Source organism: Phalacrocorax carbo, chromosome 2 (genome assembly GCF_963921805.1).
Source record: "Phalacrocorax carbo chromosome 2, bPhaCar2.1, whole genome shotgun sequence".
Classification (NCBI taxonomy): Eukaryota; Metazoa; Chordata; class Aves; order Suliformes; family Phalacrocoracidae; genus Phalacrocorax; species Phalacrocorax carbo.
In genome coordinates, this window is record NC_087514.1 from 150,222,888 (window position 1) to 150,511,245 (window position 288,358).

Here is a 288,358-nt window from a genome sequence, read left to right on the forward strand (position 1 = left end):
AAAACTTGAGGTAGTTAAATGGAGAGGAAAGCAAAATTAATGCCCTTGCTGAGGTGAAGGTGGGCATACGAACTGCAGATCACGTTCTGCAGCACCCAGCCAGCCAAGTGTTTCATTCATATCATGCTGACTAATTAGAACATAAGTAACCTCAGCTTTGCCCAGTGGGTATTTTATAGTGAAGGTGGACAGTAGAAGGTTAAGGGACAAAGCACATAACTCCATAAGAAAACAGATCTCATTACTTTTGCAGCTCATGAACTCTTTCCCTGACCTCCAAGTCATATGAGAAGGTTGGGAAGCCTAGGGCAGAGTTTATGGGTGCAGGGAATTCCAGGTGATGTGTGTTCACGTGCAAGTACTCTGCCATGTCCGCCCTACACTTTGCTGGGTTCTGGGAACTGCATTCTTCAGTACTGAAACTCTTCATTCATTCCCTTACGTGATATGAACTATTTCTGTTCCTGCTGTCTGCTCAGTCTCGGTGCTCTATAGTCTTCTGCATGTTTTCAGACACATATTGGTTGTATCAAGTCATTGCTGCAGGTACTGCATCGGTAGTTAAGCTCTGGGTGATTTCCTTGGTTGCGTTCAGGCTTGTCTTATATTAGCTATCACTATAAAATAAGGACTTAGGAACTCCCGCATTTAGCCAGACCGAAGGATATTTAATACCAGATTGATTGATCAATGCTATTAATACTCCCTAGCACAAGAGGATGAATGGATATCTTAGACAATTTCGTCTGAAAGCTAAGGTGTTAAGTAATCACTTCAAGAATTATGAAAGTATTCTCTTCGTGTCTCAAAATCAGCGTGCAGAAACTTCCAGGCAATGAAGTCGTAACATATTCTCAAAAGCAGCTTACTCAGGAGCTGGATCTGCCCAGAGATGGCATTTGCTCCATGTAAAATATATTTTATGAAACAGTGAAATGTTTGCCTGAGTGTAGTCAAAGATGAGATCATTTGCTACTGGCACAAAGAAATGGGGAATATGAAGAATTAGTTAACATGGCGAGAAGGGCAATTGGAAATATTTTTACAATCTCAAAGTTGCAGCCACAATGGGTAAGCAATTTTTCTTGTATATTTTTCCTCACGTTATTGTACAAGAGGGTGTAGATTATTACTGTGAAAGTAGAACAGTCATACAAGTTGTAAAAATGTTCTAGAGGCTTACATAAAATAAAACAGCCATTCAAGGTAAAAAATAACCAGCTATTCCTTCTGATAAATAGCAGTTTAGCTGATCAGCCTGATGGGCAGTTTGTCAGAGAAGCTGAAAATCAGGAGAAAAATAAATAATATTTGTTGATTTCCTTTTATTGTTCATTAGCTTGCTTTTGTTGCAAAATTTAAGTATGTTTGGCATTCACAAAAGTCCTGTTTTGATGAAAAGGGCTTAGCTAGAGAAATGAAAAAATCTAGTTGTGCTGCATTTATTTAATTTTGTATCATACAAATGCAATATTTGTGTGCCTAGAGTTGTTAATGAACATTTTAATGCATCTTAAATTCTTGTAATCCATTGTTGGTTTTTTGGTTTGTTTTCTTTTAATTAGGAGGTAATGTTTTGTGGAAAGGCGGGGTTTCAGTTCAAGAGTTGACCTACATGAGAATGTAAAAAGAGGGAGAGGACATGATGAATCTGTTGATGTCTTTTCTTCAAGCATAATTTTATGGAAAAAGACATTCAAAACCTAATCCTTAGAAAGCAAATGACTACCCATTTTTCACTGTGTCTCTGATTTCTGTGTTGTGATCTCCTACTTACCTCTTGTTTTCTGAGTAGTTATGTGTTTCAAAAAATGCCAAATGATCTGAAATGAGGGTTTTTTCAAAGATTGGACATTGTGCAATATGCTGTCTTGGCCATAGAAATTAAAAAATAGAAAAGACCATTTTTCAAATGGAACTCAATGCAAGGGACATAGAGGTGCGCAGTATTGTGCATGGGTGTCTGGCAAAAAGGCGGTTACTTCAAAATCTTCAAGGAAAATAAAGCAGGACAATATTTTGGTTAGTAAGTTGTAGATTGGCAATATCTGGACAGTTATTTTCTGAACAATGACAATAACAGAAATTCTGCTGTTCTTTTTTAAGAAATGGCTTCCAGATGGGAATCATGGTTTACAGTCCAAGATTGAATGTGATTTCATAGGTTTTTATCAGTAAAGCATATAATATTTCAGAATAGGAACTGTGTTACTAAACTGTGCTTCCCTCTATTTGTAGTTGGTTGTTTATGCCCTTTTGTTTATTTCTGTTTACTACTGCCCAGGTCTTTTGAGTATTTCTGAGTATAATTTGGAAGAAATAATCAGTATGGAGTAATAACCAGATGACTGTGACTATGTCATAATAATATTTGGAGTACCAGGTTAGAAGACTGTGATTTTTAAATATGTGCTAAATTATTCATATGCTTTCTTTGTAGCATCAGGACAATATATAGGTCAAGTTATCAGGGGCCTTAACATGGAGGGGTATCTTTTCAGTGAAACTTAGGCTGTTTTTCCTTGATTTGTAATACTGTAGTGGGCGATAATTACATTCAAGGATTTTTCTTTTTAATTCTTACATTATCTTTCTGCATCTTCAGCCTCAATTCCCTCTTCATGTAATATTTTGTCTTGAAATTTTTGCTCTTAAAGTACATGTACTTAGTAACACTGAAAGAGAAAGCTTCAGAAAAAGATCTTCTGGAGTAAAGTTATTTAAGTATATTAATAAATATTTAATTGTTTTAAAATGCTGACTTTTACAGGAGGAGTCACCAAAGTATTGACTCCATTAGCGACCTTAATTTGTTCATGTACTGGTACAACCTCTCAAGACAGAAAGAATTAATGGCTGATTCTCCTTATGTTTCTGATTGATTCTTCCCTGCATAAAACATACTTTGCTTACATTTTTCCAGGGAGAAAGAATACTATGCATTTTGATGTTTACATAAAATGCTTTTTCTAGAACTAGTTACTTATTCAGCCTCAGTAGTATAGCACTTCAGTATTCACAGAAGCCATATAAGGTCTTTTAAAACTTGCTTGTTGGTTAGTTGGGTTAGTTTTATGAGTGGATTAGAACTACCAAGTTAATACAGTTTCTGTACAGCTATCAGAAAGGTACAGAAGCCGTCTAAGGCTTCAATGTAAATCAGGCATTCTAATTTATATTATAAAAATCAGTGGAACTTCAACAGTGATGTTTTTCTCCAATGTAGTAGAGATTCAATTAAAACTAAATAAACCAAACCAACAATATTTGTCTAAACCAGCATGTGCCAAGTGGAACGGACAAAGTGGTAACCCTGCAAATTAGAGCACCTCACTCTAAGTCAGAGGTATCCAGAGCCACTTTTCACCTTTGCGATTTAGAAAAGATTTTTCCTTTCTGGCTAATAAAACAAAAAATGGAGACTTATTTGAATATGTAGGAAGAAAAGTTGCCAGCTACACTTCTTAGTTATATGTTTAGCCTGTGGTGCTAGACATTTGAAATAGCTTGACATTAAAAGTGCAAACCAGTGTGTTTTGCACTGTGATTGAAGAGAGTGCTTCTAGCTTTCAAACATAAACCCTTTGCAAGTGCATGCTACTGACATGCCCAAATACCATTTGCTTTTCTAGTGGTTTCTAAATATTGCCTCCTTTTTCAAAGGGAAAAAAGGAGGAAAGATTTGGCTGTTTGTTTTGGGGTGGGAGTGTGGAAGGGAGATTGTTTAAAAATTAGAAATAGAATGTCATAAGTAGTCTCCATTTATGGATTTCTTTTCCAAGAGGAAAAATGAGAGGTATTGGTGGAAAGTATTTTGGACTGTAACTTGGTGATATTAATCAGGAAAAAGAGTTTGGCTGTTTCATGAAAACCGGATTCTCACACTAGGTGCTAATACAAACATGCAAAAGATACTACATAGTTAGAGACTTTAAAATCCTTTTCTTTTCAGGTATTCAGCTTCCAGTTATTACTGTGCTAGCTGCATTTCACTACTTAGGCAATCACCAATAGTAATTCTGGGTAATTCCCTGCATAGTTTTTATGAAAAGTAACATAAAAATAAAAAAAAAAAAACCAAATAGTTTTCCCCCGTTATATAATCAGAAAGCAAGCCAAGTTTGACATCAGGGCGTTTTCTCTTCTTTGTAGGTCATTTTAAGGCAGAAATTCAAGCACCTTGGAGTAATCACTGGTTTTGAAGAGACTGCTTCTATCATTTATGGTGGTATGGTAATATTATAGGGGAAAATGTGAAATTGTGAGAGGAGTGGAGATCAGAATAAAGCCAAATCGCTACAGGGACTGAGCAGCAACGGGCTGTAAAATTAATATGGAGCAACAGTTGGATGTTGCAAGGTTGAGCATTAATCCAGTGCCTGGGAGAAAAATACTTTACTTACCTAAATTTCTGTTTCATGGTGATTGTACTGTGTCAGCTAATAAACAAAACAAAATAAAAACCCTACTCTCCTTCTAGTCCATAGAATATATTTGATGATACCGACATCTTCATTCGACTTGGCTGAAGAATAAGTCCTGCGTGGATGAGAATGGGGGGTATAGCTCCATTCCAAATGCATTTGCAGTAAACTTCAAACTGGGAGGAAAGTTGCCTTTTTATCAAAATTATTTTTATTGAGAGAAGCAGAACTGCGTGTTACGTATACATGTCTTCTTGCATAGTGTACATTCTGATACAGTTAATTCAGCCAATTTTCTGGTATTATTCTCAAGATCTGTGCCATGCATATTAGAGTCCTCCATATGGGTACATTTTTCCTCCGATTTTTCCATTTCTTCTTCTGGTAATAACTGTATAAAATCAAGCATTTTAGTTGAAATTTAGAATTGGTAAGGTTGTTCTGGAGGATCTGAAGCTCTCCCACATTTCGGTAGTTATTTTATTGTAGAAAGGGTTGCATCTGACTGTTACATCTTCATTTATTTTTTAGCTCAAGCGGAGATGGAGGTTAGAACTATCTGGTTTTAAAAACCCTTTATTCTTTTTGCATCTGATTTATACATAAATGGATATTTCAGTTTATTACAAGAGCTACTGATTTCCAGCAAGCCTTCAACTCTGGATGTAAAATTTGGGGGATGAAGCAGGCCACTTTTTCAAAATGCATGCACATGTGCTCTGTTTAGATTTGGGAAGAATAACACTGAATAGCTTGAACGTAATTTTCCGTGGAATATCAAGTTAGCATCTAGTGCTTTGGTATTTGGTATTACTGGGTAGTTTGAAATAATTTCTCAGAGATGGAAGGGGATTCTGTCCCTGCTGGAAAATCATTTGTGGCAAGACTTTAATATCTGCTCCAGTTGTCATCAACAGATTTCTGTAATCAGTTTCATGGGAGGAAAAAGTTGATCAACAATGCTGTCAAGACAGCAGACAGTTAAACTTCATTTTACTAGACTCTTTCAAAAAATTTCATACCTGAGACATTCTAAAACATAGTTTAGTTATATTAATGACATTTTTCTGCTGAGATTTCAATATAAAAGGCTTGTGATTTATTCTGATTTTGGTAAAGCCTTTTACACTGGAAATAAGGATGGTCTTTTTATGCCAGGGGTCAGAAGCAATTAGGCTTAAGATTCTGAAGAAATCTACTACCAATTAGCAGTTTGCTACTGCTGTCAAGTAAATACAAGCATATTTAAGCATGGTAAGCCCAAAATTATGCGCTTTAGTGATTAATTTATAATCTTATTTAATTCTTTTGATATTTTGGTTCAGTAACGTCACTAAATTTGAAGCAGTGACATTTAAGAGTTAATAAAAGTTTTGTGGCATTAAAATGACTAAGTGCAGAATAAAGGTTGAGGATCTGAATCTGAAAATTTTTATGCAGGCAATCCTTTGCATCTCCTAGTAGATATGCTATACCGCACAGTATGATGTAGAAATTGGTGCCAAAGCTGGCTCATGGACTGGAAGCAGGCTAGCCTATTTGTGCAACGCTTTGCCAAAGCTAATTTACTTTGCTAAAAAACAGGGTAAATTAGACAGTGTGCAGCATTAAGCAATGTGGTTAAACTGCTTCCAGTTACCCGAGCTGGTATTTTTTTGAGCTGCTTTGGCTATCTCTCTACAGCACTGCGTTGTGCAGCACAGACATGCCCTGACTAAAATTGATGTGTGTGAAATTTTATTCATGTAAGGAAGGACTGACGAATCGTACCCATCCTTTCTTCTCCAGAAATTCTGTCCTCGGATACATACAGAATGTACAACTAAGCATGTCTTCAAATAAGTACAGTATAACTGTCATTGCATTTGACCTCAGAAATGTGATTGAGTAAACATAGAAAATGGAGGCACCGCAACTGATTATAATTAAATATAAGTGGCTAAGCACAGATCTGTGGTATAAATAGATGTGTTACGGCTGACAGTTAAAGTTTGAGTTCAGTTTACGTGTCAGCCTTTGCATTACTCATGTAAATCAATGTTCTCACTTACAGGAGAAACCTCATAATTTACCACTACCCATAAAGTATCCTCTCTGTAATCAATAGTGATTCCTATATGGAATTACTGTACAGAGCAACCTTTCTTCCATGCATATCCTCAGCATGATTGCTGTATGGTTTGGCACCACGACAGAAAAATATCCAGTGAGCTCAGTAGTTTTCTGCATGGAAGGACTTAGCTGTCCTAATTTGGTACAAAAATTCCATTCAGTTTAAAGTAAGCAAAACTGGAATTAAATACTCCACGTGGTAAAGGATTGAGTAGAATCTTCGGGGGGGGGGGGGGTATTGTTTGCAATCTCACTGTATTGAGACTTTACAATTAAATTCAGCTTAATTTTATTCTGTGAAGAAGTAGGATACAGTGACTAAAAATACTTGGTGTTGTCTGCCATACTGATAACAGTGAAGGATGATCTGGTGATTTTTTTTCATCTCCACTTTTGGTGATAATTATATGTGCTGCACTGGAGACCAAGAGCAGACCATATTCAAATGAATCTCAAAACATTCTACTGCTTTCTGATTATGTGAGCACACCTCGATGCACACAGACATGCTGTGCTCGCCTTGTCAGTCTGCCAAACAGGAATGATGAGTGAAGGGGTGTTTCTGAACCCCTGTAGTCCTCTTGGGAGCCACAGGGTGACTGTGTGGGTGCAGGGCTCTGAGGCGCTCTCCCAGGGCACCACATGGAGCCACAGTCCTGGCCCAGTGGGATTCCCTTCTGTAAAACAGGCTGAAGTTTAAATGGTAAGGCAGTGACTCTGAAGCACAGAGGAACCCGAGTCCTCCATAACTCACCACTTCACTAGACAAACCCACAAGTTCACAAGCAATTACCAAGTAGCTGCAAGCCCAGGACATGAGCGGGATCAGTCCTCGAAGCAGCCAGTGCTGTCAGTAAGTGGTAGGTGTGCTCAGGGCACCTGGATTGAAGTGAACTCCTCGGGGAACCGAGTGCAGACTTGCCTTTTAGTAGGGTTAAAAGAAGCTGTAGCTAGAAGTTCAAAGCTCAGTGTACTCACAGAAACCAAAGCTTTAGCACTTAGGAGACTGAGAGGACCAAAACAACGGAGCCAAGTGAATTCAGATTTTACAGTCAGTGTAGCAGAGGTTTTCTGAATCGCTTTTGTGGATTTGGATTGCCTGAACTCCACTTTTGGTGCCTTGTGTGCATCCTGAGTGTATGGCTCTGTGTTCCAACAAAAATATAGGCTATGTCTCAAATAAACAAAATTTAGAGGATAATTTGTTTTTCATTTTAGTATGTGTTTGTGATTACTAAAGTAAAAAAAATGCTTGTAATTTTCTAGGCACCTATGTAACTAACACCTCTGGTGGAACTGAGTGTACCTCTTCTAGTTACACAAGACGGACACTTCCAAATATAATGTTTTATAAAGCTGTGATTAACTAATGGGGGAATAGAAGCGTTTTCTAATATGGTAAACATGCTAAATAAATGGCACTTTTGAAAAAAAATTATAATTCTCCTTGGCATTGGATTACAGCATCAAGGAGTGACAAAGTATATTTAAACTGACAGATCTATTTATACTACAGAAATCTGTGAGGTTCTGTGCTTTCCTGTTCTCATTGTTCCATTTCTCATATGAAAGCTACTTATTTTTTGCTTTGTCTACCTTGATATAAGGATAGCTATGTATTTATATGCTATACATTTTTTCTTATCATTTGTGATATGAGGTACGCAACATTACATAAACCATCATGTTTTATTTTGAGACTAGGCAGAACAGTAGCTAGTCACTTCAAGAAGTATCTTCCCATAAAGTGTCTTATGTGTCCATTTAACCTCTTAACACCAGAAGTGTGTAGTATTTTTAAAAGTGTTCTCTTTTTGCTGTACAGTGTGAAGACTATGCGAAAATACAGAGAGGCTATTGAATCCCTAGCAATTGCTTTGCATGTAGTCAGTAAAAACATACATGTGCTCACAATATTGCTTTATTAGCAGGTTCTTCAGTGGCTGTTTGCTCAGTGATACAAAAATAGCTCCATTTAGAAAGATTAAAAGGCAAGACAGAAGGAGGACTGACAAGTGCTAAACAGTAACTTTACTAATTCTTGGATTAGCAGAATTATCTTAAACTCAGCAATTGTTCACAAATGTTGCATTTATATTTAGCTTGAAATTTGCTGTACTTGTTTTAGGTACGAGGAAGGACAAGTTGAGGAGGGACAAGCCCCTTCAAGCTGTTCTCCAGCCATATAAATTGAACTGATGAAGATTAATCTTTGTAATCCCTGCCTCTGCTTTTCTGGACTGCCTCATTGAGATGCATGGTGCCTGATTTCTCAGTATTCATTGCACAGCAGTGCTTACAGTCACAGCACAGCTCCCGCTGCCTGCAGCTTGCAGTTGCAAGTGCTCAGCACTTCCACAAATTACACTCCACTGTAACAAGCACCAAGAAAAACACAATTAACAACCACATGTGCAAAGTGACTAGCATCACACAGGAAATCTGTGGCAAAGGCAGGGATAGGACTCCGTTCCTCAGGGCTGCACTCATGCCTTAATCATGAAAATATGTTCTCTTCTCTACAGTTGTCTGCTTCATTCACTACATACTTCCAACGCTGCACCAAAGAAAGTACAAGTTCCACAGAGCACACTCGCTTTTACTACGCAATGATTCATCCTCCAGCGCAGGTCTTTTCTATGTGCTACATAACACAGAAGACCCACAGAAAACTCTGCTCTCAAAGGAATCACATGCAGTTCCCTCTCCCTCACCACTCACAGAATCCGACAGAGTCCTTGTCCCTTTGTCTGTCTCTTCTGCGACCGAGAGAGTTGGGTGCACAGGACTGATGGGATTCCTGATCCGATTCCTGTGCTTAATGAGGCCCCAGATTGCTGCAGCAATGAGCAGTAGGATCAGGGAAGACCGATTTGAACGCCAGTAGCCCCAGGGCTGGAGCATGCCCAGATGTTTCATGGAATGGCTCCGGCAGGCTAGTCACACACAGGTGTTTATTGGCTTGAAGTAAAAATCAGGAATATCGAGAATGATTCATCCACCACTTGGCTTTTCAAACAGAACAGGAGTGAGCACAATGTGCAAATCTAAACAGCAGGTAACAGCAGCTATGAGCTAACAAGCATGCTTTACTTGCGGAGCTGCTTGCGTGATGAACTTTTTCTTTTCCTGGAATGAACCCATTTCAGTATGAAAACTGATTATGCATAAAGTATTGTCAAAGGCATGTATCCAAGCAACCTTACAACTCCACTTTCACTAATATCTATCACTTTTAGGAACAGAAGAGGCTGCTGCTAGCTGCAATAAGTGCATACCTACTTCTTGGAATTGTGATTCACAGTTTAGGTTCTCTTTACACTTAAAAGCTATTTAAAAGCAAAACAGATCTAACTATCAAAAGAACATTGTGCACTTACAGTAAATAATTCATTTTCACACAAAACGTGCTTTAAAGAGCAAAGAATTGCTACATGTGGGAAATAAAGGAGAAATGTAAGAAACTATTCCAAAGAGATTTGCTTCTTTGCACAGCAAAAGCTCTGCACAGCCTCTCCATGACCTAGACCGCAGCCAGCTCTGCACGATTTATTGGTTATCTTTAATAAAGCGAACTCCAAGCACCTTTTCTGTTTTGTTACTTCCATTTCAACGCTAGCAGTAGCAGACAGACAGACAAGTTTAGTTTTAGCTTGGGAGCTAAAAGAAATACTTCTAACCTACATGTGTATGGTTACAGTCTGATTTATAAATGCTCCATAGTAAAGTCAGCAGGAATTGAGCACTAAAACTGGAGAAGAGTTAATGGAAAGAGACCCTGCTGTAGTCGCAGACTCGTGGTAGTAAGGAAAGCACTCCTGACTGCTCTTGGAAACTTGTCATGTAAGTGAGCAAGGGGAGAGGTCCGGCAGTGACAGGCTGCTCTTCCAGCCTGCAGCGGTGGGTTGCCCCAAATCTGAAAAACTGAAACCAGGTTGAAACATGCATTTAACTGAAAATGAATATTGTTAAAAAAATTATACCCATCAATTATAAATGTAATCTAAAAGTACCGTTGCTCCTGGCTTCCACTCAGATGATGTCTGGCAGCACGCTGTGTATCATCCACAAAGTATCTTCCAGAATCCCCAGCACCCTGGCTTCAGGGACCGCTCTAAATCTCACTAAATTCTGATGATTCTGATGTCATTTTCTGAGCTTAAAGTGTTCTTTCAAGTGACATCAATCATGACTCAGCCAGGCTTCTCCTGCCATATATGACAAAGGCTCCTATTTTTAAACTTGCAGACAAATACAGCCTGTATAAATTTTTTTTTGCCAAAAATATGTCAGTTCAAATCTCGCTATTCCGAGCATATTCTGTTCTTTTGGGATGCTTGTCAGCTGGCCTATTTATATTGGGTTTGTAAGAAATTAGATGTTTGTCTAGAAGTAAAATAACAGACTTGGAGAACAGAGCTTCCACCTTGCATTATTAATGGAATTCATGATAATCTGTGGTTATATTGTCAAGAAGCACAGAGACTAATTGCACAAAGCCAACAATTCACTCAGCGTGGTGGTTAAAATGGATAAATGGATAAAAATGATTTGTGTTAGTGCCTGCAGTCTCTTGTAAATGTCAAATACTTTCTTGACATTCTAAAACCCAGGCTGTACAGAAAAAGTGGGAGAGTAGCATTTCGTATTAATTTAAAAATGCATAAAACTGAACCTCCTCTTCTAGCACTCAGTATTTCACTGTTTCAAGACCCTAGATGTTGCTCATAACTGGCTGTACTCTTTCTACTCATCATGTCTCTCATTTTTTCTTTCAGCAGAGCAGTGAATGTTTTACTTCAGATAAATAAATAAAATTTTACTTCCTGTGTAAGAAGATAGTTACAGAGCTTCCCCACAATCAGTTTTCCCTCTTGGATAAAGTTGTAAATACTCTTCTCCCCTATTTCCCGGGCACGGCAGCCTGCCGTTCCCATGGACTAGCTGTTCCTTTTGTGCAGACCCCGACCGCGTGCACGTATCTTCATGTAGTTCCGTACTGTCACTTAGGCTTCTTACTGTTCACTTTAATCACCTCGCAAGGTTCAAAGAACACCTGGGCATGTTGTCATCTGCTAGTCCTTAAAACATTCCCAAAATGTTCTGGTATAAAGGATTTATGATCTTTCTGTGGTTGACCCCGTTTGTGTACTTACCATACATCTGTTAGACTCCATTTCTTTACTCTGCTATAGTTGAATGATGCACAGGTGTAATTGAACCGACAAAAGTGTTAATATTTTTCTAAAACAGGTCACTTATATTTAGTACAACTGACATTTTACTCATTGTTCTCTTTAGTACCCACATTTATTCCAAAAGAATTGTGAAATGAAATCATCAAAAAGCTACCAGCTGCACAAGTCTTCTGAAAACTCTGTCGTCTGAGTCTGTCTTAGACATTACAAAAACATGCGAAAGGGCTTAGAGATGGTTTAAAAAAAAATAATAGAAAAGGAATATCCAGGTGGCTTTTTAACTGTGGAATACAATAAAATAGAGTTTGGAAAGTATTGCACAGCAATATAATAACGAAAAAACAGGATACGCAGTTTACAAGTTGAAATATATAGTGCTGTGCCGTTGCTTGAGCTGAAATCAGTAAAGCAGACAGAGCACGCTTTACAGGGGTTTACTAACTGCTTGACAGCTCCAAGTTTACAAATGTATGACTGGCAGCTTACGGGCGTGCTGATCAACACTAGAAACTTTTAAGGCTTGAGGTTAATTAAGGGTAATTATTCTGGAGCACTGTTTCAGAGATTTCAGTAATAATTGCCTGAAGTGACAGAGATGGATTGCTGCCTCCATTTTGAAAGCACTTGGGAAATTACTTAAAAGTGTATGAGATTTATTGGGACCACATTGTAGGTGTAAAAGAAATGAAACTCTGGATGAACAGCTAAGCAGCAAAAGGCATGCCAGTCTAACACAACCCTACAATTTGTGTTACATAATTTAGACAAAGAGTCAAGCTTTATCAGCAACACATACTTACCATCATGTGCTTGACAGGACTTAGATGCATTTGCATTGGAAGTCACTCCCAGATACTAATCTCAGGTATTAATCCAAAGATAACAGCCAGACTGCTCTTGCATGTTTGGTTACTCACCAAAATATTTATCATCTTTGCTGATTGCATTTTATCTCAAAGCCAGACCCTGAGCCCAGAGAAGTCATCAACTTGGTTCCGGGGTAAGAGCTGCCAGCCCCATGTGAGGAGCGTTATTGAAGTCAAAGGGACCACACATGAAACGAGGCACTAAAGCTCTACAGTAAAAGTCAGCAAGACCTGGCATTAGATTAAAAGGTCTTCAGAGCAAAGGCATTCCTGATTTCCCAGGCACAGAAAGACAAGAGGTAAAACCGATATTGTAAAATTAAAATGGAACTTTTCTAACTTCACTAGCACCGCATTTTTATCCACTGCCATCTCATCTGTGCCACACTGTTTAACTGCATGACCAATCCCGTGTTTTTAAGTGGTACTGATGCAAGTCATTTGAGGGTAGCTATCGGAAGAGTTCCTGCTATCACTCGTTGCGGGGTTGAAGTGGTGTCAGCTATCTGCTGATACTTCATGCTTGTCCCATACACATAATACAGAAAGCAGCAGCAGCCGTTAGGTACTAATAGTAAAGCAATCCAGACTAAGCACTTTCCAATAGCACAAAATGAGGCAATTTACCAGGAAGAGAGGGAGTTGCATTAGCATGAAAAAATTCTAAGTTATTCACAAGATGCTAAAAGAGAAGGAAGAATCATCAATCCTGAACACTGGAACCATAAGGATCCATAAGGATTTTACATGATGCTAGTGAGCCCAAGCCAAGTAACCGCTGCTCTAAGCAGAGCTGTGCGGGGAGCAGCATAGTAGCACCACCTCCCTGCAATGCACGCTCAGAGTCAGAGAGACCCTGGCCTCTTGTGTTTTCCACTTAGGTTTTGTGACACACAAGTTACTGTAGCTGGGAGCAATGCAGGAGTTCCTGCAGAAAATCTGAGCGTGAGTGTGTCACTGGAAGTGCTTAGATGCGGCTGCAAGGACAATAACAAACACCAAGTGTATCGATGCATCACATTTTGCCAGTGGTAGCAGAGTTAATAACAGCCACCACCATCCCTCTGGCACAAAGCAGGTGAATGTGAAGAAGGCTTAGGATTAAGAATGCACCCACCTTGTCAGTGATACACAGACACTTCAGCCACGCACGTCTCAGGACTTGCTGGACTTGAACAGACTAAGAGTAGGCAGGTTTTAATACCACTTTAAAGAAGATGACTTGTGGAGCCACAAAGTCAAGAGCTACGTTACGACCGTGACACTGTGAAGGGAAAGTGTGTGCAGAGTCTGCCACCATGAAGTTAAGAACTGCTTATTGGGAGTGCTTTAGCTGGCACAGAGGGTAAGTGAACTGCTCCCTGCTAAATGCTTCTCAGTGAAGAGCACAGGGACTGCTCCTTCTCATAGTTAGGAGGGAGGAAGCAACACCTTGCTGCTTAAATCATTTTCCCATGCTGTTTTCACCCATAGATTGCTCAGTTTTGTGCCAGGCTTGCAGACTTCTCAGTGGTTCAGAGCCCAGCAGCGCCCGAGCTTCTCCCTTCCAGCAGTTCTGGCCAGCCTCTCCTTTCTGCTCCACATTGCCCTTGTTAAACTATCGGTCCCTGACATAGAGAGGCCTTTTGAGAAGACTGGTTAGGAAGAAGGGAAACGAGATTAAACAGAATAAGTCACTTGAGAACAGTTGCAGAAATTTTGTCTTTATTTGTTTGGTCTGGTAGCTTTGGAAGATAGGAACTCCACATCTTTTATGGTTACATTTATATAAAGAATAGAGGCTTTAATTACAGCAACTCTTGCTTTCAAGCAGGCAGTAGGGAAGCCAAAAGAAAAATAGAAGAGTTTGCAGTCAGAGTAATAGTGTCTGATAATCAGAAGCATCACAAATTAAAAATGGAGTAATAAAGTATTTTCCTCTTTACTACGTTGTGGTATAACCTTATCACAGAAAGTGTCTCTCACTTCAAACAGTGTGGTATTACCTGTGGCGTCTCTGCCATGGCAAAGAGCAGCACCTCCTGCTTTGCTTGGAACAGCTTCCCTGTATCTCCCCTGCCATGCCACAGCATCCCCCCAGCCCAAGCGGCTGGCTGACAGTCATGGAGAGCGCAGTTTCAGAAGCGGGGTACATATGTAGTTGGACTTTTGAAGGGAAAATAGAACTTGATACTTCAGTTCCCAGAGGATACCACCACAGAGACTATTTTCTGTAAAATGAAACCAGTAGAGTGGTGTTTTACACCACAGTATCACATAAAAGGCAAGACAGTTGGCCCAGTGACACTTCTACACAGACAAATTCCTGTGTCTCCTGACAGGTTCACATTTCTTTATCTGGCAAGCATAAAATTATAGTCTATGTACAAAGCAGCCTTTTCATTTAGGGAACAATTAAGCTAATCCCAGCAAGATTTCATGTTTAACTAGGTTTGTAGTGAACAAGCTTGTAGTCTGCATTCAATAAAGCTCTTCTGACTTCCACAAAATAGGGGCAAACCAGTAGGTTTGAGATGTAAAACCCTAAGCTTCCTGAGATGTGTGTGAGTCCTGCCTGAGTAAAACTATGCATCTGTTTGCTAAAGCTTTGGCATCATATCATTAATATTCCAATTAAGCAGTAAACAGTGTTTTTGCAAGCCTATTTTTTTCATTAAAATAGATTGGTATACACTACAGCACTTGGTAAGTATGAACGCATACATACACATGCACACATGCACAATAAAATAAAGTTGCTGTTGGCATAAAGGTAACATCAGCTGCATTCATTACAAGATGCAGACTCTTGGCTTTCAAAGTCTCACCTATTCAAAACTGTGGTCAGAGTCTGTGCTTTTTTCAGTTTGGTTTGAGCTGGGGTTGGATCCAGCTGTGGCCAGTGATGATCTGAATTCACTGAAGTCGAAAGAAGACAATAATTCAGGTTGAGTTCTGGTTTTTGACAAAACAATGGTTCAAGTCAATCTTTGGTTTTGGTTCTACTTCCTGCTTAACAGCTGTGTAAAGAAAAACATATGGAATAATACCCCAGCAGGGCCAATAACCGAGGCTGTTCTTTCATACTATCCAGATAGCACCAATAATAACAAAGCTTTCGGGCCAGGCTTCAACAACAAAAACCCCCAACCAAACAAAAAGATCCCTTTTGTGCCTTATGATCAATAGTAGCCAGGACTGCAAACAGGACTTCAAACACACTGCCTCCATCTGCACCAGTCAGGAAAATGGGCCAAGACCTGTTGCTCTGGCTCTCAAGGGAAGAGGCACAGCACACAGCTAAATTCTCTCCTCCAGACAAGCTGGCCTCATGGCTGCTGGGTCCAACCTTCTGCTACCCCTCAGCTGTGCCCGGGCACTCCCCAGCATGGGCTGAAGCGCTGAGAGGAAGCCCCCCAACCGCCTGATCCTCCTGTGGGGTGCTGAATCCCAGATATGACTGCCCCATTATGCCAGCACAGCCTCTTAGTAAGTAAGTTAATACTTACTAGTACTAACTAGTGCCAGTTAGTAAGAAGAGTTGTGCTCACTGGATCTCTTTGTACCTTCTTGCTGGTCTGCACCGCTCTGCCATCTCTCTGACTTTTTTAGTGAGCTGCTTTGAACTTGGGGCTACTTTTTTGTTCCATGTTCATACAGTGCCTAACACAGGGCAGTCAGTGTTTGGGAGTAGGGCCGCAGAAGCTACGTCAAAGTAGGCTCAGCGGAGAAGCATAACCCATACACAGTATGTGAAACTCTCAGAGGGAGTAAAATATGGGAGGGCCTACATGCACTCTGGAGTCGCCTCAACCCCGTGCTTCCACGTGTGCCGTTTCCATGTCATACATGTGTGCCTTGATCATGAAACATGGTGACTACTCCCACCACTTGAAGTCTAGCCCAGTTTCAGGGGACCGTCATTTCTTAAGAATAAGCCCATAATGCATATCTAGGAAAGGGGACACACACTGTGAAATGTCCCAAGGTCACACACAAAACAAGCAGAACTGGCCCCAGCTGCCATTTTCTCAAACAAGAAGCCCTGAAGCCAACACTGGCTGCATAAAAATTAAAATTGGTCCTGGCCTTTTTTACCACATGCTGCCCTCGTATCAACTGGCCACAGGGACCTTAGAGCTATTTTGTTTTCATGGGACAAAACACTGTTCAGGTGCTTCTCCATCTGGATCAGACGCTGGCTCTTCAGCCCTTGTTTCAGAAACACACTGCCTCTAGCATCCGTTGCGAGGGAAGTCAAAGATATCTTTGTGTCAGATTTCTGGTGTCTCAGTATTTTTCTAGATGAGTCAATTATCCTTTTCCCCCTCCTTGTATGACTGAGATTTACTAAACTAAAGCAGTACAAGGGCCAAGAGGAAAAAAAGAATGAAATCGCCAGTTATTAAACCCAGTTTGGTAAGTTTGCGTTAAAGCTGTGATCGCTGACCTCTTGCTGTAAAAGTTAATGAAATCAGGAGAAAGTAAAGCAACAGCTTTGCCAACATCACCAGGACCCGAGTACTCCTTCTGGGCACTACATTTCAGCTCTCCATAATTCCAACAATTTTGGCTTTGCTTACCAATAAAGATTTACTGGCCCTTATTTATATTTACCAAGGAGGGAACAGAAACCACAGAACATTTGCAACCAACTTGCTAACCTCCTTGTTCAGAGACTTAGAAAAACAAAGATGCCTTTCCAGGGCAGCACTCGCATTTGTAACATTCTCAGTACCTCTCTGCTGTACCTACAGACCTTCTGCCTTTAAAACATGCACTGAATCCCTTAAAACTAAGTTCCCATGAGCCTGTGTATAATCCTATAGAAAGCTTGTAACATCTTTGTTAAACCACAAATTGAAATTTCACTTGAGGAAAATTATAGCATGCCTTCTGGTTTTTTAGCATATTCAAGTTGTGAATATTAATACATCTACTAAAAAGAAATAGACTTAGTTACAGAAGAAATTGTGACCTAATTTTGTCTATTTATTTCTTATAATGAAGTTTTCAAATACTGTTTGTGCTCCTGTAGCCCTTTTGGAAATCCCGAGGATATTTTTCTCCATTCATATATTGAAATGTGTAGCTGGCAGCTTTGTGCCACTTAAGTCTTCAAAAATGTGTTTAAACAGACATATGTGTATAACTAAAATAGAAGCAAAACAAAGTCTCAATAATCACAAGGATTTACCCTCTTTGTTAAAATGTTGGATGTCAGCTACACAAAATACCATACTATTTTATTATAGAGATGTAAAATCATTCCATACAGTCTTCCAAATATCCAACTTGTATTTCAGACACAGATACCAAGAGGGAAAAAGTCTCCAGCTGTCTAGAACTCCAAATTCTCTCATTTGTACTGTCATTTAACATAAGACAAAATTTAAGACCAGACTTTAACTGTTTCCAAATGTTTTTGTGTATGTTTCTGCTGAAACCTTTAACTATTATCTAGCACCAGAATTCTCTAAACAAAAAATACACCCACTGTGTTCTTTTAATTTTGCATTCAGACATTTTTCTGTTGAATGCTTGGTATCATACATTAATCATGGTAATACATGAGAAATACCTAATGACTTTCAAAACAAAAGGATCTTGAGCAAATTGCAAGTACAAATGATTTTAAGCATCGATACACAGACAACTCTTAATCCTGTGGGGAAATGACTGTAGATGACTGCAGTAGCAAAAATAGACACAGGTTATAACTTTAACTGTAATCTCTGAAGAAACTGTTCATCCTTTGAAACAATCTCACAAAAAGTAAATATGAGCTTTACCGAGGAAAAAATTCTCCACACACAGGAGAAACCTGAACCTAAGTACATGTGGGAAATGCAGAATACTGCACTGAAACAAAACAGAAGGGGCTTAAAAGTCTTCTCTCTAATCCTGGTACGTGTTAGGCTTTTTTTTTCTGGAAAAGACATAACACAGTGCAAAAAGTAACTTAGTTTAAGCATTACCTTCTTTGAGTCCTACAAATGAACACAACCTCCCATGGGGCTTGAGAGCGGCCTAGGAGCATATGTGACCGATGAAACACTCCGAGCTGATGACTCGGATAATGCTCCAAGCACTCTGCAAGCCCAGGTGAGCTAATGTCTCAGTTTGACCCACGGACTTAAGCCTTCCCCCTCAGAAAGAATGGTTTATTTTGGGGTGGGCTGCAGGAAAGAGTAAACATCTAATTTGAAGGAAAATTTTAAAAATGAAAGGAGAAAAATGAAAAATTAAGAACTTCTTTAGTCCTTGCTCTGTGTTGCTTTATTTTTACATTTAATGATAATCGGAACATTACAATTAATAGAGAGACCTATGGAGTAACTAAGTACTTAGGCATTTTACCTTTTAAAGTCATTAAGCCTGTAGGTTGTGGTGCAATTTACAGTGAAGAAAAGAACACCTTCAGTGATAGATCAATAATTTATTGTTTTGCATAAGAAGGTAAGATCATATTTCAGGTGTGACATCAACCAAGGACCTGATGGCAAATTCAAGTATAGAGCTTGGTACAATATTAGAAAAGACTACCATTTGTTTGACTATGGCAAACAGCTAAAACACAATAAAAACATCTGGACGTGACTGTCAAAACATACAGTTCTCTAAAAACCCACACAGCACAACTTGAATATGTGGAATATTGGAAACATGTTTAGTTGTCTTCGTTCCCAAATTCTTTGGAGTCAAAGGAACGATACCCACCCCCCCCACTCCTTGGTGTCCCAGAACAATTCAGCACATGGGCTCAGCGTCCATCACGATAAGCAGGCTCCTCTCCTGGTGAAACTGTTGGGCTAAGACATGATTTCTACCTTGACCTACTACCATCTCTGCCTGCCTCATGGCGGCCAGTCGCATCAGGTTTGGTTTTTCTGGTTTTTTTTTGGAAGCTAACACTGCAATAATGTTGATTTTCAAGAGCAATCTAGTAATTTAATTAAAACTGTTTCTCACTCCTGAAAGACTCTGTGCACAATTTACTCTGTTGGTTGGACTTACGTTTTTATGATTCCCTTTTTTTTGCAGGTGTTACAATTCAGGAATTAGCTCCTGGCTCGGAGACGGGGCAGGCAGCCATCCGTCTAGGAAACTCCTGCCAGGGCTGTGCCGAGGATCAGAGGGTCAGTGTCTCTGTAAACGCAGCAAAGCGCCGCGCTGCTTAATGCTGCCCGGCACGGCCAACCTGTTGTGGAAGGTCCTCACAGACCACACGGACCCAGGAATGGGAATCAAATTAATTTCAAAAATACAAGAAAAACAGCCTGCAGGTCAGCCAGAATTGTTTCTAACAGGGAGTTTGCAGATTATTCTAGCATCTATTTCTTAAAGAGAAAAGCAGGTCCCTTATGTGAGCGTTATTGTACACTAATGTTCTGAGATAGCCCAGGTTAGAAGCAGTGTTAAGAGTGTTTCAGTAGGGACTAAAGCCCATCTTGTTGGAAGCGGCCAGATCGTGAGAGATGCTGAGTGCCCTCTCACTTTGGGTTGATTGCAAGAGATGGCTAGGGCACTCGGCGCCTGGCAGGCAAAGGCAAACAGACCTGCTCAATTCCAGTAATTAAAAAAATAGAAAAAGTTTTCTCAACTCACATAATCTCCATGCAATTAATTTAATCAACAGATTTCTATTTCTGTTACAAAAAAGTTTAAGTCCACCAGGAAAACAGTGAAATTTGACAAAAGTACATTATAGCTATTCAGACAGAGCGTGTATCCGTTCTGGGATTCAGTACATCTGTAACTCCTGCATAAACATTTCCAGACTGCTAGGGATTTTGCTGTTGTTGCTTGCATTTCATTTATTTTATACGACTCTAAGCCAAATGCAATGACCCACACATTAAATACGCATTTAGAATAAAACTGCAAAGTCTGATGGCTTTATCCGCGTATGAACTGAAATAAAATATTTACATGGAATGTTGAGCTCCATTTACAGAGACAGCGTTTCAAATTACAGACTTAGTAATCTCTTTAGTAAATGATCACATTGACAAGAAATTTAAAAACTTAACATCCCTTTTCAACCCTTTCATAAATATATAAAGTTTCACTAAATTCCTTTTTCTTTAAACAAGACAGCTATATTCTCTTTACAGATTAACATGAAATAACGGTTTCCTGTTTGAATGCCACAGATGTGATGATCTGAAGTCAGCAAGTTCCTATACACATTCGGTACTTACAAGACATATTCACAACACAACACACAGGTGTTACTTGGTCTTTACAGCTGGACTCATTTCCTGCATATCAGTAGTAAATAAAGAAAAATACCAAATTATCTATATTAAAAATACATCATCTAATATACATGTGCCTACACTGCCACATCAAATTGTAAAATGAGGTTTCGAACTGCCTCTGACCACTGACAAGGATACTTTTTTACAGCGAAGCTACAACATTAAGTTTTTTTTGAGTGGAGACAAAATATCTGTTACACTACTGAAAAGTATCACTACAATAAAAATAATTAATTGCTTGCAACTGCTTCCCAGATCTCCAAGGTTTCCTCACTAATTGTTTGAAAATTTCTGATGGGAAAATTGTTCTAAAGGATGTCAAAAATGTTTGAAATCAATTTAAAGGAAAAAAAAAAGTTACTCTCTACTTTGTTGCTATTAATATCACTTTGCCACTGATTTTACAGAATATTAATCCCACAGACTTTGAAGTTATATACACAGTAACTCACATTTTTCCCTATTTAAATAAATATTCCCGTGAATTTCCTTTGTTGTGCCACAAAGCGTGCGGGAAAATATTTTCAATCCCTGCGTACTCACAGCAGAGTATTTCACAATTAAGCCACTGAATACATCTTTCTTCCCATGACTATGTAAGTGCAAAGGAATACTAAAATTACTCTGTACATATAAGACAAGGTTCACATCTAGAAAAGTAAAAACACTCATCTTGATATGTAATTAAAACTACGATGTCTTCCTCATAAAATTGTTGGTCACTTTTGCCTGTTTCAGTTCTCTCAAGCACTTAAGGGGTAGTAACTTCCAAGTGCTGATGTGCTCTTTATAGGAGCACTTGTACTTAAAACCATCAAAGTGCTGATCTCCAGAATTAATTAGTATCTTCTGCAAACTCTCCGTTAAAAAAGCTTACCTTGGAAATACACAGGTGATGATATAGAGGTGTTTGGCAGTTTTGTTACACTAGCAGTAGCTCACTTTATGGAGCGTAGTAAGACTTCGGTTTAATCTGACTGGTCTGCCCCAAAATTGTGGGCAGGAAGATTGAAGACACAGGAAAACAAGACCAGTTCCAAGTGCATGAAGAGTTTACCTGCTGCTCAGGTAGAGTTAGAAAGCCCTCCTACCACGAAAATGGCCATCGAGTAAAGCCTAACCATGCCCCATATTTAGATGCTGAGACAACAGGTGTTCTGTCCATTTAAAACGTTATTATGAATGTAGCCAGCTGACGGGAACCCAGAAGGTCTCGGTTTCCAACCTGTCAAAAGTTGTTTTAAGCTCACTGTAAGCCGTAGCGAGGTCATCGTTGACTATCACCTTATCGAAAAGGTGGCCGTACTGGCTCTCCATCACATGGGCAGATTTAATCATTTCTTGAAAATCTTCTTCCTGGTAAGATAAGAGCAAGGCATGGTCAGTCCTCAGCAACAACACATAAACTCCTTCGGTGGTACTTGAAAAGCTACTTGCTTATTTCTCATCTCATCAGGGGATGGAGACTGTACTTTTAATAATAATTTAAAAATTTAGAAATTACCATTACAGGTGATCTCAGAGAGCATTCTCACGAGTAGACTTTGCTCAACAGGCAATTCTTTAATCTCTCCCCTTGCAGTGACACAGTTAGTCACTGCGTGGTAATTACAGAGGTATTTTCTGTTAGCAGTACTGGTGGAAAATGTTTCTAGCTGTTTATTTTGATGAAACATTTAAGGTTTCACTACTTTAGTCTCAGCTTGCTATTAGCGTGCAGTGTATTACAGCGCAGCCTTTATTCTTTTAAGGGCTCAGTAGGAGCTGTCTTCCTATGTCTGGTTTGACCTGGCTCAGTGAATTTCTCTTCACGTTTGGGGAGGGGACGAATCTTAGGAATTTAATCCCTTACATAACTCTGAGAGATTAAACCCATCCTAACTAAGCAATGTCCTAAAGGCTGCTCTTAAGAATAAACTCCTCTTACATTTTATATACCATAGAACATATTCTCACAGTACCTTATTTCCAAACTATTTCAAATGCATATTCAACACAGATAGTCTGTGACTATACCCGTGACTCAGTTTGAAACAAAATCTAAAAAATCGTAAATAACATCTGAGTGAGGGAAAATGATACACACTGTAAATGTAGATAAAAAGTCTAACAGTGATCAGCTTTGCTTTAGCTTCAATTAAAATATGATTTCATTATATTTCAAGGAAGTAAATAAGGTACTTTTGGGTAATCTTACTAATACTTTTTTCTGATTATTGGTGAAAAGCAGCATTTGTTACTTGCTTAGATTTTTCTCCTTTCTTACAGTATTCATTTCCCTATAACATTTTAAAAAAATTTCTTATCCACAATTATGGGCTTTTTATTAAAGTAGCATTTACTTTTTTAATTGATGCTTTATATTTGAGCTTTCATCCAAATTTAGACTCAATACTACGCTTGATAAAACAAGGAAATTCTTATACTTTAATAGAAACATCTAAGCCCAGATGCAAATTTTTTAAAGGAAATCTACAGAATTATTTCTCACAAAAATATACTTGCACTGTGGGGGTTCTTCAATGACATAAACTCAGAAGACCACGGAAATGTAAATACCCATGAGCATATCAAACAATGAAAACACCACAGTAAATCTGTTTGTGTGAGAGAGTCTGGGAAACAACAAGATACTATGTGTAAGCCCTGACAAGTACTGCTGCTGAGAGCCAGTGATCACCTTTATTTTCAAGGTGAACCACTACAACAAAACTCTTAATAAGTTGTCATGTTTTTACCACATCTAAATACACTTACTGTAAAGGGTTTTGCAGTTCCCTTATCATCTTTACTTGAAATAATCTTGGCGTTTTTTCTGGTCTCTCTCAAACGGTCAAGTGACGGAGGCTTTATAAATATAACAAATGGTTTAAATTCGTATGTCCGTAAGTGTTTCACTGTCTGGGAAGTGGAAAGGTTTTAATTAATTAGTTTATTTCATACAATGGAACTTACCATAATAGAAGAAACTCTCCACTAACCAAAACAAACCCATAAAGCACTTCTAGAAGGCTATTTTTCATTTACTGCCATCCCGCCCCAGTGACCGGCATCAATACATGTAAGGAGAATTTTCATGCGAATGGTAAGAAAAGTCTCCATTTCCACAGGGGCTGCTGGTAACCCCCCTCAGCCCGGCAAAGGCTGGGCTGTGCGCTGCAGTGCACAGCAGGAGGATGGAAAGGAGGAAAAGTTCAACACATTTTAGCAGGAATAATACTTTCTGTACCCATGAAAGGTAGTGGGAAAAGATATCTGTGACACTCAGTCACAACAGGGCAACGATTTGTTCTCTCCAGTGCTGCGTGTCTGCCACATAACCATTCACTCTTCCTGAGCAAGTGGAGCCACGGGACGTATGGGGCTAGGGATAGGTCTACCATTCAGATGGCGCACAGGGCGAAGCAGGGATGGGACAGCCAGCAGCTTTCTGTCCTCTTCACACTGCCAGGGCCTACAGGAAAGTGCTGTGCTGGAGAGTGGGAACCCAGAACAGTTCACAAGCCTGGGTCTCTGGAAAAATTTAGTGCTTCACTGGAAAACAGGGCCATGCTGGGCATGGAACGATCTTGCAGAGCAGCCTGGCAATATCAGCTTCAGGAGCCTCTGCCCAGCCCGCCTCCTCTCCTGGTGTAGGCTCTGGCTTCCCTGGACGTTCCTCTGCCAGCACTGCCCCCCTGCCCTGCTCCCGTGGCACAGCCCTGCATCCGAAACTGCCCCAGGATCTGTTCACAAGCTGCCGGGGCTCAGAAGTCATAGGCTGGCCACCCTCGGCGAAGAAATACTTTGGCTGGATTTAAACAAACTAGTCCAGCTCCTGGAAGCACTGTGGTTATTAGGAGCATAAAAATTCCCAGTGGAGCTGTTCAGCGGGGTTGAAAGACAAGGTCAGTGCAAGAACAAATGGTTCAGAGAGGAATGTTCTTAACCATTATCCAGCCAACATCACATTTAGTGCGTTCCTTGACTCTTGTCCACCCTGCATGGAAACCCTTTGCACAAACGGTCTGGCTGAACATGTGAGAGAGAGCTGCTGGACTGGTGGTAGCTCAAAGCCATTCTGAAAATAATGTTCCAGAGAGAACCTCTAACCCAAACCAGCAGAAAGATGAATGAAAATACAGGAGCATTTTGTAATTAAATCTTTGGTATTGTGCTGCAGGCTTTCAATTCAGTTAATTCCTGAGCTGAATACTTGCCAATATGTGTTGAAGCTTTCTTCCTCTCCTCCTTTCAGAGAATCTTGCTGTGATAAAGGTACCCAGCAAGCCCACTCAATAGTCATTCAGCATGGAATAAAATATACCTTTTGAGAAACAATATTTTTCCTGGAATCCCAGCACACAATGTGGGGAACTACAAGGGTCCAAAAGACGTGCTTACTTACATGAGGCTGCACATCCAACAAACAAACTTTGTTTTTGGCTAGAACGGATCGAACAGAATCTAAACTTGTACCATAGTAGTTGTTCTTATACTCGCCATACTCGATAAACCTGTGGCAGAAAGTGAAAACAACTGGAGTAATTTCCATTTTCTCCAGAAACAAAAGCTTATCAGTTTGATTTATAAGATCTAATTCAGGAGCAAAATTATTTTACTTTACATGAGAGTTTTACCATGTTTTATAAAGGAAATGCTGTCAAGTACTTCAGCATGTCAATTTTAAGAAATCTTCTACTTCACCACTTTCAAATCAGTAACACCTGCTTGTATTACAGTTAAAGAGAAAAAAGTACTGTAGTCCAACAGCCCACTAATGTTTTCCATCACCTCTTTTTCTGAACTAATGCAATGCAATAAAACAGTGGATAAGCTAAACAATAGAAACTACTGAAATTTCATTGCACACTACAGAATATCCAAATTCTCTGTCTCAGAAGAGGAGGAGGAGCGACAATGGTGCTAATGGAACCAAGGCGGCTGGTTATGTGCTATAAAAGTACAAGCGCTATTTGCCAAAAAAACAAAGCACAGTTTGAAGTTTCAGTAAAGCCCACAGCTTTGTGTCTAATACACTTTTGCCCTCTGAAAAACTGGGGCAGAATTTCAAGCTATGATATTTTACAGGCTGCTGGAGAGCACGATGCTACCATTGTCTTCATTTTAGTTTAATTTCTGGCAGGTTTACAGGCAGGAGATTCACTGTAGATCTCCAAATTCAAAAGCAGAGGAAGTGCCTGGCCTGAAAGAGAGCAGAACTACGCAAACATTGACTCAGGCACGTTTGCAGCACTTCCAGGCCCCCCACTCCTAGAGCTGCAAATGCTTTATTGCAATGACAGATGATGCCCTGTTAAAGGAGTGCCCCCCATCCTGAACACCTACAATTTCAGTGTCTTCTTGATGAGCTGAACTACTGAAACTACTTGGAAGCTTAAAAACATTTGTGTTTGCACATCCTGCTTTTTCGCTCTGTGTTTTTGCCGGCTGCTTTGAACTGCTTATATATCAAAATGTAATTTTAGCACATCTTCAAATCACTGCAACTCATACCCACTTTGACTTATTATCTAAAATTGCAACCAGCCCCGTTTTATAATAAAGCCATTGTTTTAACTGCGATTCTGGTTAAAAACTCTTCAACATACTTGTTATTCTGTACATCTGTCTCAAACAAGTGCTTGGAAATGAAAATGTATTCGACACCATCACTTTCTTGGCTTCTCCTTGGTCGGGTAGTGTCTGCAGTTTCATTAAATGAAAAAAAAAACAAAACCAACAAACAAAAGATGCACAAAACAGTATAATACAAACCGGTTCAGGCAACACTGAAAAGCACACAATCCTTGTGCAATACTAGGCGTAGCGGTTCCCTCACTTCTGACAGACATAAGGCTGCTCTGGATCTGGTAGGCGGCATTCAAGCACATGACAGGATTGAGTTTAAAAGCATGCAGGAAAGAAACTTACTGGATAAGTATCAGATTATCATTTTTGTTAACTAGTGGAAAAATCCAATAAAATGAGGACAGCTGAATAATAAAAGGAGCAGCAGTCCATAACAATTACCCCAGCCTTGCCACTTGTTAAACTTATTAGCATACAAGACCATAAAGGGAAACAAAGCTCACCAACCTGATTTATAAAATGTAACGTTCATTAACAACACTTGTAGCTACGGTATGTAATAAAAAAATGGGGTGTGAATTTTATGTTTTAGTGCTTTTCTTTTTCTGGTGATCAAAACAGAATTCCTTTTTCTTTCAGTAGCCTTATAGTAGTTATAGTAGTTGCACTTCTTACTTTCAAGTACTACGTATAAAGGTTTTGCTTATAAATGGAAGTTATTTGTGGGGTTGCCACTTATGAATAACGAACCCATTTGGAAGTCCTATTTAACAGAAGTTGTATGTTACAGCATCGTGCATTCTCTGTCACGTAGGAACGTACACAACCTGCTTGCAGAAACACAGTCCTGAATGGCATTTGATATTGTGCTCTTCTTAGGTTCACACGAAGAGAAGCATTTCCAAGACAAGAACCCCAGTTCTCCCTCCAAGTCCTGACTTACTGAATTTCAGGGAGAGGGATTTCGTTACGTGTTTGTTTTAAATTATAACCACAAATTTGGAAGAGGAAAGAGAGAAGGCAGCTTGATGAATACTGGCAATTTTTAGAGAAATATTTTTTTGGCAAATGATTGCATATGCTTCAACGCGTTAAATATTTGGGAACATCTGGCTTTTTTTTTTGTTGTTGTTTTCAATACCCAGCTGAAGCAAATATGTGCAAATGAAATGACTTGCCAAAACCAAATGCATTCATTTTTCTACCTAGCAAATTCATTCATATATATCTACTTCATAGAGTATCTGTGCTTACAAAAACCTTGTGACATCTCCCACATTCAGAATGTTGGGCCCATATTTTTTTAATGATTCCAATAGGAGGCACAGATACAAGTAGAAAGCAAACCAAGGAATGAGAGTCTAACTAAAACCGTCAAGTCCTCCACATTAAAGAAAACCCAACAAAGTATCATAGACGTTAATATAGAACAATGTTATTCAATGCTATACAAATTACACTACTTGGTCAGATAGGGGGAAAGAGGTAGAAAATCCCCAAATCAACTTTTCTAAAGGTAATCAAAGGGATTTAATTTATTTATTCACAGGATTAAACCACTTACCATTGGTCTTAATTTTTCAGTCTGTCTAATATATAAAGGCTATTTTGCTGCCGGCAAACATTGGTAACAGACTACGTTTCACTGCTTTACAGCCAAATCCAGGGTGTTCTTCAGCTGAGTTTCATTTGCTAAACCTCGCTGGCATCAGTCATATTAAACTTGTACTAAAAGTCTACTGCAATGCCTGTGAGCCAAAATGTCCTATTGGTTTAAACAATGCTATTTAAAATACAACTGCAGGAGCACTTTTAAAAATTAGAAAAGTAATTTGGATGCCAAGCGTGCATTTAGAGACCCAAATTTGAAAGCGCCTTAACGTAATGCAATAATAAAGGATAATAATGGAAGTACAGCATTAGGAGAATAGAAGTGTATTTTTACTTACGTGGCACTGTTACCCCGTAATGCTGGGTGTCACTGATCAGCAATTTCCGTTTAAGTTCATTCAGTCCAACCCCCACAGGACCTGAAAGAAAAAAATTGTGCTATTTCCCAACAGCCAGTTCTCTTTAGTCTTCAGGTATAAGTACTCTCCAAGGTAAGACTATGTAGCATATAGCTATAATATATATTGGCTTTTAATCAGAGTCATTTGGAAACGCCCATGGATTTAGCCTCTCTCAGAATACACAGTGCTGCAAAATTTCAGGGGATGTCGTTGGCAGTTACTCTGCTCTGACTTTACCACTGACAAAAAATCAGTGAAAAAGTTGACAGCAAAGCTAACTTTCTTTTCTACAGCAACGACCCACAATATGCACCCATCTCCACCCTCAGCCCTACTACAGACCCCTGCACCCTAACCTGCAGCTTTCCTGCACAAAAACTGGTTTGGCTATTCATTTTGCTAGAGTATCTCCAACTCGCAGACCAGAGGGCCCCAGCTCACACCCACAAAGTGCCCCCAAAGCCCCTCTACTCCATGTGTCATCGTGGCCTTTTCCTCACACCCTCCAGCTGCTGTATCCCATGCCTGCACCAGACTGCCCTGAGCAGCACTGCTCCCACCTTCTCCCCACGCCCTGGGAGCGCTGCTCCTCCCAGCCCCAGCTCCAGGCAGGAATACCGCTCGGCCGCTGGCTGGCTGCAGCTCTCAACATCCACCTTTTGACCAGGCCAGGGTGGCATTGCACAGGGAGAGGAAGGACGGGCAGCAGCTCCCGTGTTACAACCTGTTTAGGATGTTTGGGTTTCTTTCTTTGTTGGTGATTTTCTTTCAAACTATGCTTGTCTCCTGCCTGCTGTCTGAACTGGTCCAAAGCAAATGTTTCCTTATTCACGCAGCTGCCAAAGGGAGACCACTCTTGGAAAGAGGAGGGCAGGAAGAAACAAAGACTGCACGGAATTTTTTTGACCCGTCTCCTCCACCTCTATTTGAATACTGCTATCGTAGAAGCTAGTGAGCAGGCATTCCTCTAGTTTTGCAGGTTGTCCCTAGCTCTCAGCCATTTGCCAGTGGTGCTCTAGGTCTCAGTGAGGGCACTGTGTCCTGAGAGGTCTCAAAGGCTCCACAGGTAATCACTGCTTGCCCCCAGGAGCCCTTCGCGTGGGGCTCCAGCCTGCCTGGCCCCCTTGATGGTGGGGCCACGGTGTTGCGTGGGTGTGGAGGGAGCTCAGCTCTGCGTGCTCATGCGTTTCTGACAGTGCAGCGGCTTCATTTCTGCAAAGCCAGGTCAACAGCAGAACACAGAGGAGAGTGAGTCATTGGAACCACAGCCCAAATAATACAAGGATAATACATGTGGTTTTAAGGAAAATTCCTACTCTTCTAGTAAAAGTGATACATTTATGCATGGAGTGCTTTTTAACAGAGACATTTTAGACATGAGAAAGGCAAAACCTAATAAACATTTTAATGAAATAGTGATATTTTGGTTAATTACTAGTGAGAGTCTGGTATCAAAAAGCAAAGATGCTTCAGCACCTTCAAGTGCCTATTTGTAAAAGAGACTATCCACCCTGTCTGAAGTTAGAAACACATAACGATGAAAAGCAAATGCTTGCTACTTTGCTACTATTCCCAGACTATGGTCTCTGTAAAACCTTAGGGTTTCTGCATCTATAATTTTTATATGTTTACATAAGTTAAACATACAACTATATTTCCAGTTCCATCTCTGACCTGCCTGTAAATTAATCTATCAGTATGTATAAATGTTTATTTAATATGGTGTACAGCAGCCTCTACTGGTGCATGTCTGCAGAGGAAAGCAATGTCATGTAGATAATGGCATTACTTTTGTTCTTATTTTTTTAAAAAACATTTTTCCTTTTTTAATAGTATAGCTATTTAAGGCAAATATGGATTTTTATAGGAAGAAGAGTTAAAATTCTCAATATATCCTAGCAAAGTAGAATGAAACAAGTGGAATTCAAATAATAATAAAAAAAATCACCATATTCCTTTCAGGCAGAAGATTTTCCCCATCAAGTCTACACAAATATTATTTCCTCTTTCTACACGCTGTCAAATCAACAGTATGCTTTTAGCTCTATTTACATATAAAGAATCCAGGCTTCGCTTCCTGCAACAGATGCTTTGGAAACTTAAATCAAATCTGTTTCCAGACCACAACCTCTCTATAACTCTGTCTCCTCTTCCAGATCACCATTTAAAAATCATCTTTGAATTTAACTGCTGGAAGGTGTAGATTCTCCTTTTTCAGTGCTGTCTTTGCAGAATTCTCCTAACTGTGGCATATGGATGCCGAAGGCCATCCATTATGCTGATTTTTACACTGTGTCTCCCAAGTCTAACATACACTTCTATTCTGGACATTCTTTTCATTTTGATGCAATGGACAAAGATACCAGTTTCTAATAATTATGAATCTGAACATGATTTAAACTCCAGAAGAGAATAAAGCATCAGGATTGTAAAGGACAACCCAGATTGTTATAGTAAAATGCCACGCACGTGGGATCCATGGCTGTAGCATAGTTTTGGTTTTACTGTAAATCACCCCAGGCAACAATACTTAGAGTTATGGCAGCAGATTGAGAGATACTTTGTTTTTTTTTTTAAAGGAACATTTATGTTGCTTGCTGTTGCACATTGAGTCACGTAAGCTAAGTCATGGTCAAATCCTGCACAAATGGGCTGTAGCACCTACCTCACTTTATTGAGGGACACTGACACTCGCAGAATTAAACCACCAATCATTAAAATTTGCATTAAATTTTGTACCATTCAGACATGTCTAGAAGAAAACTGAAACAATTGTTTGATGTAAGCTCAGGTCTCAGGAGGGTTAACCCAACCAGCCATTCTGCACCCACAGATACACACTGACCTCCTAGAAGTCTATTTGAAAGAAAAAAAAAAGTGATCTTTCAGAAAAGGTTTTGGGGCTTTGGTGACAACATCCCTGCTGGGATCATCAAGATCCTGTAGAAAACATGCCTTGACAGAGGTTTTGTGGCTCAATTATTCCTCCTCTAGTACAACTGATCACTATAATGCAATGACTACACACGCAGGTCCAACTATAGCACAATGAGATGTGCAGTCAGAAAGCAGAACCTCGTTCTTTTGTGTTACAGTAAGTTACAACTAGCAGTGGGAGTGTACTTCTAGACTTGCTGTTCACTCAAGCAGGATCAGTGATTCTGTACTGCTGTTCTCATGGGCAAGGCTAGCCAATATGTTGCATCCTGTGTATTCATTCCCGAGCCACACTGACCTACCCATGCCTTCAACCAGGAAGGTTTAATGAAGATAGCAATTCTAGGGCTCTTTTGTCATTGTCTGGATGGTTTACTTGAAGTAGTATGGCCACGGTAGGCCATTTTCCTGCACTACTGCTGTAGAACTATTGTCTCTGCAAGCCACTACTGAACACCTGTTAAAGGTTAAGTCAGGAGATGTAGAAAGCTAGGAGCCACTTCTATTTCATCCTCATCTGCTCTGAGTCAGACCTGGCCTCCGCATAGCTCATTCATGATAAAACCAGAGGGGATGGATTTAAAAAAAAAATGTAAGCAATATAACAATAGAGAACTTTTCCAGTCCCAGATTCCTTTTCTTTCCAGTGGTGTCCAGAAGGACACCGTTGTGGGGAATACTGGCAGCCTAATTCACAGAAAGACTTTTCTCATTGTATCACACACCAATAACAACTGCTCCTTTGTGGTTACACACCTCTGGTCCTTGCTTCCACCACTGCCAACTTAGGACACATGCATTCCCATGGGTGACCACAGCACCTGAAAGGCTCAGCATGCCTCTGGTGATAACTCTGCATGCACATAACTGCATGCGTTCTGGGAAACATGTTCGCAGTTTGTTGCTGCTGACCTTGCTTTATCCTAGCACTGCCCCTTTGGAAAGCTCTGACTTAGCTGATACTATGCCATGCAGTTATAGTATGCAGCACATCCATTCTCACTCTTAGGAAGTAAAATTTGCGCTAGCATCACAGTTACTGAAGCAGAAGCCTTTGTGAGCAGCATTTTTTCCTCATTAATGTAAATAAAAATTCTAATGTCCAAATAATAGATTTTATATTAAAATAGTCTACCTTTGCTTGATAGGGCTGCAAGGTATCGTGCTTAGGATGCAGGCAATATTTCTGAAGGAAGACTTCAAGGATTTGTTGGCAGCCTGGGAACAGTAAGTTACCAGAGGATGACTGGTGACATGATATTGGATAATTTTGGTTTTAGCAGACTCATCATATTCATAACAAGTAAGAGCACAGCAGAAGCATCTGTACCATTACTGCTTCAGCTTATTTTAGTTATTCAGCGTTATTTTAGTGCCAAGGATATGCAGGACTTTATTCATGAACCTACATTTGCAGACAAGGTAAAATCTTGACAAACTAATACTTCTAGCTGAGCCTGAGACATATATATCACACTACAGGGCACTAAAAATTACTGTGTGTGCAATTTGCATTCTGTAAATTAGGCTAGACCAATTTAAAATGAAGCCAAAATAAATTTCCACTTCAAAGTTTTCAAACTCCCTCCCCCTAAAAAAGAGCAAAACAAAACCTAAAAAACCCTTTCCAACAGTAAATTATACATTTAGGCCTAGCAAAACACAACAGACCTTTAATGGCCCCACCAATTACAGCTATAAATTAATTATCTGTCCCTTTGTTTCCTGGTACTAATATCCAAATTATATTTGATGGATTATATTGAATGCTGCTACTGGCACACAAAAAGCTTTTTAAATGTGTTCGCTTCTACTACACTTGCATTGCTTAGCTCTGCTAGTTTTTCCACATTTTGCCCAAGACATTTTTATGGTATTGGCCAGACTTAAGCTGCTCTTAATATCCAGAGAAAAACATCAGAATTACTGAAGTCTGCAATAAATTTCTGAACTGCTTTTGTTACTGAAAAAGCACACTTTCTTCATTTGATTTATTACAATAAAAGTCAAATGAAATCTCTAGGTATTCCTTAGATCAGACATATGCAATTTGTTATAAAAAGTCTACTTATCACACTTTTGCACTGCACTCTGTTGATGTAAGTGTAAAATCAACTCAACCATGTTATTACTTGTTGTATATAGCCCACGATCTCACAGTGATCACACTAGTAGGTGGCTGAATTTTAGTGCTGGAGAGTGACAAAACTGTTTATTAAAAACTAAATTTAATGTTCCCTGGGATATGAGCGATGTAAAAACACAGCTACTCAACAGTTCATAACAGTCCCTGATAGGAGTTCATTTTCCTCTGTTCTACTGCTTTCAGAATGGAGGAAACTTTACTAATGAAGCATCAACCTATGTGCTACTGCAAAAGAAATGATAAGGAATGAGAAATGAGACATTACTCATTGGTGTGCTGATGGTTACCTTTGAAAAATTTAAGATCATGTACATTCTCTTTTTTTAGGAGACTGAAGCAATGCATTTTGGTTCGATAACAAATACTGTTGGGAATCCATGGCAGTGACAGATAACAGAAGACCAGAAAGGTGACTACGGATGACATCTTGAGTCTTCTGTGGCTATGTTTACATCTGTTCTTGGCCTACAGAAGTCCACCTCTCATCCACCTTTCTCTCTACTTGTCTATTTGCTTATTCTAACACAGTAGATGGTTTTGTTTGTTTCCACTTATATATTCTGTCTTGGCTGACCACAGGTATTTATTCTGTCTTTTTTCTACACAGATGTATTGATTGATCTCCAAGAGCAAAACACTGACCTAATCCTTTTGAGGTTTAGTACAGCTTGACTGCCGGGTGCAGACTAGTAACCATGGTAGCTATATTTTAATATCATCCCCTTTTAAAGCAAGGCTTTAAACATGGTCTCCTAGAGCATCCTTATAAGCAAGTTGGGACATCCTGTCTAGATAGGATGAAAAACTGGATCACTACTAGATAGGTGAAAAACTGGATGGATGATCATGTTCAAAGGGAAGGGGTTAGTCATCTGTACTCAACTGGGGGACTCATTACAAGTGGAGTTCCTCAGGGGTCTACCCTAGGACACACTCTGTTTCAGATCTATATCAACAACCTGGAGGAGGACACAGAATCAGCCCTCATCAAGTTTGCAGATGCCAAAATGGGTGACGTAAATGACTTGCTCAAGGGCAGGGTTTCCATTCAGAGGGACCTTGATATGCTACAGGTATGGGGCTGGCAGAACTGTGTGAAATTTGGTGAGGACAAATACAAAGTTCTGCATCTGGGATAGACTAAGCCCCACAGCAGTAGAGGCTGGGAACTGACTGGCTGGGAAGCAGCCTGGACAAAAAGGACCAGGGGTCCTGGTGAGCAGTGAGCTAAGCAGGAGTCCACAGCACACACTGGCAGCAATGAAGGCTAACAGAAGACTGAGATGCATCAGCAACAGCCTAGCCTATAGATAGAGGGAAATGATTCTTCCCTTTTACTCAGCACTTGTTAGACCCTGTAAGGAATACTCTGTCCACAATGGGCCCTACACTAGAAGGAAGACATTGATAAACTGGAGCAAAGCCAGCGGAGGACCTCCAAGATGGTTGGGAGCTGAAGCACATGACCTGTGAGGAGAATCTGAGGGAATAGGGCTTGTCTAGCTTGGGGAAGAGATGTCCTCAAGGGGACCCACCAGCACCCTTCTGATACCCACTGAGAAGATGGGGGCCACTTCTTTACTGAGGTGTGTGGTGGGAAGACAAGAGAAGACATGGTGGGAAGACAGGTTCCCAAAGTTGTTGTCATCACCAACCTGCTCTGAATTCAGTATTAATCCTCCTGAGTGGGAGGCTGGACCAGGTGACCTCCTGAGATCCCTCCCAGTCAAAATGATTTTGTGGTAAGCACTGCACTAATCAGCAGTCCTCTGTTTTACCAGGTCAAAAATAAAGAAAACAACTTACCAACCAAAATTACAAGCCTGTATTTGTCATTAGGTTGTCGTCTATATTTTGCAACTTCTTCATATGTTGGGATATCTGCTGTATCATACTGATCACTCTTCTTGCACTCATACATAGATTTGTTTGTTTTTTTATCTTTTCTGCTAAGACGAAAGCTTCTTCTAAAACCAGCTGGAATAAGAACAGGATTTTTTCAAAGTAAGAAAATAAGCCTTCTCAAAATATTTGAAAAGAGTTTCTTCCAAACATTTGAGGATTGGTGCATGGAATAAAAAAAAAGAAATATATGTTTAATAAGCCAGGTCATCAGAATGATGTTTTCCCACAGTTTAAAACTGTATCAGGTGCCTATTTAAACTGCAAAATTAAGATTACTGATAAAATCTTAGCAGTTGCAACAAAATGCTGTAAAATATAATTACAGTAAGTTTCTAGAGTATTTAGGTAATCTGAATATTTTCTACATTAGTATATGTACACAAGGAAAACATTCATGCAATCCGGATTCTCATACCACACCTAATGCATTTCCGTTAAATCACCATGGCACACAGACATCAAATACAACATATGGTAGAAACACATCTGGAGGTTGAAGGGGTTAATGAGAATTAACTCCTTGAACAATATTTTGTGTATAGGTCTATACCGCTAGCATAAAAAAAGCGCACAAAACCTTTGCCAAAGATGGTTAAAAGTAAAACCAAACACTGGTAGTTAAATTCCAAAACACTAGAAAACATCTTAGACAATACAGAACCCATATTACGGATATGTTAGCATGAAATTAAAAGTTAATATTTCTATTAAATTTGTATTTACAATTGCATCATCAGTGTGACATCTATGGTGCCTATCTAGAAGACTAGACATTTCATATACTCTCAATTCAGGTAGTTGTAGGCATTTTCAAGTAGAACAGCACAAAAAAACCTTCTACATTTTATGCTAAAGTCTAATTTACTCCTCTGATAATGATTATCTCACAGTTTTCCAAATAAGTACTTTACATTGCACTACATTACATTTTACTGGTATCTTTATGGTACCACTTTTGTTCTGGAAGGAACTACAGGAACAACTGTGAAGAACAACCGCAAAGCTGATTTCATTATTTGGGGGTAATAAAGTAAAACACAAACTACACTTTAAATACTGGAAAAATTCCTCACCCCCCTTTTTTTTTTTTTTTTTGCCCAGAACATTTCATAGGACAGTAAACATGTGTAAACTTTTAGTGACCCCAGATTTTTCAGCAATACGTTTTCATAAACTTGTAAAAGCACTTAGGTTTAGGTGTTTGAGAAGTAATCATATTACAATTTTTTCTTCAAAGGTAGTATCTGGCACATTCAAGACTCAGTTCTGCAAATATTTAGAACCAGATCTGAGGAAAAATCCTACCAGGCTTAGTTACAGGCTTAGCATTTTGCACACACAGTTCCAATTAGCATAAATCTTTGCAGAAGCTGGATCACAGAGGATGTTAACCAAGCTATTTTATTGATGTGAGCCCCTATACCTATGGGGATCTACAACACATGCATACACACAAAAGAGGAAGAAAAATGTCTCTGAGAATACAGTGATGTCAACCTATTCATATTCAAAATATGAATAAGTAAAATGAATATCAAGGCAAAAGGAGAAGAACTAGCATCCACAGAAAAGGATGATGACATTTTTAAGAGCTACAGTATTGTCTAGACTGAGAAGGACATGGACTGAGATAGAAAAGGGACCAAAATATGAGATATGAAAACATAATGAAATAAACTGACTTATGTTAATTATTTAAAGAAGAACACTAACACTGAAGTAACTGCAGTCAGGAAAGCCCTGTTGGAGTGCTGACAGTTTTGAGCAAACACACCCAAGCCAGGGCCGGGGAGATCTTGTCTGCCCTAGGGTGAAGTCCATCATGACAGGCAATGTTTTCTTGCTATATAACTAAGGTTAAAAGTAACATTCCCGATACAGACACAAGAAGTGAGTTACAAGTTTCCTGAGGCCTCATCTAAAAGGCTCCAGATTAAAAAAGAAAATATTAGTTACCCCAAAGCAAGCTGAAAATTGTTCTGCATTTTCTTCTGTATAATCTTTTTATAGAAAAGAGGGGAAGGAAAAGGAAAAGGAAAAGGAAAAGGAAAAGGAAAAGGAAAAGGAAAAGGAAAAGGAAAAGGAAAAGGAAAAGGAAAAGGAAAAGGAAAAGGAAAAGGAAAAGGAAAAGGAAAAGGAAAAGGAAAAGGAAAAGGAAAAGGAAAAGGAAAAGGAAAAGGAAAAGGAAAAGGAAAAGGAAAAGGAAAAGGAAGAGGAAAAGGAAAAGGAAAAGGAGGAATAATTTTTCACCATTTGCTACTAAATGGTTTACAGAATAAAGAGCTTTGTCACAAAAACCAGAATTCACATATCCGGAAAAGGTGAAAAGTATGGATAGTGATCAAATGAAGTTAAACCAACCGTCTCCGTTCCAGTTTGGTATCAACCTTACAAATACCAGAACTCTGTGATCTGTGTAGCTGTCTCAGAGTGCCATTACCAACAGCTTCTTAACCTCGGCTTACATTTTGAACTGCAGAATCTTAAGGAAAATTATCCTTCCTGCAAAATCTTCCTATCAACTCAATCTCTGCTGTTAGGTTTTAGTAAGACCATTTGTAGCTTGTTCCTCTTTTCTCCATGCACTTTATTCAGATTTCACTACCAAACTACCAGGTGGTGGGTTATTTAGAAATTTTCATTCCTTCTTCTCTTAAAAGAGGAAAAAAACCAGTTGGGTTTATTTTTTTTGTGTATTTTGTTGTTGTTGCTGGTGGTGGTGGTGGGTTTGGGGTTTGGTTGGTTGGGTTTTTTTTGTATCAAAAGGGAGAAAATCTGTCAGTGCTGTCTTCAGGCTGATTTGTCCCTTGTCACTTTTACAGGCTGCATATAAAGCATCACAAAGACTCGGGTGACACAGTTCTACTGCTTACATGAGTTTCCTTGACTAAAACATTTGATATTTCTGTGACTGAAACTTACTGGTAAAATGAAAATAGTAATGTTGTCCTGTATATTAAGAAGGTTCAACACGTTCAACTAAGACTTAGATATTATAGAAAAGCTATGATATTATTTAAAAAGAACAAAACCACACGTGAGTCAGAGATAATGAAGCAGATTTCCAGTATGGCTGATTTCTCTGCAGTGTGCTGGTGAAGACGCTCTGAAAAACTACTGAATATTAAAAACCTGTGATACACAGATTGCTTTGCCACTTAGGCTATTGTCGATTTGAAAGTTGTTTTAACTGTTCCTCAAAGCACATCTGAATAGCCCTAGAGAGAAACTCAAGAAAGCTTGCTTTAAGCAGCTTTCAAAACCAAGGAAAATGTACAGTACAGAGCGAAAGGATGAGGCTGTTTCAAATATATCCAACATTTTTATAATACTGCTACTGCATTCCTATCAACATGATTCTCTCTCACATCTGCCATTCTATATCCTTACATATGTGGCTCAACTTTACTATGACCTTCAGAAGCTATTTTATAAAGAACAGGTAATAAATATTTTCTGTTAAACTCTGCATTTATAATTGCATTATATGTTGGGCAGCTATGACTGTGCAAAAAGATTAAGCTGAACTGCAACAACATCATACTTGCAAGGAATAAAAACATTTCTGAACAACCAAAAAAAAATCTGCTAATGTTAGCATATTTTACAGTTTAGGAAAGACAAAAAAAACCAATATAGTTAAATTAACAATAGAGCATTATTAAAAATATACTGAAAATCACTATGAAAAAACACAATCAATACTGATATGCAATAGAAAAAAAAGTTTCTATAAAATTATTAAGCTTAAAAGTAAGTTCCTATAAAGAACAAAGGGAAAAAAGGATTGCTTGCCCAGAATATTTGATAATATAAATCTCAATAAATAGGAAAGGAGCTGCAGGCTATACTGTCTGAGGAATATGGATATCAGCAGAGATTAACCTTAGTTGCCAAGTATGCAGACTATAAAATAAAAGGGGAAAATTCTGTCACTAAAGCAACATAAAATTCTGAACATTCAGAAGCTTGCACCAGCTCACTGGTTTCAGCTACATGACCAGAAGCCTACTGAACATGCAAACCCATAAACTGCTGCTGGAATGTAACAGTTTGGTGAAATAAGAACAGCCTCTGGGAAGAAAATATGAAGAACAAATGTTCTCAAACTACAAATGTCTCCAAACCTGTAACACTTCTCAATATGAAACAAAAATCATAAGCTGCTACTAATAAACTTAATTAAGGCCCAACGACAATCAAAGAGAACCTACTTACATCTCTAAGAAAAAAAATGAAAGAAAACCTAGAAGAAAAGTGTGGCTACTCTTTTAACCACTAGCAATATACATTTGGCCATCTCAGAACAACGTATTTTCATTTACATAGAGAAATCCACTGGGACCTCACACAGAAATTCAAACTGAAAACACGCAATGCATAAGCCTGTCTCCCCTAAAATATTTTAAAAGGATGCCGATGTAAAAAGCTGTGCTTATTTAGATTTAGTAATATAATTCTGAAGAAGTGAATAAAAGATTGCAATTACGTTGTGTGAATTTAAATCTAAATATGTTCATTGATGAAGAAAGTTAATTTCTCAAATTCAGAGAAATTACAGCAACAGGAAATATTACCATTTAAATTCACCTACGCTTCATAAATTCACCAGTAAGGTTCCAGAATGCTATAAAGCACTTAGACATGCTTTTGTTCATTTTCATTCACTAAAACAAGTGCATAAGGATGTGTTTAAATTATGTATATTCTTCACTGAATTTAGTCTAATCTTACATAATTCCAGGTGAACAAATGTTGTTTAATAGTAGATGTATTTACAAGTACTTTTTGTATTCATAATACTGTCAAAAGTAAGTTTGGTACCATGGTCATTATCTAGGTTTGTATGAATACAATATTTTTACTAGATATTTCTGGATTTTTTTTCTCTCCCAATATTGCGGGTTTTTTTTATACTGGCTCGTATACTGAGTATTTCTATTGTTACACAGGAACTGCACAAACACAGAGCAGACTTCTTACTCTGCTTACTTCTGGACGGATTCCCAGCTTGCACATTTAGACAGGGTTAATAAAAATTTAGATTATGTCTGGATTTTTAAGACAAAATTGAGAATAGTAAACAGATGATATTCATCTATATTTACTGTATGTTCATAAAGGTTCAAGTAATGTAACTAGAATTTAAGCTTGGCAAAGGCAAACTCCTAACATTCTCCCCAGCAGTTCCTCAGGAAATTACTGCAGAAACATACAATACTATACTGTGACTTAAATATTAGAATTTGGTAAAAAATAATGAAATTTATCTGAGTCACTTTGGAGAGGAGGGTTCAAATTAATAGCAGCATAACCTTGGACATAAAAGATCTGACCCCAGGTGGCAGACATTCTCCTTTCTGAAAGCTGTCTCTTCCATTGCTCTTCATGACCACCTCATGGGTGTCTAAAGTAGATATCCTTTCAGAGAGTGTCAGATGTTCACAGAATATCCTGGTTCACAGATTGAAATGCCAACAAATACAGAGCCCTAAAGCCATAACAAGCCATAAAATTGACTGAAAATTAATGAATTTATATTAGAATTGTTGCAGCTCTGTTGATGTGATTACATATCAAAAGCAGCATGAAACACGCCTTAGTCATTTTGATTTTAGGAAATAACCAGTGTATCCATCCTTTGAAAACTGTTTCCAGAATTTAGACACATGAACAATTTACCATACTTTAACTTACCTTATACTAACTGCTCGTGTGTGTGAATATAACCTGCTGTAACTGCTGATGAAGGTCAACTCCTTCATCAACCATTAAGCTAATTCAGACTCCCTTGCTCTTTTAACGGGTTACAACATATAGACAGGCATTTAATTGGGTGTTATTAAAATTCCCTGAACTTGTCAGTGTGACCCAAGCCCTTCAGTGACAATGTTTTAGGTTTTGTTTTCAGTGTAGTATGTTTAATCAAGACTTTGTGTTATTATAATGAAGAGAGTTGCCTAAAAATTCTTACTTAGCGATCAAGGAGTGGCATGGACATCTATCATCTTTCAAGAACATATACATTCAGAAAGATTGAGATGCTTGGGACAGAAGAACAGTACTGCAAAACACAGGTGGACATTCAGAATAAGCTGTTTTCAAAAATCAGGCATATTTTTTCCCACTTACCAAAAAAGCAACAGGCAGGGAAAAAAAGTATCTTTGAAGACCTTCACTGCCCTTGGGACTGAAGGAATATATACTCAGACCAGAGGAAAAGAAAGGGGCCCCTCCTAAGCAGGAAGATGGACTGCAGCAGTTAGATACGGCATTAGCTCTCATGTATGTAACAAGAGGGTTTATAAAGTGTCTTTGCCTAGGACTTATTTACCTTCTAGGCTATCTGAGTTTTGTATCTTGCACAGCACATAGGTAGAAGTTTTGTGTCCTCCCTACAGCTGGTCAGCAAGTTTTGTTCAAATTATTACACATTAGGCAATGGCATTTGTCCAGCCCAGAAAGTTATTCCACAGGAGTTTGTTCCCTGAGAAAATACAACTGAAAAATAATTTAGAGGAAAAGCAACCCTAAATATGCCTGAATAGGATTGGGGTCCTAATGTTTTGTGAAACAAGGATACACTAGAGTGCATGAGACAGTTTGAATTACAGATCACTGTGTCCTGTTACCAGTGTGCAAAAGAATAATATCAGCTTTCAAAAGCCTACATGGTTGATCCTGAGAGGATAATTTTTAATGAACGATTCTTAGTGAGGAGCTCCAAAGAACCTCTGATTCCTAAACCAAATAGCTAGCTATTCACAACCAGTGAATATACCTGTGCCCTTACCCGGAATTGGTCCTAACCGTATACAAATATTTTTTCTCTCCCTGTTGTTGTGCCTTCTGTACTCTCCCCACCAACACCTCACTTCCAACAGAAGAGAGCCAACATGAGAAGGCTGAAGGTACCATCTCAGGACCGGTGGCTGCACTCCACCACGTGGAAACTCTCAAGAGACAAACCATAGGCTGTGCTGGACAGCAGGTCTCCAATAATTTTTTGTAGTTTTGCCTAGGTAAACTACTTTCCATTTTAATTTTTTTTTTTTTTTCTCGTTGCACCTGGGACAACAGTAGCTTCTTCCACAAGACATCATCTTCCTAGATGATTGAGCTTTTTTGGTAACTGCAGACTAAAATGTTTCACTGAAATGACTACAGCACCAAGAAAAGGTAGATTCTGTTTTGCCACCTTCATTCTCAAATAAAGCATCAGCCTACTAAGATCTGATTGCAAAACCACAACATTCTGATCTTGAGAATTCATGCAATCTGTATTTTCAGACAGAAAGAAAAGATGGAATGCGGCAGGGGGGAGAAGGTCTTTTTCAAAGAGAAGATTTGATGAGGAAAACTCAGTTCATCTGGAATCACATCCAAAGTATCATTTTCCAAGTGTACTTCAATCTCTCAATACAATTACAATTCAACATTAATTTAGTTGATTAACTAACCAAGGTAAGAAGTTTATTTCCAGCATGATCAGATGACCATTGGTTCCACAAATACATGATGAAATTATACCACACTAAGGTTTTGGAAAGAGGTCAAAGTTCTTTCAATCATATAGTTTGTGTGTTCCTGATGTAGTTTATACACATTTTTAAAAAGTATAGTGCAATATGAAAATCATCTCTAATTTACAGTACTGGTCTAGGGTGTTTCAGTGGCTTGGATGTACTAAAGCACTTTGACAAGTTTCTTCCCGTTCCTCTTGTAGTAGGAGGATGAAAGCCTTGGGAAAGGGCTGGTTGCCACAAAATCCGCTCCAGCCAGCCTTCAACTGGCAGGAATTCTGGACAGTTTCAACTAAAATATTTTTACATAGCTTTTAAAATGGCACAAATTAAAAAGTTGAAACATACCATGGAACATTCACCTTTTTTAAATGTTACTTTTGTTTGGAATTTGGAACCTTGAAGCTAAAGCCAAAGGAGTCCTTCCCCTGCTCTTCCCCCTCCCCACAATGATACATTGAGCTCAGACTAGCTTTAATGGTAAATTTAAGCTATTGAGTTATTATGACTGATTTTATTTTGTAATGTGGAGAAAGAACCAGTGCCTGCAAATTTGCTCTGTACTCTCTCTGAATCCTACCAAAACTGTTAGACAGACATGTACAAAGAAAGTGTAAGCAAAACTTAGACAAAACCTTGAAAGTGTGTCTTTAAAGACTTACTCAAACTTTTCACAATAGAGTAACCTTTTTGTTTCATTAAACCCACTGCTTACTGTACTTTAAAAGTCAATATTTTTCCCAAATTTATATGTATTTTTAATTTTGACTTAAAAATCAAACCAGTATTTTAGTAGCTTATGTTTAACCAGATAAAGGCATACACTGCATAAATCCTTTATGTCAAATCCAATGAGCCATTTTTAAAACCTTAATATTCATGCATTTCTCATGCAGAGTAAGGATGTTTATATGCAGATTACCCCCAAAAGCAAAGTGGACACAGTAGTTCCAGGGAACAGAAGCTGAAAGAAAGGAAAAATTTGTCTTTTGTAACCAATTGCTCACCTAGATAGGATCCACTGTTGTGACCAGCACATTCAGCATCTTCTGGACGAAGGGTAAAAGCATACAGAATAAGAGCCAAGAAATAAAGCAGAATAGTTAGAAGCCCAGCAAAAAATACAGAAGAAAGTCTTAAAAAATGACAACTGTACAAAGCATAGCATTAAAAAGCCTTCAGTAGGCCATTTTCTTAAAAACATAAAACATTTATTGTTTTATATTTTAGCTGGAGATATTCTGGAATTTTGCAGCATGCACACTGATCTTTCTATCTTTTCAAGCAAAAATTGTGATGACAGCAAACATTCTAAAAAGAAGTCTAACGTATTATTCACACTTTATCAGTTAATAGAAAATATGATGCCACTTAAAAGAAAGCAAAACGTATTTGATGTAAATCAAGCTTTTTTCATAAATTATACATTATCAGACTTTAGCTTTAAGTTTTGGCTCACTGGATTAGACAGAAAGGTTTTTGATCAAAAACACATCCTCTCATTTGATATAAAATAGCTATAATGTATATTTTTACATGCCAGAGGCCCTTTGATCAAAAATATGAGCTACAATTTCTTTTTGCCTTTATAAACAAAGGCCTCTTAAGGAAAAAAAAATACACGAGATCAGCTGCTATTACTTTAACATATGCTGCAAGCATAACAGTGACTGGCTACACTCAGAGGGAAAACAGTAAAGATGATACTACATGGATGAACTTTCTGCCATCTCAGAGAAATACTTCATCAGTATTAATTAGAAATGCAAGACCTCTCATGGCCGTGTAATTAAGTTCGAACAATCTCCTTCCAACCCAGCCCACCCAAGTTTTGCTAATATTATTTTATAATAACACTTTTCTATACATATATTCCAAAAGTTCAAAAAAGAGAGAGAGAGAGAGAGAGAAAGCAGTTTAAAACAATAATCCAAATTACTGATCTTTACATGAAGCAACTAGAAATATTCTGGTATTTTTGTCTACTTTAAAAAATGATTCAATGTATTTGGTGGCAATATGAAAGTATTACATGTATAATATCTCTTAGAAACACTGGACTATATTCAATTTAATTCTAAACACATGTTCTTTAAATAAAATTATTGGGCTATGCAGGGAAACTTTTGTACATGTACCTTCAATTTCCTCTGAGAAGCACAAAGGAAAAATAGGAAAGGAAATCATTAAATGGAGTGAAAACATAACTTAAGAAAGAAAAGTTAAATTGAAGAAGAAAAATGCACCTACCACACTCAACCGCTTCCTCATCTTAGAACAGCCAGAAAAACAAAGTATTATTGTTTAATACTTCATAAATAGGAAAAAATTTAGCTATGTAAGCTACTCTAAAATCCTCTTGATAGCACCTATTATATTCAGGCATATACCAAGATACGGGCACTAAGTTTAACTTATGTGTTTAACTACACTGAGTTAGAAAAGGAGCCAAAAAGACACTGAAATATTACGTGCACTTTAAATTTCTTATATGAGATTCTCCCACTATTCATTTGGTAGCAATGACCTTACCCAGTTGTCATGGAAGATCTCTCTGATATTAAATGCAAAGTTTGTTAATTCCACTTGATCAGTCTTAACCTAGAATTTCTAAGAATTACTACCATGAACACGATCTCAGTATTTTTCTGCGCTTACAGTAACAACTGCTACTGCCCTAGGGGCTGGGGTTTTGAGAGGTTTTTTTGTATTTTTTTTTTAACATCATAGTTGTAGCTGAAAAAATGCTGAAGGAATTTATATACTCTGTTATTTTCTGTCTTAACGCTATCCTAATAGATCTACTTAAGACTTTCTGCTTACCTATAGTAAGACAATAAACTTTTCCTCCTTGATAGTTGAAAACGTACACTTTTACAATCATCTTTGGGCTTGTACAGAAAAGCAACATACATATAATGAACTTCTGTTCACAAAGATATTATATACTAAGGTCTAGATTTATACAGAGATTTTACAATCTACATCTCATTCAGATTCCACTTGGAATCTGGATAAATATGCATAAAAATATAAATGTTTCAAAGTGTTTCCATGAATCATGACTTTCCTCACAATGTGAAGAAATTATTCAAAAGGTATTTAAAAATATTTCACGTGCAACTGATGTATCAAGCAACGGTGAGGTTGAAACTGTCCTGCCTATCTGATTACATAGAAGAGCTTTTCCCATTTCATGTTATGTAATGGATACAAGAGTCATGTCTGCCAGGGGAAGAATACTGTTTTGCAGAATAATTTCTTTATACTTTCTTTCCTGAGGACTTTTTAAAATATTAATTTGGAAGACTTGTCTGAATCCTGTTTAAAGTTTATTTCTACACTTTGGGTGACCATATGGTTTCAGTAGGCTGGAAAGTCCTCTAAGGTAAGCACTGCTTGGTTGACCACATCTGGTACCTTAAAAGAGTGCTGACGGCTTTGTGAGTTGAGAGTGAAAGCATTGGATCCTTTTTCCTTTCCTGACCTTAAAAGCTCCCAATTCTTGAAGTGACAAACACCCTAAAGCTGAACCGAGGATGACAGGTGGCTTCCAGGCAATATTTCTTTCTCCTTCTCTGTGATCAGAGACCTCTTTACACTTCCTGATACATATGACAAGTTTTTTCTCTATTTCCATTTCCATGACTTTCAAGAGGCTGCAAATGTATCTCCTGAAAAAAAAGTCTCTAATGCTCAAAACCAGTTCATGTCAATACATCTAAAAAGTCTCCTGAATTCAGCAAAGTTATTTGACTTAACTAGCGGCCCTGCATTTTAAAGTATTCTGTTTAGTATTTTATTATTGGAAACAGACAAGACCTCATTTATGAGCATGAAAGACTGGACCACGAGAAGAGGTCTGTAGGTACACACAGGTATACGCTCACTCAGCTGTGACCACTGCAGACCTTTGGAGGAGATCTGCAAGTATGGGAGATGGTGGAGCTGCAGCTGCACGGCTGACAACAGCTGAAGGGAACGGAGGCTTCTGGGCTACCCCTGCTAGCAAACGGAATGGTCTTATCCATCCATGCTATAAATTAAAGACATTAGGATTCCCAGGTGAGCTAGCTGATGCCAGAGAACACAAGCTAAAATGTCTACAAGCTGAGATTTAATGCTGAGATAAGTGAAGGAATTTTGAAAATTTTTTGTGTTTTGTTAAAAATCTTCCATCTTAATACTGCTTTTGGCTTTCTTGGGCTCCTGCTAAGGTTGAATATAACAGTCTATAATGAAAAGATGTGGAAAGTCAGTGGGTCTTCATAGCTTCATGCTTCATCAACATGTAGGTCCCAGTTTGAATTTTACCAGGAGTTTTACCAGGGCTATTGCCTGTCCCTAGTAAAGCCAGAGGTTATTTGCCAGGAAGCTTTGTACTGTGATAACTAATACAGCTCTGTGTGTCTGAAGCAGTTGTACGCATGCAGCAGATATGTGCAGATACATGCCTGAAGTTTCAAACTTTAGAGGCATGGAAAATGGTGGTAGATCTTCTCAGGTCAATACAGTTTTACTAAAAGCAGGGTGAGAAAGGAAATACAAGTGTTTATCTGAAAAGAACAAATGAGACTAAAAGAGGACAGTGAGTAAAGAGGAGGAAATCTAATGGGAAGCAGGAAAATAAAAGCAGTGACAAAATGAAAAAAACATACGGCAACATGGAACAAATAAAACACCGAGAAAAAAAGAAATACGATCAAATAAACATAGTGTGATTAAGAAGGGAGAGGAATTTACAAATAGTCATGGAACAGGCTCATGAAACAACAACAAAGCAGTACCAAGACATAAACGTGAAAAAGAAATAGGAAACACAAGCGCAATGGAAGCTTAGGAAGTAGGTGTTTATTCATTTTAGAAATATTTCAGCGTAGCCAATACGCTAAACTATAACAACAGAAAATAGTACCACATAAACTTTATTTTTGTATGTATTTTAACGTAAATATATTTAGATTTGATCTGGGGGACCTCACCTAAATTATATTATTGATGAAGCTGAAAACCAGTGCCACTCCAGCAACTTCCTCAACTTTTTGCAACAGTCCAGCACCAGATTAAAATTTTTCACTTTTGCTGACTTACTTTCAACAATGTTTCCTTCAAAGAATCTCAGTCTAAAATTAGATCCAACAGCTCTGTTCTAGCTTCTTATCATAAGCAAGTTACATTATCCCTTAAATTCTACTTCACTCTAGTAAGCAAGAAATCGTGACGTACAATGATCTGCATTACAGTGAATATACTAAACACTCCTGATTTTTTAGTGATTAACAGCCCCACATAGCAATTGACATTTATACTGTTTTGCAGATTTTTTTATCCTATAGGATTTCATAGATCGAATGATACATACACATTCATGTTACAGGAAATTTAAGGTGATCTAATTTAATCCTCTCTTAGCACATTATCAGACTAACAGTATCTCTACCAAGATTTGGAAAATGAAGAAGGATAGTCTTGCGGTGAGGGACAGAATTTGAGATCCATTTCCACTTCTGACTCAAATGCCATCCAGCTTCAGGTTTCCTTAATTTCTCTGTGGTAGCAGGATGTTAATATTTGTAAGGACAGGAGGCTTCTGAACAAAGATGCTAATGTGCTAATTTAACTCTATAGGTCTGGTTTCTTTTTTGTTTTTACTCATAACTACCTGTATAACTACCTGCAGGTGTTATGAGTAAAAATATGCAAAAACTGCAATAGAGTTCCAAATATGAACACAGAAAAATACTGAGAAGAAACTGTGCAGCAACTGTAACAAGCAAAAGAGTCCTACTATACATTTATCCTAAATGCTTGGTCTTCAAATACAAATGGTACAAAGCATTCATTCTTTTAGCCTGTTTAAATTCTTTTGTTGGCAGAACACAATCTTCAATTCACAAGACACTCATCTATGGATAAACTGGGTTACATCTTGTTTGAATGAACAGCATTTGGCTGCAGTTAAATATTTCCTCTTGCTCATACAATGCCAATCACATATGGTAAATCAAAATTGAAAGTAAAATGGGTTTTAAGACCTAGAAAAACTATATGATGATGACTTTGCCACAGTAAGTATTTACATTTAGCATTAAATATACAGAACAAATGTATTTTCAAGGAAAGACGTATCTGAGCAGCTCTGTCATATATGCTACATACACATACATATTAATATTTAATGATACACATAGGGCATGGATATACACATACACATATGCACACGCTGCACAAGTTAACAGAATTTACAGGCTACACTCGTATAAAATATAAAGTTACCAGTAATTTTCATACCAGAGACAACACATATATAGCAGAAGAATAAACACAGTAACCGCTGTGAAAGCAAAATTATGTTGAAGGAATATGTCTTGGCTGATTACTGTAGTTTATAATAACTGCAGAACAGTAAGTTATTTGGTTATTATTCAAAGAAATTTACGCCGCCGCCGCCGCCCCCCCCCCCCCAAAAAAAAAAAAAAGTGATCAGTGTTTTATCTACAAATTAAAGTAAGCTACAAATGCAAGAATGACCATGTTCATTGGCAGTAACTGTTACGGTCAGAGCATGAGTAGTCCTTGTATTCAAGCTAACAGACTGGGAACTATCAAACAAATCTCCCCCGTACTGAGTCTCACATCACTCCTAATTAGCCAGGATGCAGCAACAGGAGAACTCACAGAGTCAACTCCGGCTACAAAGTTGCGCCCAAGATAAGATGTCCTCCTAAAGCCAGGAACACTCCTAAGTATTATTGAGGAATACCAGGTAAGCAGCTTTCTGCAGAGCTGGCATCAGCCATGGCTCACAAGCTTAGACACACCAAAGCAGATTGCATGCAGCCAGGCACAGGTAGTCTACCTCCCTCCGCATCCCACAGAGCTCCTTCACACCCCACATCAGGTACACTGCACGTTCACCGTCCCAGCATGCGGAGGCCTAGTCCTACTCACATGATCTCGTGCGTATCTATTCCTTTACTTTCATTCCATTTTCCTATTTTCTTTTCGATGCTGCTTTTTCTTATATTTTTTTCCCCAGTATAATTTTTCCATAGTATTAATGCATAAGCAATACTGCTTTTGGCTGAAATGTCATTGCTGTTAAGCATTGAGAAAAATGCTGAAAATGCTTGAGAGGTTTGGTGTCCCTCCATCATTTCTGCACTAACTCAGAGCCTGGAAAGTAACACTATCAACCTTGTCAGGATGTCAGTACATCTAACTGCGGCTTATCTCATGCTTTTAAAACTTATCAAATGTTAAACTTATTGATGTTTTCTACCAATAATAAAAAACCAAAACAGGTCAGAGTTTATATTGATAATTTTTGCATTCACCATTTTAAAATCTTTAACAAAACAAATATGTTATTGTTTGATTTAAACAGAATCAAGAAATAACTGAAGTATAGTGCAAACACTAACTAGAGTAATTTTCTTGCGTAATACTGCACTAATTTAATAATTTCAAAGCCCATCCTCTGTGGGGTTTTGCCTAATGGGGTTTATGGGCAGCTTTTGTCCACCTGTTCTTCCATTGCCCTTTGTTGCAATACTTTCTCCTTTTCTTCATACTCAATACAAAATTTCAGTTCCCTGCTTTTCCCTTTATTTCTTTAATTCTACTTTTTCTGGGTCTTCCTTTCAATGTAAAACTCATCTCTTGTCAGCGAAGGGTTCATCTATATTATCAATTTCCTGCCACTTTACACACAGATACCATCAAATTTTGTACCCTCTGCATTTTCAAATGTTCTTCGTGTGATTTCACTTACCTTTCAGTGTGGGATATACATTGTTTTGTCCCCTCCTTAGGGGTTTTTCACTTTGACTGGTACAATGTGAGACAGATTCGCTTATCTCTTTCAAGAGAATAGCTAAATTCTGGAGGAGGTATACGTATGTATCTTCCACAAAGCTAATATATTTACTTTTATTTATATTCACTTTACATGTAGACACAATGAACCAAGTTGACTTGGCTGTTGAAGTGAAACTAAGAAGTGGCATTTCTATTATAGACTGATCCTTTTAACGGTTTAGCATTAGGTTGGGTTTCTGTTATTTTCAGTGCAAATAATTATTTCTAAAAAAGTTCCTTGGAAAGTATCCTCTACTCCCTTTCCTTGACAGGTATACGTACAGGCATGGTCAGCATCACCAAAAAAGCCCATTTTCTTGCTTCCAAATTTATGTGTACAGATGAACAACTTTACACAACATGCATTACTATGCTGAAAAGTATAAAAAATTCAAAACTAGAAAGAAGGATTCCCAAAAGTAACTCTAGCTCGTCACAGGTTTTGAAACATACTTAATTATCAAAGCAAATCCTGATGGATGTTACATGTTACTGTGAATACAGTAATTGACTATGTTTCAGAGAGCTCTGTTTCTAGACAAATACAATAGTCCTTTCCAGTCCCAGAACTGGCTTGAGAGGAAAAAAGAAGTTGTAGAATACTTCTTGTACATTATATGAATGTGACTAATTTTTAGATAAATTTTAAAGTAGAAGGACACTACTACCCTGGAAGCCCACCTAAGAAACCAGAGCTGACTCACATTTTCTTGGTATCCAAGAAAACAGAATATTTCTCCTTGATTCTCCCTATTAAAAACAAAGGCATGTACCAGTTTTCTTGCTTGTTACAAAACATGGGATCTGTGGAATGAGTTGACTGAACAGAGGAGGCCAACATCCAGTGCTACTTACCACATCTCAAGAAAGCTTCCTAGTGCAATTCCCAGTCCTGTCAGGAAAGGGACTTTTATTAGCAGCTCTGCTGAAGCCAGCAGGGTTTGTCTGACATATCAGCTGGCAAATTGCCCTTTCCCGCTAAACTGCTAAGGAAATTCAGGTCATAAAATTGGATGGGATCAACTGCAATAGGATGCGACCTCTCAATACACAGCTAGTTCAGGAAGATCTACCAAACATTGGTTTCCCCACACAATTACCCTTCAAAACATTGGAGAACCCTATATCAAGCTGAAGGCCTGTAGTACAGGATTAAAAAAAAAATCAGACAAAACCCAAGCATTACAAATTTCGCACCTCCTTACACAGGAAATAGTTAAATAAAACTTTAGAGGACAAGAATCAGTGGGCCATACCCCACAACACAGAAAAGGGCTATTAAAAAAAAAAAAAAAAAAAAAAAAAATCAGACCCAGCAGTCCTTTCCAGTTTTCTGTTCTCTGTGTCACCTTCCTTACATGTTTCCGAAACTGGCAGTATGCTTTTCTTTCAGTTGAGCAATGCATGATTTTCCAGCATCTCCCAGTTTGGGCAAGGTGATTGCTCTGCACAACTAAAGACATTGCCTCCACATCTCACAGCCTCACTGCTACACTCGGTAACATGAAAAAGCTGACTAACTTTAGAAAGATCACAAAGGCGCAGAGTTTCCCAGCTTACGTGGAATCTTCTTGAGAAGCCAAGCAAGTGGAAGATTTTCCTGTGAGCAACTTGAGCAACATCCTAGTCACAACATTTTTTCTATAGCTGAATTCTGGTCCTTAAAATGCCTCCTATGAAGGATCTGGATTCCCTCCCAGCACTAAAACCATGTTTAGTCTTTGAATGAAGGGATGGACCTCTACTCAGAACAGCACCTCCCCTCTTCCCCTGGAAATCTGGCAAATGTAGCAGCTGACTGTCCTAAGAAATGGGGAAGAGAGAAAATTACAAACCTGCGTTACTCTGCAGTCTTTCCTCCTTCAAGATGCACCATTGCCTTCTAGATGGTATTGAGCTGGACCTTGCTTTGTTTAAAGAAAGTCTTAATAATAGGCACACTGCTTGACCCTAAGGCTCTGTCACATTTCAAAGGAAAGGGGAAGAAAAGAGGAACTCTTCTCCCTTGTTTAAGCTAGTTAAGGCAAAGTCAGTGAAGACAGCAGAGACAACAATAGCAGTCGTCATACTGTAGGTCTTCTTTGGGTTGTAATTTTGGCAATTACCAATCAAGTTCAGGCTGCCTATTTGGAAAGGTGAGGTTCATCTTGTAATACCTTTCAGCTGAAAATTACTAAAAAGATGCAGTCCATTACAAAAGGAATCATGCAGTTTGCTGCACCAGTGCCGCATTAATTGAAGGCTCTTGTTGAGGCTATTCTCCAGATTCAAGAACAGTTTACAGACAGAAATAGCTATACCCTGAGATGAGACAGTTTTCCAAAACTGGGGCAGTGCAACTTGATCTAGAACCTCAAAGAACAACAGGTTTACTACAAGTTGGAGGAGCACCACTTTGTTTCTAAGATCTGTGTAAACTGGAAAAGCTATACTGCAGTCATATTGTCACAAAGCTAATCAAGGGCTTTGGAGTTAGCAGCATTAGGGCACACAATGAAAGAGTGAAATGGAATGAAAGATAGAAAATGAAGATTATTAGGAAACTAACAATAATTGTCAAACTTCAGAACACAAAAGCCATAGCAAGGAGTTAGGAAAATTGCAACAGAAACCTCGGTGAGAAGTTTTAAAGTTAAAAGCATTTAACTTCACGCTTAGTGTGCCAGCATCCGATGTTTGCCATAGTATCCATACTTTTTGTTTTTATGTTAGAGAATGAAAGATGGTTGGAAATTTTAGACCACTTTCTGAATAGCTGTAGTGGAACTCACAAACATGTTTGTATTTAAGATTTAGATCCTATTGAAGCGTGATAGTTTCTTACATTGTACTCACTTTGTTATGAGCCTGTACAACTGAAAGAAATAACAGGTCAAGTAAAATATGCAATAATACTTAAAACAGATGTTGATGTAAATTCCAGTGGAAAGAAAATATTTGTTTCGATGTATGTGCTTTCTTAGAGCTCTTTTTTTCTTATATTGTGCAACTACTGTATTTAAAAGCAGAGAGTATGAAGAATGAATTTGTTTAAAAAACAGTAAAAAGTGGTTCTGTGAAAGCCTGTCAGAGAACTGAATGTCCTGATGTTTAAAAATTTGTGCTGCTTCACAGGACACAAAACAGTCACCAACTATATGGGGGACAGAAGGGGAGACTATCCGACCTTTTATCTCACTTTCAATATAAATTTCACTGTATTGATGCAATCCAAATTATATAAACCATTGAGCCAATTCTGTACTATTTCAACAGGAAAAGAACACTTCGACCTTTGAAATATTGTATATCAAAACATTAATTGGACTCAGTGCTTCAAAAACAAAGTGAGAGGGTTGGGAAAAATTGTTAGCTGCTTTTAAAGCTTTTAATTTCAGCTTTTATTTATTTTCCTACTGACACAATGTGATCAAGAAGCTGTTGTGCGCAGGAGATATGCATCCTGTAGTCACAGGGCTGAAACAAACTGCTATTTTATAAGGTTAGACACCAGGAGTATGATTTCTATCCCAGGTTAACAGACTTACATGATTTTCTGTTGGAAATTTTCAGTGGCTGAATCTGCACTTCTGGTCTTCTTAGTGCAAATCTCCTATAAAATGGGAGGTGGTAGGGAAAGACACAAACTCCTCAGTTTTCACTGCAAGTTTGGGATTAATAAACACTTAACATCATGAGAGTATTGCAAAATATCCAGAAGATTTTATAAGAAATTAACTTAAAACAATGCAATCTATTAGCAATCTAAAAATTTAAATCCTCAGCCTCGAATTTTTGTAAGCTCTCCAAAACCTGCTGCAGTTCTTATTCCTGCATAGTACATCAGCGTGAGTACAGATACTGATGTGCTGTTTTCCATATGTTTTTTCTTTCAGTCTGGATCAGTGTTATCCTATCAGTTTTTGTAATTATTAATTCTAGCCAGACAAATAAGGAAAACCAAAGTATTTCAGCACACAGGTCTCCAAGTTCACTTGTCTTGCTGCACATGCAGGTTTATCATACCCATGTAATCTATGAGCATTACATATGACAACTCTGCTAACTTAACAGCTCGGCAAATAAGCATCTTCTCTTACTACAAAAAATAATGAAACTAGGCTTCTCAGTATTCTCACCTCTCCTGGAAATGCTTTGAAGGAATCAAGCCTGCTCTGGGATTGGCATCACCTTCATGTTTGGCCTGCCACCAGGTTGCATCATCCTGGCTCATGATCTGAAGGATATCTCCTTTTCTGAAAGCAAGTCCAGCTTCTTTACAAGGAATTGCTTTATCCTCATTAGGATCATAGTCAAATAGGGCTCTGATAAACATCTGAAACAAACCGTGTTTTATCTTTAGAATCAAAATATTAAATGTAATGCAAAGGTATCTCCCTTTTTTGCTTTTACTGTTCAAAACCATTGAACTAAATAATGCAAAGCAATAAACACTGCTGTAAAACATCCTTACAGACATCTAACATTAGGAGTTCATATGGGAATGTTAAATTCATTGCTTCTGCAACCACAATCCCAATGTAGTAAAGGCTCTATGACCCAAGGCAAATAGGACTTTGCAGGTGAACAGTGTGTCCATGTGGGGAACAGAAGAGAAGACACTTTTGAACCAAGGTGGTATCAAGTGTCTTCTACCCAGTGTATGATGGAAGAAAAGGAGTACTTGGAAGCAAGCCAGGTCTTTGCAGAAGACTGAATATTAGCTATGTCAACTTCAGGGCTGTAGAGTTAGGGCTTAAGAACCATGTTACACCCACTTATAAATCCAGCATGTGACTACTGAAGCGTACATTGAGCTACACATTGTCATTTTAGAAAAACAGAGTCCAGAGGCATATATCACATTCTTGGTTCTGGCATCCAAGCAAACAATATATATCCTCAGCATAACAGTCATTGCAATAGCTTCTGAAATAGTCTTGCCTACCTTGCCTTCCTTCACTGGCATTTCTTCCTTCACACTAGGTATAATTTTAAATGTAATTGCTCCTTGAGACTGAGCCTGGTGAACATTTGAAAGGAAAATGCACTGAGAATTAAGCTGTACATTTCAAAGAAATCTTAAAAGGAAAAGAAATTCAAATTAATTTAAAAATACTCAAATATGATGAATCTATCCTCTCCCTTGGACTTCGACAGCTTCACCATGCCAAACTTTGCATTGCAAATATTAAGATACCCAGTTTAAATGCTTGGTTTTATTTGCTTCACGGGTGGGCAGAGATGGACTGTTGAAAACTAGGACCTGCATGTTTCAGAGGTCCCACTTCTGCACTGAAAGCAGCAGCAAATGCACCTAAAATGTATGCCTATTAAAAGCAATTGCTGGACTCCTGGCACAGTTTGGACATCCCTGGAAAAATCCAACTAACATTTCATTTTTAAAAAAAAAAAAAAAACCCACCTGATAGAAAAATTCAAACAGGCTTGTGCCATATTTATCATATAAAACTATTGGGGGGAATTTATTCTTTTGGCAACTTACAGAAACTAGAAAAGAAAAACATTTTTGAATAGACTACGTGTACTAAATGGAAAAAAAACCCCTCCACTATAAATCTTAAAACAAGTTAGCCATCATCAACCACCTCATCCATTCATCTTTCCCTATATCCCACTTAAAGTGTGTCTGGCTGCATTTTACTTATTAACCACAATATATTCCCACTGCCTCAGTGACATTTTGCTATTGAAGGAAGTGCTAATCAGTTGGAGCCTCTGCTACTATTGCATGCAGCCGACAAGTTTCATAAAACTAGCAGAGTGCAACAGACAGCCAACGATTTAAGCAAAATGGAAACAGGCCTGTCCACTACCAAGCGAGACATACTTCTGCCTGCATGTCTGCGATCCAAGAGCTCACTGTTTGACAAGCAGCAGCCAAGTTCTTATTTCACCAGCCGTAGGACTGGAATCAATAATTCTGTTACTTTTGAAACAAGCTCTAACTAGCTTTTGATGTTTATATTGTACCTCGAGGAGGTAAATGGGGAAATTGTTCACACCTTTTCTAGTGCTATTGTGTTTCTAGAGATTTTTAAATATTAATTTCTGCAGAAAAATATGTTTCTGTAGGGAATGCAAAACCCTAAAGCAAGTATGAATATCAGCAGGCTAACATTTGAAATGAATCATCTTGGTTATTGAATCAAAACTGTGAGACAGCCACTCAATTCAGCAGGACAGCAAGGTATTTATGTATATAGAAATGCCTACACCATGAACGTAAAGACCTGTCATGACTCTCATCAGTTTCTTTGCTGTAAAAATATTAAATATTTCTGAAAAAGTCAAAATTACTTAATTTGCAACAGTGCTCCATAAGTGAGTAATTAGGTGGCTTTAGATATTGTGTAGTTCAGAGGAGTGCAAACATAATCCCATATATGGCTATATAGTGCAAATCAATATAAAATATAATCTTAATATAACAGTTTATTCTATCAAGTACATGTATTTCACATGGAGTTAACGCATTAGTAATGAATACATTTAAAATAGTTTGAATTCAACCCATCGTGGTGTGCCTTAAAAACTGTAGATTATACACTGAGGTCTGCAACATTCTGCAACATATTTACAGCCATATTACCATCATTAACTCTTTACAGGTAATCTGTAATTGCATATATATGGAAAGGTGGAAAATCATTCTTTAAGGAAATAGAGGTTTGTAAATGATGGCACTGGAAGAAAAGGCATTATTGCAGAATATACTTTTTTCTAAGAAATACACCAGAAATCATACGTCTAATTACTTTTTCTTGACTCCCCTAAATTAATTTTAAAATGCTCGGTATTTACCAAAATGTGTATTATTTCTTCAGGTTTTTTATCATCTACAGGAATCCCATTGACTTCCCTCAGTTCATCACCAACATGAATAAGACCTACAGAAGGCAAAGAGGAGTTGTTAAATGGCAGCTACGTGTTATACAAAAAATGCCATTAACAGCTTTTTTCTCCCTTGCTCACCCACTTTAAGCTCTCACTTAAAAGCAGAAATATATGGTGAACACAACAGCCACTGTCCTCACAGATAAGTTTGAGATGGTTGGTTTGCTCACCTGCCTTCCTTCCTCCTGAAAATTAGTACCATTTCTCTATGACTTTTCCAGACCTTTATGCAGATGTTTGAAAAATACATGTGCCAATTCTTTTTCTACTCATACTACTTTCTTATTGCTACACAGCTGCAAGTACTGCAAAGAACACTTAGGCTGAGAGTGCTAATTTGTGGCACAAATGCTTCCTAATTTAACAATATGTATCTAGATTTACTCCATTACCCCATCTAAGTGTGAAACACAGCTGTCCTAGATTCTCTTCAATGAAAAGAGGCCCTTTAGAGTATAAGTCAGGACCTCTTGCTGGAGTTCTTTCAGACTTGGAGCATCCCAAACTAAACAATGGCAGTCAAGCATGTGCTAGTATTTTGAAATTGAATTACCAGCTGAAACTCCAAATGGATGTACTAATATAAAATAATTCAGCCATCCTGAGTTCCTCCATCAACGGGTTGTAATCTTAGCATATCCTATCATTTCTAAGTGGATGCCTTCAACTGGAAATAAACCACGACACATATTAAAAAAACCCTGCATCTGCTGACTCAAAGATACCTGGTTGCAAGTGAATTGGGGAAAAAATGCAGCATGCATACAGTATTGAATTATCACTTGGGAAAGTTGTCCAAACCCCAAATATTTTTGTTTGTGATAGTGATGTATTTCGTGTGTACAAAATGCTCCCATTTCATAGTTTTCTGAGTTACAGAACTGGAATGGCTAGCGGAAAACAGCAACACCTTACCACTTCTATCTGCAGCTCCTCCACGCATTATCCTGGCCACCACAATTGCACCAGTATGTTCATCCCTTTTAATTGTAGCCCCCTTAAAAAAAAAAAAAAAAAAAAAAGGTATTTGGTTAATCTTACCATAATTTGAATTCACTAGACTAAAAAAACTTTTGCTATGTAAAAGTGCAAAAAGTTCACATCAGACCAATGTGTGAATAAGCCAGAAATGATACTTGCTCATGGAAAGAATATACAAAATATGTTGCTCTAGTATCATCCTATTAAAATTAGACTTTTTTTCCATTCAGGACTGACTTATGCAGTTTGGACACATGATACAAGTAGTTTACTTTTTTACTTAATGTTAACTGCAGCGTACCTTACTTGAGTCTGTTGCTAAAACTGTACTAAACTATTACTAAGAACTGATAAATTCTTTTTCCTGCATGTATGTAACAGGCCACGTTAAACACTAAAGGTACAAAAAGTTTGACTGTGTTCATAATAGTTGCACTTTACGCTCAGAACTGCCCATGCACCCACTAACCATAGTTTTGCTTTATGATGTTATCAGTAAATAAACACAAATTTGAGAAATGCCCCTGCACGTCAGGGCTCACCTGGAACACCCGCGGGACAGAAATGCAGAGGAGGGGAACATTTCCTGAGTTAGTCATGACTGGTTTCATACATAACACAAACACAGTGCAAGGCATTTAGGTAAAATGACATCACGTAGTTAAATTGCCAGTGAACAGCTGTCTAGATGAGAAAAATGCCTTTGTAACTAGAACCATGAGGGTGCGCTGAAAAGAGGCACAAGGTGATGGGGAAGCAGCAGGCAGCAGCAGGGACAAGCAAGAAGGGAAGGGAAGCGGAGGCACGGAGCTGCTGCCTAAGCTGCTGTGCCAGTCCTTTCAGGCAGACGGGGAGGACTGAGGGGGGAAATGCTGGCCCTGCTCTGGAAGGCAGAATTCACAGAATAACAAGGGGGATTTTAGCAAGCTATGTTGTACTGTATAATCACCTCCAAAAAGGTTATTTGATCCAGTATTTTTAAAAAACACCACAAAAAAGCACCTCCTGGCCAACAGCTTTTTATCTGCACACGATTACTTTGCCATGGCAATGTAGTTAGTTACCTGCGATAGCTCTAACTTTGTTAATCAACAGAGATGTTTAGGACTCTGGCAGGTAAGTGAATTTTCTGAACATTTCCATATTTCTGATTAGTGAACAAACAGTATTACTTCACCTCTGAGTACAAGACAGCGGTTAGAATTTCCTTCCATCGGAGAAGTGTTGTGCTTGAAGTAAGGTACATAAGTACATTATAAAGTTCCTTGAATAATTAAATTGCTTTTTTAGATAGCTTTCTGTATTTGTTTAGATTAAACATAAATATCATGTTTATTACTACTTCAATTTTTAAGTGTTTCAGGGATGTAAAGCTGAAATATGAACAGGTAAATAATGGGGGTGACATTTTACTGCAGTTAACGATTTTACTGACTGTAAATAATAAACTTGTTTCCCCTTCCCTCTGCCTCTAAGTAGGAGATATAGCACAAGACAAAAATGGGAGATTAATTTATTTTATTATACGCAAGCTGCATTTATTGCAAGTAGAGAAAAAATAAAAACAGTCACCGCACAATATTCTCTTTGGCTGAAACATTAACAGTAGCCAGCACTCTACAGCAAAATTGATGTGCTGTGTTCACACATTTTATTTTACACCTTAAATTTATTAGTATGACATTCTATCCCTAAGCAAAGTAATTCTGCAATTTGCCAGCCTTATTTTTGTGTTGTTTATAATGTAATTATATTGGTAAGCATTTGTTTGTATTACAGTTTCAAATGAGTCTGAGAGTTTCAAAAAGGTAAAGATTTAGCTACAGCTAATCTCACATTAAAAACTCATTATTAGACTTCTGTGCAAAAAGAATTGCATACCATTAGGAATATTAAAACAAAGCATTAACTGCTCTAGCCTAGATCTCAATATTAAGTTCTGACCTTGAAGCAACAGCTATTAATTTGAAGTTTATTATTCATACCTGGGAAGTTACATCTGTTTAAATGTACAAAGCACCTTTTTGATGGATATATTGGGGCGTGGGAGGGGAAGGGGAAGCAACATTAGGATGCTAGAGTCAAATATAAATACAGGACATTTCCACTGTATTGTCCACGGAAAACAGAGGCTCTCCTAATTAATCAGGGACAAAGCCTTGAATGGAAAGGCTTTATGCCTTTCACCTAGAAGTCAACACTATCAAATGCCACCAAATGCAAAAGGCAGGCAATGACTGACAGCCTTCCACTGTGATCATCCAGCTACCCCAGGCCCTAACGCTGACGTCTAAAAATGAGTACTTCACTTCACCTTGTTTTTAAGGCAGACCCTAGAAAAAAACTTGTGTGGGATTGAAGACCACATTATTGACCCAGCCAGCATCTGGAAGTAACAATAAGGCTCTAGTCCAAATGGAACGGTCGCTTTATGTGACTATCACTACCGATGTGCCGGCACAAAATTAATTCCTAGCACAGATTAGCTGCTTTGAAAGAAGCCCCCATAAAGGTATCAGGTAGTTTGGAATTACCTGGAATTATCAGCAGAAAATCAAGTTTGAATTTACAGGGAAATTATTTAACCCAAGTTATCTCACTGTCAGTAACTCATTTACGGCAAACTCAAAGTGAATGGGCAGACCCATGAAAAGCACTATTTGAGTTTATGTGGTTTTGCTGTACCTAGAATACACAAAGAAAACAGGGGGTTCCTTAAATTCCCCTTCCCTCTCAATTTGGAATAGTTAAAAAGAAATTGTCAAACACAAGTGGATTTCGTTTTGAAAACCTGAACAGTTGATTCTCTGAAAAAGCAGCTTCTCTTGTACTGCTGCCAGCCCTGCTTAAACTATGAGGTATATATAATCTGGCAAGAATTTCTCCTTATGAGATGTTCAGCTCCAGTACTTTCAGTTACATGTGCAGTGCAGCTCCTCATTTAGAGTTTTAAAAATGGAAGAAGGTTAGACTGGACCTTGAGAGCTGGAAAATATTTTTAGTGTTGCTAGCCAAAAGTGTAAGTTACCCTAAATGAGACATATACAGATGTAATAGCATAGCTCAGTTTAAAATACTTTTAAAGGGAAAAATAAGGAGTTTGGGAGCCATATGGTGATCAGACTGAGAAAATGTTTAAAGGTATACCATGCAAAAGCACTAAAAATAATACAAGCTCCTTCAGCAAGGCTCTTCCACTGTTTTTTGTTTTTTATTGTTTGGTGTTTTTTCAGTATTAATGTAGTAATGCTGATTGGTGAGCATCACTCAGGGTTTCACAGATGTGAGCTTCCTTGGTTCATTTATCTGCTGGTTCCATAATATAAACATTATAAGCCTTTATTTTTTAAAAAAAGACTAGCCTGTAAAATAAATTACTAATAAGAGTTTGAAACATCAGCAGCATCTTTGCATACCTTTCTGTTAAGCAAAAGCACATGCAGATGTTGAATGCAAGTAAGTACTTCAGCCTTATTTTAATTCATTCTCTACTGAAAATGCAAATACAAATACCAGTTACCTACCTTACAGTGAAGAGTTATTTAAAAGTTGATGCCTGCATACATGTAGACTATGCATACTAAAGCTGTCCCTACACCCAAATTAATCCCACCTATAAAGTAGTTGGGTTTATTCACTAATAAGAACCAAGTTACAGGGACTCAGAGTGAAAGGCAAGCAAGAGCTGTAGAACCTGCACAGGCAGAACAGGTAAATGACTCTTTTAAATCACCACAATTCATTTTGCCCAAGTTCAGCTATGGAAATCAGGAATCTAGTTCAAGCTAGGTGTCTTAGCTCCTCCTATAGCTAATGAAAAGAAATAGGCAGCTCCAGAGAACGAATCATCCTTTCGTTAAGGCAGGCATCTTAAATAGATGGCACGGTTCATTCTCTGGAGCTGCCTATTTTTCTCTTTACTATAGACACAGCATAGAGATCAGTTTTCAAATAGCTAAATTTATGTGAAATTAATCTGTGTGACAAAGAAGCAACCATCTTTATGTGAAGAAGCATCTTATTCAGAATAACTGCAAGACAGATGTAACAAACCTGGAAGAATATCATGTGGGAGCTGGAAGTAGTGAGAGGCCAGGAACTGAACTCCTGGTAGAATAGTTGTACATCTTGGCTATCAGGAATGCTAACCAGGAACATGGCAGTGCCTGAAAAAACCCTGGAGAGGCAGGCATATGTAAGAACCCTCCAAACCAACTGACAAAAAGCCTAATTATAGCCAGGTGAACTTTGGACTGTCTCTGAAAAGAGATGTTTGTACTTCATGTAAGGTTCAGAGATGTTCTGAATTACTTTGTTCAGATAAAACCTCCTAACACAATTTCACCTTGCTTGAGCGAGACACTGCTAGAATGGCATTCGCTAACAGAGCATTTAGGGGGGAAAAAAACCAACAAACCAACCAAAACCTGTGGGAGGATTAACAAAAGGTTTAAATCACCTCTTCCAAAAAACTGGAGGAAAGTTCAGCACTCACTTCTGAGCTGATAAAATCTGGCAAACAGAAGGCCCTCCCACAAACCATGTGCTTCCCTCTCCTTTGAGGTGATTACTCCTGGGAACTCAGGCTTCATTAGTATGTGATTAACACAGGCTCAGAACATTGGTGGGGTACTTAACTTGGAGAAAAGCACGAACAAGTACAAGAGGAAATGTGGTACAGTTTTATATAAAAATGGTCACTAGATATAGAATAGAATCATAGAATCATTTAGGTTGGAAAAGACCTTGAAGATCATTGAGTCCAACCGTACATTCCATAGTTAAGAGAGTGCCTAATTTTCTTCACAGAGAGTACCATTGGGAGTCATCCAAAGGAGATATCCAGTTCAAGAACTTACATCAGCTGCACACCCTGGAAAGCTTACTATTTTGCAGAAAAACAGTCTCTACTGTTTGCGTACAAATGGAGAATGAGAATGCATCTGAGGTGAAAGAAAAGTTCAGAGAGCTCAGTATCTTCAAGTCAAAAAACCAGACCATCTCTATCCCAGAAAATTATTGTATGGTACCTCCAAACTTGAGTTCAGTAGCAAGAATCCTGATACAACTATACAAGTGGAAGTCAGACTTTATGACTGCAGAATAGTGGATAGACAATAAGTAGATACTCTCTGATCGGTACTCAGCTAAGAATATCTAAAGACTTTAGAACAAGTTTTAAAGGAAAAGCCATTAAAAAGACATAGAAATAAATAGAAAATGAAATTTTAAATAGTTTAGTAAATATTAGTAAATATAGATCATGGCATATGCTTACTTTAGTAAAACAGCTTCAAGAAGCATAGATGCAGTAGATCTAACATGCCTAGCATCTTTATTCTGCTGTGCCATATTCTGGTAAGACATTATCTAAATTACTATCCATGTTTCTTCTCACCCCTACCTAAGAATAAAAAATTAATCTGTGGAAAGCAAAGACACAAACAACAGGTTTATTATGTATTGTGGTGGTGGTGTCATAAGAAAAATTGCCTATCAGTCTGCCAGAAAGAATGTTTGACATTAACATTAATAATGTTAAAATGGATTGAAGGTGGATTATGGAAAAGCAAGAGGACACCATACAGTAAGCCTTCCTGGAAAACAAGTAACATGCAAAACAGAACTCACCATAAGCTCTTCTCCAACAAAAATAAAACATCAAGAAAGGCTGGGGATCTGGTGAGACCATAAATAGTCCTTTTTGCCTACAGATAACCTAACCAGATAATGTTTGAAATATTGGTTGAAGGGCAGCTTTTGGAAGTCATTTACGCCCATCTCCTGCTCAGAGCAGGACTATTGTCAGTGCCAGATCAGGTCAGCCATTGCCTTATGGAATAGGTTGCAGATTCCACATCTCCAGTCTGTTCCAGTGTTGTACATCCCACTGAATTAAATACTTTTCTTAATTCTCAGTCTAAACTTCCCAGGGCTGCAATTTGTGGTCATTGCCATGTGTTTTAGCATCTTTCACTGCTGAGAAGTTTGACTCCACTGTTCTTGTGAGCTCCCCACTCTCAAGCAGTTGTAGGATGCAATTAGTTCCTGCTCTTTGCCTCTTCCTAGCAATAGATCTATCATAGATTCCATTATAAGGCTATTTTTGCCTTGATAATTTCACTAAACAATCTTGACAAACGGAAGACTGAGTTCTCTCACTTCTGTTTTATATTTTCCATGGCTGCGTTCAGTCTAGTAAAAGAAAGTTCTAATAAGACTATTTGTTACCTCCTTAGCACAACAGTTGTACTAAGTTGGATGCACCTTTTCAGAGACTGTACTGGCTATGGCTGTGATAGAGTTCATTTTCTCATGGCAGCTTGTATGGTACTGTGTTTTGGATTTGTGATGAAAACAGTGTTGATAATACAGGGATGTTTTCATACCGCTGAGCAGTGCTTACACAGAGTCAAGCCTTTTCTGCTTCTCACCCCACTCCAACAGCGAGCAGGCTGGGAGTGCTCAGGAAGCTGGGAGGGGACACAGCCAGGACAGCTGACCCCAACTGACCAAAGGGATATCCCACACCATATGATGTCATGCTCAGCAATAAAAGCTGGGAGAAGGAGAAGAGGGGGATGTTTGGAGTTATGGTGTGTTGTCTTCCCAAGTCACCATGATGAAGCATGTTGGAGCCCTGCTTTCCTGGGGATACCTGAACACCTGCCTGCCAATGGGAAGTAGTAAATTAATTCCTCATTTTGCTTTGCTTGCATGCAGCTTTTGCTTTACTTATTAAACTGTCTTTATCTCAATCCACAAGTTTTCTCACCCACATCCTACTGGGGAAAGTGACTGAGCAGCTGTGTGAGGCTGAGCTGCCTACTGAGGTTAAACCACAACAGAAACACAGGTACCTTGAAGAGTTCAGTATCCCACTGGAATAAATGGGCAAGAGTGGAATCTGAGGAACAGCCCAGGGACAACCTTTGGCTTAGGCAACTCTATTTGTCCCTATCAGAGGGCTTAAAATCTCAAAAGTCAATATACAGTGTATAACATAAGTTTTTAGAAAAACCTCTCAGTTTTGTTTTCAAAGTTGCTGTTTATCCAGGTCACTTTGGGATACTATTAACTTAGAGTATTTAACTCACAAAAGTTTTAGAAGCAAATCATGTTGGAAACTATATAAATTAAGATTTTGAGATTTTTCTAACATAAATTCAAGAAAAAACAATAAGGGTGTTTTCATTAATACTAAAAAAAAAGCTGCTCAATTAGAAGTCATTTCATACCGTATGTTCAAATTTCTTCACACCTTTCAGAATTAATACTCTCTCAGACACAATCCTAAACCAAGTTTGTTTTCTTCCTCAAGGAATTTCTTTGATTTAAAAAAAAACAAAACAAAAAACAGAAAGCTTAAAGCTGTGATTTAAATATTTTGGGGAAAAAAAATGTTTAATATGTTAAAACACCTACAGGCAGTCAATACCAAAACTTATTTCTTCCTTATTGATGCCAGAAATCCATCAAGAATAAGAGTAATAGTAAGATACCTACTGTGCGACAAGGTACCCTTGTACGTCTAAGAGAGGCATCGCTCTCCCTCTATCATCTCAAGTACAGAATCACAGCTTTCTCAAAGTAACTTTGCAGATATTTCTTCAGGATTGCTATCCATTAAAATAAATATCCAGTACAACATAAAACAAAGCTCTTACTGGTTTACAGGAGGAAAAGAATATAGTTAAATTTTACACAAGATGATTCCTACTCTACAGCAAATAAAAATAACCAAATCAGTAAAGCATTTTAATATTCTTGTAATACAACCTAGGTTTAGTCCTTTCATTTTTCCAGATATCCCCATGAAGATATTAACTTTCTAGTAGTCATAATCCAAAGTACAACAACAGACATCTTAAATTTGCCCAGATTTCAATTCAAGTATTTTAAAATATGTTTTTATGCTTTCTTTTCAGTGTATTGAAAGGTCACATTTTTTTACATGAGTGCTAACAGGCACAGTTCACAGCAAAGGTCAAGATTTCTTTGGGGATTCATTCTCCCTCTCTCATTTTAAAACAAGTTCATGATTTGAATTCAAGATAAAAGATTAATATATTATTGATCTAAATGCTCAGACTGGCCCATGTATATAATGCTCAAACAGCATGAATGAACAAATTCTTATTATTCATTTCATGTGCTTTACTAATAATGACTGCAAATGGAAGTCACAAGTGTATTATTGAATGTTATGAATAAACATGTGTAATGTCTGTCTAGCCACATTTCAAGTTAATGTCACCCATTCATATTCATAATCTGAACACTCCCCACCATGTGCACAAGCATAAAAACCCAAAAGAGAGGGTTACTTACCAATGGTTCCCTGTTTTTGACGAGCCTGATTATTTTAACTGAATCTTCTTCCTCATCAATATCATCAGGCATGGGGGGCAAGACAGGATCGTAGTTCTTCTGAGCAACAGTGTCATGTACAGAGAGCAAAGCCTGGAAACATTAATAGTTAGTATATTATATCTGGCATCTGAAAAGTTCATGAAAGACAAAGCAGAGGATATTATTTATAGCCTAACTCTACTACTGTGATGAACGTAGATTGAATATAATTCTTCTATACAATTTTAACACACATCAAACTGATGAAAGAACTCCATAAATTATATGTTTTCATATACACAATGTACGCATCTAGTAACTTGTGGATACAGAACAGTGTCTTCATACACATGAAAATATCGAGTGCTTTGCACGTTAGCTTGAAATTACAAAAATTATGATCAGGAGAAAACTCAAGTCTCCTGAAATAAGAACATCATTCTAATTATCCTTGATAAAAAGTTTCTTTGATACAGTAAGCAGTCCTATAAAACAGATAAGCAAAATAAGCATCTTCCAGTACTTCTGTTCAAGCACAAGATGAACAACATTAAGCTGTTGCCCAACAATTCCCTTCAGAGGAGCTCTGGAAGCTTACCTTGTTACTGGATGTCTTTCATACTAGCTCCCTTTCATACAAACTCCAAATTATCTTAGGAATTTTTAATTTCTTGTGGAATTCATGATTGAGATTGAGGAACATATTGCTGAAACGATTTGGTTCAGGCAGGTGCTTATCAACCACCTGTCGCAAGCCTTGCCTCCTTTCTTTATTGCTTCTTCAGTTCATGCATAGCTTGAACAATAGATTTTTTTCAAAGAAAAGCCTAACAAAGCCTGACAAAAGGTTCAATCTTAAAAATAAAATAATTTATGAACTTGCATAAATTTAAAAATCTTGAAAGTCAAAGTTAGAAAGCTTATTCTCCTAAGGCTCTAAAAAATCTCAGCTATAATCTAAAGTTCATAGCTTCTTATAGATACAGAACTCAAAGTTCTTTTTTACTTTGAAAAGTCTTCATTATTTGTAATAACCACTTTTCACCAGTTTAAAAGGTAAGTAATGCTTTTAGTTTTGTAGTGAAAGCTATGCATTATAGCAGGAATAACAGCAACAGCCATACATATGACCTGATTGCTGCTACTGAAACTTGGTGGGATGAATCCCATGACTGGAATGTGGCTATCGATGGCTACAGGCTGTTCAGAAGGGACAGGCAAGGAAGGAGGGGTGGAGGCATTGCTCTACATCAAGAAATCAATACAGTGTGAAGAGCTGTCCCTGAAGAATAGCCACAAGCAGGTTGAAAGCTTATGGGTAAGAATCAGAGACAGAGCCAATAAAGGGAACCTTGTGGTTGGTGTCTACTGCAGGCCGCCTGATCAAGGGGAGCCTATGGATGAAGTCTTCTTCCTCCAACTCCAGGAGGCTTTCCACTTGCAGGCTCTTGTCCTACTGGGGGACTTCAACCACCCCAACATCTGCTGGAAGTAGCACAGAGAGCTGTAGGCAATCCAGGAGATTCCTAGAATGTATTGAGAATAACTTCTTGAGCCAGGTAACAGACAGCCCTACCCAAGGCGATGCAATACTAGACCTGATGGTCACCAATGCAAGTGTGCTCATTGGTGATATCAAGACTGGAGGCAGCCTGGGCTGCAGCGATCACGCATTGGTGGAGTTCACACTCTTGAGGGATATGGGAAAAACTAGGAGTATAGTCAGGACCCTAAATTTTAGGAAAGTAGACTTCCAGCTCTTCAAGGAGTTAGTCAGCAGGACCCCCTGGGAAACAGTCCTCAGGGACAAGGGAACAGAAGAGAGCTGGGCAGATCTTTAAGGACGCTTTCCATACAGCATAAGAGCTCTCAGTTCCCAGGTGTAAGAAATCAGGCAAGGAAGGGAAGAGACCAGCATGGCTGAGTCGAGGCATGTTGGTCAAACTGAAGAGCAAGAGGGAATTGCACAGGCAGTGAAAGCAGGGACAGGTGTCCTGGGAAGAGCATAGGGACACTGCCCGGTTGTGTAGGGAGGGGGTCCGGAGGGCCAAGGCGCGGCTGGAGCTGAATTTGGCAGGGGATGCAAAGGATAACAAGAAAGGCTTCTACAGGTATGTCAACCAGAAAAGGAAAGCCAAACAAAGCGTACCCACCAATGAACAAGAATGGAAGCCTAGTATCAATAAATGAGGAGAAGGCTGAGGTACTTAACAACTTTTTTGCCTCAGTCTTCATTGGTAAACTCTCTCCTCACCCCTCCCAAGCTGATGGGCGGCAGGATGGAGACCAGGGGGATAAAGCCCCTCACACTGTAAGGGAATATCAGGTTCGTGACCACCTGAGGAACCTGGATATATACAAGTCTATGGGACCTGATGAGATGCATCCCAGAGTCCTGAGAGAATTGGCTGATGTAGTTGCTAAGCCATTCTCCACGATATTTGAAAAGTTGTGGCAGTCAGGTGAAGTCCCTGGGGAGTGGAAGAAGGGAAACATTGTGCCCATCTTTAAAAACAGTGGAAAGGAAGACACAGGGAACTACTGTCCTGTCAGCCTCACCTCTGTGCCTTGGAAGATCATGGAACAGAACCTCCTAGAAGCTATGCTAAGGCACATGGAAGACAGGGAGGTGAACCAAGGCAGCCAGCATGGCTTCACCAAGGTCAAGTCCTGCCTGACCAACCTAGTGGCCTTCTATGATGGAGTGACTACATCAGAGATCAAGGGAAGAGCTACAGATGTCATCTATCTAGACTTCTGTAAGGCCTTTGACACGGCCCCCCATAGCATCCTTCTCTCTTAACTGGAGAGATACAGATTTGATGGGTAGACTGTTTGATGGATAAGGAACTGGCTGGATGATCCCATCCAGAGGGTAGTGGTCAATGGCTTGATGTCCAGATGGAGCCCAGTGATGAGTGGTGCCCCTCAGAGGTCTGTACTGGGACCAGTACTGTTTAATATCTTCATCAATGACCTAGACAGTGGGATCAAGTGCACCCTCAGCAAATATGCAGATGACACCAAGCTGAGCAGTGCAGTTGACACGCCTGAGGGATGGGATGTCATCCAGAGGCACCTGGACAAGCTGGAGAGATGGGTCTGTGAGAACGTCATGAGGTTCAACAAGGCCAAGTGCAAGGTCCTGCACCTCGGTCAGGGCAACCCAATGTATCAATACAGGCTGGGGGATGAAGGGATTGAGAGCAGCCCTGCGGAGAAGGATTTGGGGGTACCGGTGGACAAAAAGCTGGACATGAGCCAACAAAGTGCGCTTGCAGCCCAGAAGGCCAACCATATCCTGGGCTGCATCAAAAGCAGCGTGGCCAGCAGGTCAAGGGAGGTGACTCTGCCCCTCTGCTCTGCTCCGGTGAGAGCCGACCTGGAGTGCTGTGTCCAGCTCTGCAGCCCCCAACACAGAACGGACATGGACCTGTTGGAAAGGGTCCACAGGAGGGCCACAAAAATGATCCAAGGGCTGGAGCACCTCTCCTGCAAGGAGAGTTGGGGTTACTCAGCCTGGAGAAGAGAAGGCTGCGGGGAGACCTTATTGCAGCCTTCCAGTTCTTAAAGCGGGACTACAGGAGGGATGGGGGCAACCTCTTTAGCAAGGCCTGTTGTGACAGGACAAGGGGAAATGGTTTTAAACTAAAGGAGGGTAGATTTAGACTGGATATAAGGAAAACATTTTTTACCATGAGGGTGGTGAAACACTGGCACAGGTTGCCCAGAGAGGTTGTGCAGACCCCATCTCTAGAAACATTCCAGGTCAGGTAGGACAGGGCTCTGAGCAACCTGACCTAGCTGAGGATGTCCCTGCTCACTGCAGGGGTGTTGGACTAGATGACCCCTAAAGGTCCCTTCCAACCTAAACCAATCTATGATTCTATGATATAATTCTATCTACTGCTATCAGCTGCTTCTGTTTTCAAGTAGTTGCTCCTAAATACTTAAATATTTTACATTTTGACATTATTTTTTTTCCTCAAAAAGTCAATATTACAAAAGTTCTAGTCTGAATAGTAAAAACAATTTGCAAATTTATAACCTTCCTGACAATAAAATTAAAGCATTTTGGGAAATGTTGAGGCGTTTAGGATAAAGCAGAACACATCAATGTTGTTGACATGAATGATATCAGAAGGTATCATATCAATGACTATAGTAATTAATCTATTATAACAATTACTGTAAAAGGCCAATGGTATTAGACTGAGTACACAAATGACCAGAAACTGTAAGTTCTCAAGGATAATGGAAATGTTTTAAAAAACCATGACACTTCAATTATGCTATTCCAGGGTTTTTTTTCCTGAATGGAGGAGACTGTAACAACAGAAAACAATTTCCAGGCAATGCTGCAATCTATCATGTCAAAAGCAGAAGGGAGATGGTGTATGGTAATCTTGAAATTCTTAAGTTTAAATCTGTAGTTCTTCAACAAAATAAACACAGAGGAAGATCATGCCTGCTTCATGAGAATTTGCTATTGTTTTACTAAACTCTATGCATATTGTACAAATTGATAAAAACATTTCAACACAGTCTAACTAATTATTTCTGGTTTTCTTCCAAGGCACTGTTATGAATTTGTACTATCTACCATCGGAAATTACCAGCTCCCTCACACCAAAGATTAGTTTTACTTTAGATCTGAGCTAAAAACCTCAGGCTAGCAATTATGGTTCCTCCTGGAAATATGTATTATGAAACATTGCATACATAAAAGCCATGCAATCACATGCAGTCCTCTACAGATGTATGTGAAATATCAAAGATCTACTAAAACAAAAGCAGTTCTTGCTTTTACTTCAGGCTACTTACAGTTAAGACTTCTAAAACTAGTCTTCTGCAATTACGTTTTTCCACATAAAGCTAGGGCATACTCATGGACTGGTTGAATTTAATGAGGTTCTATATTGCAGTTCAAAAACAATCAGGCAGATAGAGAAAACAGATGAAAATAATCTAAAGCACCACTTCCAGAGTAAAAGGTAGCAACTTAAAATGTGTTCAAAAGAACCTACCCTTGAAAATGAAACTTGCAAACAGATTCTGTCCACTACCACACTGAATTATGCCACCAGTGTTAAAAAGATACTTCCCTGCTCCAAATGCCAGATCAGGCTCCTAGACACTGCGCAAAAGAACAATGCAGCCCAAGTATTATAAACCAATGCAAATCAATGTCTGGTATTTATGATGTTTTTCTTCACTCACACCAACTGCAACTTATCAAGCCCTTCCCTCCTCCTCCCAAAAAACCTATTAAACCACAATGCACTACAGTTTTCAATGTAAGATCTTTTACCCAAACTCTGGTATTATTTTATCTTGGTGCAGAGATGCATGTTTTTGGTAAGAGTACAAATGCCAGAAATGATGTGTCTTTTCTTGGTCTAGTTTCCAGAAGACCTTGTCATCGCAAACTTGTTTATGCTGTACACTGAACATACTAAGATTTCTTTCCTGCTTGTCTCCCTTCGTTGCTTCTTCTAACACGCTACACTCTGTCCACTGTAGTTGCTCTTGAAATCGTCAGCAGCATAGACATTGGGCAATAATTAATCTGCAAACAAAACTTACAAAGCTATTTTGATTTCACTTCAACCAGAGGTGATCAGAGCCTATACTTAAGAGAACTTCCATATACCCTGGACACACAAAAAAATTACCACATTCACAAAGGGACATTTCTTCAGCAGCTTCTTTGTACTGTACATTTAATATAATGTATGCTTAGTCCGAAAAACTATCTATCAGACTAGACTTCCATAGAAAAATTTGGGTCTTTTTAAAGAACAAATAAATTACAAGTGCAAAGAAATAAAACCTGGATCCTATCACGAACAACATTTGCACAGACTAATTGTGCAGGAAATGCACAAAGCAATACAAAGGTAGCAATGTTTTCCTTCAGTACATAAGCAGTGATCAATTTATTCGCCGCAGTTTTATACTCCATGATACTAATTTTTACCTATCGCAAGAAACAGCAGGAAGTGCAGATGACATTTTAATTTTTTTTTAATGTTTTGTTTTTGTTTTCAAACACACAACTCTTCAGAACTATGCATGTATCACCCAAGATTAGGGTCATGTGTATTTAAGCACCTCTGGAGAAAAAGATTTTATTTCAGCTCTAAGTTCTATGCTTATGATACACTAATGTAAACATGGTCCATATTTAGAACTTGAAAGAAGGTATGACTGAAACTCCTGCACTACCTAAATATAAATATTGATGTTCAGCTAAATTCTTAGACATGATCTAGCTGGAAATGACTACTTTCATCAAACTTCTGAAACATCTAATAACTAGTGCTGTATATTTCATATTAAAGCTATCACTGATCATTTCACAGTTTATAAATTGAAATTTTACACTATCAACTTACACAAAGAAAATCTGACATTGGAAACATTCAAAGTTCTTTTTCTAAAACTGTTCTGAAAGTTTAAATGTTTATTTAAATTGAGAATGTTATTAATGAAAACAGTTCTGTATTTTGAAAAGTATGTATCATTTAACTACACTGACTATATTTTTGCTCCTCTAAAACAATTACAAATTTATTATTTTTTTTGCTTCTATTTTGAGATATGTAAGAGCAGAAATACTCCAAGAAGGCCCTGACTCCTGAACACACTTCCTTATGTTTTTAAATTCTCATTATTTTAAAAAAAAAAACAAAAAACAAAACACACAATTTAAGCCTTACTTTTCAGAAATATTTTGCATTTACTAGTCAAGAAAAACGTTTTAGAAAACAGTGAGTTAAATAAAGAAGTAAGACAGAATAGAGAACGAAACAAAAGCCTTTTTCTATACGGTACTTGAAAAAAAACCCCAAGATTAGAAAATTAAATAATTAATAGTCAAGACTATCACCATAACATTTGTAGGGCCTCAGACCAACCCTTATGAAAGCCAACAGCTGCAGCAGACAGTGACACTGCCAACCCAGCTGCTGGACACCTTGCCTATGGGGTAGATTACTGCCCTGGCAGCAGAGTCAGCAAAATGGAACAAAATGGCCTATGACTTTGCTGTTCCAGTCCATAGCTTGGATCATTAGCACCAGCCACTTTCTCTGGCAGTTCAAGTTGAACTCGATCGGGTGAGACAGATCAGGTGAGACAGAGACATTTTCCCACCTCTTTTCTTTGCTATGGTGACAGTAACTTCCACTGAGGCTGCCACAGAGAAGGAAAAAAGTAACTTCATCAGCAACCACAGCAACATGCCCCTGACCTCGCCTGGCAGAGCTCGTCCTCCAGAGAGCTCTAGCCATATTGTGTTCTCCTTTGTGATAGGGTTACAAAAGAAATACAAAGACAAGCTAACAATGTTGGTGGAGAAAATTATTCAAGACTGGAAAGACTGATTTATGAGTAACTTGCATGAAGTTAAAATAAAGTGAGTGAAGTCATCTAGTGACAGATATTGAAGAAGAAAAGCTGAAAGATCTGAGAGGAGACTGAACCCACTGAAGGAAAGACCATCAGAGCATCAAAATGGAAGTAGAAGTGTAAGAGACGTAACAGCCAAACATGTGCAAGAACTTAGAAAGCAGGAGAATAGAACCAGCAGAAAGCTGTAGCATAATGGTGATGGCATACGGGCTCTAGGCACAGAAGAGCAATTTGACTTGCGAACAGTTTGGAGAAGAAAGGAATAAAAATATAAGGTATCCAGAATCAAGCTGTACATTTTAGAACAACTGGTAAGCAGCACAAAGTTAACAAGGGAAAAGGAGGATAAGAATTTAGATAAGGGTGGGGAGGGAGAGCAACCTTTCTTCTTCTACAGGAAAATTAGTCTTTAAACTTACTGTCTTGAGTATATAAAACCAAATTTTATATTCCATCCCACTAATTCTGCTCTCCAGCAAATGGGGTGGTAAACAGTCATCACAAAACGGCAGCATATGGCAGTCTCTTAACCACCAACACTGCCTGCTAAGGGAGTATGTGCAACCCTAATCCGGATGCAACATAAAGGTTAATAAGGTAACAAGAGGGCAGGTGAGGACAGGCATCTCAGCTAACAGATATGAACAACCACATTAGCTGAATTCTCCAGCTTGGCTAATGCATGAAGCACCACCTATAAACAGAAGCAAGCAATAAAACTAGAGATAGGAGAAACTCGGTAGTGCTGCTGATGCAACCAGAGGATGGCTGGGATGACAGTAAACTGACTTCTTTTTCTTAGCAGTAGAAAAGCTACAGTAACCACTTATCAGGTAGAAAAGTAACATTATTCCTTCTGAAGGTGCAATAATCTAATCACTTTCCTGCAGAAACCTGATCTGAACAGAATTCCCAAGTTAAATACGTACAGCACATGTTAAAGAAATCACTTAGCTTCCAAACGTCTGAACACATTTTACTTTTGCTAATGAAAATCACTTACATTATTCATTCAACATAAGCAAAATCCTTTAACAGTGATGGTAAGAAAAATGAAACATGGCCCTTTAAATTAAGCATGTTTTTCAGTTTGTAATCGGGAAACTAATGGGTGCACTAATTCATGGAAAAAAAAAAATTAAGGTTCATTTACTTCTTTCCATCCTTCAGATATTGTAGTTTTCCTTTATATTCTCTATACATTCCCTAGAAATTATACATTGTGTGAGAAGATAGCCGCTAGGTACGTACAAAAGAGAAAAAAACATTCCATGCTTGCAACTATCTCATCTGTACTCAAACCAGAACTGCCTTCCAGTTCAAGCTTGTTCATCTGGCAGTTAAAACTGTTTCTCTTTTAATTCGACTTTGATGCAGTTTGGGTCACAGTAGTGATTCAAAATATTGAAAACACATATTTGTACATGTGTGGTTTTGTGTTCTTAGTACCTACCATATATTAATGTTCTTAGCATAGCAACATCTCAGTTGGATCACTATTCAGCATATACTACTTCTTGCTCTTTACTACGGCAGACTTTATTCATGACTATACAAACTTCCTTTCACAAACAGGTAATTTCCTTGCCTGAAAAACGTAGTTTCTTGATTTCAGATTCACTAATCTGAACTGATGGGTTTACCTGCAGCTGGTAGTCAGACGGCAACAGCCAACAGAAAAGTGAACCTTCTGCATCTTCAGACTCCTGCTTCCTCTGGCTCATTGTTTGCAGTCCCTGGAGACACTTCTGAAGTTCAATTGTTCACAGACACATGCAGCCCATCCATGTCATCTGGTAAAGGTGTTAATATTCTTCCAGATGACAGCCCTATGTTTTTCCTCAGTTGTGGATAATGACAGGATAAGCCCTGATTTTAACTCAATAGTGAAGAATCTGAACAAAGTCTCTTCCACATTCGCAACATGATTCGTGCTAAAGTGTTATTGAAGGTTTAAGCCCTATTTAAGTTCCAAGAGCACAAATAGATGGTTTTCAGAGTGGAAAACCCTGAGACAGCAGGACCCCTCCAATATCTTGGCAATCCTTGATCAATTATCTTTTTGAAGAAGCAGCAGCATCCTGACTTTATTAAGTGACTGCAGTGGTAGCATGCATCTTTTTGTGGTTGAAAACCACCTGAAGACACATCTGTCATACCCACCCTGGCCCAAGGAAATCAAGTGAAAATATAAATTGAAGAAAAGTAAAAGCCGAGATTGCAGTTGCCCTTTCTCAGAAAGTGTCTTTTATAAATGACCCAGCCTTTATTTGACAACACCATGATGTCTAATGTCTTAAAAATAAAAGAAAAACATCTACTCATCCATGAGGTTAAAAGAATCTGGATATACTTAATTCCTCCTGAAAATAATAACATATTTATTTATGATATGGAGGTCTTAAATTCAACTACAGAGTACTCAAACTACATGGACATCTAACTAAAAATATTGAACTAGTTTAGTTTTTAAGGTAATTATTTTTGCTTGCTTGGGCCTTTTCCCATATTGAACACTAGTAGTATTTCTATGTATCAATTGCACTAAATTCAGGTATTATTCTGGGGAACTGAACAGCTGCAGTGAGTATTATCTTCACCACTATATATAAGCAAATCTCTATAAGTACTTAATAAAGTTGTAACTAAAGAATTATGAAATATTAAAATAGATGTGGTGCAATACAATAAATCCTGCCTCTTAAGTAGTAATATTCTTTTTAAAAGGCCAGCAAAAAATCAAGTCTAAGAAAAAAGCTTATAATTTTCGAAAATACTTGTGATAAAGATACTTACAGATTTACAAATTACCTAATCATGGGAAGAGAGCCTTGCCACTGACTAGAAACCCAGGAATAAGCAGAAAGGGGGAAAAAATGATTGTGAGACCATACTGGACCACTATGGAAGATTCATCCATGAACTAGAAAAGAGAGGACTGCTGAATAAGTGAATGGAGAGTTCAAATAGAATATGGTCTGGAAAAGGCAAGGGAAAAGCACCACTGAAGTAAAAAGCAGCCTAAAAAGATGACAACTAAAAAAGGGACCATTTGCTTCTTATTGTTCAGTTTCTCCATTTTCACTAGCTGAATAGAATTGCTACATGAATGACATGTCATTTTATCCATACTGATTTTTTCTTCCTCCTGAATTACCAGCTTTACTGATGCTACCAACTTTTAAGCACTGTATGTGAATGTCATAGTTACATGTATGCAACTCAACATTCTTACATGAGTTAGGGTTGGCTCCTTCATGTGGGAAAGTCTGTATATATAACCAAAGAATTTATTTGATTTACTTTTCCAATCTTTTATTTTCTGCTGCCAACCTGCCTGGTTTTGCTTTTGTTTATTACATCTATCACTTTGTTTATTATATGTTAGCTGCTGGCAAGCGTTCTCATATCCATACCTCTAAGAAGGTTGACAGACAAGCTGTGTGTTGGACATCAGCTGAGTTATCACGAGATGGACCTGAGAGAATTACCAGAGTAACATGATGGTTGCTACTTAAATATATTAGTGCAGTATTCTTTCATCTCCTTTATATCATTTTACATCTATGCTTATGATTATTGTATATTGTTATATGTATGCTCTGTCAGCTCCTAGCACATTAAGAGTGTGCCACAACTGCTTTCTGATTTTCTCTGCCTGTCAGATGTGAAAAATCAAGGCTTTTCTTGCTGTTTTTAAACGGACTATTTTGCTATTACATTTCTGTTTTACTTATTCCATTCCAGTAACATGAACATTCCAAAAATAAAGGCAGCAACATATTCTCCCAGTGCTCCCCACCCAGAAAAGTTTTCTATAAAAAACTCCTTTGAATTATGGGTGCAAGTGGAAATGGAAAAAGGAAGTCAAGGTCTGAAGCTGAAAAACGTAAAGAATAAAGCCTATTTTTCCTTTAACAAGGTTGCCAAAATGTGTGATGGAGGGCTTCCCAAAGTGGCAAATAGTTTAAAGGCAGGAAATGATGGGCAGAAGGTTCTCATTCACTTGCCAACAAAAGTCTTCCCAGCACTGTCCCCTGTCCCCCAGCTTCATGGCTGGTATGCTCAGAACATCTATGGGTCATCCATTAACCAATGTTAGTTATCAAACCATCAGTGCTGGGGTCCTTGTTTCTTGTTGTGACAATTTGTATATATTACTTAGGTGAAAAATAGATATATTTCTCTCCCTGCGACCCTTCACAGCATACCATTCAAAATCAAGCAGGCTCTTGCAGATTTACAAATTAAGGGCACCTGATTTTACTAGGAGGATTAGGTAGGTAACTTTTCAGTTGACTTATGAAGTACAATGTACTCCAGCTCAATCTACTAATGAAGTTGAACTAGTTTGTACAGCAAGATAACTTAATAGAAGAGCACAACTCCTGCAACTGGTCCTACCAGCAAAAGTCAAAGACCACTGATAAGTAAGTAGTTGTAAAGCATGGGAAATGATGCTTCTTGAACTGATATTGCAGTCTGTGTTACCATGTGTGAGCATGAATATTTCATAAAGAGGAGAATAGTCTCCCAGGACATGAGCAAAAATAGAAGACATGGGTGCATTGGGGAAGACAAAGACAGGGCCAAAGGTCCTCCAAGAGCTTGAGATACAGCAACAGCCCAAATGTAGCTCAGATGTTAACTGACCTGAAATTTGTATTGGGTTTTCCAGATGCAAGACCTGAACAGTTGTAGGCAAATCCCAATAATTTCCAGTGGAAAATGCTGACTTTGCAGAAACCACATATTTTATTGAAAAGGCCCTGATGGAAAATCCTCAGCAAGTCTAATTACAAGGGAAATGTTGGAAAAAGGACAAAGTTTAGATTAAGATTTTTTTAATTACATATTACAATAAATGCTTCATGAACTTTTCAAAGCAAAAACAGCTTTTGTTTTATATTATTACAGCCCAATATTTCCTTTGCGTGCTTTGTATGTTAAAGTTCTTGTAGAAAAATGCCTGCTGTTTCCTGGACCATAAATTATATTGGCAATTTTTGCCAGTGACTGCAAGGCAGCTTTATAAGGCTCTGCTGATAAAGGCTTAAAATGTTTGGGTTTTTAATATAACAAGTAGCACTTTGATCAGAACAGTCTATTAGGCCACTGTGCAAATCTAGTAGATGGCACGGATTATGGTATCAGCAGCTGTTCATCAAATAAAGGCTAGAATTTACGAACTACCCAGTAAATAGAAGAAAACCAGAACCGAATAGGACAATAGAAAAGGTATGCTGCAAGCTAAAAGAAGCACTATTTCTTTTTTTAAAGAAACCTAAACAAATATAGGAAACATTTATATGAAGAACAAAGCGCTCTGAGTCATTTTCTGCACTTTTAGTTTTGTTTAAGTCATGGTTCTATTCTGAAGTAAAGCCAAGGAGGTACTTATTAGATGGAAATGTTTACAAATGTAAATTGTTTATGCTTTGTGAAACTGAAAGTCAAGTACAACTCAGATGAATTGTAAATAAAACAGCAAGAGTAAATCCTATTTACAATTTTCTGGTGTATGCATCTTTGCCATTTGAAAGCAATTAGAAAAAAATGAAAACAACTTAAAGAATCTTTATTTGCTCTAAACAGCACATTGAAGTTTTCCATGGATAAGTTAATCTAAAAACATTCCCAGTCATACGGGAGTGGTTTTCCCTTCACTCTGCAGATTATCTTAAAATTACTTCCAAAATTCTATTCATTCTACAGTAATGAAAGAGAAGCCAAGAAAAATACTTCAGGGTTGTCCACCGCTTGTTTCCTCTATGGCTACAGGTACAGCACCCAAAGTGATCCAAATACTGTACATGCTCGTGTACCATAATGCACTGAGGTAATTCACAGTCCTGCCTTGTGCCCTTGCTTAGGTACCTGGTTTACGTTTCAGACCAGCAGCTGGCAAACCTTTCAGTGCACATAAACAGAAGATAAACCCCACTGAAACAGGGAGAACCACCACTGGCATTCTTAGAAGGTTAAAAAAAAAAGGCTTAATTTCCTCTGGGTCATAAGCAGTATAAACATCCTTCAGAATAGTTTTAGCACAGTGGCATAAGCTTTTAAAATAATTATTGTTCTGCCCATTACACTGACAACCACAAAGGACATATTTTATATGAATTTAAAACATACTAAATTTGCCCTAATAGGGATTAACTTCAGAAGGTAAATTGCTCATTTCAATGTGTAATGATCAGGAATGTAACTGCTGTTATAAACACAACATTAAGAGAAAGTGATATCCCAATAATATAGCCCGAGCCTGTCTCAAAGTTAGTATAATTGGGATAAAATTGTTCAATGGACTAAAAGGTGGTCCATTCTTTTTATTACCTTTTTTGTTTACAGCTACACCAACAAAATAAGTGCCTAAAATATTAATTCCTAGAGTTAATTGTTTTAGTTTTTTGGATTTCAAATGATTGTAAAAATAAGTAACAATTATGCTCTTGTGTTACAGCACCTTCCCAAAAAGAACACATCTTTTCCCAGCTTATTAGAAAAGGAACTGAGAGCTACTTTCAAGAAAGCTTTTTAATTAAAAGTGGAAGATAATTTGAAATCTTTAAAGTCTTTGTCAGTTTAATCATCTGTCATAGCTACTACATCTCCTTTGTTACAGTGTCTGTCACTGGGGTTCTGCCCCGTGACTGACAGAGTAACTCTAGTGTCCATCTCTATTCCCATTTTTGTCCCTACTGACAGATAAGACCATTTTGCTAACTTGATTGTGACAAGTCCATTAAAATCCAGACTTAAATTCCCTTTTAGATACACTTTGTGTTAACATCTTGAATCCTAGTCTTCCAATTATATATTCCAATTTATAGAATTGCATTACAATGCATTACTTTGTCTCTAGATAACGCAGCTAATTAAAAAAAAAAAGTAGAGTGCTCTCAGACAATAGCAATACTTTCAGACTCAAAAAAGCCAAATTAATCTATAAAGACATCTCTCTCAATTGTACTGGTGCCTACCTGATGCATCATCATTTTTAAAATTTGTCATTACTTTCAAAATCCTGTACAACTCCTGTCTTCACATACATTCTGTTTGCTGTCATGTAAGTTCCTTCAACTTCTCCAAATTACAAAACATTAAAGCTGAGAATATTTACTTCTTTATCCAATAACTCATATTTTTTACAGACAACTTAGAAGTGTCTTCCCTTAAATCAGAAACATCCTTTCCTCAGGTATATCCTCACTATATAATCATGTTATTGAAAATATTAAGGAAAAAAGCCTACTGTAAGAGATATTTTCAGTGTTATGTCAAGCTTCATATGTTGTGTATTTACAGCACACTAACTTTATTGTTGTCATTAGAGAAGGAAGCTAAGGGACATTAGTTCCTTTCTTTTACACATGGAAAAGAGTATGGAAATTTCTCTTTGTGTCTCACTCAAACATGTATAAAATCATATAACTTCAATTTAAATGCCCTATCCTTCAACAAAATTGGAATGTACGCTCCAAATCTTGAAAACACAAACCATCTTTTAAATGCTCCCTTCATAAAATAAACAACATAAGCTTGAAACAGGGTTAAAAAAAACCCCAAAAACTAATTCATGGTCACACCTCAGGAATTACAGAAGTCCCTCCAGGAACTGAGGAAAAATCCAAGGAGCGGGTGTAATATCTACTCCACACAGGCCAGGAATTACGACCTTCAAATGCAGCCCATTAGCCTGAATAATACAGAATAAAATCTTCCATACAGCAACAGAGTCCTCCCTCCATTCCTCGTTCCTATGAGGTTCTAACAGACACACTGCACTACCTAATGCTTATAATGGAAACAGTGGTAGCGCTACACAGATTCATGTGCAATTCACTTAAAGCACCGGTTTCTATGCTGAACAAATGGAAAGGATTACAAAATAGTTTAAACATCCATCAGAAGAAAGGCCAGCAGGCAGGTTCCGTGCTCACCAAGTTTTGCGTAGGTGCATCAAGTTCTTGTCTGCCTTGTGAGACCTGAGCAGGAGAGGGGAAGAGCTGGAGATGCTGCCAGCAGACAGGCTTTCCACAGCCTGTCCCACTGCAATGCAGAAACGGTCAGTGAGTGCTGCTGCTGCTGCAATGCCCAGGAATCACAGACAGCATTGGAAGACCGAAATTTCACTTTCAGAAATCTAAAATATGTTTACAGAGAACTACAGCGGGCAGATCCAAGCCTGATCTGCTGACATTTCAAATCACCCAAGCATCCCCCGCTGATGTCCAAACACCATTCACACTGGACCCACGCAACACTGCCTGCAGGCTGGCTCAGCCTGACCCTGAATTTATATACCTTTCTATTTTATACCTTAAGGTATCTTTAAGGTATATATTTAATTGTAACTGAAAAAAAAAAATTACCAAAGAAAATCCCAGCAATCCCCACATACCTCACAGCTTTAAGAAACACAAGCACAGCAATGTGATTCAGTACATCTTGTTCTGGTTATTTACCATTATTCTAGCTTTGACATGCTAAACTCTTTTAAGCTGTTTTTTAACAACCAACTCAGCAGACCTTTTAAACTTAGATATGTATATGCTGGAAGTGTAAGCATTTATTAACAGATATTATATATCTTCCTCAATCAATTGCAAGCATTTAATTGCACAATTGTGGTTATCGTGGAAAAGAACTGAAGACATCCATTACTGTACTTCGGCTTGCCGAATGAGAGGTAAGATACACTTCAAAGAGTTAATTTCTGGGCTGCTTAAAAATGGAATACCACATTCAACTGGATTCGGATTCTAAGGTATGGAAATACTGTTCTACTTGCTGATATCTTTAACAAGGTACAGCAAGATTACACAATGTAAATTGTAAGTCTTTACTCAACATTGGAAATCAAAACCAATACATGCTGCTGACCTGAGTCCATGGGACTCTGCAATTACATTTTAAATCTAGAATGCAAATGCAGTATCTCACACATAGACAAACAAATCCACTTGAACTCCCAGAGCTAAGTGCTCTGTTCTACTTCCAGAGTTCTGTTTTAATCAGATGAAATAAATCACAACCATTATTAGTTCATTTAATTATGGTAAAGGATGCCACATGTTAGAGCAGAAAAAAAATCCACCCAATGTAACTGGGCATTGTATCCATTTTTAAAAAGACCAGCAATGCCCAATTAATTTTTTCCTGAAAGAAAATGCACCTGACAAAACCTTGGAATAACTTCTAGGACACCGTGAAAATCTCAGGTGTGATAAATGTAACTGTCTCAGAGAAATCATTTTCTTGTTTAAAACATTTCTCTATGGATGAAAACCATGAACACCACAAACTTGTCAAAGCTTTACTCATCAGAAGCAAACATTCAGAAATAAACTCAACAAAACCGTTTTGTAACACAGAATGAAAATACAGAAATATTCATCTAATCAGACAATTGCTGGAAACCTCTCCCAGCCTTTTTTGTTAACCAAACCTGTGAAGTTATAGTCATCTCCCCTGACCTGTCCCTTTACACCACCAAACTTGTAGAAGCAGTCATGTAGTAAACTAATCCTAATCATCCTTAATCATACCATGAACATTAGAGCAGAGCTGTAGGAAAGTGGAAGCTCTCCTGCTGGCTCCAGCTAACACACTGCAGTTATAAGCCAGGCCAGGAGACGAAAGTTTCCCCCACAGAATAACGTAGAGCCAGGTTAAGTCAATCCCAAATTAAACCATATGCAAGTTTTTACATAAAACCTATGCAACCTAACTGGAAAAGGTGTATCAGTTTTCCCAAGTAATTTTGGATGTGTGGAAAAGAGCTGTTCTAGACATAGGTTTGCCCCAGGAATCTAGAAGGAAAGCAGCAAAGAAATCCACTCCAGCCATCAACCTAATAGTGAAGGGCTAGAAAATGTTACATGCTGTATGGCATAAGCTTAGATACAGCTGAACAGACTCGAGGGCATCTCTGGGGAGGAATTGGAAATACCAAGTCCCATGTTGTCTGGTCAACACGACGGAGGAGGGAGCGGTGATATCTATCTACCACCTCTCCCAGCCATGTTTGCCATGAGAATGGGGATGGAGAAGATAATGAATAAGCAAAAATATCAGGCATACTGTCAGTTCCTTTCCCTAAGCCACACAAACACCTGCAAGCTATGCAGGGCAGGGAAGCATGCATGTCCTGCGCATGGTTAGGCAGTCAGGCCATGCAAAGGGCTTGGTACCCTGCAGCTCGCCATCTCCTCCTGCAGCCAAGAAAGGCATTTGCTGAGTTACTGCAGTTCAATCGTATTAACCACTCTGAGGATAATTGCACTTCTTTTCCTGAAATCCCACTAAGATTATCACATAGCATTTAACCACTTCCAAGGAACGGACAGCAAGAGCGAGTGAATGAGAAAGGGAGGGAGGGAGGGGGAGAGAGAAAGGGAAAACAAAAAAAAAGGGTGAGGGAGAGATGCAGTTGTGGCAAACAAGCTGTCCTCAGACTGAATCCACTAAAGCTTCAGAAGAATGAAACACACGTGGACAGTCACTAAGGAAATACCTACACAGTGAACCTTGGGATCTCTGCAATTTGATGCACCAACAGTTCCTCTTGTAATAAACCATTAGCATTGCTTACCCCTTCAAAGAAAAGCAGCTTGTCACTTTGGAAACTATGGAATAGCCAACTGTGCAAAAATCTTTAAAAAGGAGGCATAATTGATCTTTAAAATTTTGTAGCACTTCAAAGATACCATAATGTCCCAAGTTTTGAAATCAGTGTTTTACAGGGAATATAAAGAAACAACTGTCTTAAAAAGGGTTCCTTTCCACTCTACAGTTTTCCTCTAAACTTATCAATTGCTGCATTTCATTAGCATTACAATATGCACCTAAAGCACTATGGTCTTCCTTCTCTTTAGAGTAGAAAAATATTGTGACAGTGTGCATTAACAATGATACACACGGGAGGTTCTGACTAGATATAAGGAAACAGTTTTTACTAGGAGGATAATTAGGAATTGGAAAAGGCTGCACAGGGCATTTGTTCCCACACACTTGCAAGACCTGATGGGAGAAAGCCCTGAGCAACCTGAACTCAGTTGACGCTGGTTGGAGCAGCATGTTGGACTAGACAACCTCCTTCCAACCTGAGCGATGCAATGGTTCTATAGTCTACTGTCAGATAAAAGGTACCCAGTTCCCCAAAAGCATGACAGAGAACCTCAGGAGTTTTCAGAATTAGATTTTTTTCATATGTAAATATGCAATATATATATTTATATATATATATGGGTATATAAATAATACCCATCAGGAACTTTGTTCCAAGTACCAGGTTGTGTTACTCCACACAGTGCAATTAAATGAGTGTTATGACTGCAAACCTTTTAGTAAAAATGCATTTTGAATAAATTTATGAAGCACATTAAAAAAAAGTTAGCAAAAGACCAAAAAAAAATCAAGTATCAGCTTTTTGGAATACCCATTCAAAATAAACAATAGCTTTTCACTTAATTCCTTTTATAAATATCAGTAACAGCATAATAATTTAGGGGCAACATTCAATGTGTTTCTTCATAACAAGTATTTCTAATTAACATTGCGTTCCTTCTTAAAAGCACACATATTCGTTAGAGCAGACAAACCCCCATGCAGCCCAAGGAAGCAGATGCAGACACCCATGCAGAAAGCACTTTGCAGGTGCAACACATCCTCACCTTGAGATTGGGTTTTGAAAGGAGTTTCAACAGTTCTCTGATCTCACTGCTCAGTGGCTTGCTCTGCAGTTCCTCAGCCAGCTGGGTGGGAGATGGAATCGACATAAAGACCATTAGCAAAGCGTTTTTTTTATCCGGTGCATCAGTGACAACCCAGTATCTATCTTGTTCAAGGTTATTACTTTCCAGCGTGTTCAAACAGAAGCCAGCATGAAGAAAAACACCATCAATCACTGCGCTTCTTTTTCTGGCCCTCGGTGGACCAGATTTAAGCCAGGCCTTTTGGCTCTGTTTAACACAAGTAATCATTTCTGGCAAGGGTGCAGCCAGATCACATTCTGATTTATAGTGATGGAGGCAAATCCCAGCACTTCATTTAAGTGAATGGTCCTTTGCGTGCAGACAAAGGACTGCTTGTAAAAATGACTGGATCAAACTTTGACACTGTCTATAAAAAACAGTTTCGAATGAGGTGGTGAAATCCACACTGCTTCCAAAAACCCACAGTAGCTGTGCTGTTTAGGACTGGAATAAGAAAGCAAAGTGCCCCTACAGTGCAAGCAATCTGAACCTTTTATTATGTTTACACATACACTGGAAGGAGCTTGTTAAATGTGAAGCGGGTTAATCATAATATAGTTTATAACAGGTCATCAGCAATTCAAGCTCCTAAAATGCACAAACTGTGCCCTAACAACAAGATCAGTAATTTATGTTTGGTTATACTACAAAATTGTGGTTTGGTGAACAATAGAGCAGCAGTCTAACTTTTAATCCCATGGCTATTTGGCTCATGTCTTGAGTTTTTCTTATCACGACATTCTCAACTAATTTGGACTCAAGAGGCATATTTTACTGCAGGATTTCAGACTTGAACTATTTTTCCAGAAGAAGGAAAAGCTAAAACATATTTTACAACACTGAACTTTAGTTTAAAATTCTGAAGCTACATCGCTTATAATCCAAAACGTGATTTCAGATAATCACTTATTTTCTTTGCATTAAATCAGTATCATAAAAATGTCTTAGAGAAAGATTGGTTATTTGCAGCAAGTAATTTTATTCATCTAGCCTAATTTTAAATTTGTACTTTCTATAAATTTTCAAGATAAATGGATAGAAGTATATTTTGCACAATATATATAACAGACAATTCTAGAAGCAATTATTGACATCAGACATGGTTCGAATACTTTTTTCTTAAACCTTCAATACATGGTCAACAGGACCGAAACAAAAATTCATCACCTGCAGTCCCGCAGCCTTTTAACTATAATTCATCAATTAAAATGTCCATCAAATACATCAGTGCTAATCTTAACAATATCTGTGTCTTAATACCGAAAGATTAGAAAACAGTCTCAGAGGAAAGGTCAGAATGAAATATTTTAGGCGCCTAAAGCCAAGTATTGAGGTAATGTGACTGCAATCTAGTCTGCATGTTCTATGGAAAAGCTCTGCAAGACAGAAAATAAATTGTGATAGGAATGACTGCAGGTATATGATACAGGTTCCCCTTGGTTCTCTTTTCATTCTTTAGCTTGTACTACTCATCACTAGACAATAAAATCTATTCATTTGTGTTTCATTGATGAAGACTAGTAATCACTGAGAAAGAACGACTGCTTCAGCACTTCTCTCTCAGATGAATTTTGTACAGGCATCTATTAAATTCAGCAGAACTGGTGTTTGCTTTGGTGGTGCAAACACAAATGCAGGCACGTAAGGTTTAGAATAGTGAGGAACAAAGAATATTTTGTTACTGCTTTAACAGACTTTTTTAAATTTAATAATTTAGAAAATAGAGATGAAATAAAGATTTGTTTTTACTCATATAATTTACAAGAATTTTCCAAATATTTCCATAGTCTTAAAAGCACATGTTAACACCTCATGACAGAAGAGGAGAAGGAAGGCAAAGATTGACAGAGAAGGAGGAAGACAAAGCCATGTTTCCAGATTAGCAAACAGATATCACCAGAGCTGCTTGTTTTGCTTCTAGCAGGTCTGGACTGGATTTTTATTTGTTGTTGTTGAAGTGCTGAGATTTGTGACAGCTACCAACAGTACAAACTACATGGAATACTTTGGGCACACTGATACCGTGCCAATCACCTCTTATGCCAAAGACTGCAGGAAAAGCTGTCAGAGAATCTCTTCCGTGACACTCTGTTGAGGGAACCATAACATTTCACCAAGCTCTTTATGAGCTGCCACTAGAGAGGGGGAAAACAAAGCAAGGAAGAAGGGCAGATGTGGAGTGAGGCTGGCGAGATGAGGAGCAGCAGGGCCTGGGGATTCAGAGCTTCTGGAGAAAGTTCTGAAACTTCTTTTGCCAGAACGGTCTTTCTAATAACCTAGAGGCCCTATTTGCCTTATATACCTAGACTGCCTGCAATGTTTAGAACATTTGCATGAAATCAAGTGCCCTATGTCAGACACTGCTGCTCCAAAATAAGAGGCAAACAGAATCTCCAATAGGAACTTCAGCCTAAATTCACTGGGGGTGAGAAGAGAGAAGGTATGGCAGCTAGGGATATAAAAATGTTTAGAAAAGAAGCCTTGCCACAACTTTTACCTCTAAAATTGCTTTAAAAAATAACACAAGAATAAAAACATGCTCCTTAAACAGCTTTTCGTTACGTTTTAAATCAAAGAAGGAAGCACTTGCTTGCTAATAAGAATACTTCCTTCTTTGTTTAACGATAGAACAGTTACTATCACTAGGAAAACAAAACATTAATTTCAAGCCTATTGAAATAAAAGTGTGTTTCACATCGCCAACGTGCTCTTACATCCCTGAAGCTGACAACTAGTCAGACAAATGTGCCAAAAATCGAATAGCACTTTAATCCTGCAACTCCTTGAGTTTTGGCGTTACAAAACCCACTGCATGTAAATTAACTTCCTCAAAGTTTGCTGATAACTATTGAAACACAGAAAATCTGTAGTGTGCTAGCCTGACTTCAGCTGCCAAAGGACATCCTGACTCTATGGGATGGTGACCATAAAACCAGCTGTTCAGCTACACATGAGCAAAAAATTAAGAACCAGCAAGAGGATCTTTAAAAAGAAGCTGTGCTTAAAAAGTAGGCAGATGTCTAGAGGCACTCATGTTCCAACATATGTACATTTTAAAAATACTACCATATATACATAATAATACCTTCATAGGGTTAAAAACCCTGACCTCTCTCAACTGAGGAGTGACAGAGTACTTTAATTTGGGGATTTCCAAAAGTATACATTTTAAATGGGGCTGAACAAAGAATGAGATTGCTCAGCATTTCTGAAAATATCAAGAACTAAGTTTTGCATCCAAAAATAAGAAATGATTCTTATTAAGAATTTTAGCCCAGAGATCCATAACACAAATGTTAACAAGGATTATTAATATGTCACCAAGAACTTAATGAAGAGTATTTCAACCAGCTTTCTAATTTTCAAAATTACTATCAACATTATTCAAAGCTACTTGAAGGTTAAAAAAATATTACTAATATATGCCTGATGTCAAAGCTAATGCATTATTATATTTGGTATGTTACAGGATATAGCTCTCCTCCTACTGAAACATGATTAAATTACACTAAATCCTTTTTTCGATAGACTTCAAATATATTTTATTTAGTTTTTCATTAAAACATTACCATTCTCAATTCACAACATCTAACCATTTGTAAAATTTAAAAATCAAAAGGTATTCCTTACATAAAAAGACAGTTAAGATTTTAAAACATCTATAAAGTATGTGAAGTTTCAAACATACTGTATTTGAAACAGATCCTAATACATATTGCCTTTTCCAAAAAACAACCTGAGATCATCAATTGCAACAACGATTTCTGGATTTCACCTAAACCACAGTTTATTAAACATTTCTCTATCCTGGCCTACCCCAGGTTCAGTCATAGTTTATACAGGTGTGTGCACAATTCATCTGAATCCTAGAATTAACCAAATAGCAAGAAATAGCAGCTTGGGTTTTTTCTTTAAAATAAAAATTATAGTAACAGGAAATTAACTACTCCATCAATGCTGACCACTTTTACAATTTATTTTTTGGTTATGAAGGTAATTTGGAAAGCTCCAATATCAATAAATCACTGCTGTACTTTTTCTTAAATAGTTTTTGATTTTTTTTTTAACAAGCCTCCTCCCTAGGCATTTCATATGCTTCATTTCTGTAGTATTATCTGTCATTTTTCATGTTCTGTCAGCAGTGCTGCTATCTCATTTGTCTTTATTTTTCCAAAGCATTCCTCTTGCCTGTGACTTTCTAAAAACACTAACAGTTGACAGCTTTTCCCCTCCCAGTACAGTTCCAACCTGTAATTTCTATTACGTAGTTAGCAAAGCAGAACAAGAGGCTATCTAGATGCAATGTTTTTGTAACAGGCAAGTGAATAAAAATCAAAGTAATATCAGCAATGAGCCCGGTGATGACAGCACCTTTGGAAACATTTGCAGCTTCTTATGATTTCAGCTCAGAGGATTACATTCATATGTTTGCACTACAAGGAGTTCTGCTTGCAGACAGTTTTTTGGGAGACTAGGTACCAGTGATCTCAGCAGGGGACACTTACATCATCTGCCAAGGCTGCTGCACCATGGAGTATGGGCACCGGATTCTGTTTTTCATAATAATGCAGTTTTTCATGAATCTGAAAGACAATAGCACAAAACGATTTGTATATTTAGCAGCACGAGAAATGGTACAAAATGACCCTGTTGAGCTAACTGATCTGTTGAGTGTCTGTAACTAAAGAAACATCCTTACAGTAACCTACAGGCAGCGATCGTGTAAATGTAATTCATCATCATCCTCTGTTGAAGTGCTAAGAATATGAAATCAGATGGAAAAAATGCTCAGCATGTAGACCAACCCACAGAAAAACTAAACATTTGTGATTTTTCTCTCCTCACGTTCTGTGTCCATATTTCTAACATATTGCTTTAAGTATCAATTACATTTTATATTGCTGCTGAAAACACAAAGCATAAAGTGTTTATCCCCAAGATGGATATAAAAAACCCTGTAAATTATGATTTATGAAGTGAAATAATAGCCTGCCACCCACATCTTGACAGACAGCTTGGTGGAGCGGCTGCCGTCATTAAAATAATTCAGAAACAAGGGCAAAGTAGTGCTAATATGAATTCCAACACATCTGAAAGAAAAAGGCAGCCCCTTCAGCAAGTTAAAGTCATTTAGGAGCATTTAAAGTTTTTAATGGGGAGTTATCAACATGAAAAATGCAGTGTGCTTTAGTTCTTCCAAAAGGGGGAAAGGATACACCATCATTTAAATATCCAGCCTCCTCCCTCCTCCACAAGTCATGCATTTCAAAATTTAGATTTTTCCAGTGTGAAAGCTTAAGAGCCAAAATATTTTAAAGCTTCTAACAAGTTTTTTAAAAGTTATTTCAGAAGGGCATAAAATAATACATTGAACATTCAATTTTATTTACATTATTTTCCTGAAAATACACAGATGTACAAATATTAATTAAAATTTAAAAAAAGAAGACAACAGTAGTCTGAACTGATGCAAAACAACTACTTTTTTCCCCGCTGCTCTCAAGGAGGCATGGACTCCAGATTGTTGGAGGAGTTGCAGAAGGAGCTAAATCTGGGACTTCTGTGCTTGGCAAGCAGGAGAACACGAGGTCTGGCAGAGGCTGCAGGGCTCAGGACTTGGCTGGGGAGCCCCTCACAACCCTGGGGTACGGGAACCCCAATGATAACCTACCCCTCCCCAGCACACTGCTGGGGAGGAACTGGATGGACACCAGGCAGCAAGGACAGCTGTAATGAGCAGCAAAACCAGTGGTCTTTGGACATTGAAAACGTCTGGGGTTGACTCAGTCGTATCTGTTGTGCACCAACTGTTTCCTCCAGCCTTCCCTCCTCTTCCACATTTGCTTTTCTCTGCTTACTTTTACCCCTGGCAGTACTCACTCCTCTCACTGCCCAGGACTCCCTCAGCCTTCTCCCCAGCCCTTTCTTTTGAATTTGATCTGAACTCCTAATAACCACACCCATAACAAGATAATGCCATGCCAATGACACTTGTGCTTGAAATTTTCCTGCCTCCTGCTGTGCGCCTCATAACACTTTCTATGTGCATGTCTGGTTTTACTCATTAAGACCACAGGTTCTTTGGCATAAAGGCCACATGACAGTTTGCTAATGTAACATGGCCTAGCAAGATCTAAGGTCAATTCCTTCATCGCTTCTGTAACCTTAGTAAGATTATTTCTGTACATGGCTGTTAAAGGATACCAAAGTTCTGAAACATCAAGGTGAAGCATGAAGACAACACAGTTGCTCAGTTGCTAAGTTGTAAAATGATTTGTTCTGAACAGCAAGTATTTGTACCTCACATGGAAACTAAATGCAAAGCACTATTATCTCCAGAACATGAGTCTGAATTTTACATAGCCTATGTAGACACTGTTTACTCAGCCAAGTAAGACTAATCCATACTGGATGTCACCAAAAGTGTAAGCGACTTGAAAACTTCATATTTCCAGCTCACAAAGTACTGAAACTAAACAAAACAAGGAGCTTCAGCTCCTGGAGTTTAGCAGGAATTTGTGATTTACTTAGACTGTGAACTTGAATAACTAAAACACATAATAAATCAAAAAGTCTCAAATCCATTATTTTTTTGATTGCTTCAGTCAACATCTATCCAGGCCGGGCTTCTGTTAACTCTGAGGTTAAAAGCAGCCACCTATGCTACCTTCTACTTTCTCAAAGAAGTAGAAGAGCTGCTGAAGCTGTTTTTACCCCAGACAACCTGCAGGTATCTTTCCCAGTGAAATTAAAAAAAGAGGGGACACCTCACCCCCGCCAACAAACAAAAAAATTGCTAAGACATTCTTGTGCAACTCATCTTTTAAAAAGTGTTATAAAATTGTAAATTCATATAACAAAAGAACAGAGCTTTAAGAGGAGGTACTGCAAAACTTTAACAACTTATCGGCTCTGCCTATAACCAGCAACAGGCTGAAACCAAATTTTTATTTTCCAAACAGTGGATATTGGAATTCAGCTAAGCATTTTCAAGGAAAGTCATTAAGGTTTTATTTGATGACGGAGGAGTTCTAGAGAATAACTGACACATAAATCTGGAGCAAACAACAGGAGCTAGTCAAGTAAGGAGGAAAATTTAACTATTATTACTAGACAGTTCTAGATATCAGATTTTGCTACATGAGGTTAGAAGTTTTATTGATTTACTGTACTGGCACTATGAGTGACTCCAGGGGTAAACATTACATGTTCTACAGTACCAGACACTGCAACCTCAGCATGCTTCCATTCGAGATGCAATACAGATGGTGTTGGCTGGTTTGGTTTGTGTTTTCTTTTTTTCAAAAAGCATCTGATCTGATTTAATATGGAGTATTTTGCCTTGTTTGCTAAATGAATCTAGGGGTTTTTTACCATATCTTTACACAGCAATATCTGTCTTCCATCTTTTTGTAATTTAAAGGAGTCACCTGAGAAAATTCAAAAAGCACTTGTCTGCACAAAGCTGCAAAACATGCAAAATACAAGGATTACCTTTCATATCAGCGTAAAATTATCATACGTATCATAAAAATGCTACTTCCTACTGCTCTCCTATGGATACTGCCTATCTCTAACTTCTGGGTAACTAATGTATTGATAATGTATGCAGCACATATAAAATGGCTTCCTGAATGCAGTAAGATTTGGTGCAATTCAACTGACAAAGTAAACATTTCAATGAGGCAAAAATGTATTTTCAGGGAACTGCTCTCCATGCATCTAAAAAAGTGTTCCAAGATGTTCTGGTCTGTAATTTTTCCCACAGATCACAGTAAGGCTGACTGACCGCTAGTTCCCCACATTGTATTTTTGGCCTTTTTTGAAGATGGGTACAGCACTTGCCTTTCCCTAGTCACCGGGGCCTGGGTCAGGTCATCTCTGTTGCCTTTTAAAGATGACAGAGTACACTTGCAAACTCACCTGATGGTCTCTGAATTTCCCAGACTTCAGGGTGATGAATGACTGCATTTATGACTACCGCCTTTAGAAAAAACTACCATGTACAGAGCCAAAAGTTTTGGCAACTTCTCCACACGCTTTCTTTCAGCTGTTTTCCCGAATCTGATATTCGTAAATCATGCTAATACATGCACAACTAGCATTATATTTCCAAAATTCAGTTCTTAGACAAGCAGAATCTGAAATGGAAATATCTAGATTAAGTGACCTCATTGATGAAAATAAAGACAGTGTAAGCTAGTCAAACACAGAATTGAAAAGCAAAACAGGACAACATGGTGCAAGTACTTTCCCCCTTTACAAATCTCATTCAATTAAATTAAGCTGTATCAGAAATTAAAAATACCCTGTAACACTTTGAGAGAAGTATGAAAGTGCATTTAAAATAGAAGAGAGTATTTACCTATTGAAGATAAAACATTTAATATTTGCAACCATTTGTTTGAGCCCCATTTAAGAATTCTATTTAATACAAATGGCAAATTTATCTTGTATTCTGTGGTTATACCCAGTGTCTAGCAACTTTAATACTATTGCCTTCTCTCTAGTAAAAACCTGTGGAATATATGGAAAATTGTGGACTGTATCATCATTAAAAAATAGAAAATACAGTACGTCTGTTTTAATTTCTTCTGACATTTAAGTGTAAAGTTTGAACCCTGCAAATCTTTTCACAGATGAGACTGAGTCTCCTAAAGCAAGAGTTATGTACCTTAAATAAAACATATAAAGCTGTTCTGCTGAACAAATGACTAAGTTGCTGGGGTTTTGGTTTTTGCTTTTTTTAATTTTATTTTTTGATGACTATTTATCCTTTTCACTGTAGGGTACTTTGGGCAGACTTATGAGGTTCTGCAAAAACTGACAATCTACTGTGACGATATGCCCCAAGAGGGAAAAATAATCATTTGCAAATTTATACAATTTTTGGCACATTTGTAGGCAGGGGAAATTGTTTCTGGATTTTCCCAGAGAGACTGAATTAAGCTTTCTATAACAAAGTGCAGCAGAAATACATTTTCTGCAGTGTCCCCAGCCTGGACTATTTCAAAACCTACAGGGAGCTTTCTGAGTCAGAAAAAACAAATATCTTAAGCAAAGAATCCTACAAAATAAGTGTAATTTCTCCTTTTAGCTTTCTTAATTTCCAGGTACATATGATCTCATATGGCTGGAAACTACACAGGGGAAGGGGATAAGCACATACACAGAATAATACCACCAGTTTCCAACAGCCCAGCTCCTTCTGAGGAGGCATCCCCTTAATACAAGAATAACTTTATTGGAGTTTAGTGGACTCTGGTACAGTTGTGCAAGCAGGACTTTTCTGAAAGGCTCTACAGAACAACACTACACACTACATACCTGGCTTCAGAAAGGGTAGGTTTTATCAATATTACAGTCCAAGATTTGTTAGCAATATTTTAGAAAGTTCTCCACCTATAACGTTTCTGGAAAATTTAAGACGTAACTCCAAAATGGACTATTTTCATCATAAGATGATAGAAGAGAATAGACTATTTCAGTCGGAAGGGACCTACCTGGTGTGGGTATGATTTTACTGGATGAGATAACTCTCAGTATGGAGATAAGGTACCTGCAAAATTTGGCTAACTACATGCATGCATGAAAACATGCACCACCATCTTAGCTTCATGCAACAGAACAATTGGCACCGAGGACCTAATCACCACACCATATACATTTCTGGGGTTTTACTCTGGACTAGCCCAGCCTAGCCTCCTCTGCTAAATACCCATTAGCAGCTAATCTCCTTGTTTAGTTTCAGCAGAAAGGAATCCATCTCATGTACTGGACTGCTGATGCTTGCTGATGCAAACCAAAGCAGCACAAGTTGAGAAGATGAGAAATTGCTTTTAAAAAAATGCATTCCTTATCCGAACTAGAATGCCAATATAAATACACATACAAAGCACCAAGACATGCCTAGAAGACAGGCATTGAGTATGTTGTAGAAAGTCCGTAACAGTAGACAGAACATCTCCCCTGCTCTTTTCATTATATTCTTCATAACGTATCAACAAGTGCGTCTGAAATCAAAGCACTGAAAAGCCATGCAGCTTCTGTATATATTGGCTTATACACTTACACAGATGCATAACAGAAGACCCTCTTTATAAGGACAACCTGTTAACTGCCCATCAAGGTTTCAGGTTCAAGCACCATTTGCAAAAAAGTCTTTCATTCCACTACTGGCACCACAAACTGGGGAGATGCTACTACAAAGAGGACCATGTTTACATTAAGAAGCCAAAACAGATGAAGAGTGTCCTGCATCTGTAATATCTGGAGCAAGAGAAATCATTCCAAGGCACTCATGACTGCAAAGGACACATTTATGAATAGTCCCAACATTTAAACAGTGAGATTTCAAGATGAGAATTAGGGTCTTCAAATGAAAACTAATGGTACTACCTTAACTCTGGGATTTTGACAGTGTTCACTCCCTAAATTGTCCAACAACTTTGAGTCTAGGTAAAACAAAGTACTTAGAAGGAAAAAAGAAACAATGGGCTACAGTGAAAGAAATTAAAATAATGATAAAAGCCTTCACAAACTATAATTGCATACCATAATCCCTGCTGAAAAAGTATGCATATTTTGCTTGATATAGAGTTTTAATTAAAAGATTAATTCCCTCCTTTTCTCCTCCCAGAACCCTGCTGTATCAGATGAAAGGAATCAAAATAATTAGCCAATTTTTTGCTTTATTTTCATCAATTAGAGGATGTCTGTAAGGCTATTTACACAGCACAAATACATGGACTGAATGCAAAACTAGTCTTTTGTTGCCAAACCCTCCTATAGTACTTACCATTGCAGCTTTGGTATGCTAATGAACTTAAATATATGAACAACTCTGCAATAATATACCATAATGAACACATGAGGTGGAGGAAAACTGAGCAGCAAATCAAATGCCAAATCATTTCAAGTACCCAGTGCAACGTCTTGAAAACTGACATTCTTAGAACATGTACAGCCTTTAAATCACATTCTATTCAGGCCAATTGACTTGAATTGCAGTTAGGGGCATGGAATATTGCTAAGAATTTAGCATTATGTATTTTAGAAAAGACAAACAAAATAAAAATGCATAAATCATACTCAAAGTTCGCAAAGAGAATTTCATTCTAGAAAGTGATATTAAATTGCCTCAAATATAAATTAAGTGATTGCACAGTGCAGAAAAGCTTTTAAGAGAATGTTACAATTATCAAAGCAAGCCTCTAAAGACATAAAAACAGATATTCAGATACCTCGATTCTGGCCCAATTTTCCACAGCAAAAAGTTTTATCATAACAAATGAGCAATTCTCTCTTTTAAGACCTTGTTCCAAGGAGCAGAAGCATTAAGTTCATAAGAATTCAAAAGCAGGCTAATGGCATGGAAATATTTCTGCCTAAACAGTTAAGCGTCAGTAGTCAAAAGTCATTCAGAACAACATTAGACAACCTTAACAAAAGAACTAAAAACTTGCACTATAATAAAAGAATCATAAGCTTCTTTATTACTATAGCATGAAATCATCTTTAAAAAAAATCAGAAAGCCTACAGATTGTCTGATATAAACTGTTGCACCGGGCTTGGCTGGGAGGGAGCTCATTGTCTTCAGAGCAGCCCCTATGGTGCTGTGCTGTAGATCTTTAACCAAAACAGTGTTGATGATACACCAGTGCTTCAGCTATTACTGAGCAGTGCTTGTACATCATCAAGGGTTTCTCTGTTCTCGCTTTGCATCCCCAGCAACCAGCCTGCAGGTGGCCAAGAGTCTGGGAAGGGACACAGCTGGGACAGCTGACCCCAAATGACCAAAGAGATATTCCATACCGTATAACATCATGTTTTTCCAAAGCAGCCATTGCTTGAGGACTGGATGGCCATCAGTTGGCTGGTGGTGAGTGATTGCTTTTGCATCACTTGTTTCCACACCCTGTAAACAGCTAGAAGGGAATAACCAACAAGAAGTCTAAATTTTTTAACGGAAAACCAAAACCACAGACTCCTCAGCTTGAGTCTTATCCCATCTGCTGCTAAAGGGTGTTTTCTTTCTGGGGGCAAGGAAGAGAGTTATAACTGTAAACATTCATACAGTTGAAATACTTTGAGAAAGGAGGTGTTTCTAGCCCTGATAAAACTTGGTAACTAGTTCATTTAGCACTCCTGTAAGTAAAAAGCTCATTCATAGAAATTAAATTAGGCCCAAGAGCAAACTTGGGATTTTGTTAATTCCTGTCATCTTAAAACATTATGTCCATTGAAGATTAAACCCACTCATGTCAATACTGCAGGGAACATTCCAGGTATCACAGGAAAGGAGCCTGAAGTCCATTATTTGAAAATAGCCAAGAAATAAACATGCATATTGAGACCAAAGTGCTCTGAGATTATAAAAAACTTTGAAGTTGTGTTAAAAGAACACAAACCAGGCTCCAAGCATAGAATCATAGCATGGTTTGGGTTGGAAGGGACCTTTAAAGATCACCTAGTCCAACCCCCCTGCCATGGACAGAGATATCATTCACTACAGCAGGTTGCTCAAAGTCCCATCCAACCTGACATTGAACACTTCCAATGATGGGGCATCCACAACTTCTCTGGGCAACCTGTGCCAGTGTCTCACAACCCCCATTGTAAAAAATTTCTTCCTCATGTTAAATCTAAGTCTACGCTAGCATCTGTTCAGCCCTTAAAGATAAGGTTGCTAAGATTCCAGGATTCTGCTGAATTCACTTTTAAAGTGTCCTTTACCCAAGGTTCAGAAGGACCTATATTCAAAACAGAACTCCTTCAGAATTTTCTAATTGCATTGCAATTTCAAAAATAAATTTTCAGAACTGTATGCACTATTACAGTAATTTTCTAAGTTATAAAATGTGGTAATAGAGTTATATTAGATCATATTTAAAGACATTTTTCTTGTCAGGTTACATTTTGTAAAAATTATACAATGGTGTGTTACCTGCAGATCTACAAAATTTTTGGACATTATTTTAAATCAGGTGCTATCAATGCAAATCAGCAGCACTGCCTGGAGGGGCCACAGCTTCAACTTACACTCTCAACAAGCACTTGCTGCTTGAACTTTGATTCAGCAAGAACTTGGATTATGGAGTGCTGATAAGTGTGACAGAGTTGTTACAGCAGAAATTCCCAGTTAACAGTAATGGCAAGTATCATGTGATTATTATGAATTAGATTGTTAAAGCCAATAAAAGAAGCACAGCATGCTAGAAATGAAAGAAAGCAAGCTTGTGGGGAAAGAAGGCAGCTTTTCTCAACTGGCAAAATCAAATGGTATATTAATTTTGTTAAGGACAAAAAAGAGCCTTGCCAAAATTTCAGATCATGTTAGTTATTAGCCATTCTAACCAAATAACTAGTTTTTATTGTCTAGCCAGAAATTGCAAGACAGAAAAAAATGCCTGTGCACACTGTAGTAAATTGTATGGTAAAATCCTATTCTCCATGTTGTTTGTTTTTTTTAGTTAACCTGTGGTTTGAGTTTCCTCCTCAACCATTTAACACTGTGCCTCATTACCTCATTCATCTGTCCCTCACCCTTGATCAACCTTGATCAGGAGGGCACATCTGAGGAAGATGATCACAACAGAGAAAATGCAATGCTTCAGGATGAGGCAGGAAGAACACCTGCACTCCAGGGTTTACGTGAGGCAGTCTTAGAGATGAAGCACTTCCGAGACTAGTCTGACAAGGTCAGAAAGGCACTGCCAGATTTGATTTTGTCTTAAAGAGATCTAATCAAAGTCTCAGGCCTGTAAGGACGCACCTCTTGATTTTTATTGTAAAATGAAAACGCATCTCTTCCACTCTTTCTTTATTGAGAAAATCAAGACAGACGTTAAGCGAGCCGTTGATTATTCTGGTGATCCTGCTCTTGCTTCTCTGTGCCATATACAGTGTCCCTGTGTACTTAAATTATATGTATTTCTACATGCACCTCCCCATCACATTACTATTTTATTGGAAAAAGCACTTCATTACCTGTTAAGTACCTTGCTATTGACACTTTTAACAAACACATCCTTCATGACCAGTGGGGCATGCCTTAGATCTACGTCTTATAATATTTATAATTTCAGAATTCCCTGTTTTCATTCTAGTGTCACTGAAGCATATGAAAGAGGACTACTAAATGCATCCATTATGCTCATATACCATACCTTCTCCTTAGCTCAAAAGCAAAGAGATGAGAGACATTAAAATCAAATTAATACAAATTAAATTCACTGGGAACATTTTAGAGCAACAGCTATAGAATCAATGTTCCTAATCTGGAGAGCACATTGTAAGCAAGCAGTTGTTCACTTGTCAATAAAATTTAAATGCAGAAAAAATACGCTTGACAGGGAGGACTGGTGAGGTTGGTTTTATCATCCATTTTGAGAAGAGACAGGAACAGATAGGAAAGGAAAGTTGTGAGTGCAGTTAAGTGTTGTGGGATTAGTGGCACAGAAGTTCAGCAGTAAAATTTAGTCCAGTTGTAGTAATTTTAAAACAAAGGTTCTGAGGTATGAGCCTGTTATAATGTAGTGAGCAACCAATTTCCTGCTTCACCACCACCTTCCTGAATGAAAGTCCATCCATTCTCTATTTGTAAAATGGAAAAGTAATATTTCCTTGCTTAACATGGGGTTAAATGCAAGACCAGGTAAGTACCTTGAAAATAGTGTGCCACATATTTAAATTCATTTGGGTGCTGTGGAACTTGCTGGGGTAGTTGATGAAGACCAGACACTTTCATCAGGAAGAAAGGAACAGATGTATCCTGAAGGTTTTGGTTAATGTGGAAACATGATGAACACAACCTCTCTATATGCACTTATAGAAACTGAAGGGAACATTTTGAGAAAATTACAGAGGCCATACACACAATGGCAACACCCCATCCAACCCCTTCTGCCCATAGCCAAGTAACCAGAGATAACTTCTGTAGATTTCTAATGATACAAAATGCTCCAGGTAAGGCTTGCTAATGAAACTGTATTCCACCAACAGTTCTTTGTGGCAGCTCCTTAGGGGTGTGAGCAGAGAAAGTACCATGCACAGAACAGGCAGGGCACCTCAACACAGCAGGAGCCAAGCGTCCCTGCAACATGCAGAATCAAACCACTGCTGTACAGACCAACAGTATCGCCGAGCGCCTGCAAGGCAGCACCTTCTAACCTGGCTTCCAGCCCTTCTTGAGATCCTACAGCCATAGGAGCGAGCAGAAGCCTTGCACTGGACTTGTGTTTTGCTGTAAGTTGATTTTCTGACTTCTCATCTGATCCTGGAGATTAAATTTTTTGCTTTGTCTTTGTGATGGCCTCTTCAACATGAAAACTTAGATACTTCTGCAGTCACTTTTAACCTAAACCCAAACTCTTTCAATCTTCCCCCATGGATCATGTCTTGCAGCCCTCTCATTGTTCTAACTACTCTCCTCTGCAATTTCTACAGTCTACTTAATTAGTGGCCTTACCTGCCATCTGCCTATGATCAATACATTTTTCCTTAACTACTGATAATCCACAGCATGCCATCTAGCTTTCATACAGTTGATAATTATTATTCAAGTAGGATCCTTAAACTACCATAAGATTAAAAGAGCAATTAATGAAATGTTAATTTCCTTATTCATTCCCATTTGCAGAGTACTCTAACATGCTTGTTTGTGATTTTAACTCCTTTATAGCTTACACCTTGTGAGATGCTGCCCTTTATCTTCCTTTACTTTTCAAATCTTTTTTTAAGTTATATTTTGATACCTCAGAGGTTTATTTTATTTAATCTATATCACAAAGAGAAAGAACTCAAGAACAAGAAAATTTTGGTCTGAATGAATATAAAAGCATATGGTAATAAGACTAATGTATTAGCTATTTTATTTTTGCAATGTTAAGCAAAACAGATTAAATACTGGCTACAACCCCAGTTATCCCTTGCAGAGTTTCTTAAAATGTTTATTTTTCTGTAAGAAACACTTTTCACTTTGAATTCATTGTTCCTTATACAATAAAATAAAGCTTCCATTATATGAGATTTCACAGACTTCATTCAAATGTGCTTTTTTTTGTCAGTAATAAGGAAAGGTTTTGATGACTTTGCTTATAGGAAGAGGGTCCCTAGGTAGACAGAGGAAGTTCAGACCGAAGCCAAACAAGTTGCACTTGCTCCAAAATAAATTTCCCTGCCCCTTTAGAGCCAAACAGCCTACATGGCTACTGTATACAGTATTTTCAGCATTGTTTTCCTGTACTTTTAACCCCATTTCCAAAGGAAGGAGCATCAGAACAATTCCAAATTTGAATAAAGCCACTCTCTTGTGTGAGCTAAGGACATGAAGTCCTTGAACAGAAAGAACAGAACATCAAACTTTTTCTCCTTTGAAACAAGCAGTCTTCAAACTGGAGTCCCTGGATGCTTAAAGATCCTTACAATTTAATGCACTACCCTTCACAAATGCATTTTCAAGTAAAACAAAATCTGAGCTGTAAACCCATCAACCCTCAGTCTGAATTGTACCAGTCTGAATTTGCTAAAATAAAAGTATAGCAATTCTTTTCTCCCAAAGCATCCAGTGACCTATATAAAAACACCTCTTCTGAGGAGCTGGGGGTACTGGTGGACAAAAAGCTGGACATGAGCCAACAAAGTGCGCTTGCAGCCCAGAAGGCCAACCATATCCTGAGCTGCATCAAAAGCAGCGTGGCCAGCAGGTCAAGGGAGGTGACTCTGCCCCTCTGCTCTGCTCCGGTGAGAGCCCACGTTGACTGCTGTGTCCAGCTCTGCAGCCCCCAACACAGAACGGACATGGACCTGTTGGAACAGGGCCAAAGGAGGGCCACAAAAATGATCTGAGGGCTGGAGCTCCTCTCCTGCAAGGAGAGTTGGGGTTACTCAGCCTGGAGAAGAGAAGGCTGCGGGGAGACCTTATAGCGGCCTTCCAGTACGTAAAGGGGGACTACAGGAGGGATTGGGGCAACCTCTTTAGCAAGGTCTGTTGTGACAGGACAAGGGGAAATGGTTTTAAACTAAAGGAGGGTAGATTTAGACTGGATATAAGGAAAACATTTTTTACTATGAGGGTGGTGAAACACTGGCACAGGTTGCCCAGAGAGGTGGATTGATGCCCCATCTCTAGAAACATTCCAGGTCAGATAGGACAGGGCTCTGAGCAACCTGACCTAGCTGAGGATGTCCCTGCTCACTGCAGGGGTGTTGGACTAGATGACCCCTAAAGGTCCCTTCCAACCTAAACCAATCTATGATTCTGTATCTTAAATTTGGTAAACGTTTGAGGAAAAATTTCAGGTGAGCAATACTGAACTCAGGATTCCTGATAAAGTGCTCTTTTCAGTTTAAGGCTCCTCACACTTCTGTCTGTATACTCCCACTCAGTAGTAATCTTTGCCTGCCCATCCCCCGTATTATTATCTCAACAAACACCAGTTGTTGAACAAAGCATTCAGATTTAAATGAAAAAGAGAATTTGGGGTCTTTATTTCTCTCTCTTCCTTTCATCAAAACAATAAGGATTCATCATTCACAACACAACAGACCTAATCTTTTATTAAAGACAAATTTAATCTCTCTTTCTCATCATAATTTAAGTTTCTATGTTCATGCTTTATAAGTTACCTGAAGAAATACCTCCGTGCAGTACTGCAGAGAAAGCAAATTGATCACACATACAACAAAGCTTTCAAAGTCTCATATAAAGAGTACAGTTTAAAACTGTAACAATACTCAGGATTATGACACCATTTTTTATCCAAAGATTTCAGAGCATGTTACCAAAGGAACTAAGCATCAATTTCCTTATCATTAAAAGGAAGACAAGGACTAATCATGGACACAAAATGTACTTAATTTTCAAACCAGTACTACTAAAATGACTTCTAATCAGAAGAAAAAAAAAAAAAACTAACACCTTAAATTTTTTGGTCTTCCAAATACTGATAGTGAGATACCGATAACAATTGCAATATTTTCCTGATATAATCATCATATAAACAACATGTCTTTCTAAATAACTTTTAAAATATACTTTTACTTAAAGAAGACTTCATGTAAGGAAGAAAGGAATTGCAACTCCCACTGAAGCCCTTCAGTTTTGAGAAACAGCACTCAGTAAAGCTGCACAATTGTAATTAAATACAGATGGAAATAATCCTTACTGCAATGATCAAAACAGCTGATGTTTTTACAATGGTTCCAAAACAAAACTTGAGGAAAAACTTATTTCTTTCAAGACACTAATGAACTTAGATCAGAAAAAAAAAAAATATATATATATAAACATGTAAAAATGAACTTCTTTCTTTTTTCTTTAAGGAACTCTTCAATTTTTCCCCACTTAAATACTCTGTTGATACTTCCTTTTTAGGTATCACCTGACTCAGTAATGCAACAAAGCCTAGCAAAATATATGCCTGGCTAATTTGAGTTATTATTATGTGTAACAAGCCAAAGAATTGATCTAAAACATCAAAAATTAAAACCTTCAAGCCTTGCTGTTGGTCAGATTTTAAGAAATGTAGACGTTTCTTTAGTTTTATGATAAACCTTTTTAAAGTAGCACATGTATAATATTACTGTTTTATATAGCAAAAGTGTTTCTCCATTTGGGGTTTGGTACTTTAAAGATCTTAATGAATTTGAAAGGAGGATTTTTTCTTAGAAAAGTCAGTTTTCTGTATACAGAAAAGTATAACTGTTCTTGCTCTTGAGTATCCGATTTGAATATTTCAATGAAAAAAAATTTATCTAAAAGAGATAAAAATAATTATATTACAAACATGAACTGAAAAAGGAAAGAAACAGCCTGGATGCAGCTAAAATATAAAGAACAAAGATCATGTCAGCAGCTGACTGACTGGGTTTCGGAAGCTATCATTATCTGATGTCCTTCTAAGCATGAAATAAACCAACAACAACTGTCGTCTTATTGCTGAGAGACATCTAGGAAAACTGCAATCCTGAACATTTCATGACTTGCGATTAAACTTGATTATCTATTTTTGCAATTAAAAAAACCCACCAATATTCCATTATTTCCCACTGCTTTATGCTGGTATGTTGATTAGCAAAGAAAGAGCCATAAAGTGAATTCGTACATAAATTTACAATACTTTCTGTGCCAATACTAATACCCATTCATGTTCAATTATTCCCAGAGTTCAAATTACAGGACTGAAGAGGTAACTTTTTAAGAATATGGAGTTAGCGCTTTTAAAAAAAAAAAATTAAAGAACTTTATTAAGTTCTAAATTAAAAGAAGAATCCAACTAAAAAAAGCTATCAGGATGTGTTTTAAATGAACAACCATACGGTCCTGCTTTGTCAAATAAATACAGCTGAAGAAGCAGCTTTAAAATGAGACAGAACTGAAAGATGAGAGTTGTCTTTGGAAATCTGCTAAGGAGGGAAAAAGCACTGCACAGTAAGAGCAGGTAGTCTCAAATTCACTGCAGACAGACTTCCCTGAAGCCAAAGTTCAAGATTTCACTCAGATGCTAGAAACAAAACATGTATGTGCCTAGATTTAATGCTTCTCTCAATAAATGCCTTGTCCGTTCCTTCAGAAAACACAAAAACTTACATAAATTTTAGATGGTTCTCATTTGCCCACAAGTACTGTTACTTGTAAACAATTTGCTTTGTGACTTCACTTCTCCTGATACTACTGTTTCTAAGCACTCATTACAAATTTGAATTGAGGTCTTTACTTTTATGCCATTATATAGAACCTGATTTCCAGATATTTTTCCAAAAGTAAGTGATTTCCACTGTTCTGTTAACAATATAAATCCAAAGGAATACTTTTTTAATCCTGCTCACCAAGTAAACAGATTTCTAACATGAACAAAAGCTAAACTGCTCTTCTGGTTGCCAGACAGGCTTCCCCCCCACCCCCACTCCCAACTCCATTCTCTGCATAACTAAGATTTTACCAAAATGCCAGTTAAGCATTAAAGGAAACGGCCAAAAACTAGGATCCACTGTGTATAGACTGAGAAACCTTGGCAGAGACTTGTACTTTTTAACTTTCACTATTCAGGCAGAGACTGCTAAATTTAAATCATGAAGAGTTTGGTTTATTCCTGCTTGGTACAGTAAACACCATCCTTACAGTATCTACTCAATGTAAGTTAGTCCAAGATCCAATTCTATTAGTTTCCTTGAGTTCCTAATAATATTGAAGAGATCATTTCTGTCCAGCTCCATGATACAGAATTAACCCTTTCAAAACCCAAACTTTAATCACAGACAGGGACATCTATGCTTTGAGTTAGAATTAAATAAAAATATATATACACACATACACACAGAGAGGCATACATTTATCAATTAGCACCATCTAGTGGGGTCAGTACAATTTATGGGATATTAGAAATATGTTCAGGTTTTTCTACATCCTGTGCAAGATGTTAGGATATGGCACAGGTCAAGTAATGAATAGAATTCAGATGTGGAAAAAAAACCTAACTCATTTTAATTTGTAACACTATGTTATTCAACTATATATTACATTTTAAGAAAAATACTGACACTGAAAGCGGCGTGTACATACATATGAAAATTTATTGATAAGAAGAAAAAAAAACCCCCACCTTTTAGGCATTCATACACACACAAAACACAATTACAATTTCATCACTACTTTCTATTTTTACTCTTCTGTTCCCCTATCACACACCAAAAGAAAAATCTACCACTCTAAAAGAAGCTACTCTGAAGCATGCAATGAAAAAACCCCCTTTATTTAAGGCCTCCATCACCAGATCAGAATTCTGCTGCGTACACAGCTTTTGCTAAAACCAGATCAAAGTGCCACAAACACTGGATCACAACCCAAAATGCTAATAAAATAGCAGATTAAATACTTTTGACATTTTCAAATTAATTAATTTAAATGAGGCCACCTACACTAAAAACAGATCCTAAGAACTAACCTTACTCATTTATGCTATTGTCAAATATGAAATCTAGAAATTTATTTTTAGTCAGTTTTACATTAAAAATTGTAGGGACTTAAGTTGTGCAAATAAATAATGCTGAAGAATTTCAAATGCAAAAGCTAACAGTAATAGACCTCCCATACATCGACTGTTTGCAAGAAAAAGTCACAAATAAAAAGCAGCAGCACATGAGGGTGCTTAAAGGCAATAGGCAAAAATCTCTTACCAGCCTCTGCCAACAGGCAAGCAGGCTAAAAACATTACTGTTCCCTTCTCCCTCTGCCTGCTTACAGTCCAGGTTAAAAACCAAAGCAAAACAAACCAGAAAACAATGAATCACTACAATTAAATACATGCTTAAGAGTATTAGGACAAGTTGCAAGTGTGAAATTGAGCATTTGCTTTAATGCTTTTTACTGAAGTCATGGCCATGGAAGAACACCTCAGAAGGCAAGCTTTACATTCAGGTCTTCCCTTGTTTCTAAAAAAGGTGACTGACAGCACAACTTTCCAAACAGATCACAACAAATCAAGTGGAACTTGGACAATGAGGGACAGACAAGTATCTGGCAAAATCCCAGACCTAAAGTTAATATTAAAATACAAAGTTGTAAAATCTTAAAAATAGATAGCAAAATTTAAAAGCACTTTGTGGTGGTTAATAAAGGCTGATCTTTTGTTCTTCCCTACTACACCTGGCACTGGGTGAAAGTCAAGTTTTACTTTTGTCTCTGGGAATGATGGCAAAAGTAGGTGAAAATTCAGAAAAATAGAAAAATGTGGAGAAAATATGTAGATTGGGGGGGGGGGGGGAATTAAGATCAATAAAAACCAGCAGTGGAGGACTTGCAGTGAGTACTTCAGAAGTCACAGAACATAATAACAGAAGATGCTGAGGCCTGCAAGTACAGCCAGGTACCAGGCTGCAACTTAAAGTGGAAATCAAACCAAAAAGACTCTAACAAATTAATACCAACAAACAAGAATTTTAATTTTAAAAATATGAAGACAGCATCTGAATTTTATTTAAAAGGATAAAGAGATGTTTGAGGAGTAAAATGTCCCAAGTAAGTACAACCAGATAATTACAATAGAGTTAATGGATACAAATAATTCTCAAACTTCCCTGCACAGGATGGAGAAACACCAACACTGAAGTGGAATGTGTATTGTAGGATAAAGAGGAGTATGAAAAATAATGCCAAAATATTGGGAAAAAAATTGCAGTAATTTAGGAGAGATTTACTGCCATTTCCCTGTACCTTTTCAGATCACTGCACTTCAGGCTTTTGCACTAAATCATCCAAACATGCAAACCCATTTTAGAGGAAGCTTCAAATCAAAGCAAACATATTCATTTCTTTTTATATTGGAAGGAGTAACACAAATGTATTTGTACAGGTGTACAAAATTACAGCCATGCCAGATTTTTAAATTTTTGAAAGCTGGTAGAAAACAGCAGGAATTGCCTAATGACAGAGGAGACGGCAGTAACAAAGATAAGGGAGCTCCTTGTCACTCCTACTATTATGAAAAAAGAATACAGCGATAACTTCAGCAATTTCATTCTTCAAGAAATAAGGATCTATGAAAACACAGACCAGTGATACAAAAGTATCAACCAGTGGGATGCCAAGAGATTTCCTGAGAGTTTCCAACCAGGAATTGTCCCCCAGCCCCCTTTTTTCAAGTAGGATGCAACCAAAGCTTTAGCCAGCATTACCTAGCCTGATTACACTGCCTTTGAATATGAAATTCGCAAAAATTTAAATAATATTAGGAAGAAGTATCATTAACCGGGGAATTTCTTTTTTTTTACATTTTTGTGCCATAGATGAGATATAACATTAACAAAACCAAAAGCCAACACATATCCTTTTATATCATGCAAAAATGTCGATTTATACCTGACAGAACAAGAAATTACAAATATTGATCCAGCTTAACTCAGCTGAGTTCCCCCAGCTCCACTGAAATACACCAAAGTACTCTCTAGCTGTATCCATCTTTGGATGATCAGCCTCAGCGTATGAGAGGTCAGTCTTACCTACATTCTTAAAGGTTTGGAAAATCAGTGGAAAAGCTGAAATAAGTATAAACCTGCACAATATTCCCACAGAGAAGCCATGAAAGAATGGTTATGAAAGTGTTAATAGGAATAACAAAAGAAGAATAAATGCACATAACACAAAGGGAATTAAAGGTCTCGTACATTTAAAAAATTCAGCAGTAGAGGAATAAAGAGAAAATAATCCAGTTCTAACAAGTTAAAAAAACAATATACATACTCGGAAAACACAGAGACAGAGCAGAAGCAGGACAGAAGATACGATCAAGCCATAGGTCTTACTCAGTGGTTACCCAATATGGAACAAGAGGAAAACATTGTTTCCCCTTTGGGAGAAGACAGTAATAAAACTTGGTCAGATTATTAGTTAGAATTAGTTAGAAATTAGTAGAAAGTGGATGTCTCAAGATGAAAGAGCATGGGCACACAACTACAAATATTTTGTTGCTTGGCAAGTGCTATGGTATGATTTGTAGTTAGCCTTTAATGACATACCAAACTTCAACGTGACCAGCTTAGTATTTCAGATGCCGATTAACATGATTACAATCATGGGTTACTTTTTTCCTAGAATGTTTGAAAGTTGGAAATTCAAAATTGCACCCTGATTTATGGTTTGATCCTGATTAAAGTTGTGTATGTCTGTAGTGTCATTACTGGATTATTTAATCACTAAATCTCAACAAAAACTGCTCTTTTCCATGAAACCCAATCTGTAAAGCACATTAAAATTCAAGATACTTTATGAAGATGATATCCATACTAAATGTAAAGCAGTACTGAAGCTATCCCATACATAATCACTAGCATTTATAGCTGGCATGTTTTCATTTTTTTAACTCTTAAATGTCAATGTAATTGAGGCAAAGTCGTGTTTGTGAATAACTGACACCACTGGCATTTACCTTGCACAGGTTGTGACTTCTAGTAAAAGTCAACAAGAGAAGTGAGGAAGAGACAGGGATATGACACAGATTTTCTTTCCAACAGTCAAAATAAGACTGTTTACCAACCCCAACACTCAGTAAATAAGTTCTTCATGAAGGGTCACACAGTACCTGAGCCACTGGGGCAGAAAAGGGTCACAGGCTCCAAAGCTTAAAATCTCCTCCTCTTGGGAGCAATGACTTCATGTCAGAGGTCTATGAAACAGGGTGAAGGACATGAAAATCAGGAAAAACAATCTAAAATTGAATGGGAGAGCACAAAGTACCTCCTTGGCAGGTATGTTTTCAGTGGTGAACTTTAGCCCTGATCAGCTGGAGAGGAGAAATGGGACCAGGCTGTCTGCTTTTTTGTTTATATGAGCGCCATTGGTGCTTACATGGGTAAAGGCACTACTCTGCCTGTGGTAGCCTTTCCGGCCAGCTGGGCTAGTGGCATAGGCCCTCAGCCTCGCTGCTGCTTGTACCTGCAAATGAGAGCAGCAGCGGCTGCATCCACCTCTCAGTGCACCAGGCTGGACTTCTGCAGACAAGACAGAGGAGTCCTCTCATCCTGGGGTCTGCTACACTTGGCAACTCTTGTAACACCTTCAAACTCCAGCACTGACAGAGTATAAAAGATTGAACATCTCCTCTAGTTTGCATGTAATGAAATAGCGTAACTTTGCAAATACATGCAAACTAGCTGAGAGTAACATTTTCCCTAGGAATTTATATGACCACATTAACATGGCATACAAATATTCCATCTTTATACACTTGCTGTCTTAAATTTCCCTAAGAGACCAGAAATTAATCCAATCCTTATTTAGTAGATGAGAAATAGAAGCCTGCAGACATACATGGGAGGACACACTGAGGGAAAAACTGGGTCTTAGTAAGAAAAATGGCGGCAGGGAAGACAGCTGCAAAATACATGACTGTGCAACAGCAAATGGCCCACAGAGGCACCAGTGTTTTTTGAAAACAAATCCAAGACAGCTCTAACTTTAGACTATTTAATGTTTTTAAAACTGTCACTACAGAAATAGGAAATATTTTTACACCATGGGTACCTCAGAGTGGTTCAGCTGGAGCAAGCAGGCGTGAAACCTTCTCTCTGTGGCAAGGAAATGGACTATGTCACCATAGTCTATGGACACCTCACTATGTCTACTGAAGACGCTATGTCAAAGTCAATCTGTACATTTACGTTTTGCTATTACACCGAAGGCACAGTTAAGTTACAGCAATTGCTCATTATAAATTATGCATCCTTGATTTGCACAGACAAGTAAGACTTATGTTTTATGTGTTTTCAAATATTATTTCCTCAGCACCTCACTGGTTACTCTGCAGTGACTGTGCACCACAGGGATAGCACCTGTATGTTAAGCGCTTACATGCTGCAGTTCTCTACTTAATGTAACTACGTTTGAAGTGAACTTCCATTGACATCATCGTGCCTGCAAAGTGAGCACTGGATTCTACAAAGATACACAGAAATGGTTATTAGAGAAACAACCTGTGGTTAAAAGAACATTGCTATACAAACAGTGCTATCTGTAAGCCTAAAGGAATAGTGCACATGGAGCATACTATGTTGGTCTCTTCTTTCCATGCTTTAAAAAAGAAAAGGGAGTTATAATAGAGATAACTGAAAAAAGTTTTTTAAAAAATTGCTTAAGGTGGCACAGAAGGAAGAAAAGTAATGGGGAACGGAAAAAGAAAAGAAAAGTAAAATCTGTGTGTATGCCTGTATTTCATACAAAGAGATAGTGAGGATGTATGCAATATTACACATAGTGCAGAACACTACAAAATAACTTCACAAGGATTAGCTGGAGAATGGACAGAACGAATATTTCCCAAAAAAGGGAAGTTAATGTAAGCAGTTACAAAACCTGCTGGTAGGAAACACAGGCAGTCATTTTTACTATAACATATTTTTAAGATTTTTGTTAAATCTTATTGTATCAGCTTCTCTGTTTCAGGAAAATTTTAAGTATCACATCCCATCCTTCCTGACTCTTACAATGTTTTGCATTGCAGAGGCTTGATTGGGTAGTTATGGCTTTCTGTTCTTAAAAGGAAAATAGTCCAAGACAGTAACAAAAAAAAGTTGTTTTAAACACTCCCTCCCTCACATGTTTTGCCACAGAACTTCTGGTCCAAGGGAAAAGAACATTGTAGGAAAACAGTTTAAAATTACATTATACTTGGATGTCTTGGATTTATCAGAGTACTGTTACTGAGCAGCTTATGAGACCTTTGATTGGCCTCAGTATCATAGGCAAAAAAAAAAAGTATCGCTTTGGTTAAATAAATACTGTACAGGCTTCATAAGACAAGAAAAACCTGGATATCAGCATTGAAGAGAAGTTTTAGAACCCAAATCTATCTGCTGCACCAGTTTTGTCACCAGGCTGGTACACTGCCCCCTCAGTAACAATGAAATTACAAACTATTTGCCTTAGAAGGATTGATTTGCTTCTTTTATGGCCAGTACATTTTGGCTTGATTTCTGCTACTTTTTGGAGATTTCCCAGCAGAAACTTTAAATCAATTACCACTCATCCAAAAAAATGCCTCCGTCTGGATTTTAACCTAAACCAAAGCTTTTTCACATTCCAAAGTACTGATTTATTCACAAGTTTCAAGTAATAGTCATAGACCAACATTTCACACCTCTGATTTAATAAGCTTATCTGCTTTATTTTTCATTTCAAAAGTTTGTTGATACCTGTAGGACTTCTGATATCAACCCAAATTCTACAGCTTTTATGAGACTAAACTTTCAACAAGACAATTTAATTGATACTTTGGAAATGAAGTTGTTTTCTTATTATTATTTTTAACAAAGTGGGATTAAAGGAGGAGTTGATGACAAGAACAGGACTTCCTTATAAAAATCTAGATGGAAAATTGCAAGTGTCTATTACTAAACACATTAGCAACTCTGATGTAGAAACTGCAAGATGCTGGAGAGACCAAACTTCTGACAAAGTTAACACTATATATCCAGTTAAACTTCTACCAAAAAAGTACAAAATAAAAACATATTAAAAAATAAAGTATTTACCATAGGAGAACCCTTTCAATGGACTTCAGGACAAAATTACTATTTATGTCCGCTAGATGTCTGTTTCCTAGTAAATGATCTACTAGCTACAATTGTAACAAGTACTTTTAGTTGAACCATCACATAGGGTCCGTATTTTAACACAACTGCATTACCCATCCATTTGGCACTAACTTGACATGCATTTTCTTACAAACAAGGTTACACCACCCAGAGCTATGCCTGACCACTTTTTCAATAAATTGAAGGTGCATTTTTTCACTTTATTACGGGCACAGATAAGCACAGGCATGTATGTGAACACCTTTGGCAAAACAACTTTGCTTTACTCAGGAAAGAAACAGTAAACCTGTTACATATTATAATACATGGAAAGTTGCAGGGGGAGGTTAGCTATGTTTTCAAAGAGAAATAAATTTTTATTTTGCTTATTTTTGCCCAGTTATTACCTCATGTATTGCATTTTTATACAATAAGAGCACAAACAAGGCAAAGGGTTCAACATACACACATCAACCAGAACCCCCCAACCTCAACAACAGAAGCAAGCATTTACTTAATGCCTGGCTGCTGGCTACCTTTTCCCTAATGTTTCCATGGAAACAATATCAGCCTGAATAAAGTAAAGATCCTGTACTATTTTCTATAAAATTTCAATTACCTTATTTTGATTAATCTGATCACTGTTCCCATGGAAATTAAGTTTAAAGGCAGCTGATTGCCTCCAGCTAAGAGTGATCTCTTCACTTACAGATTTCAGTTGCTGGCTATTGAGCAAGTCTCAAAAAAATCAGTTTGGCTTCAAAAGTAACGCTTTAAATTTATGTGGTATTTCATATGGAATAACACCTTGCATTACTCCTTTTTTGAATGCAATAATTTTGATGGAAGCAAAACGTCTCATTGCTTCAGTAGTAATTACTCCAAGTACAAATGCAAACTATTGTCAGTCATCAAAAGGCTTTCTTACAGAGTATTATTTTTTCAATAATTTTCATTCTTAGGTGAGCAGAAGGCATGTGGCAAATCTATATTTCAGTATATGAATTAGACAATTATCTCATCCAAAGTATTTGTAGCTGATTACTGAAATTCTAGCACTCCTTCATATATATTCTGTACACACAACTCAAGCAGGAAGCTTCAAAAATTAACTGGAGATCAAAGTTTCTCTCCAGACAATGACAAAAAGAAAAAAAAAGCCTTACATTTTCCCCACACAGCTTTCATATTTCTTTGCAGATTCGGTATCCTAGTACTGTCTATATATACACCTTACTGCTAGATACCTCTCTAGGGCTGAAAAAATTGTGTATCGCGTGTTTTGCCAAAAGGATGTGAGGCAAGACTGCATCATGCGCCTCTTTAAATGAGGACATCCTTACAAAAATTAAAATTTCCTAGATCTCTGATGATCTGGATTTAAAGAATGGCAAATAACTACCACCTATTACCTAGTACCTCAATATTAATTAATTCAGCTATAGTAAATTCCTTCTCCCCTTGCCAGAAAGAGTAAAAGTTTTCAAGCTGGCACAACGGACCACATCTGTGCCTTTTCTGGACAGTCTGCATTACAAGAGTGATTGCTTTACTCTTGCCATCAGTAGGTTTTGCATGCTTTCTATGACTGAAAGATGTAAACTATACATAAGAAGCAACCTTGCCTGATTCTCCTCTAGAGCATGAAGAACAATTATTTTTCATTGGACATGAATTGTTACCAGCTGCCAACCACCACACTCACACCTCCTCTTCCAGATGGCCAGGTGGTAAATGCTTACTCACACCACCTTTTCCTTCATTTTTTCCCACCTACAAAGCAAACAGCACTTCAGACCTCCACATGAATTTATAGAACTGCAGCCTATTCCATTCACTGGGAAGGCACAGCTTTTTTTAAAATAAATATGGTTGGGAACCCAGCAGTAAAGAACCTTAAGGACTTCAAGTATCAAAGCAACATTCTGGTGAATGAGCTATCAGTTTCAGTAATTCCACCCACTCTGAGGTGGTCCGTACACCTCTCCAACTCTACAACGCTTTCCCCTGAAACCACAACCCACCCACTCCGTCGGGTTTGAGGGTAGGTGCCACCTATGGTCTACCACTCCCCAGTCCCACTTACTGACCACTCTTTCTCTTCTAGTGCTTTTCCAGGCTTGCTGCTCTTGGGTAACGCAGCTCCTCTGAGCTCCTTCTGAAGTAACTGATTTTGTCTGCCCTGAAATCAGAAACCCCTCTCACCATTCTCGTAACAGGTGCAAACATACTAGCCATCAAAATCCTCTCACAAACATACCCTGCTCCATCCATCTTCTGTATAAGAGAATAGTTAACAGAAAAAAAGAGTTCTTGTGACCTGCCTAAACAGACGGTTCCAACAATAAATTATGAAGATTGTATAAAGATTAGTTCTAGAGAAAGTGTACATGAAGAACAAAATTAAGTAAATAACTTTCATATGTTCAGTGAAAAATATTTCAATATCCACATCAAACTTGAAGTGCAGAAGCCATCAGCATTATCGGGCTGCCATGAAGAAAGCCAACTCTATCTCAGCACAATCTCCAACCTTCATTCCATATCATTTGTGTCATACTCAGGTCTTAAACTATCTAATACATCCTTCTCAGCCACCACCCCCCTCCTGGTCCTTTGACATATACACAGATACAGATACCATCCTCTCCATCTATGGGTCTGTGCTGGTTTCAGCTGTGGTAGATTTAATTCTATTCACTGTAGCTAGCATGGGGCTATGTTTTGGATTTGTGCTGAAAACAGCGTTGATAATGTGAAGATGTTTTAGGTGTTACTAAGTATTGCTTACACTAGTCAAGTACTTTTTCAGCTTCCCATGCCCTGCCAGGGGCACAAGAAGTTGGGAGGGGACACAGCCAGGACAGCTGACCCCAACTGGCCCATGGGATATCCCACACCATATGATGTCATGCTCTGCATATAAATCTGGGGGGTGGGAAGAAGGGGGTGGGGGAAGGGAACGGAACATGACACACATTCAGAGTGATGGCGTTTGTCTTCCCAAGTAACAGTTACACATGATGGAGCCCTGCTGTCCTGGAGATGGCTGAACACCTGCCTGCCCATGGGAAGGAGTGAATGAATTCCTTGGTTTGTTCTGCTTGAGCACGTAGCTTTTGCTTTACCTGTTAAACTGACTTTATCTCAACCCAAGAGTTTTCTCACTTTTACTCTTCCAATTCTCTCCCCCATCCCACTGAGGGGGAGTGAGCGAGGGGCTGCGTGGGGCTTAGTTGCTGGCTGGGGTTAAACTGTGACAGGGTCATCCCCATCAAATGTTCAGAACAGTAAGTTCAGGACAATTAGTTGTCACATACAACTTATCAGAACAACTCTCATAATCTGAAGTCCATTTCCTCTATGTTCTTTTGGGAAGAAGATCCAAATGTTGGGATGCTTGGGCACATGCTCAGGCAGAAGCAGTCACCAGGTGGTGAACGTGCATGATCTGGATGTTGGCTGCAGAATGTCTGAGACACCACAGGGTAGGGGCAGCTGCAGATGCACCATATGACCCCTCCATGAGTGCCAGAACCACCTGCATAGCTCTTCCTGGGTGAAAGGCTGGACAGTTAAGAGTTAATCTACCCTCTAACATAAAACAAGCCATGAAACCTTAATGAGATTCTTTGATTCTGTACTGTAGACGCAAATTCATTCATCCTACAGTTTAACAGCTTTTTTTTAATGGAGTTTGTGTGTAAAGTTCTGGGTAAAAACTGAACTGTATGTAAACTGCCTATGAGCTAGGCTTGTACCAGTCCAGCCTGAAGATTTAGCACATCATCTGCAGATCGTTGATTTTATCACTGTAAGCATGTGTCAAATCAATCCCTTTTGCTTTGCCCTAGTCAGCTCATTTTTTTAATGTTATCTTTATTTTTCTCATTACCAACAAAGGAGCCACAGCAGGCTGAAAGCATCTACACTTACATATTGAAAAAATCTGAGTCTTCACACTGAAAATTTCCAGTACACCACAATGATTGTAAAATTCGGGCTATGTAATCATATGATTCAATTTACATGCCAAAGAAATTACATAGAATACACTCTGCTGTTTTATTTTTAGAGATTAGATTACTTAGAAAAAGCTGTAAGCCATCGACATGGACAAACATTAGCACATACAAAATAATTTTTCAGAACTTCAAGCCAAGCCATACGCAGGTGAAACTAATAGCAAATTAGCACAAATTAAGGTCTTGCAGGGCCAGCTACCAAAATACTATGTGTTTATAAAAAAATTAGACTAGATTCACCAAATACTCCTTATTTCTACAGTAGTTATTTTCTTTTCCAGTGCCACATACTGCTTTTTGGATGTACAAACTCTTCCCGATCAAGGGAACAGCAACAGCACTTGCTGCAGCTTCTTTTTTGTAATGCAAAGTACAGTACTGGCTCAAGAACTGTGCATGCTCTGAGCTGGCCAAAACCAATCAGTAACATGCAATTGGTTAAGAAATACTTCTGTAGCAGCCCAACAGATAAGCTTACTCAATTCTTGAGCATTACATCCACAACAAGAACTGTTTAAGGCGACAGTGCAAGTAGAAGCTTCATCTTTGAGCTAAACAGACAAATAGTAAAACATGTCTGGTACGCTAACAGCAAGCAAACACACATGGAAATTCTTGCAGCTCCTCTAAAAATAAGCTAAAAGAGTAGTCAGAACAGATCTTTATTTATCCCTTCTGTTCCTCTAAAAAAAAAAAAAAATCCAAGCAGAGCACATGTACTATTTCAGGTTTCAGCTATGTTGGTGCTCATGAAGTTACCCTGAAGGATCATCTCTTCATGTTTCTTTTCTATAAATTTCTACAGAATTATTGGGATCTCTGCTATATAAAAAGTAATGACATGGCTGAAGATTTTTGGTAGAACTTAAGAGAGTTGTGTAATAAGACAAGGAAGTAACAAATTGAGGGAAGCAGAGACCAAATTTAAACATTCACTATCCACAGCCAGTTTTCTCTTCCAAACTGTCAACAATGGTTGTGGGTTCCCTTTTCTCTATACTTCGCAAACTAAAATCTAATCAACAGATTGCTTTATTGAGAAAAAGGACAGCAAAAACCGTTGCATCAGTTTTTGCTGGTTTTACTTACTACAATAGGAATGTACCATAGGGAACAATCCAGTATTTGCAGGGGAATGGACTGGATGATCTAATACAACTTTTCAATTTCTGACTTCTTAGAACAGCTCAGCGTGATCCAAGTTCACAAAGAGACTTCTGTCCAACAATACTGAATGAAGAGAACTCCAAGACAAGGTTTGGGGCTTCCCCCCCCCACCCCTGCCTTTTCACTATTAAGAGAGCCAGAATAGCAAACCGTATGCCATCGCGTACAACCACACAGAAAACACTATGATAATTAAATACCCATAAAGTGTAGAATATCTGTAGAAGAAGTGGAAAGTTTATTTTATACTTAAACCTTTCAAGTAATTTGGAGCATTTTACCCATTTTATAACTTAGGAAAAAAGCTCTTTTCTAATATGTGAAATGATTAAACAGTAAGGTAAGCAGATCAGTGTAGAAATTTTTACTAAGCAGTGTGTCTATCTGAAATAGAGAAATGTTAGTGCCTAATGAGTAGTATACCCACGCTTATTATCCTCCAAAACCGACATACCAGGATCACAACATCCTTGGCTCTAAGCTAGTGCCTTTTTTTCTTTTTTTAATTTCAAAATATCTGTCATCATTCTCTGCCTGGGGAATTAAAAACATTTGTCTTTGCAAGTACGGTTGAATTTAAGAAGTTATTGCTAGTAAAAACAGTCCTTCAGATAAGACCCCAGAACCCAGAAAGAAAGATTTGGCACTTCTGAAGCCTTGTAACAGGGAAAAGCTATGGCAGATGGCGTTCATTCTTCTGCTCTTACAGCTTTCTTCCAAAAAGGCTATGGACTGCCTTCTCTGAAACTTGATAGGATACTGAATAATCCTTCTAAAAAATGTGTTAAAGGTCAAACAAATACCATGAGTTTCAGATACAGCTAAGCCCATCTTGGGGCAGGGATATAACTAGATAACCTTTTGAAAGCTCTTCATGCCCTGCTTTCTATAACTGAACACCACAGAAATCAAAAGGTGAGGTTCAATAGCCTGTGATATGCTCTGAGTCAGACCCTCTCTTAATAGTCTCAATTCGTATAATTTAAAAACTTTGTCTTTTGAATTATATTAGTATGGCATATTAAAGAAGTGCAACCAGTGAACACTAAAGATGCAGTTTCAAGAATGAAGTCTATTTTAAGATAGCGTGAGACTTAACAGGACATTGAAAGAACCATTCACAGGGCCATAATTACACATACATTTAATACTTGGACCTAAAACCAACAAGATAAATAATAAAGATGCTTGGAATACTTCAACACCTTCCTGTTGTAACTGCAATAAAGTGACCATTCAGTGATCCCCAAAACTTTTTATCTGTCTCAAGAAATCTCTCATTAATTCTTCTTTGTTAAAATCGGAAAGACCAATCCACCCCGCAATAACAAACGATGCGGTAGCTAGGGCACACAGTTAGGAGAATCAACTTTTCCAAACTGAAAGGTGAGTAAACTAGTCGTTGTCGTGCTAGCTTTGTTTTCTTTTGGGGGAAGGGGCAAAAGGGAGCAAGTGAATAAGTTTGAAATGGTTTAGGTTTTGCCTCAATAGAAAATTAGAGCAAATGTTGAAATGTCAATGTTTTGCAGATCAGCACTCATTTTCAAGCCAGCGTTCTTTAATTCCAAATCCAGGAAGAAGACTGATTTAGCTACTGACCTAACATTTTGCTTAGATGCACACCACTGTCAGCCTAATTTAGGATCAAAACCAGTGTTTCCCTTTCAGTGATCATCTGAGCCACCTGAGGAGACAGCTGCAGCAAAGCAGTAGAGAGTCTGGAAATCACTGCATTTCAGAAATGTTGATGAAATTCTTTAGGCAAGCAAGTATTGCTAAGCGCTGTTCCTCTGTTTGTTGCTTTTGTGTATCAGCTACCACAGAGTACTTGTGTTTATTTTATACGTAAATTCTCAGCCAATTTGAAAATAATTTTGGCCAAGTATCAACCTTGTTACATCTTTTGCCAGAATGAGATAGCTGAAAGAAATGGGAAAACGTGACTCTCAAAACATACAGTGAAATAATCCCAATGTTAAACTTCTCCTAGATCAATGACTGACAAGTGTAACAAATTCTGCTCAGTTATGTGTGAGCCTGGATATATTCGCGGCACAGGTTACTACCACCTACTGACTCATTTGAGGCCTCAGAATTTATTCCAGCTTGAACTAGCTCGGTACTGAAAACTGAAGACATACTCACCATTTTGTAGGAGTGGAACATTTCTAACCAGCTGATTGGTCCCATTTTTCTGCTAGAAGCAATTTTAACATTAACGGGGTAGCTCTGCACACTCCCATGGCATGCTCTAGTTTCTTGTTGCTGATCATTTTCATAGCAGGACGCTTTACTCAAGTATTCTTCCAAACTTATTTTAGGTTGTACTTTAGTCCAAAATATTTATGTGCAAAACACAATTTTGAATGGAGGCAAGCCAATGAAAGAAACAGCTTACTAGAATTTCAGTTGACTTTGTTAAAGGAAATTATTTTAAATTAATGTGGCTACTGAACTGTTGCCATACTTGACCTCAGAAAATATATTCCTTCTAATTTTTGCTGTGAACATTTATTTATTTAAGCTAAACTCCAGGTCTTGAATGTTGACCATAAAGAAGTCTCAGATTTCCTGCTACTATTTCGTACTCTTTTTTTCTAAACAAGGGCAAACAACATATGTTTGCTGCATTAGCATTACACTGCCAAAACATCACTCTTAAATGAAATCATCTATGTATTTTTGGTAGAATCTTATTTAACAACTTCCACCCCTGACAGAAACAGAGTTAAAACAAGGCTGTTTTGTTTTCAGTGAGCAACAGTTTGATCACTGGTTTACTAGATGGCGCTCAAAACATTTTTCCATATGCTCTTCTCAAAGAGAATCTGACTTAAATGTGGTTTACCTTCACCAGTGAATGAAGGCTTTTTTCACCAAACATATCCCAGAGGAAGGTCAGGTCTTCCTGGCTGTCCACATGTGGCTGCAGCTGGGCTGGCAATGCAGCCAGCAGCTCGTACAGACCTATAAAATGAAAATAAAACACAAAGTGTAATCTGGGGGTGATCTCATTAATTTCACTTAACAGTTCTGTGTAATTGGCTGCCTGGAGCATGTCATTTTCACTGAATAGGGAGTCTGGAGTATCCAGCATAACATTAACTTGTAGAACCAAGAGGATCATTTTTTAAAAATTACTAAGAAGCAAGTATTAGCAGTGTACTTTTTACCTTGTCACAGTTGTCAAGCTTCTACATCCACATATATTTACACAAGATTATGCAGAAAATTCATAAAGGTTTTGAAAAAAGGACAAAACCAGAAAAAAAAACATACATTCCTTTGCTTAATCGTTATTCCATTTCCCTTGATGTTAGCCAAAGAGTGAAATGAGTCATGAATAGGAAAAACTTCCTTAAAAGAACAGAAACTGGATAGGGTGGTCCATTAAAAAAAGGTTCGTGGTTTCTCTAAATATTTCTTGCTAATATATTGCTTCATATTTTTTTTATCCCGTGTTCAGTAGGAATCCACAGCAAGACAAAAGGAACTGCGCTCTGTTTTGCAGGATTAAACCTTAAAAACCAAACGCAGCAGTTTTCCCAGATGCACATGCACACAGAAATATTTCAGTTACATTTTTTATTTGCAGGTATTTGAGATTCTCCGTAGGGTTAAAGCAATTGCTGTTGCTGGTTATTTGTGGCACACCTCACCAGCAGCCTCCGAGGGGCAGACAGTAGCACACTGTTCCACAGTAGCATACAGCACAAAATATCCATCATGCACACAGGCCATCAAACTGCTGTCCAAGAAATGTAGCAACAGTGTTTGCAGCAGCCCTCTTTAGGGAGGTAACCTGGCGTGAGTTGATATCAATTCATAGCACATGTTTAATTTTCCACTGGGATTACTTGGGGTAAAAAGGACAAAATGCCTTTTTCTCCTGTCTGCTGTCTACAAAAACACCGATAGTCTCCTGGGATCCAAGATACACGGTTCTGCTATTATTTTTAGTCTGAGTAAGTGCTGCTGTTCATCATAAGGACAGATTTACAAGATATTCTACTGGTAAAGAACATTGTTGGAAGTTAGAGGTTACCTGTTGTTATTATGCCTATTATCTCCCTAAAACTTATGATTTAGAATATTTTTTAGTAAACATGATTTCACAACCTTTCCAGGTGTTATATATCCCTTTCAAAATTACCTACAGCACCTTTGGGACCAGATTATTTAACATTTTTGTCTTTTACTGCCTTTCAGTAAAATATTGTGGAAAAAAGTTCCTTCCAGATACATTCTTTTTGTGGTCCAAGTGTTTTTGGTGGTTGACATTCATTTCTCGTAGAATCTTGCTTTTATTTAAATCTGCTCTTGTTTATGCTTCAGAAATAGAGGATACAACTCAAACCACTACAATTTTGCATGGATAGAAAAAGAACACTGAGCCTTGCCTAGTGAGGCAGTCTGTGATTGAGCTGACATCCAGACAACAGAGGTTTGAATGGCAGTCTCAACTCCAACTTTCCGGACTATTAGAACTTCAGCACTCAGTAAAAATGTTTTTTTTTTTAATCACGCAATTTATACTTCAAAAACATTTTCATTTAGCAAATTAAAAAATTACTTTACAGCCAGCCTTATATTTCTGCACATAGACACTTTTGTTACTGAAAATACATTTACTTCAGACTAACCTGAAGGTTGTTAGAAAATGGAATAAAAAGTTCAACATAAGCTTGACATAACTGTGGCATAACCGCTTAGGAACAATTCATGTGTGCCATTCAGGAGAAAGAAAATATTAACTTCAGCCACTCCCTTCAAATAAAAGATCTATAACAGAGTAAGCTTACTCCTTGATCCATCAGATCTGCTTAAATTTCACATACAGTCAACCATAAAACTGTTCTATCCTTGTAACTTGCTCCTCAAAGCTTTGATAATTAAAACCCCAGTGAAATAAAATGAAAGTTCATGTTTCCTGCTGGATTAACTATTACAGTAGTGACACAGGGTGAGACTGAATCTGCCTATAACAAGGCTTAGGTTTTATGCACAGAGCTCCCCGAGAAAAATCCTGCTGGACGGCACTCCAGGACTGACTAACCCTGCAGGTGCTTACACACATTAAGGTTTCCATAACCAGCTCAAAAGCATCTGTGGGCTTCACTTGTTCACGTAGCCCTGAATTTCCCCTTCTAGGAAAACAGGTGTCCATGTCCCTAGTGCGCTACTGATAGCTTCGACAGCAATGCACCCAATCTGTGCAACGCTCCCAGAGACGCGGAGAAAAATCAGACAAGTGCTGACTGGTTTTACACAATCCCATGGCTATGTTTGTAGTGCTGCTCTTCTTTGGCTCTTCAGTGCAGTGTTTATAGCTTTCAGCCAGGAGGAAATCAGAATCCCACCCTTCTCCACAGCAGCAGAACCTGAGAACTACGCCAGGCAGCATGCTGGAGAACACCATGCTTTCTCTCTTCAGAACCCTCTTGACACTCAGCTTATATAGCCAGGACTGAAAAAAATCTCCACCACAGAGACAAATGAAAACCAGGCAGGAGGACGACTCAGGGTATTTAGTTGGGAAGAACAGAAGACAAAGACCTAGAGTATGTCCAAAGTTAAAGCTGCATAACTCCAGATCATCTGATTCAGCTACAGCCTCCTTCCAAACAAGGGGTAATGGCAGCAGAAGGTGCTAGCACCTGTAAAGGTTTACCTTTACAGAGTCTCATTTTCCCTTGTCCCTTTTGTGATGCCCAGTACCACGGAATCCAAAGTTTTCAGATGGGCATTCATATTTTTATATATGAAGAAAAACAGTACGTGGTTCTTCTAGACACACACCCCTCCAACTAAAACATCACATTTTATTTGTATCTCAGTTACACAAAGTGTATTGTTCTTACTCATTGCAGTGTGAAAAAACACTGAAAACTGGCTGGCATGTGACTTTACTAGCAAATGGGATTTAAAAGAAAGTGCTTTTAAAATAAAATAATAATAGGTACAAAATAATGTGTCAAGTTACTGTAAACTGGTAATGAAGTTGAAACCGCTACATTGGCAGCTACACATTAGCCTAATTTAAATTACCAGATCTGGTAACTTGTTATACCCATCTTTCCAACACCCGAAGGGTGGTAGCTCAAATCTCTGCAACCCTGTAAGGTGTCACTGTACAGAGATGCTGCCATGTGGCAAGAGAAGTATTCCGAATTTAACAGCAAAGACTGCTTCAGTCCAACCTCAAATCTCCTGCAAAACTTCTAACTAGCATCTCAGATGGTTCTGCAAGCCAGAGCCAAAGGCCACTGAAATAAATGCAAATATCTCAATAGTTTTAGTACTGACAAGCAGTAGAAACCAGATGTTTTTTTAAAATCTTTTCAGTAGCAATTTTAAAGACTGAAGTGATGCTATACTGAACACCTTTGATCACTCCTGAAAACAAAAATTAATTTTCAAGAAGATCAGAGGTATACCCCCTATATTCAGATTAACCGCTTTGTAAATTAAAAACTCATGTTCATCGCGTAAGCCACGGAATTAGATGTAGCTCAGCACACCAGAGCTGAATGCTACTGTTGTAAGCATGTGGCTGCCAGGCCTCGGTCATGCTCTTGGGTCTCAATTTGATGTTTCTCTTAAAGTCTGACCTCCCTGAGTCGTATGACATGCATGGACCTCCTATTAAAAGAAAGTATTTTGCATATATTTTTTGAAAGATGCCCAAAATTCAAATAAACACACAAACACCTTTTTTAAAAGTATCTAGAAGTTGTGTTTAAAAAAAACAGAATCCCAAAAAGAAGAAGAAAAAAAACCTTTTTTGGTTTTGTTTTTTTTTTTTTTAATACCTGATGTTGGCAACACTATAAAGAGTCTTGAAAAAAAAATTTCCTTTTTCCATACACTATTGCTATTCTACTCAGGTCCTTCAATTTTTTTTAGTGTAGTTTGCCTAAATTTAACCACCTTCTATATTTAAAAGGAATCATATGTCCACTGGGATTTTCTAGTATTAAAACACTTCAGGTGTCAAAATACAGTAAAGTAAACATGGCTTACACAAGAAAAACCTTATTTACTTCAATTTTTAAAAGCAGATCATTTATTCAAAGATCCCAGAAGATCTGGTCATACATAAAAGAAATTAACAATGAGCTTAAACAGGGACATGCAAGACTACTTTGCAGTCTTCAGAAGGAAAGTAAACCCAGTCAGGCCTACAACTTGGGGGGGGCGGGCAGGAATAATCAAAACAGATCACAGTGTAATCAACCCTGGACATTCCCAAATCATTGAAACAGAGGAGGAAAAAGGGCCCTTTCTAGATTAAACAAGGTCACATAATCGAGCGGCAGTAATAGGAGTCAATCCCAGAAAAACAAGGGAGCTCCTAGTTTTAGATACTAGTATGCTGTTATTTACAGTCATGTTCTATAAATTAGGTCCTGTATCTAATACTTACGTTAACTAAGTAAAAGCCTATAGCATAGAAACATTTAAAAAAAAAAAAAAAAAAAGAGACAAGCATAGCACATAAGAATACTATAAAACTCTTATAAGAGTGGAAGTTTGAAGGTGCTTATGTAGTCTATTAAATATGATTACCTGATTCAAGAATAAAGAAATTATAGGTAATAGATTAATACCAGACATACAATACACTTTTCATGAAATTTAGTTCAGCCAATAAAAGTGACACAGGGAATTAAAAACCAATGACTAGCTAACCTTATATAGAGAAGTAGTCCATATAAACTATACACATATAGATAATCTAAACACACACACATAACCTAAAACTAAAATTTACAACAGCTTGTCATGGATAGAGAAACTACTTGGAAGATTTTGGACTTGTTGCAAGAGCAAGTAAGATAAAATGGCTGCAGAATAAGGCTTGTAGCATTCTGCCAGCTTTGACTAAGGAAACAATTTCAAGGGAAAATACAGCTATGTTTGAAAACTTAGCACTGTCCCTGCTTAAAAAAGTAAAGGATAAATTTCAGTTTGTTCTTTTAACATACTTAAGCAGTTTCTGTCTTCAGAGTATCTTCAGCTTTTCCTAAGCTTAACTGATACAATTTAGTTTTATTTGAACTGAAGAACAGTGTGTAATAATGGCAATTCCAATTTTTAAAATGTGTAGCGTAAATTTGCACATGCAACAAGATTTAAGACTAAGCAGCAGTGGAAAGCTTTTAAATCAGAAACAATGGGACAAAGAATTTTTCCAGTTCTAGAAAATTGCTTCCTTCATAGTGTTACATTCTGTAGAAGACTGCTTGTTCCTAGGAGGAGAATAAATGGCTAAGCAATTGATGAAAGTGTTCCCGTACCGAACCACTCACACTGCAGATTCCAGATGCTCTACATTCTTGACATCAGAATGGAAAAATTTACTGTTAGTCTAGAGAAATTCAATATCACCATTCTTGTCATATCCTTCATAGCTTCATTATTAGGACAAGTCTGTGGAAGCTATAAACTAGTGCTAAATGATAAAAAACATGGTCTCTGCGTTCCATCACTCTTGCATATTACAAAACAGCAACTGTTTTGGTTAGCATAAGGAAAGAAATAGAGGACAAGTGGATGTGCATCTGCTGTCATATGTTAATTAATCTCCTGAATTAGCATTCTGAACAATGATGCCAGGCTTCCAATCAAAAATTTTTACAGTAACTGAGGGATAATAAACACTAAAGAATATATATCTAAGCCCAGAACAACACTGTAAAATTTTATTGTATTAATAAAAGGGGACACACCAACCTTTAAATTTTCCACTTTGTCAAAGGTAAAATAATCAGCACCATTTGCTGCCATTTATAACAAGCTGACATTTTTTCACATTTGAACTGTACTTTACAGTTCTATAAAGGCTCAGACAACACTTGCCTTACACAAAAGCAAATAGCATTGCAGTAGAAACACTCACTGACATCCTTGCTGTTGCACAATAAAATCAGATGCTAACACCAAATATTGAAAATTATTTCGTTCTGAAGTTTGAGGTCAATATTTATGCACAGGTTCAAATAAAAACATAAACAGTACACACACATTAGGATAGACATACTGCACTGTCCTATCAGACTCCAGTTGTAAAAAGCCTGCTATGTGCTCAGTTTTATGTGCTACAAATAGTTCTTTTTTATGTTCTCTTAAGTAATTCCACCAAATATATGGGCTTCCTGACACTTCAAAACGTTCAAAACTAACAGTTTTTCTTTGCAGAACCAGTCATTAACTCATACCAGCACATGCCTTTTTTAATTTTGCAGTTTACTATTTTTAAAATGATTAATCTAATTTTCAAAGTTACAGAATACTGAGTAACTAGATAATCACGACATGCAAGTGATCAGCACCTTTGAAAAAAGTATCTGTGTGTGTTTGCTACTTCACAAAAAAAGTAAAACGCTAAAATCCTTACAGATGGCACAGCAATAGAAATGTCAATATTTTTTCCTAATGAAAACAAGAATTTTGCTGTAAGTGTCCTGAAAGAAGATTACATACTTGCTAAGGGTAATACAGTCTTTTAACTTAAAAGTTGTACCTAATTTTTATTCCTCCAAGCTACAGTAATTTGTTAACCCACCTTGAAACAACGTTATGACAGAAAATGTTGGAAGTGAGCAATCATTTAAGCCCACCACTTTTAAAAATGTTATTTCCTTCAAAATGGAAAAGTCTTTAGTTTTGGAACTTGGCTCCCAGACCTAAAGAATCCGCAGTTGTTTGAAACAGTTATTGGTCTTTTAGGATTTGTCTCAACATGTGTATTTCAGATTTAGCATACCACATACCATTACATTCTGATGCGAGTTAAATAGCTGATCCCTATTTGCATTCATACAGGGCAAGACTGTTGCTGCAGAGTTCTTGCATGTACGGCTCAGAACTGCTTCAAAATCGAAACCCTTCCAAATGAGTTACTAGACACTATGTCAACAAGGATACTTTGAAAGTTTATAAAAGGTACTTTCATGAGTATTCAAAAGCTCTCCTATTATCTGCAAGAATAACACATACATTGAACTGATTTAGAGTGACCTATCAAGCACAAATTAATAAGCAGCTTGTAGAAAGCTCATACAAAGATCCGACGTTCCTATTTTTTTAAAAAAACTCTTGTCTCCTCCAACAAAGCCTGCATACTACAACACCTTGAATGACCTTCACTAATTGACTGGTCCTTTGTATAGACACCAGCTTGCTGAGTCTCCAGTATTTCTATCTAGATCTTCATCAACACTAGAGAAGGCAACAGCAAGTACCTGGCAGGCAGTCAGGAAAGAACTCATACCAGCACTAGAATGTCACTGGGCACGTTCACCCCGTTTAACTCTTCAGTCACAGTTTGCAACATTAAGAGACTTGCAACGTTAAGAGACTGGGGAGGGGTGGCAAGGAATACCAAATGTGGCATTTTATATCTGCAAAAGGAAGACACAATATCTCAGAGATATGAATCTAAGAGACTGAATAAAGACTTCTAACAACAGAAGCCAAGATAATTTTCAACTCATTTGTGCCTAAAACTGCTGGAAACTCCATTTGATTACCATGTATCTCAACTTTTCATATTGTGTCTTGAGAGTAGAAGAAAAGTCCTACAATCATAGGCAGTACTGATGCCCAAAAACATGCCAATATATTATTTCAGTGTTGTGATTCACTGTGTGACTGAGTTTAAAGTTTAACACTCAAGACAAGTTATGCTGTTACATCAATCAGTCATATATGCATACTCTAGATATACAAGCCTACAGAGGTATATAGGAATATGCAAACATTTAAAGAGTCAAGTGCATCATCATCTTATCTAAAAAACTAAACTTTTTGAAATAATTAAAGTATTTCATAGTTTATGCCTAAGATTAATATGCTTCATTCACTGAGGTGGTTTTTGGTCATTTTTAAACCAATGTGTTATTTTACAGGCAGAAATCATATTTGAACCTCTGTATTCCACAATAGGCAACTAACAGCAACCAGGGAAGCTTCTCACAACCTATTAGTAGTACAAAATTTCCTTCAGATTAACAGCTTTAGTTTTATTAAAACAGCCAATACATGACGTGAAGTTGGGCTGAGAAGCCACGGAACATTTTACGTGTCAGTGAATGCACACAATACGTACACTCTGCTAACTAACCTGGACGCTGGCACAACTACGCTTGAGCAGTACATGCTCTCGGCAAAGGACATCTGGCATTACTAGGGACTATCAACCATTTGTTTAATTACAGCTTTTGGTCCAACAAACATAGCTATACATTTAAGCCTCTGGTCAGAAACAATATAGGGCGTCATACTTTAAAATTTACCACAAAACCACACATTGCTCTAAGCGGAAGGGAGAGAGAAGCGGAAGGGAGAGAGAAGCGGAAGGGAGAGAGAAGCGGAAGGGAGAGAGAAGCGGAAGGGAGAGAGAAGCGGAAGGGAGAGAGAAGCGGAAGGGAAAAAGTAAAAATTGTTGCAGCTGCCAGATGGTTTTAGAGTTTACCACCAGTAAATAAAATTGCACACATTTTCTGATTCCACACTGCTGAATCAGTCTAGCATAATATAAAGTATTAACCAAAAACAGAACAGTTTAGGGAAATGTCATTCTACCTTGAACAAGTTTTCCAACAGTCACCATAACTATGTTGATACCAAAATAAATACCCTTTCCAACACCAACAGCAAGTTATATTTTTAAAAATTAAATCTGATATTATTAGATTAAAGCTTGCCATACGTCTCATACTTTCCCAAATCTTTCATATTAATGTTAGCCTACAAGCCATTTAATGCCTCTGGCAGCTGGAGATGGGGAGAATTCAAGAATGCATGGTAAAATATTGGCTGTATTTATTAATTCAGTATAAATTTTGCCTCCGCCGGCATATCAGTTTTCATGAAAATCTAGCCATATCTGTGCATTTCAAGGTGGTGAGAAATTTAAGTAGCCTTGAAACTGTGATGCAGCCAAAGGCTTTCACATACTATACTTGTGGTGGCACACTTATGCCTAAGTCATAAGCAACAGCGTGAAGCAGGCGAGTGTAGGCTTTCCCTCTGCTTCGCTTCCACTGCAGCACATCAGTGGCGAAGCAGAGGCAGTTTGGAGCGGGATTCAATCGCCCGGCAAGCCTTCACCCTGGCAGCCTCCAACGGAAGAGCTACTCCCAGAAATCTTTCCTTCATCACACTCCTAAGTTCCCTTTCTCTTAATCTCGTAGAATGAACACAGATCTTTGGCCACCATTTTATGTTATTGTATTTTTTTAAAACAGGCTGTAAAAATAGAACACCCTGTTTTCTATCTCCCTCCTCATTCTGAAAGCTAGTTTAAAAGGCTAAAATCTTTAACCCCTTCAGTTTAATTTGTCCTTCTTCCCTTACAAGTGTTTCAGATGTTCCCCTCTCAGCTCAAGCAACTACTCAGATTTTAATTTGTGTTATTACTGTTTCTTTTTTTCCTGTCCACCTTTTTTATCCTTTTTGTTATCAAGCATTCTTAGGAAAGATTTTGTTAAAACTGGCAATCTGATTAAAATGCATTAGTAGTAAATAAAGGGAAGACATCTATATGAGAACAGTAAAAGCAAGGATAGCATCTTTTGGTGTTCAGATGACAGCAAAATTGTTTTTGAACTTCACATTGCTTGCAGTGGTCTCACTTCTCTAGGAGGATCCATATGGACTATGGAGCTATCATATCAACATAATAGTCTAGCAAAATATTTCTACCAGCATTCAGTACAGCCACATCAACAGCATGCAGCTTCAGAGGTTGAAATAATTCTTAAAGAATCACAGAATATGCTACTAAAAATGCACTTTGAAAGAACATCCAACATTTAGAACAAATTTCTTATCTTTTTTTGTATTATTACAAAACAGAGAAGACAACACCAAAACTGTGAATATTTTAAAGGCCATGTGAATTTATAATTTGGTTAGTAACAAATATGTTGGGTATTTTTAATTTAAAAAACTAACATGTATTCAGTTTTACAGGCTTGTAATACTGAAAGAACTCCACTGTCTGGCACAGCATTAGCTCCTATATGTACTCAAGAAGAAACTAATGCAAGCCCTGCACATTTTTTCTTTCTACAATCTACAATATTCAAAGTCAAGAACTGCTTCTGACTTTCATCATATTTAAGCAATCTCACACAGTTTTACTTGGTGGCCATACTTGGCCCATTAATGTGATTTTCCCACTGACAATACATGAATCAACACAGAGTCAGCCTTGCACATTCATGTGCTAGTTTAAGGACAAACAGAAAAGCATTTTTAAACTTGTCAGTTGAGCAAGCTTGATACAGGGTTGAAAGGAGAAAAATCTGTAACAATTTTACGATGTTTTTCACACTAAAACAACACTTAAAGCATAATGATGTAATTCTGGCTCCACCAAAGTCAGCAGCGAAGCTGCCATCAACTACTGTGAAGCCAGGACTGCAAACTTAAATATCCCTAGATATATCTGATAAATGAATGCCAGATCTCTAAGACTTGCTTTACCTGCAAAAGCGCAAGTCTTCCAGCTCAGTCTTCAAACTCTATTTGCTTGAACTCTTTGTGCAAGCCCATCAGACTTTTGCAACACAGAAAATACTTAAAGCTTCAGATGCAGCCTCAAGCAGGAGCTCAGACTTCTGCTCAAGATGGCTGCTTTAAGGTAACGTTGACCTGACACTGACAGGACTATAAACCTTAAGGGAGGAGCAGGATCATGCACATGCTATAAACAAGGGGGTGTGTGTCTGCATTCAGAAGAATATACAGGTTAAAACGTGGTATAACAAAAGTATGTATAAGTATATGGAGGAAGCAGCTGCAAGGACATGCTGACATCCCTAATAAAGTCTGTTGACAAAGTAAAAGCAATGTAAAATTAACACGAGTAAGTCAACACTTAGTCTGATCAAATATGGCCCATCATGAACACTATCCTGCTTTTGACAGTGGTCCGATGCCATCAATGCTTCCATACTGGTCTCCGAGTTTCCAATAGTCCATGACGTGGCAACTTTCCGATATTCACAGATGATGCATTTCTATTTACTATTCCTCAATTAATTCTTTCACTCATTTTTAAATCCAGGTTTTCTTTTACTTCACCAGGATATGAGAGACACAAAAATAAGCTAGTTCAGGGATGCATTAATAACACAGTCTTAGCAGACAGACCAGACGAAGTTGTATCCCTAGCCCAAACATGCAGTTTTGTTAGGTCCCCACTAAGTGACCTGCTAGCTCCACAGCATCTCAGATTTTCTTCTCGTGGACCAGAGCAGTTTCAACTCATTGCATGTCACAACACCAGTTTATGCAAGCAGGGCAAGAGGAATACTGGTCTACCCACCAAGGAACAACAGAGTTAAGAAAATCCAAATTTTCTTATGTTTCTCTTTTTTTAATCTAAGAGTGAGAGTAATAGCAGAAAAACAGGGCTCTGATTAGAAATCACCTGCCTTATAACCAGGACAGAAAGCATAGTTGGATGTAATAATTCAAAATACTGTTAAATACCTACCATCCCCATGAGGAAACACTATAAAGAAGTGGAAGAGAATAAATAATTCTCTTTTCCCTCCGAATGCAAATTTTTATTTAAAGAAATAATTTACAACTTGCAGCAGAAAACAAATTGGATTTAACACGCAGTATTATTTAACAGCAAGATATTAATGATGGGCCTCATATTCTCCTATAGATTTCTTGGGAGAATGGAGATAGTTAAGCTTTATCACACACCATAAGTATTAAAGGTGTATTTGGAGCATCACATGCATTAAATAGCACAGTAAAACATGTTTTTAGAGATGTTTTAACACACACAATTTTAAAATCAGGGTATTTCCACACACACACTTTTTGGAACCCTTTTCTTTCTTTATTCAGAGAGTACATCCATGACTATTACTTTTGGACATACTAACATTCCTTAAACAATAAAACAAGCAAAATTGTCAGCATCAGGCACCAGTCATCACACAATCCCCCTGCTGTTCATCTCAACATGTTCTTGAGACTTCTGAAATGTCAGGAAGCGTTTGGCCAAGTAATAATTTAAGGAAAAAAAAAAAATTAAGGCAGGTTTTGGAAGGACACAAAAGGTTGCATGATAAAGAAAGCAAAAGGATCCAGAGTGGAAAGTCAGCCCAGAGTAGACCCCAACAAACCTTCCAAAATTCAGCTTTAGTATACTAAACAGCTTCAACTGCACTTATTTCCACAGAGAAATGGGGAGAAAAGAAAGGTATGCAGAGGCAGGGTTTGGCAAGATAATAGTCAAGTCCCTGAAGCACAGGAATAGGGAGACAAAAAAAGCAAAATAACACACACAACCCTCCCTCCCCATGGTAATAACTAGCTAAATAAACACACACACCCCAACTCTAACTATTAATCTTTCCCTCTAAGAAATTTTACATGGACCTGAGATGGGGGGTGTGTGTGTGTGTGTGTGGAATCACTGCACCGTACAGTCTAATTTTAAATAAGAGTCAAATGCAGTTCCTTATTATACACAGTTGTTTGATTCCTGACCTGAAGTCTCCCGCTTTTTTTTTTTTTTTTTTTTTTTTTTTCAAAATCCTGCTGTTACTCTTGTGCATAAAACTATGTGATCTAAAATAACAAGCACAGAGGTGGAAAGCAGGCATCTTTGTATGATAACCTCAGCTGGATCATCTATTTACCAAACACCCTCGAGCAAAAATACTAACTTTAGTTGTCCCTAAAGCAGGGACAAAAATATTGTCAGACAGAGAGAATATACACGTAACAGCAAGATGATATTTAACCTTTGAATATAGCCCAATATTGCAACAGAGAAGGTGAAAACTACGGAAAGCTATATCTCTGCGCTCCCGCTGCCTGCAGTCAGTGATAGGAACTGGACTCTGACGTGGAAGGCAAGGGAAGGAAGAGAACTTGAGACAGTGTTTTTCTTCTCCTAATGTGTTAAAGAAGTGTCAAAACTAAATAGTCTGTGTTCAGAAATAACTCCACTGATAACTGTAACTCACAGAGGGGATAGTCTAGACTGCTGCAAATATTAAGGCATGTATGATATCATCTTTTTTTTCACTTCCTCTTTTTTCTAAGTTAACATTGTAGGAACCACGCTCAGAGGTGAATCCAAATTCTTCAGAGCCATACACAGTATCTGTTTAGAGTTGTTCTTTTTTGGGGTTTGCGAATGGAAGGGAAGATGGTGGTGGGACTTTTAAAAATTAATTTATTTTACTTGTGGCATTTCATATATCTAAATTAACTTCAGGGAGAAAAGGTTATATTTAAAGTCTTAAATTAAGCATCTGTTGAGACCACAATTAACTACCTTATTTGGTGATTTCTTTAAATACAGACTGTCGACTTAGCAAATAAGATCTGGAGGAAACATGCAGTCCTCCTTGGCTTGCGTACCTGTGTCACCTCCAGATCCAGTTGATAACGCTGGCATGATTTAGTCTGCAGAGTATCACACAGGAACGTCAGACTAGCACTCTGCAGCCAGAAAGCAGAAGTTAATTTCAGTTTAAATACTTGCAGCCAAGCTGTCTGCGAAGATTTATGTTATCTCCTGGTTTCTCCTAGAAAGAACAGAAACAGAATTTTACAATTAAGAACATTGTTAAACTGTAAATTACTGCAGTTAACCAAATCCAATCATTATCACAAAAAAAGCTTTTGATTTAAGATTCTCAATACAAAGCACTTTGCATTTATTTATTACTGTTAAGATTTTTTTCCCCAGGTGAAACAAGTTTTGTTTTCTTCAGTCTAGCCTATAATCCCATTCTGCTGTAAAAAGTATTTAACACATCTCTATCATGTAAATTATACTCTTGAACTCCAGCACATCAGGTATTTTAGAAATAAAGTTTAGGGTTATTTTATTAAAACAGCGAATAATTTAAGTCACTCAAATTTTGCTACTACTTATCCCAGGAAAAAAAAAATTCTTACTAGCATGGTAGTTTATTCAGTGTTTCTACTTAACCTCCTTGCAATTGTTTTCAGTTCATTTAAGATACGACATGCAATTTTTATTTGTAATCTGGAAATATAATCTAAATTTTCACTGAAGTTGTAAAAAGCAGGACTGGGGCAAACACTTCTCTAAGGTAAATAGCAGTTTGATCTGTGGAGTTGATGGAGCCATTATCATGCAGACCATGTAAGGAATTTTTCTGTAAGTCATTACTACAAAATCAGTATTTTTTTAAGACATATTTTTTAATAATTGCACAGGCCTACCAATACTAAATTTTGGGTCTGTCTTTTAACCAGTTCTTGAGGAAAATTCAGAGCAAATATAACAAAAATAAAAACCAATTTCAAAGATAAGTTAACGTATTTAAATTCAACTGTGTTAAAATATGAAACTGGAACACAAACTTGTGAAAAGAATTTCAGAGTTAAGACTGGAAATGTTTACTAACAGCAGGGCAGGGACTGATGTGTGAGAAGGAAAGGAGAGGGGGAAGTAGAAGCTAACAGAAAACAAGGGTTTTATCCAGATTTCAGTTTAAAAAAAAATCCTTGAAGAAAGAAAGCAGCATAGTCCTGCTTTAGCATAAGAAAATAAACAAATGGAAGAGCATTTTGCTGCTGCTATTTCTGGTTTATTGGGAGGGGGGTTGGTTTGGGTGGGTTTTTTGTGGTTTGTTTGCTTATTTTTAAACATTCATATTAATCAGAATAACTTTTTACATCATCTTGGCTCTGAGAGTGCATATTTTGGACACACTTGTACTTGGCAACAGTCTTGTGGAAGAGTAATATACAGGTGCTGTTAACACTCTATGCTGTTCAAAATTTTGTTTTTCACAAAAAAAAAATCCGCACAGTGCTAAAAGTATTGCAACATATAAGGGCCATCCACAAGATTTTTTTAGTGAGTTTTAAACCAATTGTTAGATATAAGCTAGTTGTTAACTTGTCCCTAAGCATAAACCTATAGTTTAAATAGCCTGTCAACTTCTTAAAGTTCTTCCCCCCCCGCCCCTTAAGCATTTACCTAAGGATTTTACATGTCAGCTTTCAAACTCTAGTGAATCTAGGGGTTTTTTTTTAAGAAGGCAATATAGCAGAAGTTACAGCCCTGGATAACTTCTTCTGTGATCAAAAGGACTGAATAAAACTTAAAAAAAGCCTATCTATTGAGATTGTTTTAGGTTTTGGGGTTGGTTTTTGTTGTTTTTTTTTTTTTTTTGAAGATATAAAAGTTTGTGGTGAAGAAAAAAAAAAATAAGTTTTCACTGAAAAATCATCAGCTTCCAAAAAAAGAAAAAAAAAAGCCAAAAAACTGACATTCATCAAATCAGCACAAAGCCCATTAACGTAAAATTTTAAAAAGAGATAAGGAAGTTCAGTATCTCAGAGTGAAAGCTCATCTTATGATGACGAAGTTGTAAAAATTCTATACGCAAAGCTAGCCAGGGCGCAGTTTAAAAAAAAAATAAAAAAAACCAAAAAACACATCATTGCCAAGGACACGCTGTACCAATTAAGAAGGAACATATTCACTTTGCATTAATTCTGCTTGTTTTCTTTTTAAAGCATACAAGTACCATAAAGGAGGAGTCATGTTCTAAGCTCGCTCACAGTCCCCAGTGTGAGCACACCGCTACAGCCATATGAAGGATGGAGGCGTTTTTAGTTTTCACACATGTAAGAAACTGGTTAAAACAAAGTGATTTACTATTAATGGGACATCTTTGACTTATATGCAGCTTAAAGTACTTTTATCTATTAAAAAACCCAAAAAACCCAAACAGAAGCATGCAAGGCATTCCCATTAGAGGTGCATTATTATCAATCAGAAATTCGGGTTCCTTAAAAAAAGTTCCTTGTGAAATGTGGAAAGTCTTGTTGATCCACATACATGTCATGTACTTAAACTCTATCAGTTTCTTTATTTTTCTTTATTGCATGGTAAATCATTCTATATTTTAAAAAAATTCAACCTCCTTATTATTTAAGAAACTTATATACGGCATAAAGTTACTCTCCCCAGATCCTAAATACCTATTAATGAAAAATAAATGACCTGATGAAATCCTTACCAGTAAAATGCTTAATATTTTGCTGGAATGGAACGGGGATTTTTTTTCCACCCCCCCTAACTTGCAAATTAAGCTACATTTTTGCAGCGATGATGCTATTTTCTTTGGCTCGCCTTATTCAAAATGCTTTGGAAGTTTTTGTCAGAGCCCGGCCATAGGCACTGCCGACCGCTGTATGGAATCGATTTGCCGCAACACAGAAATACCAGCTGTTACAGTACGTCCTGAGAGGGATTACCGAATATTCTTAAATTGAAGTTCAATCCATCTTTCCATAAAAACGAGAAGCCAACGCCAGGAACGTAACAGCAGTATCAAGTGCACCTGAGGCATTTACAACACCCAGCAGGACTGTTACAACCAGCCTTTAAAAAGGGCTTATTTTTGAAATTTCATTATTCCAGTTGTACCTTGCTTCTATATATCGCACCCTATCGGGTTCTGCTGGCACCCGCCGCGTGGAAACTGTGGAAGCCGCGCGCCTTCCAGCGGGCCCGCGCCCCCCGCGCGGCGGCGCGCGGCGCCTGCCCCCTAGCGGCCACGAGGGGCGCCGGGCGAGGGGCGGGGTCCAGCCCCCCGCAGCCCCCCCCGAGCTCCAGGCAGGAGCTCCTCGGAAAGGTACGGACCGACCTTCGATCGTTTCGCTTTTAATCGTGTAAATATAAAACTAAATAAATTTATCAGTAAATTGTAATTAATTATTTCTGCCTGTATTTACATGCATAATGACAGGCATTTCTATTTCTAGGCCTTTCTGGTTGAACAACTTATATTAAAATAAAAAAATTCAGACTAGCTACCTGCAGGAGGTGCGGAGACGTGCCCCGGCCGGTCAGTAAGCCCTGCGCGCTCCGAGCCCGGCGCAGTTCGAGCTAGCTTCACCGCCAGGTGCGTTCAGGTGACGTAACTTATTGGGGTGCCAAATCCCCCCTGGTTAGAAATAGCCAGGAGTGGGGCAGAAGCCTCCTGGGAACAACTTCCAGAACTGCAAAATCCTAGCATTACAGCTCTCCAAGGGAACCATTCTTCTGCATATCCCACAACTGAGAGAGGCCCCTTGCCAAGGGATGAGGGAATAAATCTTGCTCCCCGTCACCCATGCTGCCACTGCAGGAGGACTAGTAACAGTGGACAGAGGCAGTCAGATAAAACAAGAGTGGGAGGGCAGTCAAAGAGCGCCAAGATGAGCAGCTTTCCACATAATTTTAGCTTTAGTAGCTTCCTTCTAGCATCATCTATTGCTTTTGAATGGAAGTGACTCCATTAGTCATGCATACATTTTCAGTTCAGTTCATTTCTCTACAAACAATGAGGTAGAAAAACAGATTCATATTTGTCTTTATGGCAAGCACCGTGCATTTGGAGACAGCATGCATGAAGTCTTGGTTCTACCTTGGAGCCCCTGTCCAAACCTCAACAAATTGCATAATATTTATTTCTGAAAGGTTATTTTACAAGTTCCTTAATATTTTTGGCACTTTAACGAATATAGATTTATTTTCTTCACATTTAAAAAGCAGGCAGAAGACTTTGGACTGATTTAAAACATGTAAAAACATAAAAAGTATGAACCTAGCGATGTCACAAATGGGTGGGGGAAACATAAAACCACTTTGTTTGATACAAGAAACACTCAACCGGTTTTTCTAAAGGATGCTACAGTTATGAAGACTATAAGCCGCATTTCCAGAACTAAACCAGCATGCCTGCAAATGGCATTTGAACTACCAGATAGAGATTTCATGTGGAGACAGGAAATTTGACAGCCATTCAGTCTTGCATTCATCATGAGGCCTCAAGTAATTGAATGACTAGGGACATGTATACAAGTCTCCAAAAACCTAGTCAGCACAGGAAATTGCCAAAGGAGGTTTTCTAGACTGGGAGAAGTAAATCTGTTTTGGTAGACAAAATCTGAATTGAAAATGGTGGCCTACTCTCTTGGAAGTCATCATGTAATGAGATCTATTGAATCCTTAATCTCTGAGGACATTTCTACCTCCTCAATCACAGGGTTTCCGACAGGCTACTGGAACCTGCTGGCAGCTCCTGATGGGCTTCCAAAGCTGGTCAGCCGACCTTGAAATCTTGAACTGGAATTACTGCATAGAGGACACGGCGCACAACGTGATGGGACTTCAAAGTCACTGCAGAACTAAGAAGCTGCCTCTGACTCACTCAGCTGTAGGTATAATAGAAACAGAGAGTGGCAAAAACTCTGGGTACACAGTCCAATGAAAAATAGGAATACCTATGGCAACTACCAGGTGTTAGAGAACATGGACTGCCCCAAACTGAAAAGGACAACAGCTGCCTTGACTTTCTCCTGGTCTTGTCATCCTACCAAATTTCAGCCATCAGAAGAATTTAAGGGTTCTGCGTAATACTTTTCTGTATAATGTTTATCAGCGTTCTCAATTTTGTTTAGTTTATGTATAACTTTAGCTTACACCACGGCGATGTTAGAAACAACCACGCTTTGTTAAAAGGCTTTGAGAATAAGCTGAGAATTCAGACCTGCTTAAGCATCCACTAAGAAGGTAAAACTGCTTGACTTTTAATTTATACAGTTGTTGGGACATCTTTTATAAATATTTAGTTTGGAAAAACCATACCATTGAACTTGTAGTGTGCCTTGTACTTTCATGGCTCAAATTTAACTGTGAAGCCCCAAAGCCTCAGAAAAGAGATCTCTCTGGTTTCCACTTAAGGGAAAACTTTAACAAATGGAGGAAAAAAAGATGATCTAAATTATAAAACCTACAACTACTATTAAAACAAAAAGAGCATTGAAGAAGTCATGTGCTGAAAAACATTAAGACATTAGAGATGGATCCCAGTTACTTCCAAGAGTGCTCACGTTTCACTGTAATGGAGAGTCTGACCAACACCAGGAGGAAGCAAGGCTGATTTCCCATGGCCTTCCTGACTGTGGTGTCTGGGTTACATGGTTGGGCCTTTATAATTTTATTCTCTTCCTCTTCAAGGATGAGCTCCCACTAGAACTTTCTCTCACTGCATCATTAGCAGAAGACACACAACTTCAGGTAGTAATTGAGCGCCCATTTCCAGAAATATGCCAGATATTCATATATTGAGATCTTTTCTCTTCTGTCATGTTTGAGTGAATTTGTTCAAAGGGCTCAGAAGACATGCAGAAGAGGGGAGAGCACAGCTTAAGATTCACTTCCTTCACAGCTTCAGCAATAAATAGGTTCCTCCTCCTGAAGAGCTTAATCCTGTGTGAATTGGAAAAATCTTACTTACCTAGACACTGCAATTGTAATAGTGAAGTCTATATCCCCTTTTTTTTCTTCCAGACTGTTTTCCCCATGATATTCCTTCCCCCAGATGGGGACCATAACACAAAACCTGTTTATCTAGATACCACATTCACCTTAACCCTCTCTAAATACAACTATGAAGTACATTCTTTCAAGAATTAGTCAATCTAACGTTGAACAAAAATAAAAATAAAATATAGAGCATATTAAAATATAAAATATATTGTAGGCAAATAGTTATTAATTTATATATTATTATAATACATTTACATTAAAATTTTAGACAGATCCTTGCTGCCTTAAAGCATAGCCATGCTACAAGTGAAATACATTCAATAAGCAGTAATATTGCAACAGTGGCAAGACTGTTTGCAACTTGCACCTTCCCTGCCTTTAACACAAAAATCCCTACATGAGCTCTGTCCAGACTCAGCTTTTAAATGTCAGTGTTGGAACTGAGCACATTCCTTTAAATGCATGAAAACGTTCCGTTAAATACATACACTAGAGCTACCCGTTTAATTTAACACGGCATCACTGTAGTCAATGTCAGATACTTACACAGATCCAATTTTCTGCAAATAAAATGTACCAACTGAGAGAATAATATTAGTTTAATAAGCTAGTTTAATAAAACTATTCATTAAAATGTGACCTAAACTATGTCTCAGATCAAAGGTTACTCTTTCAGTTTGAATTACTGGTTTGGGCACACTTTTAACACTTTTCTCCTAGCTGCAAACCATTCCTTTTCCTGGAAAATACCTGTCAGCAGGTACCGGCCGGTCCATTAACTACCTGCACAAACAGTTCTGTTCTGGCATGGTTTCTTGACAGTCTGTTTGAAAAATGTAAGTAACTAAAGTAAATTATAAACCTTACCAGCCTCCTAAAATACTGAAAAAACCAGACATTTTTCATAAATGAGGAAGTTCAGCAAAACCTGCTGCAATGAGGCATCCAATAACCTCAACACTCCCTAACAAACAATTACACGTGCTTTGCACCAAAGGGCTCTGCAACTCCAACTTTTGAAATATACTGCATATTTTAATAGTATTATAATGCAGTTTGATCCCACATCTACAAAAGCTGACAGAAAACCTCTGATAGAAATAGAACCAGGATTAAGGCCATGCTTAATAAAATGATAAATATTTCATTGATTTAAACAGTTTAGCCAAGTATTTGTGTCAATAGCATAATTTACTGCATAGCCCCGTGGCTCAACAAAACATGCATGCAGCACCGATTCTGAGGTCTGTTAAACAGCCATGTCCAAAACTCATCCTCAGAAATATATAAATATCCAAATACTATTCTTTCAAACTCAGAAACATCCCCTACAATGTTAAAATGTTATTTTTCAAACTCAAAATTTTATACACCTCTAGAGGCAAATAAGGCACAGATGTTTTACAATGTTTCCATATTTTATTAGAGAAGACAGAAGCTTTCACCACCCCTTCTCTTTCAGATTAACTAACCTTCTGAATGCCTCTCCTTTGCTCAGCATAACTTTCCATAATCCACTTCTGTCAAAAAGTGATAGTTCATATTTTCCCTTTACTCATCCTCTCCTCTGTCAAAAAATATATGAATGAATAATCAAACAACAGGTATACATTTTTGTGAGAGCAAAAGCAGAATAAACCCCACTTTCTTAACATGTTTTTATCAAAACAACCATCCAACCTCACTACAATATTTTTCATTTTAATCAGTTTCAGGTTGCTTTCTTTTTAATGCAAAGTTAAAATTTCATATGAGCAATCTGAAAAGTATATATGCCTTTAGTTCAATTTTGGAAGAAGTTTTGACCTATTAAGTGGTAATTTATTAGTTGCATCTTGATGCAAGTAACAAAAAACTTCCATACATGTGCACAGTAAAAACAAAGTACTGCACATGGACAGAGAGCTAGTCAGAGAAAGTACGTGTGTGCGATTTCCAGAAGTTTACAAGCTTTGCAAGCCAAATTTCTCTGTGATGCTAAGTTTGTAGAAGACGACAAAGGTGAAGCTGAATAACCCAGCCATGACATGCTCCAGAGCCTCTGCACTGCTGGTACATCAAGTACATCAGACACTGCAATCTTCTGATCCTCCCTGTAAGCTCCCTGTGGCCATTCTTCATCCCTGAATTCTCCAACTCCACCGAACTCCCAGATGCCACTGCAAAGCTCTCCTCGTGCCTCACACCCTCCCCTTCTCTTCCTGCCCAGCAAGCTCTGGGAGCACCATTGCATCCAGCCCTCTGTGTGATTTTCCACCCAGGACACACTTTCTTCTAATTTTAATTATCTTCATTTTCTCCACATCCCTCTTTCTAGAAAGAAGTTCCCCCTCTCAGACTTTGCTGTCCAAATTCCACCTTGCAGTTTCTTGTTTCACATCTGTATCTGTCTTATCCTTTCCCTGGGTGATGCTACTATGTACCAACTATCCTTGTCATGAATTCATGATCCTCCACTAACAAAATCTGCCTTCACCCCTCTCTTTACAAACATTCCCACCTCCTGACACTTTGCTTTTACTTCTGCTACAGTTTTCACTTTCTCCTGTCTCCATTTCCACTCCTGCAGCCCTAATGACCCCCTCTATTTTTCACACCATTGCTTTCCAAACCTAGATTCACTTCCCAAATATATCTTTCACCAGCAAGTGCTTGCCTTACTACTCTCCAAATACCTCCTTTAAGGCTCTTCCCTTTCTTCTAGAACATGGATTAGTCTTGTTCACACAGGCAAGAGACCTTAAGTTTATGACACATGCAAGCAGTCGCAGAGAAGATCCGATCAGATGGGGAGGTTTTTCTACCTGCAGCTCTGTACCATCTCCAGGCTGGAACCACCCTCACAGCCAGGCTTTCCTGTATTCCAGGTTACATATAATCACTCATTAACATTGGAATACTCCCTTAAAATTTTGGAATCAATAATTTGATATAGATTCTGAAGTTATACATTATAATTCAAAATAGATATGGTTAGATTTTATCTTTACAGCAACACTAAGATTGATTTACTCCATGAGTACCGTCACTCTGCACATTTTAGTTATGTACGAAATCAATTAGCAGAAAATAGATCAATTAGAAAAACTGTAAGTTCTGCCTTGCCAACCTATACAGCCTAAGTTACATCCCCTCTGCAGTCAGAGTGCCAGCCTCAGACTCTAGTTATATTCTCAAGTTTAAAAGCCACTTAATTCAAATCTGAGATACTGATGGGTGAAGAAGAGTCAGATTCAAGGCAAGGGGTAAACTGTATGTCAAGTCCAACTGCAGTGAAGACAAGCTCTCAGATTTCACTTCATTTGGCCAAAAAAATCATATTCAATCTTTATGAAGAAAATAAATTAGAATTCTAAAAGATCAAAAAACACAAATGGTAACAGAACTTAACTTGGCAGTGTTACCTACATGTAGAGTTTTTTTCTGCTTTTCTTGTTCAATTCACAGCTTAATACATTATTTTATGTCTTAATGTACACCGGAAAAACACAGGATATGCAAAGAGTCCAAGTTAATGTTGCTATTGGAAACTTAATGTTTGCATTTCCTGGATTTTGCAATATTAACTAGGTGAACAATACTGCATTGATTCTATTTTGCCATTTGCTACCAATACCAAAGTATTTTTTCTTATTTTGTCTGAAACTGTAGAAATCAGAGCTAAGCAGGTTGATAGAGAACCTTTGACATTTTTTGTTATTCACAGTGGCCTCTCCAGCTTACATTTCTTGCAGTTTATTAGGCAATAACAAAGGTGATGCCATACAAATTGGTAAGCATGCCAGCTCCAGCAAGTGTAGCTAAATGAAAGTGTAGAAACATTTTAAAAACATGATGCTTTGTAGATTAAAATACCACGAATACAGAAGTTCTGATGAAGCAATGAAAAATGTTCTACAGTTAATGTTTCTTTGAGGTGGTGACATTGAAGATTCCCTAATAGCACTGGAGAAGTAAACACAGGAATGTGCGCTGTTCTGTATGTCATACACTCCCTTATGTTCCTACCAGAGGGTGTAACCAGAGGCAGTTCAATCTTCCCTCTGAATTCAAAAGCTAAAATACTAGGAAGTCCAAAACACAGAGGGATGGCAGCTAACTGAATTCTACTTGAGGAACCACATATATTATACAAAAATTACAGTCACTGCAAAGTAACTGGTCTCTTCAAGTACATATTGATCTAAGTTCCTTGCACTAGTACCCTTAAGAAAGTAAGATAAGGAACCAAACAGTGGCTAGAGCTCATCTAATACTCTTGGCTCCTATTTTGACAGAGGATATAAAGGCACAACACGGACAGAGGTCAGTTGAATACTTACTTTTTATTACCCTGCATTCTCAAAACTAGAAATTTCACTGGGGGAGGCGGGGGAAGGTTGAGGGTTGGGGTGTTGTGGGTTTTTTTGTTTCTTTGTTTGTTTTAAAAGAGCTAAGGCTAGAAATCCCTCCCCAGTGCCACCTTTTCCAGTCAGATTCCTACCCTTAGCAATGTCGTCACATGAAGGACTCAGGTGTTGCCCTATCAAATTTATGGATCTACAGAACTATAACATTTCTCTGGGGATCTGCAACATCGAAGAGGCCATGAAAGAAAAAAGACTGAATAAACAAAGACAGCAAGGAAGCCTCCTCTCTCCTACCAATCCCTAGATGGACAGGAGGGGAGGGGAGAAAAGGGGTCACTATATATATATCTCTTAACTGTAAAGCCCATTCAATGTTCTTAAAAGATCCCACTTTCTAAACATATTATTATTTATAGGGCTTTGTACCAAGTGACCATCAGGGACTCACATTACTGTTAAGAGTTGTGAAAAGCTCAGGTGGGACTTAAATGAAGAGATCATATTAGAATTGCAACTTACACCTACACTAACCATTAATGTTGTGACTGTACCAGCAATACCACACTGACAGAGAAGAAATCTGCTGCCTATGATACAGAGCAAGGCTATAGAAACATAGATATTGCATTTGGAACAGAATCCAAATGGGCATCTGAGGGGCCAAACCAAATTTTACCATGACTGCCAAGATACCACAAAAACATTTCTGCAAGTAAATATTCCAGATAAGATATTTTTTATGTGATGAGTTCAAAACATTACTATAAACTTTCAATTTAAAGCACTAAGCCAGAAGAGGGAGCTCCTGCACTTTCAAATAAATCGACATGGATTTCATCTTGTCTTTAGCAATAAAGCAGCAATCCTCATCTCATGCCACACACAGGTCTGCATTTAGTTGCTTAAAGAGCAAATATACAGAAAGAACCTATATACATAATGCTCTAATTATACATGACTGATGGAGACAAAAAAAGTTAAAATTAGCTTTATTTCCCCTCCTTGTAAAAGTTATCATTTTCACATTACATAAACGTAAAGCTGAAATAATTGTCTGCAAGCTGTTTAAAATTACATGATCTATAAACAATGACACAGTAGGTATGAAAACCCACTGAATTTCCTAACAGTGAAGTGGAATAAAAACCAGTATAAATGTCCAAGATTGAGCCAGTCCTTATCTTTATCTGTTACAGTCTAGTAAAAAAAGTCAAATAAATTTGTTACCATTGAAAGGAGTTAATCTGTGAAGACTTCTCACTAGAAAGCATATGCCAGTTTGAAGAGGAAAGGTGTCCAGTATATAAGACGCAATTTATGGTGAATACAGTAAATCACATATTTCCATCTTCCAGTGGTTTGAGTTCCAGATAAGCACTCCAGTTTCCCACCTCACATCAGTTTCTGCTGCTTTGATCAGATTCTCAGCCTTTCAGGTTCCCAGGCCAGTGCTTTGCACCTTGATATATGGCTTCATTTTCCCATGGGAAAAGTGACAACATTCTGAGTTTCTTCCCAAAAGAAATTAAGCAAATTTCTTCAGCTCCTTACTGATGACTGTATTAGCATTTCCCACACAACTCTCAGCTTAATCAGAAATATAAAACTTAGCATCATCATATTCCAGCAACCAATTAGCCATCTGGTCTGTGTAACTTCTAATTTGATGATCTTAATATTCTTGAACTAATGCTTTGTGCTTAAAAACAGAATTGACATACAGCAGAATCTACTCATCAGTGACAAAGTCTAACTGCAACAGTCTGTTCTACAAAATCTGGGAATTTGGCCTCATGATAGAGAGAAAATGATGCTTAGAATTCTCCCATTACATCTTCTATGACCTTCAGCTAGAGTGGTGAAGGAGGAAAGGAAGAAAAGCCATAAAGATAAAAAGCAGGGCAAAAGCAGCAGTAATACTTGCTGCCAAATTTCACATCACCATCAGCTTTTAGAGTATAGCAATATAATTATGTAGTCTAAATTTCATACAGTTTCATAACTACTCTTCCCTCACTCATCAGTAGGCTCCAGATTTGTGGAAAAAATATTACAGTATTACTATTTTTCATGGTATATTATTTGTCAAAATATCACTGTCACAGCTCATTTCAGGCATAGCAGTGTGATTAAAGCATACTAAGAAGGCTTTGACATGTAACTGAATTTTCACAAATACTGTAATTGTTACTCATAACATTAGAAACTAGTTTAAACAAACATTAGGACCTAGAAGTTAATTCCCTAAAAGTTATTAAGTGGATACCAGAAGGTATTTCATCATTATGTAGCCCACCAGTTTGAAACAAAACAAAATACCACCTTTCAACTGAAAATAACATAGCCTTCATCAGCAAGGGAGTGGCAAGGAAATGGAAGTACAAAAGCACATAAGCACTCTTGGAAGAGTTTTTCCATGGAGTCTAAATTCTTGCATCCCACAGCCCAGTGGAAAAACCGACCTAACACTGAGAATACAATGACAACGCACATCTAGTCTTTGCTGTTAGGCAAATGGACTAAAGACTTTTATTAGCATTTGTCAGATAAAAGGTTTATGTAGGATTTTTACTAGCTAAAATGTTAACCAAAACTTTAGGGATTCAAATTAATTTTTCAAAGGGAAATTTCTCTTCATTTAAATGTCAAGCATAGGTTAAATTTTTTTTTTTTCTTTTGAAATAACTCAGTTTTAAGTATGTCGTTACTCAAGACATTCTTGAAGCCCAAGGCTGTGCTTCTCCAAGGTCAGCTCCTCTGGTCATCAAAGCCTCTGCTACAATGCCATTGCCTCTCCCTGGCCCCTAACTGGGAAAGTACAGCAGCAGAGAGAGAAGAAAGAAAACTCTTTTCCCACAGTTTTCTGGTGTGAAAACAAGTAGAAATAACAGCGACTCATGATTTCTCATCTTGTAGACACAATCCCAGCTTACTAAAGTAATAACTTCTTTTTTTGTTTAAGTGTCACATCACACTATTTCAAGTGGAGAGTGTACACAGAAACAAACTGATAAATGATAATAACCACATTCAAAAACCAAAAAAACCAAGGGTTAATCACAGACAAACTGCACAGGTGAGTACCTGTAAATAATCAAGTAGTGCATTGTGAAGATTGGCAGAGTGCACTCCTGTGCTGAGTAAGTATCATACATGTTGACACAAAAGAGGATGAACAATAGGTGTTAATCTTCTCCCTCCTCTTCTGACCACATGCAAAACCCCATCAGGCCCTCATGAACTACAAACTTACTGGAAAAAAAACCACAGAACTAGGAGTTCTAGCTTAGCAAGCAATCAACACTGTGGTTTTTGCATAGGTGATTTTCAAAAAAACCTCTTTAGTACTGATATGCTTGAGTAACCACACTGGGCATGGCCAAGCCTCTAACCTCCCCACAATTAAAGTCAAGAATAACAACAGGCTTTGCAGAATATCTAACTCACTAAACACTCTGTGATAACACTATCATTTTTAGTGCAAAAGCCATAAAATCTACAATATGTCAAAAATCTAAGTAATTAGTGACATCACAGGTGCTTGTGCAATAGTCACCAATGTGAAAATGCACAATTATTTGAAAAATACACTGCTGCTGCATGAGGGGGAATTTAAATAAAAAAAGAAAATAAAAAGCCTGAGAAGTAACAGAGCTTCTAGTTGTAAATTTAACTCTGAATAAAGGAATAAAACACACCAACTAGGCACTCAATAAGTTCTTCATAACCATTAAAACCACCAAAGCATGCTGTTCAACACTGGGTGGAGGAGAAGGCAGGTTGAGTTTGAGCTAGCCACCACCCTCCTCCCTTTGCTTTGAGACCCAAGGAGTTTGACAACCCACCAGCATGACCTGGTCAGCTTGATTCCCAAAGCCAAATGACAGCAGTGACCAGCCCAGCCACCATCTCTTGTACCTGAGAACACCAGAAAGCAGCCACCCTGCTACAGGTAACCAGCCTCTTTGTGAAAGTGGCTTAGCAGGACTCCAAAAGCCAGAGGCAGCTCTTCACCCTCTTCACTGAGCCAAGATAAGTAAGATCTGTCTGTGATAAGCAGCTACACAGATTTAGTTGGTTTCGTCTTACCTTTCAACCCCAAATAAACCCACCGTTGCCTGCAGGTTTAAGGCAATCTGCAAAATGAAGTCTTTATGTGTGCAAGGGGGAAGAGAAGAGTATGAAGCTAATGGGGGGCGAAATTATCCTGGCCCTCACTGAGATCTAAAGGAAGCCCTAAAAACACAACGCAGGCAACGTGATCAGTGAATTTGCCATAAAGTTTACTTCCAAACCTTGCTAAAGACACCTGCAGTATCCAATAGTCTCACCATAAATTCCAGCTTGGAAGTGGGAGGCTGCTCCTCCTATAGAAATCAAGCAAGTACATCTTGAAACAACCTATGTTCCCTGTTAGCCCATATCCAAGCCCGTATTTTAGTTGTAAGTAATCATTCTCCCTCCCTTTCCACTCCCCAAAATATACCCCCATCTCACTCGTTGTACAGGACAAGCCACGCTCACTGAGTATTCGCTTTGTCCTTACTGTCTGACATATTTGCCTTAGTTGCTATAAACTCTCCAAACACTGCTCTGAAGACCAGATGATCTTTTCCTTCTGCATTTCCACAGCACTTGCTCAATATACCACAAGCTATTGAAACATTATAGAAGTTAATTCTCACTTTTAAAAAAAGAGACTCTAACAATAAATGCATTTCAAAACACACCTGTTATTTCAAGTACCTAGTCATGGCCCAAACTGACAAAAAGTAAAAATCTATAAAAATATTCATACAATTGTCTAAATTTCAAAGTCTAACAATAAATTAAAATAGGCTTAAATGGACAGAGTTTTATGGAGTATCATACTGGATTACTAACAGAATATTTTCTTGGTTTTGAATTACTCAGCCAGTTCAATGCAGTGACTAGCCTAAACTCCAAGCAACCAAGTAGGAACTTCAACACGGCAAGGCTTGTTTTCATTTTCCTATATACAAATTAAAAGTAAGCATGACAGGAAGATCTGCTTGTTCTACTTTCTCAAGAGATAGTAAATTGGATGTATACTTTTAAGTTATCATAGAGATTAGTATTTCACTTTCTTAATGAAACTATTTGCATATATACTACATAACTGTTCCTACAGAATGCATACCTGATTTTTAATTGATATATAACATTATTATTTTCTTTATACTTTCAATTCAGCAATGACTTACAGGCTACTTGCATGGAAATCAAGAACAGAAGTCTTATTATATTAAAAATTTAATAGTTTCCTGTTATTCTTAGCAGTAAAAGTACAAAACATAAGAACACTGATGTTAAGCTATCCAACTGCTTAAACAGAAACTTAAAGAAGTACATTGTATAGTCCTGTTAGCAAAAAACTAGCATTAACTAACCAGAATAAATGTCTTCAGAAAAAGTCACGATATTCCAGGGTAAATAAAATTAAAATTTACTTGAAAACAAATTTCCAGATTCTTACATAAATTGTTGTCAGATCCGGTTATTACAAAACAATTTGATTTAATTAAGTTCTCTGTACTATACTGTTGTTCTATAGTTTTCATACATTTTCAAAATATTCATGCAAGAGCACTCTACTTAATACCCAAGCTTAAAGAGAAGGCACAGGTGGGGCTTACATCAGAACTACTGATTAATCTGTACTGTCCTTTTTGAGATGCTCTAATATTTCAGGGCATTTTAATGGAGACCTATATGGGCAACAGCACAATTATGACTTAACTTAAACCCCTGCTGAACAGACAGAGAGGACTTTTGCAAGCCAGCTTCCAAAGACTCACACTGGGAACTCAAACTCAGGTATGTCTATTTAACAGCATCTCTTGAAAAGTTCAATTTAAATTACCTAGAAACACTACTTAAAGTGTGATTAAATTCAGTAGAACTTAGTTGCAGAGGCAGGAACACGATGCAATTCTCCATTCCAGTTATCCACTGCCTTAACAATACCTGACCTTCCCTTTCCCACAATCTTATGCAATAGCTATAAGCCTTACAACTTTGACAATAACTGAGATTGAGGCATCTGTTCAAAGAGCATATTGTTTCATGTAGGACCATCAAAACATTTATCCAAAAAGAACTAAATTAAGCTATAAGTGCAAATCTTAAAACTGCCCAATTTTAGCAGACCTGACAACAATTTTAGTGCTATTCTTCCAAAGCTGGTTGTTAAGAAATACAGTTTCCCCACAGTCTTCACACAAAAAATACATACTTTATCATGAAAAATCATCAACATCTACAGGGTTCATTAGCTGAATGAACCAGAGCTTTCTGAAACATTGCACAAGTCTTTCCCACCAGAGCTTACAGTAACTGGCAGCAGTCATTTGCCACCAGCTATGGAGACCAGCAGCAAGAGGGCACTACACTTGGACCGCTGGACCGCAGGAAAACGGGCATTACCGGCTCTGCTGTATATCCCTAAAGGCCTGCTAAGCCCACCGATACCTGGCAGGCCATGGACACAAAACTAGCTTAGCAGAAAGAATGAAAAAAGGTGTAATCTGAAACATAAAAAGTAAAAGTTTCTCTCGCCCACACAGGGATATTCCAACACTTGTTTACTATACATCCCAGTGTCTCCACAGCTCTCCTTGCACGAGACAGGAGAATCTTTCCAAACCAAAGGAGAAAATGCAAATTTTTTTTCCCTGTATTTCCAGGAGAGAATACATAAATCAGCCTAACACCAGAGGGAGAGGAAGATCTATATCCAGGTTTGTTTATGTGCTGTCTTATTTGTGTCAGCACACAACGTTCTCCCCACTTTCAAGAAACTGCATCTTCTTTAAAAGATCAGATCAGAAAAAACAAGTCATGGACAATCAGCAAAAAGAAAAGTCACATATAAAGTTATGAAAGGACCAAAAAAGCCAAGGTGAAACTTGCTGTTTTATTAATCTGCAGTAAGGTGCTGGCAGGCTGCCAAGTTAGTTAATCCAAATACAAACACAAGTTAATGATGACCTGGGGGAGCAACACTGGATTTACACATTGAAAGAAACACCATGTAGGAAAATGTTAAGAAACTGCATGTATTTCAGACCTCTATGCTATTTTTTCAAAAGCTCTTTAATTCACCAGATGGAACTGTGCAATGAACTCAGAGAAGCGGAGCCTCCTGGAGGAATCCTATTGCAGTCCCCATTCCCATCACAGGATGGGAATTCACAACAGAAACTTCAAAGAAGTAAAACTAAGTACCACCCTGGTGGTAAGTGCTTTTGGAATATGCTACCATGCTCCTTCTAAGGACCAAAATGGCTTATTGTGTTCAGCAAGTTCACATGATCTAAACAAGAAATGCTTTACTTTTGTTTTTTAAATTATCAGAGTGTAATGGAGAGACAAAATCATTACTTTCTCTGAGTTTCCACTTTCCATATTTTAATACCAGACAACAGAAACCCGAATTCTCTAAAAAGGAAGGAAAGTTACTTGTTTACTCCTGGCTTTAAAGATGGATATGAAAACCTTTCGATCCCCAGTCAATTGCTGATGTTAAATAAAAAAAAATTTTGTCAGCTTCTGAGAAGAGCAAAATTACTCACCTCCTGAAAATGTTTTCAGACTTAACAGTGGCTGGGGGAAAGACATTGCTTCTTGTTTCATAAGTAGAGAGATCAGTTTACAACCTAAAGAGAGGATCAGACTACTTATATAAACATAGGACAAAGAAGTCTACAAATCCACTGACAAGCAATTCCTCAAATAATTGTATCGTGTAGTGCATTTTAGCTAAGCACTCTGTTTAAAATAATTCTCTAAAATCATGGTAAAAATAGGACAAGTATCTTGCCACTTTGCCCCAGAGAAAAATAAAATATTTTCCAGTTATCAGAAAAATATCTGACATGAACAGGATCACTTTATGCCTTTTCGCTACTACCTTCAACCACATTCATATGCTCCACTGCATTTTTATTTCATTTTGAAGAATGCAAGCAGAATTGAATCCAGTACTGATGGTCGATTTATTATGAATCGAGTGACTCCCCACTAAGGCAACCCTTCTGCAGAATAAGGAAGTTCAGAATCCAGCTGCAAAAAAAAAAAAGATTCCTACAATGCATCAAGGACAGGCTACTCAATGAAACAACTGGGTTTACTGTCAACATGATGTTTTTATTGTAGGACAATCTCAAGTACCCTCAAAAACAAATATACATTTTACATGCTGAACAATCACCCTTGAAAAATAGATCCAAATATTAATTATTTAAAAGGAGTCTCTACTCTCCCTTCTTCCTTCTTGCTGCTTTGCCAGACATTAAAATACTACTTGGCTCAATTTATCTTTAACACGTAGGCATATTCCAGTATTTTTGGGGCTATAATTTTGCTTAGTACCCTCGAAGCAGATGTTCCAATCTTCTGTATTTTATGTAATTCAGGTAATGACATAACAAGTTTTGCTTTAACAGTTGATAGAAGCACCACAAAACATTCTGCTGAGATCTTAAAATAGTACACCTCACCCAACAATCCCACCAGTCTTCTCCACACTTCCTGAACGTTTTCATCTACGTAGTTGTAATTGTGTAGACAGACTCAGCTTGTCAGGACAAGTTCATTTATCACAAATCAGTGGTGTTGTAACTGGCCTATAGGAATTAAAATTTCTTATAACAATACTTAAAATATTATTTCGGTGAGTGTAAGACACCCACGCTGTCTTTTTAGGCATACTTATTAGCCACCATCAAGTCTGAACCACAACTAATGAAACAACAATTACTGGTCTTTCCTGAGAACTCTCCTGTCCCAATTCCCAGCACAGGGTGTGTACAGAAGGCTGAGGAAAGCCTTGTCACCAGCTTGTACACTCTACAGCCACCTCTTTGGTTCATTCCATGTCAGCTGTGGAAATGCTTGATCTCAATGATTCTTATAATACTTCAATGTGATACTTTATGGAAAAGGAAGTTAAAAGAAGTAAAACACCTGGGAAAGTACCCCAGGCACCAGTACAGGCTGGGGGCTGAACTACTGGAAAGCGGCTCTGTTGAGAAGGACCTGGGAGTGCTGGTGGACAGCAAGCTGACCCTGAGCCAGCACTGTGCCCTTGTGGCCAAGAACACCAACAATAACCTGGGATGCATTAAAAGGAGTGTGGCCAGAAGATCAAGAGGTGTTATCCTCCCCTTCTACTCTGCCCTAGTGAGACCACATTTGAAGTGTTGTATACAGTTTTTGGCCCTCCAGTTTAAGAAGGGTGTGGAACTGCTTGAGCAAGTCCAGCGGAGAGCTACCAAGATGATCAGGGGGCTGGAGCATCTCCCTTATGGGGAAAGGCTGAGACACTTGGGTTTGTTCAGCCTGAAGAAGAGAAGACTGAGGGGGGATTTCATAAGTATCTATAAATATCTAAAGGGTGGGTGTCAGGATGATGGGACTAGGCTCTTTTCAATAGTGCCCAATGACAGGACAAGGGGCAGTGGGCACAAGTTGGAACACAGGAAGTTCCACCTAAATATGATAAAAAACTTCTTCCCTGTGATGGTGCCAGAGCAGTGGAACAGGCTGCCCAGGGAGGTTGTGGAGTCTCCTTCCCTGGAGACATTGAAAACCCACCTGGATGCATTCCTGTGCCCCCTGCTCTGGGTGTGCCTGCTCAAGCAGGGGGGTTGGACAAGATGATCTCCAGAGGTCCCTTCCAACCCCTACCATTCTCTGATTCTGTGTGACTTCTAATTTAGTATGAAATTATAGACATTTAGAACTTATTTTCAGTCACTTATTTTAGGTCTCTATCAATCCAGAATGTATCTGCAATGCCACCACTACTCTGTCTTTGTTTTGCTGCTTTCTGATCCACCTGTGAGTAACATGCACACAGCCTGAAAGTTAGCTGTGTGCCCTCAACATGAAAGCAACCCACTGATAATCCAAAACCATTTGATGACCCAAGCCCTCTAACCCACATTCTTCCACTGCTAGGAAAGGCCTGACACCACCTCCCTGCTCTTCAGCCAGCTTCACATAGGAGATGAAAACAGTAACTACGAAAAATCCCAAACCCTTCAATACTTAGCCGGAGTAAAGGGCCATGTAGTACAGAATCCTATCCTCAGGAAAGCCAAGACAGAATATCTCATACACACTGAAGATAATGCAAGTAAAAATTATTTCCTCCCCCAGCGACCAGCAGCACAGCACCTCTTTGAGTCAGACTGACTGCAGACTACCACCAGTAATACAGACAGATTGTTTCTTGAAGTTCCTTGTTGAGCCCATTTTTTTGTTTTGACTCTTCACAGTATCTTGTGAAAATAAGTCCTGTAACTAATGCCAAGTGTAAAGCACTTTTTTGCATTGTGCTTGGTACCACAAATTCTCAGAAACAGTGAATGATTTCCTATTAATTTCGTCCCACTACTTAGTATCTTTTATGTCTTTCTTCAAGCACCTCTTTTCCAAAAAAAAAAAATTATTTTTTTTCTTTTAACAGAGAAGCCATTTCATGTTTCTGATATTCCCTCTTACCTCTCTTTTCATTACACTGGCTAAGTATCCCAGGAGATTTCAAATTACATCAGTCCCAGAAAAGCAGCAAATATTCAAGCATTCACAAAATTTTAGGGGGAAGTACTTTTGTCCAGGATTTTAGAAACAGGCTGTGGATTTTCCCATCTCCTTTCTGTCTGTACAGAAGCTCAGGAACTTCCAGCATTTCAGCAAGTATGTAGGAGTCAGGGCTCAATCCCTGCCCATACAGAATAACTGGGTCAATAAATTCAACCCCATCGCGTTGTATGGCTTGCACTGGGTGACGGAACAGGGACACATGCTCTACTTCTGATTACAAGATGCTGTATCTCTCTTGTCTGTCTTGATTAAAGAAAAAGAAGGAACCCACCGCCTCACCTCCCTACTGCAGTGCTACCCTCCTGGTCCCTAAGTTTTTTTTAAGCCAAGCTATTTCTTGTCACCAAAACCTCAAAAGTGGGCCTTTTCTTCACAGTGCAATTCAAAAATAAGCTTTCATAGTAATATATGTTAAAAGAAAATGGTGTTTGTAAAGCCCAATACATGTGCATGTACACATTTTTCTATGCTTATCCCAGATAAAAGTGAAACAAAACCATGTACAGCAGGATGAGAGATGGCATAATGGTGCCAAGTGCAGTAACTCTAAACTGTATATGAAAGAATAGAAAATCAGAAAAACTGTCATGTGACTTAACATCACACAGGTTGTCACAATCAGTCATCGGCTATGCAATAAACATATAATAAAATAATACTTTGATATTATGTTTAAGCATATACATATAAGTGTTTTCTCTGGCACAAAATGCAACAACCAAGATCATTTATTACAAAAAGCTATCTTTCCAGAGTGCCTTTTATTCAAGGCATAACAAGGAAATTGTTATTTTGACCAAATTAAGTTCTAACACACATAATATCTAACTTAAAACCCTTTCTATACTATCTATAAGATGTTTCTGCCAGAGAAGATTTTCCCCTTCTAGGAAAGATGTTAACAAGTTCACACATTAAACCACAACTCTCCATCACATAATAAAGTCCTTCAAATTCAACACCTCCTTAAGCTAGTCATTACAAGTTATACACCACAATCACTTCTTAATTGATCCAGAAACAAATACAATATTGATTAAAATGCTAAGCAACATATTTGATACAGCAAATATCTAATGGAAAACTGAGAAAAACATGAGAGGAAAAGATTCAGAACGCTCATTAAAATGAAAAATGTCATCTGCAGTTACTCAGTAGGAAGCTCAATACAACTATTCACTGGAATTAGCAAATTAAGTTTGCCTTCTTTGAATTCTATTAATATACAGACATGATGACGCAAAATAAGTCTGCACATGCACTTGCATCCATTTTTATTTTGTTTTGAACTGGAACATCTTGTCTCTGCAAATATATTTACAGAGGCACAGAAACGTTGACTACTTCTGCCTTTCTCTAGACACATCTTGTTTCATCTGTCCTACACACTTGCCTATGTTAAATTTGTGACCAATTCCTATACAAATTGGTAGAAGTTTATGCACACTAAAGAGAATTAAGAACCAGCTAATTGTCTATATAACTGTTAGAAAACAAATTAGAAAGTTCCTGGCTTTGGTTCGTTTTGTTTCTTGGACCTCACATAATCATAGTTTCTAGTACAATCATACCTTCATGTATTTTCTCCATACCTGATCAACTCGAGTATTTGAAAAGAGCAATTAAATTTTGATTTGGGAGTTATAGCACTAAAGCAATTATGTTCTGTGTAAGAAAGCATTCAGACTCTTAAGCCCTTAGCATCTGTAAATGACATTGCACTTGGTGACTTCAGATCCCTTCACTATGAAAGACTTGGGTTGGACACATTGTAAAAACATTGTGCATTTGGTCAACAGTTTCAAGGCAGCTCTCTGAGTTTTACCTGTGATTAAGATCTAATTCTACACTAACAAGCTACATGCTGCCCACCTTTGAAAAACTAGAAGAGTTTTAACTGGAACTACAAAATTAAGGTACATACCCTAAAAGTTACAGTGCAATGTCACTTGCAATCCAAAATACACGTGTGCTCTGAGAGCTTAGAAAGAAGCCATTCAGCTATGACATGATTTTGGGACTGCCATACAGAACAGATGCTTTGAAAAGATCTTCCCTCAGCACTCCACTCAGAACACAAGACCACCGTTAAGTTGGAGTCAATCTTGCCTTCTGGTTTAAGAACGCTATCTACCTTGCCTTCAACAAGGTCTTTTTACATGTAAAAAGGGAAAAAAAATTAAGGACTGTCAGAAGAAATGTGTTCATTTTACCTACATCTCAGGAACATACGCCTCAGGGCAGCATGAAGGAAAGCTTCAAGACATTAATATGAAGATTTAAAGGCAGTCATTAAGGGCTGATTGGAGGTGGACCCCTATACCTCAACATATTGCTGGTGAGTTAGTGACAGGCAGTATAGGAGTAGACAATGAAAGGACTTTGAAGGGAGGTCTGGTACCCTGTGTATAACTCAATAAGAAAGAGGAATCCTGCAGAAGAAAATAAAAAGAATGACACGGTACAAGCAACAGCCTTGTAAAATCTTCACAGCAGAATTATGTTGCAGAGGGAAGCATGACTAGATACTATGTATTACAAGAAGAGAGACGAATGCTACAGTAATTTAAAAAAAACGAGATTATGCGACCCAGAATATTTTCAGCGTTTAGATCCATAAGAAAGAATCTATCTTATAACTTATTACAGGGTTTGAAATGACTAAGACTTAAATATGGCCTTGATATGATGCTGAATTTGGAAAATATTTTCCTGTTTATGAGCTCAAGTGAGAGACAGAATAATAGCATCATTCACAGAAAAAATTCAAGAAAGGACATAACAGGAGTTTTAGAAATGGTGATAAAATAATGGTATGAATTGTGTTATTCAAGGAAAAGTAATGTGCTTTTCAAAATTACAAGTTAAGAGTTTCCAATAATTTACTTGAAAACCAATAGTAATAAAGTAAAATGAATAAAACACTTTCCAGTACAATTTAACAATAACACATTTTTTGAAAGTTGACAACACCTTCAGGTGACAGTACATATTCAGGCATTGCAAGCAATGTAAAATTTACTTTGTGCTTTTGTAATTGATATATTCAGTTTTAGCTAGTGACAGTATGTCAGAAGAATTAAGCAAGATGGCAATGTAGAAAAACGCAGTCTTGAACAAATTATTTCACAATCTGCATCCAAAACATATATAGAAAGGTGAATGTGCTGGTGTTGATCTAGGAAAACAAGGCACAAATAATTCAGCCTTTTTAAATTAAACTTATTTTTGTGCATAAGAATATTAATAATTAATAATTTAAGCTTTTCATTGAACCCAACATGGTGAATAAAAAACCAAAAGTTTTACATCCCTCAGATCAAACTAGAATTCGTTACCTTTTTATTTTTTCTGTACCCCAACAGATCAACCAATACAATACTTTTATTTGCTGTTGTCTCTAGTGAGTGAGCAACTGAAAAAAAAATAGGAAAAGGAAGCTCTTCCATTAAAATAATCTTAAAATAGGATCTGTCTAGAATGATCCATTTCAATTTTCAAAAAAATTCCTACTGCTGTGTTACTTTCCAGTAATGATTTATTGGGGAGGATGCCTCTGTAACTTCTAAGTTAGGACTGACATTTGAAGAAGGCACAACCAGGCACAAGTAAATCAAACTGAAGTAAGCCCAGTTTTTGATGAAGACAAGAAGGGTACTTCTATCATCACATAAAATTTGGGAGAGGCAGGTTTCTTCTACTCCATTGACTCTAATGAAAGCAATGCACATTCACAAGAATTAAAACAATGTTTTTTAAGACAACTAAAATCACTGGTTCTCCTACTCCTTTTCCAATCGTTTCAAGTAATTTTCATTCTGGATATTAAGAGATTAAGGTATTGAACTGTCATATTAAGGAACACAACTGGCTCTCACTCATTATCTCAATTCTCTCCAGACAACTTCCTCCACAATTAATCTACTGGAGAACCTGTTTTATGACGTTTCTCTGTGCAAGGCAGACAGCGCCCAACTTCTTTATGATCCCTCTGGATATCTTGGTCCTTGACAAGCAGCTACTCCTCCTTTCCCGTCCAAGGAGCTGCACACCATACATTTGGAGCTGCAGTTCAGAGGATTCCTTTCCCCAGTCATCTCCTTGCCTACATCCTAATAAGGGTACTATAATCTCCTCATCTCCTTCACCCCACGCTTCTTTCTTCCCATTAGAAATAGAAGAGTACTTAGATCACCACAGCCCTTTATCTACCACTCTTCAGAGAAATTCAGTTATAATGTCCAGAAGGTATTTTTCTTCAGATATTCTTTCATCTTAAAGAACACACATTATTCTTAAACAATATTCTGAAGAGACAGCTACAGTGTTAGAAAAACAATTATGCATCTATTACATTACCCTACATTATCCATAGCAGTGACATTCACAGAACAGACGTTCATTGCCTTTAGTGGTTTCAACGCTGCCCAAAAGCAGTGCAGAACTCAGCAAACCCAGTTATGTTCACTGGTTGAAGCAGCAAGAAATCTGTTTTACCTTTCTACTGCAGAGTACCAGAACAAATGATTGATGGCTACATAATGTAAGCCTTAGTCTAATGTTTGTACTTATGGCTGCTATTCTTCAGCTGTCAGACAGAAAAGGAGTACCAATAAGCGACACAACTCTGTTAAAGCTGATTTGAACACAAATGAGAATCAGCCAACATGCAGAGGAATTACAAGCTGCTGGGAAAAAAGCGCTTATCTCCCAGCAAAAAAAGTGATGTTCCTGTGTTTCAGGTTATTACTTAAAAGCATTTGAACTGAATATCAGTAAATACCAGCTCACAAAAGATTTTAGTAAAAAGGCATGTGCTAACATTATAATATTGCTTTCTGACTTCTACATAAAACTGATATAGAGCACCTCCACTTGAAATATTTAATTAGGCAGGAAATCTGAATCTCATATCCAATTTTCTTTCACCAAAACCTCTTTATCCTCAACATTACAGTAACTTCATTTATTCTTAACATTAACAGGTGCTGTTTGAATTCAGTGCCAAAGAGAGGATAGGACATAAGCATAATATTACATTTGGAAACATGAGTGAAATTTGGCAGAAGCTAACGTGTTGAGGTATCTAAGACACTGCACATGTGCTCCTTGCAGTGAACTGTGCCAACTCTGAAAACTAAACCACTCTAAGGTAAGATGTCTTGCAGATCAGATGTATGGTCTGCACTTACTTCATATTCCAGACAATACAGGGAGATTTACTTTTGAAAGCTTTGGAAGTTTAACAGCCAGTAAGTTTCCAAACTAGGTTATCCCCTTCCAAGATATCCCACTTTCTGTCATCCTGTCGCCTTTATCTGAAGAGAGAAGGAATTTTCCGCATGAGTGTTATGCCCCCACTTCAGAACAAAAAAGAAAAAAATTCTTTAACTTTTTAAGTAGATTCATAGTTGGGTCTCCTAGTATAGCCTGCACATACAGAAAATCTCTTATTTATTTTGAATAAAAATAGCTATAAATTCCCTTTTGTTTTCCTGTATCAGGATTCAAAATCACAATGTCTTAAAAAAACACATACAAGGTTGGTTTTTTTTAAAAAAAAAAAAGCTCTGAATTGAAACAACTCTAAAACTTTATCCCCAGAAGCAATAAGATCAATGACAGCCATTATTCCATTTTGTTATTACAGTATCTCAGGTTGTTAAGATATTTTCTGGTCAAACATTAAGTAGAAAACAGTACTCAATTGCTAAGAATATTAAACTAGAATAAAATTAGATTACTTAGATGTAGGTTCTACTACTCTCCAGTAGTAGAATTTTCTTTCCCGGAAAGGAAAGGGAAGAATTGAATCTGTGTTCCAAGAAAATACCTAACTCACCAGCCTGCAGGGTACTTTGCACAGGACTGCCCCATCCTTCCTGATGAAGTTAACCATAATGCAGCCAGAAATGCAAGCTGACCGATGCAAAACTGTAGGCAAGGTGTCTGAATCTGTATTCTGGTGGCTAGGTCATGAATGAATGGCTTATGGCACTCTTGTATCCAGAAAAAAAACATGGGCTTGAGCTACCTCAGGTTGAGAAGGACCTAGAATCAAGGCCTCCTACTCCTTGGACAAATCAGCTAATTAACTGCTAGTCTACTATAAAAAAAGATAGGTATCAAAAGCATTTTCTTAAGAGAAAGCTACAGAAAGTGGTAGGGAATTTTCTGATTAATATAAGGATTATATGAATGTCTACTGTATACCCTGGTTTCCGTCTGATCAGCTTCACTCACCAGCGCTCCACATTATGGATCTCAAATTCTAGCCAGGAAATCAGAATCTCATCAGCACATGGTCCTTAGGTGCCTGCCTCCTTACTTTCTTAGCCAAGAGCCTAATCTTTATGAACTGCAGTGCTGAACATCAGAAGGCTTAAGTTCTTTTTTAAACCTGGGATATAAAACATTCCACATAATTTTAAACAGTGTTAAATGTTTTATTTTTTTCCAAACACAACAACCTTCAGGATTAAGTGAGAAGAAAGTAGGTCAGGTCTTCCTACTGAAGCTTTTTCAAATTATTTTTTTTTAATTTTGTAGTTAAATTCTACAAAATGTATCTGCCTTTTACATCTTTCATTACTATCTTCAGAATATAAATCTTTGAAGAGTACTTTGATTTATCAAGAGCCTTAGAAGTAGCAAGTACTATAAATATTATTCAGAAAAATATTTAAACATAATTCCAGTTTTTTACTCCTTTGTAATAGGTCTGATTTATCTTTGATCAGACTTTTGTAGTAACTCATTAAAAATGCACAAAGAATTTGTCTGTGCACAGATCAGCCACAGAATACTGATCTGAACATTTAATAGCCTGAGGAAAACCCAGAACACACAAAGTGGAACCCACGCACTTGAAGCAATCAAACATCTGCCTGCCTTTCAACACCACTTTCATAGGACTGCCTGCATTCCCAAATTAAGGGATACACCATGAGTCCCTACTGTTTGAACAACCTCGCCACTTGAAGACAATGTTCAGAAATTTAAAATACAAAATTTTCTATCTTTATGTTTCTATTGGTGCACCACAATAACAAGGAAGCTACTATTCACTTCTTTTATCAGCAATAGTACAAAGAATAAGGCACACCCTTCTCAGGAAACTGGAAAAACCTGCTATATGAAAGCTGAAAAGTCTCTGAGCACCCATACCTTCATTTTGCTCTACATTTCAACAACAGAACTGCAGGGAGACTGCAAGGACTTGGCCTTAGCCTAGCAAAAGTAAAGCTGAGCAGAAAAGCAAGGTCTATGTGTAAAAACACAGAGATAATTATAAAATAATTAAAAAACTATTTAAAATAAAAGGACAATCTTGGCACAAGAACTGGTAATAACCAACTGATGATGATTAATTTTAGGTTGAACATTACAAGCAGCTTCCTCATGTTTAGGGCAATTTAGCATTGGAACAGGCTTCTAATTAAAGTAGTGAGGGGAAAAGGCCCAGCTGCTTTTAAGACAGCGCTCCGTCTGTCTATGATTGTATGACATAAAGCCTACAAGAGCATGAAAATAAATTTGATGAATAGGGAGGTCCTTTCCTGTCCCACGTTCCTCAGAGAACAATAACTGTCAAGTAAATAACATCATTCTGATACAACTCTAAGATATAACCATCTGTCAGGCAATACTCAAGAAGAATTATACCACAGAAAGCAAAACCAGATATTAATATCACAGCAGGACAAACTTGCCAAGAAAAAGCTTCAGAGTATCTTTTCATAAAAAGTCTTAAATTCATAACCTCACTTCTCATAATTTCACACTAAAAATTTCCTCCCTCTACAAACAAGAGCTGCAGAAAGCACACCTCTCACACAATACTCGCTCCCAAATCTGAAAGAGCTCAGCTTATTTGGTCTCCATGCAACTCAGCTGTCCTATCATCTGCACCCCTACCATTCTGCATTCATGCAGCATATCATCTTACCTGAAACAATATTACGTCTAACATGCTCAACAGGCTCTTTATTTACTACAGTCATTACTACATTCAGCTCGGGCACGATGATTCAAAACTGGCTGTCAACTGCTTTGCTACTGAAAGGTTCAAAGTGCCACTTTTGCCCAGCAGAAAAACTGCAGCAACCATGATGGTCTATGACAATTGGTTAGACATGATCAGTCTGCAGAAATAACATTTGATTAGACCAAGTTTTACAGTTTGAAAGAGCAGACAGTCTTTCAGGCACACCAGCCTTTCAGCTTGGTTGACATCTAAAGATATACATAACTAAGTATACAAGTTGGTATAATAAAGACTATTATCTGCCCCTACAAGTCCTTCAGGCTAGGAGACTGTTTTACACTAACAGGTACAGGCCTGGCTAGGGGGGATCTTTATATCTTCATTTTATTGTTGCAATGTATCTCAAACTGAAGACAAACTGCAAAGTAGTTTTGGCCAATAGACTCCACCTGCTTATTTGCAAAGTCCCTGATCACATCCTATTGTTCCCTTCTAAAAGCTCACACTGAAATGCAACTGAGTAAATTGTAGAAGAGGGGAAAGCATGAACACCCATCAGGAGTTGTACATCAAAGGCAAACCAAACACGAACATTCACCACTACTCAACACACAAGCTCAGGACACTCAAGGAAATTACTCAGCAGCATAAAAGAGCAAACTATATGAAATATTTATTTCTATACAATACCTGGTTAAGTTGTAATAGCCAAAGCTCAATTATTCAAATAAGTACTTAAAACACATTTTGGAACAGGTTCTTTGGCTGCTATCAAACAAGTGGTCCAGGCACAGCCTGTCAGAAACAAAAGTTTTGATCAACCTTTGTCAACAGCTAGACTGCTGCTCTAAACCAAAGGCTGCTTTACAGCTATTTGTTATTCTCTTTTCCTACACATCTGCTCTTGGTCACTTCTGAAGAATGTATAACAGCTCTTACGCTCTCGCTAGCAGACCTACAGTATATAATTTTTCCTTAATTAGCACACAATTTCACTTTAAATTTAGAATTCAAAGGCATTTCCTTTTTTCAGTTGATTTCCCCTCTCCCTATCCCTTGCAAAATCATTGCGGTCAAGCACAGAAAAGTTCTGCAGAACAAGGGTAAAACTTGTGCCTGTACAGTCAGTTTATGTAAATTACTCTCAGACTGTATTTTCTTAGCTTTATTCTCTTAGCAAAGCATAGAGTATAGTAGCTGCAAGAGAGCATCACAATACATTTTCAGTTAGTTTATATCACATCACAACATTTTCTTACCATTTTAGTTCATCTGCTTATACTAGAATACCAATGCTTTTTTAAGCTTGTCGTCAAAACAGCATACTCTTTTATTCACTATGAGAGTCTGTAGGTCTGACTTACAGTATATTCCAGACAAGTTTAAAAAAAGTATGCTGAAAGAGGATACTACCAAGGACTTCGCACTAGCCCTGCCGAGCATAAGAGGACATATTTCACTTGACCTACCCTACTAATCTCAGCAAGCTGGACCTTAGTAACAGATGCAAAGCTCAAATGACCACTTTCAAATCCTTGTTGCCACTCCACCTCCAGCCTTTGATCATTTTTCGTGTGGAAGTAACAAACGATTTCTGCTTCTTGGCCTGTGTAACAGTTGCCTCGTAATCCACCAGTTGATCTCTCTAGCACCAGGAAGTGGGATTACTCATCTCAACTTTAGCTGCATTTCTCCCCATCACATACAGAAAGGGATATATTGGATACTAATAAGATAACTGAAATTCATCTTAACTGTTTACAGACTGTTTTGATTATTGTGCTATAGAATTAGATATCAAATTACAAAACAATACAATATATATGCTTTCTGACATTTAAATTTTGACATTCATCAGTCTGACATAAAAGTAGCTGAATTGTAGCATGAAATCTACTTGAACCGGTTTTCATTCCTCTAAATATTACAAGATTGTAAGCACACAAATTGCTTGACACGCAATTCACTTTTGCACAAATTTATCTTCAACTGGAATAAAGTCAGAAAGCATATTTTGTATCACAAAAGACCTTTACCTTAAGATAAGCATTAAAAACAGGCAAACTGAACTCTTCAGTTTGTGAGCACTGCAAAGCATACAAAAGGAAAAGCTGCCAATACAAAACTAATTTGGAGCTCTCAGAAAACATGAAGACGTTAAGAATTACACCTATCTCAGAACACACCCACTTTCTGCCTTCTGCTTCTTGCAGGCTGCACCCACAGACAATTTACAGAATTCCCTATCAGATATTCTGATTACTCGCCTATGTTCACCCCTGGCTGGTTTCCATGCAGTCTGAATGATTTTGCTATGCCACTGCCATGACAGCAAAGGAATCCTGTGTCTCAAGTAGCACAAGGCGTTTTTCATACATTATTTTGAAATAATATTTTTTTGAAATATTATCTTGGAAATATAACTGGGGTGATTCCTGTACACAAATTCTGCATCTCAAATGGAGCTGTTTATGCCAAGTCTCGAGGTGAAGAAGTCACACAAACTTGCAGTTTTTTATTAGCAAGTTGTTGATTCTTTTTTCCTTTCTTCATTTATATTTAATTCCAACTTCATACAACTACAGAGGTCATTCTGGCAGCTGGTACAATCACATGCCAAGTCATAAGCCAAAGACTCCCATGACAAAATGTCACATCAGCGACCCTCTGATGAGACAACAGCAATGGAGAAAAAAGTCTGCCTGATCTTGACTGCCAGAACACAGCCTGGCTGAGCTACACTGAGACTAGGTCTCAGCATCCAGTCAAGAGCTATCAGAAGGAGAAGTTCAAGCCATCCAGGCCATACTCTTCCCTCTTCAGTATTCTCTAACACAGAAAAGGAAAAGCGGAACTCCTGACAATGCAACTTACTGACTGGGAACCACTGACCTAGAGAGTGGTATCTTGACTTTAATTCATATGCTAGGGCTGAAACTGGTTTCTTACTTGGACACCATCCCGTAACTCCTTAGAAAAGAGGCTTTTATTTGAAGTTCTTATCATCCCTCTTTTAGTTACAAGATTCCTGAGGATCCAGTAGATTAGATGAGCTTTTCCTTTAGTTTTACTTTCTCTCGGGATGTACACTACTCCTCTATTCCCTTCTAACAGAAGTTCAGGAAGAACGTACTGATATAACTGACATTTTCCTTTCTTCATCTCACCATTCTTTTTGCTTTTTTTTCCTTGGCCTAAGAAACAATTCACTGTCAAAGGAGGTGGTGAACATTCACTAGTGAGAGGTTTGCTGCAACAATTACCTAAAATTCAAGGTCAAATGTTTCTCTCAGTAACAGTTGCAGATGCTTGCTGACACACAAATTCAATCTTCTTGCAGTGAGGGCTGTCATACTTGAGTAACTATGCTGTAAAATACTTGTATATACAGTAGCATACATACAAGAGAATGTTTATGCATAAAAACATCCAATTTTCAGAAATAAAAAAATCTAACTACCAGTAAGAGGAAATTTGTACCTTACCATGTATTTCTAAGCTAAAGTTTCAAAATGTGTAAGTGAGTTTGCGGAAATGCAAACACTGGATTTTGGGTTACCTTTCCTATTACAGTCTACATCCAGCAGAGAAAACATGGTAAAAAACCCATCACAACATTTGGCACAAGGTAACCAGACATGAGGCTTTCACTCAGGCTGTGGCATATTTTCACTTCTCCACTGGGGAAGCAAGGCTATCAAGTGTTCTTGTCATGGATGCCCATATCAAAACTCATCTCTAATCAAGCATTCACGTGGGGAGATAATATCTCAGCATACTACTCAAAAACAAGTTTTGGAGAAGAAAAGGTCATGTCATTACTTACTAATTCAGAGTGGTGTATGATTACATACGTATCTAAAAACTGTTCCAAGAACTACAGAAAAATCTATTTCTTTTTGAAGGCAGCAAAAGAGATACAGAGCAAGAGGACAGCAGCAAGGCATTAATATTTGTTAAGACAGGATAAAAAACAATCCCTGTTTGAAAGGAGAAGGTAAAGGTATGGTTTTAATTCATATATGAGTAGCACTAGGTTATAAGGCCAGCACTAACTGGAGAACACAAAAGGAAAGTTTAGCCCTTTGCTTACTCTCCTCTCAAATACACACCTAAAGAGAAGGGAAATCAGCATTTGAATTTGACCAGACAGTGCATGAGAAGCAGCCCACTGCAAGGAAAGGGATGAAGACATCTGGCCTTTGTAACGAGGACACTGTCCTTGTAAACGCGGAGCCAGGAGCGACAGAAGCGTGCTGGAATCCTGCGAACAGACCGCAGCAGCTCTGACCACCCTGTGCAGGCACTGGGAGATGGACACGCTCTTATTTCTATCCCAATGCTGAGGGACTTTCTGAGCTGCAAACTAGCAGCTAAACAAATGTTTAGCCATAAGTACCACAATACAAGCTGAGGTTTGCTTTTGGACAACTGGGGATAACTTATTTTATTATTGAGATCTTCACAGTGTAGGCAAATGTAGGAAATCTCAGCTAACACATATAGCTGCTCTGACATACTGGAAAGTTTTAAAACAAACACATTAAACAGCCACAGAAGGTTCAATTACTTAAACAAATACTTTCCTGTTCCTATAGTCTGTGAGTCTTAGATTGTATTAATGTGCATGCCATGTTTTCTTTTCAGGAATCTGGAGATACTCCATTCATATAATCAAGGTGTTTTTTCTTCCTGAAGTACCACCATCTAAAGTGACCAGCTTGTGAAAATGTACAATGTGCCTGATGGCCCAACATGTCATGCCAGAGACTTTTACCTGTGATGACAACAGGTTTATTTTAACAGGCTACAGTGTTTTGATAAACAATGCATGTGTCTATTGAACTGATACATATATTTTAAATATTAAGGCTATATCCAAGCTAGATGAAAGCATTAGAGAAGGTAGAATAAGTGATTTAATAAGGTGGAACATTTCATTCCCTGATGTAAGCTAGCAGCATGTAAAATAGTGAGTTCAGTACTTGGATAAAGCAACCAGAATGCCTCCTGTTTTCTTTCAAATTTAATTGCTATCACCCATAGAAAGCCAAAACCACTAGCCAGAACTCATTAAGTAATGTGATAAAGCTGAAAGTCTGAGGAGTAAAATGTAAATTCAACATTAATGAAGTGGCATTTACTCAACTGTCATCATAGATTACACTTGTTCACCTACACAACAAAGTTACAGAATTAAACACTGTTACAGCTGCCGTCTGCCTCTATTTACAGAGCAGCAAAAAGAGCATTTAACTAAAACCTATCTTCCTACAGGGTGTTTTAACTCTGAGCAAATAAAAAAAAAATCTAATACTGCCTTTGATTTGCTGAGCCAGAAGTGAACCTCTGGCAAAGACTTACTGGGTTGGGACTACCTGTCTTCATATTACAGACATTGGTCATTATGTTTCTCTGTACTTTTTTTCAGTTAGCGTGATGACAACCAACCAGCAATTATTTTGGTCACCCCCCACTATCTCATCTCCAAATATGAAAAGGAAAGTAGCATTTTGCAAGGTTTCTGAAGTTTCCTTGGTAGTCTATAATTTATTAAATATATTTAGCAGATCAGCCAGGTCCTACTGTGAGAAAAGGCCACTGAGTTTGCAAACCTTTCCTAACAGGTATCACCTAAGACTCCTGTGCTGTGTGGAATGTGGGAGTCTGCTTTTTCCCCAAATTCAAATATTTGTCATAATAACATCTGTACACTACTTTTTAAATCAAGTATCTAGAAAAAAATGTTTTACAACTCTGCTGGAATATCCTTCTCTTCCTAAAATACTTAAACTCTTCTTCCACAGCCATGTCAGCTACAGATTCTTCCTTTTAGCCAAATTCCTGTATTGGTTTCTAAAAGCATTCTGTTCCCACCCCAACCTTTTTTCCTTTTGAAATGAGGGTATTTAACAGTCTTCATTTATCACTGTGAACAAGCTCAGTAAAAATCCCTAAGGAGAAGGAATCTTAACTATGTTCATTAAGTAATAAATGCATATTTATCATTAAATCAGAAGTTAAAATACTTAATATTGAATACAGTATGTAGTGTTAGAAAACAGTTTCTGTAGCTTCTAGGAAACAACAGGCATTTCAGCTGGCACAATAAAGTTTTCAACTTTTTTCCAATTGTCAGACTGTTCCTTTGACTCCTGCTTCCTCCAGTAACTGCCTTGCAAATCCTTCCCTTCGTGGCACTCACAGCAGAACTTTCCAGATCTAGTTGCCCATAAAGACATTTTCCTCCACTGTTGCAGTCCTGAAATCTACTGTTTCCAGTCACAATTCCTCCTTTGGCCTGGGTGCTAGCATACCCACTGTGCACTAGAAGTAGTTATCTCCCAGCAGAAACAAAGAGAAGGAAACTATGATAGTATTTAACTGTCCGTATTCGCTAGCTGTAGCCGTGGTTCTAAGCAAAGGACAACATCCATTGTTCCTACACTCCTTCCAAAAACACATTTGATGGATGACTGACTTCTATCTTGCCTCAGTCCTCAGCTGCTGCACATTACTTTTGCTCTCCATTTAAACCAACAAGATTTCTTGCAGCTGGATTAGTCTTCCCTGAGAGGCACCCAGGGTGTCTCGCCCGACCTGTTCCAGGTCTCGGGGCCCAGGCACATGACTCTCACAGCAGTCAGATGAGGGACCGAAGGCACCACTCAGCACTTACCTCAAAGCATGCCATTCACAGTTTTATCCCCTGAGGTTTGTTTGCCATTTTGATACCCTTGCTCAGACTGGTAGTGGCAGCTGGAAGGTAGTCCAAGTCACTGTCTGTATCATATTTCAAACACACAAGCTTTCGAAGCAGGGAGCCACACACTGCAGTTAGATTAGGGCAGTTTAAGACTTGCTGGTCTATAGTACTTGTAGGGTGGTCTTAACACCAAGACAAAATTTCTAGCACATCTAATTTTGATGTTATTAAAGTAACAGATTTGAATCCTTGGAGAAGTAACCAATCTTTGAGTAAGAAACCTACAACAGCTCTGTGGTACAGACTGGATGTTCCTTTCCCCACAAGAAATTAAATTCTACAACTTAAGTTGGTAGAACTTAAGTTACAGGTAGGCTATATACAGACTGCAGGTAACAGACTTACTGAAGCAGTTAACCTTGGAGATTGGGCAGCAAAAGCCACCTTTCAGGGTCTCTAGGATCTACAGATGGCAAGAGAGCAGGAGCAAAGCTGGGATAGGGTGTGCGCCAGGCAAGGCAGCTAACAAAGGGCTGCTGTTTGTCCTGGTGGGAGCAGCAACTGTGCCTTGGGCTGGTGGGAGGGAGAACATTAGGGAAGGAGTAAGGATTTTTAGATATGAACTACAAAGTAGAGATTTCATACCCTCGTTAGACTTTAGCCTCTATTCGCCTTAACAAGGGTGCAAACTGCTCGTTCAGAAGTTGGTTTTGGTTGCTCCTCCAGCGCTGCTAGTCTCAAGATGATGCAGCTTCAGCGTTCCCCCTTCCACACGCACATTTCACTTACAGTGCCATCCTAACACAAAAGTTAACTGTGTTCACAGCTTCCCAAATGACCCATATTACAATGAGATAATTAACTGCTCATGAACAGCTATTCATTGAAAACCTCTATCACAGTATCTGCTTAAGCCACTGAAAACCTTCATTACTGTATCCGTCAAATCTCTGAGAAGAAATTTAAGACTGTTTCTTTAGATCAGTTCTCTTTTTGTGACTCTTACAGACTGTGATAAAAAAAGCAAGGCTTTCTATCAGTTGAATTTGCAAGGTGTTTTCTAAAACACCACAAAAAACCCCTCTCCATCTGCCAGTTGAAGCTTCTGATTTGGCAACACGTAATGTGCGAAATAATTATATTCCACTCTCTTTTATTTATAATTAGCAATGTCAAGTCCGTTTCTTGAGATAGCATTCATTGCTTAGTGTCTGTGAAACAGAAGCTCTGCACTTCATATCTGAAACTACATTGTTCCTTTTGGAACAGCTTCATTTGCTAAAGCCAAGCTCAATCCACCAAACAATATACTATGATGCAATAAAGATTTTTCTATGCTCTTTATATAAATGGATGTGTACGTTTCTAAGTTCTGAGACATAATTAGCAGCTATGAAGCAGTTTTACTCTGTTCTTAAACTTGTTATACAATTTATAGTGCAATGTATTTTGTAGTCAGTCATCACTAACTGTCAGATATATTAGCAATACACTTTCCTATTTTTATAAAACTTATTTCATCCTATATGATGGTATAACATAAGAAATTTTAGTCATTCTTGACTCAAAAACAGAGGCTGCCTTTACAAGACAATAAAGCAACATATAATTAGGAATACTTTGACCACATATTGGTACCACGGTATTTCACAGCTTTATTCATTAATACTAAGCATGATATAAAATTATTCTTGGTCTCTCATACTAATCCACAGATTGTTCAAGGCAGTAGAAACAAGCAACAGCCTAGTCCAGTATCAGAAAACGGTGGGCAAAAGAGTAATCATAAGGCAATCCTAACTGGATGACCATCTTTACTTCAACAGCGACTTAAGACATGCACTTTCCAGGCTGTGGAGCTAAGAATCTATGGAGCCTGAAGGAAAATAGAAAGGCTCATAGTAATATGACATTGGTTCTAGTCACTGTTGGAAATACTATTATTTTCATGCTTTTATTCTAAGTGTTAGGAGCATAAGTTTAAAGTAGTTAACTTCCCAACAACTGTTTCTCTATGAAGCCCTGCAGAAATAAGAAAAGTCAGGAGAGACTTATTTAAGACAGAGGGAAGAAAGGATTTCAAGTTGCAAATTTGTTCTGCCTCCATGTCTGTCCTAGAAAAATTGGTCTTAAAGCAGTAATTAAGCAAAACAATTTCAAAATGGGTACAGATAAGCTCTATCTAACATAAAAATATCCAGAAGACTTCACAGACGTATAATCACATTTTATATGTGAACAATACACAAGTTCTAGTACAAAACCTTCGGTTTAGCCTTTTCCCACTGCACTTAACGGGTCCATAATGAAAACTCCTTAAGCGCTTCTGTCTTCTTGCTCCTAGTAAAGATGGTCATTTCTTTGTTCATGATAGCTAATCGCTCTGCTTTGGAAAGTCAGCAGTAACCTCAAAACCATTACTAGCTGTGCATACTGGCATTCAGCAAATGTCTTTTTCAACACCTCACCTGGCATTATGCACTGCCTACACCTCGTACAAACTGAACACATCTGATGTCTCCCCTTGGCAATAAACTGCAGGAGCGAAAACGGAGCAGCAAACCACAGAATGCACGTGGGGAACAGAACCACAGCAACCCACTACATGTAGGGGAAACACCTAACGGTTAAAACAGGGTAGAAAACTTAAAGACGCACTTATTCTTTCCATGCTCATATGTCACCATCTTTTCTGCACGCTGCAAGACTACAATGTTCACATCTCCAATTTCATAGCTCCATAGTATAGTTTGTAGTTATAGTTATGGATTAGTTCAATTATTATCTTTAAATAATGATATCATTGAGGATGTAAACAATTAGTTCATTTCAGGAGCTTTTGGTTGCAGGCTTATTACATCACTGACTATACTGCACATGGTTCAAGAACTAAGAAAGCTTGTATTTTTGTTCTTTAGTAAACAACTGCCAAGATTGATTCTTCTTCTCTTCTATTAAAATATTCTTTTATTAAAATATGACCTACTGTAAGGGGGTACTCTCTAGGCTGGGTTTTAACTTGACCTGTTATTTCATGTAAGTAACGTAAGAACAGCAACAGTGGGATCACATTAGCCTTCACAGCTGAATGGAAAAGTGACAAAAACCAAGATGTTGGCCACAGTAACAAGATGTGATCCCAAGAGATTAAATATACTGAAAACCTTTTACATTAGCAGCCCATCTTTTCTCCAGAGCTAACAACAGGGAGATAAGGTTGATTCTACCCATGATCCATGTAGATGGCAAAACCATTTTCAGGACAAAACCTGGAGTCCTGAAAACTAGTCTGCCAATGCTATTGCTTAAGAACATATGGAATTTATTAGCCTTCCAAAGTGGGAGGGAAATTCAAGTTGTGTTCTTTGGTAGCTAAGCGTAACAAACAGATATTCAGGAACACCAAAGTAAGGTTTTGTGCATCTTCAGACGTGCTATTTTTACTTTCTGCTGGTTTTTGCCTAAATGCAGGACTGCTAGCTAAAATAAAGAGCATGTCAATGTATCTCTATCATTTATCGCTGTCTTTGGAAACACACTAGTCAAAGAACTTTACGGAATACCACATGGTAATGCTCAGAATGGTTCTGTAAAACACACAAATGTGGAGTCAGAGCTGTTCTCAGACCTGCCATAAGCCAACGTGACACAGGACAGAGCTAGTGGTCTAAACTGTCAAGTGATGTTAAGGATACTGCACTGTAAAAGTTATCAAAACTGTATTAAGTAACGCCCTGTCTCTACTTCTATAACACAGGGCAACACACTGTATTAGATAAGTATGGTATCATTTGTGATGTAAACACCCATGATCCACTGAAAGCAGGTTTATAATAGAAATATAATAATATAACAGAATTCATATATTTCCAACACTAAAATTAGGAAGGGATTAGTTAATATACTGCATCTTTTCCTTAATGAGCAGGCAACAGTAGCAACCAGGATGAAAACTTTTTGGGAGATGGGATCAGGAATACACATAGACCACAGGCTGGGATTACACTGCATTAGCACAACTATGTGGGAAGCTTTCATGACTCCTACACATAATTCACATAGTTCTAGGTGGTGAAACTTGCTTAATTCACTGCAACAACTTTCCAAAAGATACTCTAGAAGACAACTAACAGACACTTTGCTAGCAGCAAGACTGGATTTTTTTCCTGCTTTTACTTATTATCATAGCAAGTTCTACAGTAAACCTTAAATGCAGAGGAACCAGTTTAGAGGGAAGATGCTCCTGAACTACTTTTTATAGGTCCCTTCTGCTCTCTTCAATATGCTAGAGATAAACGAAAGGCACCCAGGTGCTTGCCACATAAAAAGGAGCAATTCAGCACAGGAAAGTGGAACTAAGGCTGGGGTTTCAGCAAAAGGCAATGTTGCAACATCATAAGAACAGATGGGAGTTGCAGCTGATTCCAACAATATCTTCGTGAGAAGCACAGTACTCCCACAAATCACTCAGGAAAGGACTGGAAGTTGCCACTTAGAAAACATACTTGTGACCGTTTCCTATCAGGAGCTGGGATGTCCTACAAACGTTAACAAAAATGCAAATTAGCACCCAAACCAATAACACATTCTTTAGCCTGATTTCTCTGCTCCTGGTATTGACTTCTACACTGGACTCTTAAAAACTTACAGCTCGAACACCTGCCTAATTTAAAATTTAAATTCCAAAATGAATGCTGCTCCACAGAAAACTATTACAAACACAAAAATGCCATACTAGCTCAGGTTCAAGGTCCATCTAACACAGTGTCCTGCCTCTAATAAGGACTGCTAGTGGATGCCTAAAGAAGAGAAAAAGAACAGACTAAACATACAGCAACCCTTCCTTGATGTACTCTGCCAGCTAACAGCAATCTGTAGCTCTGGGACTTCTATCTTCTTTTTAAGTGTACACACGTAAATATAAGCACATTCACATTAAAGTCCAAAGCTATTCTGAGTCTGAAACAATTTAAAGCAACTTTTCACCATTTAGGTTACTGCTTTACTCCTTTTCATTCTGATGAATAAACAGGCACAGCTGAAACTGGTGAGTGCCATTCATTATTCCCTAGCTCTACAGAACTAAATCCCAAAACCTAAATTAACTGTTGCTTTAAGGCAACTTTTAGAAGCTGCAATCACCACTCTGATTAAAAAAAACTCAATCCAAACAGTGATATCTAGCAAAATCCTAATGTTAATTTTAAGTGAGATTAGAGATTTGATCATCACACCAATTAAACAATACTCTCAGTAAGTGAATAACCTAGTTGTAAATTAAACAAGAACTTTCTGTAAATATGGCCAAGATGTAAACATCCCTCCATAAAAGAGACCTGAAGGATGAGATAATACCTCATACCAAAATTCTAATTACTATATATTTTGAAATGAACACCTACAAAAAATAAGTTTAACAAAAAAACCATGCCGCTTAAAAATGGGGCTCTTGATTTAAGTAAACTTAAAATAAGGACTCTGAATCGCATCTAAAAAAAAAATGCTGAATTTGAGTACTGAAGATCACCATGAGGTCTAAAGATGCTGGTCACTACTGTCCAGACTATTCAGTCTTCTTCATAAGAAAAAACTCCAAAAATCATTGAAGGCTATCACCCCTGAAGTTATTCTATAGTTTATTTAGAGGGAAGGAAAGACAAAGATGTGGTAAGCAGTTTAAGAAATCAAATCAATCAAACCAAAGAAAAGGCTCTGGAAATGCAGAAAGGCAGTTTGTTGTAAACACAGATTAAATAAAACAAAGCTAGGAATTCAGAAGTGAAAGCACAAAAGTAGGATGCAAAGGCACCTATGCTCCCCCGAGCTCTTACATCAAACATCATTTACACTCTTCACATGCCACATGCCAGATGAATAATGCTATTTATTGCTCAACACAGATTAAACGCAGGCACTAACGAAATCGGTAAGGAGCTGTTTTCGCAGGTGAATTGTTACTCTGAGCCAATTCATGAAAATAATTTATAGGCTGTCGGTACCGTGAGGCAAAGTTTCTGGGTCTCCTGAGCCCGGCCGCGCAGCCTGTCGTCCCCAAGCGGTTCAGTCACGTCCACTACTTGCTGTAAGCGAGCTCTCCTCGGCTCCTCCCGGCGGCTCGGCACGTTTTAAAAGCGAGGCACGGCCGGAGCCCCGCCGCGGTCGCACCGCCCGCTCCCCCGCCCGGATCTCACGGCGGTGCCCACGGGCAGGTCCCCGCTCTGGGCCCGCCTCCCGCGGCCGCGACCCGCGCCACCCGTCGCGGTACCGCCGCGGCCCGAGGGGAAGCCCGGGGGGAAGGCGGGCGGGCGGCGGGTCTCGGTCTCGGGAGGGTCCCGGGGGATTCCCCGCCGCCCCGCTCGGCCCCGGGGGGCTCGCCCGCCCGGTGGGGGCGGGTGCCATCTTGGAGCCGGCGCCCCACGCCGTGAGTAGGGACCCCCGCGCACACTCGCGGGGCCGCGCGCCCACAGCCCGGCACCTGCCGCATCCCCTCACGCTCAGCAACCCCTCCGCCCCGCCGCGGTCCCGTCGACACAGCGCAACCCCGCCGCGCCCCCCGGCCCCTCGCACACCCCGAGAAGGCGGGTGCGCGCCACGGGGCTTCGGCTCCTACCTGCGGCCAGGCCTCCCGGGCGGCGGCGGGCGCGCCCCAGCCTCCCTCTACCCGCCGCGCCGCGCGCCCCAGCACCCCATCGCCACCGCCGCCGCCGCGATGGGCCGGGCCGGGCGGGCAGGCCCCTCCCACCGGGGCGGAGCTCGGCGGCGCGCGGAGCCCAGCGGCCGCTCGCTAGACCCAGCCCCCCTCCCCCCCGTACACACACACGCCGAAAAAAGGCTGGCGTTCTATTGGTTGGAGGCGGGAGGACGGCTTACAGCCGAGGGGCGATTGGCTGCGGGGGCAGGCGTGGGCCCGCCCCGCGGAGGTCGCGTGACGCGGGGGGCGGGGGCTGGGCGGGAGCGGGGGGCGGCCCTTCCTCCGCGGCGGCCGCCACCTACTGCTGCCCCGTCAGCCACGCGCGGGTGCACCTCTCGCTGTCTGGAGCCGGGGAATTTCGGCAGCGGGGCAAAAACCGTGGCTGGGGAGGATCCGCGGGGTGTCACGGGAGCTGAGGGCGGGGAGAGCTGCCGGTTCCCGCTGCGGTAGTCCCGCGCGGCGTGGCGCGTGTCCCGCACCGGGTCCCCATGCGTGGCTCACCTGTGGTCCGGCCCTCCCCGGTGCGGGACCTCCTGGCGCTGCGTGTGGCCGGGGACGCCGTGTTGCTCCGCGGCGCCCCGTGGACAGCAGGAGCCCTCACAGGTGGTGCGGTGCGTGCTGGGGTTTCCTTCCCGCTTCAGAGAGCTCCGAAGCCACACACAGATGATCATTTTCTGAAGATTGTAGAGGGTGTGCGCAGGAGGGAGACAGGGCGGAGGAGCGGGACGAGTAAGGCCACCAGGTAGGGGCTGAGCGATGGGCAGAGCTCCTCGGTAGTTGGCGAGGGCCATTGTGGCTTCACCAGAACAGGCTGCAGCCCTGCCTCTGCATTAAAGGATGGGACTTCATTCATTCAATGAATCTATTCTTCATGGGTTTATTTTTCAGAACATAAAATGCACCAAGGCTTCTTCCAGTCTCTTCCAAGTGAAGGAATACCCTAGTGTTACAAATCCACCTGTTCCCAACAGCAGTGCTGTCTCATGTCCAGAAAGACCAGCATCTAGTGTGCTGGACAGCCACCTTGCAGCGGTGCAACCCTAGTGTACACCAGGCCATAGTGGTATTAGTTCTTGGCTCATCTCAAAATATGGCATTGCAGGTGGTTTTGGACAGCATTAATTCTTGTGTACTTAGTGGGACTTCCCTGCATTGTCTTCAAGTAGAGTTTCAAGTGAAGCGTTTAATTGTGACAAAAATTCACAGAGATAGATAAACAGTTCCAGAAGACTATAAGTTTCTTACAATTTCCTCTCATTTCTTGGGTCAAGTCTTTTATTTGTGTCTAGTGAGACACGTATAGTTGTGTAGCATATAATGCAACTAATCTCATTCAGCCTCCTCTGACATTTGTTCCTGTTCAATTTAAAATTATGGGGGTTTGGCACACTACAGGATTACATTATTTCATTATGTTGTCTGTCATTTTTTGTTTAGATCAGCAAATCATTAAGAATTACTTCCTCCTTATCCATATCTTCAAAGACCTGGGATGTGAACCTTCCTTTTGTGATCCAGCAGCAGCTGAAGCATTCCTGAAAGGAAACCGGTTGAACATATGTGGTTAGTTTTGGAATACATTATTCTCAAAGACAGTAGAGTAATTACAATGCCTAAAGGTGCTAGACACCTCAAAATGTAGCCCAGTTTCTGGATGAATACATTTTTTGTGTGTGTTTTGAGATCATATTTTAAATATTCATCTTGCTTTCCTTTTAAATAAATATTTCACAAGATTAAACAAATGCCAAGCTAATAATTTCCTTCTTTTTATGCTGAGTATCACCCAAGTACTTGTTCATATCTTAAGACTTAACCTAATTTGGAAAATTAATTAAAAAAAACAGTTCTGAGTTCTGATACTTTATATGCAAACTTTTAGTTGAGGTCAGGCTTCTGTAGAAGAAACTTAAATTCCCCAGGATGAAAGTGCTGGCAGACACTAAGCAACAAAACTCCCAAACAAGGCTTCCGGCCAGAAAGATGAATTGCCATTGTACCCATCCAAGTATTACCCTTCTTTTCCTATTGCAGGGCTTGGCAAGAGTGGGTTGAGCCCTCCATTGGTTTTGAAAAAAGGGCGTATTCTCCACAAGCCCAAAACAAAGCAACTCCTGTAAGCTGAACACTTCCATGTGATAGCAAATGAGATGAAACCAAGGAGAGAATTAAGAGCTTTCCACAGCTCAGTGCTTTTTTCCAAACCCAAGGGAGGCAACCATCTCCAGACGAAATTCTCCAGCATGACTTTAGTTAAGAACTAAGCATCCCAGTCCCATTAAACCAGTCCAAGTCTGAAGGTCTAAGAGCCAGACTAGCAAAAGACAGCTAGGAAGTTAAATTTAGGTGGGTTAGATGCCCTTTAATTTCCTCCCAGGGGTCTCTCTGGTGGAAAAGAACAGGAAGAAAGAAGACACTTAAGAAGCTGTTGCAACGCGCTAGTTCCCAAAACATTTTAGACATGACTGATACGGCTGGGGGATTTTCTTCTGTTTTGCTGACATGGCTGGAAATCTGCAAAAGCAGCATCCTATATCTCTCTCAGGGAAATGCTGCAGTAGAAAGACATCTCAGGTGGTACCACATCTGCAGGTCATTGTAGGCCCACAGAATCTTCCTTGTTGCCTCTAAAGACCTAGCTGATCACAAAGCGTTGGCACCTCTCTCTTCAGTTGCTAAGTTGTTGTTACAAGGCAGCTAAAACATATTAAATACTTTCCTAAAATTATTTTTCCATGCAGGCAATTGCTGCATCTGGCACAAAGATGTTACATGATCGTTAACGGGAAGTGAAACTGAGCCAGTTTCTCTTCAAAATGTGGCCAGCCCTGTGGGATGATTTGAGAACTCCTGCTTCAAATATGTTTAGGTGTGTCTTTGTAGAGACTGCTTCGGTGTTCTTCACCTCCTGACACTGACGCTTCTGCTGTGCATAGCTGTGATTCCTGCATAATTTAACAGAGCCATCTCAGGTGTCTCCCACTCTGTTCAGAGCATTTGTGGGGTGTTCTTCGGAATTTGGCACACAGCTTGTATCACATTACATTTACAGAAGAGTTTATCATACTTGCTTATTTAGAAAATTTCCTAGAGAACAAGGTTGGTTTCATTTTTAAACACGTATATTTGAGCGGCTCCCAAAGTATTAGCTGACTCCAGTCAAGTTTTTTATTTCCTGATATGAGTATAATCAATATTATTCATTTTTCTGTCTCACATTCCAGCATTGTTGGTGCAAGTGAAATAAATTCTCGTAGACATATTTTTTTCTGATGCATTGTAAATGCTTGCTGGGTTTTTTATGTTACTGTTTCATCTTCATAGTATTCCAGCAGGCAGGCTTGTGGCAAGCAGGAAGGACTGGCTGAATGGAACTGGAATCAGCAAAAAACCTGTTTCAGTCATTGCAAACTGAGGGTACTGGAAAATATGTAAAAATAGATTCATTTGTTAATTTGTTAAAAGCGTGTTTATTTTGTGTTCTCACTTCTTCCTGTTATAATTGCAAAACCTTCTGAAATTTTTTGTTCAGCAAAACTGAAGTATATCTAGGTACAGTAAATGAATTATGCAAATTATTTTATTGAAAGAACATGCATGTTCCTGTGTATACATTATTTGCCTGATCTTCCTATTACAGATGTAACCTGTAGTAAAATCCTAGTTTGTTAAAGCAAAGGAGTGCTCTAGAGACTCCAAATTTCTGACTGTTATGGTAGAAATCTGTCATGTTTTTTGTAGGGCACATAGAGCTTGAATACATTAATATGATTAAATATTAAAATATGGTAAACATTATTTTTTGTTGATTTAGGTTGTTTTCCTGAGGAAACAGGGCTTATATTTTGATGTTCATGACAATCAGTCTGTGAGTTCCCCCTTAGCAATTTCTGAATTTTTCTAGCTGCACTTAATTTAATTTTAACTTTCTTCTTTCATTATTACGTTTATAAAAATCTCAAAATACATCAGGTTTTTTCCCTTCAACTTGTAAACTTTTGCTGTCTATAGAGTTCTCGGTGTTCTTCTGTGAGACCACCTTTATGATTTTCTGCTACATGAGAATTTCTCCTCAGGATCCATCTGAGTATCATAAAGGTAGACACATGATGTAGACAGACACCTTCAGGACTGACCCTTATATTCTTTTGCATGCTCAGTGAGCTTGCCATGGCTGTTCATGCTGTGCATATTTTTAATATTTGTACAGTTTTGATAAATAACCAAGCTCAATTTTGTCTCTTCACCAAATGTTGCTCTTGTTCTTCCTGCTGTCTTAGTTTTCCTCACTGCAAACCACATTGATATCCCTTCTGCCATCCCTACCACCAACTTCTCACAAAATAGAAACTAAATAAAGTTGATTGAGCAGAAATACAACAGTTTGTCTCACAACAATTTACTTTTTGATTGATATTTCAAATTCTGTTTCACTTTGAATTCTTTCATAGAAGTCTTCCTCACGATCTTACTTCCAAACTGTATTAGATAAGCTGTTCTGGATTTTTTATTCTCTTTCATCCAATTTCATGCTGCTGATACATATATGTAAACTCATCCCAACCCCCAGGCTGCAGTCCAGTTTACTGAACTTTGCAATACCACTCCATCCAACTTGAGAAGTTCCTTTGGAGCCTTCTCTGACTTGGAGTCTTTCTGTTCTGAAAAGTTAATTATAGTAATTATGAATGCTATTTCAGATTTTAGTAGTGGCAGTTCGCCAATCCATATAATTCAATAGTTTTTCATAAAATTCCTCATTGTAAAATCCCTTGTTTTTCTAACTAGAATCTCACACTTTAATGACTTCTTCATTCTGGTTTGCAGTTAAAACATTTCCGTTACTGACGTGGAGAAATCAAACATCTCCTCAGAGTTTTGCTGCCACAGCCTGATCCCTGGCACACCTGCAGATATCTTATTTAATCTTGTTTAATTGTTTAGATTTGCTTAAGTAAGCCACCTACCACCACTAAACTGCACTGAACTAAAAGCAGACATGTCCCTCATACTTCCTGATATTCATATTATGTTTTAGAGAGTGCTTGGAGAGGAGAAAAACAGAGCTGAAACTAAGAACAAAAAATAAGTGTTTGCACTACTTCTAAACAAAGGTGTACCTATGAGTTAAATGCTGATGTTCAAGTTTCTTACAAAACAACTTCAGGATTTGTGGAAGAATTGTGGAAGAATTAAAAACATAATGAGTGTGAAGTTTAGGATGTATCATCCCTAATTAGGCTTCCACTTTATTTTGCTGAACTCCTGGGAGGGTGAACTGTTCGCATTACAAGATAGTTAAAATGTCACTGCTTGCTTTATCCTTCCCGGCAGTTACAGAAAACTACTATTATTAATGAATTTGGATGTGGCTGTGTGCCAAGAATGTGCTGTTTTGTGAGTGTGATCCTGCATGTGCATTTTAGTGTTCCACTCACAGACTAAGGAGAACTCTGATGCCCAGAGATCAGAGTCAGAAGCTAGGGAGTGTGATCTGCCAGTCACATGTGGTTTTGAATGGCAGACAGAAATATGAAGAAGGATAGTATGTGGTTGGATAGCAGCTATCATTTAATTTTAATTTGCTGTCTAATTGACTGATCTCATTCCTCTGCATTTTGTCCCCTAAACCCTGTCTAATCCCCTCTGCGAGGCAGAGTGCAGAAGACCTGTGCAAACCGGAGCTAAAGCAATGAGCACAACCTGCTGCTCCTTTCCTTCTGAGCAGTGTGTGGCTATAGAATGGAAAACAGATCGCCCTTTGGCATTATCTTAAGGTATCATCCTGTACAGTTGATGGTACTGAGTGTAACTCTTAGGGAATGCATTAGAAAAGAGGCAACTGCTCAGGTACAGACACAACGCCAAGATTAACAGGAAATATACAACTATAATCTTACAAAAGCACATCATCTAATAAAAAGGGAGCCAGATGGTGTTTTTTTCACAAACTGGCATACACTTGTGGCATGTTCTGAGTTTAAAACTTCTCTAATAAATCAGTGATGTTATGCTAACAGGAAAACAGGGTAACTGATGCTGAGTGCATCTAGCAAACAGTCTGTTCCAGAGGAAAGAGGTTTGCTTTGGAGCTAACCTGGCCTTCCCAATTCACAAATGCTGTTATGTACGTGGCTGCAAATTGAGGAATATTAGAACTGGGGAGATGGTAGTCCAGGACACGTGAAAGATACCAGCCCTGTGAATTTCTCCATAATTAAACAGTGTTACAGCAGCCATAATGCCTGAGATGCACCACCAGCACTTGCGCATTTAGTGAGTAGAAGAGAGGATGTTTCTAGGCTGAAAAAATGAGCACCTGGTACTGATGAGACGCTTATTATCACTCCAGCTCTTATCAGATGTTATTAAGCATACTTATTCTCTATCAAATTGTTAAACTAATGTTCAGTAGGGTTGCCTGATAAAAACAGAGTGCCACATACTCCTCCAGATGTCAGGAAAGACACCAGAAATTAATAATAAATTTTCCTCCAAAAACTAGCAAGATCTACACCTTCCTCTTACACCTAGCAAGCTGTGGTAAAGCCTACTCTTAAAATCAGGATTGCACCCAGCTATGTTGCACTTAGTCTGTACCAAAAGACCACAACAGCACAAGATTTATTGCTTCCTGATATGTTCCACGTGCCTTAGTGCAAGCTCCTGTGCTCATTCACTGGATCTGGATGACTCAAGCACAGGCAAATGCCTTGCAGGCAGTAGTATAGTAGTCTCAGATTTACATCTTCCTCAGTACAAGCAGAGACGTTTTGAGCTCAGGCTGCAGCAGAGCTCACATCCAGAAAAGAAGTGGATCACGGGTGTCTTCTGCATAAATCCACAGGTAAAGCTGTTCTTCCTTCCCAGGTGGAGCAGTCGTTACATCTCAGACCTCCCAGAACTTCTCGCCTGTGCGTGGGCTTAAGCTCCTACCTGTGAAAGGTGATTTAGACCCAATGGGACTATAAGCCACTCAGGATCAGCTGAAATAGGGACCGTAAGTCTGACCGGAACTGGAGAATGCCATGCTCCTTTCCTCACACTCCTCTCATGCCAGCTTTGGAGAGGGCTGAAGTAGGAGTTCTACTCTTTCTGTGACTGGAAGATTAGTGCCTTTTTAACAGGACTAGGAGAGAGGCAAGTGGCTGCAACTCAGTTCTGTCATTTTGTCTGTTGAGTGGTAGTCTTTCCAAGTCAACATTTTTAACTCTCTAGACTGGATAATGCACTGTGGTTCTCTTTTTTTTTTTCTATTTTTAGTTAACTCATCTAGGGTGAGTTGCAAGCAGGCTGGCTGTGCTTGCTGCCTGCCAGCCTGAGCCAGCCAGTCTATTGCAAAATCTCATTATCAGTCTTTTATTTTCAACTCACTTAAACTCTAGTACTGTTAAGGTCTGCCAAAAGTGCTGTTCCATCTCTGTAGAGGAGGGGTCTTTTCAGTCTGGAGGGTACCTTTATCCTCATTTTGCTCTTTTTTTTGTGCATGTATGTGAACATATATACGAGGGAGGGTTGAGAGGAAGGAACAGCTCCCGTAAGAGACAAACATCCATTTCTCTCCCTAAGCTGGAAACCTATTTAAATCTGCTTGCTGGGAATTAGCCCTTCAGATGATTCTCAACATACGCACAAGGTAGGGTGAACAGCTCCGCTGAGTTTTTAAAGAGCCCATACAGCCTGTTACACAGGGTTTGACATTTCTGATGCAAGGCCCAGATTTCAGCTGTTTGTGCCAGGCTACACTGATTCAGACTGGAAAAGTCTATACTGATCATTTGCATAATTTCTTGCCCACAGAAAATATCAACCCAAGTATTTAGTCATTTCTGAAATTAAATGTAGGAAGGGTGTATTGTTTTTCAATAGGAAAAAACTAATCAAACTTTTTATGGAGAAAGTTTGCTTGGAGCAAGGGAGGCCTTTGTCAGATGCACTAAAGAAAATCTACTCTAATTCAGACAAATTTTAGGGTACTTTAGATTTCAGTTTACGGAGACACACACTACTGCTTAAGGGTTAAGACTGTCCCAAAGCAAGCTTATGCCTCTCACAGTTACAGTCCTGTTGCTTGTGCATCATTCCCACAGTTCAAATAAGGCTCCCCCGCCCCTCTCAGCTCCTATCCTGGACATGCACTCTCTGTACAAAGCCACTACACATGCTGCAGCCCAGGATTACACGATGGAGACAGAATTTCCCAATAATGGTTTTTTTCCAGCTGCTACACGCTGAGCTGGAGCCAAGCAATGAATGGAGAGCAGGGACACTTTCCTGCACTTTCAGTGACCTCTCTGCTGGCATCTAGGCAATGTGAAGGCAGAAGCTATCTGATTGAGAGGCAGACAGAGCAAGAGCCAGATCTAAGGCCTTGCTGTGGAGAACCAGCAGGCTGTACTGGAAGTAGGAGCTGTGGAGTGAAAACTGGGACTTGCGGAGAAGGCAGATATTCAGAATTGGCAGGACAGGGCTACTATTTTGAAGCCACCAAAGGAAATGACAGTGGCCAGAGAGTGAAGATTCAGAGCAAGGATATTAGAATTGTAGACTAAACAGATAGTAGAGGTGGATGTAGGATGGAGGGAACAAATTGCTGAAGAAACTGCAGCACAAGAAAAAGAAACTCGTGAAGAAGTTGGGATGGAGAGGGAAGGTGCACCGAGAATGCAGTTCTAGGAAAGAGACTGGCACTAGAAACCAGCGGAGGTGGGCAGCGCTGCCAAGTGGATGGAGTGAGCAGTCCCAGATGGGAGAGAGCTAGGCAAAGAGTCAGGAGGGAATTCAGACGACCTGGGCAAGGAGATGGGGAGTGTAGGCTCAGCTGGGACTTAGAGTACAACTGGTTGCTTTTAATGAACATCAGTGAACAAAACAAATAAGGAAACAGTTGCAACAAAAGAAAAAACCAGCCAAATTTTCATCTTATTGTCCAAGGCCTGTAAGCATTCATTCTGAGAAGACAAGAGGGATCCCAGGACATGAGCAGCCACCTGGCCTGAAAGCAGGATCCACCCTTGCACCACTTGCACGTTGGATGGCCTGCTGCAGCTCCTCCCGGCACTGTCAGACTGCACAGGGGACCGTGCCGTGCCCGCTTGACCGGCTTTAGCAGAGATGTGGGAGCCCACAGTGGGAAGGTTTGCTGATGGCGGGAGGCCCTGGAAGTGGTGTTCCCGCTGGCACGGTGAGTCGATGAAATCATCTGCTACATGTGCATCTTTTCCAGGGTGGATCCTCTAGATCTTTCAGTGTGATTTTTGCTCTCATTTGCCACAACTTGGTGGTCAGGCTGTTGGCTGCATCGACGCCAGACATTAGGCAGAGAGGTTTTGGCTGTCTCAGGTAACAATATGGCTTTTATTGATGTTAATCTACCAATAATAATAATCATGGCAAGATAAAAATGATGAAATCTGCTGCAGACGAAATTCATCACAGGCTACAGCACTCATTAAATGAGTAGCAGGTTATGATTATTACACTTAGCGCTGCCTTCTTTGGTAGACTCCTGCGCTTATTTTTGAAATGGTTCCTGATCTTCTTCCTCTGACCAATGCATATGGCCATGACTGTGAGTGCTCAAGCTAGGCTGATCCTCTTACTCTGGATTGTGTTTAACAAAAACTCCAGCTGTCTCCAGGATTTTTGTGTGCAGAAGGTTGTTAACCCACACAGCCTTTGGCATGCCTAATGCTGCTCTTCATTTCTCCTTGCAGTGACATGTCATTGGGTTGAGCCAGTCTGCTGTCACTGAAGATCAAACAGGTACCATCAGCATTTAAGAATCTCTTATATGTGATGTTTTGCAGGCCATGAACAAATCCATTCAATAATGCTGCTGCTAGCACAGAGTGTTGTGGGAATCACTCTTCTGGAGCTCCAGGATAATACCTCAGTTGCCATTGATACTCCTTGAGGAAGGATGACTAAAGGCTTGACCAGTGGGCTAGTATGTCAGATGGTACCAGGGGTTACTTTGAGCTGAAGTCAGCTACATTTTTTCTCTTGACAGTCCTTTTTAACATACTTAGTGAATGTGATCACGTTGATGTTTCGTTCTGGCAGGAAGTCTCACAAAATGTCACACATGAGGCCTCACCAGGGCATGCCAGGGGTGGCTGCAGCTCAGGATGGCGCTGGGCAGTGCTGTTGAAGTGGCACCTTCATCTTCAGTAGCTTTTTGCCATGTTTTGGGAATCCAGCCCTGCAGCATCAGATGGGTGTGGAGATGGACAGACAGTGCTAACATTTCTTTTCCAGTTTCTGTAGCAATTACAGCATTACATTGTCAAACCTGCATATTAAGCTGGATTAAAAGTATCCCCTCATTTCAGTCTGTGATCCTTAAGATCTTCTTACTGGTAGCACCTAGTGCTACGTATCACTTTGTATGTTCAAAGCACCATTCCCAGCTACAGCTGTCTGAGTGTGTCTGCAAATCAAATCCTAGGTTATCGAGTCAGCACCCAAAATGAGGGATATGAAATTAAAGGCTAACACAATAAGAACCCCTCTGCAGGAACTCTTTAGCAGAAGCAGAGCAGACTCCAGTCCTCCAGGGAGAGTGTTCTACTATCTTAATGGTGAAGTGATCCTGTTTCTTCACGCAGTTGTCTGTGTCTCTCATTCACTGTTCGTTTCCCAGTTTCAGCAACAATGGGAACAAGGGTCTGGCAGACAACAGATCCTTTTGATTAAGAAACTGATTCATACCCACAGCAAGACTGAAAAACAAATATGCAATGTTGTAAGTAAAAATTACGTTGAAAGTTAAAACTACAAAATTAGCTTTGCCAAGTTTTAACGATTGACTGTGCAACATTAATATTGTTTGAATGTATTTTTTTCTGAATACAGATGCACTTATGTGTTCTACCTGTTTGTCAGCTCATGTTCTTTCTCATCCCAGGGGGTGCTGAAAAAAAATTACAGGAGATAGGAAAAACAGGAAAGTTAATTTGGACTAGCCCATGCAGGCAGCTGGAACATGCTGGCATTACCACTTCACTTCCATTTAGAATAGGAAAGCCTAACAGAAAGGGTTAAAGGACATTTTTGCAAAGAAACTCCTGCAAGCAGCTATGCCGAGATAAGCATAAGACTACATGCATGCTGTTTTATAAGAAAGGTTATAGTCCGTCTTTATAAGGTTTCTGCACCAGTAAAGTATTATTTGGTTTTATAAAAAAGGATTGAAAGGTAGAGTGTAAGTTGACTAGACTTTTCTTCAACTTGGTAATTCACATGCAGTTCTGGAAATGCCAGATCTGATTTTGCAGCAAATAATGTGGTGGTTTCTAGCACTGAACAGACCAGAGAGAGGGAGAGAGAGGTGGAACTTACCCAGTCCCAGGTTGTTTATGCTGTACATGTGACAGCACTTTGCATTCAGCCAGTGTCACTGGTATATTCTGCTTAAGGCACTATCTTGGCGAGCTCCTGCTTTTTGAACTGATCAGGTGGGCGCTCGGAACCACTGTCCTCAGCACTTGCCAGACGCAGCAAGTTATGAAGTAGACAAATAAAATACAAAAACACTGGGGAAAACTTGTGGACCAAGTATGTGGCTTACTAAACTTGTTTGTCTTTCTAGACACCAGCAAAGGCTGATGAAAAAGACTCTTCTATAAAAACAAAAACAGCTTGTGTGTGCTATGTAATATTCTTCCTTTCAGAATCAGGTTGGCAGTGTCTCTTTAATGTGCAGCACTGTGAACTTAAAAGAAATCTCATTATCAGCCGTCCTAGCCTTAAGCACTTCATCAAGTATTCCATGATTCCTGGCTTGCAGATGCTACAGTTAAGGTGCTGGGTTGTGGGGTTTTGTTTGCATTCCCTTAGGCCCTTTTCTTGTTTTTTATGTGGATATAAATATCTTACCCCTGAGAAAAGACATGAAAGTAATCATATAGACATTAATTAGATGCCATATGATTTTTTTTTCAAATTCTGGAGTCACAAAGCATAACTTTTAATTACCCAGTTTTGTTTTGGGAATAGTAGTTTCTTCTTCAGATATATATCAACGTGATCAGAAATATGTATGATTTCTTCGCCAGGATTCTTGATTTCCCTCAGCCAACTTTTAATAAATAAGGAAACATTTATGCCTGAATCAAAGCGCTATGCACCCTTGAGTATAAGTTCCAGTTCTTCTGTTGTGGGTCTCAGCACTGTACATCTATCATGTATTGTACACAGAGATCGTCAAGACAGAGATCAAAAACTTATAGTTCATTTCAGTTCATTTTTAAACTTCTAAATTAAAGACAGAAAACTTAATTCCAATGTAGTCATATCCAAGTGGCTAGGAAAGTAACTTTGTTTTATCCCTTCCCCTGAAATAGTTAGTACAACAAAGCCATATCACTTAATTTAAACTACATTCAGATAATATTACATGCTCTTGTTGTACATTCAGAAGACTCCTTTTTGCAAACATTTTTGCAGAATCCAAGCATGTGACTTTAGACTGACAATTGGTGTGGTATTTTGGGTAGGTAGCTTTCATCAAAGTAGAAACAGGTAACAATCCATTGGTGTCAGAAACAGCTGCAGATTTCTGAGATGTAGGGTTTTCAGGCAGAGGGCCCACTGCAGCCAGGATTCACTGGTTGTATTACTCCAGATTTCAAAACTACCTTATGCAGTTCCATACCTATCACCATGCAGAAAATTCCTGCAGAGTGCAAGAGTGTGTGTAATGGCTAGTCTCCACAGCTGCAGAGCCTCCATTCTGTTGAAGCCTTTGAAATAGCTGAGTGGTGGAGGAGGATTTTGCAGAGACTTCTGAAGGTATCCTAATGACTTTTAGCCTTTGATGTGCTTGGGTTAACCCAATTCAGTTTCTCACTAAGTGCAAAAGATAAGATTTTCTAGTGTCTAGTTTCTTTCCTTTTTGTTTAGTATCTAAAGAATCAAGGCTTAGATGTCCATGTCTTCCCAATAATTCTTGGATTTGTTAGCAAGTTTCAATCAGTGCTGACATAGGTCTCAAAGATAAGTTTGAATTTACTCAAAGGTAAGTTCAATTTTGTGAAAGCAGGCAGTTGGTTCAGGAAAGAAATCAAGACTGGTGACCCCGCACCAAAAGGCTACAAGAGCTCAGCTAATATTAGATGTCAGGGAGTCAGTTCAGGGGAGCAACATCTGTCAGACTCAAACCACCATAAAAGCTTCCATCAGAGTTCTGCACGGATGGAAAATAGGGGAATCACAGTACAGATCCTTGGTGAGAGGGTATTGTACTATGGCCATTTCTTTATCCACTGTGAAAGCAGAGATGGACCATTAAATATGACGTGTGTGCCCTCCTTTTCTTTTTGTCCTCTGCTGTCCCAAGATTCCCCAAGCTGCGCCCCTCAAATTTCATTCCTGCCTCCTAACTTAACCGCCAGAATCTTACAGAATCTGATTTGAATTACATGTATTTGCCATCCAAACCAGCAATTCAACTACTTTATGCCTGCTCTCCTAAATATATACTGTAAAAAATCTATCCTGTTGTCACTGAATCACAGAATGGTTTAGGTTGGAAGGGACCTTTAGGGGTCATCTAGTCCAACCCCCCTGCAGCGAGCATTTTCAGCTAGATCAGGTTGCTCAGAGGCCTGTCAACCTGACCTGGAATGTTTCCAGGGATAGGGCATCAATCCACCTCTCTGGGCAACCTGTGCCAGTGTTTCACCACCCTCATGGTAAAAAATGTTTTCCTTATATCCAGTCTAAATCTACCCTCCTTTAGTTTAAAACCATTTCCCCTTGTCCTGTCACAACAGACCTTGCTAAAGAGGTTGCCCCAATCCCTCCTGTAGTCCCCCTTTACGTACTGGAAGGCCGCTATAAGGTCTCCCCGCAGCCTTCTCTTCTCCAGGCTGAGTAACCCCAACTCTCCTTGCAGGAGAGGAGCTCCAGCCCTCGGATCATTTTTGTGGCCCTCCTTTGGCCCTGTTCCAACAGGTGCATGTCCGTTCTGTGTTGGGGGCTACAGAGCTGGACACAGCAGTCCACGTGGGCTCTCACCGGAGCAGAGCAGAGGGGCAGAGTCACCTCCCTCGCCCTGCTGGCCACGCTGCTTTTGATGCAGCCCAGGGTATGGTTGGCCTTCTGGGCTGCAAGCGCACATTGTTGGCTCATGTCCAGCTTTTTGTGCACCAGTACCCCCAAGTCCTTCTTCGCAGGGCTGCTCTCAATCCCTTCATCCCCCAGCCTGTATTGATACCAGGGGTTGCCCCAACCTAGGTGCAGGACTCTGAACTTGGCCTTATTGAACCTCATGAGGTTCACATGGGCCCACCTCTCCAGCTTGTCTAGGTCTCTCTGGATAACATCCTGTCCCTCTGGCGTGTCAGCTGCACGGCTCAGCTTGGTGTCATCTGCCATGGCCATTTGCCATATTAATTTGATTGCAGATGATCCTGCACTCACCTAAGGCCATCTGTGTCTCTCTCACACTTGATTTCATTTCCTTTTCCAGCCTGTATTCTTACAGGAACACATTTGTCTGAATTAGTGGTGCACCTATCCTATGGCCATGAATTAGCATTCTCACTTATTTAATTCTTTTACCTTAAATAAAAAGTTCCCTGTTTCTCATAAATATTCTAAACCTGATTGCTTTTCTAAGCTGTACATTTTTGTAGAAATATAACTCTGGATTGTGACAGGTGGCTTTTGGGGTCCTTAGATAGAGTTTGGATGTCATAAATCCCGCAAGAATATTTATAGCAATATTTTGCTGTTAGAAATTGCTACTATTAGAAATTCCAGACTGTCAAAGACTATGGATTAATGTGAAGAAAGAGCTGCATCCTGGCAGGGTAGGGTTGGTGAGCACCATACACATTACTCAGTTTTAAGCTGCTTTAGTGATCAGAGACTAAATCGCTGGGTTCAGAGAAGGAACTGGTAGTCACTCAGTGTGCAGGGTATTCACAGCTTCTAACTTTGCAAACGTTGTAAGCGTAGATCTAGAATGCTGGAAAGATATTGACTAATACACAGATGGTTGTGGAAGTGCTGGCTCCCCTGGTCACAGATATCTGTCCCTGGCACAGGCCAACATTTAAAGCCATATAAAGGCATCTCAGTGAGTATCTGAGTTTTCAGGGTGTTGAGCAACAATATTTCCCACCTGTGAAAAAGGAGCAAGGACACCAGTAGTGGCTATTTTCAGCTACAAAGTAATATTTTTATGGAAGATAAGAGCTAATCAGCAATTTCCCAATTCTTCTCATTTTTTTAATATGGCTATATCTTGACAGTCCAATCTTTCCATGGCTGAAAATGAGCTTGAAGTATACTTTCTGCCTCTCTCAATACTGCCTAATTCTGAATGGGCTATCAGTGAACACCTATATTTTCCCCACCAGCAAACAAAACTGCTATCTTATCTTGTGGCACACATGTTGGTCATTGACTGTGGGTATAGTGGCCACAGACCCTCTGATCCCTTTTTCCCAACCTTGGTCACTTTTGCTCCATCCTTGTCTTGCACCAACTCTGCTACATCACCATCTTTGCCTTCTCATCTCAGCCTTCCCCCCTTGTCCCATCGAGTCCGTCCAGAGAGAGCTCTTGTTTCTTCTCTTCTTTCCTCTCGCCTCTCCTTCTCCAGCCTGGCCCTGCCTTGGGTGACCATTGCTTCTGGATTGCTCCAGACCAGCAGCAGGGTCCAAAGGAGCAGAGCAGAGACTAGCTGAAGAAAACCATCTTGGTCTGTCCCATAGTAGCATAGAACTGCAGAAGCAGGATCTCTGAAAAACCAAGCTGTGAAGCTCTATCAAGATTAAACTGATCTTGCTCGGGCCTGTAACTCAGCCAGGCTGAGGTGGATTTCCAGAGTGGCTTAAACACCTCTCCTGCCAAATTTCAATCTTTTCCTCCAAAGTATGGGGCCTTTGGGACTGTCTAAAGAAAAGGTTGCCATTCTTTTTTTAAATGTGAGGGAAACAGCACATTTTTTCTTACACTCCTGAGGCAAATCTTGATACACACACGCACGCATCACACGTATCCAGCCTTAGGCAGACACCTGCCATGGAAAATGTGAGTCCTGGTGGCTCAAGTCTGACAGTGGCATCAGCAATGGAAAATGTGGTCTAATAGTGGGAATTATCAGGCAGCATTTAACAGGTGAGTTTTCCCAGCACCACCCTAAATTATCCCTCCACTGAAAAGCTTTTAAAAGATTCGACAAACTTATTTGTTCTTTGCAGTAATTTTCCTCTTAAAAAAACCCTTTGGCACGCACTTGTTCCTATAAAATAATGATTTGCGGAAATAGAGGAAGTTAAAATCCCACCCATCCTTTTCTCTCCTGGTTTATTTATTTTCCATGTGAGATTAATGAGTTTCCTGCAACAGGGCTAGATCCGCTCACACATTGTGCAGACAAGTTAATATTTGTTTCCTTTTCCAAAGGCGAGCAGACACCTTCGTGTTCCCTGTTTTTTAAAAGCAGAGATCAGTGTATAGTATGTCAAACGATACTAAAATCAACCATCCTAAATTATAAAATGCTAGTTTTTCATTGCCTACTGCTGTTGAGCAGGCTGGTAAATCAGGCTGAGCTGTACTGCTGGATGCTGACACAGAAGCTTAATTTAAGAGGCTTCATTTATTTTACTAGCAGCTTCTTTGGAAAGAACACATCTGCTTCTCTAAAGGACCTTCTTTAGTTTAGTGCCTGTCTCGTGTCAGGCTCAACTGCTGTGTGCAGTGAAACTCATGGAGGCTGGTTTCCTACGGATTTCTCTCCCATGTCCCACTTACCCTCCCAGTTCCTTCCTGCATCCTGGTGCCATTGCTCCTTCCTGCAGCATCCCCAGGTGCCTGGGGGTCCCCTCAGGCAGAGCAGAGGTGCCTGCCACTCCTGCCCTGGTGCAGCTGCGGTGGCTGGAGCCCCCGCTCCAGCAGGCACTGTTGTTGCTCTGCTCATTGGGGAGGCCGGGCATTCATCGCTCCCGTATACAACTACCAGGTTTCACTTTTGGACTTGCTCTGTCACATGCCAGTAAGTGGACAAATGGCGGGTGGCAGGAGGAAGGCTGGGGAGGAGATGTGACAGGCAGATGCTGTGAACACGCATGCCACATTTCCTAGGGAAACCAGTTAAGAAGGAGCTCTTTATTGCAACATTATGTAAAAGAATTATATATGAGAAATGATGTGGGTGACTTGGTTCAAGAGCCAACAGATACTTGTGCTGTTATTTTAACCTCTCCTTCCTCCAGGGTCAGCCTCAGTGCATCACTTACAGCTCCTTCCTCTCTCTCTCTCTGGTCAAGTCCCCCTTAATAACCTAGAGGAGAAAAATCCTTTTATTCTTCACATAAGATTTTACATGTTTGGTTTTAAAAGGTAAACTGGACAAGCAATATGAAAAAGTTACAGCTATACCCTGAGTTTCTAACTCCCTGCTGCTGGAAGTGTGAATGAGGGCAGTGCTGCGGCAGTCAGTGGAGCTGTGCCAGTGTAAACGAGGGGAACTATTCCAACCATGTGTGCAAACTCCACCAGAGCTTTACTCACCTTCTGAAACCAAAGAGCTGAAAGTTCATTCCTGTTTCACTTATCTGCCAAGGCTGAAGTTCAGTAATTCATACTTACCATAATAAATAATGAAACAGCTATAACAGAGCAGGGAAGGCTTTAGTTAGGCATTTTATACCAAGTACAAGAAAAACATTGAATCTTGTGCTCAGGAACTGGCAGCTACGAGAAGCAGGAATGTCTTGGTTCAAGCATGTCTGTACTTTAAAAAAAAAATAAATAAAAAGAAACCTGGAGAGTTTCTTTCCTATGACTTTACAGGCAGTACAATAATCCTGGCACTTCGATAAGGGAGCTGTCATAGATAAAGCTTTCATTGTCAGTGCTCCCTCTGCCACAGCTAAAGAATAAATGAACCTCTGAGTCACAGCGCCGGAGCAACGCGCCCCTTATCCAACACCTCAGACTCAGCTAGAATTAATTTTTCAAGACATGTGCTAACTGCAGTTGAGAATCTTGGAGCAAATAACAGGCCAGTGGCATTTTTACTATGTTACCTGTTTACCTCACTCTTCAGAAGCCTGAGTTTAAGAAGGGGGCTCCTGTGCTCTTTCATTTCAATAGAGTGAACAGACTTTCCAGCAGGAGGATGCAGGGTGACTGTCATGCGAGAGGTTACATTATTCCTGAAAGGAAAAAGGTGCAAAGACCTGAGCGACTCCAGTGTATTTGGGTGTTACGCTCAAAAATACGCAGCAGCCAGACTTTCAGAGGTGGCAGAGTACAGAGGGGCAATTCTAGCTAAGCTGTGACAGAGAGTGACCTTTGGAAGATGTTTCCACCGTGAAACATCTGCTGTTCTGAGCTGTATAAGCAGTGAATGCTGTATTATACAGTCTCACAGAGAGCATCCTGCATGTTCAAAGGGTTGCCTGAATCTCAGCACTTCTTCTCCATTATAGGCAGTGGGAATTTTGGAGCCAGCACTTGGCACCTCTCTGAAAAGGGCCCCCTCCCTCCTCCCTCAGAAACAACAGGCAGGAGGAAGTTAGAAAAGGAGGACAACTCATTTCCCACTTGCCATTTTAAAAGAAAATAAAGCATAGATGATTGCAGAAGTTCAAAGAGAGGGCTGTGAAGTCTTTCAGAAGTGCCCTAAGGCTCGCAGGAAGGATAAGGTCTGACAGGGCTCATAGTTTTATGAAGTCAGGCAGGGACTAAAAAAGATGAAAGCCCATTGTACCCTCCTTTTCTCTTTTCCATACTCATCAGTAGCACATGATTGAGAATTAATGGAGTGGCTCAAGAACACTGCTGCCAGAAAGGTACAGGCTAGGAGCGAATTTCTAAATTGGGAATGTAAGTATGTTTTTTACAAGAAATACACCATCCAGGTTCTGGGCATGCAACAGTGATCCATGAGGGAGGTTATAAGTATTTTCCCCATAACAAGCCATTTTGATTTTTCACCCTTAATTGCAGTCATTTTGGAGATAAGTTCTCAGGCATTTTATTTTTAAGATTTGAGAGCTGAAAATGAAGACCAACGTGACCTAGAAACTCTATTTGCTAGTTTTACAACTGGCCTCAACCCTGGCTTTTAATAACCTGAAAATTTTGACTAACAGTTCTTGGAACTGAGATATGATGGGCTGCAAGGGATTGACATGCTGCAGCACTGCAGCTGCAGAGCCCACAAGGAACAGGAGGGTCAGTGAAAAATGAACTCTTAGGTCAGGGGTTTGTGAACTCTGACTGCCAAAGGCCATGGAAACATGCCTTATATATTTTTATGGGACTAGTTCCTATACCTCTTTTGCTTTGAGATTACACTCCCAGCTAAGTGCCTAACTTGTGGACTACGGACTCTGGCTCCACTATGTTTCCTCTCCTTCTAGCCATGTCACTCTCCATCTTGCTCTGACCTACCTTCAAAAAGAGGGATGGACTTTGTTCCCTTCCCACATGATTTTGTAGCCTACTAACTTGCTTTCATTGGAACCATTGATTTAATTTTTTTCAGCTGAGAAGGGAATTAAAGTGATCTCTTATTTCCAGAGCAAGAGCCCTAACCTCCAGGCTATTAGGCAAACAGTAGAAGGTACTCCCTGGTGCGTTTTGAAATGGAAGTGGCTGTGGTTGCTGCTGCCTTAGGTGGGAAGAAGACATGTAGCTGCTCAGTTCAGCAAGGTGGCTGCATCGCTGGGCAAGTGTGGTAATAGAAGTTTGGATACAAATGATGCTCAGGTGCCCATAAACCCAGGCACATAAACAGGGCTTTTTGTGATTGTTCTCCTGGGCTGAGGCATCACAAATTCTCCCAGGGTTTGTTTCAGGCATGTAGAGCTTTTTCCTGGACCTCTCCCACTGAGGTTGTTCTGCCTTCCAGATAGTGAGCCTGAGAGTCCTCTCTGCCACCACAAAAAATCCTGAGAGTTCTGGCCTCAACCGTAGCAAAGACTTGCTCTTCAACTTCCCTCTGTTGTCCTCTACCACAAACCAAGCTCAAGGCTAGATGCACAGTCTGGGGTGACCACCAGATGACAGTGGTGCAGGTAGCAGGTCCTTCCACATTTCCCACCACCAGACTCAGAGACACCTCCAAAACAGAGGTAAACATTCATTTTCCCCCAGAACACTCTCTGGGAAGAAGGGCCCAGAGAGGCTTTTTGTACCATAAAGTACTTTATGGGGATGGAAAGTAATTGTGAAGGTAGTAGCTCCACCTCTGCATGGGATTCATGGCATCAAAAGCTTGCCTGGTTCCTCTGAATGCTGGAGGTTGGGGTCTTATGCCTTTGTGCCCTTGATCTGTTCAGACAAGCAGGAAAATGAATTTTCAAATGAGAATTCGTGAAGTTTCTCATCCTTTCTACATCTGTAGCAAAGTATACCAAGTTTCAGGCAAGGAAGGTTTTATCTTATGGTCAGTAGGCAAAAATATTCATAAGGGTATATGATGAGATTATTACGTGTGCAGACTGGCAGGTTTATAGCTGTAAAACATTGGCAAGCAAGAGCTAAAGGAGGACTTCAGTGTGAAATATTACATTGATTTGGCATTCCTGGTGTCCTCAGGTCCCCCTAGATATGTTCTAAACTTACTGCCACAGATTCATCCCACGAGAACATTTTTAAAAAAAAAAAGTTAAGGTGGAAACTATACAAGTGGAAAGAACATTGTCATTGCACAGAAGAGACCATGAAAAGAGAAAAAAATCCCTCTTCCTTCCAATTGTTGCTTCTTCAAAGATGCTGTTGTAGAAGTAAATCACTTTAAACAGAAATTCGGTAATTGCCTATATCCCTTGAAGGTATTTTCCACTAGCTTCGAAGTTAAGAAGTAAATTAAAGACTCGTACTTGTCTTGAGCTGGCATTTGTCATGAGCTCATTTGTCATGAACAGGCTGGAGCTCCATAAGAAGTTGTTCCAGCACAGCTACACACTGAGCTGCAAGAGCCTTTGTAGTCAGGCAGGAAAGATGGGCAGTCCTGGCAGTTCACTTAGGCCCCTTCCTGGTGAGTGTTCAGTCTCTTGCCCCCCGCTTCCCTGGCGAGGTGCAGGGCGTGACGCCATACCTGCCGTTGGAAGGCACATCCCCCTTTTTCTATCCACTTTTGTCATTTCCCGAAAGGTAGCGCTTACCATCAAAATGTTCTTCATCAGTCAGCCACATCCTCAAAACACCAAACTTCTCATTTTTAAAAAAAGGAAATGAAATACCAGTGGAATTTACCTTTTTGTACAGAAAACTAGAGCTCGTACAAAGCAAGAGCTAAATGGGACGTAGCTAACGCATGGCCCTATGCAGGTTCCTGTACTGCAACACGCTGTGCTCCCAGTGCAACGTACATTTGCAGGCTTTACACGCCACTGACGAAAATGTGCTGGGCAGCTTTTGCCAGCAGGGTGTCTGCTTCACATGCTTAGGAACAGAAATATTTCCCTTTCCTAGCTACTCTCATAGTATTTCTCTGAAGAGAAAATAAGCTCTGCAATTGTTATGTGCAAATACTGACCACTTCCTCTTTCAAGTCCCGTTGCATTTTGACCAAGTGCTGCTTTCCCTTTCTCATGACTGCTTCTGGTGGGATACCCGCTTACCTTAACCAGAAGGTAAATATCAAACAAGAAACTGCCCACCTCAGGGTTCAACAGTGCTTCAGATTTATTCTGTGGTGGGACACAGATCTGATGCCACAAGAGATGAGGTCTTCCACACGGGATTTATTTGGTTTCGTGAAAGCCATGTGCTACAGCTGGGAGGTATATGAACCACCGGGCGGTCTGAGCATGGGCCCCGCAGCAAGCACAGCCCCTTCCTGCTGAGCAGCTCACTCCGTCACCTGGTACACCACACGTTGCTGATCAACACGTCAGAAGATACATCTGGTTTTGCAAGAGAGATACAGCAGAGGTGGATGTTTGTAGCTTAGCTGCAGAAGTCTGTAAAGGGGCAGTTTCACGTGCATGGGATAAAACTGGAGAGGTCTGTGACAACAGGACGAGGACATAGAATTGCTTGCCAGTTACCTTGGGAAGAAAATCTGTCTCAAGCCCCCTTCCTCGTAGAGCTGTGCCGCCTGTGGGAAGAAAGCCTGGACCTGCAAGAAGGCTAATGTGCAAACCTTCAGTAGGCCTTGAGAACAACTGCATGGAAGTGACTGAACTCATCAGCGGTAGCCAAAGGCTGTGCAGAGGACAGAGACATGCAGCAAATCTGACATATTCTGGGCATGCTGGACTTGCATGCCAGTCCAGACTGGCTGGCATGTAGTGTGTAGTGGTCATTTGCCCATGACTTCCTTTCCTCTGGTGGGATCGCCCAATGGTGCTTGTAGCCAAACCTGCAATGTAGGCTCTACTAGTAAAATATTTCTTAACCCGATCACTATTGTGTTTAGCTCCTGATGGTCTGCCCCTGTTCTTGCTGACTGGAAGCTGTAGGTTGTGTTCTCACAGCCATTCTCACAGCTCATCAGGGGAGGAAGTGGGAGATGCTGCTGGTTTGCTGGACCAGCTCTGCTGGTGCTGATCCTATCCACCTGGATTACTGCACTGCATTCCCTGACTTGATATTGATCAGGACTTGAGGGGATGCCACACAACTTAGGGAAGCCAGAGAACGTGTCGCTGAGGGTGACACTAAGTTTGTCAAGTCGTTCTTTTTATTTGTTCAGTGGGAGAAGTAACAAATTTATCTATGGACAGAACAAGAACAGACAAAATATAACAGGTAGAAAAAACTCAAATGGAAAAAAATGCTGGACCAGTGGAAAAAGTCTGTCCTTTGAGCAACATACACAACTACAGCAGTCAGGTTGGCTGCATATTTAAAACCTGATTGGAATCCTGATTCTTCACTGTCATCAATCAGCTGGAGGAATGAAGCAGCAAGTGCCCAAAGCAAGGACCAGATTGTGAAAGGATTTTAGGTGCCTACATGTGCAGGTAGGCATCCATCTGGACTTTTTAAAGTTCCCATGAAACACGGACCAATTTCATTGAGCTGCTGAATGCTTTTAGGATTATGGCCATGAGCGATCCTAAAGGCATATGCAGTACTACAGGAACTGAGCTGTAAAAGATTAATATTTAAAATGTGTTTGCTCTGATCCCAGAAACAGCAGGGAAAGTGTCAAACCTGAAAGGCCAGAGGAATCCCAGACAGCAAAGGAATCTGCAGGGCAGCAGAGGGAAGTGCTGCTGCTCTGCCAGGCGGGAGCAGTTTGCACAGATTGCTCCTCTGCCCTCGTGTTTCCTCCATGTCACCATTTGCTTATTACATACATTGTTAAATGAAATGTGTAATTCAGGAGAGCAGAACTTGGTCTACTTTCAGCACGAATTTGTACCTTGAGAGGTTTCTGAACTAGTGAATTCCTCTCTGGGTTCATTTGCAGGTTTTGCCAGTCAATCAACGACAATCCTGCCACAAGAATATTTCTCTCACTTCTTAACAGGTGGTCAGTGGCAAATTACATCTTTAAGCCATCTTGTGTGTGTTTTAACATGATAAATGAAAGATTACTGATTTTTACTTTACAGTGTTCAGTTTGGGTGAGTTCAGCATCACAATTAACAGATACACAAAATATGTTGCATTTTATTGCCCCCAAAGTTTGAAATTTTTTTTTTTCAGTGTGTGGAGTTAACTGCATGGATATTTTTGGTAGCTATGTGCATGCTGAATCACTCATTGGAGGTGCCAGATCTATGCATCGACTCTAGAGGGAAGCAAAGACAAGCTGGCTTCTAAGCTGGCCCTCTCACTTGGATGCCTATAATAAGGTGGGACGAACGCAGGCCCTGCTGTAAGCTGTATGCTTCGACTACCCTTTCTGTGTAAAGGACGCGATGATTCTGCCTTCACTGGAGTGTCGTGAATTAAATCTCTTGCAACATAACGAGGGGTGAAAGCTCCAAAAGAGGGAGCACGGTGGGAGCATCGTGCCACCTCCTGGCGGGAAGGACAAGCGCCCAGCCCCGGCTTTCCCGAAAAAAGGGCCTCTAGAAGGATGGGACTGTAGGGACGAGTTGTAGTTATGATGTTAGTTGCTATGTCACACCACAGATGCGTATTTTTCTCCTATCCAAAATTTACTGAATGTTAAGACTTGCCTTTCAGCATATATAATCTTTATGCTTTCCCTTACAAATGTTCTGTTTTCAAAATTAAATGCTGGAGGCAGCAGAAATATTGTAAGTGACAAAATATATTGTTTAATCTCCTTGCTTGATTGCAGAGAAACTGCAAATCAGATTTTATCTCTTCTTAGTGAAGTAGAAATGATGGGGATGAATGAACTCCTAAAAATAACAGAATAACTAAAATCTCTGCTTTCTCTAGAGCAAATGTAGCCCTTTGGGAAAGTGCAAAAAATACCATCTGTGTTTCTGAAACTCTGAAGTTAATTTATTGCAGACAGCTCTGTATTTACTGTAAATGGACATATTTTGTATTGCAAAACAATGTATTACAGTGATGAAAAATAATCTGAACACTCCAATCCGATTAACTCCAAAAGGTTTTCTACCTGAAAAAGCTCCGTTTAAAAGAACGGTTGGTTTTACATCAGACATCAAAACTATCCGTTTTGGTTTTTTTAAGTTAGTTTCATACACTTACTGACAGCTGTTCACAGAGGAAGCTGAGAGGGGAAACTGTGAAGGAGCTGTAACTTTTCTGACAGATTATATTGTTCCAGTGGTCAGACAAGAAGTGCATTTTATGAATAGCTACTGTCTTGGTCAGAGGTTTCTTCAGAATGGACAACTCTATGGGCTCTCCTGTCAATTATTCTTTCCATTGCACTTGCTAAGCACTGCTGTTCCTTGCAACTCATGGTAAATGTAAGGTAGAATTTAGAAAATAAGCTTTTTCATCAAAGTGTTTAATTGGAATTTAAAAATAATTCAGAACATAATTCTGAGAGGATGAAAATTATTATTTGCTTTAATATAGCGTATCCTATGGGAAGCCAGGGGAACATAGCAACCTCAGCTGACAGCAGCTAAACATCTTTGTTTTAAACTATAGCTGGAATTGAGCCATGAAATACAGATGGAAATGGGGATCTGAATTTCCCCGAAGTTCAGTGTGCAGTCTGGGTCCATTACAAAAATAAGTCTGGAACTAGATTTTAATCTAACCTTTTTTGAAGTGTAGAAGGTCTCCAGTCCAACATTACCCCGTGAAATGTGAAAAGGGAAGCAGCACATGGGAGGCTGAGGCACTGTGATGCTGTGGTTTTATATTTGACTGCAAAGATTTATATTGTTTTTTCTTGTAATGCTTGGCCTTTGAATTACTGAGAGCTCATCCAGACATCAACTGCTCCCCTGGCAGCAAAAATCCCCTTGAAGAGTTGTTATCTCATTTTTCTCCCAAATCCAGACAACTGGGTTATGAGAATGGAGAAAATGTGGTGTCATTTAGGCAAGCGATGATGCAAACAGAGAGGCGAGCCCCAGAAGGCAGCACCATGGCAGAGGGGATGACAAAGCCAGGCACTGTCATTGCTCAGACCGAGTTCAGCACAGAAAAATGTTTCTGGAATGTGTATGTGATTTGTCATCCCCGGCTCATTGTCTGGGAGCTTAGATCAATACCGCTGCAGCAAAGATTCCCAATGAGCTGAAACAAAACAAAACATGCATTCACAGGAGCATTGCCATTCAAGAGCATGCATTTCCCAGTTAAAATGAAGGTCAGTCATAAATTACATCTCAGATTCCCTCAGGATTTCTTTCTCTTGCTCTGTTTTGGCAGTTGAAGACCCCTTTGATATTTGAGCAAGGCCTTTCCCTTTGCACATATGATCTTGATTACGGTTTATGGCAATGGTAATTCTTTACCTCCCCAAGGCAGCAATTTTGAGAAAAGAGAAGGAAAGCAAGTACAGTAGGATTGTTTAGGAAAGAGGCACACTGCATAGTCTTTTAACCATTTCTCCATTTTATAGCCATGTCTCTTCCCCACAGACTGCCCTTGCATGCAGCAGCCCTAATACTGAGCTCTTCCTATGGGAATGCCCTGTGCCCGTCAGTGAAATCACTGTGTCTGGAAGCAGAAAAAAGCAGGTTGTGTATTTACATATTGAAACACTGACTTCCGAACAGAAAAGTTGTGATTTGCTTAGGTTTTTAGATGCTTTCTGTTTCCTGGTGAGCACAGAGCAATCAGGTACCAATTAGCACCAAAGTTTTTCTTCTGGCTGCAAAGCGCAGTGGCCAGGTCTCCAGGTTACCCACCCCACCTCCCTCCTGCCCTACAAAACGAAGGGGAGTGTTCTTGCTCAATTTCTGGAATGCAACTTTGTCAAAAGAGGGTGGATTTCCACACGGATCAACTTTGTGCCAGTCAGAACTGCCAATCTGCTAAGCCAAAAATACACTGAGGCTTTGCCTGAGGGAATGGGATGGGTGAAACTGGGCCTTGCACTGTTTTTCCATGTATGCAAAAGACAGAGGCAAATGTTCCAGCCAAGAGCATGTTGTTGAGAGCATTGGGACAATGCGAAGGTGGCAGAAAATGTTGGATGATGATTTGCTTTTTCCTGTGGGTGATATGAGGCATTTTGTTACAGGCAATTACAACTGCAATGAGATTTTTCACATCAGTTTGTAATACATACGCCATTCCCTTATTGCTTTCATTGCTTTGGCTTGGTTCTGCCGTGAGCTCCTTGGCTTCCTTGAGGCTCTTCATGGAGTTTGCAGTGCGGAGGACTTACTGAATATGAATAACTGCTCTTGAAACTCTGGCACCATCAATCTGCCCCGGAACAAAAAATATTCTTACAGACTTGGGGGACAATATACAAAATGGTTTAATTGCCTTCCAAGCAGTAAAAATGCCATCCTGTTAGCAAAGACAAGTGATGGGTACAGCTTTTTTCATAAAGGTCACCACAAACATCACACTGGGAAGTGGAAGCAACTGGCAACTTTTGCAGGTTTGGTGTTTGATTTGGTGCCTGACAGAAACACAAAAGGCAGAATTGCTGATATTTTTTATTATTATTTGTTTGCTTGTATAATATATTTTTAAAAGCTTAAATGTGTTTTTAAATATGTCTACGTGCATTTTAAATCGGTCTTCCAGAGTGCAGTAGAACTTCCTAGGTACACACCGTATTTTGCCATGAAAATACAAAGGAAACTAAGAATACTCGTAACATTTTCCCTGGAAGAAGGAAATTTCATAACCCCTCATACATAAGTCTTTCCTAAAAGTAATGCAAAACTTCCACAGTGCGGAGAGGAACAAAACCATACCAGCTCTCACTGTTCCAGTGACACAGCGAACCTGCTCAAGGAGCATTTTACAAGCCAAAATTTCCACTTAGCTAATGCTAAGGAAGGGTCCACCATGGGATTTTCCCCTTTCCTTTACTGTTTTAATTAGATTTTCAGTATTACCTTGGAAAAATACAACTTAGGAAGAATATCGCATGAAGGAAAGAAGAGTTTATTGCATATCTCTGTACATTTTCACTGAGATGCAAAGGTTGAAGTGTTGGGAGCCCTCCAGCCTGCCCGGGGTAAGAGCTGGTGGTGGGAGGGTGAGCTAGTGCTGAGTCTCAACACTGCTGCCAGCAGCTGGATGGGTGCCTGGGCTTGAGTGGGGAATGCTGCAGAAGGAGAGCTCTCCTTCACTCTGTCATTCTCTCATAAATCAGCCTAATTATTCTAATAAGGAGAGCTGTGTCCCTCTGCTGCAAGCCCTGCTGATTTACAGAGAGGGGGAAGTAAATAAAAAGGAACAATGCTGGCTGCTGCTGCGGGAGGGAGAACAATGGTCCTGACTCTCCTCCCCACCACCACCCTGTTAGGAGGGAAGAAGCGGGATGGCTTCACACACGCCCCTGGAGTTACTCCAGATCAGAACTGAAATCAGATGCTGGGCTCGTCAGCATCTGCTGAAGGAAAAAGCAAGTAAAAGAGAGGGCAGAGGCATATTGTTTTCAAGGCTCTAAAAGAACGTTGCCAAGAGAGGAAAGGATGGGACACCAGGCTGCGCAATGTCTGTCTAACTAATGCACTATAAATAATGACCTGAGCTGTAACAGTAGGATCAAGTCCTAGCTATAAAGCCTTCGGATTTTTTTTTGAGTGAGAAGGTAGATTTTAATTTTTGAGTGAAAACTTGAACAAACTTGTCTCTTAAAAGATGTATTTTAGTTCCTTTTCTTGCTCTGAATTAGTGTAAGTCTCCTTGCAATCATGAAAATGAGAAACTTGTTTTTCTATAATGAAATCTTAGATTATAATTTACTACATAAATTTGGGAGCTGAAGCTTTAAGCGAACCACAAACTACCATGCGATCTATTATAAAAACATGAGAGCCAAAATTACGTGCAGGCCTGTTCATTGTTCTCTATATTTCTGTCATGTTCCCTCTTATTGTCCTCTCGCTGTGATGACTGAAACAAATCATTCAGGTCTAGACCACATATTACGATAGCCTCCTTGCTATCGTCTGGGTCAAATTAAAGTGTTTGTCAAGAATAATTGTGGAATGGCATCAAAATTCATCTTTATTTTGCTGAGGATTTAATTATTTTATTTCTATTGTGATAAATTATTCTTGATATTGGATACTATATTTATATTTTTAATAAAGAACATTTTTAAAATTAGACAACTTTGGCAGTTCTTGTGACATTCTCCTCTCAGGAAAATTCCTCTTGATCTCTCTGGATGTTACCGGCAGCTTATCCTCTCGTTTTCAGTGTCAGTTTTACTAAAATGCCTTCATCCTGCCCTTTACATAGCAGACTCCAGAGAAAGCTCCATAAATATTAGAAAAACTTGCTCTTCAAGCATCTTTCCATTTATCTTTTCTGTATTCATGTCCACGTACTAAATACATTGCGTTGTTAGAAGATCCCCTAGACTCTCTTTCAGCCCTGATACGCCCCTGCTCCTCCATTGCTTGTTCCTCTAACGTTCCTAATTCTGGGAAGCATCGTGCCAGGCTGGCATTTCTTCTGGCAGAACAGGAGCTGCATACTGCTGCTCTCACCGCAGAGCTGGCAGATTTCCATTGCCTTGCCATCCTTTGGGGCTTCCAGCTTCTGGTGGCCTAGGAGATCCCAAACTTGCTCCACAACACCTGCAGATCACGTTGGGGCTGGACTGGAAGGAGCTTCCCTGACACATCTGAGTAACACTCAGCAGTGGCAGAAAGCTGGGTGAAGCTGGTAGAGATAGTAAGAGAGAAATTTATATATTCATGGAAAGAAAGTTGTGTGCTACAGCATGTACGACCATGGATTACAAGATGACTTTCTTAAAGTCATCATAATTGCATCTTCTTTGATTGAAGTATAACACGGGATGAAATTTTCAGTAGGACTTTGACCATAACCAGTTTCCAGCATTCAGAGAGACATGCACCGGGTCAAGCACAAAGTGTGAGACTGTCATGAAAAAAGATCTAGATTTATTTATATTTGCTTTTTACTTCTGAACCTTTTTACTCACTTTTGTGTTTTCAACCTTTTCTTTACAAGGAACAGAAACATAACTTCAAAGGAGGGAAAGAAGAACAAAGAAAATGCCTTGATTTCAGGAGCTAGGCCATTGTGAAACACACCAAGAATCCTGAATCTTAAAGTCCAGAGCATTAGCAAGCAAAGCACAGGACCCACTAACTTTCAGTAAGCCTTTTGGTATAAGATGCTCTTGGGCACTTATTAAATTCTTAGTATTATCTTAAAATTAATTCCAGAATTTTAAAATTAGTTTCACTACCTTCTTTACTACCATAAGGGATACAGCACTAGAATCAGAAGTTACAGATGTAGAAATTCAACACTCTGAAAACCGGTAACTGCACAACTACTTCGGTTGGTTTTAGGGGTCTTGCTCATGCTAACGAGATGATTTTAGCTACAAATTAAATCACAACTTCCCAATGTAACAGAATCCCAATGTAGCAGAGGTAGCATCAAGTAGCTTGAGCAGCACATGTATACACACATATATTTACTTTTATTTACACTTCACCCAGAGTAGAAACAGAGAAGAGACTCCCAAGTCCTTCTGACTGCCTCAGTGTGAGCCTGCCTGGGGTGTTTTTGTACAGCATGATTTCCCTTCATTTGTTTAATCACCTGCTCTCCAGCAGCACCCACAGGATGGCCCCTTGTCCCATGGTCCTTGCAAAACTGCCTGCCTTGTTCATGTGTGGTGGGAATGATGGACTTGGGAAATGGAGGTTATGCTGTGCTCTGAGGGTCCAGGCTCTGAACAGGTACCACACTTAAAATCTCTCCTGGATGAGGTTATCCAGGAAACGTACTATTAGCCAAAACAAATGATTTTTGATACGTCTTTAAAACATTTGGCTTTTTTCCCACTGAATAACCAAATGCAGAAGTTATTTAAAACAAAAATATTCACGCAAGGCAATATGGAAAGATTTAAGTCCACAGAAGTGAAGTTACACCTTGTTGTGTTTGGCCACTGATGAATTCACGAACACTTGAAATGACAGAATCCATATTGGCACAATCCAAGTCAAAAGGGTCATCCTAATGCCTGAAAACTGAGCTTCACTCTAGCTACATCAGTGTAATAATACATGGTATAATAACGCATCGCATACTAAGCCAGTGAAAAGGACTTTTAACAGCTATAGACAAATTTCATACCTGTATAAGCACCACTATGTGCACTGCTTTAAGCTCATCTCAAATACAAGAATGTATTTTAAACTGAACAGGTCTCAGACAAAAAAAATCCATGTTTTAGAAAGACAGTACTTGCAACCAAGAAACTACACACAGTAGAACAGCTGCTGGAAGAATAATTGGTCCACAATGATAAGCAAACACAGCGTTTTGCTGTTTCTCTTTCCTCTCCAATGGCTGGTGGCCTTTAGAATTTGCATGATGAAAATTTTTTTCTGAAGGAAAAAAAGTAGAGGTCTCATGGGGCGGCTTTAGCTGCCTCCCATGTGGAATTAGCATTTTTCTGGAGCAGATTAACCCATTTATTATTATTCATATCTTTAAAGAGAAAGATAATTCTTTCCCTACTCAGCCCAATAATGACGTAGGAGGGAGCAAATAAAAAAAGGAAAAAGCTTCCTCACTTGCTACTTTTGCAAGCAACCCTGCTCAGTTCAGATCAAGGCTAGCATTTTTGTGCTTTTGTGCTTTTCCTCCTCTGATGGAGGCCAGTACCAGGCACTGCTCTGCCCCAGGTTCTTTCACCACATTATCAGAAGTCTGCCCTTTCTTTGTCAGACATGAAATGGTGTGTACTGATAAAAGAAAATAGAATTTGTCTGCTCTGGAGAAGCCAGTTTGTCACCAGAACTTTGGTATCAGTAAATAGAAACCTTTATGCAAACCAGCAGGATTTTAGCTGGTGTGAAAATAACTGAGCTACTGTCCTCTTTCAAAAACGGTTTGTATTCAGTCACCCCAGACAGCGGAAAACCCATTGTTCCTTAAAGTGTTATAAAAGTCTGTGCAGACACTGCTGGTACCCAGAGATTTCACAGCATGCAGCTTTTAATTGCCTCTCCCTCCCCTCTGCAGATGAAGGCATCTTCAACGTTTATCTCTACTGCATCTCACTGGGGAATGTGTTAGTTTGTAAAATAGAGCAGGATTACAAAGAAAACTGCTGAATACATACGAAGTCTTGACATAACTTTTTACAAGTAGCTTTACTGTGAGCATACGGCACTCTGTCTTAGCACGTGTTTATTATTTTGCAATATAGGTCATGTTCAGAGCTCTGAAGAGCTACATAGCTGACCTATATCAGCTTCCTCAATTAGATCATTATCTGCAAACTCCAGCATTATATTCTGTTTTCCTCTTTTTAATTTCAAGTTATAATCTTTTCTCAAAAACACTGCAACCATTTCTGGAACAAATTCAAGTCACTCTGCACATAGCCTTAATACTAATTAAATTACAGCATCCCATATAGACCTTTATTTGCAGAAGACTATGAACAAAGTCTGCATTTGCTGGGACAAGGATATTCTCATTGACAAACAAACTTCTGTCCTTTACTCTCCACAGCATATCAGGAATGTCATGTTCCATCCATCCATCCCTTCAACATAAAAGTCTTTTAGGATGGGGTTTTCATAGGATGAAACTCCTCTCAGATCAGGTGTCTGTTGTTTCCCAACTATATAATATTCTTAACCCAGCCCAACCATAACTTCTGTGGATCTGTCAAACCGAAATGTGTTTATCTTTGCAAACAATTTTTCCAAGTGTGCTAGACCATGTCTGGACAATATGAAGATACTGGAAGTATTTCCGACCCACCACATGGCAGAAGGGCAACGTGTTTCTGGTCAGCAGCTTAGCATAACCAAAAACACGGTAAGCAAAGGGCTAGGAAATAGGGGCAACAAAGGCTGCTGCAGCAGGAAGACGACAACAGGGCTACAAATGAGGGTTTATAGAGTAGCAAGACTGTGGGGACTACTGAAAGCAGAGGGTGCACAACCTAATGTAGTTGTTAATGACCAGCCTATTTAAGTTGTCCTTTTTAATGGCAGACTACTGAAATACTAGACAGGTTTCTAGCAAGAACACTCTATACTTTAAGTACTTTGTATATTTTTATATATGTATTTTAACATGTATATGTTCATTGTGATACAACAAATAAAAGAACGCTGCTGTCAGGTGTCACCTGTCCTAGATTAAAGCAGTTTTTAATCTGAACTCATAGAGCCAGCTTCTCTTCCCTATAGAAAAGCCCTATTTATCTATTTCTCTAAGCTCCTGACTTGCCATGCTACTTCAATTCCACGACCCCAAAATGAGCTGTGGTGGAATATGGTTGCCACACAGCCTGTTGCTATCATATGTGGTCAGAATGCTGTCATGTGGTCTATATGCCCTTATAGATGGACAAGAAGTCAGATCCTCCACTGTATTTAAACACCAAGGAGCCTCAATGCCTAGAAAACCCTTAATGGGTGTTGGTACAAATACCTGGTGGTCTTACATAGACCAGGATAAGGTAATAAGAAGCCTGATGAAAATGAGAAAAAAACAGCAGGGTTTGTAAAGACAAGCTATCTGAATAAGGTTAGGCTTGTGCAAGGTAATTAATTAGCAACTATCATTGAAAGTTATTTCTGTTCCTTCGACCCATCTCCTACAGTCAGCCCCCAGATACCTGTGAGTAGGGGCTTGGACAGAGCAGGTCTGGGAAGTCAGAGTGGCTTCTCTGGAGCTGGGATACTTTGTCATGAGGGGTGTATCCATGCAGAAATTAGTAATACTTGTAAATATCATCGTGACGCTGCATGCGATTTTAAGTGAGTAATAGCAAAAAGTATGCAACTAGTCAGTTATATCTATCCCTTCCCCCAACACATAGGTTGGGAATGCATAATCCAGTTGGTTTATGTCAAACAGGATGTGAATCCCTGGGAAGCAGTCCAAGCCAGAGCATTCAGCTGAGGCTGAAAAAGCAAAGCCTCCATTCCCAGATCTGTCCCTGATTTGGGCCAGATTATTATCAAGTGTCTCTGTCTGTCGAGGGGGATAAAGATATTAAGATTCTCTGTAAGGTACTTTGTGATCTGTTGATTGTAAGCACTTGTTTATATATCCTGTATAAATACATATGTGTGTGTATATACGTATATACTCAGCATTTTAAAACGCTTAAAAATAAAACCAGCATGACATAAAACCAAATCTTGTTTCAGTTAAATTGCTGTTGTAGAGGTTTCTTTTCGACATTCCCAAAGAAAACCCATACATTCACATGCACAACATGAATGTGTATGGCAGAGTGCCACAGGAAGCTTCAATGGAATACTTCATTAAAAAACAAACAAACAAAAAACCAGAAAGTACATTCCACATTGAACAAGCAACACTTGTTGCAAATTATTTTAACTACTAGCAGGAGCCACAAGACTTGCAACTCAACTGAAGGATTAGACAGCATTTGTCCAGGAACTTGGTGCACTACACAGTGAATACAAACCACTTAGAGACTTGTGGGCTTCAGTGGAACTTGGGTATCTGTAGGTTTCCCCTTGGCCACGGGATTTTGAACTTGAACAACTCAAATGTAAAGCAAACCCACTTTAGACTTCAGAGAAAAGCCCATAAAGGAAATAGGATTTTAAACAAATATCCTTTTCATGGAGTCATATCTAATGTTGCACGTCACTAAAAGACAGAATTCCTTGAGTTTCAAGAACACAAAGAGGTTATGTTTTTCTAGCAAGTCCAGTAACTCCTGTGCGCACAAGAATTCACAGGTGTGTCCACATGGTCAATTGCTTTTTGGCAGGGCAACTTAACCCTTGCTGAGCCCAGTACTGCAGCAGCTACCTGCTTCCAGCTGTACCTGAGCTCCTGTGTTTAAAAACCTGATTGTGATCATGTATCACATTCCTTGTGACTGACAGCATGGACTGGGTTTTCTTTTTTTCATCTTGCTTCAGTGGACCTTACAACCATTGTAACCCCATGGTTTGAATTGTCTCACAGCCCTTCACCGTGAGCCACGCTAAAAAGATGCTCCTCTCTTTCCATAGGTGGGTGGTCCCTACCAAAAAGGCAGCTCCTATTTTGCCCAATGCCCTCCCCCACCCCTACCCCCGATGAAGTATCCATTCCCTTCATGCTAGCAACAATTCTTGAGGAAGGACCAGTATTTAATGAAAAGCACCTTGGATTCATCAATTACAGCAAGTAATCCCGTTTACTCTTGGACAGTAAGAAGTGAGAACAGATCTCCAGCAGGATTTCTGTTACTGAACAACTGCATAAACATATGAAGAATTACTGCTAGTTTTTTTGTTTTCAGACATCTGGCAGAATATTTTTCAGCCCTGAATACCAACCACATTAAAAAAACGCACAAAAAATTTAAAACTTGAAGAATACTAAAAGGATTTGTCACTGGAACTGAGAACGTGCCCGATCAGAATGGATCTCTAAGTTATATCAACTTTTTAATAACCATATAACATTAAAAAGAGACTACTACAAGTAATAATTTGATCTAATTCTGAATACAGATAGGGAGATTTGAAAGCATTTAGGAAAGAAATTAGCTATTTTTTTTACTCCAACTAAAAAAACTATATGGAGTGGTTTAAAAAAATAATTGTAAGTTACAGATCTGTCACAGACTATGAAGGAAATAATAATTTAAAAGTGCTCCCATATACAGCGTATTAATGGAAAACCTCAAGTTCTCAAGGAACTCCCACTGGTGCATGAGAACCTACACGTGTGAAGCTCAAAAAAATAACACCTATGAAGTTTTAGCTTTAAAATGCTCTATGACCAGTCTATTTGGTATCACACTTTGAAAAATGTTTAAAAGTAACTGTTTGACCTCTTACTTTGTTTTACAGTCTCCACCTAACACTTCCATCTTCTCGATTTAGGCTGGGCACTGCAGGAAGCTGCGTGTCTGCCTCTAAGAAGATAATTAACAAGAACACTCAACACCATTACAAATCCTCCTAGGCCAAGTACATATAGTCTACAAAATACGCGTGGTGGTAAGCAGAGAGAAGTCGTCATCCCGCATAACTTCATAGGCCTTGAAGTGAGGTGAAACCAAAGCTCCCATCACAGTCAGTGGAATCACAATCAATCTTACCTCCAGAGGGAGGCTGATATGACTCTTCTCAAATGCTTTTCCTGAACATGATCTCTGTCTACAGGTACCTGTTTTCCTCCGATATGGACCAAACCTATTTCAAGGGTAGCATTTTCTCATTTATGATGTTCAAATAAAGCACACTTAAAATATTACTGGCTTTGAATGATGTAGCAAGCAATACACTTCCTACAATCAAAATGCAAAGGTTTGACACCATTATTTTCAATGCCGTTGCTAAATAATATATCCAAGTCTGTACGAAAATTTACTAATGTACTCTAACAGTTATTGCAGCGTTATCTACAGTCTAGTCTTGCAAATAGACAAAAATTGCAGATTATTCCACCCCACAAGATCTAGTGAAACTACTTCTGAAACAACTACAAAATGAAAGCGTTTTATTAGCCTTCTTCTAACATCTTATTTTTGAAAAATCAAACTTCCACACTGAACTACTTTTCACACAAATCCCATAAGCTAAAGCTATGAATGACCAAATAATATATAGCTCCCTTTTCTGCAGGCCTGAATCTCTACATCATGTTTTATTAATAGCTAACATGCAAGTAAGTTGTGTCACCTCCTCACATCTGGTTCTTACAGCTAGATATTGAGTGAAACTTCATCTGAAAAACCAATTTGAGGAAGACAACAACCAAGGACTGCTCTGGGGCAACTGAAATTAAAGACAGATTTATAAACCAGTAAGGAGCAAAGAACAAAAAAGACCCATTCCCAGCTTAAAAAAAGTGGAAGAACAATCATCCAAGAAGCGGCCACAATGCCCAACACCCCATCTCCCCAGTAACACAACAGTGGCTAACAAAGCAATTGGTGCACAAACTAAACAAAAGGCTAATTTGTCCTTCCCCCAATGAGGGAAAAAAAGAGGTGGTATTTATATCTATATTTAAAAATGCATATATTAAAAACAAAGCTAAACGAGTGCTCAGATTTTAGGAAAACTTGTCTATCCACCTATCAGAAACACCCTCACAACACACACAAACAAATCAATATGCAAGCATCTATTGATACTTCTTCACTCACTACTGAAAAGGAGGGAAAAATCTTATGAAAAACAATGAACTGCTTATCTACTTCTTACATAAAAACCCAAAAGCCCAGGATCTAGTCAAAGTTAAGGATAATTTCAGAACTGCCATGGGCTACATCATCTAACTCAAATTTCTCCTAACAAGCAAAATCATCTAAGGAGTAACCGATATTGGTCTTCTGCACAGGATTCATCTACATGATGAATCAACTGCAGACATTTGATCCTTTTGCTAACAATCTTCTGAATGATCTTGCTCCAGAATTGAGAGTACCTTGTTCCAATTTAGCTTAATCCACTTAATCCATTTGGAGTGAGACATGCTTATACCACAAGAGCTAGATGGAATTGACATACTTAATTCTGAAATTGCAATTCAAGACCCAGTCATCTGGGTTTAGATTATAACTTGCTTCGTTGTTTGAACGGACAGTTCTTTGGGTGTTTGACGATGGCTAGCCTTCCTAGTCTGAAGAATTCCTAGTTCGAGGAAACCTTGCTTGCATTCACTAAGAGCCAAAAAATGGCCATCCCTCTGCCTAAATTCTGCAAGGTCAATCTAACACACATGCTGAGTGCACCTAATACACTGACAGAACTTTGGGTTCTTTATAAAACCCAAGTAGTTGATCCCATTACTGTTCACAGGACAGCTACCAGGGTAGGAAACAACAGTAATGCATCCCACGTGAGCCTGGCAGTATCCTTCCCCAGCAAACAGGAGGTTCAGATTCCTCAGCCTCTTACTGGAACCAGTCACTGTGTAGCTGAGCATGCCAGTTTGCATGGCCAGAAAGACAGAGCAAAAACGTAGGCCGCCTCTGTAGCTTACTTGACAGTGGACTTAAAGGAGGCGGGGGGAAAGTCCAGACTCCTGAACCTGACAATGTCTAAAATTTGATTTATTGGGTAGCAGGAAATGTAGGCAGTAGCTCAGTACAAGCACACTTAGAGCAGACAGAAATTAAGAGGAAGTCCACCTCTCATGCTCCAGTCTTCCCGAACCAGGACTCCACATCCATATTTTCTCTTTATTCTCCACCCCAAAAATCAGGACCCATCCCAAGCCACTCACCTCCATTCCTGTGAGGTGATTAGCAAACACTGCATGTGAGGAGGTACATGAACTGAAGGGTAAGCATCTCTGCACAGACAGTTATAGATTGTGAGTGCCTGCTTGTACATGGGACTTCACCCAGTGGTTCGATTAACCACCTCCACACAGAAGATTACTTCCAACATACCACTGACAAGCAGTTTCTTTGGTAACTATCAAACTTTTATCATACATAATAAACTTAGTTTACCTGGCAGAGTCAACACTTAAATGTTCTGAAAAACTTGGTGACCAGTAGAGTTCTATGTGCTAGGTACATACTAAAGAGGTACTGCTATAAAAGCTGGGAGTCTTCATCTCTCCTCCAGTTATGTCCTGTTATTTGGAAACCAGGTGGAGGTGCCATTACATAAATTCAGGAGACCAGACCAATGCTCTATGTGCATTTCACTGGAGCTTTGAATCAAGAGGAGGGAGGAGTTTCAAAAACTGTGTCTCCTCACATACCAAATAAGACACCCAACACAGCACTTTAGGTTAGGCACTACGCTTTGGTAACCTGAACTTCCATCATTAAGGCTCCTAAGATTATAACCTCTCAAGTAAATTACTGGATCTAACCCAGACAGTCATATAAAATCAATATAAAAATTAAGTCAGGAATAAGTATGAAGCTTTAAGTTTATAACCAGCCTTATTTCAGGGAAACTGTCCACTGCAGGCTAGCCCCCCAGAGCTGATGTAATCTGCAAATTATCATTTCTGTTCTAGCAATACTGTGTATTCATTTAGCTTGCATGTATTCTATTCTAAACAAACCAAAGCTGTTTAAGAAAAGCTATTTTTGTCAAGATTTATACTACCTGAAAAAGCAGTGAAAAAGGTTTACCGCTTCAATAAAAGGACACAGTAAGTTCATTTGGGTCAATACAGAATGAAATGATAAGAGCTATTTTTGAGTAAGAACTCTGCAGGTTCACTTACTTCACAATTACTGCCACACCTGGGAGTTATTCTACAAATAGGCAAGCCCTAGAGATATGATATTACTGCTCTCATTTGCAAATCAGAATTTAAGCAGAAGTTTTACAGTTTGGTATCATTGAATGGAATTCTAACATTTCAACTTTTTGTTTGAAAGTTGGGAGGCCCCAGTGTGTGTAAATACTAGCCAAGAGTTACATTGTCCCTTAGTTTCATAACTTAAAGAATTCAAACAACTCCAGTATTTCAGTTTTCACACTGTAATAGCTACCCTGAGATATAATAATGGTCGTGAAGTAGATTTCTTCAAAGACCTACAAGGCTTCTCTTCAAACTTCTTCAGTATTAACAGCCTAATTAGAGCAAGAAGAGGCATTATTTTTAACATGATTATCGTAAGGGAAACAAACCTCTATTGTCTGAGACAGATAATACAAGAAATTAACTGTACCATCCTCTATAAATGAGATTTCTCTGATACACATTTTTTCACAATTTCAAATTATTTCAGATAATAATAAGCAGCAGTTTACATATGCCACTCTAAAAAAGTCCTTGCTCTCTAGTTAATACCTTTTCCTGAGTCTTCCTATTTTTGTGTAAATTAGTTACTACTACCAGACTAAGGGGAGAACGCCAAGAAACATTCAGTCAAATAAATCACTTTTTTGCTACTAAAAAATAGCAACATTTTTTGTGTTTCACTTCAGTATAAACAAGGTGGTCCTGAACACTGCAGTACTACAAGAGCAGTACCCCTGAGATTATCTAATTTTATCACCTCGGCATTACTTGAGGGAAGTCAGTGGAAATGCTATACAAGTAAATTGTTGATTAGCTCAGTCACACTAACCCCCGACGCAGCATGGCAACCAGAACAACATAAAATTTGCTTCATATTATTGGTGAAGAGCTATTACTGAAACTATTCACATCTAAATACCCTGTATACTTGCACCTGAGAGACACGCAATTACCAAATAAGGAGATTACAATTGCACTTCTTTCAATTTAGTTAATTGGTATAGAATGAAGATTTGACTACACGATGCAGCTTAAAAATAAAAGTTACTGCTCTAACTCATGAATGAGTAGGACAAAATGCACATGTATGTACGCACACACAGAGGTTTAGTAACCACTAGAAGCAGAAAACAGGATTAAATTCAGATTTCTGCCATGCTGCTACCTCCTCCCTGATCTCTAAACTAGGTTCTATTTTAACCTCATCTGTAAGAATGCCTGACAGCTGCAAACTACTTCTTATCTCATTTTCTACTTTCATCTTTCATTCGTATTTATTTCTCTCCATTCCAAGTTGTTCACCAGGCTTTACAATCTTACTACAATTATTTAACAGATGAGTATAGAGCTAAAGAGCGCTAAAAATAAGGTTTCCAGAAGTTCTTTTAACCAAGACTGTCATCTTTGAACTTATATTTAACTCTCGGCATTTATGATTGAACCCCAGTAGTTTTTTTGGGACTTCAAGACACTATTAAAATAACAGTCATCTTTTCCTTACCCATAAGCGGATTAGCTGGTCCGAGCTTACATGGTGTAGCTGCCTGCAGCACTGACCCTGTCTTTTACTATAGCGTGCCTCCTCTCTAAACAAGGTTTTTGAGTATAGCTTCAGAAGATGCACAAATCATATATAGTCTTACAGTTTAAGCCTCCATGCCCTGTATTAGTCATGTTTTCTCACCTTATCCCTCCATTATTCCAGGTAAGTAAGAGATGACTGTAAACAAGGGATGTGTCTGTGCATGCATCAGACAGAACTCCAAACTCCTAGAGGAAGCTAGAGTTGGTTTCTATTTGGTCCCTAACAGTAAAGGCCAAGCATTTGTAAAGTAAAGAGAAATAGTTTCTGATCAACTTGCATCCACTAGCTTTCAATCAAACTATCTGAAACCAACCAATAAAACATTTTTTCCTGTCTTCAGAATAGCCTTGAAGCACCACATCAAAACTGACAGCCTCACATCTGCCTCAACTACCTATCTGCAATATAGTTTCAAAGTGTTTAAGTAATTAGATTTTTTTTACACAGCAAAACAGTAACTTTATTTCACCTGTTTTCTAGTGCATTTAAAAATAGTAACAGAACATACAGAAAGGTTGGAAGAAAATCCCTCTCTGCTTACACTCTTGTAAGGTTCTGCGGCTAACCACATTTCTCACCTAGTGGAATTTTAGCACTGTGGAGTCCAAACATTTGACTGTTTCACGTTACATTGGTTTTCAGTTCTGGTGTATGCTTTAAGCTTCCCACTTCCTTCTTCAGGACATTAAGCAAAGTTCTAGAGCTATCCAAAATCTTCATGTAAGCAGCTTCAGTTTCAGCAAGAATTTTATCAAGCTCATTCCGTGAAGCTACCTTTTGGGCCAGGTTTTCACACACACACTCCAGCTGTTCACTCAGGACTTGGATTTCATGCTGGAGTTTATTTTTTTCCTCTTCTGCTTGCTGTATTTGTTTGTTCAGCTCTTCTTTTTGCATACACAAGTCTTCAATGCATTTCACTAGCTCATTATTGTAACCCTGAAGAACAGCACCCTGCTGAGTCATCCTCCGCTCCCCTCCCTGAGCTCTGCCACTGCTCCCTGAAGTCCCCTCACCAACAGCCTTCTGCACGCTAAAAAAGACAATAAAAACAGAAAGAAAAATTCTATAAGAGTGTTATCATGAATAATGCTATGGTAGCACAGACAGAGCCATGGGGAAAGGTGCTCTCTTTAAGGTTAACATGCTGGTTCCGAGACGTGCCACGTCTCTTCCTTTTTGAGGAAGGAGGGAGGACAAAATTCGCCATCCACACTATACCTTTACTGAAAGCTGGTCCCTCCTACGGTACCCTCATAACAATGCTCAACTCTGGTATCAAAAGACTTCTATTACATTTTATAATATATCTGAATATATGATGCTTTGTACCTCAGACTTCGAGTTTGGTCAGAAACAACCGAACAGCCTTTCCAGGAGAAGGCTTAGCAGTCCCCACCAGGCGCCTCGGCCTCAGGTGAAGGGGCCCTTCCTCACAACCCGAGCGCCAGGCAGCCGCCCCCCGGGAGCGCGGCGCCACCTGAAGCACACCGAACCGGCTCCGTTGGCGACTCGGGGGCGCCGCGATGACAGCGGCACGCGTGTGCTGGGGAGGCGCGGTGGAGCGGCCCGCGGCCGGCCGTTCGGGCCGTTAGCGCCCCTCACCCGCCGAACCCCCGCTCGCCCCCCCGCCCCCGCGGCGGTTTCATCGCGGCCGGGCCGCTCCGCCACCGGCGCCCCGCTTCCTCAGCCGCCGGGGCCGCACCTGACTAGCGGCCTTGCAGCAAGGGCCGGGCCGCAGGGCAGGACAAGGCAGGGCCCGGCCCGCACGGCCGCCGCCGCCACCTCCCCAGGGACATTTTAGCAACCTCCTCACCACCGAGCACTTCCTCGCAGAAGACGAGCCGCGCACAAAATGGCTCCTGCCTATACATCAAGTCGCTGGGCGGAAGGGGAGGAGGGGGTAAGCAAGAGGAGACTTTCCCTTTCCTATCGCGCGGCCAGGCGCCGCTCCCCACCCCCCCCCCACCCCTCTTCTACAATTCCCCCTATTGCCCCCACCTGCCTGGCGTTCCTGCCCCGTCGGCTCCCACCGAGAAAGGCGGCTGTGCCCCGGCTCCCCTCGGCCCGGGCCGGCGCGTCCCTCGACCAATCAGCCGGGCGCGGCCGGCTAACGACTGCTCCCACCGGCAGCGCATCCGAGCCGCCAGCTGAGCAGGTCACGGAAATACCCGAGCGTTTCCGAGCGCAGCGCCACCCCGACGGGAGCCTGGAAACATCTCTACGGAAATAACCGATGTTTTCCGAAGCCAGGTAGCGATCGGGAGAGGAGGACGAGGCGGGCCGGCCGGCGGGGGGGGGAGGAGAGTTACGGAACTAGCCGATGTTTGCCGAAGGGAGGGACTGAACGGCTTTTGGCTCGGCGGAGGCAGCCGATGTTTCCCGAAGGCAGAGTCGCCCGAGAGCAAAGGGGACAGAGGGGACGGAGCGTGTCGGAAAGAGCCGAAAAGAGCCGACGTTAACCGAGCGCGGCGTCGCCCGAGTTTCCCGGATGTAGTTGGAGGAGCGGCGGCGGCGGCGGGCGCAGCGGGGGGAGGAGGCGGCCGCGGCGGCAGCGGCGGCGGAGTCGGTGCTCCCGGGGTGTCTCAGCGCGCGCGGGGCCGAGTTGCCGGCGTCTCCCCTCTGGCTGTGCGCGGAGGAGATGGGCCCCTGAGCGCGGCTCCCAGCCCAGCCGCCTGAGCCGCCCCCTCCCTCCCTCCCTCCCTTCCCCCGTCCCTGCCCCCGGTCGGCGGCGAGGCGGAGCGCTGCCTCCCCCTCCTCCCCCCTCGGCGCCCGTGGCCCGTCCGCGGCCGTCCCCTCCTGGTCCCCTCACACTCACACACACAGGCCGGGCATTGATGGTAATGTATGCGAGGAAACAGCAGAGACTCAGTGATGGGTAAATCCCTTCCTCCTCCTCCTCTGGCCCCTGGCCCCGCGGGGTCTCCCCCTCCCCTCCGCCATGTTTGGGCCCCCTTCCCCGGCGGCCGGTAACGGTTGTTTGCTAACGTCTCTCTCTTTCTCTCGCTCTCTCTTTAGCTGTCACGACCGCAGGGGGGACTCGCAGCCCTACCAGGTACCTCAGCGCCGGCCGGTAGGCCCGGGAGGAGGAGCAGGGGAGGGAAGGGAAGGGGGGGGAGCTACTCCAGCGGAGGCTTCGGCCGCCGCCGCAGGCCGCGGTGCTATAGCGGCCTCGGTCCCGTCCCTCGGCGCCGTTCGGGGCCCGGGAGTAGCGGGGAGGGGGGGTGGCGGCGGCCACCCGCAGACGGAACGGGGCTCCGGCGCTCTTTGAGGCCTGCGGGGCCGGGGCGAGGAGGAGAGGCCTAGTGCAGCCCGTGTGGGTTCGGGCCTAGGAGTCGGGAGGGTACCGTGCGAGGGGCGGGAGAGCGAGCCGGGGTCACTGCGGTGGAGCGGAGATCCAGGGGGAGGTGAGTGTTTTCCTTCTTAAAAACAAAAGGCATCTTGTTCTTCCCACCACCCCCCTCCCCAAGTCCTTTCTTCTCCCCAAAACTGCTGCTGTGGACTGTAACCTGAGCAGGGTATGGTTTTAGACCCTGAATAACTGGGGTTGCCAGTAAAGCTTAATTTCTGCAGTTGCCAGCTGCTAGGCATGTTCAGAAAACATCAAACCTTTAAGCTGCTGACAATAACCTCAGTTTCTGTAAGATGGATACTATATTCCTCTGCTGTGTTTACTGAAAAAAAACCAAAACAAAGCCTGGTTCTTGGGGTGTGAATCTGGGGAATGTTGTATTTTGTCATATTGCTCTCCTTAGGGCACAGAATTCAACTATTTTATTACATTTCTGTGTATCTGTATCACTGTGAAGTGTAACCTGACAGTCCAAGGCAGCTGTCGGTGACAGTTCTTGTAAGTGTAAACATCTGCCACTCAGAAGCTCACACTGCAAAATCAAGCAGGTCAAAGTGAGGCAGAACATGTAATTTTTGGTAAATACTTCAAAATGACTTGTCAAAATTACATGTTTTGGGCCCCCAGAATTCTAGGCTTTTTTATTACATCTGCTACAGTTGCTAGTAGTGAAAAAACTTGCAGAAGTTTAATGTAGTAGTGAAACTGAGTGGCTTTGACTACAGTATGGAGTACATGTTCAAAGTTTACAGTGATTCATTGTAACTTTCTGTTCATATTCTTAATACCAAGTGGACACTTGTGCTTCTCCCAAAAGCGCAGAGGTACTGTGGCCCATTTACTGCTGAAAGCGTGTAGTCCATTAGTGAAAAGATAGAGAAATTAGGTTTTTCTTAACAGCAAGTGTTATGTTGGATGTAATAGTGGGAGAAAATGGTTTGTGTTCTAATTACAGAACTTGTTGCTTTAATGTAGGTAATTAAAATCAGAAAGACTAATGCTGATTGTTTAAATAGGAAGTGAAAATTAATTAACTCCAACAAGTGTTTTAGAAAAAGATAAAAAATTTAGAAATAACTTTTTAGCCTCAGTTCTTTAACTTCATATCTAATGTAAATGCATGTTCTCTTGTGATCTGTTACAGGCTCTTAAGTACTCATCCAAGAGTCACCCCGGTGGTGGTGATCACCGTCATGACAAGATGCGAGACACCGCAGATCCTTCACCACCAAATAAAATGTTGCGGCGCTCTGATAGCCCTGAAAACAAATACGGTGACAACACAGGGCACAGTAAAGCAAAAAGTGTGCATACGCACAGAGTTAGAGAGAGGGATGGTGGTGAGTTGTCTTTAATTAACCTTTATTTAAGCAATTGCTAACTTCTCAAATATTAAAATTTAGCCATTATCACTCAGGTGATGAGTGTTATTCTACTTGTACCATGCTTGGAAGACTGCAGTGAAACCAAAGTGCAAAGTTTCATTGGAGGCAATCACTTAGGCATTGTAACACCTATTAATTTTCTTATTTTTACAGGTATGGTAGTTTTTCTTATAACCACAAAGATTAAATAAATTTTTTTTAAAAAACCTATTATATCTCACTTACTTTAGGCGTACTGTGACATTTGATAACCTGAAGTAGGATTCTGGATTTTTCACTAACAATAAATATTAGCTGTTTTAGAGACACTTTTTAAAATGACTTAGTGTATTCTAGTGCTATGCTGTGTAGTTGTGTGTTTCATGGACAAAACCCCATAAGAAATTAAAAAAGCTTCTTCATATTTAGCTGCTGTGTAGAAGTCTTAAAAATCAGAAAATGGCAATCAAAGGTAGTAGAGCCTTTCTTGGCAGGAGCTTAGAGAAGAATGTTCACAGTCCAGTCAGCCTCCTGTATTTTTACAGGATATTATAGACAGTAGTAATATCCCCAATGTTTTTAATAGAAGTTATTTTCTATCCCCACTTCTTAGAAAAAAGAAAGAGTAGGATTTTCCTTTTTAAAAAAATGGTAACTGTTGCAGTTTAGAAACCCCAGTTACTGACTGAATTTGGAAGCATGTTTTCTGTTTTGTAAGTACTGTATTTGGCCTCTGTATTGCGTTATAAAGTGAAGGATTCCAGTAGAGTACTTGGACCTTTAAATCAGTGTTTCCTTGTTCTATATAAAGTTAAGAACTTGTGATGTACAGATATATTTATTGCAGCACTATTGTTACTTGTTATTATAGTTTAAGTAAAATAAAGATAATTGGGTACCCTTCAGGAAATACTAGTTACACACCACAAATGTGTTTATGGTACCGCAGCGTTCTTACAATTCCTATTCTGTTTTCCTTCTTTGGATTAATACAGAGGCTCTGTAGACCACTAGTAATGTGATATTATTGTGTAGAAGTATTATAAAAATAGGCATATTTTGTTAGTACACTGATTTTCATTTTATCTGATCATGCTTGAAAGTATAGTGATCTCAGAATTAAATGCATGCGCAGGGCCAGTAGGCTGCTATTCTGTGCTACTTTTCAGGACGCAGAGGTATCCTCTCTCATTTCCTGTTCACCTGTCCAAAGGTGGTACTCCTACATACTCTCGCAGTTCTGCTTAGTTTTTCTACAATCGGGAATCCTTTCTGCTTCAGTGGAGCTACATTTAGTGGAGTTATGCATATATGAAAACATCTGGAGGATAAGGCTCTACATGGGGGATGTATTTGCTTATTTGTGTGTTGGAATTGTAATTAAGATAGGGAAAACATCTGAAGTTCTTACTCAGCCCAGATGGATTTAATAGTTGGGGAATGACCTGAAGCATGGATGTATACAATAACGATGAAGGAGAATGAATTATTTGTAGTTTTTAGGAAGTAGTTATTTTTTTCCGCTGATTGCTAATTAAGCAATTATTGCAGTTCTAGGAAGGAACACTGTCCCACTGTACATTCTCGTTCCCCAAGCTGTTAACAGAGTGTAAAATTTCCTTTACTCTGATCTGAAAGTGGTTCTTTGCACATCATATGTTAATAGACTGGGAGAAGGAGGTATTCTTAAAAATCTGAGGGAAATTAATAATTTTTAAAGGTGAACATTTGTACTATTTAATGGAAGTAAGAAGTTATTTTTTTTGTGTGTGTTGCTAGTAAGGTTAGATTGGCTCCAGCTTCAGCTTTTTAAAATATATTCAAAACAACCAAATTTGCATTAAATCCTGTGTATTGCATGTAGTAAACCAAAGCTGAGCAGATGTGAGCAGGAGGATATCAACTTTGTATTTGATTTACTGAATCTTTCCATCAGTATGAATTGAAGGTAGATGTTAGACTATAGGTGAAATGCTGTGGTATTATGGACATTTGCATATTGCTAATATGCAAAAGACAATCTAATAATTTACCATGTTCTCTGTCTACTGAATTATACTGAGGTACTGTTATTGGTATAGTATTCTCTTAGTTTTGCAATTACAGAGATACAGTGGGAGAAAAAAAAATAAAACAACAAACCCAAATTGCTAATTTTTTTCTCTGAGGTCCTAATATGATGGAAGGACTATTCATCAGCTGTGATGCTCCTGTAGTTTTTTTGGCTTGTTTAAAAAAGTTTGGCTTTTTTTTTTTGTAATTGCTGTGCGTTTCATTATTTTAAAATCAGTGGTGCTTGATTTGGAACTACAACAAAGGTGCTGTTGCCTTCTGATGATCTAGCTGAACTTAACAAAACAAACATAATTGAAAAATCTCCATTATTTATTTCCCCAAACTGCATTCAAGTCACAAAGAATCTCTTTTTCTCTCATCCCTTAGAAAACAAAACAGAACAAGAATCTGGGGTATTGCTGCTGAACCTAAAGCTGAGTTAATCTAATCTCTCCGTTTCAAGTCTATGTTTAAAAAGTCGCCCCTATTTATCTTTTAGTGATATTTGCTCTCAGGTGAAACGGGGAGGTTTACTGGTGAGCGTGCTGATACCTGGGACTTGTTTAGTCAGGATGGGTTCATTTTTTTTGTTTTGTGGTAAAGACAACTGGATAAACGTCATTTAAAGGTTTAAGTGTACATGTATAAAATGTAAGAGCTGTAATTAAGTTGATTGAAAATTAGTTATTACAAAATGATAGAACCTCCCACTGTGAATACTTTTGGTACCTATATAAAGGTATTTGTTGTTACAGCTTATTTTTGTAATATTCATGGCAGAATCTTCTGTGTTTGTAGAACTGTAATCCATGGTTAGAAATGCAATTGCTTTCAATTAAGGTTTTAAAACGTGTATTACGGGTAAGCCCTCCAAACTGATACAGGGCAAACAAAGCGTTTTTCAAAGTTGCTTACTGCATGGTTTCTGTGGGAAGAGATTACATACAGAGATGATAATTTCTCTGCAGAGAGACTTCCAAGTTTGCCTTGGACTAAACATGGTAGAGTACTTGCAAGTGTTTGTCACTCTCCTGGTTTCCAAAGAGTACTTGTACATCCAGCGTATAAAAACAACCTCCAGTAACTTTTTTGCTTTCAGGTCCTTGTGCATGGCACATTGTCTCTGTGTGCAAGTGTTGAAAACATAATGAACAGCTACCCCCCTCAGTGCATCTCTTGTGTATAGATCAGCTGCTACAGGCAAATGTGGAGTTTGAAGAGATTAGCGAGTCTTACAAGACCAACTGAAGTGTGAAGTTCCTTAAGAGTAACAAACAGGGACTTAAAGCTAGCATTGTTTACAGGGAATAGAACTCTGAAGGGCCTTGTAGATGTAGAAGAGTGTTTCCATTAAAGAAGAAAGGAAGTACAATGATTTGAGAGTTCTCATGCTTGAGGATGGACAGACCATAGATCATCCTTGTAGGTCTTTTTAATGCATAAATGAAGTGATACTGGTGTACGGGAAGGAAAACAAATAGGTGAGTTAAGTAGGGTAGCTTTGGGAATGCTGTAAGGGAGGTATATGTATTATTTAGAAGTAATAATTGCAAGGTGTAACCCTTGGTAAGAAAGGGAAAAGGATGTGTCTACTTAAATGTGTGGGGCAGAATTACGAAGATACATAGTAGAACTTTGTGCAAAAACAGTTCAGTTAAGCCACCTGTGCTCAGGTGTTTCTTGTTGTGAAGAAGATACTGAGTGTCTTGCTACATTTATATGTTTAAGAGACTTTGGAAATGTATGTTTGCTTCATGTCATGATCTTACAGAATTGGCTAAAATAACAGATGAAGAGCATTAATGTACATAGCATGATTTTTTTTTTCTGGATTCTGTGCTATGTAGGCTATCTTCACAAAATCTGATTATAAGTTGTGATACTTAAATTCCAAAATATAGCTGAACTCTTGTGAATATTTTTTGCATGAAAAAACATTGGCAACTAAGAATACTGTGAATGACTGCTGTTATTGACTAATACAGTTCTAAGATTAAAAAACCTACTGCTACTAGAGATCGGGGTATTTTAAATTATGACTTCTGAGTTTAATTTGAAGTAGTTTTGGGAGCTTCTGGCATGAAGTGTTGGCTTCCTTGGTTTCCAGTGGTTTCTGGAGGAGTTCAGGGTCCTCACAGTAAAGCGACAGAGAACAGCTGGAGATGGAGAGCTAGCTTTTCTTTCTTATCTTAGCGACCCTCACAATAGAGGAGGACAAGAGGCTAACTGCTGATTAAATTAGTGCGGTCACTGACCAGTAGTCAGAAATAAACGGGGCTTTAGGGCAGGTACAACAGAGTGGAAGCTGCCTGGGCAACATGAATTGGAAAGAGGAAATTGCAGGGTAGGTGGAAAGAGGGAAGTCTGAGAGTAACGAAGCATAGTGAAGGGTTGAGGAAGAAGCTGAAACAGATTCTGTCTATTTAGTTACTATTAAGTGCTGGTAATGTTAAAGTAATTATTCATTACTATGAAAACCATTTCCTCAAATCAAATGAGAGTAGGCTCTCCATGAAATATGCTTTGAACACCCCACCCAACACCCAAGTGTAAAAGAGGTGATTGACTTCCCTGTCCCTTGAATGTTGTCTGTTTGGATGTTTCTGAAGGAGGTGGGGATTGGTAGTTTGTTTGTTTTTTAAGATAAATACAGTTGCTTCCAGGATCATTCACCTCTTAGAAGCTTTTACCTGGATTAAAAAAAAAAGATGGAAAAAGTAGATTCCTGTCATTTTCTAGTTTTGATAAAAGCTTTCTTTAAAGGCTTAATAGGTCCTAGTACCTTCAGGTGGGGAGAGGTTAATTTTAAGTTTGCTTTAAAAGTGGAAGTTTTAGACAGAAAGTAGCTTTATTTACTCAGTACATTTGGTGATGTTTCTGAAGTGAGTTTTTGCTGGAGCAGTTGTATAACCAATAATTGCTCTCTTTTTTTGTTATTCTGCTGTGAGTATCTCCAATGGAAAAGAAATTGGAAAGTATGTGATCATAGAATCATAGTAAAGGATATAACTTGTGTATGTACTTTTTAAATTTTGAGGTTTAGAATGTTGATGTTTAAAATAGCTTTTGAAAGTAGCTGCAGAGCTTGTTTTAAAAAGCACCGGGTGGAAGGTATAAAAAACTTTGTATTATTGATACTAGGAAATAATTATGACATTAATAGGGTGGTATTAAATGCTAAGTCTTTACGCATTTAGGTGGGTGGAGTCCTCTGTGTTTCTTTTCATGAAGTTCAAGTATCTGGTGTAGGTGGTGACGGTAAAGATGTATTGACGGGAGACTATCTGAAAAGGAAGCTGCAGCAAATGGCAATAAGCAATGCTGTTAGTTTGTAACCTATTGCTGCAGCCACTTCCCAAAATCCATCGCTTTGACAACAGGAATTTCCAATTTCACTTTCTAGTCTTAATTTGTTCTATTCACTGGTATATAAAATACAGATCTGTAAATAGGTCTTCTGAAGGTTTCCCTTTATGGTTGATCTATTTAAGGAAGCATGTATCTTTAAGTGTTTTTTAAGAACTCATATACTTAGTTTTTGGATTGCAAGTGTAATATGTTCAAGTCAGTCTGGTAAGCTTTTGTATGTGAACTTAGGTTTTTGGAAAAGGGAAAATACTAGCTATATACAAGATCTGTTAAATTTGCTTATCTTTGGTACATAAGCTAATCATAAGGGAATGATTTTTACTTAGCATCATGCTTTTTTAACGTACGCTTCTAGTCTCTGACTTTGCAGAAATGGAATATACAGCCTATTAAACTTGCACTTTTGTGTTGCTTTTCTGAAGGTGAAAAGAACCAATGAAAACTCTTAGTTTCTGATGAGCTGCCTGCTGCTAGGCCATAGTAAAGATAGCAATTTGTAAATTAGGTAGCTTTTTTTACTGGGACTACTCTGTATTGTCTAATGGCCCCCATTAAAGTTACTTCCTTAACAACTGTTTGGGACACGACCAATTTCTAAGAGGAGAAATATTGTTTATTGACAGTTTACATTTGTTTCCCCTGCTGTTTCTACCTATTCTATATAAAGTACCAAGTAAGCCAAGTATCCTTAAAACTGTGGAGAATTTGGAAGAGAAAGCTCTGCCTCTGTTTTGGCTGAGAGGAGGTGATGCTGTAATAACTTTGCTGTGGAAAATAGTAATTTAATGGCACCCAACTTGCAGCGTTAACTACATTTGCTTATGAAGTCAGGCTTTTATACAGTTTCATAGGCACTTCCAGGGAAAAACCTCTCAAGGTACAGAGATATTGTTCCTTATACAGTTCTTCAGTAAGGAAAAAAATTGTGCTGGCAGTGAAAGGCAGTTCTCGACACTGATGCTTCTAGGCTTATGCTTTGTCAGTATTTTGTTGTAGTGTAAAAATGAACCCTTTCTGAAGCTAAATGTAGCACTTGAAAAGAGAGAAGCATTTCTTGATATTGAGTAAGATTGTTATTCTCTTAATGTTGTCTCTTGAATTACGAAAGGGTTTCCAAAGTTAGTTTTACTTAACTGCAGGTGTTCCCTACTGTAACTTAAGTATTAGAAGATTCTGCTTCCTTTCTTGAAGACCCTTATAAGCTTCCTAGCTTTTAACAATAAAACTGCCCTAGAAAAAGCATATAAGTTCACTAGCTGTCCCTTTATCCCAATAGTATTTTGCTAGTAGTAAAAGAATGTTGTTTAGTTCTGGGCTTCTTTTGCTTGTTTTACACATTTTGTGCGGGTTTGCTTTTTTACTAAAGGAATACGGTTTCCCATTTGAAAGCACTAGCCTTATCATCCACAGATTTCAGGTCTAGATTTTGGCATGAACCTGTATCCCTTCAATACTTTTGCCTATTAAAAATACTAGCCAGACAAATTGTGGCTTACCAAATTTTTGCTGAAAATTTTATCCCTTTTCAGAAAACAGCTTTCTGTCTGCAGTTGTATGCTCAGGGAGTAATTGCACTGTAGGATAAAATTTTTATTTATTGGAAATTGTGTTGGAAGTGTTGCTTTGTGAAACGGTGTTTTGAAATTCATTCATCTGCTATAAGTGGAAAGTCTATGGTAATGAATATATAGGGAACAAATTTGCATCAATTTCTGAAGTGTAGGTTTCTAAAATAAATTGCTGATCCTGTAAATTTTAAACACTTTCTAAATTATTCAAAGACATCTCTTGAATCTGTTATTCTCCTATTTTCCTGCTGCACAAAGTTTTTTCTCAATGCTTGAACAGAAAGATTAAAAAAAAAAAAAAAAAAACAAACCAAAAAAAGCTCCCAAAACCCCCCAAACAATGAAATGGGCTGGAATTCTCCTACATACAGTTTTGCATCCCTCCTTTTCCTCTTGGGCAGTTTTAAATTTTTCTCCCTGCTTTCAAGCCTGTGAAGTGAGATGCGTGTTTTAAGACACAAATTTACTTGCCTACTGACTAGAAGTAGTCTCCTGGAGCAGTATTCAAGAATAATGTCTGGTTGGGAAGTCTGTCCTCCAAGTTACTGGAAAGGGAGGTAATTTTCTGAGCAGATGACTGACAAGAGACTACACTACTCACTCTTTTTATCAGGTGGGTTGAGAGATGTCTGGTAAGCTTCTGTGGCCTTGACCTATGCTTCCATGCATGCAGCAGTCTTATGTTGTGTTTGAAACAAATGGAAAACAAGAGGCCTGAAGACCTTTGATTAGGCCCCATATTCCTTACTGTGACTGCTGGAATGAGAAGAGTTGCAAAGAAACAGTATGTCAAAGTTTAATGTTGTAATTTTTTCTGCCCCTGTTTTAAAACATAACTTATTTTGTTTCTGCAGCAGAGGTATGGTAAAAATGTTAATACCCTGTTCTTGTCATCACTCAAAAACAGAGATGTAGTGCAGTATTGAAGTGCTGCATGGCAAGGCAAGCAGAAATATGAACAGTTAGTTTCCAGAGCTAAATTCCCAGTTTCTTAGGGGCAGCAGGAATTTTGAGGAGGTCTTTTTTCTGTCTAAACTTTTGTCATTAATTTCCTGATATATGTCAACTAACTGCTCTAACCTGCTGTCTTGGGTAGACATGAAATAGGTGATTCTTAGCCACTGAGTAAAGTATTTTGAGATCTTTAAGAAAACATTGTTTACATTGTATGTTTTATAGATCAAAAACTAGTTTAAAATGTGTGTAGGTTTGTTCTTGGGCCTAAGTAATAACATTTTTTTATATACAAGGAAGAAATTGTAGGATCATTCATACACTATCAGTAATTTGAGACTGAATGGCAGGTAATAAAAAACTGTCCACTAGTACAGAGCTAGTGAAGTTATGCAGAAGTGAAAATGCTAACTAATCTACAGGAACATGTAAAAGTGGTCCACTGTGTAAAAAGTTACAGGAAGGAGGGTAAGACTTCACAGAAAGTAGATAACTGTGCAGAGCAATGACTCTTAAAACAGATGTGAAGCCCATACACAATTAAGAGCATAAATACCGAGTGCAGCATTAGCCAGAAAGGACATCTGTTCAGAGGAATATCAGGTAGGACTAGGCAGATTACGTTTTAGTGCTAATGTGACAGCTACTGGAATAGTCTCTGGTTTGTTTCTCACAGTTTGGAAGGTATGCAAACCTCCAGATTTTCAGAGAAGAGGCAAGAAAATTACTGCAATCAGAACTCATGCATTAGAAGGAGAGACTTCAAGAGCTCTTGGTATAGTTACAAAGAAAATATTAAGGGCTTCTTTGAGTAATAATTACAGGGAAAAGAAATGGCATACTTACGAGTTCTTGAATGTAGCAAGCAAAGGTGAAAGATCCAGTCAGCGTAACCTAAATATTCACAAAATAGAAATTTGGCACAATTTTTAATGTTAGTAATGATTGGAGTGACTCATAGTGATGATTTTTGCAGGGGTGGAAGTTTTGAAACTGGATGACTTAAAGACAGGTTTCTAAGGCGTGTTTCCTGCAGAAACTTGAACTAGTTGATCAGAGGTCCACTGGTAGATAAAACAGTAACATGACTATTTCTAGTTTAAATGATGTAGATTAGTGGACTTCAAATTGAAAGGGATTAAAAATTGTTAATTAACTTTGTAAGTGGCACTCCTGTGATGACTTTTTTTTTTTCTCCCAAGTGGTTGATCTTGGCTCTTGGCTTGTGGGGATTATGAACCTGTGAATGTGCTTCATGTTGCATTGTAGGATTTTTGGTCATTGAGGATATGTTGTTCTGACTGCTGTTGTGGGGCAGGTAGAACTACTAGGGGTCTATTGGCAGTAGAATTAAGTATTTACAGGTGCCTGCTGCGCTGGTACAGTTTTAAGTTTTGTGTGCTTTATCGGTGCATGCTTTTCTTAGGAGCAACTGTCCTAAAAACTCTTTTTAGGATTGACTGTAATCTAGCTGACCCGATCTCTGAAATTTTTCAGAATTTATCTGCAGTTCAGTACAATTTATACCGGACTTAGTATGTAGTGTGTATTTCTTCAAAGATGGTTGCATGCTTCCACTTCAGTGTAGGCTTTTGATGTTATTCACTGATGTATATGTTTACCAGATTAGTTTTTAGTTTGTTGGCCATAACTACACAGCTTCATCTAGTTGGACAGTATCTTGAGTATTTTGAAATTGCTTTGCTGTTTTAGATTTGCAGAATTTGCATATGACAGAACATAAATGTCTTCTTAAATTTCTTGTTCTCTTTGCCAGAAGAACTTGTTACAGAAGGGTTAACATGCTTGTCTCATGCTTTTTAGAGTGCTTCACCACTCACCACCTCCCAGCATACATTTGTTTTCAAAGTTAAATTTGTTAATGTAAAAGGTGGAGAGTAATTGATAGCTTCTGTAGATAAAGATCTCTCTTTGGGGTAGAGAAATGCTGTGCTACTTAAAATTATGGTATATAGATCATGTTTATGCAGGATATTGTGAAGTTAGAGAATAATTAAACTAAAATTATTTTTTTTCCCCCCCAAAATATGGGGTTACATTTAAAAGCTGGTTTAGGTTTATCAAATTCTTCCACATCTTTTCTTCTATTTTACGACAGTTATGGTTTTAGTTTAAGTGTACTGAGAATTAAAACAGATTTAGAATCTATTTTCTCCTGAATACTGATACAGAACTTCTCACCCAACAGAAATTATTATTGTGTCTTGCAGAACTTCTTGAAGAGGTGTGTTACAGGCAGAAAGAACTTGTGACATTTATTAAATCAAGCTTTCTTTTAAATAGTCAACAGATTTTGCCAGGACAGCTTTCAAATACATAAGATAGTGAAGTCATGATACACAAGGAGTTAACCGAGTGAAACTGTAGTCAGTTTTTTTTCTTGCGTCCATATGAAGTCTGCTGACCTATCGGGATATTTGTCTTGTAATTCATTGTGACCGTAAAGGAAGCAGAGAGGCTAATTGGACATAGGATGAGGGCTTGACAGTGACATCTGGTTCCTTGCTATCCACTTTTTCCTATCCTTAGCTTTAGCTCTGGCTGTGTATGTGAGAAACACATCTGGACTTAGTGACTAAGATGGCTACAGGATGAGATGAGAAGCAGGATAAACTAGGTTACTATAAAGACTAAACCAGTTCTGTTTTAAATCTTAAATAAGCCAATATTCAATGGAAATTGGTCGCAGATCCTTTCTACAGTAACTTTACTAAAATGTTGAATAATAGTAATAATAATAAAGCCTGATCATGGTTGAATAAGTACAGCTTCTTACTGTGGAGAAAATATAAGGGAATTTTAAAGAAATTTGTAAAATTATGTTTCCCTATTCTTTAAATACTTGTGATATTTTTTTTTAACATGCAGAAAAAGCTGTATGTTATAAAAACATTATGTCATTTTGTATGTTTATGTATTTGGTTAGAAAAGGTTAGCTGCATGTGTTTGCTCAGTTCATACCTCCTCTGGCGTTAGGAGGCAGTGGTTGAAGGCATATGATTTTGTGGCTCAGGAGATTCCTACTATAAAATCAGTGTGGGTTGTTGGTTTTTGTTTGGGGTTTTTTTGTGGGTCCAGTTCACTTGATACCATGAAATTCCTTTTTACCATTTTCTTACTTTAAGAGAGTTGGCATAAAAGTGTAAATGAAAATGGCTCATCTGTGCCTCCCCATGGGCAGGTGATTAAAACCCCAAAAGCTGCCGTGTTTATGTGTGGAAGAACAGAGCTTGGGGGTGCATCTCCTTTTATGTGTGTATAGAGCTTTGCTAACGGAATAGAAGTTCCCATCTAGTGGGTCCTGGAAGGGGAATGATGTTGGATCACTTTGGTAAATTAAGAGGAAGAAAATTTATCTAGCTGTGTCATTTTTGTATGTGTTTTTTAATCCCAAATACTATGCATCTTGAATTCACTACTACTTGCTGTTTTCCTTTGAAGATCGTCCTTCAAAACTAGCACTGTCATTAGTCCATACAGTTGTTTTTTTCTGAGAAGCTGCCTACCAGAAAAAATCTTGTGAAAAGATAAACTGTGAATATGCTCATTAATTTCTGCAGAAACAAAATGCAGTCAGCTAATATTTAGAATGTTTTTACTAGAAGAAGTATATTTTAACTAACTTTATTTCTGGCCTGTTATAGTGAAGTAAGAGATTCAAATTTACTCTGTAACTGTCTGTAAAGATTTGAGATTCAGTGATTTTGGTTTTGACAGTAGTGCTCTTTAATCTGCTTATGCCATGAATCTGAAGATCAGCCTTTTTGTTAAAAGGAAACAGATTTTGGAAAAATATCCATAGAAATGGGCATGTTAATATTAGACTTTATTAGATTCAAACTAAGTTATTGTGTTAAATTGCCAGTATTGGTGCTTTCTTATAGAAAAGATCTCAGCATAGTTAAACTTATCAAAAAAATCCCTCCTGCCCCTTTTTCAAACCTGTTACATCTGTTGTTGTAACAATTCACCATCCCCAGTAAGATTATATTTTAAGCTTATCTTTTTGGAAGAGAAGCGTTCTAAATTTCACCGTATTATCATAGAAATCGATACATTTAGGCATGTCGGGCTTTCTGAAAATATTTTTAAGAAGCAATATTTACAGCTCCATCCCCATTAAACATTTTAGTTCCTCTCCCTTGGTTTCCTACCTCTTTGAAATATCATGCTGTTCTATGTCCTCCAAAGCAACAGTCTTCCTCAGTGCTTTCTTAGGTAGATTTGTAACTGAGTTTGTTACAGTAACAGTTATAAATTTTTCATATCAATAGCAAAAATGGGAAAAGGAAATTATGGTCTGCCTTGCTGCTCTCTTGTTCTTTCAAACATACCTATTCACTCCCAAATGTGGAAAAAACCCAAATAATACTTTTTTTTAAATTAAGGCATATAATAATAAATAATGCACATTTGTGCATAAACTCTTCTGTACAAATTACCTTTTTTTCTGCTGTGTTTATTTTGCATAATCATGTTCTTCAGGATGATGGTGTGTTTGCGTTGGGTGTCCCCCATGAATAACATCAGCTCTCTTCTAGTTCAGTAGCTTGAGTAGTTTCCTCATTAAGACACCTGCAGCTGACAGGTTAACACAGACTTAATTTTCAAAACCGCTCATTTCTTTTGAAAGAATACTCTTTCTACTTGATTTAATATGAGAAATAATATGATCCTCTTCAAACTCAAGTAGTGTGAAGTTCACCTCTCTTACTGGCAAAACACTGCCTATACTAATGATTGCAGTTTCTCTATAGTCCTTTTGAGAGTATTTACTTAACTGGGGAAATAAAATGAGATACTCAGGCAACCAGACAATTGTAAAATAGATTTTCAGTTTGTAAGCATAACATTAGCTATTGTAGAGAGGCATATTTTCCTCTAGTAAGGAAATTCCAGGAAAGACCGGTTGAATTTTAAGCACGTATTTAAGAATTATTTAATGGGAAAAGGGAAGAATTGTCTTGTCGCCTACTGTGCTTTAGATATTTGAAAACCCTATTGCGCAATACCTTTATTAAGCCATGCTAAACATCCAGTCTGAAACTAAGGCTGTGAATCCATTGTACTAAAACCGGGACACTATATATATAAATCCTCAGGTGGATCCTTGCTGCCCCCTGCCCTGAGCCAGCATTCCTTTTTTTAATGAAAAACTTCTGTGTGGCAGTTTGATTTGACTTGTTTTTTTCAGAATGTTATTAGCGTCTCTTCTTTTCTGAAACAATATATATAACAGTATATTTCTATACTGTAATAAATATATATGTGGTATAACATGTCATGCACTGAAAGACTAGTTTATCTAAGCCTAATCATTTCACAGGTTGTCATGTAAAAGTTTATTGAGCAACTGCTGCTTCGAGTGGTAAATATTTTCAAGTTAACTTGCTCAATTGTGATGAGTTACTAAAAATTTCATGGACATTGCTGTAGTCTGAGAAGGGAAGCAAAGGAAGCAAAGTTCTCTTCAACTGGCAAATATTAATGGCACTTAAGCAGTGATCCTGTACTGAAGTGGAGTTTGTTTCTTGCCAGATATGGCTATTAAGTAACTGGAGGACGAATAAGGCTTTCTTGTGTTATTCTAAAAATAGAACTGAATGAGACAAAATTGTGCAAATGTTTGGAGGGTAGTAAAATTCGATGTGTCTTGAGATACAAATTTGAAATAATGTGGCTTACAGATAATATTTTTAAGGCACATTTAAGAAGGGAGATATACAGTGTCTTTTTATGTTGTTGCTTTTTTTTTTTTTTAAATGTGGTTAGGCATTAATTCCACCACAGCCTTTTTATTAAGGATATAAGTGTGATAGTTATGTCTGTAACTAACCTTTTTGCAGGATTTCAGTAGTGTTTTGTAATAGAGACTCCTTTTCTAATCTTTCTGCAACACCGCGTGCTTGTAGAGTTGCTGCACGTGAAATGGTGCACGCTCAATTGAAACGAAGGAAACTTTTAAGATGGAATTAAGGTTGCAAGCATTTGTCACTGCATAGCACTACCTATGTTCAGAAGAATCTGCAACTTCATCTTCCTTATTTTAAACTGAGTAATGGAAACTTTCATGCAAGTTCATTTGTAAGTAATATTGTGTTCACAGAATCTTCTGCTTAAAGTTCTTTGTCCCCAATAAACTAGCCCCAAAATATTAAAAGAAAATTGAGAGTTGCTAAACAACAAGCCTTGCTCTTTTTTTTAATCTTTGCTCAGAGGGTTTTGTCAGGGAGATTAAGTTATCATAGCTTGCTTAATTGGTTGGAGCTTCTGAGTGGGAGTACTAATTTGGTGCTGCTGATAAATAGAAAATGGAGGAGTTGTCTCAGCCGTATTCTGGCCGCTGTGGGGTTTTTCTTTTTCCTCCTTTGCAAGCAGAAATTGTTTTGTAAGACTTCTGTCTTTATTCAAACTCCTGTCAGTGATGACCAGTTTATGGTGTATCAGTCCTTCATAGTATTACTCTGCTGTTTGCAACCTTTAAACATAGGAAACTCAGTTTTTGGAGAGTGTCTGCGCTTAAACAATTTCTGTCTTACATCACTGATGTGTATGTTGTTAAAAATCAGTGTTTCTTCCAGTGTATATTTTTTTGTTCTTTGGGAAGCTGCTTGAATGAAAAGTAATAATTGTGACACACACACCCCTCCACAAAGTTAAGGGTTTTATTTATCCAATTTTAGTAACCCCTCAAGCCTAATTTTCAGAAAGCATTTGAGCATGTGCCTATTGGTAATAATTTAAAAATACCCCAGATGACTAATACACTTTTTTTAGAAATGGCGTGAGCTCTCTGTGTTTCCCTTTTCTTGGGTTTTGAGAGAAATTCCAAATTTACAGAGTTTTATCTACTGACCTTTAATGTGTATGAGCGATAGCAGAAATAGAGATTCAGGGGATCTGACAGAAGTGAAATGTTTTTTTGTTTGATGTGCACTGAATATACTTCTGTGTACACTGTTTTCTATTAAAGCTAACAGTTTCTGTCTTTGTGGTAACTGCTTATTATCAGGTGCTTAGCCATAAAATTAGTTTCTACTTATGTGACCCAGTTTAAAAACCTTTATGTACTTTATTTGACCTAACCTGAAATCCTGTTCACACCTTCCTTGCTGTATTTATGTAGGGGAGCTGTTACCTTTTGAAGGAGGTATTGGACCAGTCTGAGGCACAAACCAGTGGCAGACAGTCTTTTGCTTACTCTGAGGTGATTAGGATTGTGGAAGTATTGTTGCCTGAGGTAGGATAGTGCATCGTTGCAGTGCTGTTAGAATTCCATTACCAAACTTGAGTCTCTTAGTACTGTATTACAGGCTGTTCGTGGGATGGCTGTTCATTTGAGTTTCATGGTATGTTTCTGGGGAGGGCTTGGAAGGGGGAAATTCAGTCTATTGCTCATATGCTTTGATGATCCACACCAGAGTTAAGACAGCATCATTATTAGTTCGTGGTAAGGATTCTAGAGCTGTCAGTTTAACACTTCTTGTTCTGCATACCATAAGAATTAAAAAGCCTCTTTCTGTACAAAGCTTTTATTTGGGGGCAGAAGAACATCTCTTGTGCACTCCCGTACACTGTGTTAGAGATGTATGTGTTCTCTGAGCTACAGTCAAGAATGAAAGCATAGTTTGGCTTTATTCTCTACCTCTAGTTTCTTTTCAGAGGAATGTCCTACTCCACTTAATACAAATGGGGTAATATTAGTAAGTGTTGCAAGATTAAAAAGACTCTAAAATTGACTGTCATCAGTGATACTGTAAGCAGGGAGTTTGTTTTTTATTTAATACATTGAGATCGTCTGGGTTCATGAGCTAGAGAGTTAGGAATATGACTCTGTTGCTGAAGTTCATGGTTCTTTTTCATATTTTCCATGGGTAAAAGTGCTTAAGCTGCTTTTTCAAGTCGATTGATCTCAAAGTAGGTGGCTTAGAGATGTTAAGCAACGTTGAGGATGTTGCTAGCGTTTTTGTTTTTTAATTAGGTGACCTGAACCCAAAGGGAGGAAATAGCAAATGTAAATCTGAAGAATTTGTTGTGCATCTATAGTTCTTATTTTCATGTAAATTCAACTTGTATATTTTAATTTGTTTAAAAACATCTACTTTAGTAACCTTTGGGTCTTTCTAAGGTGTTCTTTTCAGAAAGGTTTAGAAGCTGCTTGGAACTTGCCTTAATTTAGGAAAAACAGGCAAATTCTTTCAAATTATATTGCTTACTGCTCTTCAGAAATGAAGAATAAACGTTTTTACACTGATGGTGAAATTATTTCTCCAGTCTTTTGCTTATTTTTGTTTTAATGGTTGAGATATCAAGAAAACTGCCAATATACTGGTTTTCTTCGAAGAAGGTGGTTGTCGGGGATTTGTGCAGAGTGTGGTGGAAATGCGTGCTTCATCCCTTAGGCTTTTTCAAAGGATGTGACGTGGGACATTCGAGTATTGGATCTTTCAGAAACTCAGTTGATTCAGTGAACCTGATCATTTTCTAAGTTATGTATAAGTTGGAAAGTGATGTCTCACTGCTTCTGGGAGGTGGGCTAAGGGGAGGAAGAAAACTACCCCAACCCCAAAATTATTAAATTATTTTGCTGTAGCTGTGGCAAGGAAATGGTTACAACCATTTAGACTGAAATACAGCCCTAAGAAAACATTCTGCCTGTTAGCTGTTGGAGTAGTAAACCACTGGATTGTTATGTGGGAACTCAGAACTGTGAATTTCATTTGAGCCGTTTTATTCCTGCCTTTTGTTTTCCCTTTAGATGGCTAGATAACTGGTTTTCTCTGTAGAGCTGTTTGTACTGTTTCCCTAAAATTAAACTTTTTTCTGAAATTCATTGGGAAGATCTAATTAAAAATAAAATGTAAGCAGAAGACAGCGAAATAGCAAACAACTGTTACATTAAGCAATGTGTAAGATAAAATTTGAAGCTAATCTTTTTCATTTTAAGAATCAGTAATATCTTGGTGTTCTTTGAGTGCTTCATTAGTAAAACAGAACGAGTCCTTGACTTTCATTGGTTTACTGCTCCTGGCTTTTCTGTCTTGAGGTGTCACTTTCTTACTACTATTTCAGAAGAAAAATTCTATTATGAAGAAAACTCTATGCCTACAGTATCATTTTCATCCCCTATTGGTCTTTTGTCCCACTCCATATATGTGTGACTCTTGGTCTATTGATACTAACCTTTTGAACGAATTTCCATGAAATTTTTTGTTAATGGTAACTTGGAGAAAAAGATGAAAACTTCTATACACTGGGACAATTATCCTGTGAATCAAACATTACAAAACAGCAAGATTTTCCTGTCCTGTGTAGGAGATACAGCAGGAGAGGAGGGCAGGGGAGGAAACGAGGCTTTTTAAGCTCCTTTGCTCATAGAGCTACTTGTTGACTGGTATAAAGCATTTATTTTGGGGGGCATAATGAGTATGTAATTGGGCAGTTGTGGAGTACAGTGATCAGGCTAGATTTTCTTTCTTTTGGCAAAGCACTGTGCATTCAACTGAATTTCTGGAAAACGTTACTGCGCAGTTGGTGTATTCTCTGAGGCCTTTGCTCTGCTAGAAAAATGGCAAGTTTTTATGCTTTTAGTTGCCTATGGAAGGCAGCCATATTTCATTTCAATACAGCAGGCCACATAAAAATGCAGTGAAGAAAAATTGTGTTTTGTCTTACTAGTTTTACATGTGGCAAATAAAAATGGCCATGATAGGCTGTTCAGTTACTGCTGAGACGTTGGGTATTGTGTTCCTATTGTGTTACGTTTTTTCATCCCATATGCAGAACTTTGGAAAGTGTTCTGTGTGAAGACTTGCACTGAAGTAACAAAAGATGTCCGTTGAAATATGCTTTAGACATTTTAATTTAGGCTTATCCTAGATACATTCTTACCATTTTCACTGTTTAAATAGGTCTTTATTTATCTCTATAAAATACCACTACCATAAACTGTCTTGTTGTTAAGTCTTCTTTGTTAACAAATAATTAGTGGCTGTCAGTTGTGCAGTATTCTGTTGAGGAGGTTCAAGTTCTAATATTGTCTCTAGTTTAATGAATTTGATTGCATATTAGCTAAGAGGTGGAACGTGGTGTCATTGAACAGTATGTATAGAGTTGAAACAAGAGGAGTGAACTTCCTTGCTTTTCTGCTGCCCAGTGTTTCTCCCCATATGCCTGGTTTCTTGGCACAGAAAAGATGCCTCTCTTAGAGACCTTCCTGAAACCCTGTTCCCTCTGGATGGAGTGAGGAGGAGGATTGCCTTTGAGTTCAAGTTATAGCACTGATCATTGCTAGGGAGCATTTGTAAACTTTTCTTTGTGTTACCTACATTAGTACTTTTTGTTATGGACAGAAGGAGAATTAGGATATTAACAAGGTATTTGTCTGACTGAAAAGGAAACATATATGCTCTACTATGTTGGACTGTATAAAGTTAACTATTGTAGAGTGCAACACTATACTATACTTCTGCAAATACTGTAATTCTACTATTTGTGCCTGGCTAAAACCTTGTGTGTGAGTGGAGGCGTGTGAACTTGTTTACTATCTAATTTCTCAGTGTGTGTTTGTTTGAAGAGGACGAAAAATAGCTTGCTTTTTTTTTTACCGTTTGCTGATCTGGATTGTAGTTTATCCTTTGAAGATAACTAATGTGTCTCAGTGTTCTGATTAGTGCATTTCAGCTGGAGATTTTATGGTTATGATACTGTACAATATTATGAGCTACAAAGAGTTTTAATTAGGCTAAGCCACTTGGATGCCAGAGGATGGTGTGAAATGGCACGGTGATGTATTTCACTCTAATCAAGCAGCAAGAAAATTTATTTTAGCTGGTTGTAAACGGATGCTGTATTTCCTAGTATAAGTGTATAGGTTCTGGAAGGGAAACAGTTTCAGCTTGTTCTTGAAAGATGGCAGGGGAGAAGGGAGAGAAATCAGTTGCTTTATTAGAGCAGTCTGTTCCTTAGCTAACTCAGAATTTCAACTTTTCTTAATTTCACAGTGTTGAAGTGGTGTAAATAGAGACATGAGTTAAATGTGATAATTACTTGAGAAAGTTGACTATGTTGCAAAATGGAATTTCACCCTATGTTTTTTCTGTTTTCCAACTCCAGCGTAGTGTTGATGCCTCTTTGCAGTTCAAACTGTCTCTAGGATTCAGGAGTTTGGATCTAGAAACTACTTAGAAAAATGTTATTACAGTGAGTCTTGGCGTGGCAGAATCTCAAATCTGTAGTAGGCATAAGCGATGGCCTCGTTTTTGAATTAGTTCCCAGAACCATGCTTTTTGTGCTTTTTGCTGATCTTCATGCATTAGTGACTTTCATGATGTGATTTTCATTTGAAAGACTTGAAGACAGTTATGATAATTTAACCTTGACTCTGACCTGTCCTATGACCGGTTCATCACTAGAGATAGTGTTAGTGAAGGCTTGCTCACATTGTCGCACCACTACAGTTTTATGTAACTGCAGTGCTGATGCCCTTCTTGGCCATCTTCCAGCTAGGAGTAGCTCCTTCCAGATTTAACTACTTCCAAAATAATGATTAATTTGAGGAAAGTCACAGTGATGGTGCAGTAAATGCTTCCACGGGGAGTTCTGTAACTGAATTGGAGGATTTATAGCACAATATGAATTTCCCTATGGTGCATAAAAGATGTATATTTGCAATTGCTAAATCTTAAGGTATGCTAATGAGCATTTTAAAAACAAGTCTTTTTATCCCTCTTTCTTGAAGAAAGTGGAGCTAGTAAGAAAGTCTAAGAGGAAAGGGTGAGAAGTGCTATAAGGGAATGTCTCAAGGCACAGTAGTGTGCTGTCTACCTTATCAGGGCTGTTTCTGGGATATGCACTAATCTTAGTGATCCTGTTCTCATTATCTACTTTGCCAGGCATGCAGCTGGGAGACCCAGAGCTGATTGCAAGTTACAGCCACCTTAAAATGGCTTAGGGTTAGGCTTTGCTAATGGTGAAAGCTAGCATGCAAGTACGGGGAACCCTCCTTCCTTTTAGAGATAGACCTCCACTTGTGGATTGCTCTGCATACAATTTTAACTTGGTGGCCTTTTAAAGATCTGAAGCAACTTTCCTTGGTAACCTGAGCTGTCAACGCTGGGTTGCCAGAATTCCTAGGTGACTGCTGTGCAGGTATATACCTTTTTATACTGAGGCAGTAAAGTTTTAGTATGTGGTTAATATGGTGATATGGTTTTGGTGTTTACATATGATCTTTAAGCCCTTAACTTGTATGAAGTGCCTAAAACTCTTGTTCTCCAGAGCATCATTGCTTTGGTCTTGGAAGCTTCCCAACAGCAAACATCAGTTTGGCAGCTCTTTCATATGCTCATTCCCTTGAAGTTCAGGTACTGATCCAGATGTAAAGCAGTATTATGCATCAAATAAAATGGAGGTATGGGGGTGAACCTGTGCCTGTAATTGTCCTAGACACCATCAGGTATGTATTTATGGTTGCCCCTTGTAAAAGCCCATGTAGCTATTCCTGGCTACCTGGGCAATCAGTATTGCTGGAGCAGCTATGATCACTTTTTATGCAGCTGAGGCCAGCTCAGGTAGGGCAGGATCCCTGATTCAGGGCAAGCCCATGGGTGTGCAGTCTGGGAGTTCTGCTAGGAGGGCTGCAGCTCAGTGCAGAGAGGCCCAGGGCCTCCTTATGATGAAACTGCTGCATAGTAGGCGTTTCTACTACTCGGCCAGCTGTAGGTGGGTGTGACAGCTGCAGCTGCTGATACTCTGAGGTGCTTTGTGACTCAGTACTGGAGCTGAGAACCAGGGCGGCGGGGATGCTGCTGAGCTGTTAGACCATGAGGGGGCTGAAAGTCTGCTCAGTGAGTTTCGGGGGTTTGTTTATGGGTTGGATAGAATTGGCTTTAACGGGCTATATTGGTTTAATACATATGTTGTTGGCTCTTATTCATGGTTGGAAAATGCATAGATTAGATTCGCTATGGTGGTGATTTAGACCACTGCAATATTTAAAAATCACCAACTATGTCTTGAGTATGCTGAACAAAGTGTAGTGTTAGTGCATCCATGGTACAGGATTACAGTAAATTAACTACATTGGTGTTTTCTGAAGTTTTGAAGTGACTAATATCAAACTGTTCACACAAGCCATCTGGTAAATTTTCATCTTGTTTTTTCCTTTAAAAAGGGAGACAATTAGTTCATTTCTACTATGAAGCAAATATGTTTGCATTAAGCAATTTACAGAAATAGATGAAGAAATTCAATGATTTTATCTCAGTAATGTTTGGGAAGGGAATAGTGAATAAATAAAGACTTAACAGAATGATTAATATAAAAATATTAAGCAGCTATCTCACTCCATAACCAGGGTCTAAAAAAAAAAAAAATTAAGACTGTTGGTGTGACTGATTGAGGAGTCCTGTCTTGTAACTATAACATAATTCTTGCATACCTTTAGGGGAACTAAATGTGCCTGTCATTGTAAATTTATATTAAAGTCTAAATTCTAGAATCTTCTAATGTACTTAACATGTAAAGTCACATCATTCACTAGAAGCTCAGTGTTTTTGTTGTTTTTCATGTGCATCACATGTATGTGATGTGGTGGTATTGCTTTGACAAGCTTAAGTTACCCCAGAAGTAAGTGATTCCACCTGGCTCTGAGCATGCAAGATACTTCTGGTGTAGGACTAATTGTCTTGCTTTTGGAAGGCTTTATTTGAGGACAAGGTTTTTTACTTTTTTTTTTTTTTAACCCCAGATCTGTAAACAAAATGACATATGAGTTTAGTGAAAACAGTATAGGAAAAGGTTCAGAGCTACCGACAGTTCAGGTTGCAATAACTCGTGTGTGCAAATCGGCCTTTAACCTTTGTAGGTCACTAAACAGATCAGTCATGGTGTACCTCTTTGCTTTTGTGATGAACTATTTTTCTAACCTGCAGGGTTAGAAGAGGGGAGGAAGAAGTTTGAAACGGTAACTTGTGTAGTCAGAAGGCTCAGAAGAGAGAAATTGCATTATAATCTCCCCTCTTCTGCAGTGAGCTGGGCCATCTTGTCTAGACTGTGCTCTTCCTAGAAAGATTAGACTAGATGATCCCTGAAGTCCCTTCCAACCTGTGATTATGTGATTTAGTCATCTTCTGAGTGTGTGACTTTCAGAATACTTAAAAAAAAAAAATATTTTTAATGGCTCCATTCACTCCCAGCTGTCGGTCCACTATCAGCAGCCTGTTCTTTATTGTTGTTGCCTGTAAGATACAGCCTTTGCCAAGTGCTTTGCAAAGCACTTTGACTTCATATTCAGATCACTATGCAGTACGTGAAGCTAGCGGTACCTAATGTAGTATCCCTTGGTATTTAGAAAGTTCTCAGTAGGCAGAGGGGAAAAAAAAAGGCGGGGAGAGTGTTGTATTTGAAATATCTAGGTTTTTCCCTGAAATGTGTAAGAAAATTACTTTTCTTAGTTTGGTGTGATTTATGTGAATATTTAGAACTTAGGAAAGGGTAATCACATAAAGAAGAATGGAAGAGTTTTTACTTGCTTAGAGGTTTTTGAGCAATAGGAAGCCTTAAGAGCAGGACATTTAAAATAAGATTGTGAAGGGTTTAATGGATGGCCTTCCTCAATTGTAATTAGAACTGTTCAGGTGTAATTGGTGACTTGAGCTTAGGCACAAATATAGATGTAAAAGGTGTGGAAAATTACCTCCCTTCTCATTTCCCAGCTGTTCTTTTGTGTTCAAGTGTTTTCATGTTGAGGAAGAAAATCAGTTTACCTGAGAAGCGGATGTTAGGGAGGCCAGAAGCAGGTGGTGGTTTGGGGAGTACTGCTTTTGGTATTGTAGATGTCAGTACCTACATTGCAGAGACTGAGGTGTGGGAAAATTAGTTTCATCTATACGCATAAACAGGAATAGTTACCTAGAACCAGTTGCAAGTAGTCTCAAAAGGGTTAAGAAAACAGCATTGCTCCAGTGAACTTAAAACCTGATTTAGTGTATCTGTGTAGGCTGTTGATAAACCTATTTAAACTTAATGTTGAAGAGAAAATGTCTCGTAATTTCTGAATTGATATGTTAGGATACCTCCAACCATGCAATATATAAAGGCCACTTGTTTGTTTGCAGCGGAATAAAGTTTGAGAGTTAAGACCAGTGAAGGGACATCCTGCATTATTGTAACTAGAAAGGCAAAGCGAGCTTTACACTGTGTGGAAAAAACCAAATATGCATATGATCTCCTGAAACACTTCTGTGTCTAACCTATGCTGTGGTCCAGGCTGTGGACAACTAGCTTCTCCCCTCTCCCTTCCCCTTCCACCTCCTTAAAATGCAGATTGTTGATTTCTTTGAAAACATACATGGTGAACTGTCTGTCTTTTCTTCTTTAGGGACCAGTTATTCTCCACAAGAAAATTCACATAACCACAGTGCTCTTCATAGTTCAAATTCACATTCTTCTAATCCCAGCAATAATCCAAGCAAAACTTCTGATGCAGTGAGTATTTGTGCTTGGTATTCATCCCTGTGTTAACCCAGTCATACACTCTACGTTTTCATCATTTTGTCTAAAACAGGTGGCATGTACATTACCTGCTTCATTGAGTTTTCCAGGATCAGTCTTTATTTTATAAACACTTTGTAAGCCCAAGCTGCGGTTTTTATATGTTGTAAAACTATTCTAATTGATAATCATTACAGCTTTGAGGTACCTGTTTTGAATTTTAAAATACTAGATTATTTAAATTAAGTAGGTACACAGAAATATTTGCCATGAACTTTGGTAAATCTGGAGAAGACAGTATGATTTTACTTATTTCAGAAGCATTCACATTTTGAATTTTAGTCACTTGTATTATCCAAGTTTTAGTAGCTAGGGTGGTGTTTCCTAAAAATTGCACTGCAAACAGAATAAATTAATTTGTGAAGTACAGAAAATTTTATAAAGATAATGTGTTTTTAAGGTGCAGAAAACTAATGTTATCAATATTTATATTACTGTATCTCACTGAACATACTGTTAGATATTGTTTCAGGGTCGATAGGAATAAACCAGAGGAAACTATTGCAGAATGCAACAGGAGCGAAGTGGTCACATCTTTAAACTATCAAAATGAAACAGGCGTTTAGAGATGGTATAAATGGAAAGCCATGATATGGGTGCCTATGAGGATGCCATGTAGTTTTTTAAATGGTGGAAGTTTCTAATTTTGTATATTACAACTTTCAAGTACTCCTTTGTCCCAACACTGTTTGTATTTTAAAGGCTTATGATTCTGCGGATGATTGGTCTGAACACATCAGCTCTTCAGGCAAAAAATACTACTACAACTGCCGAACAGAAGTTTCACAATGGGAAAAACCAAAAGAGTGGCTCGAAAGGTATATGTGTGTGTCTGTTTTCATTGTATAAAGAACAAACATTCTTGAAGCTCATTTAAGAGCAGTTGAGCTTATCTAATAGATTACTGCTATAAAAGATTGTGGTCCAAGTCTACTGTGTTCCTACCCTTACCATGGCCTCTGGCACCTCTTTTATCCTTTGATGATCCAGAGTGGGAGGTGGAAGTATGGTTGGTATGGTTTTTGGTTTTTTTGGTGGGGTGGGTTTTTCGTGTTTTCTTTTGGTTTGGGTTTTTGCGGAGGGGGGTTGGGGGTGGGGTGGTTTGAGTTCGGGGATTTTTTTTGGTGGGGTGGTGTTTTTGGGTGTTTGGGGGTTTTTTATTTATGTTTTCTAATTTTTAAATTTTATTTCACTGTTAGTGAGCTGAACTGGTATACTGGGGCTTCAGCAAGCACTGATGTAAGGAGGCAATGGCTGGAGTTCGCTTACCCCATCTGTAACAGCAAGCTCTTAGGCTAGTTTAATTCATCTCACATAACTTCACCCATAGAAAGTGTTATGTTATTAGATGATATAAGTTCTTACTTAACTTGGGTTTTCTTTTCTTTAGAGAGCAGAGGCAAAAAGAAGCAAGCAAAATGTCGGTTAACAGTTTTCCAAAAGATAGGGATTACAGAAGAGAGGTGATGCAGGCGACAGCTGCCAGTGGGTTTGCCAGTGGAAGTATGTGGTTTTTTTACAGTAACATATTCTTGCCTTGTTTGCATTACTGTTTTCTTTTCCAGACTTAAAAAGAGAAAATAAAAAAATCCTTTCCTTAGCTGTTTTTTCTCACCTTTTTATGTAAAAAGGCCAAAGTGGATAGCACAGGCAGTTCTCACAAATGTTGTTTCTTAAAATAACTTTGAGCTTTTACTGGTACAACACTTGCTTAATGCTTTTCATGGTACTCGTTTTTGCAGCTTTTACTGCCTAATTTAACTATCCTTATAAGTAGTTATTGAAACAACTGACACAGTTCATGATATAGTTGAACTGTTGTGATCATTGAGACCTGTCAATGTCATACTCTGAGCTTCAAAATAGAGAAGCTTCTAAAAGCTTGATTCACATCTGAAAATAATAAGCTAATTTAATGGATTATGACATCACAGGTTTCAGAGGCTTGTATCCATTATTGAAAGCATATTTTTACCATGCCAATACTCTTCACAAAGCCTTTCCTGGACAATGAATTTCTGTTACTTGGAATTTTTTTTCCCCGATAATTAGCTTTAATCTTTGTCAGGTTTTTTCTGAGAAATAGTTGTACTGTGACATTCTTTCTGTATGCTGATGTGGTTTGGGTGAATTTGTAGCATAGTTCTCAGGGTGGTTTGAAAGTAGAAGCCAAAGTATTTACCTTCCCCCTGGCCTCAGAGATGTATAAAGGGCTATTTTTCTGAGTACGCTGAAACATACTGCATATGCTAAAACATGCTGTATGCTACAGAAATAGAGCAGAAATGCATATTGCAGTTACTATTTGTTTTGTGACAGGTAAAAATCTAGGAATCAGTAAAAAGAATTAGTCTATATTTTCTTGGTATGTTCCCTGTGTAGCATATTTTAAAGTCTATGATCATGTGGCAAATGCAGATTAGTCACTCATTTAATATATAGTTGTCTTGAATTAATTCAACTGAAAGTAAATTCTTTGTAGTAGTACTCAAGTAACTTGCAGTGGAATTCTTTGAAGGCTTGAATATGAAACTATTAAATTATACTCGATGTCCAGGATTTTCAATGAACAAAAGAAAAATGGCACAAATTATCTCTTCACACTAAAAAAATAAGATGGAAATAATAGATTTTGATTTAGATTTTTTAGGCGACTTCAAAAGTTAACTTGACTGTAACGCTCGTTATAAAGCAGCCTTTCATCAAAACACAGTGCTTAAACGGAACTCTAAATCAAGCAAAGGTCAGAGAAAATGCATTTTGTCAGTGAGTAAAATTAAATTTTGCCTTTTTTGATGCTGATCTACTTGAGGCTTTTTTAATCGTAAGAAGTTCAATCAGCTCTAGTTGTTGATGTGCAGCTGTATTAATCAAAGTCATTGCAATCTTAGACAAGTTTCTAATTTAATTTTTTTTTCTTATTGCAACATTACTTGGGGAATCCTGAAAAAAGTGGAAGACAAGCATTCCGGTGACGCCAGCAGTATGCTCCCACAGAATATTTTATCTCAAACAAGCAGGCACAATGACAGAGACTACAGACTGCCAAGAGCAGAGACTCACAGTAGTTCTACTCCAGTACAGCATCCCATCAAACCAGTGGTTCATCCAACTGCTACCCCAAGCACTGTTCCTCCTAGTCCATTTTCTCTACAATCTGATCACCAGCCAAAGAAATCCTTTGATGCTAATGGAGCATCTACTTTATCAAAACTGCCTACACCCACATCTTCCATCCCTGCACAGAAAACGGAGAGAAAAGGTACGTCTAATGAAATTCCTTCTAGTATTTAAGATGATGCATTGTATTTGCGTTGCTTGTTCAAAGTATGTTAGTTCTAGAATTCAAAGATATTTTTCCTGTTGATTGTGTGTGCTTAGAACCGGATTACTGTTTTGATGTGTTTATTTCCCCTTAAACCATGTTTGCTATATCTTGCACAGCTTCAAATTGACACTGCAATATTTGCTGTTTACTGGCTTATTCTGTAAATTCCAAATGATAATTTAAAAGACACATTTTAGTAGGACGTAGTTTAATTTTTGTCCTCTCTCATGGTATTTTGGATCTTTGCCATTATTCGAGTTCCTAACATAGTGTAGTTACACCACTTGAAAGTAATTTTGGACCATTATATTTTATGAACTGCTGTTACTGTTTGGAATGCCAGTGTCAAACTTTTCAGTAAATGCAAGTGCAATTCTTAGAGAAAGCAACAGTTTTCTACATGTCTGTAACAGCTACTCTTTTGTTCCGATCTGTGTCTTGTGATACACTGGATCTTAAGTTCTAAAGCTGCTGAAAGTTTGTATTTCTGTATAATATGTACCAGAAACATTCAGAGTCATCAAGCGAAGGACTTTACTGTGTGGTGTTTGTGACTCTTCAAAAAGTCTATATTTTAATGGGATTTACTTTGTCATTAGGGAAGAAGAGCTCAAGAAGATTGTGAGAATGGAGATGTGTGTTATTGGTGATAGCATGATACTTTGGTATAGTCCTGAAGAAGTAGCACTGTATAAGCAAATTCTATTTTGGGGTCTGTGGGAGGGAGAAACATAATTTTTAATAAATGTCTGGCTTTAATTTAAAATATTGCTTAATTAGTATTACACTGAATTAGTTTTTGAGAGATGGCTTGCTGCCCTGTTGATATTTGCAAGTCTGTCTAGTTGCAGAAGAATTGTGCAATGCTGAAAAGACCAAAAAGACTCGGATCTGACACTGGTCTTTTACTCTGCATTTGCTTTACTGCCTTCCATTTTTCTTTATTAAAGAATTCCGTCTTTTACACAGAGATAAGTGCACTTGGCCATCCAAAGTATCAAAACAATACCATACACTGGGAAATACTGCAACATAAGAAAATTGTGCATGTAAAGAAATTTTGTATGTTTTTCTTGCAATTTTTACATGGCCTGGTACACGAACGTTGACTCTAAACTACAGAGGAACAGAAGACTTTCAGCGAGCCTTTTTGTGTTCAACACAGTAAAGCAAGAAGTAAGGCGTACTAGTTTACTTACACATGGTTCTTGTACTGAATAGCGTAATTACCTGCTTCTGTTCAGTCTCTGTTTTGACTGCAGCTTGATGCACTTTTAAACAAAACAGTGCAAAACATCCACGTCAAGTGTTATCTCCTTTAGCGTATTCTCTCTTATTTTCATTACTATCTTTAAAATATACTTAAAGAAAACCCTGAACTCTTACTCAGTTCTGGCATGTACTTGATTCCTGTTTGGTGTGTGATCAGACTTCAAACTGGATATATTCTTTCCCTGCTTTACTGCATACTTGTATTGGTTGCTTCCACTTAAATTGAGCAACTGAATCTTACTGCAGTAGGAGGAATTTCCCACTGACAATGGCTACAAATGTTGGCAGGGAGTCCTAGTATTTCTTAAATATAACATTAATTTGAGAACATACAGTTGAGTATGGATAGCAAAAATGATCGCAAAGGGCGGTCTTGACACTATAAATCTTTCTTTACAATCGGTGTTACTGTGGATGGTTCCATATTAAATAATCCCTTGATTTCTGTATTCCTATGTAGGAGTTTTAAGTTTATATGAGTTAAATGTATAGATTCTCTGTTATACTCTTGCTTCATTGATATAAGTGTTTCATGGCACACTTTGTTGTGCGCAAATATAATACTCTCTGAGCTTCAGACAGGGTGGATTACAGAAAATTAGTAAGTAATTGAAGAACTAAGTTAGATGAATGTTAGGTTTGAGAGACTTATTCTAGAAAATGTGAGTTTTCACATGTTGCTTGAATACCCCTCTTACAGAAACAAAAAACTCAGTGCAGCTTATATTATGATAAGAGATCATTTAAAATGATTATTCTTGCTTTTTTTCTGGTTTTGGGCATGTTGGACCTTTTGGTTTTTTAAAGAAATTTGACCAGTATAATTTCTGTAGCATTTTATGCATCTACATTTGAAAGAAGGGAGGGAAGCAGTGCTGTACATAGGGGTGGTTTTGGATAGTTTGCTTCTGTTACTCATTTTCCCACAGGTGACAGTGAACCTGTAGTACTATAGGTACGCAGTGTTTAAAAGTGTTAGTTTGTAGCTGTTACACAAAATGAAAAAAAGAAAATGTCCTGAGACACACAATCTTCTAAAAGTATCTTTGTAAAATTGGAAAATAGTTTGAGGGGGTTATTTTTACATTAATAAAGCAAATGGACTTTGATCTTTTTCTGTTTGCTAGCTGTGCCATCCCTCTCCCTTTCTAAAGGAGGTAAAGCTGTATTTTTTGCTTATAAAAATAGCTTGGTCCAAATGACTGAATAGTATGTGCAATAGTCCTTGCCTAAATGAATTCTTGCTTTTTGTCAATGTGTTGCTGGCAGCCTTATGCCAGCATATATGTACCACTGTTTTAATAGTTCTGTTCTTAGCGTGTATTTTTAAATGCAGTTAATAGTTGTGAAAAACAAAACAACAGAAAACCACAAAAACCAACAACAACACTTTTTTCAGCTCAATCTCTTTTGCTGCAGGGGTATGTTGTAGTCCCACAAGGAGATTGAATAAAATCCCTGGCTGAACTATAGCTCAGCTGTTAGCGGTAGTCCTCTGCCCTCAATGGCTGGCAGTAGTGGAGAGTTCCTGGGGAACTATTTGACCTCTACCCTTGGGTTTGAATGTTCCAGTCAGAATCTGCTGCTTCTGTTTGTGCTCACTGTGAGTGCTTTATGCAGGTAAAGTGTGGGGTTGCTTTTCCTACTTTTTGGCTGCTTTATCCGTAGGGCACATCACATTTTCCTATTTCTAATTTAGTTACTGAATCAAATGTTGTATTGTCTGTATCTTAACAGTGTGTCTGTCTGTAAGATACTTCTCACACCTTTCCTCCAAGTCCTATCAGGCAGCACTTCTGTTTCTAGTGCAGCAATACTCTGAAATTTTTCTGAGAGAACTTGGCAAGCTGGCCACTGCAATGCTGGGTGTGTTGTGACCCTGATACTGACAGACTGAAGTGATTGGTCAGTGACAGCCGAGCTTCCTCCTTATCCTTTTCTCGCCCCTGTGGTTTTCTTACTTGTAACACTTGCTAGTCTTTAGCAGTCAGTTATTAACATTGCCCCTGGTATCGTTGCATCTTCTTCGGCTGAGTTTTGCAGTTTTAAGTGTATTACTCAATTAATAGAGTGGTTAGAAAAAAATTACACTAGTGAGACTGTTAGAGGTTTCTTCCTGTACTTTATACTTGCTTGCTGAGCATTGCTGTTACGTTTATTTTGGCAGCAGAGACAAAATATGAAAATTCAGTTTTAATATTGTAGTAATCCAAATGTGAAAAATAAGGAAATTTTTTTTTGTATTTTAGAGGATTTGAGCATATTTGAGAACCCAGTTACTGTTGCTGCCATAGTTTCATTTGGCCAAATGCGTATACAAAATGCATTGCTTTTAAATATTTATATTTTTTGGTGTGGCTTAAGGTCCTTAATAGATCAGAACTGAACTACGTTAAAAAGCTATATGTGACTGTCACTGCTCAGAGAACCTACCTGGTGGACTATACAGTTAAGGTACTTCAGCACAGATGAATGTGTTATGATTCTTAATCATTAGTAGTAAACCAAGCAGTTTAATTAGACATTCTAGGTGGTGATTGTTTAATCAGTATAGCAGAGGTGAGGTTTATGGGGCAATAAGGCACTGAATTCTGAAAATTTTGTAATGCAGTTTTCCTCCCACAGAGAGCATGCTGTGAGAGCACATGTGCATGACTGTTGCTAGCAGAGCAAAGATACAACTCAAGCTCCCAATAGAGTGATTGAGTAATATTGTAGTGTTGAATTTGATGCATTGTGATTTTTTTTATGCCATTAAAAACAAAAACATCAGTAGTAAAAGTTATTGGAACAGTCAAGGGGGTCACACTGATGATTTGGGAATTATCTAGTCAACAATAAGTGGGTATTACCCACTTATTATTACCCACTTATTATTTAATGACATTCCATGTCATTAAAATCTCTGAAATAAATAATTTGTCCATATACGCAGCAGATAAGAGCAAGCTATATATAGCAATTTTTTAAAGCTACTCTTTGTATAGAGAGTACTAGTGTGTTAGTTGTCAGGAGGACTGTGAAGGAGGTTATTGCACAAAAAATGTGTTTCTGCTTTTTGGTTTTTTCTTCCCTACTCAGTCCTCTGTCACACTAACATGTCTGAATAACAGCACACCGTGGGAGAGAAGGGAGTGAGCAAGTACTAGGAACAGGTACTTAAACGACTCCAGCAGGTAGAACGGGGTGACTGAAGCACGACAGAGGAGCGGGAGTGTTGGTGTCGAGAGCTCCTTGAACTAGAGTAGCTGAACAGTCAAAAGATTTAATTTTTCACCCCCCTGCATGAAACCTAGTCTGAATAACTTTAACTGTGACATACTAAGCTGAGAATTGCCTTTCAGAATGAGATTTACTAGCGGATCAGCTGTTTGTTTAGGAGCAAAGCTCATGTCATGAGGAGCAGAGACTAGTAACAGCAAGGTTCAGCAGCCTTTTAAGATACTGCCTCAAACTCCGAGAAGCTAAGCTTTTGCCTTCTTGTATCTAGGTTTTAATTGAAGAACATTGTAGCACAACTGCTGAACATGAACTGTGGTATTTTTTCTGAAAAGGTTACTTGGCCTTTTTATTAAAAAAATCTGCACTGCTTGGAAATACGCAGTGTGATGTTTCCATTCTGACTTGACATGATGTTCCTGGGGCAAGCAATAGCCTCCAGTTCAGATACCTCTTTGGGAAACCGACAACAAAGATGCACCTTTGTCATACAGGTTCTTGTCATAGAGAATACTGCCTGGTAACTCGGACTTCTTTTTGCCCAAAAGATGTGATCGCAGGTCACACTCCAGCAGAGTAGGTTATGAATAGAAACTTGAGACTTTCATGATAGTAGCTGAAATTTGATGTGAGGTTGAGGGTCATTTGCATAGCATTTGTACGGAAATTGGTGTTGACAATGAAGAGGCTGCAGAGTTGCCCTGTCCAATAGCAGGCAACTTCAGTCATAGCCTAAGGCTTCTGCAGGCCTTGCAGCTTAGTTCATCTTTTCTTTAAGAATATTTTTTGTATGAGACACAGGCCAAATTTGCGTTTTCTGTTGTAGGTTCAAAATTAGTCTGATATATTAATGGTTCAGATTAGGTTTATGAATGACTGCTGTGTAATCAAAAGCCTTATTTTGCAATAATATGGTAGCTGGATTGTTAATGAACCTGAACTTACGTTGGCACTGGTCTCTACACCTGTGTATCAGAGTTGTAAAACTAAAGGACTTAGATTTTTAAAGATATTTAACATTTCTCTGTATACTGTGTTCATTTTGACTGTGTTTCATTGATGGTTGAAGCTTCAAATGCATTTAAGAATTACAGGACTGTATAAATATTTTTTTTTAAATCCTAGTAAATGTTTTATAAAGTGGGAAACAGTGTTTAAATGATGAAAAGTAAATTTAACCTTGTGGCAAAACACACAACGGAACAGTCTCAAAGCAGATCAGAAAAGGGGAATTACGGAGGAAAAAGAGGGAGGGAGAAGTTTCTGCTTCTATTTGTGGAAAAAGCAGGGGAAACATACACACCCCAGTAAGTGATATCTGAGGATTTTTGTGTAAAAGAAGAGTTTTGACTAGCTGTGCTAACTTCAAAGGTGAAACTCACAAGTTCCATATAGCATCATAAATTAAATCTGTTTTAAACCTTTGTAAGTATATTATACAAAAGTGGATGATCAGTCATAAAGATGTATTTTTTCATGTTGGTTCTGTAATGTTAACCATCTCAAAAGATTGGAATGTTAGCGTTCGATACCGTCATTTTTTCACATCATTTTCTCTAGGGGTCTAGTCTGGGTGATTGTACAAAAAATATCTTTCATAGATATATTTTAACACACAATTAAAATACCTGCAATAATACAGCTACAGAATAGCGTTTTCATATTGTCTAAAAAAATTAACTGGACTGCGTTGTTTTGATGTAATTCAGTTTGCATTTTTGTAACAGAGAAGCTCACCCAAACTGAAGTACTTTTACAGACCTCTTGGAATTCAGTGGTTTTGTATTACATATTTTGAGTCCTTTTATTCAAGGAATGAGTAAATACCCAGAACTGGTCTTGAGGTTTGTCTTCACTGTTAGCTTGAGTTTGCTTTTGATTCACTTTATTTTGTGTTCAAAACTGCAGCATGGGTGAAAAATACTTTCAGCTGTTTGGTATGGTGGTGTGGTTTGAAGTTCAGGTATTGCTTCTGCGAATTAATAATATAGTAGTTTGATGCTTCTTTACTTAAAATAACAATCTAACTGTGAAGACAAGCCTAACTACATAAAACATGTTTTGAAATTAGTGCTGGCAGTTGCTTAGTATATTTTTTTTCCTGTTTTGTTTGGATCTGTTTTGGTTTTTTGGTAAGGTTCTCAAAACTGTAGGGTAGGAGACTTGTACATATAACTACTAACATGCCCCATTGTGCTTAATTCCCTTGCTTTTGTCTGCCAGTGTGTCTTGTTGTCCGTATTTGGACTGTGACAGATCCAAACTCAATTTCAACTTTACATGTTTTTGTTTAGTAGGATAAGATTCTTGTTTGCTTGATATGTCTTGACTTGCAGTTTTCTTAGTAAGTTTACTCTGAACGCCATAATGTAAGATTTTGTATGTAATACTTGTATAACAGAGACTTTTACTAATGACTTACTGTTTTAAGGGGGGGGCTAATACTTAATCAGCTGTCCTAGTCATGCATTACTGAAAACCATATAAAAATTTTGTAACTGCTTTTTTGCCCTCTTCAGTCTTTGTAACAATTCTTGTCCCTCTGTAAGGCCGTCTTACGAAAGCTCCTGGCCAAATGACCAGGTCCTGTTGCAGATATATTGAAAGCCATCCTGGAGGAGCTTGTGACTAGATAAGGCTGCCTCTTTTTTTTAGAAGTTTTCCTGAAACATTGAAATATGTCTGTGTACCCTGGCTGTTGCATCCTTGCAAGCTGTCAAATTTGGATTCTTCAGTGGTTTTTTTTTCTGGTTTAGATTTATCAGCTACTTGACTGGAAAAGGTTTTTTTAGAGTATTTGTGACCTGTTATGAACTATTTCTGCTGTAACTGCATGGAAGCAGAAGTCCCCTTTCTTTTTACTGAGATTTCTGAGCTCCTTTGATTTACATATTGATAGTCACTTCAGGAATTTTTTTATTTTTTATAGGGTTCTTCTCTAAATTAGTCTCACAAGTTGCAATTAAGGCCGTCAGAAAACAAAAGCTTTTAGAAATTTTATAACACTTTATTCTTACATAGTAAAACAAAAGCTTTTCATTTTTCTTCTGTACTAAAAGTCAGCCACCTCTTACCGTGACCATCTCGCCAAAGAAAAAAAAAAATCAAACATACCTTTAAAGAGTTTCCCAGCCAGTCATTTTAGCTTTCATTTGTATTTTTGCCTGAAATGTGGAATATCCAGCTTTTGACATTCTCTGCCTGTGTGAGGTGGGTTTTAAACCGAGGTGTTCAGTATTATGGGCAAGCATCCTGGGTGAGATCTTGGATCCATATCCATCTTTCCAATCCTCATCCAACCTGTTGAATGCTATAGAGGCATTAGTCTTGACTGAATTTGGGGACAGACATCTCTCCTGGGTTTTTGGGATTGAGAGAAGGGGAAGCTAAAATTGAAATCTAGTGGTCCAGGCTTCTTAAAGGAAGGATATTTGAAGTAACTGATAGTAAACCTATAGCAAGTTAAAATACTTTCAGTACAGGAATTTCTCATGGTACTGGAATGGAGTAGAAACTTTAATGTTAACCGGCAGTCAAATTTAAAATGAATTAAATAACTCAGATTAATTAGAACAAATTGCCATACAGTATAATTGATGTTAAGTACTAAGCAATTCTGAGGATAATAAGTGTTGATATTTGCAAAAAAATTAGATTAATAAAATAAAGGATATAGGTCTTGATGCTTCAGGAGAAGTTTGAAATTAATTATGGGCAGATATATTTTTAGATGATTTTCCATTCTCCTGTGGGGATGTTAATGGCTCTTGTTTTACTGTTTCTAGTACAGCTCATTAGCCTGTCTGAATCCTGAGCAATGTAGTTGGATTGCATATAATAGACTTGGTCTTTATTTTGTAGCTTCTTGCAGTCTGGTCTCTGAATAAATGAAGTATGGTTTATACCCTCCCCTCAAATTTGACATATTAGCCAACCTGTAAAGTCCATGGACTATAAGGTTTATGTTCATAGTATATTTTCCAAAGGGAGATTGGAATCATGGGTTAAAAATGTAGAATATGAGCATATGCGCAGTAAAAGAAACAAATCTCTAAGGAATTTTTGGCCCATGTTTTCCAAAACAATTAGGGGAAGAAAATTCCCGTTTGTAATACTGGCAGGTTTCAGTCCAATACCTTGAAGTGGAGAGATTTTTTTGTGTGTGTTCCTAAAAAACGTTAGGTTCAACAGCCTAAATTACACTAGATAAAAAAGATCTTTGACTTTTGTTACATTGATTATTTTTCTTGTAACAATAGTTAATCATTTGATCTTAATACGAATATTGTACTAGTGAAATTTGTCAGGTTATATTGGGGAAAATGAAAATTACTGTCTCTTCTGTTCAGAGTCTGCATCTGTGGACAAGTCTGTATCCCATTCTTGCACAACTCCTTCTACATCTTCTGCTTCTGGACTGAATCCAACTTCTGCGCCTGCTTCATCTGCTCCTACAGTTCCTGTCTCGCCTGTCCCACAATCACCAATTCCTCCGTTACTTCAGGACCCAAATCTCCTTCGACAGCTGCTGCCTGCTCTGCAAGCCACCTTGCAGCTTAATAATTCTAGCGTAGATATATCCAAAATCAATGAAGGTAAGGATTCTTTAAAGTTGATGTAATCTCTTATTTACACACATTGGTATATTATTGGACACTAAGCTGTAGTAAATGCAAGCCTTGCTTTAAATGAAAGGTTGAAAAAATGAAACCCTAGATAAAGTGGTGATTGTTTTTGTTTCGTTGTTTTGGTTTTTTGGGTTGTTTTTTGTTTTGTGTGGGTTTTTTTTGTTTTGGTGTGTTTGTTTTTTTGTTTTGTTTTGTTTTTTTTTTCTGTTAAAACTTTTTAAATTAGCCAAGTAATATTTAAGGTCGGTAGGCTAAGAAATGCTGATGTATGTTAATGGTCTAATTGAGTTTGGTGACTTAATTGCTGTATCAGCATTCATCTGGTGCACAAAATTTAGGGCTTTTTGTTATATTGTTTCACGCAATGTTTTTTGTTTTCTGTATTTTGTTCTCCATGCTAATAATAGGTGTTTGCAAATACTGAAACTTCTAGGGGTTCTTAAATCTTGTTGCCTATCAACTTTTTTTCTTTAACAGAACACATTAGCCTCTCTGAATAAAGATAGCATGTCAGTAATTTGGCTAGGAAGCTAAATTTTGTGTAGGTAATCTGTGTATCCCTTAGAATTTTGTCGCATTGGCCTAGTTTATTGGAAGAAACAATAGAACTAGCTATAGTGCCTTTCGCTGCAAGAACAGATAGAGTTGATTCATTTTTGAATGCATTTTTATCTAATGTGGTGTCTGCATGTGGCAGGTTACTGATGAAGAAAGTGGTGTGGGATATTTGTTTGCTTCTTTGAACTTCTTGTACACTGATCACCAATTTAAATAGGAAGCAAAACATTTACATGTAGTGCCCAGAGTTAATTATGTTTGACTTCTTAGAAGTGCAAACCATGAAAGTCAAATAGTAAAATGCTTTACTACTATGTATATTACGATTATTTGTAAGGAAAAGCTGTCAATTGCCTTCCTTTTAATCAGCAAATATTATGGCTTCATTCAGTACTAATAGGTGAGTTGGTTACTTTTTTTCTCCTGTGCAGGGAGAAGCTTTTAAAATGGTAGTGCACTGAGTTGGACTAAAAACGTAGGAGTATCGTGGCTGGTTGTGCTAAAAAATGAAAGGTCCAATCAAGACTCCAATTGTATTGTATTAGAAAGCTGCCAATTTAAGTTCCCAGTCATTTTCTCTTGCCATGTCTGAGTAATAGCTGTGTCTGTCTTGGAACAAGAGTATTTAGTATTGTTCTGACAGCATGGGGGCCTGGCTGGCAGGTCCACGTGGGCAGAGTGACTTCACATGGCACAGCAGGACTGCCCTTACTGTGCACATGATGCAGTTATTTTGTGTTAGTGCTGGCGAGTCAGTTTTTTCACCCTTGTGCATGGGTGCTGTATGTTCAGGAAGCATCCCACAGAGCCTGTAGACCTTTTTGAAAAGATTAGTTCAGAAGCTGGGTCTCAATGGCTCATACTGTAAGATGTTCTTCCTTTGTAGTGCAGTTTTAAAACAGTTGACTGAAAATTATTAATTTTTTACTGTGAGGGGCGAGGGGACACACGCAATGGACAGGACAGCTAAAGCCAGAACAAATAAGCTATATTTGGTGGTTGTTGGGTTTTGGTTTGTTGGTTTTCGTGTTTTCTGTTTTTTTTAACCTAGTGTCTGGATTTTCAACTTGAAAGATCTTTTCTTTTTCCTTGAACAGGCATTCTTTCCACCCGCCCTTCCCATCTCTTTTAGTGAGTTCAAGTGATACTCCTTTTTTGCCCTTTTTTTTAAAATTTATTGTAGTTTAAAAAAAACCCCTACACATTCTGCATACTAAAAAGAACCAAATTGAACAAATGTTCTTTTTATGTGTGCAATTATATTATTGATCCATAAGGTCAAGCCGAAGCGTTAAAGTTATTTTCTAAAAATTTTTTTAGCGTGTGTCTCAAAGATAAAACTACTAAATAAAGGACTTGGTAAGACATGCCAAGCATTCATGTATTGAATTCAAAAATAGTTCAGTTGGCTCTTTGGTCTGTTGTGGATATGGGAGCAAAATCAGAAAGAAAATGCAGCTTAAATGTATTTAGCCAGTTTGAACATTTTAAAGCGATGTTCTAGAATTGCCAGTAAAACACTGTTTGTTTTTAGTTCTAACAGCAGCTGTGACACAAGCCTCTCTGCAGTCTATACTCCATAAAATTCTTACTGCTGGACCATCTGCTTTCAATATCACTTCCCTAATTTCTCAAGCTGCACAACTGTCTACGCAAGGTATTCAGAGTCATCTTTTCACTTATGTAAAATTGTTATATTGCATTTTATGAAAGCTGATACAACTGAAACTTGCAGAAGTCGCCTCTTGTCATATCTTTGGCCATCTGGTGTGGAGGATGTTGAATGACTTCTTTTTCCAAAGATAGGATAAGAAATTGTTACTTGGGGAGCAGGAAGCTGACACACAACTCAGTAAATGTGCTTCTCTGTCTCACCTTTTGGGATTTTCTTTGTATGTTAACTAACTCTATATAAGTAATGTGAAATATGTGCAAGACCCTCTCAATTTATTCTGAACCTTAATTAGACATTACTTAATGCTCAATATAAATCATAACTCTTCCTAGTTGAATATCCCTTTTTTGAAATATTGTGCAACTGTGACTCTTGGGGGAGGCCTTAAATTCTTTTAAAAAGTTCATTCTATCTGCTGGGGCTTTTTGGTAGTTTTCGGTAAATAGTATTTTTCAACTTCCAGGCAAGATATTCCTGCAGGTATCTTCGATACGTTCTAGTTTGTAACTTAATAAAGCTAAAAACTTAACAGGACTGCATTTATTGTTCTAGTTTATTGAGGAGGTAAGCAGTATTATGCTAATGCTAATTTTTAACCAGTAGTTAAAACATGGGCAGGGGACTGTTGGTAGATTCCTAGAATGGGGGAATAGGTTTCTAGATAAACTGTTCATGAATTCTTCCAGTTAAATTGAGTTAAGCACTCTAAAATAGGAGTGACAAATGAAACTGAATTAGTCTCTTCATGTGTAAAAAGCATTGCATGATAGCTTCTTCTTTCCCCCCCTCCTCAAGTTTTAGAAGTGGAGGGTTTGGGGAAAATACAGTTCTGTAGTTAGGACTGTTGTTGAACATTTGATTGTTCTAGTAGTTTACCCCCCGCCCCCAACCATCTCAAAGTATCTTGGTATATTATCTAATACAGCATACTGCAAAGTACCAAAAGAAAATGTAGTTCACATTTAAGGCAGTATATGGTTTTATTAAAAACAATCTTTTTTTTTTCCTTTTCTTTACAGCTCAGCCATCTAATCAGTCTCCAATGTCTTTAACATCTGATGCCTCATCACCAAGATCATACGTATCTCCAAGAATAAGCACGCCTCAGACTAACACCGTTCCACTTAAACCTTTGATGACTACGCCGCCGGTATCATCACAGCAGAAGGTAAGCTCCTTTTGATTTGTGCCATATTGTAGTAAGGAACTGTTATAGGTAGTATTAAGTATTGCTGCTATATATCCGTGTGCTAGAAGTTATATATAGGATGATAAAGCATGTATGTTATCTTTCCCAATAGAAACAGAAACAACTGGAAGCAACTGCTTGGCTGTATTTTAGCAGTACAACTCTAACATGGAATTCTAGTACAGTTTTCTACTCTTGAAGAAAATCTTGTGCTTGCCTCAGATGCTGTCTGGAGATATTACCAAGATACCAGTATTTTAATATATTTAAATGGGAACAAAAATTTATTCCAAAGGCAACAGCTGCTATAGTTCTCTGGACTTAGCCAAGGGAAGATTTTTAGAATGGGAGAGAAATTCTTGGGGAACTTGAATTGATGTAGTCTCAAATTTGGTTTAGAAGTGTTCTCAGTGTTTATAAGGTCAATATCACTATGTCCCTTTCCCTTCATTCCCCCTCACTCCCAGTAATTCAGAATTCCTTAATTGGATCAGTGACTAGGAAACATTAATTGAAGCTAACATATAAGCTCCTAAGGTTCTTCCTAAGGATGAAGTAGAAAACAAAGTTGTCTGTTTTTTTTTACCCCCTCTGTGTGTGTGATCCCTCCAGTGGGTCATTCTTGAGAGGAAAAATGTCTTTTGCAGAATCTGAGCACAGTATTCCATATCCTAAAAGTGGCGATATTGAGGAATAAATATGGTTGAACCTGAGATTGATTATTTACTGTATTTCTCTGTCCAGCAGATCAGAGACTCTGTTTTGCTGTGCACAAGTGGGGAAAATAGATGTCATTAGAAACACTCAAGATGAACTTCCCTTAAGTGTTTTTCATTTTCCTTGTTTAAAGACTTTTGATTCATATAATAGAGCAAGTGTGGGAACAGATAATGGGTTCAACTACTTGTTATGAAGGAGGAGTTTACTAAAGGGGACTGAAGGCAGAGCTATTGACTTGCACCCTCTGGTGGAAAGTAACCTTTCACATTCATGATAGTTTTGTAGTGATAGGTCAAGCTGCAGGGCATAACACTCTTGTGCCTTTTAGGCAAATTTTAAAAAATAAAACAGAAACTGAGCAATTCACAGTGTTGTTCTGGCTGTGAAAAATAGAAGTCTGTTGAGGAGGACATGGACCTCTTCTGGAGGTTTGCTGTTCTAGTGCAATGGGAGCTTGTCCTGTCTCTTCATTGCGCAGATCTTTCTTTCAAGGTTGGGACCCTCATATTTTAACCCAGTCCATCAGTATGTTGCTCAGAGTATGTAGTAACTTAATCACATAAGAAGCACAAATCTAGACTTTGGGGTGAGACCAGTCTTGTTTGATTCCCAACCCCCCACCCCCCCACCCCAAATCGCTCTTCTCCACCTTCCCCCCACCCCAGCTTAGCTAAGGTGTCTTTCTTGCAATTTTCTGCTCAGAAGGGAACCTGAAGGCCTTTGAAGAATACCTTTATCTTCAGAACAGATTGCATTCCTCATTCTAGTTTAAATGCCTCATTTTCTTATATTTGAATTTTTCATGGGTACAAAGAAAACCAAGTGGTTCTCCCAGCTTTTTGTGACTGACAATGGTACAATGAATTGTGAAAGCCTCGTGTGTGTACTAATCCTTCTTGTCTTTGTTACTGCCCTTGGAGTGCATACTGCATCTATGTGGTCACATCCCACAGCTAGGTGACAAGTAAGAAATTGTCAAACAGCAGACTTGCCACGAAGAAGGGAGTTACCCGGCACTTTTCAAATCCTGGGATATGAAAAAGAATCTTCTTGAGTTGTCAGTATCTGAAAGTTGATCTCTTCTGCTCTCTGCAACCCAGAGATCTGGATCTACTTTATAAATAAAGTTCTGGTTATGAGCTACATTACAAACATGGCAAAAACTTACCTTTTGGGATCTCCTTTATCTACAATGGTTTTCTGAAAGAAAACTTGAAGGAAAGACAGCTCAGCAGGATATTCTTTTTCCCCCAAGACATATATCCTTGTTTTAAAGCATAGCTTCTATAGTATTTATCATCCTGCTATGGATGTTTTCCTAGAACTGTGCAGACAAACTTGAACCCACTGCCTTTCACCCAGTATAAAGGCCAGCATTATACCTATGAAGTAGGTGATGTGGTAGTAAACTATGCCTTAAGAGAAAGTGAAAGCCAGCCAAGTGTTGTAAGTAGGGCTAGTGTGTCCTGGTTAGACCAACTGTATAATTGAATATACTTTTTGGACACACAAGCCTTCCTGCAGGCTTTCAGTAGAAGCAAAAAACTTCAAGGCTAAACACAGGTTTGAGAGGGGTTGATCTGAGTTTAGTGTAAGTCTTAACTACAGCAAGGATGCCACTCCTCAAAAAAAAAAAAAAAGATTATTTTATGCTTTGTTTGAAATTAGAATTTCTACTTATATGCAGGGCTGTGTGACTGCCTATAGTTAGCGACTTGACATGCAGGATTTCATCTCTGGTATTTTCAAAGGAGGATATTGTGTGTTTTATTGGTATGTTTATAGAAGTTCTTCTGAAAGTGGTAGTGTCTATATTTTGATAAGCATACTGTGACACATTTTGAAATTACTATATTTTAATCCATCTCTCCTTAAGACTGCATCACAATGACATGAGATTGCACATCTGGTTTATTTTTGAAGCACACATAATGTGGTTACAGAGTGTTAAGTGTAGCAAATTTCTGAGTTACTCATTCTGAGCTATAATGTCTTTGCTTCAGAATGCCATTAATCCTGATGGACTGTTGTATGTTATTGTATACATTGGCACATTTTCAGTCCCATCCCTCTGTGAGGAAGTTATAACTCTTACTACACTGGGAAATTATAACCATAAAAGCTGTCTATTTTTAGGTATCTCGAGTAGCTTCACAGATTAGTAGTAATGGTCAACAGCAGGAGCTTTTCTTGGTTTTTGTGTTCCTCAAATCTGGTGCTAGCAACAGAGCTGTTGAAATATTAATGTGAATTGTTTGTGTGTTAGTCCCAGGAGTAACAAATTCTGGTTCAGCAGCAGGTACTTTTCTAGTTCAATAGGGAAAGAACTTTCTTGATAGTCCTTGTAGTCACATAATTCAATTCCATGAGGTGGGACTGAGATGAGAACTTAGGTGATAACAGCCCCAGCGTAAGCATGTCTGTTTTAGTGTTCCTTTGGACATGTCAATCAGGTTAGCTTATCCAGTTCTAAAGAGTTCGAGGTAAATTATGCATGATCAAGATGTGGTGCTGTGCCAGGACACACTTGGTTTCAGAGCACAAGCTCGTTGGCTTAGGGTGCTTCTGTGCAGCAGGTGTAGGCAAAGCTGAACTGGCACCACACAAGCAGAGCCCACATACTTGGGCTGGCTGTGGGAACAGCCGATTTGCACAGTAGGGCTTGTTACTTAGGACTGCACGAACACGTCTGTACTGCCTTTAAGCTTAAGCTGGTATGTCTGCCTGGAGGTGTGCTGTATGCACACAGCAGCTCAGGTGTCACACACTCCAGGATCCTAGGCATCATGTTTTGCTATTTAGCCCTGCCAGTGTTGTATGCTTAGAAACTCTTCTGAATTTCTGCAAAGTAGCTGTGTAAAGCATCTGTTACACAGACCTGTCAAGCCTATAGATTTTTTTTCATTTTTTTTAAGCACTTATTATCTTTCTGTTCCTCATACACTTACTTCCAGTGTTTGAAATACTTGGAAAATAGGGAATAGTTAAGAGCTTTTGTGGCTTGAGTATCTCACAAATTCCAGTTTTTCTCTACAATCCATTTTTATTTTTACTAGCCAATGAGCTGGTTAGTTTTCTGGTTTGGATCTGCAAGGTGATCGTATTACCTCTGATGGACTTTCCTTTTGAAATTGTTCCTTCTGTTCAAACAACTTCTTGTTACATCTCACAGGGTCAGCAAAATTCAGGCATTGATAGTAAAGTTCTTCATGTCATACATTTCATAAAGATATTTGAGTAGTCTTTTTCATAAAGCAATTTATGAATTGCTATTATTTTGCCCCCCTCAACTGTATAGTTCTGTTGTTCTCAACACAGAGTGAGCTTACAATGTTCTTGCTTTACCTTTCCAGAACCATGACCTTTTCATGTGCTATTCAGAGGTTTTTTTGGCTTTTAATGATAATTGTAAAAGGTGGCTTTTCCTCTTAGACATAAAAGTATGTTTGAGATTATGTTAGGATTTCATGTATATTTAAATAAATGAACTTATGTCTTGAGTTTGCTTTAGCAGGGTCCATCTGACTTGTTGTCTGTGGTTTGTTTCACAGGAGTCTGTTTCTGAAACTGAGAGAATTTCTGGAGGTTCAGATGACCTAGTTAGTAATCTACACCAGCTTGATGTCAGCAAATGCCAGACAGGCTGCCTGACTTATGTTTTTTGTCTTTATGGATCCCTAAAACCTATTTTTCTTCCCTCCCTCTTTCTTAAAATTGTTAGCTTGATTTTCCAGAGCAGGGGATAAATTTTGGAGCTGCTTCCTCTCTTGTACATACTTTAAAAAGGGGCAGGGGTATACAGAGTATAGGGCAAAAAAAAAAATAATCTTGAACTCCATTTACTATAACTTAGACACTAGTCTATTCCCAAAGTTTTCATCCTGTTGTAGTTCAGAAAGTCACAGAAAAAAGACCGTATCTCACTGCTGGTGTCTTAATATCTTAAATGTGAATGTGTACTACAAATGAAAAGCAAATACCTACTGATGACTCTTTTTTTTAAGCCATACATTAACTTAGAACTGACAGAACACTTAAAAAGGTAGAGTAGCAGACTGATAAATATGCTTTAGGGTTTTTTTCTTCCATTTCTGATAGAGATATTGTAATACCCTTATGATCTAATTCTGCTCTTGACACTGTGTAATGTATGTTCAAGTAAAGAGCTTTTAACTATTTAAGTGAAAATTTTTATTTGGATAATGAACAATTCTGCTGAGGTTGAAAATGAGCTTGGTGCTCACATGGAAGATATGCTCAAAAATGAAATTTGGTGTAACTATTTTACCTAATAAACTTGCAATATTTTGACAAGTCAGATGTATCTAAATTTTCTTCTGTTATGTCTATTAAGTACTCCTTCTATTTTAGTAAAAAAAACTATCACAGCTGTGGAACTAGACATGATTTTTTTTTTAAAAAGTACCCTGTGAAGAGTATAAAAATTCTGTCAACAAAGGACCTTGTATCAAAAAAACCCCATACTGGTCTTGTAACTTGTAATTTCTCTGTTTTCTTCTGGTTATTACACTTGATATCTACTGTGGAAGAAATCTAATGAAGTTTTGAACTTTCCAGGTTGCAACTCCAGGTGTTAAACAAGGACCAGCTTCACAGGCAGCACCTCAGCAGCCGGTAATAGCTGACAAGCAGGCAGGTCATGAACCTGCCTCTCCACGAAGTCTTCAGCGCTCAAGGTATATTGAAATACTTCTCCGTGCTGTGCTCTCTTTTTCTCTGGATCCAGTGTATGTTGTATGTGTTACCATTTGTAGATTGTTCTTTGGCCTGTTTATTGGACATATGCTTTAACTCTGCTGCTACTGAAAGGATGATGCTAAATACCGCTGTTACAGAGCTAATGTGGTAGATTCTCCATTTTAGGACTGCCACTAGAGTTCCATTCACAGAAGCAAAATAGAGTTAATATTTCTGCCCTGTCACTGTGGAGTAAATTTTACAAGTGATTCCTTGTATTGTGATTTCTGAGTTTGGAGGTTTTCTTTTTTTCTGTGCAGTTATGGTATTAAATGCTTTATGTATAGATTTGCTTAGTCTTAGATGTTTGTGGTGTCTTGCTGGAGTGTTATTTGATTTTTTTAATTAGTAAGAACTTGTTTATCAGGTGTGTTTACTGCTTTAATGAAAAACATTTTTAAAAGTGAGGTAAGTTTCGCAAATGCTTTTCCTTGGCCAGACTTTTGTCAACGTGGCACCCTATTCAGATATTGCGTGATAGGAACATTTAGCCATGGATTTACAAGGTGGGCTTAGAATCTGTATCCTGCCTAAAATTTGTCTTCTGGGAAGATGGGCGTTTCACTGTGTAGGATGCTGTGGTCTTTATCATATTGATTCCAGGGGCAGTAACCAAAGATTTGTCCTGAGATCCTCCTGTGATGGAGTCATGTTCTAGAACTGTGGCAGGAGGAGATTGCAGGTTGACTTTTTAAAAAGTGCATCATCGCAATGGATTCCTGCGAATCTACAAGGTGTTGCATTTCTTAAAAGCAAGATTTTTAGAGTGGTTGCACAAGGTGTGTGGTATGATACTTAAAAAAAAAAACAAAACCACCAACCCAAAAACGAACACCAAATACACCCCTAACAACAAACCAACACTCTCCTTGTCAGCATACCTGAAGCTACATGGTAGTACTTTCCAGGTTATAAAATAGTGAGGTCCTTTTACCTGCCCTTCTGGGACTAATAGTAAAAGGGACCTTTGATTATGTGTCACCTAACTTACTGTTAGATTTTCAAATATGTGTTCGTTTTCGTTGTTTTTGTGGGGAGAGAGGGGTAGTTTTGGGTTTGGTTTTTTGGGGGTGTGGGGAGGGTGGGTCTTTTGGTGGTCCTATCCCAGTGAGTGGCTTTACTGGAATCACTGCGATATCAGTTTGAGGGTACAAACAGAAGCAAGTTTAGAAGTTTTGTGTTTTGGGGAATAGCTCTTGGTCACAAAGCATTTTGTCCTTTGCTTATCACCCTTTCCCCTCTGGCTAAGGAAGATAGTTTTATTCTTGGAAACATTCACTGTGGCCTGGAGTCTGTGTGAAGTGATACTGGTGGGCAGTTGGCCTGCTGATCTATACACCGTATCGTGTGTTGTTGTTTCCCCCACCCCCTTTTAGATCTTAGATCTTTAGATCTTTAGATCTTAGACTTCCTGCTCTGTCATAACCCTTACCCACATTGAGTTCCCTTCAGGGATCTACTGGCCCTCTGCAAACCATTGCTGTGCTTGGCATTGGCATTTTGCTGGAGGAAGTAAGCTGAGTTTGTCCCAGCAGCTGTACCGCTGAAGCAGAGGGGCCTTGTAGGTAGCACTATCCCGTATTTGAGGAAGGGGCAGCGCAGGAGGCAGTGCGCAAATAGATGAGAGTGTGCAGCCTAATATCAAAGATATTGTGACAATATTAGTATTGTTTAGTATCCTATATATCTCAAATTTTTACATGTTTGTGACAGCAGTATATTGTGCATCACAAGTTCATACGTTTCTTTTGGAAGTGTCTCATTGGCAAAAACTGAAAGATTAAGGAACAGGTAATTTGGAAAAAAACGAGGCAACTGGTGTTTTCTTCTGTTCAGTGCAGTGGAGTTGAATGAAAATGGACCAGCTCAGATGTAGATTTACTCATCCACAAAAGATTTCCGGTGTGTGGGCAGTGCTTCTGAACTGATCTACAACAGATTTTTCCTTTGTAGGTGAAGGCAGTCAGCTGGATCGGGAACTGCCCTTGGGGCTAACTCCCGTTACTTTTTTTTTTTTTAATAGGAATGAATAACTTAGCAACCTGAACTGTGGACAGGTGGTCCAAAAGGAGGTTCTATGAATTAAGGTTGCATTTTTCTACAGCTTAAATAGAGATTAATTGTGCAGAAGTTAATCACAACTACGTTTTCTTTGCTTCTATTATTGCTAGAAGTTTTAAGCAAATGGAGCTAAAATTATTTTTAACATGTTTGGGAGGAAGCACTGTTGAAGTATGTGAATAGCTACTGATAACTTTAGTTGTGAACGTTTCAATCATGTAAGTTAGGAAACTAATGCAGTGTAAGCATACAGTGAGTCTTTTTGCAAGAGGTAATTCCAAAGACACACCATGAATTATGGCTGCTTTAAAATGGAACTAAATGAGTGCTTTTCTTCCATAATTAGTAGTTTCATCAGGTTGCTGGTTCCTCTCTATCTCCAGAAAGGTCTGGGAATATTTTTCCTTTACCTTAGAACATGCAAAACTGGTGGGGGGGGAGATGTTTCCTCCTATTTTTTGTAGGTTGTAAGATTTTTTGCAGTTGAGTAGTGTATTTCAGAATCACCCTGTTTTCATACTCTTGCACAGATGTCTTTGCTTCTCTGGAAGCATTCTGTTACCTGTAGCATAGGTACCTTTAGCTCATCCAGCCGCTAAGGCAGGTATTTGGCTCTATTGAAGCATTTAAAGATATAGCAGTAGTTTGGAACTATCATTGCTGCACTTGTAGCTCCCCCTGCTGCTAACATAGCAGTGGTAGGATATCTTGTGATGGTATGTGATACAACTTTATTTTTGAGAAACGCAGAGATTTTTTTATTTTATTTTCCTGATAAGTTTCTGATGTGTTGGAGTGATTTTTACTGATGAAGTAGGAGTCAGAGAAGCCAGGTTAATAAATGGAGAGGAGGCAATTCATAGGGGAACTTTGATCCTATTAGAACTTAGTAGTAAACAAGCATTGAAGGTGATGCCTCAGTTCTACTTATTTAGTAAATGTAGCTTTTCTCTGTACCATCAGTGTGCTGATGCTGTATGAATACATAGAAACAGAATAATTTAGGCTGGAAGGGACTTCTGGATGTGATCTGATCCAAGTCCCAACTCAAAGTAGGACCGGCAAGTTTGAATTGCTGTGGGGATTTCGGTGATTTTTGAATATTTCTGAGCATCTTCTTTTAATGTTTGACTACCCTTACGGTGAAATGGTTTTTCCTTATGTCGAATTAGAATTTCCCTTGGTGCAACTTGTGTCTCTGCCTCTTGTCCTATCACTGTGCATTTCTGAGAAGAGTCTGGCTGTCTGTTCTCCCATAGGTAGTTAAAAACAGTAAGAAGATCCTTCAATCCCCTTTCCTAAGCCGCCTTTTTTCCACACTGAATAAACCCAGTTCTTTCAGCATCTCCTGATAGGGCATGTGCTTCAGCCCCCTAGTCATCTGTGTGGTCCTGGGCCACATTCCTTTGGTGTGCCAGTTAATTCTTCTCCGGCTTTGGGCTCCCCATTACACAGCGCTCCAGATACTGTGGCTCTCATAAGCTCTGAAGAGAGGGGAGGAATTGCTTTCTTCAACTATGCTATTGCTAATGTAGCCCAGCATGTGCTTGGCCTGCTTTGCCGTGGGGATATATCGCTGACTTGCATTTAACTTGTCCACTAGAATCCTCAGGTCCTTTTCTGCAAAGCTGCTTTCTATCCCCTCAGCCTGTGCTGTCCCATGGGGTTGTTCCAGTATTGTTGCATGGGGTTATTCCACCCCCGGTGCTGGACTTGGTCCAGTTGACTTAACTGTTTCTTAACTTCTTCCTCTGCTGTAGGTAATAGCGTACTTGCACTGACTCTGCTGATGTGCTTGGGCATGTGGTAGGCCTGAGGGCAGACCATAGCCATAAAAATCCAGGAAAAAAAAAAAGTTGCTGACTCTTCTGGCCTTTTTCATGTCTGTTGCCTCTAGGTTCCTTTGCCTTGTAGAGGGGCAACCCACCCACTCCTTAACTTCCCCCGCCCTTACATCATATATTCCTTTTTGCAACTTCTGCTGCCTGAAATCAAGGGAAATTCATGTCTAAAACTCATAACAAAGCTGCCTGCCAAAATCTTTCTGCATAATTTTTTTTAATATTCTAAGCTTTTAAACAAGTTTGGGGGTACTGGAAGGAATGAGGTTAAAGTGTTTGCTGCAGAGCAGTGTGATGTACCTAACTTGCTGAATGTTTGTTTGGAAACTTGCTGTAATTCTTTGCAAGTGTGAATGATTGGGATAAATGGCTGGGCATTGGACTCGACTGTAAAGATAGTTGCTAGGATTATTTCAGTCCTCAAGGTAGGTAGGTTATGTGATGAATTAAGATTCCTCTCAAATTTTTTTTCTTTGTATTACTTTCTATGTGCCTGCAAGTGATTTAAAGTTCTAAGAAATAGACTGAAATTATGGCCTGTGTTGAAAAGCTTCTGCCAGTGGGAGAATGATTGTAAACACAATCTTATGAGTAATGGCTAGGTACTTACACAATTAGTACTACTATTTCTCAGTCCCTGTAGTGCCAAAGAATATCGTAACTGTGAGGTACCATCACTGTTATGGTGCAAGCGATGTTCTTCTGTCTTGCTCAAGATTACTGCTTTCTTTGTCTTGCCTTGAAAGTGTGGAGAGGACAGAGCAGACTGTTTTCATTCTGGCCTGTCCTTGTCTATGTTCGCATGGATAACGAGCACTGGTCCCACCTCTTCTTAGCAAATGGAAGAACTGAGCCCCTCTCTGAGTGTGTATGTGGGGTGATTTGAATGAATGCTGGAAAGGGAAGTAAGAGTATAGAGGCCTCGTTTCTGCAAGGGATGGGGGAGTAGAAAAGGGATGTGCTGAAACGTCAGCTTCTGAGCTTCCCCACCGTGGGTTATATACTCCTCCCAGCACAAGTTCTGGTTTCCTAGATCAGATCACCTGGACAGCAGTGCTGACAAGGAAGAGACAAACCTCCGTACTCTGATCCTGCATTAGATAGTGGCGATGTACCAAATAGCAGTTTGGATGCTGGTGAAAGTTGCAGTGGAGTTGTCTGTTGCTGACAATATGGAAGCTAAAGAATAGTGATGAACTCTTACATGTAGCAGAACTGTGTAGTTGCAGCTGTGGCAGTTGTGTCAGATGTGGTTGGATTCATGTGGTATGAGAGTGTAGTGTTCATGCTGGCTCTGATATCTGGGATTCTGGACTCGTGGAAAGTAAATTTAAGTATCAGTGATTTTTACATATTTAGGGCGAACTTCTGTAGCTTGCTGGGTTTAATGTTAGGTGTTTAGGTTGTATATCATAGCTTTATTGAGAGAAGTGGTACAAGAGAAACAAAACCCCGTACTTCTTTACCTAGAGAGCTTAGCATCCAAGCGTAGGGTGGAGGAGTATTTGCAAATTGGGAGTACCAGAGTCATTGATGATTAGTCAGACGTATCTGTTTACCAAAGATTTACCTAAGCAGTACCCACCTTTTTTAGTCATCACAGAAGGAATGGGCTTTTCTAAAGAGATGGGACTCTTAAGGACGACTGCTATGCCAAGGTCAATGTTAGAGTTTTTTAGTAAAAATTAGAAAAGGTTTTGACCAAGAATTACAGTTGCAAAACAGAATTGGAAAAGCTGTGTATTGATGTAGTGTTCACATAATGTAAATGTTGTGTTTGCTTGCATATGGAGATCTGAGTCTCCTTCTCTGGAAATATTCAAAACTAGCCTGGACGCATTCCTGTGCCCCCTGCTCTAGGTGTCCCTGCTCAAGCAGGGGGGGTGGACAAGATGATCTCCAGAGGTCCCTTCCAACCCCTACCATTCTGTGAAAGAGGACAGTCAAAGGCTTTTTCCAAGGCACAGTGTTTTTCATTTGTCTTACAGTATGCATATCAGCTGACTGTATCTCCATGCATCTGTTCTCCAGCAACAGGTTAAAACCAACTGGAAAAACGGGAGCATGAATACGTTCCAGTAAAGTCGTCAAGTTGGCAGCTACAAACATACTGCTCCTGTGGTGCTTTTGTTATCTTGAGCGCTTTAAGTGAGGATGTGCAGTATCACAAAGTCACCTAGGTGTTTGTGTTTTGGCATTACTAAATGGTTATCATCCTCAAAGCCCATATGGCTATATTTTTGGATCAGGACATCAGGCTTTGTACTTAATGATTATTGTGACACTTGCCAATATTCTGCTCAACAAACCTGCTCAACTCCATCTGATAAATTGTTATTGCAAATCCTAGGTTTGGAGCTATTTTGAAGGAAGAACATTGTATATATGTATTCTCTATCCAATACTAAAGCGTAGACACAGCTTACATCTCTTGAGTCACTCTCAAAGTTAAGAAGAGGGGAAAAAAAAAAAACCCAACTGAACAAAAAAAACCCTGTTATACTGCAGCACTCAAACAGTTCCCATACAAGTAGGAGGTTTGTGGGAAAAGTGGCACAGGTTTGGTCTACGAGAAGTATTTACTTGTGGTTTAATGTTTTATGTGTTTCTGTGGCTGGAAGCAAAGAATTCTAAGTGTTTATTTCTGTATAGGCTATATAGGTTTTTAAATGCTCACTTTTAAAAAAATTCTTTCTTCTAGTAGTCAAAGAAGCCCATCACCAGGTCCAAATCATACCTCTAGCACTAGCGCATCAAATTCAACACCTGCACCGCAAAATACATCTGTACGACCCACTTGTTCGTTAACACCTACGCTAGCAGCACACTTCAATGAAAATCTTATAAAGCATGTTCAAGGCTGGCCTGCAGATCATGCAGAAAAGCAGGTGAGTACACTTGTGCTTTGCTCCCTGTGAGACTGCAAAATGTATAGCTTAAATTCTGGTTTTCTTGCACAGGTAGCTTTTTCTAGGAATTAAAAGTATTTTAAAAAACACTGACGCTTGGCCTTAGCCAGAAAAGAGGAGAGGGGAGAGAGATAAGACCAGACCTGCAGGTTTTACGTGTGGTTGCCATTCAGCAGTTGAGTATTTTCAGTCTCACTTAAAGTACTGGTGGTTTTGAAATTCTCTCAGATGAATGCCTATCCTCCTAACTGTTACCTTACTGCCAAAGTTCTGTTGAAATTTAGATCACAAATTTCAACAAATTCTTACAAAAATAATTTTTTTATGTGTGAAATGTTATTTATTAGGTGACGGAGTTAAAATATTTGAAACTGCTCCACAGTTTCAGTCACTGGGTTGTTATCTCTACACAGGGAAAGATGAACTGTGCCTTGTTTGTACCCAGTTTTTAAGATTATGTAGAGGGCTCAGACTGAATTTGGGCTATTTTTATATAATGGGAAGTCCAGTAGAATTGCCATCTATGTTTTATAACTAACTGCATGAAACCTGTCCTGCCATGGTAATACAGGGAAACTGGGTGCATGTCAGCTGCTTGGAATGTATTACTCAAAGGAACTGAATTAGACTCAACGAATACAAGTCCTTTTGTAGGGCACCCTGCCTGACAGTCTGTATGGAATATTAATCTTACCTAGCTCAGTTTACTTTGGTCTTCTGAAGAGTGGTTACATGCTGGCTCAAGCCCACACTGGATGCTTTTGGGTAGTAACTTGCAGGATGACTCTTAGAAGCACAGCCTAGAGTGGTACCCCCTTTGGACTCTGCTTGGGGTTCTTGTTTTGTTTCTTTTTATTAATTTTTTAAAATTTAGTTTGGAGGCATTACTGACCCGTACTGAGTCATTTGACTGAGCCATTGCTGTGGAATGAGTTTTTAAGGAAACGATGCGGCATAGCTACTGCTCTCTATGGCCTTGGTGCATAGTTTTGATAGTGTTATTTTCACTGTGTGCTGAATTTACATATATCTTAATGCAGAAAGTATAGATTTATAGAGTTCATAGGCCATTTTTTCCCCACTACCAGTAATAAACAGATTTTTAAAAAACCAAACCAAAACAAAAAAAAACACCAGCTAATGCTAGGCAGTCATGTACTCAGTTTGATACTTTTACTTTTGTGCCAAGTGTTACATGGTGTATTGTCTTGTCTGGCATTTCAGATGATTTCATGTGATAGTGTTGTTCATAGACCAGTTCTGAATAGTAACACTTGAGGGACTTAAGTCAGATATTTGATATAGAAGAAAAAATGCATGAGAGTATAGGTGCAATACATAGTGAAGAAGGTAAGCTAAATGAAAGTGGAGAGGCTAAAATATGCAGTGTCTTGGATTCTTCAGATTTCTAACCAGATGCATAGCTTAAATTGAAATTAGGGCATAAGAGCACATGCCAGAGTAAACTGAAAAATAAGTAAATAAATCAGGTGAGCCAGGACAGGTATTATGTGCTAAAGCAGTCAGACTTGAAGAAATGTACTGTGCAGTAATTAATAGCTAAAACAGTCTTGAACCACTAGCAGTTATCTTACAGTACTCATAAGAGGTAGTTAATTTGGAAAACTGGAAAGTAATCCAGTAATGTGGTTAATCGGAAAATAATCAACATGACCATCTTACCTTTCAGGAATGTGAGAAACAGAATTGTAGGTGGTCTCAACTCAGTAATTGTAGAGGTACTTTGAGTATTTAACAATATCGAAGTAGAAAAAATGATGAATTTACCTCTTTAGAAACACCTGAAAAGAAAACCCTGATAATAGTCAGCACGCACCTTTTAGAAAGAAATTATGTCAGGGTTTGGTGTGGGTTTTTTAATTTGTTTTGGTTTTTTCTTTTGATAAAGTATAAGCCTTCGGTAATGTGGGAAAGCAATAAATGTTATACCTGATTTGCAGCAAGACTATTAAACCTTTTAACAAGAATCTTGTATGCAAAAATTATTTTCAGACCATTTAAATGAAAATACTTTAAGATGAGTGGCTTCAAAAGAAGTACTTCGGAAGTTGTTACTGATAGTTTGCTATCAGTCTCAAGGCTTTGGAGCTGTGTAGAGAGGACACGTGAAATGGTGTCCTACTGGAGACCAGGGTGCTCCTGGGTGTCAACATGCTCCAGAAAAGAAAACTTAGGTAGAGAATTAGATCACAAACTGCTGCTTTGAACTGGAGAAATGCCAGAAGTTGCTGAAGACCTGTGCTAAATACCGCTATTTTTGTGAAGGAAAAATAAAAGTATACAAGTACTTAAGTAGATGTTGTGGATTAACCTCAGTGGGCAGCTAAGCACCAGTGGGATGGGGGAGAGAATGGGAAGGGCAAAAGTAAGAAAACTCATGGGTTGAATAAAGACAGCTTAATAAGTAAAAGGGAGGGGGGCGCCAGGAAATGATGCAAAAGCCATCACTTACCACCAGCTGACTGATGCCTGGCTAGTGCCCGAGCAATGGCAACCCTGGGAAACTGTCCCCCAGTTCTGTTGCTGAGCATGACATTATAGGCTATATCTAGAATATACCTGTGGTCAGTTTGGATCAGCTGTCCCAGCTGCATTCCCTCCCTGCCTTTTACCCACCTACACCTGTTTGCTGGGGTGGTCAGAGAGAGAAAGGGAGAAACCCTTAATGCTGTGCAAGCACTACTGCTCAGCAATGGCTAAAGCACTGGTGTGTTATCAACACTGTTTTGGTCACAGATCCAAAACACTGCACCATATGGGCTGCTGTGAAGAAAATTAACTCCATCCCAGCCAGACCCTGTGTAGCAGAGAAGAATATTGCTAAACAGTAATAGTGCAGGGGAGGATATATTTGAAACAGGGCTTTTTTTCTGGTGTGCCAGTTGCAAAAAGTCCTCTTCCCTTACTGCATTGTGATACACAGGACCTCAGAGTCTAGTCTCCTTGGTACTGTTGAAGAGTTCTCTGGTGTCATATACCCAGTTCAGTGACAAGACTTTAAGAAATGCACAAATTGGGGATAGATCATGCCTTCTAAATTTATACCACTTCTTGTCTCCACCTGACTACGTGGGGGTATTAAAATAATGGAGTTTGTCTGGAAGGGAACACCTGAAAAGGGCTGCAAAAGTTTTATTTCCTGTATGAGGTAGCTAGAAAGAAGATGGCATTCAATTATTTTTGTCACTGTGGCTTAATTTAGATGGGAAGTTTAAGTCTGGCATTGAAACAGTGGATGGAGACCTCTAATTACTTTGGAAACTCAGGGGCCTGTCATGTACTATCTTTCAGGATGGTTGGGTAAACATTTGTTAGGATCAAGGAAATCTGAGCTATCACTGCCTTAGCATGGGCCTGGATTATCTATCTCTTGGCAGCCAGTGTTGTTCGTTTCTGATTCTAAATGGGCTTTTGTAGAGAATTTAATGTACTTCTGATTTGATGTTCCCTTTTGAAGTTAGAGTGCTTTGCTGTTTAAAGACGCACTCAGCCGGAAATCCTCTGGCTACACCCAGTTGTTTCCAATGCATGATTCAAAATCCTAACCTTATGTGTAACTGTTGCAGGCATCAAGATTACGTGAGGAAGCCCATAACATGGGAAGTGTCCATATGTCAGAAATTTGTACTGAATTAAAGAATTTAAGGTCTTTAGTTCGAGTATGTGAAATTCAAGCAACTTTGCGTGAGCAAAGGTAAGTGTGTGCTCTGTGTTTATTTTCAAAATGGTAATTTTCAGTTGGTATTAGAATTCCCATTTTGGCATTGTCTTGCATGAGCAATATTTACTGATGACTTTGCGAGTATGCTAATACTTGCCAGGTTTGCATGCTGTCTTCCCTGCATACGTTCTACCTGTTTTCCACAAAGATATCTCTTAGTCTTCAGTGCATAGAACCAAATATGCATATGCAACTTCTGTATGTATTTTCACTTAGAAAAGAAGTATCTTTCCAGATACATTAGGGCGTTAGGAAAAACTGATTAACTCACACTAGTTCAGCATAGTTCTAAAATATCTGTCCATACATGATGCATAGATCACATAGGTACACATCTGCACAGTTTATACTGGTCTTAAACATTAGTTTGCGTGAGACATTTATTAGGTCTAAAGCCAGAACAAGTCTGAACAGGTGTCATTGATACCACAAGCTAAGGAAAAATTAATGTTTGTTACTTAGGGAGGAGGTGTCTGAGGAGATCTTGGAGTTTTTTAGTGAGATGTTGATTATAGCAGAGTAGACGACTACTTCTTAAGTCAGTAATAGCGGGTGTCTTGTGTATCACTGAAGCAATACAAAACCACGTTGCTGAAGACACTTGTGCAAGATTGAAAAATTTAGTCTTACAGTACATGCTGAAACTTTTCACCAGTAGTCATGATCCTGAATCTACTTTCATATTCAGTTTCCTTTTCAAATGATGTTATCCCATCTATTAAGTCACACTGCAGTTTGAATACAGTGATTCTGATCTACTATTTTAATCTGCTTCAACAGCGTTGCATGCTGTTTAAATAGCTTTATCCTAGAAGCTCTTGCTTTTTGGCAGTCAGTAAAACAATTGTTTAGTCAGAATTGGGCTGAAGTATATTTGTAAATCTTTCCTAATAAAGAATCAGAAACATCCATTCTTTCTGGAATTTTAAGTCATAGCTTCATTACATAAATTACAATTTCTGGAGTATAATTAATGAACTGCTTGGTTTCTTACAGGTTTTACTTCCTAAGGTTTCATTTTTGTCAGGGTGCGCATTTGATAGGAAATAACACGCCAATATCATTGTTCAGCTCACTAAACAGCACCTTGTTTCTTGTACACTGTGTATCCTTAAGCTATCGATGGATAATGATTATTATTACTTTGAATCTGTGATAACATGTATCTTTTATTTTTGCTGCAATCCCAAAGATGTGGAGTACATGGCATAAGTAACAAGTTGGTGAGGAGAGGCTTTCGCAAAGGATGGGGTTGTCAAAGCCGATAGATTTGAATGATGATATCTTGATACTTTGGCATAGAAGAGCACTATTTAAATTTGTTCTAAGAGGGAACTTTATCTCTAGGCAAAGCGAGTATATTGTTGTAACCATAACTGACAGCATGTGAGAAACGCACTTTTTACTGACTATATTTTATACGCCTACACCTTTTAAGTTTAATTGATTTTTTTTTTTTTAGTTTGTCTATTTTAATTGTTTTTCACCTACTTTTCAGTAGAAAATTAACTTTTATTGAACTGGGTGCATATTTGAAAAGTGTTCTGCAAAAGTCTGCTTAAGTGGATGCTTTTTCTGCATCAATTAAAGTTGCTTCAGACTTTATAGAATATTTCTATGAAGCTTCAGCTTTCCCTGAATATTTTCTTAATTCATTCCCATGCTTGCATTACACTTGAGCATCATGAAAAGTTATTTCAAAATATTCTTTAATTATTCTATGAAACAATTCTGTAAACCAAATGTTCATAAATCACAATAATTGTTTATGTCAGTTTAGTAGAAGGGAATTGCTAGCAATATAATCTACTTCAAAGCCATGTGTAGTTACAGCTTTTTTTTTTCTGTCTTAGATGTTTTTTAATGATCAAATATTTTGAGATTGGAGTTTACCATAACTAGAGACTACCACTAGCCACAGAATCAAATACTAGAAAAAAATTCTTGCACTTAGAAGAAAAACGGCTTTTTTAAAAAAACGTTTGAGCACTTTGGGTTGTTGTACAGTCTGGAAAACGGCATGACACAGGCATTCTTCAGAATGTTCAGTTACTCAATATACTCTTCCAGCGTCCCGCTTTTTCTGGGAGTTGAATTTAGGTGAAGAGCAGGCTTAAACATAACTGTGTATCAGTCACAACGAAATACAGCAAGTTAATTTTCTGACCTAAGGTGTCAAACATGGCAGGTCTCTGTGCGTTTGTATACAGCATTTCTGGTGATTGGACAGATTGGGAATATATTTTAAAATATCTGTATTTTATTAATAGGGTTAAGAAGCTTGGTATTTTACACTGAAATTGTAGAAGTACTTGTGTTAATATCTCTGTATAATGGCAATGTTTATGCTAATTTATTTCTTTTCTCTTGCAGGATACTATTTTTGAGGCAACAAATTAAAGAACTTGAAAAGCTAAAGAATCAGAATTCCTTCATGGTGTGAAAAGTTGTAAACAATTGCACATGGTTTTGAGTACAGGAACTATTAAACTGATGCCCAGTCTTAACACTTTTGAGCTGCATTTGAGTAGACTTTGGACCGTTGAGCTGGGCAGAAAAAAAGTTGACATGGGGAAGGGGACAGGAGGGAGTCAAATTCAGGGGAAAGATACAAGAATGATTTGTAAAACCCTTGAAATGTAGATTTCTTGTAGATGTATTCTTCACGTTGTAAATATGTTTTGTAGAGTGAAGCCATGGGAAGCCATGTGTATCAGAGCTTAGACATCCAAAACTAATCAATGCTGAGGTGGCTAAATACCTAGCCTTTTACATGTAAACCTGTCTGCAAAATTAGCTTTCTTTTTTTTTTTTTCTAGTTAATTTATCATTCAGAAATCTTGCATTTCCTAAAATTCAATGCAAGCGCCAGGCGATCTGTGTCTAAGGCTGCAACAATTTGGGTAATGTACAAAATATCATGAAACAACTGTTTCCACACTTGCACCGAATCGAGAGCAGTGCTTCTCCATTTCTGTTTTACAGAGAAATGTTTTTCATTTCTGTGTTCCATTTCCCTGTGAAATCCTAAATCTGATTTTATCAGTTTTTTAATGCTTCTAATTTTCTCCTTTCTTAAGGCACTGTTGCTATGGCACTTTTTCTATAATCTTTTCATTCCTGTGTACAGTAGCTTAAAATTGCAGTGATTGAGCATAACCCACTTGTTTGTATAAATTATTGAAACGTATTTCCATTTGCACCCTGTAAGAATGGACTTATAGTACTGCTGGGCATGTGTGCTGAAAGTACATTACTTGCTCAAATATAAGGAAATAGCCCAATGAACATGTTAACATGGTTGTGGGAGGGGAAAGAGGAAAAAAAAAAAGCTAGTCAGATGTGAATTGTATCTGTTGTAATAAACATGTTAAAACAAAGAAACACTGGTTTTCATTTCCTTTGGTCAACACATTAAAATTTGGTCTGTTTGGGGACTCTTTATTAGAACTGTTCTTGTTGAACATTTTTGTACTTAAATAATTCCTCAAGGGAGGTTTTGTTGAAAACTTGTAAACAGGAAAATGTGTATAAAATATTTAATGAAATATAAAATTCAACAAGAATGATTTAAGACACCTCCCCAACAGTTGTCATATGTTAACTCCTGGTTTACCTGTCTTGATACTATGACATTTCATTTCGAAGGATGTTTGTGTTGTAGCTAACTGTTTAAGTCTGGTGCTGACTGCTGTTCTTAACCATCACAAAACGCTGAATTTGTGTAATTGGAGCAACCCACCGTTTGAAAATGGTGGCAAAGCTCAGCTTTGTATATTGTTTCCTAAAGTATATTAAAAATAAAAAAGAAACTATTGCTACTACAAAATAAACGTGACTTTTTCTTTGCTTAGAAACAACAACAAAAATAGCGATGGCAGTACTAGTTTAATATTTGCAGAGGTATATCTGTTACAGTAGTCTGTTAAGTAAGAAAGAGTGTAGGTGATGGATTAAAAAAAAGAACCTAATGATAAAGGTGTTGACATGTGACACTACATGTTTTGTTCATACAAAATACTGTCTTTCAGCACCAGAAACATTATTTGATCTTTTGCTTTACCTTGTCTCGTGTTGAGTGGGCTCGGACTGGTTTTTTTCATCAGTGGGAGCTGAACGCTCTGTCCAAACAAGACATCGCAAACGGAACAAGTTTAAATAACCAACAATAAAAAAAAAATGAGAAATCAGGACAGATTAACATGGTCCTCACTTTCCAACCCAGTATGTGCTGCTGTGTTTCATATCATGCAAATGTTTGGTTTTGCTCAGAAACTGGGACTAGTATAATCTTGAATGATTTAATTTTAACGTACATTGTTTCTGCATTTTTAGAGACCCAAGGCCAAGTGACAGGAGGCTTCCTGAGACTTGTATTTGCCTAACGTCCTATTTCTTGTCGTGCTCATGGTCTTGAGGTTGCCCAGGCATGGGAAAACAGCGCATGAAATGGATGGACATACAGGTGATCTTTCACCAGTGGCTGTCCTTAGTTCCAGTATTCTGCTGTTCAGTTACTTGCGGAGACAAGGGTTGCTTCTGTCCTAATAGATGTGCTGGGCCTATTTTCCACGAGCTTATCTTGTTTCCGTTTGATTCGTGTATTGTCCTTTATAACACCTTGTAGCAATGAGCTTCACAAATTAATTTTGTTCTGTAGAAAATTGCTTTGGATTATTTCTTTAAACCTCTGGTTTGAATGAATTTTCATATATGCTTAGCTGCTGCCTGTTGATCTTATTTATTGGTTTACAGAAGAGTCTCTCTTCCAGCCTGAAGCGTGTTAGTCTGTTTTATCACCTGAAAACTTTCATAATGTACAAATGGGGAAAAATAACTCAGGAGTAACAAGGATTAACGTGCTACTTTAACCCCTTAAAAATACATGCAGGCATACACGTACATCACACAGACAGACACGCTGTCTCCAGGTGATGTCTTCCCTAGCTACTGCAGTAAAGGCGACTTCTTTGCCAGCAGCAAGTGGCATACTGAAAGCTCGTTGGCCTTCGTATTTGCTCACCATGCAAAAGCTTCCCTCCCCAATCCTCTGCACCCTTCCAAAGCCTGGAGCTGTCAGTAGCTGAGGAGCGACAGCTTGCCAAACTCTTGCTAGCATCAGGCAAGTTGGGGAAGAAGATTGCAGGTGCTGCTGTAGACACTAACCAAATGGCAGGGTCTGGTTTAACATCCTTCAAACTGGCTTCACTAACTTAAAAATGCAATTTTGGCCTCACTGTGATCTGGTGACCCTCTTTAGTGACATGCAGAAGCTGGCCCTCTGTATACTGCTTGAGAGGGGGGAAGCCCCAGATTTTTCTCCTTCCTTTCAAATCTATCTGAAGTTGGACAAAAAAGAAATGGGCAGATGCTCTGAGACCTGTTACTAAATTACTGGCTTATCATTGTTATCCATCCTGAAGCTGGTGGTGTCCTGTCAAATGTAGCTGACCTTGTTTAATGACAAGGGCTTTATTGGATCATTCTACACCTGCAAGTCAAGTCAGATGAGTTTCCTTGGGGCAAATCTTGTTTTCTTCCTAGGCAGGTGTTCAGAAAGTGTTTATTGGAGTTGCAGGATGTGGTTTCTATATTGATTACTTAGGTGGTCAACGAATAGTGGCGAGAAACTGATGAAAGAACTGTTGTTGCCTATGTTACTTTTGCTTATCCTGTTAATGCACTTGCTAAGCAACTCTTCCATATAATAGATAAATAGTCTTCAGAATGACTTTAGAGATTGAGCCCGTACAATCGTGCTGCAAGCAGCACAATTGGCATCCTGTTTTATCGGCTGTGGTGGCATGCTCACAGAACTCCAGCAGAACGGGGGGGTTAATATAAAACAACATGACAGATTTTTTTCTTTTTTATCTTTTTTAAGGCCTCTGATATCTTTGAAAGTCTGCATACTTTTTTTCACTGGTCTTGATGCTAAATGCCAACTGCTCTACTTTGGTCAACTTCCCCTGCTTAGACTGATCTCTTGCTGCAATGTAGTGTCTCCTTTTCAGACTTGTTTTATTAATTGTATCTCCTTTGGTAGAGGCGTCTTACCTCTTGATGGATGCAGGTGCTGCCTTTACTGTTGTAGCTAAAAAACATATTCAGAAGAGGTATATAATTGAGGCTGGAGAGAATTAAAAACATTTCCATTCCTCTTTGGAGCAGCGCCATTGCTGGAGTATCCTCAAAAATACTTGAGAAAATACTGGGTAGTCCTGCCATGACTCCTAAGTCCGTGGGTCAAAGACAACTGTATCTTCCTGTCACCCTTTCATTCCAGTGTTGCCTTGCCTACAATGACATCCTGAGGACTTGTCAGATTCCTTTGTGGCTGAGAGTTTGGCTGCACTGGCCAATATCGCAGATTCTGCTGAAAGGAAGGAGTGATGCGCCCTCAGCATCGCTCTGTCACTGTGCTTTGGGGGTACTCGTGAGTCAGCTGTGTGTAAGGGGCAGTCACTCTAACCCTAAATTAACATGTGACTGCTGGATATATAGTTAAATTTCAAGTCCGTTCTTGGAATTAAGAGCCGGATGTTTTTGTGAATACATCATCTCTATTGCTATTCCTAGAATAATATTCTGTCCTCACCAAAACACAATCTCATTTACAGACGTAAGATTATAATGAGGCAATTCTGGATGATTTAAAAATACTGCTTTGATTTTTGAAAGTTTCCTGCAGAGGAGTATTCTGAGCAAAGTGCCATCCTATTGACGTTAGCACTGTCCTTCTGCCCATAATTACTGATTAATTATACATGGGGGTTGTTTTTGTTTGTTTGGTTTTGGGGGGTGTGTGTTTCTTGGGTTTTTTTTTAATTATTTCATAAGAATCAGAGCTTTTGATGTAGGAGGAATTTGTTTCTTTGCCCAGCCTAACTTCTTCTTTGGCAGTTGTTTGACTAACTGCAAAAGAAAACAAAAGCTTTCATTTGCAACTGGGATCCATATATATGTTGACTTCTTTTGCAAAGAAAATTGTTTTCACCTGTGATACAGTTTTGGATTCCAGTTACACATCACTCTCTTCAGATATCTGTTAAGTTCCTCTATCTTGTATCTATTTGGTCTCCTACAACAGGCATTTGGTAAGATTCAGCCTTTTATAGCTGTAGCCGCCAGCTCTGTTCTGACCTTCCTGGATGCCTGTGTTGCTGCTGCTGCACTAATTTGGCTGGAATTGCTCCAGAAGACGCTCCTTCCTACCGATTTCTGTATTTCCCAACCATGGCTTTCTGTTTGAAGAGCCTGTCTGAGGGAGAGGACTGATGCAGACTTTCTACCAATTAGGGCCCCAGCTTGCTGAGGATCTGTAAGTCATGAGGCACTTTTCTCCTCCCTAATAAAGACACTAACTCACCTGATCTAGGACTTTCTAGAGAATGAACTGTCAGGTTTTGTCTCCCATGGGAACTATTAACATTCTGGCAAGTCTTGCATCCTGGACAGGTCCTGTCTGGAGCTGTGGGGTTGTATGGCAGCTGTACTACGTGGCTCCAGATACCAGGCTTTGCAGACCAGGTTTGGAAACACAGCTTGAACGACTTCACCTTTCTGGCAGTTATTCAATACATGTGAGGGTATTTTGTCAGCTTCTGATAGTCACATGTGCCAGAGAAGATTTGCAAAGGGATACCATCTACTGCATGCAGTGCCACGCTCAGGGATGGGTCCCTTCACTCCAGTTTGAAATCTCAGAATTTGGGCTGAGTGAAAAGTGTGTGTTAATAGAGCGAAGCTCAGAATGACTAGTTATGCTCATCTTCCCTTTTACTGTATGTTACAAGAAAATTAATCCAATTAATTATGGATAATACTGTTGCAGCCATCTGCACCAGTAGCTAGAATGGTGCAAGTCACTTAAATTGATTCTGTCCCTCTCTTTCTCAAAAATTTCTGAAGTTGACACATGGAGATCTGTTAGTGTGTTGCCTTTCAGAGCTCTGAACACCGTCCTTCTGCCTGGCCAGGCAGATTTACTGTCAACATCTTACATACTTCTCTGTCCAAAAATCTGTGATTGGATCTTTTCTCAGTGTAATTGGGATGCTGTCAAAGTTTGACCGGGGCTCCTGTTCTTCTGCTAGATGCGTCCTCATTAGCAGCAGAAAGCTTGTGTACTGGGAAGAGTTATTTGGCAAGGTGACCGAAGCCCGTGGCAGATGGTGCTACAGAAGGTGAATGTGCTGTCAGAAAGTCTGCGCTACTTGATGGTGCCAAGGAGGTCTGATGTCCACCAGCTCCATCCAGGTTCCTTTAGCTGCTGCTCTGCATCCTTGGAGTAAAGGTTTTTTCTTTCTTCCACATTTTAAAAGGTTTAATTTAACTTTTTCTTCTTGTCGGGGATTCAGTTACACAGTAAGTTTTCTATCTTTTTTTTAAACGAGAAAGCTATTAAACCCCTTACATCATGTCCCTATCTTCAATTGCTAAACAAAACTGCCTTTCTGTTTGCAATAACATTGCCAGTAGAAGCATGGGTAATTGAACCTCTTGATATGATTCTTTTTTAGGATAAAAATTCACACACTTTGACCTAGGGTGGTATTCAAATTTCACTTAATTAAAAAAAATAAAATAGTTCATTTATTGTATATTTAGTTCTCATGCCCCCTGGCTTTTCTTTACCTGTACAATTAGAGACAATGTTGTGGAGGGGGGTGTGTGTGTGGAGTGCATATAGGTAACGCACAGTGATAGGACAAGTTCTTTAAGGTCTCTTATTTGCTTCATAGGTGGTTTGATTAAAAGAATTGCTCATTGAGGGTGAGGCTTCACACAGTGGGAGAGCTTATCTGACATCCAGCTCCCTGCAGAAAGAATAGACCCTTCCTTATTGCTTCCCTGCTCCCGGTGATGTGCTCCTGCTCAGTCCTTTTTGCCAGCCCTGAAGCAGTTCAGGGAGCAAGGCCCCAACACAAACCTGCCTGGTAAATGTGTCGGCTGACTTCACAGGCTGAGAGGCTCACACTAATGGTAAAAGCAAGTGCAGGCCTGGCACCTTCTGGCATTGAAGAGCAGGTCAGAGTAACTCTTGGGGCAGCAGTAAGCTCAAATGTTCAAGACCAGTTGCTCATAAAACGCTGAGGTTTGTGTGCAGAGAGAAGGGCTGGGGGCATGGAGACTGCTCCAAGTCAGGCATGTTTTTCTGAGGTTTGGATGCACATACACTTTCATCTGAAAATTTCATCTCTGTGAATGTTCACCTGCTGTGCAGCTGAACAAAATCCTAACCGAACAACCAAACTGCCCTATTAACTGCTACATGAATTTTCAACTAAGCATGAGTAAAGGTGTAATTATCAACCATGCTCTCAGTAATATATTTAAAACAAAGCACCCATCCCAAAACAGTGCGTCTTAATAGGTTTGGAATACAAATGGAGGAGTGTCTCCAAGGAGATGCTATTCCTCTTCAACTGTTACTCCCTGTTAAACTAACACTGAGCTGCTATTCTTGCCCTGGATGGTTTCTTTAGATACCAAACCTCTCTCAAGAATGAGGAAAAATCAGCTCAGCTGTCCTCTTCTGCCATCTGAGGAGTTTAGAGCATTTCCTGAACTCCTTAGTTTGCAGGCTCCTCTGCGGGAGCCTTGTGAGCAAGCACGTGTCCTCGCTGTGGGTCCCAAGCAGCCTGCCAGGCTGGGGCTCTCCCACGGTTCGCGGGCCAGCTCGGGTGCTTGGCAGACTCTGCCTTGTGCCGATACACAGAGAGACGCAGGCTCTTTCTCTGCGTGTGCTTTCTCTCTTTCTCCAGACAATCTGCCTCACTTCTGGGGTGGCTGAAGCTGCGTTTGGTGCCTGCTCAGGGGAGGGCACAGTATCTGAGCTGGTCCAGCACTGCCCCCAGCTCAGCAGAGACAAACTAGCACATGGCCTGGGAAAAAGCCTCTGCTTCAGCTGGCACTTCTTTACTCAGTTGGAGTTTTCAGTGCTGTAGTATCTTAGGAAGCTCCAAGGGGCAGGAACCTTTCTAGCCTCCCCAAGGGATCCAACCCCGGAGGGTCAGAGCAAGAGAACCACCAAAATGAGGGTTCAGAAAAGCACAGCAGGATGTCTGTCCTCTCCTGAACTGCATCGAGCGCTGTTACTACAGCCAGCTCAGGTTAATTTTGGCAATGCCAGGCCAGACCCGTTCCTCTGGAAACTGGGTTCCGTTTGTTTAAAATGCATTGTTACTGTTTTGGGAGCTCTGATATCGCACTAGAATAATCTTTGGTAAAACCTCCTAAACCTCTGTATTTTCCTCCTAGCTAACATGCGTGGCTTTCTCTTTAATTCTTAATATATTTGAACTTGCTTAATTCTCTAGCGACCAGTTTCAGTACTGCTCATCCTTGACCAATATAAGCTTAAGTGGAGTTTATATGTTAGGTGTAGATTTCTGACTGATTTTTTCCTGAAATGGCAGCCATTGTCCCAAGCTACTTTGGGTTAGAGGTATGATTTGGAATATCTCACTGAACAGAAAGCAACATTTTGGTAGCTGGTTCATGGGAGTTTGCTATGTGCTTTTGCAGTTTCACAAGACTGATCTTCACGGCCTTGGTAAAGCGTAATGGTGCTCTGAGTTTCACAAAAACATATCTTGTGCCGTGGAGAATGGGATGATAAACCTCATGCCTGGATGGTACTTAGTAAGGGACCTGGTTTCAGGCATGCTATAGATGGATTATTCAGCATTTTGT

The 288,358-nt window shown here is 38.9% G+C and overlaps 3 protein-coding genes and 1 long non-coding RNA gene across 21 annotated transcripts; 2 read left to right on the plus strand and 2 right to left on the minus strand.

The window, feature by feature from the left end:
- Nucleotides 1-19,003: 19,003 nt before the first annotated feature.
- On the minus strand, nt 19,004-177,213 carry MPP7 (MAGUK p55 scaffold protein 7). 4 transcript variants are annotated; one of them, XM_064444867.1, is made up of 18 exons: nt 177,103-177,213; nt 134,875-135,041; nt 121,313-121,431; nt 90,711-90,788; nt 86,125-86,205; nt 67,007-67,138; nt 58,610-58,691; nt 57,602-57,687; nt 55,725-55,799; nt 54,916-55,112; nt 54,325-54,389; nt 43,945-43,983; nt 35,316-35,486; nt 28,364-28,444; nt 26,435-26,528; nt 25,231-25,339; nt 23,601-23,744; nt 19,004-22,199 (listed from the first exon to the last, which is right to left on the minus strand). In XM_064444867.1, the coding sequence occupies exons 2-18, from the start codon at nt 134,909-134,911 to the stop codon at nt 22,020-22,022; spliced, it is 1,770 nt and encodes a 589-aa protein (XP_064300937.1). In that variant the 5' UTR covers nt 134,912-135,041; nt 177,103-177,213; the 3' UTR covers nt 19,004-22,019. The 4 variants fall into 4 exon arrangements, with proteins under 4 accessions (XP_064300937.1, XP_064300939.1, XP_064300938.1 ...); XM_064444869.1 differs by having other exon boundaries at nt 134,875-134,955; nt 177,103-177,184; XM_064444868.1 differs by lacking the exon at nt 177,103-177,213 and adding an exon at nt 176,492-176,673.
- Nucleotides 177,214-177,460: 247 nt separating this feature from the next.
- On the plus strand, nt 177,461-181,600 carry LOC135311756 (uncharacterized). The gene is made up of 3 exons (XR_010371340.1): nt 177,461-177,794; nt 178,621-178,746; nt 179,925-181,600. It is a non-coding gene; the product is annotated as an uncharacterized LOC135311756 (long non-coding RNA).
- Nucleotides 181,601-204,008: 22,408 nt separating this feature from the next.
- LOC104041652 (microtubule nucleation factor SSNA1) lies at nt 204,009-220,410 on the minus strand. 9 transcript variants are annotated; one of them, XR_010371772.1, is made up of 4 exons: nt 219,524-219,849; nt 218,101-218,555; nt 214,948-215,016; nt 206,614-212,906 (listed from the first exon to the last, which is right to left on the minus strand). XR_010371772.1 is itself a non-coding variant. In XM_064444880.1 (3 exons), exons 1-2 carry the CDS (start codon nt 219,658-219,660, stop codon nt 218,144-218,146), a joined length of 549 nt encoding a protein of 182 aa, XP_064300950.1. In that variant the 5' UTR covers nt 219,661-219,849; the 3' UTR covers nt 204,009-206,385; nt 218,101-218,143. The 9 variants fall into 9 exon arrangements, 8 of the variants coding, with proteins under 8 accessions (XP_064300950.1, XP_064300951.1, XP_064300952.1 ...); XM_064444880.1 differs by lacking the exons at nt 206,614-212,906; nt 214,948-215,016 and adding an exon at nt 204,009-206,385; XM_064444881.1 differs by lacking the exon at nt 214,948-215,016.
- Nucleotides 220,266-280,169, plus strand: WAC (WW domain containing adaptor with coiled-coil). 7 transcript variants are annotated; one of them, XM_064444871.1, is made up of 15 exons: nt 220,266-220,400; nt 220,541-220,595; nt 222,019-222,214; nt 245,588-245,694; nt 246,463-246,578; nt 247,151-247,263; nt 248,714-249,022; nt 250,211-250,264; nt 257,929-258,174; nt 260,300-260,422; nt 261,460-261,608; nt 266,928-267,046; nt 273,711-273,897; nt 277,506-277,633; nt 280,034-280,169. In XM_064444871.1, the coding sequence occupies exons 1-15, from the start codon at nt 220,360-220,362 to the stop codon at nt 280,101-280,103; spliced, it is 2,013 nt and encodes a 670-aa protein (XP_064300941.1). In that variant the 5' UTR covers nt 220,266-220,359; the 3' UTR covers nt 280,104-280,169. The 7 variants fall into 7 exon arrangements, with proteins under 7 accessions (XP_064300941.1, XP_064300942.1, XP_064300944.1 ...); XM_064444872.1 differs by having other exon boundaries at nt 273,714-273,897; XM_064444874.1 differs by lacking the exon at nt 250,211-250,264.
- The last annotated feature ends 8,189 nt before the right edge of the window (nt 280,170-288,358 follow it).

Excerpts from the sequence above, each read along its gene's own strand:
- MPP7 (XM_064444867.1), bottom strand. The coding sequence starts at position 134,911 with ATGCCAGCGTTATCAACTGGATCTGGAGGTGACACAG. Across the intron at positions 55,800-57,601 it reads AAGAAATAATACACATTTTG|GCTCAGTCTCAAGGAGCAAT; the intron begins GTAAATACCGAG and ends AATGTTCACCAG. Across the intron at positions 22,200-23,600 it reads GAACTGCAAAACCCTTTACA|GAAGAAGATTTTCAAGAAAT; the intron begins GTAAGTGTATTT and ends TTATCTTACCAG.
- LOC104041652 (XM_064444880.1), bottom strand. The coding sequence starts at position 219,660 with ATGCGCTGCCGGTGGGAGCAGTCGTTAGCCGGCCGCGCCCGGCTGATT. Across the intron at positions 218,556-219,523 it reads GGGGCAGGAACGCCAGGCAG|CGTGCAGAAGGCTGTTGGTG; the intron begins GTGGGGGCAATA and ends TGTCTTTTTTAG.
- WAC (XM_064444871.1), top strand. The coding sequence starts at position 220,360 with ATGGTAATGTATGCGAGGAAACAGCAGAGACTCAGTGATGG. Across the intron at positions 246,579-247,150 it reads CCAAAAGAGTGGCTCGAAAG|AGAGCAGAGGCAAAAAGAAG; the intron begins GTATATGTGTGT and ends TCTTTTCTTTAG. Across the intron at positions 258,175-260,299 it reads TATATCCAAAATCAATGAAG|TTCTAACAGCAGCTGTGACA; the intron begins GTAAGGATTCTT and ends GTTTGTTTTTAG.